Source organism: Calonectris borealis, chromosome 6, assembly GCF_964195595.1.
Source record: "Calonectris borealis chromosome 6, bCalBor7.hap1.2, whole genome shotgun sequence".
Lineage (NCBI taxonomy): Eukaryota > Metazoa > Chordata > Aves > Procellariiformes > Procellariidae > Calonectris > Calonectris borealis.
In genome coordinates this window covers 15,574,140-15,862,497 of record NC_134317.1, presented here as the reverse complement: position 1 = coordinate 15,862,497, position 288,358 = coordinate 15,574,140, and the positions used below count along the sequence as shown (strand labels likewise).

The 288,358-nt window shown below is 39.7% G+C and overlaps 1 protein-coding gene across 1 annotated transcript; it reads right to left on the bottom strand.

The window, feature by feature from the left end:
• Positions 1-52,208: 52,208 nt before the first annotated feature.
• On the bottom strand, positions 52,209-281,331 carry CNTNAP5 (contactin associated protein family member 5). Its single transcript, XM_075152917.1, has 23 exons — positions 281,075-281,331; positions 270,961-271,154; positions 221,205-221,352; positions 212,648-212,851; positions 203,287-203,471; positions 199,829-199,972; positions 188,628-188,892; positions 185,852-186,001; positions 184,535-184,706; positions 167,024-167,130; positions 151,455-151,574; positions 138,424-138,624; positions 109,362-109,518; positions 100,365-100,492; positions 100,033-100,203; positions 97,703-97,921; positions 88,886-89,125; positions 87,079-87,303; positions 71,107-71,237; positions 69,394-69,478; positions 59,317-59,535; positions 54,448-54,519; positions 52,209-53,412 (listed from the first exon to the last, which is right to left on the bottom strand). Exons 1-23 carry the CDS (start codon positions 281,211-281,213, stop codon positions 53,216-53,218), a joined length of 3,873 nt encoding a protein of 1,290 aa, XP_075009018.1. The 5' UTR covers positions 281,214-281,331; the 3' UTR covers positions 52,209-53,215.
• Positions 281,332-288,358: the final 7,027 nt, after the last annotated feature.

Here is a 288,358-nt window from a genome sequence, read left to right as displayed (position 1 = left end):
GAAAAGGAACAGAATTAGTAGAAGGACTGTAAGGTGCATACAAAATTGAAATACAACAAAGGAAAAGTCTTAAGCTGAAGGGAGCTTTGTAGCTGAGATCCTCGAACCTCCATCTTGTTTAATACTGTCTACGGCGCTAGTCATTGTGACTAGCATGACAAACAATGCTTTTGAAAAGTGTTAATATTTCAAAGATAGAAAGGATGCCAATAAAGAAGAAGGATCCAGATACTATACAGAATTTACTGAGTGACCTTGAGGTCCTGGAGTAATGGAAACAGAAGGTCATGCATGTCAGAACTAACACAAAATATTGGGCATTGTCACTATTTAGCACTAGGAGGGAAGGAAAATAGCTGGGTGTTTTCGTCAATCATGGTATGACTATATAACACCTGTGGAAAAAAACAAATATTGCTCTACCATGTTTCAGGCAAAGTGTTTGCAATAGAAATAGCAAAGTATTAACAACTCCATGTAAAGCCTCTATAGTTGTTATTTTTATTGCCTATATATTTTTCTGCTCACCTATGTTAGAGAATGAATTCAAACTGAGACAGGTGCAGAGAACAATCAAGGAACTGGAGACATTATATAGGAGAATGAAAGATTTTTTTTCTTTTTTAACCTAATAAACTCAAAGCTATGGACTGCTTTCTCTAAATTCCTCAGGAGAACCTGCAGGATGAGTATGAGATAAACGGCAAGGTGGACAAAGAATAAAATATGTATAGATGAATTTAGGTTGGAAACCAGAAAAAAAACACCTCATTTTCAGAGCTATGATAGGGTATCCCATACTGAATGATGAGAAACCTGCCTATGTAAGCACAGAGAAGCACAGAGCTACATTAATGAAAGGAATTATAAGAGGTGGCAACGGTTGACGGGACTTTGATAGTCTGTGATGGACCTGATGACTCAGCTGAATCCTGTCTAGCCGTACACATGCCTCTCTCCCTAGCTGAGTGTCATGACGTGAATATAACTTGCTCTTGCGAACTTTCATATTAACAATCTATCTTACCACCAAAATGAGATGTGAAAAGGGATATTTCTACTACAGACTGATGCCTTGTAAAATTTTGTGCTTCAAAAGTAAACAGAAGAGATTGCTTTTGATGGAGAAAACCATAAGTTCCAGATAAATCGTAAACTTGTTTTTGTTTCTTTTGATTTTGTTTTTTCCTTAGAAAAGCCAGTCAAATGAGTAGAGTTTCCCTAAGAAAGGAATAAACACCTAACTCTGATTTAGGCCAAAAGAAATTGAGGTTACTCAATACACGGATAGAAATAAGAGAGCTGACACTGCCTTGTCTGTAAATGATGCCCTGGGTTTCAGGACTGCTCCTTTCGTCCTCATGTGTCCAAATGGGGAAGATCACACTGTACAGCAACAGGTATGAGAAGAAGTGGTGATTTGTATTTCTTTTCCAACATAGCACAGTTAAGCTCTGACACACGTCCACCGATGTACAAGAAAGGTGAACTGTCAGGGTGCTGTGACTCAGTAGAAATATCTAGTGTCAAATCTTGTAAGACTAAATAACACAGAATGTATTAGAGGCTAATAAACAGCCATTAACCACCCAGCATTCAGATTTACCAATTACCACTCTGTTCTAGGCCATGGACCTGCTCACTGTGGCTGACAACATCGCATTAATGAATCTCAAGTCTTAACCTCCTTGAATTCATGAATAACAATTTGACTCCATGTAACTTGATTACTATGAAATGGAAACTTTAGTTGAGTCTAAACATTGGTTATGAGGTTGAGATGAGAGAAAGACAACCCTACTCCATCACTGGTAATTTAAACTCACATAAAACCAAGCACCTGTCACAGTGATAAATAGGTTTTCTTGTTATCTCACTGTCGGTATCATTTCCCAGTCAGATTCCTATCAAACACCCAGACAACATTGTGGAAACCAAGGTACAATTGTCTTCATTTTATTTCTCTTCCAGAGAAATGGGTAAAGGTCACAAGATGCTTATAAATGTGATTGATTTCATTTTCTTTGAGTCATTCCCAGAACACAGATTCATTTACTTGTATATGCAAACGTAAGGTTTTTATAGTCATCACAGAAGAGAGAGCTGCTTATTGTTTACTGACTCCAAGCTTAAGTCACAACCACCTTGAATCAGGAGGTGTCCCAATGGGTTACGTTTTTCAAGGTCCATTTCACAGTGTATGGTTAAGATATATCAAATTTTTAATCTGTTTTACTTTAGATCAGTGCCTCAAAATTTTGAGGGTGTCCTCAGCCTGAGGAATGAGGCTGAAAGTATAACGTGAACAAGCTCCTTCCTTATACTCCAGTGTGTCTTGCTTCCAGTCATGTCATATATTTTTCTAGACTTATTTTTTTTCTTAGTTCTTTTTTAGTTTAAATCTTTTGGTTTCAGGCCTGCTGTGTATCAGAAGCACAAAAGATGTAGGAAGATCAAGAAAGAAGGAAAGAAAAAACCCCCAATATTTAAAAACATTAGACTTGGAAGAATTGGTCTGTCTTGTGTTAAACAAGATGTCTGAATACAAAATCACTGCGGTCATTTCTGAATGTAGAAGCTATGCACAAGCTGTCACTTGGTATCAGTATGAAGGAAGAGAACTGTGTCTCATCCTGACCTATCTGACAGGTTTAGGATTAGCTCTATAATACTGCAAAGTATTTTTATTCTTTTACAGCTTCAGTGCCATACAGCCAACATGATCATAGTGAACTTTCATTCTCTTTTGTTGGACTGTGGTCTTAAAATATAAATTTGAATGTTCATGGGTTTTATTAGCAGTCACATAGAATAGCTTGTGAACATGGGGTGAACCCTCCAGAGATTAGAATAATACTGCTACTTTCTTTTAAGATGTAGCTGAAGAAGGAGGTGGTAATGATGATTTTCTCTCTTTTATAGAAAACTTGAAATAAACAGAAGACTCAGATTCTTTCAGTCTCTATGTGATGCTTTTCAATATCTCTTCTCTCCCTAGAGTGATACAGGTAGCAGACTATAGGTTGGTCTTTCTCTTTTGACGTTGTCTCTGTATAGAGGAAAATATTTATATTACTTGATCATGAATCAGGAAGTGAGAAAGAGAGAAGGATTTTGCATGCCGATTAACAGGTCTCTCTCCTTTTGTGAGAAAGGATGTCTGGTTTTAGAAGATGCTTTAACAATTGGTTCTGTGTTTTAGCTGGTGGTAAAAGAAATAACCATCCTGGAGAAAGGAATAGAGGGACCCTTTTTAAAAGAGGTTGTTTGTACATTGACAGTAAAGTAATCCAATAATGTGGTCCTCAAGACAGTCTCCTATGGAGTGGCACAGTTTAAGGCTGGTGAAGTGATGCCAAGCCTCACTTTCTGCCATTGCCTTCCAGCTACAGATACAGCAGTTCTGCTGTAGTCTATGCGAGCAGGAGGCAAACGCAGCATGGAAAAGTCAGAAGTGGAGGTGGGGAAGTGAAGAGGTAACAACACAATAATTGTCAAATTGTTTCACTGTAGAACTTCTCTGAGATGTGAAATTGAGTCATGTCAGACATAGCAGAGAATTGAAGCCATTTCTTGAGTGAACCCTCATCTACTAAGTCTCTGTATATCCAGGACAAGTACGTGATACTTCCTCCCCCAGATAAGTTTGGAAAGAAAGGAATGAGGTGTCCTAAGCTCTTTGAAAAAAAGATCCTCTAAGCCAACATTTCAGGAGCATGTTTCAGGCTTCAGTCTGATAGGAAGGGGGATGAAAGAGGGTTTTTTCTTCCTTCATATTGCCTACTGATTAAGTCTAAGCTGTTCCTCCTCAACATGCTGTCTGCTTTGGATCCCTTCCAAGCCTCTGAATTTTCCTTGAGTTCTGTGCAAGGGTTCAAGTCTAGGTTCCTATTAGTTAGCTATTATAGCACTTCTCATTAGGTCATTAGTAAAATCCTTTACTTGATTAAGACGTGTGTGATTTATGAGGTTGCATAAGTCAACACAAAGAATAAAATCCTGTGCTGCTTACCTGTTTCCTCAGGTTACCCTTGCTCTTGTATCAATGGCCAGGCAAGACAGTCCATTATAACTATGACTCTTTGGGATGCAAAATGGAACTTAGCTGGAAATGTGTGAAGTTTTGCTTTTAGTTAAGTTGAATGTCATCCTTTCTTTGAAGAAGACAAAAAAGACAAAGGAGGAAAGTACAATTTATCCACTGTCTTGACATTTGGGTTTGGAAAGTACAAAAATACGTGAGCTGCACATACTATTAATATTAATAACGTTAAAAAAATCCTCTCACAAGGGCTTTGTGTTAATCTAACATGATTCAGCTCCTGGTTGCATAATGAAGATCTTACATATTTAATAAGCAAATTGAAGTAGGCCCAAATGAATGAACAACATAGCATTGTAAAAAGAAACAGGAAGGAGGGAATTCTTGTCAGATGAGGTGGCTGAAAAAAACCTGATCTACTGACATTTTTATGTCTCCTATCAAATGTCATTGTGAACTGAAAGTGGAATCTCTGAAAAAAGAAGCAGCAAGTTTCTATATATCCTGATGAATGTAACTCCATTGTTTCCATGAAATCATATTAAAAAGGTCATCGCTCTATGTATGAAAATACCATGGCAGTTGCTCTATTGCTCTTTCAATTTGGAATAAGCACTTGAATGTCATCACAGAGAAATAGATGATATTCTATAATTAAAAGTAGATTTTGATTTACTGTGGGGAAGATGATAAGAATGGATCCTTCCATATTGCTGATGTAGACTTGCAGCTTATCCAGGAATAAAAGAAACTCTCTGAAAGATTAAGGGAAAATATGATTAAATTAAAATGTCTGGGGTATGAAAATGCGTATGTGAAAGGAACTGAAAAATTCCCCCTTCTTGTGGTGTTCTGCAAATAACTCCTTTGGGTAAAGCCTTTGCCATAGCAACAGATAAAACCTTTATGAGGTGCAAAGATTTGCTAAGAAAATGAAGGTTTTCTATTCCAGTTCAGTTGATGTCTTGAAATGAAATTAAGTCTGGCATGAGTATTTTGTGAGTTACCGTCATTTTAAAGATGCATTTTTAAGACTACATCAGCAAAGAGTCTGGGGTACTTTTAGGCAATAAGATACACATGAATGCTGCATCCTCCTGCTGGAGATGAAAAGCAGAAATCAGAACTCAAATGAACAGTGACTTCATTTACCCTTTACTCTGCCCACTTTCCTGTCATCCTTTTTCTTCCATGTCTCATCATCTTTCATATCTGCATTGCTATCTTCCCTTTTAGTCTCTCCGTGTCGTCTTGTATGTTGTATATTTTTCACATCTTTTACAAATAGTTAGATGGAAATATTGGGATAGATCTTGGCCTTAGGGTGTAACTTTTCTTCCTACTTTTGCTTGCTCAGTTCTTTGCTTTGCATTACATCCCTTCCTACCTCACACTGTATTCTCTGTTTATCCTGTGGGAAATTGGAAATCCAGGCCTTCCCTCATCCCTTGTCTTTGATTTTATTTTTCAGTCACCAACATCTCTCCTTTGCACCTGCTCCTTCAACAGTCTTTTGCTTCCATTCACAATGAGGCTCTCAGTGACTTTTTTGGAGGATTTTAGCTTTGCGTATTCTCAATAGTGCCTCTGTGGATAGAATAAAATTGAAATTTTCTCATTCTGTGCATTCCTATAAAGACTCCTAAGAGCAGAGCTACAAAGGTCTTCGTTATGTCATTGTCCTCCACTGAAGGGCCCTGGCTCTTCACAAGATAGAGGCAACTATCTCAGAGGATTAGGGTGAGTCATAAGAGGATCCTCTGATTGTCTGATGGTCCTGTGAATTTCTTAGCATTTGTACTCTTGGAATTTAAACTGTGTCAATTATAGCTGCAGATGGAACTTTTCCTCAAACTATGCCAAAAAGCTCTTTCTGTTTTCATCTTGCCTTTTTGCCTTTACCATCGGGAAGATCAGTTTGTGAATGGAAATTCTCTGTGCTGCAAATTGCTGAACACTTAAACAAATGCCCCCTCCCCTTTCTGTGTTTCGTACCCTGGGCTATGTAGTTATTTCTCCTCTTTTGCTCCTTTATTATTCCTCTTTTTATAAGGGATCTGTCCTAACATTGCGGAACTGGACTGCAAGATTAGAATGACAATGTGTGAAATGGAAACCTCTGTCTATCACTTTGCAATCAGCACTCTGCAATGCTCTTTCCTGGCTGCTATCAAATCTCTGAGTTACACTTTTATCAGCTGGTTTGCTTTTATTTTTATTTTTTTTATCAACTCGGTCCTCGAGTGCTTTTTGAAAGCTGGCAGGTCAGCTGAGCTGCCTCTCCCTCCTCTCTGTCTTGAATACAAATGCTCAAGGTCTCAGAAGTGTGGGACTAAAAAAGGCATTGAAATGGGGCTCAGAAGTCCAGGTCGTGCTTTTGCGCTGTGTCGGCAGTGGGTTTTGTTCTGTACTGAGGAGCCTTCCCATTCACTGCCTGTGGGAACAAATGAACTCTGGGGAGAGCAGGACAAAATGTGGCACTACTTGCGGATCATCTCATCACCCCGCTCCTCAGCATCACCTTGTGACTGAGGCTGAAACTGCAATGCTACCCTGTCCTTAAACTTGTTTGTGGGATGTTTAGACTGACGTGCAGAGTCATAACACAGGAAGGACAGCCTACCTAAAAAGTAAAATAAAATTGCAAAAATAAAAAAGGAAGTTCCCAAAAAAAGTTTTCAGCCATCCCAACTCAAGACATTTCTTCCTTGCAAGTGCAAATATATTTTATACTTTACACTCTCTTTTCTGAAAACCTTGAGGTATGTGATTAAACTTAATTTTCAGGGTAATTTTGGTATTAAAGTACCTATTCTACTGCTTTTGTCACTCCATTCAAGGGGAGGAATTAGAAAATCAATTAAATGCGGAAAAATCAGTCTTTTCTTTAGAAAGCCAATTTTTTTATTAATTGTTACATGAATTATTTTCCTCCGGCTGGCGTGTAACAGTGGGGAGGGTAAGGATGTTGTGTCCTGGCTCTTTTTATCCTTCCAGTTCAGTGCAGAAAAATGCAGTTAGTTACGTACCCTGCTTACACACACATAGTTGCCTTCCACTTCGGAAATGCATGTTGGTTTTGTCTGATGTGTTTGACTGCATTAGAATTTATATTGTTATATGTATTAATAATTGGCCTTTGAATTAATAATTGATTATTTTTCCAAGCAATTACTGTGGTTCCCAAGCACTCTGTATGCATTACAACACCCTTGAACTATGGAAGTCTACGAAACTGCCTTTTGTGTTCAGTGCAGGTTTGAATGAACCGAAATTCGCTCATATCCCTGTGCAGGAAATTCCAGATTTCAGTCTTGTCTTCTCACACAATGTCCAGCATACCATTTTTTGATATGTCTGATTTACTCTTTGAGGAGAGCAGATGTGTGGGGATGCGGTAGGGGGATGCTGCACCTTCTGCTCTGCTGCTTGCTACACCAGACAGGATAAAAAGACAGGAGGGTGAGTCTCCATTGCACTCCTGTCTCTTCAGCCTTCTCCTCAGGAAGCCACTCCTGGGTTAGGACTGTATTTAAAAAGTTAGTGATTTTCATATGGCTTAAACTAACAATTGAATGTTTAGTTCAGTAGTGACTTGCACTTACAAAACCAGTCACAAATTTGGTCCCTGCTGCAGATGGATAAATATCCAGGTCCTTTTCCTTGCCTTTCCATTCAGAAATGAATGCGGGAGGGAGGAAATAAAGTTCACTATAGATAAATCATAGACACTTCAAATTTCCTGAATGTGCCATTTATTAGGCTGCCTGATAAAGGGTATATGCACCATAGTGATTTTCCCTCAACTTCTCCTTCCTAGTGTACGGAAGACCCCCTGTGTGTGTTCCCTCTGCAGTAGAAGATTTAATTTATCTCCTTTATGCAGGTGCATTGGGAACCAACCTCCCTCTTTCCATTTGTCTCTGAAGGTCAGAGCCCTGAAAAAGGGCCTTGTCTTCCCCCTTCCTGCAGGCAGTTCCTGGAAATAGAACAAGGGAAGCAAAATACAGTATCTGCAGGTGTGCATGTCAAGGCTATTCAAAAGCTTGTTCTCTTTAGCAATTAGTGGCCCTGCATGTCAAATAAAGACTCCACCACTTAATCCTCAGCCTTTCTTAGCATTACAACATAGGTTCAGGCTTAGGAAACAAGGCTCCCATCACAAAAACCTTGGCCAAAATTTGTTTAAGTGAGGCATCTCACAAAATCCAAGGCCTGCTAGGAAATTCATCTCACTGGTGAACAACGGGGATGATGGACTGTGAAAGTTCAGGCTCCAAACTGCTGCAGTTGCTATTGTCAAAGTCCTCAAGGTGATTTACAAACCACTTAGGCAACTGGAAACAACTCTCAGTCCTTTTCAAAGGTGGTAAACTGAGTCACGGAGAGGTGAAGTGGGCACACGCTAGCACAGACGGGCTCTGCCTGGGCTCCTGAAAGTTGACCTGGGTCTTCCCTGGGCCCTGAGGTCAGATCCTCCAACACTAAGGAGAGTCAAATAGAGACAAGACCTCTTGTCCACCATGAGGCATATCACAGATGAGTGATTTAGATTGCTTAAAGAATCACCGTCAAAGGTATTAGCAAAAGTGGTTTTAATAAGGTATTGTAAAAGTGTGACTTAACAAAGTTCGATGGCAAGGTTTACTCTATTAATTACTGCATGGAAGAAACATACAAAGGAAAACTGAGTTATGCTCAAGTTGGAATGAGTCACAGAGAGACCGGGGACGCAAAAGGGTAAGGAGGACCCTCCCGTTGAGTCACTAGGTTCAGAGTGGACCCCCATGCTTTCTAAACTCCTTCTCAGAGAGGAGACTAGGTACGGCTAGGTCCAAGCCTAGTCTCAGACTTGGTCAATGGTTTATGTCTAAGGGCTTATATATGCAAAATTTATGTAATGTTTCATTAACATCAATTCAGCACGCAATCAAAGTTACCAAGACAAAATCAAACTTATCGTACTATGCGTGATATTGGTTGCTTACCAAAGATCTGCTGTTGGTAAAAGGTCTCTCTGCCTCAAGGAGCAAGCTTGAGAGGTGTCCCAACTTAAGGGGAGATCACCGCCATGCAGGCATACTACCTAGCAGGGAGAGGTCAAAGAAAGCTCACTTAGGCTGTCATATTTATGGGATAAAGTGGTTGGCTCATAGTCAAATTACATGCAATGGAAAAGGTATATATGAGACTCCTTTCTCCACAACTTTCTTTGTTCCTTGATAAATGAATCTTGGAAAAGCCACCTGCTATTCAGGTATTAATTGCATGATCAGCGATCCAAGCTCAGATGCATTGATGTTCACTGTGTGACTCTGCTCCTTTGTGGGTTTTCAGAGAACAGATTGAAACTAGGGGAGTTCACGGCCCAGCTACGACTCAGGTCTTTACCTCTTCCGGAGCTTGTACCAAACCACTGCCGGTCTGGTTAAGGGGTCAAGTGCGTCCATCACAAGGCAAAAGTCCTGTGGAAGCACCAGGAGCTGAAGCCAGGTCTCTTCAGTCTCAGGACACTGCTTTTTTTTTTTTTATTTCTTCTTCTGCATACATCCTCCAAGGCTTTATCAAGCGTGCTGCTCGTTATCTATTATAGACTACTGTTGTAACTAATAGCTGAAGCGCTTTCATTACAGTTTGTCTTTAACCATACCAGTTAGGCAGCATTTACGTAATGGTCACTACAGCATCTTTTTGGCAGTGTTTGGTGCTTAGCAAGCTCTGAGCAGAGCACAGCCCTGACCGAGACTTTCAGAAACATTCAGCAAAAGGCAGGATTTCCCACGGCACTTGCCCTCCTGTGCAGTATGTCTGACATCACTTATGAAATAGCTTCAGTTTACTCAGTTATCCAAAGGTACAGTATATCTCTTTGAGTAATGCCTGTGAGCTCATCACTTTTTTATGCTACTGAAGTATAGCTAACTATAAGGCTCTGGGTTATAGCATTTGTGTCTCAGCAGGAGCAGGACTGCAAGCGCCTGCTTTTATATATTTATTTAATTTTCTCTAAGCAATGGTTTATTATGAGTGCTGATTTAATACTTTCTGTTCCAGATGAATTCTTTGTGAGGGTCAGATAACGAAAAGTTCAGCAAAAAACAACCCAGGGTGTCTCACCTTTGTTTCAGGTATCTCTGTTTGTGTCTCACCCTAAAGATTGCTAATCCCAGTGGTCAGGCTAAAGTGAAGATCTAATTGCTCATCTTCCTCTCCATGGTCAGACTTTTGGATCTTTTGGTTTTGTTTGCTTTTGCTCCACATTTTTCAATACTGTTCAGGGAAGTACGGAAGAAAAGAGAGGTAATTTAGTCTCTCAGATGAAAAATCCCTCAGCACTGACAAAACCTGCTATGCCTGTGCCAGGCCTCTAACAGCTTGAAAATCAAATTAGGCACAGAATTATTACAGACACTGTTTGTTGTCAACAACTGGGGAAAAAACAAAACAAAACAAAACAAAACAAAACAAAAAAACCCAAAAAATAACAATCAAACAGAAAAAGCCTTCTCCAGAAATCTCAGTAAGAGCCATGCTTCCCAATCCATTTGCAGCTTCTCACTCCAGCTCTGGTGTTCCCTTTCACCAAGTGGCTGGGACTGAAACAAGGGCTGCAAAACAATGTTTTAAAAAGTCATTTGAAAGGGAGCAGATAGATTGCATGCCAACTTGAAAGCACAACAGGAAGAAATATCTGAACGTGCTTTGCTGGTGATGAGGAAACCTCACCAGATTCACTCTGGGTTGAGCTCACTGGGGTGGAGGAAGTAAATTTAATCTCAGTATTTGTCAGACTTTCCCAGTGCAGTGGCATGCGCTGGTCAGTACAGCCCTGCTGGCATTTTCTTATAGGGAAGCTGAATGCCAGTGCGTTGAAGCTGCCTTGGTTATGGCCACCCTCCTGGAATGTAAGAAAAGATGCAGTGGGTCAGATTAAAAAAGAAAAAAAAAAATTTCTTCTAGCCCAGTCTCTAACTGTGGTCGTGAGCAAATGTCTAGAGCAGATTAAGAATGGCACAAGCATATACAACACTTCCCCAGTGCATCCAAAATGCCATGTCATTAATAATAATCAGTTATGAACTTAATCACTCTACTATTGAATGCATATAAACTATTAACATCTACAACACCCTTTAACTACATGCTCTACACGTCTCCTTCTATTTGCCCTCCTATGGGGCAAATAACCCCTTTTTTTTCTGTTCGTTTTGAACTTGGCAACTAGTAACTTCACATAGCATACCCTAATTCTTGTACTCATGAAGAGATGAACAATCAGTTCCCATCCATACTCTCCACGGTCCTCCTGTTTCTAAGGTCTTTCCTCATCCACAGGATTTTCTATACCTTTGTTAAGCATTGCTGTTCTTCTCTGAACCTTTCCCAGTTCCAACAGGTCCTTGGAAGTACACGGCAGGAAAGAATATCTTGCTGCATGTCCCATATTCCCACATCCACAGCATCCTCTACTTTTCTTAGGGCCATCTGAGCTTAATTGTCTTCCCTCTTCCACAGTCCATGGTCTCTTCAGCACCGCAGCCGCTCACAGCATACATGCCGCAGAGCTTGTCCTGCCTTTCTTGGGAGATGAAGGGGGCCACGAACTCTTAGATGTCCTGGTAATTCTTCCCTTGGTGTCCCCTGACCAGCTTTGGAGGTAAATTCAGTTGTCAACATCAGTGAAGGGATGTTGGGCTAGAAATCTGAGCCAGCCTGACACATCCTATATATGTGGTTTGATGTACTTGTTTTGTTGGTCTGTCCATGTCCAGTCTTGCCTTGAAGAAGCATCACCACAAATGGTAACTACCTATGGGGAAAAAGTCTCACATGCGTTACAGTTTGCACAGGCTTTATCACTTCAGTTGTGCCTGAGCTGTGAGCAGAGGCTTTTGCAGCATGTTGCTGCAGTTGTGCAGTCATCACTGTTAAGCTTGAGGCTAGTAGGCAGCAGCAGGTGAGCTTGCAATTTCAATTTCAAAGAGTATTTCTTTTTTCCCCTCCTCAATATGCTGAAGCTGGCTTGTCACGTTGAGCTGCCTTTTTTTTCACTTCCAAGTTGTAAATGTAATCTTGCCAACATATGGTTACTACTTCCCAGCAGGCATGTAATACAGACATTGTGAATCAATCCAGATCTTGGATTTTTGTCTTGTTTAGGGAGAAAGGAAAGACACAACACCAAAAAGAGCAAATCTAGGAACAATAAGTTAAAATCAAGCAAGAACCTAGGAGAAATATTTGTAAAACTTCACCTTGCCTTCTTGAGTTACCGGGCAAGATTTCCATGAGCTACTTCTAACTAACCAGAGAGGATGTAAAGAAATGGAACTTCCAAATATGGACAATTTTATAATTGTATGTTGTCACCCTCTCTCAATGTTTTGCCTCTTTTCATTGTGTCATGTTGAAAGGAAAGTGTTTGTTTTGATCTCTACTTTTTTCAGCACAGTGGGCAGCTTGTTTTTGCGATAGTACTTAATGGTTTGCAGGGTTTTCAAATGCCTCTTGTTCCCAGATGCCAAAAAATAGTTAGAAGTGAGGGGAGAGTAGTTAGAAATGAGCTGAAGGTGAGGAAAATGTTTCTAAGGAGAAAGCTGATAAAACTATAGATGAATATTGAATTTTATGCTGTGGGTCATTTAAAATGGGACAGTACAATATATCCATCGGAACATGAACTTGTATGGGACTTGAGGGGTAGATTAAACACTCTGCTCGGCTTTGGGGATGAGATTTTCAAAAGCAGTCAATCTGCTCTTTCTATTTAAGTGGTAATAGTGTTCAGTCAGCATTCAGCACATTTTGAATATCCTAGGATTTGTCTTTGGTTTTATAAGTTGAATCTTTGGTTCTTTATTAAAAGAAAATACCCTGCAACTGACAGACAAATTTTCCTGAAATTAAATGTGTTTGTAGGTTCCAGGCTGAAAATATGCGATCTTGGTTTATAGTATTTGAAAACCCATCAAGGAATCCCATGTTTTTGCAGCATCTTGGATCACTGCTGAACCTCTTTTAGGGACAACTGTCTCATCCCCTCAAGGGTCCTCTTGTGTGATTGACTTTCAGAGGAAGATTTCCTGATAAATCCATCAGTACTATTGTACTGTGGATCCCTGCCTTTGTTATGCTTAGTGCTCTTTGGCAGTGAAAGGGTAGAAAAGAGCCTACATTCAAAACATCCTAATTTGATTAGCTTTGGCAAGAGGAAACAAAACCTTGGGAAGACTCACTTGATTTTCTTTAAAGAACAGATGGGAACCATCAGCATATGCTGTATCCAGGCATCATGTGCGACACAAGTCTGAAGTCAAATGCACATCACAGTGTTTCCTAACCCTGGCAAGCTCTGTGGCATGGAATTGTCCTGCTTGAGCTAAACATGCAGCCTCAGCCAGTTGTAACAGCCATAATTCTGAAGACAACTTTGCTGGGGGTAGAACGACTAGAGACCTCCAGAGGTCCCTTCCAGCCCAGGTTTCCCTATGACTATGATTCTGGAAGTAAGAGTCTCTTCAACCATGTCCTCAGCTCCTGTAATGATTCACTGAAATTATTGTAGATCTGTAGTTTTAAAACCACCAAAGGACTTCTCTGGGTACTGACTTCTGAAACTGCTAAGGATAGGGCACTGTCAAGACATTTTAACGTTTGAGTACAGCTTTTCTTTCCCAGCGTGTCTTCTAGGTTTTTTCCATTTCTGGGAGCCTTTACCTCCTCACAGGTGGATCCCAGTACTTCTATGTTTCTGCATGCTTTTCTCTTGAATGGAAGCACCGAAAGATTCCCTACACTTTTTCCCCTCAGGTGCACTCCCTGTTGTCACAGCTCTGACTAAAAAAAACCATCAGAGTACAGTTTGATGGAGCTGAAATAAGATATATATGATTCCTTAGATAGTTGGCAGGTGATTGACAAATAGCAAAAACCAATAATCAACTGTGAATAACTGAAGCACATAACTTAACTGCAGACCTATAGATAACGCCTTTCACCTTTTAAACTATCTATTAACAAGGGTTGAATGAAAACCACAAACATTCATCCCTGTGCTGCATTGTTTCCTTTACCATGTTACCACATTCCCTAAACTGATTATTTGTTTCTTTCTAGGTTGCCTCTGGAGAGGGGAGAAGTCTGAAGACTTAAACGAGTAGTGAGATAGTAATCATTGGTTTACACTCTTTCCCTTCCAGCAACTTGCTGTAAGGAAGAACAACAGAAAAAAAAAATATATACAAGACAGAGAAAGAAACAGAGCCTGAGGAGAGAACATTCATATTGTCATTTAGATGAACTATGCAGCTATCTCTCTTGACACACCTATTCCACAAACATGTTTCTTCTCAACCTGGTATTCATTTTCTGTCCTTCTTCATTACATTAGTGGTTCTTTCTTTCCCCTCCTACTCTGCCTACAGTCTGAACCACTTGCTTATTTTTTGGCTATATTAGCCAGGTTGTTTGTATTACTGTCCCGCGGGTGACCTAGCAGCTCAAACTAATAACACATATTTCTTTGTCAGCATGTTACTCTCCAAGCTTGTTGAAGACATTTTATATGTCCAAATTGCAGTGATGTATTTTGGGGATAATAACACCGAAGTTGAATTAATGCCTTTTTGGACCTTTCTTTTCTTGCAAGATTGGACTGGCCTAGATAAATGGTTTTTCTCACCTAGCTTACTTTGGTTTTCTTTTGTTTCAAAACCCCTGAATTTAATAATGTTGGTTTTTTTCCAGACCTCTTCATAGAATTTTTATGTTTGTTTCATTTGCTTTTTTCTTATACAGCAGCATCTGTAAGTTACGGTTCTAACTAAAAATAGAATAAATTGAGACATTCTGATATCATGAAGGTGTGATTGGTTTCATTTACATTGCAAAGTGCCTGGGGCTGAGACTTATGTATTTGTAGAGTATCTATCATAATTGGTTTCTTGACTAGGATTAGGAACCTGGTCTGTGAGATTCCTGACACATGATTGAGGTAATGTTCATGGTAAAGATAAATTAGAAAGAAGGTAGAGCTATTTTTTTATCTCACTCATTTACCTCATCATTAAACTTGTAGGAATATTGCACCTTCAAGTCTGTGACAAATTTGGTTGAAAATGGCCAGTAGAGTCAAAACGAATGGGCACATAAATGTCAGATGACCACAGGAACATTCTGTGTCTTAAGAAACCAGGCTAGAGAAGAACTGGTGACAAATAGATATTTCTTAACTATCCATTAGTGCAGAGAAAGATGTGCTGTCAGAGTCCATTGCAGATAAGGCATGGCAATCCAGTCCCACATTCCTCCGTAAAACATTAATGATAATGATTTTGTTCAAGCAATATCCACAGGCCTTAAGAAATAGAGATCAAGTTTGTCCTTCATGTGAGACTCCATCCACATACAGGAGCAGAAAATCCTGGTCCTACAGATGTTAGGATATAAGAAGATAGGAAAGCAATGGAAAATGGTAGAAGAAAATCAATTTACCTTATTCTTAACACATGGAGGATTTAGACATGTTTTAATTTAGTCCCAGATCCTCACAGAGAGTTAGGTGCCCAAGGCCCATTGGCTTTCTTGGGAATTAGGTACTTAAGTCCTTGAGAAGTTTTGTATGTGGGTGACTTGCCCAAGGTCATGCACATTCCATCTGCAGAGTTGAGGTCTGAATGGGACCACACTAGATTTCATGCCACTGCCTTACAAAGAATAGCTTAATCTGGGTACGCATAAAGTAGGGTCTTTCTGACTGTGTTATAACTCACCTGAGTTTGATTTCTTTGTTTTTATAATGCTACTGCTGCACACAACTAGGCGTTTTATTTGGTTTTAACATGCAAAAAAAAAAAAGAGTTTGAAGTTCATTTATAAACCATTAGCATATCTAGTCTAATTTGAGGGTTATAAAACACAGAAATTAACCTGTATAGTTAGGGCCTAGTGTTGTAGAAAGGACACTGGGTTGTTTTGCCACAGGTTTCCACCAGTAGCTCAGGCTGGTTATTCAGTTCCTCTTTCAGGCAAGGTCTGTATGAACATGTTAGCTCAGATGCTGTGTCTCACACTAATCCCCTGTTAGCCACACTGCACACACTGTGGCTCCAGTCTAGAGCATCCCAACAGTGAGATGACCAGTCTGCTTGCTGGCTTCATCCTGACCACCAGTGTGGGTACAGCTGGCTCCGTGCATTGGCTCTGCAGATTCAAATGTAGCTACTAAAGGCAGCGTAGATAAGAGCATTCAGTTCCCTGACACTAGGGACATGAGAAAGAGGAAATGGCTATTTCCTCACAGAAACCAATCATGCTTAATTTATTTAGGTTGGCAAAAAAAAGGGTGAAGACCCAGAAGGCACAAAAGCAGTGGAAAACCAGGCAATGTTAATATTATTAAAAATGGGCATAAACTAGCTATGGATACATTTAAAATAGACATTGGATGATGGTTTCTGACTTTCAGAGGGACTAGAACTCTCTCCAAATAGCTGGACAGCATTTAAAAGACCTGATTTCTTTCAAGAGAATATGGATCCCTTTTCAAAAGTACTCTTTCTGAATAGCTTAGTAATTTCCTTTTTTAACTGAGGAACATGACTTACCTCACAGGGAACATTGTGAGGAAAAATGAATGAATGACTTCGGGATGCTAAAAGAGCTGCTAAATACTAGGTAGCCAGAGGGGTTTGGCTGTGAACACTGCCAATAGCTCAGCATGTAGGATGTAGGATGTCTTGTCTCCAGGCCATTCTGGAGTTTATCCTACTGTATCCTTTCAAATTACCCAGATTCCAGCAATATGTTATATAATGTATGTGAGCCAGAACATAGTGAAGGAGGCAAAAAATAATTTTTTTCACACTCAAATAGTGGATTCATGTAGGTAAAATGAGCCACAGTATTTGAAATGTCAAAATTATTAATATAGCTTTGCATGCGTTTGGGTGCTTATTTGTATTTATCATTGAAGCAAAAAAGTGTGGCAAAAAGCAGGTGACAGGCTTTCACCAAAGTGTCTACTCCAATCATATGTTAATGATAAAAGCACTTAGAATATGTCTAAGAGATGAAAGAGATTTTCTGATCAACTGAAACCAGTGTTTCAGTTGTATTAACCGTCTCCCCATGTTCATGGATATATATATGAAACCCCAAAGCAGATAGCTTTGATATACTCTAAACCTTTTCAGGAGACAGATTTTAACAGCTTGTGAGTATTCTGTGTGTCAAAACTGTTTTGGAATGTGTAAGGCTAATATCTTCCTAACAAACACGAAGTGCTAACACTTGGTTTCAGGGATCTCTGCTGGAAGTCGGGGATCTACCCTTCTCAGTCAGTAAAGCTGTGTGTTCAGGTGTGCATCAAACAACCTGAGTTAAAAAAAAAAAATACAAAAAGGAAGTGGTTTCTATAGCAAGAAAACAGAGATTCTTAACAGGTGTAAAGTGATATAATTCCAACATGCACTGCAATTACAACTCAATCTGCTCATCATCTCCACAGTGGTTACCGTTACAACCATTCTAGCAGGATTTCCTAGTCTAATCCGAGGAAATAGCTCAAGTGCCAGGGTAAATTTTCCTAATGTGCTGATTTTTGTGGCAGCTTGCACTGAGGGCACCAGCCATCTCTCACTGCATGCTCTAGAAAGTAGAAATAAAACCAAGTTGTCTCACTTGAGCACTTATCTGACATGAAATTTTCATCTCATCAGGCACTGTGTGGGTGCCTTGAATTGTAAACATTTGGCCTTCTGCTGCCGTAAACTGCTCTGCGAGCTCTAAAGCAAACCAATGCACATTTTTCTTGTGTCAGTGTTTCTCTTTATTCCCATACCAAGACAATTCCTGGTGAGGTTGCACAATGGGCTCTTTTGCCTGCAAGCAACTGCTTCAGAGCTGACTGCAGAGCGCTTCAAACACTGAACTGCAGCACTGGTTCTTGTTTATCTCAACAACAGGAAAGGGGGAGTTATATGGAAAGAAAGTAGTTATTTTACCTTTTTTTTTTTTCTTATCTTCCTAGCATTTTGAGAAATACTCAACAAGTTTATGTGTTTGTGTATGAGTGTGCAAGAGTGAACACCCATTGGCTTGTAACTAGTATAAATTAGACATGTATTTAATTATCATCCTTTTCATAAGACTCCTTTTACAAGAGTAAATTACTGTTTACTGCCCAACTCCCCTGGTCTCAAGAGAGAGAAGCAGAATGTTTTTTGTTTCTTTATTACTGTTTTTGTAATTGCAGATTTGTTCATCTCTATGAGGTATTGGGAGTTCTTTATAGAGATCATTAAATTTATTACTCCTGTGTTTAGGGAAAAGAAAGAGTGCCCAGATCACTTACATCTTTATATCAACATCTGAGCAACATTATATAAACTTAAGACATTTTTACAGTTCTCTTCTAAGTACACTTCATGGTTCAGAACAGAATTTTGTCTCATGCTGAAATATTTCCTACCACTGATATTTGGTGTTTACCTCAGTTACTCCTCAATCAATGAACTTTAGGTATTTTGTCAGTGATAAAATCAGGAACTTTAGGTATTTTGTCAGTGATAAAATCAGGGTGTTAGTATGGATGGACTGATCTGAGTTTAGATAAATTGCCTCTTCCATTCTCTTTGGTTTGTACTTTTGAAAAGAGTTGATAAGTATGAGGCACACAAATCCTTCTTGAAATTCAATGAGATTTGAGATCATGTCTCTCTGAATAAGTACTCAGAAACTATGACAGTAACTTAAAAAAGGTAACCTAAAAGAGTCCCTGCAGTCTTAAATTTAGCCTTCATATTCTCCTAAAGAGCTTCCAACTGCGTAATTGCAAATAATATTAAATAATACTATATTTTTGTCTTATTCAGAAAGTGCATTGAAGTATCTTGGTTTTACTCCATGTTTATAGAATGGTGGCTGCATTACTACTAGGTCACTCCATGCACCAGTATTAGGAATATATTAAGGAAGCCAAAGAAACACGTTTTTTCTGTCTCTGTGTAGAGGCAAGTCTGCCAACAGCTTGAGTTGCATTGTTTTCCTTATAGCTGAGGATAATTATGCAGCAAGAATGAAGTTTATTCACACCTGTAAATTTGATTTGTCTTGCTCTTCTGAGGCAATTTTGCCACCTTTGCTTCATGCATACAGGCTGAGATCCATGGAAAAGCCTGGTAAAGCTCTTGTTACATTCAGTGGCAAAAGGAGATTTTACCAACAGACTTGAGGACTGTCATTCTAGAATAACTTTATGCATAAAGGTGTCCTGTCCTCATTAAGTCTGCACTTAACATCTTCCTCTGGTCAACAAAGGACTCACTGGAACCAAGGGTTGTGACCTTCCTTGCAAACATGCTCAGAAGCGGTATTGAGGGGCCAACAGTTGAACTATGTATATTTTTTCAGCCTTTCTTCAGAGCTCAACTGTCTCTCTATGTTGTTGGGTTCTCCAAAGCAATTTTTTGAGCTGATTCTTTTGTAAGTGCCTATGTGCTGGGGAAAACCCTGTGAAAACCTGCCCTGTGCTTCCTTATTCAGAGCTGCCAGGAATTTCTTGATATTGAATTAGCAACTAGGAAGTTGTGTGTGGGTTTTTTGTGAAATGTAGCTGCAGTGGCATTTCACATACCCAGCGATTCTGCAGACCTTCAAAGTTTACTATAGTTAAATGATGAGCCAGCCTCCCTGTTGTCAAACCACAGTACAGACTTCCAAAGCGAGCCTGTGCTGCTTTCTTTCCTGTCTCCATTGATTTGTGAATCCATACTCATCAGAAAGTGCGATTTCGTTCTTGTTTCTCGCACTTCCCCTGAGCTAACTATGACTGTTATTGTGTTTTGGATTTGGTTTCAGATTCCAACAGAGACTTTATACCTTTGAAATAGAGTGTGAATTTAATTAAAAAAAAAAAAAAAAGAAAAAGAAAAAAAAAAGAGGAGGAGGAAAAAGCTGGGTTATAATGTCTATGGACCTTTTGGCTTCGATTGAGGGGGTTTCCCAGCCTGGTCTATAGGACATGCCTTTTTTCCTTAAATTATACCTTTTAACCCCACAGTAACCATTGCAATTGTGCGCTTCATTTTATGAGCATGGCTTGAAGGGTGAACATATAGGAGAGTTCAGCTGCTCTGTAACCAAGCCCATGGAACAGCTCTTCTCTTACTGAGCCGCATGCTGGGATGTGCCCTTGATTCACTGCACCATAATATCTGTTTTTACTTAACAGGAAATAAAGAGGAGGGAGGAGGAGGTGGAATTCAGGAACAGGAATTTTGGGATTGTTTCCAGCAGGCTTCCTCTGCTTGATGCCTCCATTCCTCTATAAATATGAAAAACATTGCAGAAAAAAGCTAAGCTCAGGTAAGTGCAGGGTTTAAATCTCCCTCAGACACGGAACGGAAAGAAGTCTCTACATTTGGGGTGGTGAGATGTTATGGGGGAAACTAGGGATTATACAGAATGGGAAATGATCAGACATGGGACTTTAGGAAAACCCTAAAGTTTATCTTCATTATCAGTGAACAAATTATGTTTATACACTGTATACTACCTAGAAGTCCTAGGCTCAATTCAGATCCCCAAGTATGGTTGTGGGATATAAAGAAGCCAGAAATTCTGGTCTGGTTTCTTGAACTGACAAAATATCCTCACTATCCCAGTTTCCCTAAGTCTAAAATTGAAATAATCTATCTTCTAAAAGACAGCATGGTGATGATTTGTTTCATATCTCACTCTAAAAATGACATATTATTATGAATCCATCCCTTCTTGCAGCAAGTGTGTGATGATAAGGAATCACTGTACCTTTAAAGCAAAGGCAAAATGTGAAACAACAGTTGCTCCTTTGGCACTGATGAGTTACCTTGGATTTTTTTTATATCCCAGGCTATCCAGATGTAGGATCTCATAATAAATTGCTCACATTACATTCTCTGAGGCTTCTTGTTACAGAGCTCCTTTGAAAGGTTAATTGTCAAACTTTAGTTTGGGACTATATAACATACTTCTCAACTCCATAACTTGACTTAACTATTAGCATAAATGCGGTGGGTGATAAAAAGAGATGTTTTTCATATTATTTTGAAAGGTTGAGCTCATATCATTATTCTTGATTGAGTAAATAGGTTTTTATTCCAGGGTACTAACAGCACTATAAATACTCACTTTAAGGCTTCTGGATCTCATCTGACCCCCATTAAAGTTGATGAAAAGGTATATCTTGACATTCATGTTCTTAGGATCAGATTCTTTACCTAGGATGACTGTAATTCATCTTTCCTTGGTCATTTGGGGCAGTATTTTCAAAACTACCTCAAAAGTATGAAGTATAAAAACATATGGTGTTTACTCAAACATTTGTGTCCCCTTTTCCCTCCCCTCCAATGAAGTGATGGAGGAATTGTGCAAATTATTCTGATTGTTGCTCCCCTTGCCCGTCTATTAAAAAGGAGTTATAAGACAGATGTTCTTTATAAAGTCCTTGGAAATCTATTGAAGGAAAAGTGCTATGGAAGAGTTAGGTAAAAGAGGTATTGCAGAAGTACCTATTCGTTTTCATTTTTTCTCTGACATTGTGTACATACTTCTGTCTTCTGAGCCCAAGAAGTCAGCTGGATAAAGCCGCCTTCTACATTTCACCTTGTATTAATTGCAACACATACGTTTTAACAGTAAGGATAAAAAGATAAGGAGCACTGACACTGACAATGCCCTGGAACAGATTATTTAGAAAGGTTGTGAATTTTCCATCATCGACCATTTTGAAGAAGAGGTCAGGGAATCATCCATCACAAAGGAAACCACTTTTACTGGGAAGAGGCAGTGGAGCAGAGAGCAAGCTGAGGTCCCTCCTAAAGGGGGATCATTTTTGTAATTGATTCCAAAAGTAACTTGAGGCAAAATAACAGCATTTCTATAACCAGGACCATTCTGATGTTCAAATTGATGTTATTCTTGCTGGTATCAATTCCAACATTTGGGAAATATTTTATGGCAGATGCTTCTGTGGAATAATATAGCATTGCAAGGGGTGACTCCACGGTCTATATCTAATGGCACTGAACAGGATCATCAGTCACTATACAAAGTGTCTGCTCTACTGCTACTCTCCAGGTACAAGGCAATTACAAAGGATACAGGGAGGAACCCATCAAGGAAAGTCCCTCCTCTCTGTTGCCAAGTTCTTTTATTAGGTTTTGCACAAGACTAGTTGTACGTCTCTGAATGTACAGTGATGTACAGGACAATGTACAGTAAGCAGGAATGTGTGAGCACCTACAGAACTGCCAATTCCCCAAGGCATGCAACTGGGTCTGGATGGAGCCTCAATTCCTCCTTTTCCTCATGTTGTGTCCAACACACCTAAGTCACCACTGACACAGGACTTAGCTATGGCAGGGAAAGACCAGGTGCAGTTGGGTTCCCTGAAGGAAAAGTCAAGTTTAACTTGGTCGTTCCTTTGTGTTGGGAGTTGCAACTTGCCTGCTCCCTCACTTGGGCCATATTGTAGGGTGCCCTAGATAATATCTAAAATCAAGTAAGAATGTACATATATATGTCTGTGTGTATATGCGTGTATATATGTATATATAATATGTAAGTATATCTATATATAAAAATACGGATGCATATTTGTGTGTATGTATCTATGTACACACTATGTATAGCTAGTGAAGCCACAGTAAAGAGATGTCTAAGCCAAGTAAATAGTAAATGAAGATGATGTTAGTTTTGGACAGTGCTTTCCTGGCAGGAAAAGTCCTATATATCTTTCTGTCACTGGACTGTGGTCTGGAATTGGCAGCATCTCTGAACAAGTCCGCTGCAGAATATTGTCTCCTGCAGATAAAAGTTGAGTGGCTATTTCTGTAAAGGAATTTTGTCTCTCTGAGCACAGATTCAGGACACAGCTGCATTTAAGTGAACCTTGTTATAGCATTTCTTAGATCATACTAGAGAGACTTATGACCTTCATAAAGCCGAGAAGGACAAACATTGCTGCTTTAAAAGCTTTTAGGAACTGATCATTTTTCATGCCCACTTGTCTGTGGCAGTTACAGTAAATTTGCTGTTCTCTGCATGGCTCCAAGATACACTTTCCCTTATTACAGAACCACAACAAAAAATACTGTAGTAATATATGATTCTGGCTTCAAATGCAGCTGTATTGTTTTGGTTCATTTCCATTTAATTTAGTAGTATTAACTGCAAAGAAATGGTTCTTCTCCTTTTAAAAGGTGACATCTAGAAGTCCATAGAAAGGGAGTTGTTTTTAATTTACAGCTTTCTTAGATCCACATGTCCCTAGAAGTATTATTTTTGCTATAGCACTAAGTGCTCTTGCTGTAATCCAGAATCCTTTTTTGCTTTGCTATGTGTATCTACTAAGGAACAGGTCCTTGCCCAAAGACCTTTTAATCTCAAACAGTGTATGATTTCCACTGTTTTCATAATTATTATTATTAATGTACTAAGTATCACAGTGCTTCCCAACCTTAGGATTTATTAGGCCAGAATTTAATTAACAAACAGAAAACCTTACTGCCACAGAAACAGGAATCCAAAGGATTTATCTAGACCCTATTGTGCTGCATGCTATACAAACAGAAATAGCGCTCTTCTGACACTAAATATCTTATTACTTAAATGTAAGACAAGATAAAATAGGTGCAGACTCCATGGAAACAAAGGTAAACTCATGGTAAGTTCCTGAAAATTCAACCTTCAAGGCTAGCAGAGTCTGGCTTGATCTTCCTTAACAGTGCTGTGATATAAATAATTAACACTTTGCTAGAAGTGCCCATCAGGTAGAAATATACAGTCAATTAAGCTGTCCTTGGCTTTACTATTCTCTTGCTTTCTAACAGTTTCCAAAAACTGTTCCCTTTTTATAAATGGCTAAGGAGAATTTGCCAGGCAAGAAAGCACAAGCTTAACTGTGCAATAATTCCAGGATGTTTGTTTTGAGATTATTTGACATGTTTCAGTTTGTTTGTGTAGCAGCGGGATATGTTTTTTTCCCAGGTGGCATTTGCAAGGAGTTCTGGCATCAAGTCTGTGAGGCATTGTGTGCCCAGATTTCCAAAAATGGCTCTATTTCTTAATAGAGCTTAATAGCTCAAACTGGAGATTGGAAACAGACAGAATATCCTCTTGTGGGAATTTTCACAGATCTTGGTCAAAAGCAGTAATATTCATCTTTATTGATGTTAACCAATAACACAGCTGAAAAATATTCTCCCTCTGGAATAGAATTCTGTAGAACTCTTAAAAAAAACAAATTAACAAAGGAACAGAGCTACAGAAAGCAGGTAATTTTCTATTAATTTTGATAGCAATTATTCTTAAGATCTGTATAACCAAGATATATCAACATTAGGAGATAGTACAGTATGTTAAATGAGAGAGCAAACAAGAGAAAAATGAAAAGAGCTGGATTTTTTTTTTTAAAGCTCCAACTCACAGGAGAACAGAAAAAACCCAAATTGCTTAAGAGATCCTATTTAGCATAACAAGAGGTGTTGAGATGCACTTAAGTGTCACATAAGAATTTAGTTTCTGTGTCTGTAGTACTGTGTGTACCCCTGAGTCATATTTCCAGTTTTGTGAGTGGGTCACAGCCTTTTGAAGTAAACCTGGGGAAATGGGCAGTGAGGGAGCTGCCCACAGTGGTGGGGTTCCCCGGTTTGGCTGATCAAAGCACCAAAATTCAGATGCACCAAATGTAAAGGTATAACCAAGCATGTCTTGCCAGCCAAACACGTAGAAGGACTGACTTAGGCAATGGAATTCAAGATCTAGGGAATCTATGAGACTATGAGACTTTAAAGAAGAAGAAGAAGAAGAAGAAGAAGAAGAAGAAGAAGAAGAAAGAAGAAGAAGAAAGAAGAAGAAGAAGAAAGAAGAAGAAGAAGAAGAAGAAGAAAGAAGAAGAAGAAGAAGAAAGAAGAAGAAGAAAGAAGAAGAAGAAGAAAGAAGAAGAAGAAGAAGAAGGAGGAAGAAGGAGAAGAAGAAGAAGAAGGAGGAGAAGGAAGAAGAAGAAGAAGTAGTAGTAGTAGTAGGCAGCATTGTTTCCTTTTTTTCCTGGTTTTCTCTGTTCATAATAATAACGCTAAACAAAACAAACAGCCTCAATGTGCAGGCACTTATTTCCTTTCAGAAACAAAAGCTGAGAATTTCTGTGAACTGGGATACTACAAATACTTCAAGAATCACAATAAATTATTGAGAGCTGGTAATACCGCAAGTTTTTGGAGTTAAAGGAGGCGAGACCTATGCCATGTGAGCCCTCCTGCAAGCTCAGTGTCACTGACACTCTGTATATTACTTCACTTCAGCAGGGAGGAGAAAATATCTTTTTTTTTACAAACTGTGGATGAGACACTTGTTCTGTAGTTCAGTAATGATGATTCACAATGTGGTATCAAATATTAATGTTCTTTAGGACATCTGGAAAATACTGACTGGAAAATTAAGATGAGATTAATGTTCCTTCTGATGTTTTTATCCTCTTCATGCCTCATCATCATGCCCACTGTACCATGAGATCAACAAGATTAGATATCTTTGAAACCTGCTCACCAGCAGAATGTGATATTCGGGCTGAGGTAAGAAGCTAAGAACAACAGATTTGCAAGATTAAGGTGGCAAATTAGACATCCAACTGGACATCTTTGTTCTAAATAAGTGAGGTATGAATCTATAATGCATAGATGTGTTGACTTCTCCTCAGCTGAATTATAATTCATAAAAGCTACTAACATACATTTTGTTGCTGATTGTTCATGGTTCAAGTAGTAATGAATAACACTGGTCAACACAGAAGGCAGGGGGAAAGAAAAAAAGAATTTTGAATAAATAAAATGAAAATAAACAATAAATAATTTATATTTAATTTGTATAATATATAATAACATCTAATACATAATATCTAATATATAAACATATAATACACATGTATATGTAATATAATAATATTTATATAACAAAAATGGTATATTTGCAAAATGCACATATATATATATATGTAAAAATCAAATAACCATTGTCCATGTTCCTAGAGAAGTAGCTCAAGAAGTAATAGGCTCAAAATGCAGCTCCATAGGTTAGACATTAGGAAAAATGCTAACAATTAAGCTCGTGGATCATATGGAACAGACTAATTTATGTTGCTGAAAATGAGTATGAACAGGCTGGACAAACATCTGCTAGTCATGATATAGCTGTATTTTATCTGTAAGAGAAGATTACTTTTCAGCATCCTGCCAGCCCTGTGATTCTATATCCTTCTAGACTTTTAAACTCTGAACATCAGTGATGCATTTAACCAAACTGGTGCAGCATTGAAAGGACAAATTCCTTCTTTGGATATATATGTTACAAAAAAAAAAAAAAAAAAAAGCTCTGTCTAATGAAGAGCATGCCTTTCTGTTCGGCAGAGAGCAAGAGTCATTGCAGGATGTATCCAGATGACATAGAAGAAAACAGAAGCTTAAAAGACAGTGCATTATGGAAGTGAAATAAAATTTGAAAGTGGTCACCACTTCTGAGACAGAAGGGAAAAAAAAAAAAAAGAAATGAAAAAAAAGAAATGGTAAATAACCAGGTATGTTTGTGTTAGTAATCAAATGTTTCACAAAATGTAAGTTGTAATATGACAATGGGAAACAATTAAGAAATTTTCCTCTTCCTGACAATTACTGCTTGTTTATTTCTTAGAATTTTTGAGTTGTGCAAACACCTAAAAGGTAACTAATACATCTTCTTTATGTCACTCTCTGAGCTTCATGCAAGAATATTGAAGGGCTTTCAGGATCAGATAAAAAGGAAGTTGTTTGGAAAGGGCACCACTAACTAAAGGCATTCTAAAATAAATGTTGAGTAATTCAATCATCAAAATGTGTGAACAGAGTGAGCTCTGAAGGGAAACACAGTGACCAAAGAAATTGGTGGAGCCAAGTTGCTAAGCAGAGATAAATAGGGGTTTAATTGGTTTTATACATCTCAATTGAGGTACTTATTCATGTGCAAAAAACTCACAACATTAAAAATAATTTGATTTAGAAAATGTTTTCATGGAAAACATTTTGTATGAAGTTCCTGTATCAATGTAATATAGTGACACAGAAGAGAAGATATTTCCAATTAAACACTTGAAAGCTTCATATCCATAAATTAGTTGGTAAGCAATAAGTTCATATGAACTGTGGCTCAGAATGGGAAAATATGTTCTCCTCAGAAAAATCAGGCAATTGAATGATATAATCTGCAAATTCTGATAGGTCAGTAGTTATCTTTGTAGTTAAATGGAAATTATACTTTTTAATGTGTTTAACTGCTGTCTTTTACTAGTGGATATCAAAGTAGCTCCAAATATATGGGTGCCCATATGACTCAGGGAAGTTAACCTCTCTTGTTAACTACATCTTTAGTATCAGCCAAAGTGAGTTTGGGATGCCATTACCCAGAACTTTCCAACCTCATGCAGATAAAGTAAATTAGTTAGGAGCTAGATTATCCAGTATCATGCCCTAGTTTATTTCTCCTGTTTCCTTCTTACCCCGTTCTTTCTGCTCAGTGAGAGAGGAGGGGTGAGAACAACCTATTTAATAGCTGACATATTCCAGCTGGTGAAGGATGGGAGCTTCAAACCTGTTTACTCAAGATCTATGGGTTACCTTTGACACTTCTATTCCCTCAGACTTCTGGGCTTCATAGCAGAGAAGCAATCAGCAGAAAACCTGCTAATCTGACCACAGAAATAAATAACTCAATACCCTGAATTTTTCTAACTGGTCTGCCTTTAAATTCTAACAACAAGGGACTGTGACTCCCCCTTTGGCAGTCTGTTCCCTTTGCTTGAATTAAAACAGTACAAGCAATTTTTCCACTCACATTTCACACAGAAGGTTTATTTCCCAGCAGTTAGAAGTAGATACTTAGCTGTTTTTAAAACTTGAGAAGCTCTGTAATTGAAACGCTAACTTATTCTGTGCACAAAAAGACCTCAGTCAGATTGCTGCTCACTCACAACATATGCCAAACTTTGGGGGATATGTTATTTTCTTTCTTTTTCTATTGAAAATGTACAGAACATCCACTTTACAGAAAACTGAAATTTTCTGAACAAAAAATAAAGAGGAAAAAACCCCTTTGCCTTATTTTTTTGGGCCTAATTTGGTGGTTCTAGAGGATATTTTTTTTCTGTGGTCATATTGAACTGACATGTTTTGGTCTCCTACTTAAAATCAACAGGTTTAATTCCAAATGTATTCAAGATGATCAGAGTTACTCTGACCTGCAAGAATGCTGGATAGGATCTGGAATTAATACTAAAAGTAATGTTTGCCAGAGTTAATGTCAAACAAAATGTTACAGCTAGAGATGTATAAACTGAGTGTTGTAGACCTGGTCTATTGAACTGGATACGTACTTTTTAAAAATTCTGTTAAAATACAAAATATTGTTAACAGCCTGTTTGTATATACATATATATTTGTATATATGTATATACATATATACATCTCTCTGTGTGTCCATGTGTGTGTGTATGTACACAACCTTCTCTGAAGCTGGCTAAGAAATAATTAGATAATGTCTTCAGAAAATGTCTCTCTTTAAAAGTTTTCAAGATACTGAAACAAATCAGCCACTTATAAAACATAATGCGTTCTAAAGCCATTGACTTTGGAATATCTCATATCAAATAATTTATAATCTTTCTTGAGGGTATATGTTAATTTTTTTACAAGAACTAGAACCCAGATACTTAAAGGTATTTTACTCTCTAATTCCCAGTGAAATCAGTGTGGATTAGGGACCTAAATTGTCATTAGACTTTTAAATAATATTGAGAATCTGGATATAGTCTCTTAATCACAATGGCATTTATAACAATTAAGAAAAATAATACTCAAATTATAAGTATAACGTACTTTTCATTATTAACTGAAACTTATCTCCGTCAATTCAGCTAAGGCAACCCCCCCAAATCTGGAAGCATTCAGCTGTGGATTGAAATTGTTGTATATGAGAGGCAATGGGACTGAGTCACAGTCAACACCCTGAAAAAGGTCACCTGTTAAAAATAAAGAAATGTTTCAGTAGCTGCCTACTGGCTCCTGGGGGATCCAGTGAATGTCATCAAATGCTGCCTAGCCACAGACCTTAACACCATCTCTTGTCCACGCAGACGGCTAGATTAGGTCACTTGTCCTAATCCCATTACAGAGTACCTACTGGTCCCATCTTCCCTTATCTTCATTTAGATGCTGCACTCTGTTTTGGTTTTGTTGTTGCTTTCTTGCCCCTTCAGAGATTTACTATGTGCTACTTAGAGGTTGTTTTCTTCTGCCCCAGAGGTGGCTGCATTCATCTCTGTGGTGGCTGAAATAACTCCTGGGCAATATTTGTATTCACAAAATGCTTGTGGGGACCTGGGATGAAGGTGATGGATGTGTCATACAGGGAAGATAGTATTCTCCCCCTGCCCAGCTGACACAGGTGGCTGAATTATGTTAGCTGGTGTTAGTATACGTATACACACACAGGTATATTTATACAGCTTGTAAAAGTGCTGCTTTCTTACCAGGCCATTGTAAGTTTTTCCATTTTGACTAACTTGGTACAGTACAGCAGTCCCATGCATTTACTTCAACAATCACTTTGATTTTTTATCCAGCAACGGTCCTTTTAATTAGCTACTACTAATTAAAAAAACTTACAAATATCTAGACTGTTGTGAAAACTGGTGATAGTCTATGGATTAAATAAATAAGGACAAATAGAAGTTAAGCTCTTTAAGGCTTACTTGGGTTAACGAGCAGGAACATCAGTTGAGCATTGCTGAGAATTGCAAAGGGGGGGCTTCATTATCGTGTGATTGAACAGAGAGCCTGGATCTGACAAGGTGTATGGGAACATGAACAAAATAACACAAGTGAGGGCAAGGATTTACCGACATCAGCTACTCCACAGTTGCTTTTATGGAATGGCCAACATGTTGTGAAAACATACGATAGATTTTCCTGTGATAAAAGATGGGTGAATGATGTTAACTGTGTGGTGCAATGGTTGAGAGCTGTGAAACTTGTTGGAGAGAAAGCCTTTGTGTGGGGGCCAAGCATACCCCAGCCAGTAGTGTAGCTAATCATAACCATTTGCTGGAAAAGTCATGGGACTGATGCCAAGCAGCCCAGTAAGCCAAGGCTTTTGGGAGAGCTCAGTGTTGTATGCAGATAGGAATTGCTGCAATACACTGAACTCTGTTGCTGCTTTAATGGTGTTATAGATGCATCATACATGAGACATGGCCACACTTGGGCTATCTCTGCACATGCAGCATATATATATGTCAAAAAAGCATGCGGTGTTTTAGCTAACTGCTGAGCCTATGCTCCATACCACACTGTGCTACGACACAGCATATCCAAACAGCTCTCTGAATGTCCAAAATATCAACTGCAATAATTTCCAGGTCAGGTTATTTAAAACAAACAAGGAAAAAAAAAACCCAAAAGCCAAACCAAACCAAACTCCTTTCCTTATTGTTTCAAACAGGTCCAACTAGATCTAACTGCCCACGAGTTAATAAATATTTCATAAATTTGGTTCAGCCACATAGATGCTGGGACTGAAGTATCCAAGAGAATTTGTATTCTGCAGAATGTGGCCAGTATTTTTGGAAGTCAGCATAAGATGCTTGCATTGACAGGAGGCAGGTAATAAATGTCATTCCAATTCTCCCAAATTCAAAAGATAAGGGGTAATATGAGGGTGGCTGGGTATAGGACAAACAAATCTAGGTAGAAATATAGGTGAAAATGGCAACTAGGAATAAGCAAAATAAAGCCAAACGAGGCCTAACAGCAGCAAAGATAAAAATGTATTAAATAGAGGACATGATTAGAAATGACTGCAGCCCTCATGTACAGAGTGTTCAATGTTGAATTAGGCCTTTGCAAAAGGTGTTTGATATTGGCATCCTCTCTGAGGAGAGGCTGGTGGTTTTAAGAACCGCTGTGAGAAGGAGCTTGGCTGGTTTTAGACAAAGGAGATGGGCTTGCTTTGCATAAAAATGCTAAAGTACCTGTATCAAAGACTCAGTCTCTCAGATCTCAGAGGAACTAGGAGACATTTACCTCAGGTGTTGACCATTCTTTAAGCATATTTGACCATTTCCTGGTACAAATTCTGCTAGGGATAGAGTGCATTGATTATTCTAGGGGAAGCTTGCTCTAGTAATCAGCTGAGAAACAAAACAAATCCCTGATGACTTGCAAAGGGCCTGGCTTATCCCTTTAGGTAAGCTGAAGTAAGAGGTTTCTGAGGCTCAACAGTTTCATTTTGGCTTCCCTGGCACCCAGAATCAGATATTAACAAAACACCCCAATAGGACTAGCTTTTTCAATCTTATCTGACCTTTGGTGCACAGACGTGCTGTCACCATTCTACATTGGCGATAACAAATTCTATGCACTACATTTCCATCAGGGAAAAGATTTAATAAAAATTTAAAAAAAACCCAAAAAGTATCCACTGAGTTTTCAGCAAAATGATTTCATTAAAATTGTTTTTTTCTTCTTCTAATGTCCCGGATTTTGGGATTAGCCAGTAAACAGGAGAAGCAAACTAACCTTCATCCAGCTCTTTTATATGCATCTCACTAACCTCCAATATGAAGGGAAATGCAGCTAAAAAAGTGCAGATTATCAATATTAGAAGGTCATTTTCATTATAATTAATGTATGGGGACATAACTGGGGTACTGAGGGATGCGGTGGCAATTAGTTTTGTTTGGGATCTAGGGAACAGAGCAGCCAATTTGAGTAGTACAACAATATCATGGGAAGTTCCTTTGAAACAGTGATTTATTATATTGAACTGCAATATAAGATTAGGACCTCTACAAGTGGCACTGTCTCTACACAATGTAAAACCAATCTTCTGCCCCAAAAAACTGGATCAAGATGGGACAGCCAGCAAGTGCTTTACAAAAGCCAGACCAAAAGCTAGAATGACTAAGTTGTCTGCAGAAAGATGCCACACCTCTGATAAGCCTAGACAATGACCCAGCCTATCTTGAATCCTAAAATGGAAAGTTCGTTAGCCACAGGCCAATCCCCCTCTGCCTGCAGGGCTCATGATAAAAGGGAGCATTAGCATTAATTTCAAGGGCCAAGAGCTAAAAGGCCACATTGCCAGATTATTTTTTTTCTTACTAATAGCTGAAATTTCTCACAGGTAACAAAGTTATAGATCAGGACCATTACTGGTGCAAAAATAATCTTTTGAGATCTGTACAGACCATTTAACAGATATTTGAGGTCCTGGGTAGGGGAAGGTTTCTGTATAGAAAGCTCACCAGATTTTGAGAGTTTGTAACACAGAATCTAGTGACACTCACCACCAAGGTTTATTTCAAGTCCCAATTTCTTTAACGTGATTTGAAAACCACCCCGTCCTTTTGATAAGGATTTGGCTTGCTGTGTGAGAATATATAAAGGAATGCTTCAAACCACGTTTCACAGACAGTGCCTGCAGATCTTTTGACTACTGGGCAGGAGGTTATGCCTTTCTATTTTAAATTACTTCCAAGCCTATTATTACTGAGGGGAAATGAAATTGTGTAATATTTTTGGTCCTCTGAAGAAACCAGTCTACTGATCAATGCGTGGGAGCTGTGGGCCATTCTGACTTGGTAATAGCGGTCAACACCACTAACGTGTTCTGTATGGGTCAGTAATATCATGTAAGATTATTTCTGCCAGGAAGCAGTTAGTCTTTGGAAATTAGGAATTCATTATCATAATGAATTCTGAGACACCTGCCACTGAGGCTCTGAACACTTTAGAAGATGCTCTGAGCTACTTCAGGGTATGAAAGTCTCCAGGTGAGAGAGCTGGATATCTTCAAAGAACTTTTTCAGAACTGAGAATATCCAAAGGTACCTTGAATATATCTTTAAATCTATGCTTTTCCTAGGAAGTAGTTATCCTTCACTTAACTATCAAAAATTTTAGCAAACGTGTTTGAAATTCAACAAAGTTTTGACAGAAAAGAAAAAAAGGTTCTTTTCTAAAACTAACTAACTTAAAAAAGGGAGGGAAGATAATTAGGAACGAAAAAAAGGCAAAAGAAACAGTGTTGAGTAAAACTGAATAATATATATTCTTTTAATAATTTTTCTTTTTTTTTGCCAATGAAAGCAATCAAGAATAACAGAGTCAACAAACAAAGGTGTTTTGCTTCACTGTCTGTTCAGAGAAATACAATGTCTAGAGAGCTTTTGTAGAAAACAATCTTGCAGGCTCTAGGGATTTAGTTATATGGTCTAGGAGGTCTTGGTTTACTGAATATGATTGTAATGCTTCCAGACTTTTCTTTACATGGGTGAAGAAATCGAAACAAGCAGTTCCACAAGCAGAACGAATGAAGTCCAGTTTCATGTGGCTTTGGATGTTCTGATTGAATTCTTTGCTCTCATGTAATGAAAACCTGCCTGAAGCTCCTTCTGGAGACGATTCTAGCAGCTGCCTTTCTCCAGGCGGCGGTGAAGGATCTCTCTTTTCCTGACTTATACATGGCTCTGTGTTTTCTTAAAACTCACAGGAACACAAAATTGTTAAAAACACATCCTGCCAAATGCCAAAATGAAAGATGTTTGTACACGAATAAGTAGTTCCCAGGTAAAATACCAGTAGGTGGCGATTGAGAGTACGCAGTGCAGTTCCTGGGTTTTGGAGCATAATAAATCCTCTTCTTGAGCACCATGAGGGTATTGTGTCGGTAGAACTTTTTGTAACACTCCTAACAGGATCCCCCTCACAGGAATCTCCTGGCCGCTGGAGGCAGCTGCACCTGCCAGTTCAGAGTCGCCTGCAGCTGGGGTGGGTGAAAACATGGTGGTCCATTAGGAGACACTGCTTTTGCTTACAGATACTGTGTTCTCTTCTGAATACTGAAAGGTAAGCTGCTCAGAATGAGGGGGCACAGCTGTGCTTTGCAAAATGGGCAGGCACATACCTGGCAAGTAAAAAGAAAGCTAAGTTGTATGACCCCCCCAAATGACAACGATGGGCAGCCTGGGCCAGCTGTGTACCAAGCCGTGGAGCCACTGCAGTGCCACGGGTCCTGCCTCCGCTGTGTTGAGCCTTCCTGTGCCACACCAGGCAGAAGAACATCACTCTTCACTTGAAGGAAAGATGATTTATTTCTATCACCAGTCGGTTAAGGATAACAGTTTGGACATGACTATCTTAATATAAAACCACACTAATGTGGTGACCCGTGTTTTCTTACAACAGAGAGAAAGACACAAATCTTGTTTCAATATACCCTGGAAAGATTGACTCCTCATATTTCCCTTCCAATATAGAGATCCTCTTGTGACTCTTGAAAGACTGGCAATGCTTGTCTTTGGTGCTCAGAAGCCTTAGGGGAAGATTCACCTGGACAACAGGACCTCCCCTGAAGCTCCCCCTCCTTGCAGTGATGTTTCCTCCCCTTCTGGTCAAGTCATCCCCACCAGCTTCTGCAGAAAAATGTTGCACAGGAAAGGCAACATGAGCAGAAGATGGTCTATAGAGAGCAGTGACAGCAAAAGAGCATTAAATTAGGACTATTGATGGTGGTGGGAATCAATGCTGAAGCAGCTGTACCTCCTCCATGTGTTTCATGCTGCCATTTGAAGAGATCACAGATATCCTGCAGCAAAACCCGTGGGGTGACGCTTGGGTGGCTGCTGGGGAAGTGCCTGCTACAGGGAGAGGCAATGCTCTATTTTACTGCTCTGAGTCGCTTGTTTTAAGGGAAGGGTAGCAAAAAGTCTGCTGCCCTTGTTGACCCAGTCCCCACACTTTCTTCAAAGCTCTGCCACCAGTGCTGTAATGCTGAAAGGCTTTTAAGTCAGCTTACTTTTAGGTTTTATTTTTCATGCTATTTCTGCACTACGGAAGTCTAGTAAGTTAAATGTCCCATAGCCGGTTATTCCTTTATATGACAAAGGCTAGGCAGGAGATATTTATTGTGACTGAAAAAAACAAAAAAGAGAAAAATACCAGGTGTGTACGTATGGAATTTATGTAATTTTTCATAGACATGACTTACCATTTTCCTAGCTACTCTACCACAAGGGACCTCAGAGCTGTAGACGGAGGCAAACAGCATGCCTTAATGTGAGAGAGAAATTCTGCTAGCACTTTGCCAGAGTAATGGGCAAAATTACGCATTTGTGTCCTCCAGAAAGCCTGGCATTGCAAAGGGTCTTTTAATCCCAAATGAGCACCTGAATAATATTTTTGACAACTTATCATGAAGCAAATGCACAGTGTTTTTGAGAAGGTTTTTGTTTTTCTTTCACATAGTTTCAAACAATTTCACCTTTACTCCATTGCCGTATAATATAATACATCTGAGCACCTCTTTCTAGCCTTACTAATATGGCATATTTCATACTGTGTAGAAGATTTTGAATAACTTACTCATGAAAATGTTGATAAAACCTTCACATTTCTGCAAATTGTTTATATGAAAATAAATCAATGTTTTTCCATTAAAACTGTCTCCAGAATTCTTATTATTACCCAGCTTTACATTTGTTTTTTATAAACCTTTTCCTGTAAGGCGGCTTCAGAAACACTGATTCATGAAACCTTGCAGACAGCCTTGGTGACCCAAATAAAATCTGAATTTCCATTTTATAATGCCTTAGAGTATTGGTTCAAACACAATTATATCAGTGAGAATCTTTCCATGAATCAAGCTCACACAGATACCCTTAGGGGCGAAGGAGCTGGTCTTCTACTCCTTGAAACTGGGAAGCCAACACTGGCTTCAGCTTGTGTTGGAGTAGGTACTAAACATTTTGCCCAAGTTGCACAGTGAGTCAGTTAGTGGAACAGATTTCAGGGATTATGCTACAATATTACCTCTTTCTGCATTCATATAATTTAAATACTGAAGAGAGATCAGATCATCGAATTTAACCTCCCACAATAAGTGCTAAAATATTTAGATTTAGAACCTTCTCCCTGCAGAGAGGTGAAAAGGTAGATGGAGAGAGAGAGGTGGGGAAGAGAAAGGGAGTGAGATCTTATTTAGGTCTAGTTGACCCTTGAGCACAGATTGAATAGATGAAGAAGAAAAATGAATAACTGCAGAAGTAAGCAAACAGAGAGAATTGGACATCTCTCTGGAGGATGAGGGTGAGAATACATGGGTGTTATGATGCAAGACAGTTCTCATCCTAGAGAGGACACCTGGCTACCATTCAGCAGAACCAGAAGACTATACAAAACTGCAAAAGTGATAATCCTTCAAAAATCAAATCTGTGGGTAAGATAAGAAATTATCTGGGGAAATTCCTGCTGAGATATTGTAATGGTTTAGAAGATAATACTGTAACTGTAATCCCAAGGAAGCTGTGTATTAATAACAAAGGATGCTAGTTCTGGGATAAATGCCCTAGTTGGGTTAACAAACTGCGTCACTATTATTTGGTGGAGAAAAATATAAGCAGTTAATTAATGCTTTGGGGACCTAGGGGAAAGAAAAAACAACAACAAAGAAAAAACCCAAACCAGATTTCTCCCAGGTCTCCAAGGATAAGTAAATGCAGGAGGTAGAAAATAATTTATTAATTTATGTTGTTTTATTTCAGCCAGAACTTTGTCACAGGGCTACAAAGCACAACTCAGCTTTAATCAATGGAAATTTTGAGCTTGATTCATTTCTGAGTAGCATTAAATTTCATCAGGTTTATAATGATATAAATGCAGAGCTCTCAAGGTGATCTAATCCTTAATAGTTACTAGTGAATTTGGCCCACACATTGCATTAGTTAACTATACTATAAAGATGCTAATGAGGTGAAGGGTAAGTAGGTAATTCTTCGCTAGCATAATTCGACTGAACTGTGAAGGAATTTATTATGGTGTAATTTGTTTGTTCTGAATAGCTTGGTCTGTAGTGCAAACTAGTGAAAAGACATTTTGGTTGAGTGGAGAAACTTAAGACACCTCTTTAGCAGTAGAGGTTATTTATATATAAGAAATTTAAAAAAAACATAAACACAAGCATAAACATAAATAATATAAAAATAAAAATTCAAACACACTGTCTCCAGAAAAACAGTTTTCAAGTACTTTGGGAATAAGCCGTAAAAAAGTGAAGATACTGAAAGCGAGAAGCTGGACTATTTGATGATTCTGGCTAACAATAGCAAAGCTGCTGGAACAATAGAGATGGGAAAAGTAGAGCTCCCCTCTGACTCACTCAGAAGATAGTTTTGACCTGTTGAAGTCATTGGAAAAATTCCTGCTGATTTTCTAGGGACTTTGACTCCGGTAATGATGAACTGCTTAAAGGCTCCTGAAGCACATGAGTAGCGACAGGGTGGAGCAGGCAGGGGACAGTTCTGAGCTGAAATGTCAGTGTGTCCTGACAGCCCAGATGCAAGTCATTTGAAAGGCAGTCAGCTTCACTGTTTCACCTGAATGTCAATAGCTCCAGCCTATATATGGTGAACATTAGCTGTGAAAAACAGCTGTTCAATATTTTTTTAACTATGCTGATTATTTTTAGTTCAATGCCTCTTTAAATCTGAACTGCTCCCTTATCACCGTACCTCTGAGAAATCTGCCTTCTGGCAGTTCCCCTTTGAAATTTGTTTTTTGCCCATAAGGTGCAGATGCTTAGCAGCAAGCCTGTTTTCCTCCCCTCTCAGCCTTTTCCACTGAGAATACAAAAGGAAATTTCATTCAGATTTCATGCTGTTCAAGAAGTCAGAGGGTTATCTGGCAGACTTGCGACTTCACTGGATTTTGTGCCTGTGTGAGAAAAGGTACAGATTTGATTAAAATGGGCACCTGCACTGCAAAGCTCTGCACACTGCAAGAGGTCGTGTTTTGAAAGTGTGCAAAAGTGTGTTGTTTTTAAGTTTGTTATGCATACGTTTGTGCATATGTGTGCCTGCATGCGTGCACATGCACACGCACATAGATGCAGTTGTTGCAGCTTGATGTCGTGTTGGGGGCATTCAGCTTGCAAAGGAGGACACATATTTATGTATTGACACGTGAGTTAAGGGTGAAATCTGGTTGCCTAAATACTGGCATCTGGTGCCATTGTAGACATTTTTGGGTACACTACTCCTCTATCTACTATGCCAGTTTCTCATAAGAAGTCCTCCGTCATGTCTGCCAACCGTAAGTTTGTGTCGGGTATTGCAAATGGCACTAGAACTGTATTTTAAGAAAGTGAGTTGAACCCCTAAATTAGGTGCCTTAACCTGAAGCTGAATCCCATCCTTGTCAAACAGTCAGGACAGATTTCAACCTCACCTTCACATCTTTAACTTGGCAAGCAGAGAAGGGCAGTGTCTAACCTTAGAAAGGCATCAATTTATATTTAATCATTAGAAGGATTCTGTTGCTGGCCTTTTTATCTATGCTTGATAAGCATCAGTACTCTGTCTGTTGCCTTCTCAATAGACATAAGTCCTTTCTAATCCTGGTCGTGTTGCTCATCTTTATGGGCCCACAAATGCTGTAAGTTTGTGTTTGGACTCTCATTTGGTTATTCTGATACGTCTTGTGAGAAAGTAGCAGAGAGAGTGCGTGCGTATGAGAACTAGGCTTTCAAAATATGTGTGATATGATTTTCTAGCTGTGAAAGCCAATTTTTTCCAATTATGCATAATGTTAAACCTGCAAAGTAACACTGATAATGGCACTAATGTTTTTGCATATTCAGCATCAGGCTCTTTTGCGATGCTGAGCACCGAAAAGCCCATGGAAGCGAATGATATGTTTGTATGGTTCCTGCCCATTGATCATGCCCAAACAGATTAAATTAATGCAATACTGGAACTTTCAATTTAAACTCTTCTGAACATTGCTGGAAGTTGCTCTAATCCAAATCCTTGCAGCTGAATATTTCTTTTTAGTCCTGGTTCTGGGGCTCTTTCCATAGCGTCTGCAACATCGTTTATGTTTAGAGGCAAGGGCAAGCTTGTTATATCTTTGTATTTTGGCAACCCACAAGTTAACTCTTCATAATATTTCTCTAGAGACTTTTTCTTCTACTAGATTCTAAGAAAGGACCAAACAAACATCCGATAACAGAAGTTCTAGTCTGAGACAAGCAAACATTGACAGATTTTTGGCACAAGGTGGCGAATGTCAATAGATGAGACAACATCATGGAGATTTGGGCCTCAAATGCATAAAGCCTCAAAAATATTCAGTCAATCACCTGTCTTTTAATAAGATTTTAGCATTTTATGAGACTGCTGTCAAATCTAATGCAAATTTAAATCTAATGCAAATTTAAATCTAATGCAAATTTAAATCTAATTAATTCCCTACCAGGGTAGCAAATCCCTCTGTTGTTTAGTTTACATGAATACATGGACCTGAAACACAAACCTTACCCTGAAAATCCACTTTCAATATGGCTCCAGATCCAGAAACCATTTCCTTGGTACATATATGTAGTGCTGCTATGAATGTTTCCCATTTCCATCCTGGGAAATGGTTTCTGTAGGTGCTCCCCCAAACCCAAGCCTGCCATTACTGGGGTGGAACAGCAGTGCCCACTGAGCTGGGGAGACCCATTGCCCCTCAAAAATCACAGCATGCCTAAGTTCAGAAACACCCAGCTCTCCTCCAGTTAGACTCCCTTTCAAACACAGTTCCCTTATCTACAAAGGCCTGTCTTGCTGCTGGACCCGCCAGCTCCAATGGCCGCAGGAACCTATTTTGCAGATCTTACTTGATATGTTTCAGAGACCTGCTGCTGCTCTTCTTTGAAGAGCATTTCCACAGTCTTTCTCATGGAGCTGCCCACTGAATGAAAAATCTTTGCAAAACACTAAAAAAAATCAGTCGTACAGAGTTTTGTAATGAAGTTGCAATTTGATTCTTCTTTTCTTTGAGATGTTCGACTTTTCCCTCAGAGATGATCAGTTTGTTTTCTTTTTTAACAATAATCTCTCATAATAGAAAGAAATATTGTTATTAATTATTATCTCTTATTATTTATTTTAATTGTATCAACATGTAACCTCACCAGTGGACAGCAGCCATGCTAGCGTTATGATAGGCAGAGGAAAGATAGTGTCTGAAGAAAATATAAAGGAGCTTTTTTTAAAAACCATGATATTTATATATTGGCCAATTCATGGCTTTTTATCTCCTGTCTATTTTAGTGGATCATAATACATTCCCTAATTGTCCTCATTATTGCCATCATAAGAATGGTTTTCAATTTCTTTAGACACCCACCATAATAATCTCAGGTGTTACTTAGATCCAAAGCAGCCTCCAAAGTCAGTCTTTCCCTTCATCCCTTTGTACCTGGAGTCAACAGCTCAGCACGTGAGCCATGGTCCCAAATGCACAAGCCTTGTGGGTATTTAGTGCCAGTCAGCAAGTGGAATTTAGGCTTTTAAGTACCGCATAGGATAAGAGGCAAGAAGCAGCGCATCGCTTCTTTTGCCTCAGCAAACCCAGGTCCTCCTACTGTGAAGGAAGGAATCTTATTGCATGGAAATAGGGATGAGGGGGATTTTCACTGGCTGAGAAGTGGAAACCTACGCCAGAGGGGGGCTTATGCATATAAATGTATATGTTTATATATACATACATACACCCCCCCATATATATGTATATATACAAACACGTGTATGTAGGTATATATATTTTATCTGTGCATATGTGTGTGTGTGTATATATATGTACATGTATACACAAAACAATATTGATCTTGAGGAGTGACTGATTCTCTTTGTTTCTCACAGTAGTGTCTCAAAGTGATATGCCGGGTTTCAGATCCCAGGACCACCGTCTGCCCTCGCAGATAGATGGAGTCCCTTTAATAACCTCTTCTTTTTGGCTACAGAATTTCTTGAACTTGATGATGCTGAGGAGCCTCTGGATCAGATTGTAAGGATTCTGCACAGCAGTCTGCTCTGGAAAATAAAAATAAAAATCCTTCCCTTCTGCAGTAACTTTCTTACTGCAATATTTACCGAGCTCTTGGCAGTGTTGTTGGGGAGACAGAGCCACATCATCTTTTCGCGATCACTTTTTAAATGGTGTCCTCCCAGTGGGAAGCAGATATCTTTCTGTCTTCACATCAGCTTGTGGCATTTTAGGAGGACAGAGTGAACTAATGAAGGCAGATTTTTGCTTAACCATTTGGGGTTGAGGTGCTCCTCCATCCCGGACACCAGAAGTAGTAGGAAACAAAGCTGATGTCTGTGCAAGGCAGCTCCTCTCTGCTGCATGAGCAGAGGAACAGCCTGAAACACACAGCCTAGTGCTTGGCTATACTCGGTGTGAACAGGGAATTCTGGGGGGTGTTTGTATGTAACTAAAAACAGACCTTAATTGTGGGTCTTAATCAGTCTTTTGCATAAATCTCTGGCATATCCTACCTGTGGAAGACAGCACACATAAATGGGTTCAGATGTACCCTAGGGCAGAGAAGTCTGCAGTCCTGCCCATGTGACTATTTACCGTGGCTTACTATGACTGAGAGAAATCAATAGAGAAACTGTTCCTGGTTTTCTCACTCCCCAACCAAATTCAGGTGAGGGATGACCTTAAACAATAGAAGGTCCTAAACAAGACTTAGGGTGGGATCCAAAATTTAAAAGAAATAGCAAATTCCTCAGCTGCCAGTAAAAAAAAAATCTTTCTGTCACTCCATCTCCAGCAGTTGTCTCATCAGGGGAACTATGATATTTTAGGCATCAGTTCCTAGGACCACTGCCTAGCACCGACATCCATATGGAAGTAAAAAGTTCATTGTATGTTTCACTTGTTTTGTTATCACTGATATTGCTACCCCAAGGCCAATACTCTGCTCAAGTGCGCAATCCTTCATTCAGGAAAAAATGCTTCATTTTAACCATATAAACTTGCTAGCAAACTGCTAGCTTAGGTTATTGAAGCTGAACTATTTCATCCTGAATCCTTCATTTGTAATATAGCAGCTCGTTGACTTTCATACATTGATCATCCACATGTTCTCTCCATCAGATCCTGTTCATTTCCTGCTCTGTCCTGTTTATTACACATTATTTTACAGTGAAACTTGTAACACACAAAATATCTGTTTCCCTTCCACATTAAAGATTTTTTCGCTGTAGCTGTAGCTTAGCAATGGCAGAGACCCAGCAGCCATCTTATACTTAGACCTGGTCTCCTTATTAAGTGAAAGATAAAGCAGAGATCTGCCAGACTCGTCAGTTCCTGATTTCCTATTGCCCAACACCTTGCAAAGTGGGAATGAACTAAGAACTGGTTGTTTGGACAACTGGCCACCCCTTTGTACCTCCTAATGAGGCAGAAACACTGTAATCCATCACACGGTGGATTTCTTGCCACAGTAATACTTGCTGTGTGTGAGCTGCTTGTAGTAGACTCTAAATCATACTATTGGTGCCTCATCAGTGTTTTGGCTTTGCAGCATGGATTAGCCCCCATCACTGCAGAGGTCTGATGACATTTTGTTAGAGAAGGGTGCAGGGAGTAGGGCTGAGGAAAATAAATTAGGGGAGGGAAAAAAAAAATCTTCTGTAGATTAGTTATGTTACAGTGAGTTCTACCCCAACAGGTAAAATAAAGCATTAAGTTCTTATCAGGCTGCTTTCTGTGATTGTATAGGGTTAAAAAAATGCAAGAAAAGGTGTAAGTGAAATGGGGTTGGTTTGACTGAAAACAAGGAAGGCTGAAGAGTGTGGGGAGCTGGAGGGATAAGATAGCTGTTAAACAGAGAGAAAGGGCTGCTGCATGAGGGATGGAGATGTTCTTTCCATTCCCTTGGGAATAGGACAAGCTGTAATGGGCTTAAATTGAGGCAAAGACTATTTAGCTTAGGCTTTGAGAAAGAAAGAGCACTGGTCTCAAGCTAAGAAGAGTTAAATACAGACATCACCAGCATGGGGGGGTGGAGGAACAATATGACCTTGTATGGCTGCTTTTTACAATTTCTTGCTAGGCTAACAGGTATAGAAAAATAAGCACTAACTGCAGCAGCCTAGGACTCACGTTGTGGAGAAATAGCAAAAAAATACCACAGCTAACTATAGCAGCGTTCTCCTGCATTTCTTTCACAGCAGTGCTCACTTAATAATATTAGCCTATATACATTTGCCAATGGGCCTTTGGTTGAAGGAACAAAGCTTTAACATAAAACACTTGCTACTCATGCGGATGTTGCAAAAGAGGTGATTTTTTTTTTATTCTGCCTGATAAAAAAGGACAGGAGGTGCTGAGGAATAGGGTGATTTCACGACATCCCACCATGATATCTTGTTGCCTCTTCCAGACATTGTTAACTAACCATAAACTGCAACTAATGATGTTTTGCCAGGCCGCCAAATAGGTATATGCATTTCCATTACACTAGTGCAATTATTTAATGCAACCTTCTGAATAATGTCTTTAACTCATCACATGAGAGTTCAGGAAGAAAGAAGCATAATGAACTTAAAAACAGGGGAAAAAGCACAGGGAAGGCTAAAGCAGCCACCTAAAGAGTTAAAGAAGAAAAAAAAAATCTCTCTTTCTACTCAGAAAAACAGAAAACAAGTCACAGTGACATTTCCAGACTGTAAGCCATACAAACTTAATTTCCAAGGGTTGGATTAAAACTAAAATTATAGGAGTCGGTACTGTCCTTACAAGCCTTCGTAAGGTTACTGCTCCCACTATATTAGCTATGAAGAAGGAAGGCTGTAAGATTTATACGGATATTGCTCTCACTTGCTCATTTTTTTCTGAGAAAAGTAACTTGGCGTGGGATTCATTGTAACTTGAAGTTTCTGCTAAGTCAAGTGATAACTACCCCTTTCTCCCACCCCCACCAGCAACAAGGGGACACCAGGAGGGTGCTGTTGGGTATGATGACATTTGTGTTGCCATGCTGCATGGCTGGCTGTGGCCTGGGACACCTGTGGTAGGCTGGACCAGCCCTGAGATGGGCGCTCATGCGCCGTTGGCTGCAGAACCCCAATGTAGGTACTGCAATGTTATCCTGCCAGAACAGCACACCTCCACGCAGGACCACAAACGCTTGTTAACCCTGTCTTCTGGATGGCAGCCCATCCAGAAATGAAGGGAAAAAAATAATACTCGTAGAGAAGTTCCTAAGATAATGAGATGCACAGCAACCCTGTATAATATAAAAGTCTTCGTCTGATTGAAACACAGAATGCATAAACCCTGAAAGTTTTGGATGGGGGGTTGCGCCAAATCCAAGCACATAAAACTCCTGAGAGAGTCCTCCTCTTTGTACTTAATTAGGATTTGCTGTTTTCTAAGTCAGTGTTTACTGATTCTTGGTTGATAGTATCAAAGACTGTGACTTTCAAAGGAGACCAAGTGATGTATGTGCTCAGTTTCCACAGGGTAGGGTGGGGTGGGGGGAATAATCAGTGAGACTGAAAGCATAAAGCAAAGGCATAATCACTGAGACTGAGCCAGCTCCAGTTATCATGCCAGGGGTGTGCGTGGAGGCAGCAGTGTGCAAGTGTGATCCCTGTCAGCCAGAAGTGCGGTTGTTGCATGAGGGGACACATGGATAGAGCAGGACACGCTTGCTTATGCATGGCAGGCTGGGGAGAGATTGTGTGCGCATACATATGTGTGCGTGGGTACCTGGAAAGCTATAGAGCTATGACTACACGTTTTGTAACCGGAAGGAAAGCACGTCTCCAGACATGACTTTTAACCCCTTAGTCATCTGTGCCCTTATGCAGCCCAGGGAAGGTACTGCAAACAAGCATTAATCAGTTATGTCAGGGATGTGGGTGATGACTAGATATCCTCTGACAATAACTTTCAGCAATAGCTGAAATCAATAAATCCAGGTTGTGGGCACTTCAGCTTTTATTACTATCCAGTAAGATCTGTTGGCTTAGAGTTAACATGTAAATGACTGAAAATTAGTTTTCCAGTAATCAGCAGTTTTTAATGTCCGTTCAGGTATAAGATAAAATAAAAACACAGGAGGAGGCATTTGTCTTCCACACAAAATCATACAAAAAGTCTCTTTTTATTAAATATACATTATTTACAGTTTAAGTCTTTCTTCTGTACAACAGTAACCATAGAAAACAAAAGAAGCTAAGGCTAATTTTTTTCAATCCCCGAACAGTGTATTAAGACATGTTACATTGTCTACAAAACTGATTTGGACTGAGGCAACGTCCTGTGGAATTCTCTTTAGAAAACCAGATAGTGAAAGGGGAATAATCTAAATCTCCATTTTGCTTTTTACTGTAACTGAGAGACTCTTGCATTACCCTTGGACGGACCATTAAAAGAAAAAAAAAAAGTCTTTTTTTTTGCTTTGCTACTGAAATGAGCAGTGTTCTGAGAGATTTATCTAGTATAATTTGAGTAGAACAAAGTAAAATGAATGATGAAGGGTTCATCTGTAGAAAGAGCCAATTTTTTATTATTATAAGTATTTAATCTCAGCTATCTTTCACAGCCTGTGAAGCTGCTTTTTTTTGCCTTTTTTTTTTTTTTTGCTTTTTAGGGTGCCTTCATTTTTCAAGTAGGATACAGATCACCACAGTCAACCCAGGGGTGGACTCCATCAATATCCCACAAAATCCTTTCAAAGTCAGTGGGTGGGCTCCCAAGTTGCTGGCAACAGATCACCCACAGATCACCCTTCCCCCTACACGCATTTCCAGAAACTCCTGAAGGTGACTTAAGCCATGTCATGGGCTTAAATGAGCTGAAGTTCATTGCCTTATCCCAAGTTTTATCCACAGTTCTGCTAGAAGACACACATAATTGCAGTGAATGCAACTCCTATTGACAGCAGTAGGGGATGACAAATATAAGGTCCTGACTTGAATTCATATATGTCAGCCCCAGTTTGCCCTTGCCTAGGGCAATCCAAAACTAAATTCATCTATGCTGTATTTCATTGTCCTCAACAGGATTACGACGAGGTCTGAAGCTGGCTCTGTTTCTTTCACGATGTGGGTTTCAAAGCAGGTCAGGTACTACAATGTTTAGCTTCTCACTATCATTTAGATATAATGGTCTGTGTTAAATATTTCATTTGCAAAACTCAGAATAGAGATTTTTATGGCTGGATGCTTGGGAAAAAAATGTACCTGCTTGCTCTCCTAAACTCTATCTGAAATTTCAAGGAGTGGGCTTGGGTGTCCAAGTACTCCTCTGTGTCATGAGTGGGATGTGAGGCTGGCTGTATCTAAGCTTTACCTCAGAAGCAATCAGTTTTCTTTCTTAATGATACACGTGCTCAGCATTGTCAGCAACAACAAAACACATCAGAAAATGGTTTGCCTAAATGATGCAAGACAGAACTGTAAGGGGCTATGGCATGCAAAAGTGAGTAAATAATTTCCCATGCAGAAATTGCATCAGACTGTCTTTACGGTTGTGGGATTGAAATCCATGAAGAGAGTAATGACTGGCATCGAGAAGCAAACAGTGTTGCAATGTAAACAGCAGTCAGTAGTTCAGAAAAAAGCTGCCACAAGCATCCTAAGTGAGGAAGGGATGGGGAGAGGAGAGTGTCTAAGCAAACACCATTCTTTGGATCACCTGTTGTACCCAACATTTCACTAAATGTTACGATTGTTTGAGAGAAATCATCCCCAGTTCTTCTTTGGGGTATCGGGGCAGCTCCAGTGATCTGACTGGAGAGATTCAGATTAGTATCAGCCAGATGTTTGAAATTGTCTCCCATGTTTGAGGCACATCTCTGATACTTTACAGATTATCAGGACAATTAAGGTTATGTTTTGTCAGGCTAACTAGTAATTCATTCCATGGCAAAAATGAATCGTGGAAAAAGACCTGAAATCCTCATATCCACTTGATGGTTACCATGCCTGGTTTCCAACAGCATAAACTTTCTGAGAGCTTTTGTCTCCTGTACTGCGTCATCACAATTCTAATTTGGAGAGTTAATGTCCCCATTCCACCTCACAGGTCACCACCTCTAGGTGACTACATCTCTACAGTGGAGAGCAGTCTCCCTTCTGGCTGAACACCCAGCTGACATTTTGAGAATCATGCAATTTCTTCAAATTTCTGGTTTCTGTGACTGCCAGGAGAAAAATCATAACCTTAGTTAGAATCATAACACAAGTTCCTCTGCCTCCTACCACTAATTTGATAGCCCCACATGTTAAAGAAAAAAAGAGAGAAAAAGAAAAGAGAGGTGAACTAGTTATGTAGTAACACTGTCAACACAAACTGTTGCCTTAATCCTTCCTTAGCTCGGCTTGTAGACTCAGTACATTACAAACAACAAACAACAAGCTTACAAATTACAATAGTTCACCAGAAAGTGTGCTTTTTTTTCCAGTTTTTGTTTTTGTCAGAGAAACTTAGTGCAAAAGATCACAAAAATAAGTACCAATACATAGAAATATCCAAACTCCTATATGCATGACTCAAAATAAATATCCAAAGAAAAAACTATTTCAGGCCCAAAAGAAGTGTGTTTAGAAGTTTCATGTACAAAAGGAGCACAGAGGAGGGGGCTGCCCACACTGAAAGGGGATGTGGAGAACTTTTGATTGGAAAAGGAAGTGCAGAAAAGCGCAGAAAACAAAGTTTTGAAGTTGTGATAGTAACTTGTGAAGAAAACCCCCAAAACCCCCAAAGGCATGGTGCAACTCTAACTGTAGTCAACCAAGAGGCCTCCCACCAACCTCAAAAGACTCTGGATAAGGGCTTTGGTTTGGCAGGGATGTAACTGTATAACTTGGCTTGTTTAATAAGTAAGCATTACAAAACTGCATGAAAGCTTTGAAATAGCACTTGTCTTAGAGAGCCTCACAAGGTCTCAGCTTTTGCTCAAGTCTTTTACAAAGCGTGGTTGTCTGAAAAATAAAATAATAAAAAAAATACACCCTCCCCCCCCTCCTTTGTGCCTGTGAAAAGCTGGCAGTGCAGAACAATATATGAAATTGGTCTTCTTCAGTGTAAGCTTTGTGTAGGTGACGGCAACAACAACGGCATGAGATGGTAGAGCACAAAGGGGTCAAATTCTGCCTCCTGTTACACTCTTGTTAAGCTGAGATGAAGGGCGCACTTCTACTGATTGGCTTACGCTGATGGAAGAGAAAGTTGATTTTGTTCTGAAGATGGGATTTTTTTCAGATTCATCTCATTGAATACTTAGGGGTTCTGGATGGGCACTTACTGTAATTTGAAAAGCTAAGAGGTATCAGACATATCTGCTTGGGGCTAGCAGATATGAGACGTGACAGACAGGAGACTTACATCCTTACTGGAGCTGCAGAGAGATTCTAGTTCATCGCAAATGGCACCAGACATGCAGGGCTCAAAAGGCATCTTAGGGGTCTGACTTAGCTTTAGATTATGAAATCTGTGTACATCTGTCTATATGTATGCTATCTGCCAAAGCTCCCACATGAGGCAATGAATGGATCTTGGATCTAGAATAGACTGGAAGGAGAGCTATCCTCTCCCAAGCCCCACAGATTAGTGATCGGATGGCCACCGACTCCAATGGGTGCTTTGACACCTGATTTTCATGTATTCGGCTATAAGTAGATGTATACGTTTCCTAAGCAGAGATGTCTAGTGTAATTTTAGATGCAAGGCGGTGTCATTCCTTGATCCCAGCTGGCATCTCAATAAAAAACAAGTCTCTTTTAAGACCTGTGCAGATGTGTCTACTAGAGCTGCAAGACTAGTGTAAGATTCCTATATGCAAGCAAACTCTGCTAGAAGTAGCTAACCTATTGCCAGGAGCCTACCCTGTCTCTATAATCAATGGAGAGAAAGATGGACCTCTAGAAAGTGATTCATTTAATCTTAAAGGATGTCTGAGACATTTGCCCTGTCCTCACTGACCACAGGAAAGGATTGGATGACAAATGTAAAACAGGTAGTCTGTAAAACCAAATGCAAAATGAAACAAACCCAAAAGACTCAGATAAAAGCAATCTTCAAGTGTTAAAAATTTACTCAAAATACACTGTCTTGTCTCTAGTAAGTGAATAAGGACAGATGACATACTTTCTGCAAATTACATAGGTGACTTACTTAGGACCAACGTTTTATTTCCAAAAGAGAAATGGGACTCAATTTTCAAAGGTATTTAAATGTCTTGTAGTATTTTAAAACATTTCACAGCAAGATAGAAGCAGAAATGCAACTGAAATTAATTTGAGTCAAGTGCTCATCTCGTTTAGTCACTTAAGCATTGATCCACATCCTCAGGAGACTAAATTCCTTTGAAAACCCACACTTCACTCAGGTGGCAGCCTAAGTCTCACTGAAAGTTAGTGGGATTTAGCTTTCTGAGAGACAGCCTTCATTTGTTTTCTGCAGCCAGACACCAGGGTTCTCAGACATTCCTTCCAGGCATCCAACTCAGACTTTGCATGACTAAATATCTTTATAATCATGGCTGTTACTGGCCAAGTCATTTCTGGAAAACAGGAATTTGCAGGCCTAAATCCATATCTCGGTGACTTAGAAATTTCGTAACCTAAAAATCCCTGCCTAGCAATAATAATGTTCAGAGGTTACATACCATGTCACCAGGAGAAGAAAAGAGACTTGTTATCCTTCTGCCAGCCCCTTACTTTTATTATGAAACCTGTCTTGGGAGAAGGAAGAAAACGCAAACAATCCTCAAAAAAATTCTTTTATACTCTCAGGTTTTCCATTAAAACAAATCCTGACGTTTTATATATAAAAAGTACTATCGCCACATTTACTGAAAAATGTTATCTAGAGTTATAGCTAAAAGAAAAAAGGAAAGACCCCCCATTTAAAGAAAAATTTTAACAAAAATAGAAGAAATGGTTTGTAATAGATGGGAAAAAAGGTCTAACTTGAACTGTGGAAAATAAAAGCAATTTTAACGCTGGTAGATTTTTGCAAAATTGAATTTCTTCTCTTTTTAAAAAAAATATTTTTAATTGCCTTTAACTGGTACTGAAGTAAATCAGATGATGCCCTTACTAAAGAAAGCATTATAACAAAAAAAGGAAAAAAAAAAAAAAGAAACAAAAAAAGGAGTTAGTATTAGGATACTTCATATAGTAGCTTTTAGCTACCTTTTGGTAAGAAGAATATTGACATCCTGATTTAGAAGATAGGATTTTAAATGGCAAGTCCATACAAATGTGTTCATTTATCCAGCCGTGTAGCATATAAACGTTCACATCTCATTACATCCATAGGTATAGATGCACGTGTTTCTGTATACTCATGCATGCGTTTATGTATGTGCAGTTCTTTCTTTTTACAGGTGCACACCAATGTAGCTAAATTTTCAAGAAGTTTTACCAACCTGGGCTGTATTAAATGAGAAGAAGGAAAAATGGACAAACAAACCACTTGCACTGTTTTGCCAGGTCCGGGCTTGCACACAGCATGCCACTTACACCTGCTCTGGCCAGGGCTGAGCCACTGAGCTGTATCTGACATGTTTGCAGCAACACTAATATCTACATTTGGTGATGGAAAATTGACCCTCCTTGAGAAACCTCAGCATCTTGCAGAACCATGCCCTAAGGTGGCTGAAAGTAATTTAGTCACTTGAGAAACAAGAGGACTCTGCTTCATTGCTCAGTCTCCCTTTTCCAGCTACTCCACTGCTGGAGCTGCTTTGCTCTTTATTGTTGCTCTTTGGAATAATTTTATTCCTGGAAATGGACATGTAGGAAAGCAGAAGGAGGATTTGTGTCTGTTAGTTTGGCTAGAGAAAAATACACGCCTGTGGCCTTTCCCCTCCTTCCTATTCCATTCTTCATAAAGCCAATTAAGTACATTAGGACTTCAGAGATGTCTCATACAGTGGCCATTTCAGATGAGATGGCTCAAACATGGGCAGAGAAGCCCATGCGCTCGCTTATTCCTCCCCTCCCGCCATGCCAAACAAAGCACCTTTATCTTGGGGGGGGGAGGGAGAAAGGGAGGGAGGGAGGAAGGAGAAAAGGAGTGCCAGGATTTCACTGCAAAAGATACAGCAACGTAAAGGGAACACAGCTCATGAGTCCATCATTACGCATCTCATCATGCAGAAACACTCTCAAGTAATCATGTATCATGCAAATAGCCAGCATGAGGCAAAAGGGCTGTTGTCGACCACAGTCGAGGAAGAATGGCACCAGTACTCATTTCAATATAAATGGCTTTATAAAATTGGTTGGTTAGAGTTCTGGTTATGGGGCTGGCCTCAAATATTCCTCTTCATGTACGAGTGATATCGTTCCAAGATTGCTTTCTCTTCACCAGATGCTGCTTCTCATAAAGTCTTCCAAAAGAAGTGGTGAAGAATCACCATATCCAAACTGTCATTTATTTATTCTTCCTTGTCTATCCCCTCCTCCCATCAAAAAAATAACCAGCTACATACCTTTGCAATGCACTGCCTGGAAAAACAGCACCTGTTGCATGTGTAACCTCATCTGTATTTTGCTGTGGGTTATTACGTCATACTGTGATTCTTTGATTTTAATCTATGTAAAAAGGATCACCATGTGGAAACCCCAGGATGACTGCAAAAGGATGTAGGGGGTGAAGAAAGATTCCGCTGCACAATTAATTATCTTGAATTAATTCTTATCAAGAGTACTGCAATAAACAAGATTTTTTTTTTCTTAGCTGTTGGATTGATTCAACTCCTGTCAGAAACCTTCAAGTCTGACAACAAATTCTACATACTCTTCATAAGCCCTGAGAAGGCAGTATGTGACACAGACACAAACAGGATGTGAAACCTCCTTGGTGGGACTTCTCCATTTCTTACCCTTAGGATGTCTGTGACTGAAAAGAAGGTTTTTCAGTCTCGCACTGAAATCATGTAGCACAAGTGAAATGGGCAGGATTCGAGTCTTCAGTATTGTTCCCAATCAGGAAAGGACAGAAGACTTTAGAAAAACAGGAGAGAAGATTAATTCGAAGTGGAGTATTTGGGATCTTTTTGAACTTGTTTCCCTGACATTCTTCCTTGTAAACAGGGTGATTACATATTAACCTTTTGAGATGTGACATTAGACCTCTCTATTTAGCTTTGGAGAAGATATTCCAATTTCTACAAACAGGAAATACCAATCAATCTTTCATGCAGTTTGGAGGGTTTTTTTGAGTAGTTGGATTTTTTTTCTTTTTTTAGAAGAACTGGCAGAAGGTGTGACTCATGTTCAAGATTAAACTATTTTTATTTTTTCTTGTCTATGTACTTTTTCTTTGCCACAGTGGCAACAGTGTCTAACCTCAGCGCGTGATAATCCTCCATATGGCATGAACAGGTATATGCTGCATTTCTAACATTTCACACAAATATAGAGCACCTAAGTCCTAGCAGCTTCCTAAAACCCTTGGAGATTCAAGCTACTATTTTCCATGCTTCAGCTAGAGTTATGCTAGAGTATGTTCGGTCTACATGGCCAGCCTTATGAGGTGGAGGTGAAAGAGGTGCACGGGAATGACATTTATTGTTGATACATATATTGTTGGAAAAGTACTGATAAGCCTAAAAGTTACAGTAAAAGGACAGGAGTTGGGGGAAGGAGCTTAATGAGGAGTTTTATTTTTCCTTACCTCATACCAGCTTCTCAACTGGTACAAATTAATGTAACACCATTGAAATCAATAGCTATACATCAATTCATATCATTTGAGAATTTGGCCGGTTCTTTATGATTGTTGTAAATGAGCCTGTAAAATAAATCAGGCATTTTGGTCTCATTCTTTCCCTCTATCCTGTCCCAGTATCTGTAGAGCTATGTATTCAGCTACTTTACCTCTACTTTACATAGTCCAGCTCTAGTGTAAAAGCGATTAATTAAATGGCTCCAGAGAAAAACACAAATAAATGTACGGACTTTGAAATGTCCAGGAACCCACAGCAGAAACCAGGTGTGCATGTGGATCTTATTTTGTGTAGAGTGGGATAACAGGTCTCTTGAGCTGCAGAAGTAAACTGTGACCTGTGCAGAGAATGAGGCTCTGTGGTTGTTGTCAGTGTTTCCTGTGCAGGGCGGTCTTTTCCAAATGAAAAAGAATTCAGCAAAAAATGAATGTTTAAAAAAAAATTACAAAAAGAAAAATGGAAGGAAGAAAGGAATAAAGGAAGGAAGGTTAGGGGAGTAAGAGTAAGAAGAAATTGCATTGTCCATCAGATGAAATATTCCCGTTTGCACTCGCTCACTGTGTTCTGCAAGTCAATGTCAGCTTTAAAGGAGCTCTCGAGGTTTTCCGGGTATTCCTTCTCCTTTGCCTGGCTACTTCGATGTGCTTGTTTGTGCTGATAGAGGAATCTGCTCATGATGGCAATGATGCAAAAGATGATGAATATCACAACTGCTATTACACCTGAAGAGGGGTAAAAAAGGAAGGATAGAAAGAGTAAAAACCGAAACCAAAACAAAACCCCCAATTACCTCAAAAATACATTACTAATGCACAATACCTAGTGGATATGATAGATCAGTTCATTTCAGTCTGTATGCAATCATCTGCCCCTATCATACCCTCCCTGGTAGTTTTTATTTCTATTTTGTCACCTTAAGCAAGACTTAAAGCAGCAAGCATTAATGTAATTGACCTTCTAATTTCAGTCAAATTCTGTTTTCACTGGAAGTAAAGTTGGGTCAGTGTCTTTGTTTTTAAAAAACTAGATCTGTATGGTCATACAAATTCCTGATCTGTGGTATTTTCTTCTGTGTTATCTCTGGAAACCTTGCATGAGCCTTGTACACTTTGGTTATAGCTTCTAGATATTATCAAAGGCAGCTCCCTACAGGGCATCCTATAAAATAAACAGAGATAAATTGCCTTCCAGGTTGTTAAAGGAAAATGAAAACCTACATGAAGCTATAAGGACAAGTTTCCCTAGTGTATAAATGCTTCCATATGACTTAGCGAGTTCCACTATACCACCAGTTTGCAAAGAGAGAGCTCAAGAAATACGGGATATGCGAATACTGTGTTGAGGCTCTCATCAGAGTGGTAGTTAACTGGGTCTTAGATCACAGAATCATACGGAAACAGAGAATGGTTGAGGTTGGAAGGGACCTCTGGAGGTCATCTTGTCCAATTCCCCTGCTCAAGCAAGCAGATAGACAGACTTTGGTTATATTTTAGAAGACTCAGGTTCTTGATGATCCATAATGCCTTTTTTTGGGTAACATCCAACATCATGTGCCGCCACGATTGGCTTCATGCATAATACAGGTGCCTATCTACATTGTTTGATACAGATATGTGCTAATAAATACAGCAAACGCTAGATCTGCATTAGATTACAAAAAACTTGAACTGGATTTTATGGGACCCAGATTTAAAATACTCTAGATGCTTGCCTTGACAGAACTATTCTTCAATTGTAATCTTTAAAAATGAAGTTACCTCCAATCACAGCTGAATCGCTTCTGACTGCATTGGTGAGAGGCTCTCTTTCATCTGTCTTCCCGAAAGGATCTGCAGTTGGTTAAACAAAACAGGACTTATTTTCTGTATCAACTATATTCATTTTCTCTGTGGCTTAGACAGAAGCATCCTCTTACCCTCATGAATTCTAATCTGTTTTCAAAAGATGTGATTTGGGGGATTGGAGAATCAAACCAGAAAGCTCTCTGAAAAATAAAGCGAGCTTGCAGGACAATTTTCTTCTACATCTTCAGGAGCAAAGTCTGTTAAGGGTATATTTAAAAGGAAACAGAAAGGCTCACACTAACATCTGAAAGTGTTGTCTCAGTTTAGTGGTAGAAAAATCAGAGAGACTTTTGAACTAAATAGCCCATTGGGAGCTTTTCTCAGTCAGAGCTTTTTTTTTTTCTTTTTTTCTTTTTTTCTTTTTGATACCTAAGAAACAATATCGGAAAGAAGCAAAAGGAAAGGAAGGCTAGACAGATTTAGACCTGACCTACATTTGTAGATGCAGATATACAAGTCAAATTCAATCTCATATAGAGAAGCAGAGTCCCTGCTTGGACAACTTCTTGGAAGCGATGTTTTTCTCTCCATGCAGAAATGCAGTGATCAAATTGGATTCAAAACAGAGAGGGGTCAGAAATGAATTCCTATATTAAAGGCTCCTTGATGTTGGAGCTCTCTTGTACCCTATCTATAAATGACTACTGTTGAAACACTGAGCCAAACAGTCTACATGCTGGCAGTTTCAAATTCAGATCCAAACCTGAGAGCTCAAGCCCTCCACGAAGTCAGTGGCATTACGGCAGTGTACCTACTTTAATCCTGCATGTTTCAGAAAACGTGTTTTCTACTGCTAGCTGAATCCAGCTTTTCTGCACCTTCACGTTTTTTTTTCCTTTCAGCTCACCCTTTCCTTTGACGAGATTCCTATCTGTGTTTCTCTCTTTTATAAGCCTCCAGGCTATCACACAGAGGATGTACGTGGGAGTTACGGATGAATGTCTCTGCTCTATATTATACTGCTTTGCCAAACTGATCTTTCCGATGCAAGAGGTGGAAGCCTAACTGAGAAATTCGGTGTTGCAAGGTTTATTGTAATTGAACATCCTTGCCTTAGTAGCTGACTCAGCCATATTTTGGTATCTCATTGCCCAAGAGATTTTTATTGAAACAAGCAACAATTTCATATTTGTGTATCAGAAGGTGCTGAGTTTGTAATGATGGTGGCTTTGGGCTATTTAGGTTCTTAAAGGGGGCACTTTTTCTTTATTCTCTATATCACTGATACCAGCCCCAAAGATGTGCAGAAGGTATCAGCCTCAAAGAGGCTTTCATGTTTTAAAAGACGCAACTCTACTGCTAGTTTTAGGGGTGCAAGGATTTCTCATCAAAGACATCCACACTGAAAAGTCAGGGTTCCCCATATCTGCAGTTCATTGACTGAGCTACAGGCACAAAAGGGATTTCTGGGGCCAACTGAACACTTCCAGTACACCCATTATCAACGTGAATGGTAATTGCCAATGACAGATTTGGACACTCAGATTGAGACCTATTTACCAAAACTAGTAATTTAGGCTTTTTTTATTTAGTCAAACAGAGGAAAAGAACCTGCAGATAGTTTATACCCTAAGATGGCTGTCAAAGATGGACAGTGTGATTCTCCTATTTCTTTCCACAAACTGGAACAGAGGAGTAATCATTATTTTAGATTCAAGATCATTTAACTTTCAGATACTGGATGTTTGGTAAGATATTTTCTACCCCAGCCTTCAGCTGGCACCAGTGAAATCAGTTACAATAAAACTTCACATCTGTTGAACATCAGTCCTCCTGTACTAGAGAAAAATCTCCAGCTGGTATCTGGTGCATGGTATTGGTCAAATAGAATCATGAAAGACTATTAACTATACATGAAAAAAGCATGAAATTAAATTTCTACCTTAAAAATTATATAAGACATCATTCATGCCTAAAAGATTGTGTAAGATCTGACACTATATGCTATTAAAACTCCACTATTTTTTGGTGACTGTTACCAGAATTTAAGCACTAAGAGGAAACCAGAACAAATGTCGGAGATCAGTTTCAGAATGGAGGTCAACAATCATAGGCCTTAAGAATTATGTTTTGCCTGAGAAATAAAATCAGGATACACGGAGAGGAGGGTTTGTTACAGCAGAGCAGATGGCATGTGACAGCAGAACCATCTCCAGTGGGAACACAATAAACTCTGAAGCCAAGGAAAAGCAATACTGTGTCTCATATGACACCTTAACAGGATATCCTCTTCCTTTCAAATAAAACTGATGACATTGCGGTGTGAATCACTGAGGTTGGAAGCATCACTGAGGTTGGAATGCCCCTCTGGAAATCATGTAGTCAAACCCCTACTCAAATCAGGATCTATTACAACAAGCTTCTCAGTGCTGTATCCATTTGGGTTTTGAACATATCCAAGGATGAAGACTTCACAACCTCTCTGGGCCTCCTGCCACCTTTGCTAGATTTCCTGCTCATTGGGATGGACCATTCTTAATCTTGGAGGAGGTGATCATTGAACCAGCTCTCCTGGATACCTTTTCTCACCAGGGGTGTATCCCATGGGATTCTTCCAAGCAGGTCCATGACCAGGTCAAAGATTGTTCTCCTGAAGTCTAGAGTCACAGTCATGCTTTCTGTTATTTTTCCTTCCTCTCAGGATCCTGAACTCTACCATCTCATAGTTGTACAGCCAAGGCTGTCCTGGCACATGCCTGGCCAGTTCCTCCTTGTTTGGAAATATCAGGTCCAGCACAACTAGCACAGTGAGACAGGGGCTTGCACTGTTTAAGCTGCCTTTCAGAAGCAAAATTTTTCTGTGTAGGTTCTGACTTATAAAAGTCTTTGGCATTTTTTACTTTAAGTGCATGAAGACCTGCTCTTCAGCTGGCGTAGACAGAAAGCTCAAGACTCCACCATTCACACAGCTGAATCTGCTCTAGCATTTACAGTATTTTAACATTAAAAAAAATAGCATACTAAAAGTCTATTATCTCTGTGCCATCAGTGTAGAGTTCAGAACACCAAAACCTCTACATATGACTCAGCAAGGAAGAAGTAGTATATTAGAAAATTGACACAGACATGTACAGTCAACTTTAATGTTCTATTTTTCTTTTCAGACTCTCAATAATGAGAACTTGGGAACTGATTAATTGAGATATGAGCAGTAAATTTGAAAGTTAATCCTTAACTCTGTCGTCTTTTTATTTCTTAAAATGTGTCCTTTCCATGTATAAATGTAATTCTCAAGTACATCTATACAAAGTATAATTTGCCACAAATTGGAATTTTTTTTAAACAAGAATCTACTGGCCAGTGCTCTTACTGTAGCATATAAAGACATCAAGTCTTCAGAACTAACTTGTTCTAAAGATCTTATTCAGGCTTAATCAAATCCAGTGTGAATAGTGAGGCAGTAGTGTCAGTTAATTCATCATATTGAGAGGAAATCATATTTTAAAGCACAGAGTGGCAAAGACAGGGATGAGCTTTTGTAATAGTTCTGCATTTCTGATGTAACAGTGCTTAACCTTGACAATAGAGTGCAACTGATTGTAAGCTTCAAATATTTAAGACCAAAGATGTTACACTCTGCTCTGTGTTCTGTTCTGCAGTTCTGAGCTTCAGGTTTTACTGCTTTCTAAACTCTAGAAAAATTAGATCACCGAGATGACAGGTCACAGGTCAAGGAGTTCATATTTTCAGTATCATTGCCCATTCGGTATCTTCTGTGCATCAGAGCAGATACCTTAGACAACTCTGGGCAGAGAGTTGAGAAGAAGATTGGGGGGTGGGGAGAAGCACACGCACACTGGCAGCCGTTCTCCACAGAGTAATCAGCAGCCTTTTTCCCTATGCAGAATGCTAATAGCATCATTTGTTTTCTGCTGAATATCTTAGGCAGAAGCTGCAGGAAATGGGGATTTGATGCACGTACAAATGTCAAAGGAATCATATTATGATCTAAAACAGAGTTTTATCAGTTATCGGAAAAGAGAAAATCGTTTCATAGGTCAAGGGGCAAAAAATAGCCCTTAATTTGTACCCCTTTCTGGTCATTAAGAATCCTTCCACATCCGCTGGTGACTAAAGCAGCAACTTGATTGCCCCTGTTCCTGGTGACAACACTTCCAGCTGCTCTGAGTTTCCTTCTCTGCATACAAATTCACATATGCAAAATACTTAAGGTTCCCAGAGGACAGTTTCAGGATTGCAAAAGATAAACGAACTGTTGGGATCATCTTACTGGTACTGCTCAAGTAGTTCTCCTTCTCTTTAGCCTGAGAGAATAAAGTACAAGCATTCAATGGAAGTCACGCACATGTGTCAAGGGGTTTGTACAAGGAGTTTTTGTTTGTTTCTGCTAGGGTGGGAACAAATTTGACTTGTTTGTTGTATGACTCCTATTGCTTCGTCACTACTGGGATATGGAATCTGTGTAACATTTACATTCTCCTTTGAGATCTGCAGTACTGGAGCTATCTAGAGTGGACAGGAATGGCAAATCAGGTGCATAACCATACTTCCAAAGCTGTTTCCACTATGGCTTTGGGACTTTTTTGTTTGTTCTAGCTATGCTTTAGGCAATCCTAAAACTAAATTTTGTTTTAGTACGATGACTTTTAAAGGGGCCTTGACTAATCCTAATGCCCATACTCAACACTCCTAATTCTGAGAGAAAAGGCAATTTCCCAGTTCCAATATTTACACTATCACAATCGCATTACAGAAAAAAGGAAGGAAACCTCACTCTACAGTATCCTTTAAATTCCCCATTCCCCTCTTGGCAGGACATACCTGATGAGGAATATATCGTGGTTACTGTGTTCACATCAACTTCCATTATGGACGCACAGGTGGATTCAGTCAAGGAGCCCTTGACAGTCACGGGAGCAATGCTGGGATGGCGTAAGGCAGCTTTCAGGGGAGCAATGTGGTTATACTGAACAGAGGACAGGCAGCCGGTGAAACCATAGGCATTTGCCTTTGAGACTTCAGGGTCCAGGGACAAACTATCTGCAGTACAACAGAAAAACACTCTGGGAATTATCTGGTTTAGGAAGGCATTAAAAAAAATGAATCCTTTTTTGCCTTTATCCACCCCTTTTACTTCTCTTCATCCAATCTCAACCATTCAGGTTCTCTTTCAGCAGCCTACAAGTTCTCCCTGGCCTGACCCATGAGGTTCTTATCCCTAGTCCTTCCTCTACAACGCTACTTACATTGAATCAAGTTGTCTTGGACATAAAAGCCTACGTTGTGCTTCTTTCCTCATCCATTTTCTCTACTGTCTGGACAATATCTAACACATCGTAGGTGCTAACCATGGCAGTAACAATAATAATAATAATAATAATAACACTGAATATCACAGGATCCTGGGGATGATGTTCTTTAACTTTTTTTGCATCTGTTAGCAACAGCAGTTTCACAGATTCGGACCATATCTTCAAGGCATTCTACCTCCTCCACTCTTAATGAAGGAACCTGCTCTCTATTGTCTATTATACAATGCTTCATGTGACCTAATATTGAATGGCTTGCTATATAGGCTTCCACCCTTCTTCAAGGGTTTATTTTTCAACTTACTTTTCTGATGCACCTAATCATGTTACTACATTTTTATAATCAGAATTCCTAGGAATCCTCCTACTTATGAGCAGGCTCTCCCTCTGCTAGCCCCATTCCAATAATAAAATAAAAATACAAAACTATACCTTTTTTTTATCTAAATCAAAACCAAACCCAATATCTCTATGCTCTTTTCCAGCCTGAAGATGAGATAGCACAATTAATTTATCTGTTGGCCTGTGCGGGTTCATCTAAATTTCACAAAGAGAAAGCCAATTCAAAGGTAAGGGTTTTTTTATTTAGTTCCAAATGTTTTAATACCAAAGATTATTTAGGAAAGTCAGTGAAGGACAGTGATGCCATCTTCTCTTTCCTCCAAGCTCTCATTTATTTACTTTCCAGAAATTGAAATTCGTACTGCTCAGAGGTCTGTAACATGATGCGCCTTATATTTAGGTCAATCAAACAAACAAAAAAAACCCCACAAATGTACGCATATAGAGTATTAAAACTTATTCAAAGTTTAAAAAAAAACTTCTAGCATTGAAAGTTTTGGAAATAATTCTAATGACATTGTAAAATAATGATTCTCAGCTTTTCAAGTTTATTTTCAAAGCTTGAAAGAGTAAGATGGTAAACATTAAAATAAGGTCCAATTTTTCCACTATCATTAAAATACAATGATTTTGCAAGGATTTAGGAAAAAAGTAGACCTTCTCTTATAACTGACATTGCTACCTGAATTACATAAACTTCTTTTGCATGTAAGAAAATACAAAGAAATCTCAAAACTAGCCCAAATCACACATTATTTTAGTGCTCAAGATCTGTGACTGTTATGTCATGCAGTCAGAGGGAATTAGCAGAGAAAGATTTCTGATTATGTTTGAATGTCTTCGTGGAAGTACAATGTGAAAGAGTTTGGCTGCTTCTCAGCAAAGCAAGGTACGGTGTGAGCTTGTTCTCCAAGGGGTCTTACAGGAGAGATGCTTAATCTGCAGAGCTATCATGGGGACAGCCTCTGGGCTGTGCGTAACTGCAGGAAAGAGAGATAGGAAGGGAAACAGTGAGGCTTTGCCACTGGAAAAACTTTAGTTTACAGAGGTTCACATTTGCTCTTCTCAAAATGTGTAGGAATTGGCTGCATTCAGGTTTTTAATGAGATTTTGGCAGAGGTGTGATAAAACAGACAAAGAATTGTTTCCAAGTTTCTGCAGGAAGGTTTATATAACACTATAAGACTGATTTACAGTATTTGCCGTCTTTGTTGAATTTATAAAACCCTTTGTAAACATTCCTACTCTCAGCCTTTCCTGTTTTCTTAGCTCTGACACAAAAGGTGGATTTGTTGGTATCTTTTAGACATCAGGCAATCTAAATTGCTTTGTTCTGCCCCAATAGGCAAAAGGTAAAGCCTAAGAAATAATTAATTCTTTTTGCATGGTACAGTAGTTTGAAAAGTCTAAGATACAGTACTTTTGAAGGCTTTTTAAAAAAAATCAAATTAAGAGCCAATTCCAGGAGTCTGTCAAAGTAAGCTTTGCGTGAAAGAGAACTAGGAGATTTGTTGTTGAAAGGCTTTGAAATTTGAAAAAAAGAAATCAGAGAACAAACCTAAACTAACCCCAGAGTCCTCTGGTAAAAATCCCACGTGCACAGATACAGTTTGCTTTATTATTTGGCTTTAGGTGCATGCCTTGTGTCTTTCGGAAAGTGGGGCTTTCACTGTTCTCAACAAGAAACTTGCACAACTTGGATGTGAACAACTTGTGTTCCCTCTGAATTCTTGAGTGTATAATGTAAATCTGTGATTATGACATGGTTACCCCTGTGAAAGGCTTATTAAAGGCCACTCTGTCACTTGAAGTCTTTAAATCATGATAAAATGTTTTTCCAAAAGGTATTTTCACTACATGACACAGTGCTCAGCAAGAGAAGCAACTCAGTGAAGTTCCAAGGTCTGTGTTGAAGCAAGGTCATACGAAACGTCAGTGGCCTTCCTCTGACCTGGTTACGCTGTGAATCTTCCCATGCATTTGACTGGCCTGGAAAATCACACTTGAATTGCTGCTGATGGCTTGGTTTGATCTTCTGACTTCTGTTCTCGGTACTGGAGACCGAGTTACTTTGAATGATCTCTATATGGGGGGTGAGAAGGCAATCTTTTTCAACTTTTGAGTAATTTAACTGTTCATTCCTCACAACTTAAGTTTACCCGTATTTTTAGGAAGTAATTTTTAAGCTTTGTCTGCTGAGTTGTGTATAAGTTAGTCTGGCTTCTTGCTGGGTCCTCTAGCTGCTCCCTGGAAGCTGTCTGTAATGTCACAGCTCAGTAAGTTTTGTGTTGGTTTTGCTTTCCGACAAATACTTTTCCATGTATTTGCAATGACTTTCCATGATAATGAGGATTAAGCCTAACATGTAGCCGTATTTTTTAAACTTTATTGATTGTATCAACATAATTTATCTGCTGATTCATTCCTATTCACCAAAACAGACATCCTGTTCCATTTCTGTTTCTTGTCCATCTCTGCCATATGCAACATACTTGTTTCAAGATCTTAAATAAATACAGCAATTTTAAGTCTTAATATCTCATAATGGGGAATTAATTTTCATCATAAATAGAATTCTGTTGGAATTCTTTAGGACCAAGCATTAGGCTGCTCAGCAATGTATCAGTAAATTGATATAGTAAACAGTAAATAATATGACACGTAACTGGAATAAAAGAGAAATCAAAAGTGTTATTTGCATACACGAAGAGTAGCTCAAAAGACCTTCTTTCTAAAGATATCACTGTGGACAATAGAACCATAAACATATCCAATATCTTTTTGTTCTTTCTTTATAAATTCATTTCATGTCACGCAGAAACTTAAATCTGAGCCCAAAGTTTACTTGTCTGCTCACTTACATCCAGGAAGTTCCATCATGGATTTCCTTAATCAAAATTTATTTTTAATGTCAGTGAGAGCAGACACAGCCTGTTTTAAATGTCTATGCTCTAATTAATTAATTAATCTAAGTGAATCACTGGTAGAAGCGCAAAGGGTAATTTACTCCGTATGTTGAAGCACTGGTTGGCCTTTTTTTGAGTCTGAGAAATAGGAAGATGATTTTTGTGGGAGTTAAAAAGTGTATCCATGACCTCATTTTGCCAAGGTGCTGAACAGCGCTAGCAAGATTACTTCTTGGATGCTGTCGCTAGATTTGAGCCCATGACCTTGAAGTAAAGGACTCTTGTAGTCTCCACACTACACCTATCTTAGAAGAGTTGACTAGCAGGTACTGTGTAGTTAGGTCAAAAAATATGCTGCTATGTCCTTCAACAACCTCAGTAAACATTGCTGATACTAATCATTAATTTAGAAAGGACAGAAAGCATAGCCTGGTGTGAGCCTGCCACAGAAGCAGTTGACTGAACAACACAGAAATTTTTCCTGGTTAGAACCATTGAGCTCAAACTGTTTGGCTCTTGCTTAAGAAAAGGATGAGTTTGAACAGGAGACAGGCTCCAGGCATTCAATGCACCTCCAAGACACTTCTGAAAATGCAAAGGACAGCAAGAGCAAAGTAAAGGTACTTTTCCCACAAGTTTTCTCAGGAATGAGCAGAAGGAGCCAGGCTTTGCTTGCCAGCAATCGAACGTTTAGTGCCAAGTGAAACATTTGAGAATTTTTGTTTCATTAGGCTTAGCGGAAATAATTTCAGACATGCATTTAGTATGTTTTCTTAAAGAAGTTTGTCATAAAAAATGAAGCACTGCTTGGAGCTGCAATGTGAAATTTGTTACACGTCACAGTTTTTGACATTTAAATCCTAATCTGTCACAACATAGCTAGCTCCATGTGATTTTGCATGAGCTCAAAATATAATCTAAAAAAGAATAAAATATGCAAGAAGATGGAGAGATGATGTGCAAAAGAATACATGCTTTTCTCAGTAGCAGATGGCTAATATCAACTCAAGTAGCAAGAATTCAGACTAAAAATAAAATTTCTGGATAGAAGTAGATGACCTTGGACACTTATTTATGCAGTATTATCATCAAGAAAACGGGGATTTAAGGATGATGTTATCATCATATGGTAAATTATATTGCTGGGGAAAAAGTCTGAATAGATTTGGTCTCTTTTTGATAGAGACGTGATGGCATTATTGGCTTAGAGCTTGGATTGCTTGAAGTTCCTGGGGTAGCCAAACTTTCCTTATTTTAACTGCTGCCGTCTTGGTCCCAAATACCTCTCCTCTTTTATCCTAAGTAGTCATTTCCATTTTCCTTAATGCTTTGCAAGGCTACCAGGAGGAATAACAATTATTTTTAAAAGTGCCCTATTACGCACCCAAGAAATTTTTTCCAGGGTATGATCCTTCTAAGAAATAGGTATTTAGGGCAAGAAGATTCTGAAGTAAAGAAAAGAGCTTTGCAGTGACTAGAAGAGTCCAGCCAATATCTCTTACAGCCATTGCTGTATTGTTTAGAATGCTAGAACACAAAATTAGAATGCTAGAACACAATATTCTGAGACTGTGACTTTAAATTTCTCAAACAAATTGTGATCTTGTGAGCTTGAAAAAGGGAATGACTTTCCACCAAAATATGGACTTAAGTCTTTTCCATAGAAACTCTGTAAAAGGAGATGCTTCTTTAGGGAAGTTTTGTATCTCAGAGTTAATGCCAACTTACCCCTTCTGATTTAATTTTCCCGTTATCATCACGCCCAATATGATATCGCTCTTGGATGAATTGCTCTGTGATCACTTCAGTGTATAGATTCCATTTTCTTCTTGTGAACTTTTAATAAGAAAAGCTATTGTAGAAATCATAAAATTGTACTGCACCTACATAATGATTTTAATAAAATTACTTTCTAGATAAACTTTCTTCTATGTATACTTTATATCAAAGCTGAATGATTCAGTGGAAAGAATCCTACAACTTGAGAGTGTTGTAACTCAGGCTTTTAGAGATAAAAGATATCATGATCATGTACTAGACTACACAGTTCTTTACATTGCCAGTGTGGGAAGGTCTGCTAATTCATCACTTTGAAGACACAAGTAAATTAGGTCAACATTAATAGGTGCTAAAGAAATCTTTGCGACCTTTTTCTTCAGAATACTTTTGAATCCCTTTCAATGCTACCTTTTTACTCTGGTATCACTACAGAGCTAGTATATTAAATTGCTCAGAAGCAAATATGCAGACAATGAGATTCACTTCTCTGCATCAGTGATTATTTTTCCAGGGACTATAATGGTGAAAGATTTAGACATGTTGGGGCACAGTAAGAAGTTTTCAAAGATTCATTAAGGTCAGCCCCAAAACAAATAAATGATATTTTCCATTGGGGTAGCACCTTTTTCTAGACAAGACCTAAACATATGCGAATATGCCTCTGAGATCAGAGAATTAAGGAATAATTTAAGTTGAAAGACACCTCTGAAGGTCATGCAGTTCAATCCCTTGTTCAAAGCGGAGCCAGCTTCACAGTTAGGTCAGACTGCCGATGGAGCTCATGTGGTTAAATACAGCAGTATGATCTCTGCAAGGAGTACTTAAAGTAAATGAACTGGGACTCTGGTTAAGATTTCACTGAGGCTTTGCCATAAACTGTATGACCCACTTGGGGCCTGAATCCAGTACTTACTAAAGTCCATGGAAAAACTCCCATTGATACTGATGAGCTTTGGATAGGTCTTTTTGTGTCTTGTCTCTATATTTGTGAAGTAAAAATGACAACAAACTGCAGGATAATAATATTTTTCTATTGCTGTTGTATACTTGTGAGGATGAATTCAACAAATGTCTGTTGGCTACTTGAATGCTGCTTCTTTTTACTCCCTTGTCTTCAAAGCCACACTTATATTTAGATTGATCTTTTTAAGGCAGCTATATGGCCCCATTACTGTGGATCTGAACAGCTCACAGCCTTTAATGCTTTTATCCTCCTAGCACCCCTCTGATGTAGGGATGTTCTATTATCCATGCTTTACTGGTAGAGAACAGAGATAGTATAGCTCAGACTGGTTCCAGAGGGAATAAAATGCCTGCTTACCCTTATATCTGCACATAAATGGCTTGCCCAAGGTCATTCAAGCAGTCTGTGGCAGAGTGAGTGTCCCTATGTTTTGAATTCCAGGTGAGCCTCCTCTGCCTTAAACGGAGGGTTTTTTCCTGGAATTCAGAGCTGGGTGTAGGGCAGCCATTGGAAAATATAGCAGACTTGAAAAGCGGAAAAAAATATCAGAGTTTAAGTAACTTTTGACTAAAGGAAGTGTAATGGGGCTGGGGGTGGGGTAGGAGCAGGGCAAGCACCATTATTTAAAAAGTGGTCATTGTATAAAAGTGCACTTTTCAAAAGTTCCAGCTGTGCTAAAATGGTTATCATAAGAAAATCTGGTGAGGAAGAGGTTTCAAGCTTTTATGATGTCCTGCTGGAAGCTCTCTTTGAGATTTCTCAGCCAGTGGGAAATGAATAGTGGAGTCGAGAAAGAAGGTGGTATAATCATCTGGTTAAGCAGCCAGGATCAGGCTGTTAGAGCAGGCAAATGAGCAGTGGTGTGACAGGAAAGAGGAAGAGAGACAAATTTCCAGAAGAGTATAGCACAGATATATAGGACACATAGAACAGAGTTTTTTTATATGGTTCTATTTCAGCAGACACTTAAATGTTCCTAATGAATGCCTTTAGGTATCTAAATCTCAGTGGCATCCAAAACAAACCCTACAGGAAGTCTAGGTCTACTTCGAAGCATCACATGGCTCTAGAAGTTTATGCTTTGCTGAGGGGATGAACAATGACGAGGAAGAATTTGGAAGATATTGATTTAGGTCACAAATATTCACCTTCTGGTGAGCCATCATTAAAAGTTATAGTTAAGTTATAGTTGACATTTTACCTATACAATAGCATAAATGATGAATGGACATATTTATGTAGGTTCTACATTCCTAAAATGTCAAGGTCCAGCTCTCCTCTTGATACAACAAGGCAATACTCTTGACTTTGTAGCAGTGGGGATTTTTGGTTTGTTTTTTTTTTTTTTTTTTTTTTTGCCAGCATGGGACAGTGTGCAACCTGAGTAAGTTTGGAGATGATACAAACCTGGGAAGAGCAGTTGGTAGACAAGATGGTTGTGCCACCATTCAGAGGGACATTGACAAGCTGTGGAAATGGGAAAACAGGATCCTCATGAAGTTCAACAAAGGAAACGCAAAGATCTGCACTTGGGTTAGGAGTAACCCCATCCACCAACACTGGCTGGGGCTGACCAACTGGAAAGCAGCTTTTCAGAGAAAGACATGGGGATCCTTGTGGACAGCAAGCTGACCATGAACCAGAAATGTGCCCTTGCAGCAAAGGCAGCCAACAGCATCCTGGCATCCAGGGTTTCCTTAGGAAGAGCATTGCCAGCAGACAGAAGGTGATCCTTTCCCCACGCTCTGCATGAGTGTAACACTACTGGAATGCTGGGTCCAGTTCTGGGCTCCCCAGTAGAAGAAAGACATGGACTTTCTGGAGTGAGTCCAGTGAAGGGCTGCAAAGATGATTAAGGCACTGGAGTATCTTTCATGTAAGGAGAGGCTTGATAGAGCTGGGACTGTTCATCCTGGAGAGGAGAAGACTCAGAGGGATTTGTGATTCTGTGAGGGCACAAGGACTCTACTCAGCACAGCTACAGCTGTGGGATAAAACCTGGAAAATGAAATCCTGACATAGAAGAAAAGGTTTGTAGAAATTCACTTAACTTATGAAGAAACCAAAATAAGGATTAGGCTGGAATTAAAGTGACTTGCTAGGATGCATTGTGTGGCTCCTGGTACAGCAATAAGATTTCCCACCATCTGGGTGGCCAAGTTTATGGCTTTAGTGTCATTACAGAATATGAATTATTGATATTATTATTACTATTACTAAACCAAAATCCCAACAAACTTTGGGGAAAGAGAGAAATAACAGAAGGATGTATCCATTAGAAGCTGTCTGGAGACAAGTCTGTGGTATTCAGTGGAACTGAATGCCAGACCTCTGGAGATACATCTGGGTTTTTTGGCTTTGCAACAACCTTGTACTTGTAAAGTTAATCATATTTTTGTGACTAAATCTAGTTTCTCTCCATGATGCTGAGCTGCAGCTTGTCAGCGTGCTGGCTACATGTTTGAAGGTCTTTGTGGTGTGTTACATCTTGCTGGTTAGAAAAGCCTTAGTTTATTGATTTGGTATCTATAGCTGGAGCATTAGGTAGAGGTCATGACAAGCAATGTTCTTTCAGATTTTCAGCACTACAGCTGACTGTTGACAAAATGAGATTTTTAGCTTAGCTCTGACTTGGGCTGAAAAGTGTCAGGGCCCCAAACCTGTCCACAAAGGCTTGGAAGATTGCTGCATTCTGAGCAAACATTAAATATAATTAAGGGAAAAATCAGTTCCTGTCCTTAATCCACTTAGTAAAACATGATGCAGAATGCACTAATGTCATTACATACAATTATATTGCACAAGTAGACACTAGAGGATGTCTATAGTTTCTGTCTAGCTACCAGTCCCGCAGGCCTTGGGTGTTATTAATAAAACATACAAAATTGTAATAGTGAAACAGATGTCAGGCTTGATATGGAGGTCCAAGTCTAACAAAGGACTAACACGTCTATAACCAAGGAAGCATTTAGAATCTTACTGGGAGTGAATAAGACTCTTATATAAAGTAATATAACATACTTGACAACAAAATAGAGGAGTTCTGCTTTCCAAATTTCAGGCAGAGTTTTCCTGTTTTTGTAATGGCTTTGTAGTGTGGAGGGGTAAAGATCAAGAAGGTCCATGCACAGACCGTGCAGAATTGTGGTCTCAGTGCTATATGTAATATAAATATTCCTTGCAGAATTCAAATGGAAAAGGACTGGGAGTGAAAAAAGGGTAGAGAGGATGAAGGCTCACAGTGCTGCTGTTCCTAATGTTAGTAAACAGAGATGGCTTGAGAGGAGCAAGCTGTAGTCAGCAAAATTATATCATTAGGCTAAGATGCCACCCTGTGCAGCCCACACAGGCAGTATAAATCACTTTACTGGAGGAAGCAATGGGAGAAGTTAATATTGCTATCAGTGCAAACAAGTAAAGCTGCCAAATTTTTGCATTGACGAGATATACAAATAGGAGTACTGGAATGTTCAGGCCAACTCTTACAGCTAAACCAGCCAAACAAAACCCCAATCCTATTAAAAACTCAACACACAGCACAGGTTAACTCCAGCACTATAACAACTGATGGATCAGGAATATTTTTAGTAGAACCTACCTGTGACTTTGCCCAAAGTGAGTGATTTGATGGCCTTAAAATCAATCTCAGAAAAGTTGTGTTTGAGTTTGAGAACTTGATCAACCTGGAAGAGGTCAATAAAATTAGTTCATTACAACAGCATGTAAACACCCCTAGATCTTTCTCTACTGCAAACTTCTGGGAACGCTCTCAGCTGCAAATCAGTTAATTCTGCCCCCCAAGCATGATTCAGTTTCTAAAGATAGCAAAGTGAACGTGCTTTGATTTTAGCATGAGAAGCTGAAAGGTACACCAGAATAGTCATATAAAGGTCTTTGAAGAAACTTCCCCTGCAGAAAAGCTTAAAATGTTTGACACTGAAATCCCCCTGCTTCCCAAAATCCATGTCTAGTCACTTCAGAATACACTCAAAGGAGGCCTCTTTAGAAATATATTGTGAAAAATTAGTTCTGCCTAGAAGAAAACCACAGTGCAGCAGAAAATAGAAGACTGGTATTTGAGGAAAACCCTGGCTTTTAGCATAAGCCTCCTTCCTAGATAATCAGACCTACCCACTCTAGTTGTGTGCTAACTGTATTATCATTTTACCACCCAGACATGGAAACTGTAGAGGAAAGAAAAACTGTGGCACTCCCTGTGTTTCTGTCTCCTTCTCATTCTATTCCTTAACACACGGCTTCTCTGTAGACTCTGCCACCCTTCCCTGTTAAACGGCTGCCGCCCAGACCTAGCCATTTTGATTTGTAATATGAACTGCTATAATCAGCCTCAAAGGAAAGCAGAATCATAGAATCATAGAATCATAGAATCATACAGGTTGGAAAAGACCTCTAAGATCATCGTGTCCAACCGTCAACCCAACACCACCATGCCCACTACACCATGTCCCTAAGGGCCTCATCTACACGTCTTTTAAATACCTCCAGGGATGGTGACTCCACCACTTCCCTGGGCAGCCTGTTCCAAGGCCTGACCACTCTTTCAGTAAAGAAATTTTTCCTAATGTTCAATCTAAACCTCCCTTGGCGCAACTTGAGGCCATTTCCTCTTGTCCTATCGCTAGTTACTTGGGAGAAGAGACCAGTTCCTTGGGAGAAGGAGCAGTAAGATGGTCCTTTTCTCCCTGCCTTGGAAAAATGGGCATTGCAGGGCAACAAGGCAGAGGAGGGTTCTCGTCTGTCATCAGGTTGTCACATTCAGCATGGCTTGCTTCTAGCAAAGGGACAGGGTATTGTCACGCACATGTGGCTGTACTCTGTGTCCCGTCAGCTTTTCCTTTTCTGTGAGAGGACAAGGCAGCTGGGGTCACATTCTCCCATTCATCCCTAAATGAAATTACATTCCCAGGTGCTCATTCCTCAGCTGTTTTTCTCCCTTTGGCAGCTTTTTAATGATCCATACTGTGTGCTTCCTCTGGGACTACAGGTCACACAGACATCTCTAAGACCCAGAACCACTCCAATTGTCCAGATGAACTTCTGGCCAAAGGTGTTTCCTAATTCACAGACTGTCAGAGACAAGGCAAGGATCACTCAATGGAAAACACCACAGTTGGGCACTCTTTGAAGCAGGGTCTGATGGAGCTTTGGTCTAGCCTACAGGGCTGTTCTGTTTTGGTTGCACCAGATCAATGTGAAACCTTTGCCTCCTGCTGGCGATCAGGCACTGAATTCAGTGGGTCTGTTTGTGACATAAAGTATTATTTAACACTCAACATAAGCCATGGCATACCTGAATAACAAGCTCTCTGCCTTCTCTGTTAATCTTCACATGGTGCAGCTCTCGGTTGGCAAAATTTCCAGAGTCAATGGTGAAAATGAGGAGCCCATCCTTACTCAACTTGTATCGGACCTGTAAACTTCCTTAAAAGCAGAGCAAAATCTTATGTATAAAACCTGTGTCAATAATGAGACACTGTTCAATACCTTTACACAACATATAACTCATTTTCTTTTTATTACAGTGGAGTCACAAGGTTAAAAAGTCAAGAAAGAGGTTGAAGAGAAATGAAAGAGTTCAAAATGTAATGAAAAGTGTGAAAAAAAAAATGCACTGGAATAGATTTCCTTCCTACTAGTTAACAAACGGCTATGGAGAAACATAACTTAATTGAGTAACTAAGTACATCAAAGGAGAGTGTGTCCGTCTGCAGGTCAGACATTTAGCACTGCCACAAAAGCTGATCTACATTAGTCTGTTAAGGATCGTCTCCACCAGAGGGCATGCAGGTCTTGCACTGTTCTATTAAACTAATGTTGGTGGATTTTACTATTCCTTTTCATCAAGATGTAACAGATAATGCAGAAGACAGCGACGACTGTGAGAATTATAACTTAATTTTAAGCATTTAAAGGCTCACGTTCATTATAATTTATATGCAATACAAGAAGAGATATATTGTAAATGATTATACAGAAAAGATATTTTTACTTTGGTGTTCTAAAGTATTTGAAGAAATAAATATAATTCATATAAAAATGAATACCAAACATGTCTTTCAGTCTTTGTATCAAAAAAAGCACTGTGACTTCTGATAAATAACACTACCATAACAAATCAAAATGCACAAGAAAACAAGAAATCCAATATGTGCTTACACAGAGTCAAGGCCTTTTCTGTTCCTCACCCCACCCCACCAGCGAGCAGGCTAGGGTTGCACAAGGAGTTGGGAAGGGACACAGCTGGGACAGCTGACCCCAGCTGACCAAAGGGATATTCCATACCATATGACATCATGCTCAGTATATAAAGCTGGGGAAAGAAGAAGGAGGGGGGGGGGCGTTCGGAGTGATGGCGTTTGTCTTCCTAAGTAACTGTTACATGTACTGGAGCCCTGCTTTCCTGGAGATGCTGAACACCTGCCTGCCGATGGGAAGGAGTGAATGAATTCCTTGTTTTGCTTTGCTTGCATGTGCGGCTTTTGCTTTACCTATTAAACTGGCTTTATCTCAACCCACGAGTTATCTCACTTTTACCCTTCCGATTCTCTCCCCCATCCCATTGTGGGGGGAGTGAGCGAGCGGCTGCATGGGGCTTAGTTGCCGGCTGGGGTTAAACCACGACAATATATACACACATATATATAATTTGAAAGGAAAAGAACCTGTTCTGATAAAATTCTTTCAAGATTACTTTTCTGGGAATTAAGTAGCAGGGAGAAAAAAATTCTCTGAACTTTTGGAGCTTTTTTTATGCATCAGCAACCAAAATAGATGGAACAACAGTGGTACCAGAGTTAAAAAGCTTTTCTGGGGCTACTTTGTTACTGTCTCCTAGGAGAAAATGAATGCTGACAGCACCACAACCCTGAGCAAAGGGGCCTTCATTTATTCCCTGTTCTGAAAATCATCATAAAAAACCCTCCTGTCTCCTTCCATTTCAGCGCTTCTGTTAGCAAAAGTTCAAGCTATTCCAAGTATCACTAGATTTTGCAAAAGGCTACAGGCCAATGTTACCTATGCTGAATGATAGGGACCGACTGTTTGTGTGACTGTTTGTCACTGAAGGATGTGTTCACACTGTTTTAGCTCTAGGATCGGTTCCAGTGTTTGCAGAGGCAGCGCTTAGGTGCACATCGCGATGCAGCACCATGTCAGAGAAGTCTGCGGTACACCTGCATGAACTGCTGCATATGCCTGGTGCAAGCTGCTGTAAAACCAGTTTATAAAGAGCTTAAAACAATCTATAAATTTCCTGTAAAGGTGGAATATTGCCACCTCTACACAACTCACAGTGAAGTCGGTAGTCCTTTCAGATTGGACCCAGAGCCCAGTTAAGATCATCCCTCCTCCTTTTCCCTCACCAGGATGTTTGGCTGCTCAGGTTCCTAAGAGCTGCATTTTTTGTAACATTCAGTATATCCCAGATGGGCACTGACATGTTCTGAGTTTTGGAGGATAGAAACAAAGCTTCCAAAAATGAGAGGGAAAATGAGAATGAACTACTAGGATGAAGGCTTTTTAGCTGATTGAGAGGGCTGCTGGATCAGGTGAGCTTTTAAAGTGAAAATAAAAAAAAAGAAGATAAAAGGCATTTACTTTCTCACACATAGTCATGGATGTTAGAGGGGAATTTGTGAAGAGATAAAGATCAGTAACAACTGCTAAATTATTCAGTATGATATTATAGGTCCTGATTCAGCTGCTCCAAGTCATACTCCCATCCCCTCATTGCATAGCCGTGACAAGGAGCTACTATCACCATTAATGTCACACTTAAAGGTCCAAACTTAAATCACAATCCCATACTGAATGAAATATGCATCAACAGGGAATAACAGTGTAAACATCCTAAAATCATTTTACTCTAGAAGGACATGAGAAAAGAAGCCGAAGTGCAAGGAACTTCAGGGACCTTCTTCAGACTTGCTCATTAGGGCAGTGGGAGAGTCAATAAAAAATGGAAAGGTTGCCTGTCCCTGTACACCACAGCTGAGATGACCACACAGAATAAGCTGAAACTAAGATGTGATAGTGGAACAGATTGGTCCAAACTAAAAATCATGTCCCAACAGAAGAATTTTATAGGCCACCTCTTACCTGGAACCTTTGAAAGGGGTATAATGCGAAAAATGGAACAGGGCATAGATTCGGTCTGTGACCTTGTACTAGTTGCTTAGTTTGTAAATGTGAAAAAACTTCTCTGTTCTTTTCGACTGCTATGAACACACCAGTATATAAAACATAAATGGTACTACTATATCCAGGTGATCAACATAGCAACCAGCACATTTGTGTTCAAAGACAGTGTCCTGGTTTCGGCTGGGATAGGGTTAAATTTCTTCCTAGTGCTGTGTTTTGGATTTAGTATGAGGAGAATGTTGATAACACACTGATGTTTTCAGTTGTTGCTAAGTGCCCTCCTAGTCCAAGGACAGCTCCTATGCCTACTGACTGAGCTAGGTACACAAGATGGGAGGGAACATAATCAGGACAGCCAGCCCAGCTGGCTAATGGGGTATTCCATACCATGTGACGTCATGCTCAGTATATGAAGGGTAGGCTTGATCCAGGAAGTACCGATCGCTACTTGGTTATTGGTCAGCGCGGGTGGTGAGCAATTGCATTGTGCGTCACTCATTTTGTATATTTTATCATCATTATTTTCCCTTTTTTTCTGTTCTATTAAACTGTCTTTATCTCAACCCACGAGTTTTTCTCACTCTTACCCTTCCGATTCTCTCCCCGTCCCACTGGGGGTGGGGGGAGTGAATGAGCGGCTGCGTGGTATTTGGCTGCCTGCCAGGTTAAACCACGACAGACAGACAGCAAGATATGCAATCTATCTAGGCTCTCAGCTGCTGCAGACAGGGATTTACCCATTGACTTCATCAGAGAAGCACTGATTTTAAACCAGAAACCATCTGTTCCATTTGTTGGGAGACAATGGAGGAGGTTCTTGACATCCCTTAAGAACAGATCTTACTTTCTATAGTGGTACAATTTTACCTTAAATCATTTAAAGAGTGAATAGCATCTTATTTTATCAAATTGCGTTGAATTCCAATGGCAACTTTTTTTGAATGGCTGCTCTTCAAAACCATTGAATTCAAGTCGGCATTTTGCCTGGGGTCAAATTTGCATTAAGATAAACCAGAAGTACATGGGCTTATCTCTCCAGAAGTGTTTTGGAATTTACACCAGTGTAGTTGAGAGCTGATTTTGGCTTGCATTCAGTACCAAAACTACTTCTGTTTTCAGAGTACAGAATAATTTGTCTGGCAGATTACATTGCCATTTTGCCACTTGACAAGCAAAATAAATGGATTATTAATTAGGATTATTATTAAGAATTTTTTTTTGTCCTCTGAATTTTGATTATCTGGTCCACTGACTTTCTCCATCACATCAGCCCAGTGTCACTAACTGCAAATAAAAATCTGTGCATAAACCAGCTCTATTCTCCCTATTCTCTATTCTTTCTCTATTTTGCATCATTTTTGACTCACAATAGGGATTCACACTAATCATGAGCAGTGTAATTTCTGGCAGTCTTGTTGCAGTCATGCTTGTCATCCTCTTTTCAGCTCCCTGTGTCTGAGCATGCACACCTGGAGTGCCATAATGCTCAAGCAATGCACTGCCTGTTGTGTTTTCTTCCTTCTCTAATGTGTATGGAATTGCTGGAGGCAATTTCTATTAAGTCCATAAAAGAGGGAGGGAAGGAGAGAGAAAGGTATCATGTTTTTGGCCTTGGGCTAGAAAATTTTACTGGGCATATTACCCTAGCAGTCTTAGGTAAGAGTAGATTCACACTTGATTATTACAGCCATCCCTTTCAGCTTCAAATTCTGCAAACTGCAGATCAGCATGGCGATATGCTGTGTTAGCTCCAGAACCACCCAAGAGGTGAGCAGGCATAGTTTAGCCACAGTGTTATAGAGTGCAGCGTGGCCTCTTTTTGCCACTTCTGGAGGAAATGAGTCCACGTGGGCTGCCATACTACTGTGATGAGACCACTACCAGTATCAAAGCTGGCTTGCTACACATCACTGTGGTCTTCAATCTGTAATGTGCAGTAGTATAATCCATGACCGTAGGGCTGAATCGCATCCCTCTGCTGACATCAAACAGCTACAGAGCCATTTTAACAGCATTCCTGGGGATCCCCTTGTGCAGAGGGAAGTTCTGGGAAATAGAGACCAAAGGGCAGTATTTATACCATCGATGCTGGTGACCAGGTGGGGATGACTTTTCTGAAACAAAACACTCCTAGGACACTCTTTCAGTGGTGATGAAGGCCAGGGTCAATACTTGCTAGCAGTACACTAATGATCAGTGTCAGTGTTACCAACCTCCAGGCAGCTACAGGAATAGCATGGTGCCTTTAAACTGCTTCTATCTTTTTGCTGAGGACAAGAAAGTTGTAGTAGCAGCTCTTCAGTCTAGTGCTAATAAGGACATTAAACTGGTTAGAGACTTCAAAGTGTTCAGCCTGAAGAAGAAAAAAGTATTCCCAAACTGCACAGTGTGAAGAAATACCTTGGCCATGATGTTACATAGTCTATGTCCAAAACCTTTTCTGATTGAACATGTCAACAGGAGAGTCGTCTTTCTTTTGCCTTTCTTTGTCTACAGCAGTGCCTGAGTGGAGTGTCAGAAACATCTGGTGGCTTTGTAGCCTATGCCTACTAACTTTACATTTATTCTGGACTGCCAAAGCTTGTGTTGAAAATCAAATAGTAATTTTTAAATCATCAGCTGGAAAAGGGAGCATGGGAAAATGTTACAGAGAGCATTCTATCTCAGGAAAAGACTTCTTGGCTTGAAAGAACTCACCCAGGGCTAGATATTTGGCAAAAAAGTTAAAGTAGCTCTGCAGAAAACAAAACAACGGATACCAGGAATTTGGTCCATAAATCCATCGTTCATAAGCAAGGTTCTTGTCACACATGTCACCAGGACCACAGGTCTTGTGTCATTTAGTCTTGAAGAACCAAACATCAAGAAAGGGAATGACATGCCCTTGGAGTCTGAGACTTCTCTGCAGGACCTTCATTTACAGAAACTGATTTTAAATGAGCCCAGATTGAACCCAACATCTCCACCAACTTCAATAGCACTTTTTAATGACTTAAACTGGCTGGAGCAGCTGACAAGACATCTTGCACTGCTCGGAGAAGCTGAGGTTAGTTCAGGGAGCACATGAGAGTGGCACACGTACAACTTTATCACAATCACGTAACGTCAGGAAAAATCATTTCAATCAGGGCAGCTGACAACTCTGATTTGGGAGAAATGTGTATGTATAAAATAATGAAACACTGCATTAAGAAAAGGGCCTTGGACTACCCCTGCATGTCCCATTGCCTCAGAGGCACCCAGAAACAAAGGGGGTTAGGACCAACAGAGCCTCCTACAGCTGTCTCAAACCGGCAGTCACTCTCTTTAGACTGTAGGATGTTAACTACACCACCACATCCACCTTCAGCACTCACCCTCAGCACTCACCTGAGCTATAGCTAAAAGAGAAAATAATTAAGGCACAAATTAAACAAAGGGTGATATATATTAGTGAGGCTATTGATGTTGTTATTATGAAAAAAAAAAAAATTAAGGTATTTAGCCCAGAAAGTCTTTTGCAGCTCATAAGGTGGAAATGTTTGTTCATTCCTGATTGCAGAACAGCACCTGACAGTTTTCAGTCATCTCTACCACAAAATATCTCTCTGGCAACTTGCATGTCTTCAGCGTGACAGTGTCCCTCTTCATAGCTTAGATATTTAAAAATGAACCACTGTTTTCTCAGTTAGGAGCAGCTGGCTAAGAACCTGCTCCTTAATTAGCAGCTTCTCCCCAGGGATATTTACTCAGTAAATTTACTCTTCAGTGGAAGTGCCGCTGGTGATTCAAAAGAACAGGGCTCATCTCTTCAGCATCCAGTGGCATTTAACTAAGAAAGTACTTACACATTTTTAGGAGATGACTCTTGCTATTTATTTTGCATGGAGAAAACAAAGAGGTGAAACTGTTGAACATGTTTGCTGATATGATTACTCAGCTATTGCATTTGCTTAGATGGCACTGTTTCATAGGGTTTTAAAAAAAAAAACCACCCCCCAATTTTTTGTGATTTCTCATGGTAGTGAAACACATAGGTGCTTATTTGAATGCCTCCCACTCAATGCTTGAGACACTCAGGACTTGAGATGGTATTTAGGCCATCCTATATTAAAAAAAACCCCACTTTTGTGTTGCATTTCTTCAACTTACAAAAAAAAACACACCCCCAAAAGCCCCTAAAGGAGCCTATCTGGAGGTCCACAACCTCAGTTCACTTTGCAATCCTGCTAGGCAGCTGGAGCCAGATAGAGAATGTCACTTAAACATCAACAAATGTAGCTAGTTCCCTTACGTGACTGACAAATGTGTTTAACCTTTGTAGATATCTCATTCCCACCAGCCACCAGTTGGCTTAACATAGGCTGACCAGCAATTAAAAAGGAACTGGCAGATGCTTCTTGCTCCAAAGCTAGAATATATTGCAAGCCTAAAAGATGACCCAGAGGACCACAGTCATAAAGCTCATCATGCACATACTAAGTGGCTTAAACACAGAGCTTATTCCAGTGATTTTAAGGGGAACACTCATCTAAACAAAACAGCCCATGTCCATGCCGATGTGGCTAGCCTGAAATGAGAACAGGGCTAACCCATGGATGTGGGATAACACTAAACGCTGTCTCTCTGGTTTAGATCATGGGTAAGCATACACAATGGTGTATTTATGTACCCTGGAGACGATGGACAGAGCACTGCCACAATTTGGGATCTACCAGTTTGATGACTGCTGACAAATTGTCTTCCTTCTTTGTGTCACAGTTTTTTTGTTGATGAAATAGATGAATGTTAATATCCTTTGGAAAATGACATGAAACCTCTGGGCGAGCAGCAGTTTAAAAAAATGCTATTGGCCATTATCATTATCTCTCCATTCCTAGATATTTCTTTTTGGTGAAGGAACTGGTTGTTGTTTCTTTTACAAAGTGATGTCACATTTAATTATCTTTTTTCCCTGAAGGTGACTGAAGGAAAACGCTGAGGGCATCAGATACAGTTAAATCTCCCTGAAATTACCTGCTTTCTGATGGTGAGATTTATTCTGGTAAATTTTAACCCATACCTTTTCTACACATTCTTTGGAATTTTAAAAGTCACTTTAAGACCCTTCATTAACAAAAGCTATCTGTATGATACTATTGGATCTGATGCTCAGATCTCTCCTCCTGTCTTTAAATACACACTGGATGCCATTAGTCTTCTCATGGTCAGACATTCAGTAGGTCCTATGGCTTACTCACCTTTGCATATAGAAGAATCTTGCCAGGCTTTCATCTCACACTGTACTTTTCATTTAAGACTGGTGTAGCAGCCAGGCTGGCAGGAAGGGCTTTTATTCTTTACCCAGTGAATGAAATAAAAAGTACCAACCTATGAATTTTATTCCAAAAGTTCAGCCTGGCTTTGCAAATTATGCATCATCACTAACTTTGTGCGAACAGCTCACAGGCAAAAAAGACTGAGATCCTCTGTTGTGATAACCCTGAGGAATTCATACCAACCTGCCCTCACCGAGATCCTGGCTCATAGTTTCCATTCTTTTCCTAACATCTTTCAACCATTCCTGTCTCAGTTTTCGCAGTACAGATACCTGTTCAAGCAAGGTCTTGTTTCACGCTGACCTAACAAATAACCATAATGTTCAGCAATGAGAACTTGAAAAAATATGGTCTGAACAGAAAAAAAGAAACAATCAATTTGAGCACTACATGATGTCTGTGGAGCAGGAGAGCGAGTAATAATCTTTTAAAACTAGAGAAAAATAATCATATGCCTCTCTTCTCAAACCTCCTTTTCATTCTTAACTCATAATAAAGACAGCACAAAACTTTGTGGATTAATGGTTTTCTAAGGTTAATGATCCTTGTTTGTGTTGAGCTCTATAGACACTGCCTGGCTGGTCACGAATCTCTGGGAAATGTTCTGCTCCTCTGACCAGTAAGTACATCTAAACACTGCTTATTTCATAGGTTATACTGGCCTCTGTGACTGGAGAAGTTGGATCCTCTAATCAGTGACCTTCTCCTGATTATAACAAACTCTCAAGGGAAATATTTGAGTTTAATAACAAGCCACAACCATTGGCATACAAAGAACTGACTCGTGTTCTTAAGTCATCTAACGGAGAAAATTAGAGGAAGGATGAAACATTTACTTAGTTACAATCCTAGTACAAGAACCATATAATGGTAGCATTGTGATGACTTTTCGGTAGCAAAATACATGCTTATACACATATACTTTCACTACTTTACCTTCAAATGCATACTTCTGCAATCTTTCACAGAATAATAGAATGGTTGAGGTTGGAAGGGACCTCTGGAGGTCATATTGTCCAACCATCCCTGCTCAAGCAAGGACACTTAGAGCTGGTTTCCCAGGGCCATGTCCAGACGGCTTTTGGATATCTCCAAGGATGGAGGCTCCATAATTCTCTAGGCAAGATGTGCCAGTACTCAGTCACCCTCACAGTAAAAAAGAGTTTCCTGATGTTCAGCTGAAACCTTATGTGTTTCAGTTTGTGCCCATTGCCTCTTGAGTGGCCTTGCAGTGATATTTGCCCGTGCTCTCAGCACTCATGGGTGCATCCTACCAGGGCCCATGGATTTATGTATGTCCAGTTTGCTCGAGCATTCCCTGATCTGATCCTCTTCCACCAAGCGTATATCTTCTTTGCTCCAGAATTTTCCCCTGGTCTCAACCTGCGATTCCTGAAGGCCAGTCCCATTCGTGACAAGAACTAAGGCATAAACATGCAATTTCATCAGGCGAGAAGGACAAAGTCACCTTTTCATTATCCAGCCAGCATAACTGATATGTTATGGGAAAAATTAACATGCTAATAGGGAAGTTACAAGCAAGATAGAGAAGGAGGTTTGCTTGGACCCAGGCCGGCTTTTCCAAGTATTATTAGCTTGGGCTCTTTGTTGTGTGGAAACAGCTATACTGCTCCAAGGCAGCACTTGAGCCAGGGATTCTGCTGGACTACAGCTTTCACTACACAGCTCTCTGTGTCCACAATACAGATAATTCACAACTTAAGAATAACTGAAAAATGACTACTATCAATCCTCAGGGCTAAAGGTTTTGGTAAAATGGGTTCTGAAAAGACCCTCATTTCAGAATTATTGAAGAGCATATATATATATCTGTAGCATCCATTTAAACACAGGAGCTTGTGATGCTCTGTCCTTCCTCCCCACCCCTTTCAGGACAGCTCCACAGAAATCCAACAACAAAAATCACTTTTCAACTGCAAAATGCGAGCTAGGAATTTAAGTCTTCTAGGAGATAAACACCTCCTCCAAGAAAATGGGAATGTATGTTTTCTTCCTACCTGATTATCGTCAGCCAGTGGTCTGGGGTTTTATCCCAGATACCAGTAAGTTCAAAGTCAGTCTGTATATATGCAGAGCACAGATCAATTATTAACTGCATGCTCAGCCTTTCCTGCTCAATGTAATCCAATTACAGTTCCCTTATTTTTCCCTTGTGGGTCTCCAGAACATTTCTTGATCCTTCAGTGTGGCAAAATGATTTTCATGAGTGCAAACATGTCCATGAATGCAGCTAATGAGACAGATCTTTCAGTTCTGTCCTCTCTGAAAGCAGATGAAGAAATCTGTCAGAGTCCTTGGCTGAATGTTGTGGCTGCTTCTCCTTTCAAGTTAGTTTTGCACACTTAGAGATTTAGAGTGCCATATGCTAAAACAAACAAAAAAAATTAGTTTTGGGTGCCAAGTCCACCTCTTCCCTCAAAGACTTTTTAGTGCTGGATTTGAACTGAAAACTCCAATCAGCATTCCTATTTTCTGTGAAGTGTGCTTACAGCAGAGAATCATCCAAGGGACCAGAGATGCTTCTAACCACAGGAGTTTCTCTATTTACATAAAGAAACTGATTGGGAGATCTCCTGCCACCCCAACCCTTTCTACTTATGGATGGTGCCACAGCCAGCCTCCCATTTACAGGCAACTGGGAAAATTCCTTTTACATTCACCATTCCCAGTCAAACTCTCACTGACCTCTCACTTAGTGAATAACATAGGACTTCAGGGCCAACTACAACAATTGCTTGAAGTTATATTTAGAAGATATATAGTCCTACTTGTCATATGAAAAAAATTAATGGCTGTGAACGAGAGCTAGACTGGGAACAATTCTCAGTCACTCACAGACAGTTGCTTGAAAACTAGTCTTCTCAACAAAGCTGTCTCCCACACTTCCCAACACGACTCACTCTCCTGCTCCTGATCGGTTAAAAATAACTATACCTGAACCTTGGCACCATTTTCCACTTCAGTCACATAAATTGTGCAGGTTGTTCAATGGGTGTTGCAAGTCTGTAAGCCAGAAGGTGTTCTCAAAAGAGAAGACAATTGCACTAGTAATAGCATAGCCTAGAGGGTCTTTCTGCAGCAGTTAGTTATGTCCTGTGATACCTACATCCCAAAACTAAAACCTGCAAGGTGGTAAAGAAAAAGAACCAGGAAAATCACCCCCGAAACCCACCACAGTGTTTCAAGAAGTCCTATTTTCCCTAATTATTTTAGCTTTGCCCCATTGAACTCCAGAGTGCACAGCGTGAACAGAATCAAAAGATTCTTTTCCTCAAAGACTGAACTAGATTTTTTGCTTTTCTTTACTACTGAATGACAAAAGCTTTGGTTTTGTTTGACAAAAGTTATTGGAGATCAGCTCAACAGACTTGCAAGGCAAAAACAATAAGGAGAGTTTACATGCCTTCAACAGAAAGGCTGCTTCTGATTTCGAGACAGGAAGAGATTACAGTAGATTTCTAGTTTATTAAAAAGAAAAAGATCAGTAGCTTCTCACTGATGGCATTTGCTTCTTTTTTTGCAGAGTGTTAATTCAGCTCACTTCTATTACAAGTTTTGGTTTCTTTTCCTATTTACTTCAAATATCAGCTGATTTCAAGACCTTATAGGACAGGACAGTGGAGTTGATATAGGTCCTGCTACTATATTCTGAGTATCAGAGACCTAACAGAAGAATTACTCAATCTGTTTTCATTTGTACTTTTAACTGTGCCTTTTTCCATGTCTTTAATCTTTCCTATGCAATTTCAGAGTCTTGCTTTCCAAAAGAAATTGAGAACAGAGCTCACTGTGATGGCAACAGGAACTGGATAGAAACAAAGAAAAAAAAGGACTCAAATTTTTTAGTTTCTTATGAGATCAGATAATAGCTACAGATAAATTTTCAATCACTCTAGGATAGTTTGAGATTCTATCTCTTTTCTTTGATGCTGGCTGTCTGCTGTTTTTCTAGATTAGAAATCATATTGTTTCCATGGAGAAAGCCAACAACACTGAGAATCAAAGACTTAGGAAAACATTTCCGAGACAGTATACTTTATCATATTCATATCACATTTGATTACTTGCAGGGAAGGAAGAATGGAGAAAGGAGAAGCACTAACACTTTCTTTCTTAACATTTTTCTCCCCCATCAATTACTGTCTTTAGGGATCAAGGCAAAGATAATAATATTAAGGTACTGGTAACTTGGTGAAATCATGTAAATGCAAAAATGTACAGTGAAAATTTAGCCTGGGACAGAAAAATCTATTTTTTTCTTGGCAGTAGCTTCTTGGCATCACATTCACATATGATGTGAATAAATTCTGTGGACTGACACACTGAAAAGGTTAATTAGAGATGTTTACCCATTTTCTGTAGCTTAGTTATGGACACTGATATTAAAAATGCACTGCCAATTATTACAGTACTGTTAATCTTTTGGATGTGGGATCAATGGGACTATGTGAGCTTTACATACACACCCATCTATATACATGTATACGTACCCATCTATATACAATACATACACATCTATATATGTGTGTAAGTTAAAAATTCATGGGTACAATATTTAAGATTGGGGAGGAGAGGACAATGCTAAGTTGTTGCATAAAATTTTCAAAGGCACATGTACGATTTAGAAGCATAAATATTAACTAATGGTGAAAAGAATCCCTAAGTCGTCGTTAAAAACATCAACTTTCGAAAACTTACCCATAAGGTGCCAGGCCATGAGCCAATTGATCAGAACTAAGAACAACCTTGTGATATAGATAAGTTCTTTCAGGGGGAACTGTTTTGATGAATATTAGCTGCTAGGCACTACTGAGCATCTCATTTTATAACAGGTGGTCATCTGTCTAGGTCTAGAATTGTAGCTTCTACATTGACATACAGTGGTACCCAACATGTGTCATAACTTCACCTCCTTCGTGAACCACCTGCCCTCTAAGGCTCCAAGCACTGGAAAGGTTTTCTGTGTGGGCAGCATTGATCTGGGTGGGTGAAGCCATGTGTGGGCATGAGGAGATTTTATTTCCTTTTCGAGACCTGACATTGGCCTGTTGGGTAACACTAAATGAATCATTTTACTACCACGATTCTAGTGTCTCAATCGATATGTACTGTATCTTCTAGGGATGTGACTTTCTTTACAGACTGACAGTCCAAAGTGTGTTTGGGTTAAATGTGATTATTTATTAATTTTACTGAAACCAATTGATTTTACAGGAAACATTTCACACCTGACTGGATTAGACCATAGCTGCCTATACAAATTCACCTTCATATAAGCCCTTCTTAATACAGTCTAACTATGAATAAGCCTTGCAGACACTTTCACTTCTTTTATGTTAAATGTTTAACACGGGAAGTCTGAATTACCAGGAACATTCTTCTCATTGTCACTTTTATTAACTAATAATTTGCCTAGTTATTTTGTGGGTAATAGAACAGAAGAATGACAGGATACATGAGTAGTAGCTTGAAAAATACCTACAAAAGGTGAAGCATTAAAGTATACATAGACTGTTCCAATATAGTTTCTTAACAAGTGGAAAGGGTCTTGGGATTATGGCAAAGAATATTACTGCTCACCTCTAAAGTGAGAATGCCCATTCCCATTTCACCAGGAGTCTAACCTTTATTTTACCAATCAGTTATTCAGCAGGGACCTGCTTAGGTCCTACTATATGCTGTCAGACTCAGCAAGATTCCTTGAAAATGAGCCAATAAGAGAGAAAGAATCACGCTCAATTTTAATGCTACAAAGGACATTGTTATTCATAGTCCAGTAACTTTATGGCAAACATAAACCTGTTGGAGGAAGAGAGAGTAACATATCTGAACGTTATTTTCATTGGAATAATTTCAATTCCAACAAGACTAAAAAATAAGAAGATAAGAGATTTTAAAAATGATTACATTTGGGACAAAAGGCAGAGAATATACATGACTGAAATGACTGTCTTGAAAGAATGACACCGAAGCATGCACAAAGTAACCCTGAAAGAGGCTTTCATGAGTTAACCGAGGTCAGCTAGTTATCTTAATAATTCTTTGCATATAGTGCTATATTTTATAGTCCAGAGTTTTGGAGCCTGACACATCACCTACCCTCTAAACTACGGTTACCTTCATTTTACAAGTGAGTAAATAAAGGTACAGATCTGAGAAAAGCACCATTGTTTAAATTGCCTGAGTGTGCCGAGAGCTGCTCCATCTAATTTCCAGAAGTACTGAGAGTCCCTATTTCCGTCTGAACCAAAGCAGATATCTACAGATGGTGCAGCTGCCAAAATGCAAGGCTTATCTCTGCTCCTGCTGAGCTGCTACAAGAGATCCCGGTGTCCTGATCCCAACCCCTTCCCCAACCACCATTAGAGTCACCTTTTCCAGAACTTCACAATTATAGCTTGCTTATGGTTGTATTTCATCAATAAAAGTCAATTGACTCATGTTTCTAAGGTCATTTTACACTACTCTGGCAACAGTAAAGGTGACTTAAATGGATATTACATTTTCATTCACTTTAGGGCTATTTTCGATTGCCTGAGTGGCATCAAGAGACTCAAGTGTAACTGGCAAGCAGATTCCAAGGTTTCATCTCAGCAGGGGCTAACCTCTGCCACCCTGAAGCTACACACTGGAATATTCATATATCTGAAAATCAGAAACACTTGCCTCCGAGAGCAAATCAGAGATGGAAATCTGGGACTGGATGGGAGAGGAGAGAGGGTTTCCTCAATAGTCCACTGCCCTGCTGCGACTTCGCTTAAGGGAGATGGATCCAGGCTGATACTGTCCCAGCCGCCCTTCCCAAGGGATTTGGATACTCATCCCATGCCAGCCAGAATGCTAGCCGCATGACATAACGAGGAGATAAACTACTGAAAAGCCCATACAGAGAATAAAACCTTCCCCCTCTCCCCCTTATAGTTTCATTTGACGGTACTTGAAAGCTTAGCTATTTTGGAATTTGCAAGGCTTCAGAGTGGTCTGGGTCATTCGGTCAAATGCACATATTCAACCACATAGCATTAACTTTCTATTGTTCTGCCACAGGCTAGTGACTCACCAATATGCTTACTCATCATTTCCAGTGCTCCTGTGCCTTATAACTCTTGAATAATTCAAACATCCCCATTTGTCTAGGATGATGTTTGTCTGGAGTGAGTTTTCTGAAAGCAGTACAAGGATTCAGGAGCCAGAGCCTTACTGAGAAGACAGAGGGCCTATGGTCCCAAAAGCTTTACATGTTTTTAAAAAGTCCCCACACCATGTACCTTTTAATAGAAAATGGATTCACAGCTAATGTTTTGGTCAGTGAACCTGGAAAACTTTGACATTTTTTGGCTTTAATATTCAGACATACTGGCCATATTCCATTGAAACAGGCAGTGAAGAGCAACACGTGCCAAGACAGAATGCAAAAGATAAAATTATAATATATTTCTGCACCAAGTGTTCTTGTTCATTCATGGTATTTCTCATTGCCTTACCTTGGAGGCCTAATGGATCTCAGTGTGGAATAAATAGCAAGGAACTGCTATTGTACAGTCTTGCCAAATGAAAGTCAAGGCACATTTTAAGCCCCAACAACATGATTATTCAAAGACTGAATAGGCAAGTATAGCACTGAATGCCAAATAAAGGGACATAAACAAGAGTGATGGGCATTTACATGAACTGATTACCATGAAGTTGATAAAGTTGCAGATACAGAAATGAACTTAAATCAGTGCAGGATTCTATACTATTCTCACAAAAAACTTAACACAGTTACACCGGTCTCCCTTTGGTAACAAATCAAGAGTACTTACCATTCTTGGAGAGAATCACAGCCAAATATTCATGAAAGTAGGTGTTGATGTACAACAGAAGGCTTGGAGTATGTGCCGTGAGAAAGCTAAATGCAATATTTTCCTTGGACATGACAGCATCCGCATAAATGGCAGAGCTTGAGGTGCTTGCATTTTTTGTGACAGGATAAGGTTCTTGGAAAATATAGGTAATGGAAGTGCCGGCTTCAAATAATGCAGAAACCTCTGAAAGCATATATAAAGGAAGGGAATAATTTCAGGTACTGCATTTTCAGATCTCCCAGACAGGCATGGACATGAGCTGACTGCCTCAGAAGCAGAACACTGCAAAATGCCCCTGACCCAGCTGACATCACCATTCCTTAATTTGGACCAGCAGTGTGTTCTTCCTTACAGTCTGTTTGTCTGGAACAGAGAAGATCAAAGTAGGGGGACAGACCTCTAAATTCAACAATTGTAGTGCTGGAATCAGCGCTCCACAAGATGGAACAGGCCAAAATATCTGTCAGCCAAATAAATGTTCGGCTTACCATCTTCTGACAGCTGACATGTAAGGCAATATTCTCTGTCTTCCCCCCACAGTAAAGACAATATAGTTGTCCTTTGTAGTCTCCTTTTTAAATAAAGTCATTATTTAAAGCAAAACATTAACCCAAAGACAGCCAGTGAGGGAAGCTGTCTTTGGTAGCTCCAAAAGAAGAGAAACATCTACCTGTGCATGCTCAGATACCAAGAACTCATGCTTCTGTTTTCAATAAACACAACATAGTCTGGCCATGAAATACACAGATGTGATAACAGCAGGTTTTTTTAATGTGAGGCACAGTAAAGTCATGATGGTGATATCTTCAGCTACAGATTGACTGCGAGTACTTTCTCCAACAAAGCAGCTCCACCTCTACAGCAGCATCTTCTAACAGGACACTATGCGGTTATTTGATATGCCTCTCGTGGCATCGGTGCCGAATTCTCAGCTCATGTAAGTGAGCACAGTTCCATGGACTGCAGTACAACTAAGCTGATTTACACCAGCAGATGATGCAGCCCACTTAGTAAACCTGTCATGTTTGTGAGGTGAGGGGCAGCCATGGAAAGTAAGACACTCAGATTGCACCTTGCAGGAGTTTTGCTAGTTCCTTCCTCTCCCAAACAGCATGCTATCTAAATTGGATGTTCTTTATTTGCCCTGCTTCTTTTTCTGGTGTTGGCAACATCTCCTACGAGCCACCAGAAAGATTCAGTGAGGACACATTCACCAGAGACCGAACCATGCAAATCAGTTTTCTCCTGAAAACTTCACGTTTATTTTTAAAATCTCTTAATGTTTGAATGGGTTGCCACAGGAATGGCAAAAAAACATAAAAAGACTACCTCTTTTTGTCACATCATTGCTCAAAAACTCTGTAAAGAAAAGCTCTCAAGATTTTGTTAAGGTGGACAAAGCTGGATGAGGTTTAAAAACAAGTGAACTAAACATTCAGATATGGGCAGACAACTATTATGAAAAATTTCAGCCCTATTTATTAATGTCTGGGCCAAGCTATATGCAATCGAATACAGGAATCATAATGGGATATAGTTGGTAACTTTAATAGTACAGCTAACACCATTTCAATTTCTGAGGCCAACACGAAAGTCAACAAAAGGAGGTGTTATAGCCTGCTTAAGGTAAACACTTAGTAATGCTGAAGGGACAGTTAATGTTAGAAATTCTTCTTGTAACATGGGGGACACCAAGCTGACATGGGTGAAACTGTGCTGTAATTCAGAGACCACTAAGGACTTAGGATCAAAGCTCACTGCCTACCTTCCTTGCAGAAAGGTCCTTCATAGGCAGAGTTGGTACAATCGCAGGAGTAACCATTATACTTCTCCACACATTTTCCTCCATTATGGCACAGGTTACCATAACTGCTGCAGTGTCCTGGACATCCAGGTTTAACACCAGGTGTCATTTCAGCTTTCTCTTCAAGGTCAAGTTTCTGTCCATTTAAATGCAGAGATCGAATGCATCCCAAAAAGCCCTTTTGTCTGGAAGCTGTTCCCCCTGAAAAAGAAAGAAAAAAGGACATGCATTCATTGGTGAGTCTGCACCAAATGTAATCAAAGCCCTGAAGTCCAATCCACAGGTACAAATATGAATCCATGAATTTTAAAAAACATTATCTATTATATATCAATGCATACAGTGGCAAAAGATGACAGATGGACAGCCCTGGAAACTAAAGGTCTCTATTTATCTTTATGAAAGGACTAAAAAGCTGTATGTGACACCTTCTTGTTGCCATTCTTCTCTTTCTTGCTTTGTCTACTGCCCCATCTGGCATTTAAACTACAAATTCATTTGGGAAAAAGATTAGCTTCTTTATCGTATGTCTGCATATCACCTAATATATGAGAAACCCAAACCTTTTTTTTTTTTTCCTATTTGTTGCCATAGTACAGAGCATAAATAATACCCTAATCCCAACAGCAGGTGAGTTACACATGCTGATGAGTCCAGATAGCAGGGATGAATCATGTTCAGCACCAGGCTTGCTGGCTGAAGGGAAATGACTTGAGTCAGAATTTATGCATGACTGCCAACCTGACGTTGCATGTGAATGGTTGTTGTGGGCAAGAAACATGAGTTCAGATCACAGTTGTGTTATTTATTACAACTGTTAAACATAATTGCATTTCTTCCTAAATACCAGATCTGTATGGATCTATGCAAGAGGACAGTTCAGTCTCTACAAGCTAACGAGCTTCTTATCTGCCCAATGAAATTGCTAACAGTGTTACAATGAAGACTTGTTCCATAAGAGGTGGTCTCTAAGAATGATAATAATGATGATTATTAGAGTACTTTGTTAAAGTATCACCATTTTTCGTATTGTAGGCTTTGTTTGGCAGTTGCCAATGTTTTGCTTTTGAAGATACTGTAATTTTGATTGCAGCTAAGAAATCTAATTCTGGTTCAGGAGTTATCGGCATTTGTTGACTCTGAAATGCTACCTTTATTGGTGATTCTCCTGCAAAAGTAGTATGAAAGAAATTATCTTTCCAAATTATTCTTCTGTAGAAGTTGGTTCTATATCAAAGTGCATGAGATAAGAGATTACATCTTTTGATAAGTCCTTGTAGAACAGTATCTCTTTTTTCATAAATTGTTTAATTAAAACAAGACTTCTGCAAACTAAGAGAATGAAGCAACGGTTTGAAAAGCAATCTCACCAAAATCCTATTGTTCTGCTATACCATTCTAGCATATTTTTCTTTCTGGTACATTAATAGCAGAAATACTGGATTTTAAATAGAATAATTGAACTATAGATAGTATGTGTGAGACAGGTTTATTTCATGCTAATTTTATGATGCCTTTCTCAGAGAAACAAATATTTTAAAATTCCTCTTTAGCCAGCTATTCTTTTCAGGTGAGCAAATGTTAGTCACTTATTTTCAAGGCCCTCTGAGCACAAGAATCGGGCCTGCATTTGCTGCACTGTGCACGTACAATCCTTTTCTTTGGAGACTTTGCTCCAAAATCAAACATACCATACAGAATTTTCAGTAATGTCCAAACAAGTAGAAATGTTATTTCTCCCTTTAAGGTTACTGGTTATTCCGTTTTCTTTTGCATGGGAGGTAACCACAAATATTACAAAGATAAATGACAGTTTCCTTGCCTCTTCTCTCTGCACACATACAAATCCCAGCTGTAATATTTAAAGAATGAGTATAAACTATTGCTAATTATTCCACAGATGTCATGTTTATTGCATTACCTATATTCTTACTACTCTCTAAAGCGCTTTGGAAAGCCACACAAAGTAAGTTTCTTGCTCTTCTCCTCTTCTAATGTCTGGAGAGTATAGAGCTTAACAGAGACCGTCTATATGATCCTAGATCCACAGTATTATTAAACAAATCTGTTTATTATTTGGGCAGTTTTCTTCAATTGACTAGGCCTAATCTTCAAATACATTCCTGTGAAGCAGATACAAACTGAAAACAAACAAACAAAACTCTTCCCCAAATTAGGCTTTGCAGATTCTTTCTACTTCAATAGGTCTGCTGGACTGGACAATTTCATGGATGTGATCTAAATGTTTTGTTCAGGAAAACAGATTTTAGGATAAGCCTCAGGACCATAAACACCGAGGTTAAGGGTGCTCTTTGATGAGTGGAGGTGACAGTCAAATGAGCCATACTGTTTTCAGCAAGGTATTTATGCAGCTGAATTTTACTGAGAAGCCTTGGGGCAAGAAAGAGAGAGTCAGAGAGGAGGGCACAAGAAGCTCACACTATGAGCACTCATAGTGTAGCTTGGTAACACAATTGGCTAAATAATTAACATTCCATCAATGAATTGAGGATTTGCTTTAAAAAAAAAGAGGACTTTTTGTTGGTAAGAATGGGATTAGGGAGGTTGAAGCAGCGTGAATAAATATTAGGAGCATTCTTGCTTTGTGTAACTGATACAAAGAGAAGGAAAAGGCATGGGAGTGTAAGAAACATCATTATTATTACTCAGGAGTAGGAGAACTTGCTACAATATTCCTCAGAAAACATCCTCGTCACACTTGTTAGTCTCAAACTCAAAGTTGTACAAAACAGTCAGGATACACAAGGAGTTAAGCATTAGTTCTTCGTCCTGGCTCCAAAATATCCCAAAGTACCTCCAGATACCTTTAAAAACAACAACAGTAAACAAAGTATGCCTCTTCTGTTTTTCTCCTTCCTTTTCTCTGTCTCCCAAGAAAGTTTCTCAGATGTTGACTCCCTCTGGGGTATGTTGCATTTGGACTGTCTACAACAGACAGAAGAGATTCACCCAAGGATTCCTCACTCCCTTGCTCCCAAGATAAAACCAGGAACCCAAGCACTTAACTTTGCTAGTCTCCTTAACATACCAAATGAATAGCACAAAAACTTCTGATCAAGACTTTATGCATCAAATTAACTTCTTAGTATTTTGCTTCTCAGATGTCACCAATCCGAGTGCAAATCTTGTTCTCAAAGAGGTCTGCGAGGACTGTCTTTCCCCTTCCTTCCCCATACTGGAGTGTTATGGTCATGCCTTCTCCACTAGATAAGCAGAGTTTCATCTCAGACTACACCATGAGAGGAGATGATGACACACCTCCTCCAGGATCACAGGGATATATGAGGAGACAGCTGCACTATCCATAATGATGTCACTCATTTTGAATGCTGAAAGCGAGTGTCCATTGAAAGGACTGATTTTTGCCTGTCCCTTCAGAGCAAATAATGTGCCAAATTGGCCTGTGGCTGGATAGTTTGGTGCAGTTGATATTATCCAGCCTGTACATTTCTTTGGGGTTCGCTCTTTCTTCTGTAATTTTTTTAAAATTAACAGAAGAAACATAGCCAGGTGCAAGGATATCCATGCTGTGACTGAGGATTATAAAGCAGCCTAAAGCAGTTAGATACCCAAGACACATTAAAAGAAAGTGAGAAATGGTTTTCTAACTCCTTTAGGCTGCTTTAAAACCCAGGCTTGTTTGATTTTGAGTGTACTGGCAATGAAAAGTCATTTCTCCCTTCCACTTTGCACACACAGAAGCTGTCTCAGAAGTCTGCCACATACTCCATGTATGCCAATGTTGGCCTTAAGCAGACTTTCTGTCTTTATTCTAAGTTATTGCAGGAAGTGTAGCCATAGAAAAACTCTTTCTGGTACTACATAGATAAACACATAAGTACACTGTGAGTCAATTAGACGTTTAACACAACAGCTACTCATACCAACATTATTTAATCTACACTTTTGTCTCTTACTGACTATGCAGAACTGTTTCTCCATAACAGAGAGAAACCATAATTGAATACAATTAGATATTTATAGAAAGTGATGGAATAAAACAAGAATTGCAAATTTGAATCCTGTCACATTGTGTTGCTATGGATGAGGAGATAAAAGGAGAGGGATTAGAATTGAACACCTCCATTTTGACTCCCCTCCTTTTGGTTTTCCCCAGGCAGATCCAATAAGAAGGTAGCCATTTTCTATGGTTTATTTTGAACAGCATGTGTAAGAAATCATCTCTGCAGTGGAATCCTGGGAACATCAGGCAATGACAATTTCTTACACATGCTATGTGGCGTGCTGGCCAGAGCAAATGCTTAGGTTCTGCTCCCCCAAGGGGAACATCCCCCAAAGACAGACATGCAGGGCAGACATCATGTCAGCAAGATATAAGAACAGCCAATACCATTGAATCAAACACAAAGCAGGGCAATGAAACGTGGCAGGGCACAACTGAATGGAGAACATGTGGTATGGAGAGAAATGACACCCAAATTCCAGGATTTCTGTGAATACAATGAATAGTATGAGCATATGGGAAAAAAGATCTAATTCTCAGCTCTATCAATTCCTTTTATACAGTATCGATGTATAACAGAGACTTTGGGGTAAACTACATGAGAGCATCTTTCCAGGATATGTAAAACCCTTGTGAACTTCTCTATCTGGGATGTTGTACCAGCTCCAAAATGGAAGTATTTTTGAAAGCATTAGTGTGCAGATAATGAATTATGCCTACTTTATGCTTACCAAGGCCAGAAGTGAAGAAGCTTTCTCGCAGATAGTACTGTTAATCCAGGTAATGTAATGTGAGTTCAAGCCCAGTAAGACATGCCTAACATTCAGAGATACTCCACAGAAATGCAGTTTAAGAACATTAAATACACCCATGGTTATACCTAAGTTGAAAATTGATTTTTACTCTACCGATGACCCGGGCAGGCTTAAGTTCAAGAACATGCACAAAATTAGCATAGGGACAATGTAAGTCATGGTGAGACTTCCAGGTTCTGCTATAGTCTCTGAACACCTGGATTTCTCTGCTGGAATAAGCAAACACTGAGCTCACTGTCATTATATATCAGTTGGTGTCCCTCTGAGACAACTCAAGTTCACATTTTTCACAGTCATCAGGACACAGCTTTGCATTAGTTCACAATCAGTGTTTTCTCCATCTAAAAGCACTAGGCAGTTGTTGTGACTTGGATTTTTTTTTGTTTGGTTTCTTATGGAAGAGAATATTTGCTCACACACACGGAGTATTTTTACCTCTGAATGCAGTCTTTTTTAATTCCTTGCCCAAATTTAAGAGACAGAATATTACGTTCTCCCATATTTCAGGAAAACTGGTAGCAGGGTAAGAAAGACAGAAACAGCATCAAGGTCTTCACTCAAGAAGATGGAAGTGTGAATTAATCCATTACTGGACATAAAAGAACCTACACACGTGAAAGAGAAATCCTTGACTGCTTAGTCATTGGAAAATCTTCAGTAAAAGCCTAAATCTCCTAAAATACTTAAGTCAGTCAATCTGAAGATAAACTTCCAAGGAAAGTCAGGCCTTCTTAACTCCCATCCTTACGAAGTATTTAAAGGCTGATTAACTTCCTCACAACATGTCAGTATCGCCAGATCAGAAGTAAATGAAGTACAGCTCCACAACTGCCTACAACTGTTTTGTTAACATTGCTGGAGAAGGCTTCTGTTCAACTTTCTTTACTATAAATCATAGAAAGTAAGAAGTCCGTTTGACAGGCCAACTTTTAAAAAAACCCAACAAACTAACATAAAAACCCAAAAGCTATATTCTTCTATTACATACAGACCCAAATATATCTGGGTTTTGGGTTAAGAAGGAAAAATCTGGCCAAAACAGAAGTAAATAACTCATTCATAAAACAGGCAGAAACAGTTGACCAGGAATTAATTGGTCCAAATTAACAGAAATCCTTTAAAAATATGTTATATGCCAACCACCCTGTAGTCAAATTTTACAAATGTCCTAATTTATTTTATATTTTTGATCTACTGTATATAACTCCTTAAAAGGAAAAGACACAAAACCACCTCACATATACTGCATATAGGCTGATGTCTCTGAAGGAACAGGAGAATAATTGCAGTTTGAAAGCTACAGTGGATCTCCATTCGATCATCATCATAATGCTACATGATACTAATATAGTTCCTTTATCCCAAAGGATCAATAAATCCTTCCAGAAGATAAATAAACTAAATTAAATTTTGACGTTGAGCCTTATTTATGAGATTTACAAAATATTTGAATTGATTCTGGAGAAGAATCAAGAAAAAAAAAGGTTATATCTTAATGACTAGCTACCTCCAAACAAAGTTCCATGTTTAAATGGAATGAAATAGGGAGATTCAAACAAAAATTATTTGGAACATTTTTAAAATAGCAAATCACATCAGTTATATAGATTATTAATTAAGAATGTGCATACTAATTGTGGAAACCCCTTAATCACTGTCAGTATGCAGAATGCTGCAGAAACAAATATGTTGTGGATTATAGGGGGAGTAGGGAGTGATATTATGTGCTGTTGCTTCTTTCTTTTTTACAGTGGTGTTTATGCATTTATTTTTCAGATGGGATAAAATTCACTCCACATGTTTGAGGTATTAAATCAGTTGCTTCCTATTAGAGATTGGAATGAGACCTTCAGGAGAGATAAATTATGCCACATCTGTGTATTTTTGGACTTCTGCCACTTTTCCCTGGAGCACCCGGGGACAAACAGTGTCAGAATCAGGAGGCTGCCCAGATTTCCATCTCTTCTGACTGCTCTTAGGAAAACTCAATAAGTCACAGACAGTTTTGGCCTTCAAGGTGGTAGAGCTAAGGGCTGAAAAAGCACTCCCAAAAATATTAAGTTTTGTGTCCCTTTTGTTCAGGGTTCAGTAAAAGTGTGGATGGACAACTGAATGCAATCTATTTACTGCACAATGAGATCTTTTCACCTCTTGGCTGAGATAACTATGTCCTAGAGTTTACTGTAAATATTAAGGACAATCAGAGAAAAATTTAGGTTGGAAGTCACTGCTGGAGATCAACTGGTCCAACCTGTTCCTCGAAGCACACTATATTCAAATGAGGTACAGATTCACTTCACCAAGACCAATGGGACCTTTTCTGCACAGCTGCTACCCATCCACACAATCCCCAGCTTGTACAGATGTATGATGCCATCCTGCCCCAGGTGCAGAGCTTTGCATTTGTCTTTGCTGACAAGGGTTCCTGTTGGCATATTTCTCTGTTGAGGTCCTTAACTACCATGGATTTCTATGATGCAATTCATCAATTATGTCACTTTAAAACAATGAAGTTTTTTCAGGTAACCTGTTTATTTTGCTGAGGCAGAGAAGGAAGCTTATAGGCAGATACTGCTTTTCAGATGTGAGATGGTAAGCAGCTGATATCTATGACATATCTGATAGATGACTTATGATAAATCCTTTATTTTTACTCCTTTAAAAAGACAGAACCAAAAATTTGCAAAAGTCTATCCAGTTATTAAATTCTCTAAGTGTTCTAACCAGAAACAGTACCTTGGCTAGATTTCCCTGATGTTTCTAAGGTGTCTAGCAGCCCAACCTTACTGCCTTCAGGCCTGGCTTCCCGCAGAACATGTTCTTAGGATCATCTTAGTATTTGAGAAACAAGTGATTACCAGCATGTTTTATACCAGAAAAAAGAAACCTTGCACTGTGACAGTCTTAAGCCTCCCTTCTGTGAGATCTTCAGTGAACTTTTCTCTGGCCGAGTCTATCAGAGATCATTTTATGTATAAATCAACAGCTATGTGGGAAGGACTCCCGGCCATTGATGCAGCTATATCTATTTATTAACAGATTGATTCCTTACATTCAGAGCCCAGTAATTGCTGCACACATATACTATAAAAAGTCAGGTAAATACCTCAAAATCTTCTTAAATCAAAGGGTGTGGATACACAGGTAAACTTTATTAAAATGAATTGACAGATTGAGGTTTGCTGCTATAGCATTTCAGCTAAGTAAGAGAATCCGTTTTAAGAAAAGAATCAGTAGTTACCTGGGTGTCCCTGAATAATAAGCAGGTTACATCCCACTCCATCACTGAGTGGATTACTAGACAGTGTTTGAATATAGAAAAGGGAGAAGTCCCTTTGTAATCCCTGATTTTATTAACAAATACAAGCTGGTCCCAATCTAGGTTTCATTTGCAAGGTAGATAGGGAAACAAACTATATGCAAACAGAGATTTTTTTTTTCTTCTTTTCTCCCCCCCCCCCCCCCTTTGAAAGATCACCTTCAGTTAAAATAACTGTATTTGCTTTGACTGTGTTCATAGTTCTCTCACACATGCACTCTATGGCCAAATAAGGGTTTGGCAGGCATGTTTGAAGGAACAGACTTTAAGACCATACTGTCATCAGGCTTTGCCCCAGAAACTTATATGAATTTGTGCCTTTTACATTGCATCTACAAAGAGAGATCACCTTTCCTACAGCAAATTACACAGCCAGTGCTGCACAAGAAGAAATACTATGAATTCTTTGGCAATAAATATGTTTCAAGCAATCTTAGATGCTAAAAATACCATCTAGTATAGTATGGTTAAACTATGGTTAGTGCTTGGAGTATAAAGGCAGTAGTTTGGGTTTAATTTATGTTGCCTATGCAGGAGTGAAAGAAGACAAAGCAGAATTAGGTTACCACATGCAAGCTCAATGGTGAAACGATAGCATTACTAAGGTATGGACATAGAAATATTGTACATACCTACAGAAACCCTTAAATTGCCCTTACCTACAAATAATTGGCTGTTGAGCTGCAAGCGGAAGTGCCCATCAGCAGGTGCCTCCAGGACCTTCTTGGGGAGGCTATCCACCTGGAGAGAGGTTTGCTTGAGGTTCCTCTCCGCTCGGATGTAGTGCCACTGGTTGTCATTCAGGGGTGTGGGAGACTGCACAGTGGCTTCTGTGGGACCATTCCCGACATCTATGGAGAAGGTGATCTCTTTGGGGGCTGGAATAGATGAACAGATGTGAAGAGGAAGTGAAGGTCTGAATTAAATCGTGGTTTTGACATCATGAAATCTTACATAAATATAGGGTCCATTAACTTTTATGTCAGCAAATAGTACAGCATCATTTACCTCCCATCTCCTACACAGCAGCTTACACATAAATCTAAGCCTGCAGCCTCACTGTTTGATCTCTGCTGTGATTATGCTTGGCTGTGGGTACCCATCTTTTTTTGCTATAACAGTTACAGTGCTCTAGAAATTGTAGTTTGTTCTCTTTTTGAAGTAAAAGTGCCAAATGCTGTACGAAAGTCACACAATGGTAGCAAAAGATTTTGGACAAATAATGTTAAGATAGGGCAAAGGATGAAGAAGCTCTTTCTGACTAAATTTTTCAAAATGCACGTACTTAACAATTACAGAACATGGCTGCAAATGGTAGGAGAGAATCCTACAAGCATTTGTTTGCCCAAATAAGCCTGACTCAGGAAGCAAGGGAAAAAAACTTGTTCATTGGTGATCCTAAACTAAAGGGGCATATGTAACACACGTCCAGAGATAATAAGGCTCCTAGAAACAAGACGATAATTGAAAAACAACAGCCACAGAAAGGAGTCCATCTTGCTCTGCTGGAAGCCTGAAAGGGGCCAGAACTTTTTAACACTCTTGTTACTGATTATTTTTCGTCTTCCTAAAATGCTAAATACACCAAAAAGACCAAGAACCAGGTCCACAAACCACACAACCAGAAGGTTGTGGATTGAAAATTCATAAAAACCTGTTATTTCAAGCCCAACAAATTGGATAGGTCTGGTTTTGGAAGCTGCTTCTTAGATAGTTAAGATAGGAAACACTCCACAGGGATAGACAAAGATCTATTCTGAGCCCCTGCATCTGCTAAAAGGCCGCTTCACTTCGAAGCAGCTGGTCTGTGGAACTTCCTTGATACAAGGCCTTTAGGCTGCAAATTCCATCTGGCAGCAAGAAATACAACACCAAACTATTAATGAGAAGCCCAAGAGTAAAAGACAAGACTTTCCCGAAACTTTTAAATAACTCAGTTCTCTGGGAGTACAGATTTAACACACATCCAAAAGCTTTCACTAAACAATCCTCCTAGTTGTTTACAGTATTTGTTATATTTGATATAAAAATGACATTTTTACTTCTATATCCCTGAGAATAAAATGCAGTACACACTGAAGAACAACCAAATTGGACTTTGATGTGCAATTAATAGTAAATCATATCTCATTACCTTGTGATAATGCACCATGACATTTACTATTGGTTTAATGAATCACAGGGCCTTGGGGCCCTGTTTTATTAAATTTTATGTTGGGGGTATTATAAGCATATTGTAAAATGCATAGCACTCAGTTTGTTTTTCCTAAGCTTGACAGAATTTAGAATACAGAAGTCATATTTCATGTGAAAGCCATGGTACTCTTTTGTCACTAACAAATATTTGAAGTCATCAGAACAGGAGTAAGGCAAAACCTCACTAATTAAGTTCCCTGCTACTGTCCTTTATATACCAAGTAGCAGTTGTACTGCAGTCACTTACTAGATTTCGAAGTATTCAAGGCTCATTACAACTGTGACTGACTTATCTTGCATTAGTATCCTGTCCTTCATAGACTCTCACCTCATAGCTCTACCATACACTCCAAGTTCCTCTGAAGCAGTAGGGCTGCATCAGACTGGGTATATTACTGATACAGAAATAAAAGTAACCATCACAGTGGTTGTATTAAATTTTTCATCTTTCAACTAAAATTATAGTCTACAGGTACAGCTAATCAGTAGCTTTTCCTCTAAAGAGAAAAAAAAAAAAAAATTATTATCAGTGTTGAAAAAGTAAATTCAGTCACCAGTTTGTTTAAGAAAGACAAACCTAGCCATAACAAAATCAAATGTAATGACCAAGGCTATGCAGGGAAACTCTGACAGAAGAAGTAGATATGTCTAGATTTATGAGTCTTTATGTCTCCATCTTATCCTCTTCAGGCTGCTCCAACCATCTCAAGACAGAAGAAAATATGTCCTTCCCACTTCCCTGCACCTGCCAAATTGGGTGAATACACCAAGATTTCTCGACGGTGAAACTTACAGCTTATTTCAACTCGTATGAAGTCTTTAATCCCAAAGTTTTCCAAGAACACCCCAGAGATGGCAGTAGTTTTGAAGAAGAAGGAGATGTCCGCGCTGACCTCGGCATGGAAGGTGGGGAATTGCAGGTAGGAGGCCTCTGTGTTGAAGGAAGCAGCATTCCAGAACTGCCCTGCAAACACAACCCCCTTCTCTATAGTTAATTGGCATAGGACAGCAGCTGCGAGCTGCACGTGGAAAGCCACCTTTCATCACATAAATATATTTAAAAAAAAAAAAAAAGGAAGAGGGAACATTCTGTACCTATGGAAATTGAGAAGAGCTAGTACTCACTGTCTCCATAGCAACGCAAAGGGCCGATTTTCCAAGCAGCCTCAGAATTTGATCTGTTTGTGTCAGTGATCACTATCTGAGTTACAGGCAAATGGTCTTTGAAGGCAAGGAGGCCAGTATCATTTGTCCTGGATTATAATAAACAGACAGAAAGAGACAGATTAACCACAGACAAAATCCCCAGCATTCCTTATGCAAGGCAATATTTGAAAGATGCTTACTTAAAGATGAAAAGTCTTTTGCAGAATTACCTAGGAGACTTGTGACCGGTACACGCTGCTTAAGATACATACGTGCAGATGTACGCTCTAAACTCAGACCCCTGAAGACGCTGTATTTGGATACATGATGCTATCTGGTATGGACTGTAACTGTGTTTCAGTTGTGCAGACTGATGGCGGAGCTGAGGCAGAGCGCTGCCCTTCTGCCCAATGGGCGTTAATGTAAACTGGGCTCTGCTGAGTTTCCTCAGCAGGATGAATTTGATGTGGATCAGGTATAAGCCCAAGTCTGCATTTCTGTTAAGTTAGCTGGAGACAGATAATGGCAGTTATGCTGGCTTTATACTTTAACTGGGCAGGAAGAGGACACGCGGTACCTGATCCAGCTCGCTGTTAGCACGGGGCAGCCAGACAATACCTGATCCAGCTTCAAGATGGCTGGTACACAACTGACTCGGCACACTGCGAGAACGGTTGAATTGTGAGTGAGTTTGCACTGAATCAGCCCTTTGCATTATGCGCCTGTGGAAATTTTGTTCAGCAACTGAAATACTGAAGGCTGATTTACCACGTTGTCGAACTACAGTCTCTTGTTTGTATCAGCTAGGCTTATTCTTCAACTGCGACTAACTTACACATGGCTGCTAGAAAGGAAGAGAAAAGAAAGACAGACTCCTAAAGGACCATTTCTTTGTTTTTACTCTCAGTGTGCTGGGTAAGTTGTTGTCCCCAAAATGCAGCACGGCATTTCATGGCAGCCCTCTGGTCCCTAAGCTGATTCAGTGGCTTTGACTCTGGCAGGGCATACGGATGTGCATTCATCCCACTGTACTTCATGAACTGAACTGAGTCCCTCAGGCATCCAACCCTGACCTTACCAGAACCAAACTGCCCTCTTGAGGTATTTCTCTATCGATTGATTATAGAGAGGCGAGTGCTACCGAATCTTATCTCCACAGCAATGAGTTTTTTCTTCTCCTAGCTCTTTTTCTCAGGGTTAAGATCTGCTGTCCATCTGGGCACATAAGCCTGGCAAAGCATTCTTCATGGAGCCAAATCTTAACAGTTTTGAAGAAAAGGATCCCTACCTCTGCATGGCCCAGCATTCTGCATGCAGAGTCTGGACTCAACTCACCTGTGCTCAGAGGTGAAAAACTACATGCTGCACGTGGGGATGGCAACAATGACCAGATCCAAAATGCCAATAATCCCAAATTTACACCCACTGCTCTTTCAGGCAGGTATGACACAAAGCCACCGGAAACAGGTGTCGCTTTTTGAGCGATACCACTGCCGAAGAGTCTGACATCCCAGCCAGGATCCCAGACTACCTATGCTACCCGTAATACCATCTTCCACAAATATACCTCTCATTATAGTTCCAGCTGTGGGAAGGGACACAGGGCTTAAGCAAAGAAATAACAATCAGGATGAACACTGCGGTTGTGCTCTGACACACAACCTTGGATGTTTGCTTGGCTAAGTGCTTTACTCTGATTAATGTTAGAAAAGATAGAAGGGGTATTTTGATCTTTTTGATAAAGGCTGCATACATTTCATTTATTTTTCATTGTTTCTAATTGCATGCAGCACAGTTAATTGTCTCATAATTCCAAGGGGAAAAGGAGAGGTACCCTTTCCGACCTTAACATTTTTTTCTTGCTTCAGTGGGTATCTGACATGCAGATAATTACAGACAAAGTGCAGCAAGATGAAATTCCCAGGCACAAGGCAGAGTGATGCCTTCAATACAGACTCAGAAGGAAAAATACCATGTATGAATCAAAGTACATGGTCTCCAAATCTCTTCACAGAGGTCTCTCAGCAGCATACTCATATAACTTATTGTATCAATCTTTGAAAGTTAGTGTAAAGGCTCTCAACAGATTATGAAACAAAAGCTGAATTATTTGAGTATTTCTTAGGAAGATAATGAAATAAGGTATTTCAGTGGGTGGGAGGAAGAAGAGTAGGCAGAATGAATGAAAGCAAGGCAGAAAGATGCACAGAAAGAGGACATAAAATATGCAATATACACATGAATAACTAAGCTGGCATTTACTTTTTTTAAAATTAAAAAAAAAAAAATCACAAAATATTTAGGGAAGTTTCCTGCAAATTTATTTTCATTCAAAAAATAGTGCAGTCTTTTGACTAGCTATGATCAGCATTAAAATAAAAATCAGTCTCTTCCTACAGCTACTACTGAAGATATCTACAAAAAAAAATGAAATGGTGACATTTTAAAGATATCTATTCCACATCTCTGAAAACTGCATTGCTTATTAGATATTCTGTTATATCGCATGAAGTTCTTTTATATCGAATTTTATGACTCTGAGTTTTTACTAGTTATATGCCAGTGTCACAGAGAATTTTAGTAACATAGCTCAACTGTGAGAAAGAAAAATATTCTAGAACTAATAAAGATCTACACTTTTATGTTAATGCCTTGAAAACTCAATCAAGTTTCTCTTGAAGCTCAAACAGCACATTTTATGTATTTTATTCTCCCACACATGGAAAAAAAAGACTTGTGTAAAGATATGTATTCTCATACAAGCAGACACTGAAATAAAACCTATCAGAAAAACATTCTACCCTTCAGAGAATGTGCTAATGACAGGAACAACATACCTATTGTTGCAGTTTATTATTATTATAATCTCATGGTGAGAAATCAAGTTTTTGGTGAAAAGTCAACACCTAAGATGTTTCAGCTGAGAAAAGAGATTTGAAGACACTATCCAGGCCCTCATGGGAGCTAAAGTTTGAGTGTCTTAAATTCCTGGTATTCTTTAAGTTGAATTATTTCAGACTGCATTTCTTACAAAGCACCACAGTTCCTCTTCTCTTTACATGGTACACCATGGCAGCATCTCAAATATAGTGTATTATGCCTCAGAGAGGAGCAAGAGAGCTTCATGTACCTGTACAATAATTTCCTGGAGGCACTGCTGTGGCACTACAAAATACAAATATTCCAGGTTTGGACAAAACATTTGGAATTTTGCCTGAAGGGGGCTTGGCGATCACTTTTAACATACTACAGTTTTCAAATAAAAAGTGCTATTTTCTGATAGAAAGCATCTGCGCTATAGTGTGCACATACATGATTGTCTTTTAAACAAAACCAAAACCTTATTACATTTCATTATTTTTGCATTTGTTCCCAGAGCTAGTTTTTACTTACATGTATTTTAAATTAGCAGCTCACATACACTTAAAACCAGATTATATTTGGTTTTCCACAGCTGCTTCTCAGGTTTGCCAAAACCGCTACTTTATTTCTCTTAGCGGGTTTCACATAGCACTCCATGACCACTTCCATCGAGCATGCCTTTCGTACCATGCTATGCCCCGCTTCTCAGTATTGAGAACTATGGGTGGGTCCTGCCTGCAAGAGGGTCCTGAGGGGTGATGCTCCTTGGCCAGGAATGTAAGTTAAGTCCTGATTTCACAAAAATCTAAGCAGGTTTGATCCCTTTCCTGAAAGAAGTCCTGTACACGCAGAAAATGGTACAATTAAATTAACAAACTTGGGAAGTAGACCTCCTGCTTACCTGACTTGGCACTCAATTCGGCACAAATTCAGATGAAAATCTGAAGGTTTTTCAGAGGGTGGAAAGCACCCTCAACGAACAGATGTTTCTCTGAGCTCTTTGCATAAAGGATATTATCAATTTGTACTTCCCACAAGCAAAACCAAACCAAAACAAATCCAATAATGCCCTTTAAATTAAATCACTGATATATTTTTAGTCATGGGTATTAAATACAGTTGGATGTCATCTATTTATCCATGTCTGTATCTACCCAAAGGACTTCCTCAATAAACTATGAGGCATGTTACACATCAAACAAAAGCTCTATGCCTGGGGGGAAGGGGGGCGAAGGAAAAAAAGAAGAAAAAATTTCGCTGCAAGTACAGCAATGCTAAAGGTGATAGTGCAGCAACTGGATACTTTAAGATGTAGCACAGATAGTCTTACCTGTAAGTGACAAATAACTATTTTGATGGTAGCATTATGAGACTATTTTTTTTCTTCCTGGCTACTAATAAAAGCACGCTCAAAAAAATCTCACTCTATGGTATCCTAACAGTGTAAGCCATCATAAATTGGTAATCTCTAGATAGTTGTTTCCATATTTTTTCTAACAGATGGTAGAGCAGTGGTGCCATTAAATATAATTTCTTCTCATATCATCCCCTATTGGTATGTTTTCTTCTTGTACATTAATGAAAACTCTGGTGGGGTCTGAGCCTCAGTAGCTCAGATATTCAGTACAGATTTTCATGAATACAGTACATTTGGGGAAAAGAACACTATCATCAGCAGATGTCAATGAACAGCATGAGGAATGGGCCAGTGAAACAGGCTTCCATCAGAGAAAGTTTTGAGCCCTGAGCAGGCTGTATCACTAATAATCCAAAGGAATACATTTTAATTGCTATCTTACCCACCAGCTGCATCCAAAAATGCTTTACTGGGTACGATAATGTAGAGTCACGGTAAAGAAAAGAACAGCAGCAGAAGGGGACATACCTAAGAATTGAAGGCAAGATGCAGTGGCTGTATTTTGCTGAATTAGAGAAGAGGTACAGAGAAAGAGTTTGGTAATGATAGTAATGAACTGATTCCTGACACCTTCGGGGCCTGCTACAGTCAGCTCTCTGCAGGCAGCTTTTCTAGTTTGTTGACAAATGCAGTCATGAAGGCAGATATCCAAGACAGCTCTATACAGGCCAGGTCACCTCCGGCAGGGTTTATTTTTCAGCTCACAGGCTCTGCAGAGTTGCCTGCACTGCTTCTGGGGGAACGGGGTCAGTGCGGGATAGTGGCTGAGCAAACAAAACCTGTCAAATCTGGGCTTGTCAGTGGCTGGGTTTCTCTGCCCTGCTCTCCTCAGCCCTTCCAGTTTTAGCATCCTGGCTCTGGCACACCTTTGCACAAATATAGCTCGTCCAAAGAGGGCTTCATTCGCTTCCACGTGGCTTTGCTCCTCCTCGAACAAAGCTGGATATACTCGATATATCTCTGGGAGTCAAGGTTGGTCTGACAACAGTAATATCCTTCCTCGCTCCCCCCGCCCCCACTTCTTTTCATGTCCTGTGGTTTCCTTGTAGCTTGCAGTACCCCAAAGGCACGGTAAAGAGGTGAACGCGTGTAACTTTGGAAATGGGAAGACTCCAAGGCTTAGATCTCCAGTGAAGAAGGCTGTTCTGAAAGATAAAAGAAGAAGATACTCCTACAATTTTAATAGTAAGGCTGGAGAATAGAAATAAAAGATGGGCAATCAGCTGCTGGTTGGAATCAACACTGCCCACCACCTCTGCTGAGATGCCTGAGCTTCCTGTACAAAATGACTTCCAGAGATGCCGCTCTTTCTGTACAAAATAAAAAGCTGTAAAATTCTTCAAATTCACAAGGTTTCCAGGTGAATGCAGTCAGTAAGAAATAGGTTTGGTCTGATGACTGGCTTCAATCAAGTGTTTGCATTTGAAGTGGAAAATGGATTCCAGACAGAGAGGCCAAAGTAGCAAACGGACTTCAGGACATTCATGCGCCACCATGGCATGAAAGAGGTTCCTCCCATTTAAATGAAAGGTTTGATGAGCAGCAAGACTTTCATTGCCAAGGCAAGAGAATTTTGCTTGAGATGAAACACAACCTGGGAGAGGTATTTAGGGGTCCAAAGGATCTCTAGAATGGACTTAAGATCACAACCCTCTCTGCATTTCAGAAATGCTTTATTCTTTAGATCAGTTTAACACCTTTCCCCAATAATGCCTGCATCAAGAATGCACCTTCTGTTTCAAACAGGGCATATCTTTTGAAAGACAATCACTTTGAAGGTAAGTGCTTGAAGCTTGATGGCAAATCCATCTCACCTATGCAAAACTTGTCCCAACAGTTAACTGTTCTTAGTGTTGGGGAAGGGGAAGAGAGAGAAAGAAAACATTTACTGAACTATATTTAGCTTTAGCTTGCAGCCACTGGATTTCTATGAATGTTCCCACCCACTAGCAAGAGCTTTCAACAGTCAGGAATCTCTCTTTTTTGGAGGCATGCATAAACTACAGTCAAGTCACATTTAACACCTTTCCAGACCCCTTGCTTGGGTCAGAGTGACAACTTATGCCTCAGCTCCCTCAGCAGAGGTCTTCTCCCATTCTCCAGCAAATACCATGAGGATGCTCCACTATTCTGCAGTGACAGAATTAGCTGTCATCATATCTCAGAGTTTGGAAGTATGGTGAGGAGCTGGATGGAAAAAAGATACTTTTCACTAGAATGCTTTAATAAAAAGAAAGATGAAAAATATAAAAATCTTTCCCATATAACATGCAACCAATTATATTCCTGTTCATCTGGCCAACATAACTCCAGGGGGACCAACTTGGTGTCAAGTAAGAGCCAGAGAGAGCAGCTGGCTCAGGTGTCTGCTTAGATATCATTTAAAAGCCAGCATGCCTAGAAATGCATATTGTGTGCTGCCAAACACCTGGCTCAGGACTTTTTTCAGGTCTGTTTTCTCTTGTTTTCCATTTCTTTTGCTGCTCTGAGAAATTAGTAGCTTTTCTGCACCCAAGACTTAGTCTAGGGAAACCAAATCAAAGCAAAATCCTAAGCCTGTCTCCTCTTCAGAAGGACGCTCCAGCTATTCCGGTGAATTCCTACCTCGAAGCTGCAGTGAGCAGCCTGATTTATCTAAAAGGAGCAAAAATGACTTTCTGGTTTTCCACTCTGCAGCACCCGTTTTATTTCATGCTAAGGCAAATAAATGCATCTACTGCTGTCTTGCTCCTTCCACTATAACGTATAGCAGGTTAAAGTCACAGTTCAGGTCTCAGCAGGTTTCAGATTCAAATGCTCATTATATATCAGGGGGTCAGTGTTCTAGCAGAGAAACACGAAAGCAATCTTCAAGAGGCATGAAATTTCTTAAGTTTAGAAACTCTTTGAAAAGGTCGGGGGTTTTTTAGCTTTTAAAAAGAAGGCAACCTGCAATTTAGAATACTACCAAAGTCCAAATTTCAAACGGATTAAAAACCAAACCAAAACACCTGAACCCCCAAACCAAGAAACAGTAGGCAGTTTAGCTGAGGAAACTTCTATGTATATCCTGTTATTATAATGAAATTAAGAGAAACAAGTAGCTCTGTGAGCATAACTCACTTAGGTCTCATTTCCTTAGAAGACTCAGCTGAAACATTATAGAACTGCATTTAGCTTTCACCTTGCATTGGTTTGTACAATGTAGTGATGCACTGTCCTGCAATCTCAGACTACAACCCCAACGATCTGCCAGTGTAACACACCCTGCTCTGCTTGAGTAGCAGTGCAGTAAAAAGCAAAATGTGGATTATGAACAGAGCCAAGCACCAGTAAAAACAGATGCTTTTGATGCTCATGTGCAAACCTCACCAAAGTGCTTCTGATAACCAAACATTAAAGAAAAGATAGATTAACATGCACAGCCAGGCCTTTCTATACAAATCTATACAAATGATATTCATAAACCAACACTTACATAAAGATCTTCCTGAAGAAATCCCTTACAGATATGATTTTTGGAAGTGAATAGTGACCCCAGGGATATAAAGGGTCCAAGCGAATAATCACATTGTCTGGAAGAGGCCCTCTTGCAAATGCCACACATTGAGCAACCAAAAAAGGCCAACACTTACAGTGACAAGTAATTTCCATTTTTTTTTTGTTTGTTTCAAGACCCCTTACAGTTCCTTTCTACTCGTTCTCTTCTAAGTGAAGGTTTCATAGGGATAATTCAGACACTATTTCAAACACAGTAGCCTATTACAGAAAGACATTTCTTGTCTACTTCCATTATTCGTAATTTCTGAACTACTCGAGGTTAAAATATCTTTTTTTAGAGAAAGGGCAGCAGCTCCTATCAGTGAGTGGTCCAGAAGGAAGAGAGGGCGAAGCAGAGTTTTCACATGTATTTTCACAGTGTTTCAAACTGTACTTTCAACAACACTTATCTGGCATTTCTGTCCCCTCCAACATAAGTATGGAATTAATTGGAAAGTTCACCATCTAGCCCTCAGCTGCTGGAGAGTCTCTGAAGGTGCAGAGAATGGGAGAAGGTTGCGAGGTGGCCTTTGCAAATTCATGTGGCATCGGGGCACAACAAAGGTCCGAACCCAAGGAAGGCTTTGAATGTTCATGCTGTAAGTATAAAACTTCTTATGGAGACTGAACCAAAACCTACAGAAGCCAAAAGAAGTCCTTCCATTGACTTTAAAAAGCTTAGGACCCAATGTAAAAGAAAGTTAAGGCATACACAGATATACTGTTTCATAAGAAAAATACAAGGCTTTTTGATAATACAGATTTCTTGTTCTTTAGCTGTCTCTATCTGACTTTTGCTGTCTATGCCTGAATTTTCTGCTCTGATATATACCCATGCACCAACCTCCTAGAGCCTTTATTCACGCAATACTCCAACTGAATCAACGGAAATTTTTAAACAAATAAAACGACTGGATTTGGCATTCAACAACAAAGATTTTTTGAAGACAACCCATTCCAGCAACCTGCTTCAGCCAGATATCTTGTCTTTGGTTCAAATAAGAAATTTAAGATGAAATCAGAAGTCCAACTTCTAGTTTGACTTTCCTTCTCATTTGATCATACTCAAGCCATTCAAACTTCCTGAGCTGTGAATTGGGAAAAGATTTAAGCCTTCTTGCCCTACTTCCTATCCCCAGCTCTCACACAAACACTACTATACACGTTAAAATTATTACCATTCTTCTCTATCTGCGTCACAGTTGCAAAAATATCTCATATCCAGACAACTTTCTTCCAGTCCACATGCACACTGTTGAATGCCCGGAAGAGATCCTCCCCAGTAAAGATGCTTTTCATTGGCACGGCCAACCCACCAAGCAAATGGCATTCCATCTGGATGAAAGGGAAAGAGAGGGGAAAAAAAGAGAAAAGAGAAAAAGAGAGAGAAAGAGAACTTGATAAGCAAATTGGATTCTCCTGAGAATGAAAAAGAGAATGGAGGTGGACATGTTAAACAATACTGAAAGAAAAGATGCAAACTACAGATGAGGTAACAAACCATAAACTTTGCCCAAGTTCCATTTTATGGAATACACGTTGAGAAAGCAACAGCTTTATGGTAATTCCTCTTGGTTTGAGGAGCAGATGTTTTTCCCATAGGGCTCACATGCCAATCGCTCATGAGAACCTTGACGAATTTCAGATGCAAAGACTTTTGACGCATGAACCCAATACCACTGTCTGCACCAGTTGTGTCCAGTGTTTTTGTGTGACACTAGAGGGGAGGTCTGATCGCTGAAGGAGTCTGAAAAAAATCCTCCTGCCAGGACTCATACTGCACAGCTGTCTTGAACCACCCAGTATTGGCCACAGACCTCTTGCAGAGTCTACCCGTTATGAAGGAGACTCTAGCTCTTGGATCAGGATTTTTTACCTTAAGACTCCTATCTAAAGAGCAAAAATCTTCAGAAATACCACACAAACTGACCTATTACCATGGGCTTAATACAGTTCCTCTCAAAACTAAGACCAAAATTTGTATCGGTTTCTAAGGGAGCAGGACTAGGGATTAATGTGTTCTCCAAGGGTGGAATTTGCAAATGCAAAGCTCTATAAGATATTAAAACATCCTAGATTAAGGATTCAGGTAGGACATAAGTGGGGAAAAAGATTTCCCTACTTGGGAATTAATTTGTCTCTTTGAAGTTATTTTCTATCTACAGGAGCTCTAAGATCTATGTATTTATATAAACCAAGATAGTTTTTGTTTAAATTTCATAAACCGTTGTACATCAAGCATTAAATATTAATAGCCGGATACAGTAAGCAGATGCAGATGCAATGATGAAATCCATGGATTAACATTTTGCTAAGATTGGCTTTGTCTTCCAGCTCAGATAACTTTTTCATTGACTTCTTAATCCTTAAATCAAGAAATGTAATCAGTTACATATACAGGTAGATGGCAAAATTTAGCAAAATTGACATATCAAGACTTTTTCATCAAAGGAGCTTGGAAAAATAAACTGCACTGCTAATGTAGAAAAATGTATCAATTTATTCTGCTTTACTAACATTATTAGTAGGGAGTATTCCTCATTATACAAAGCAAGAAAGTCTAAAATATGAAATGCAATCAAGGTTAACTGGAGAGTGTAAGGGACTAATTAAAATGAGTTTTAGAATCACTTGGCAAAATTAATTCTTATTTGTTTTCCTTCTAAGCTTAGACTGCTGAACTGTAAATTCATGAAAAAAGGAAAATAAAAATAGGAAGAGTAACTCCATTCTCATGATACCAACAATTAAGATATGACAAGTTTGACCAATACCCAGTGGTACTCATTAGAAAAACACAATTCAAGAACATCTAAGGATTCATCTTACAAAAATGTGCACACTCATTTTAGGTCTCATATTATTGTCAACACATTTATGTTTTCTTACTTTTCTTTTCAGCTGATTTTCTTGCAGAAGTTGATTGCTGCGGCCAGTCAAACAGGTCTATAGTACATTATTGGGAAATTATTTGGTAAAACTTGGAATAGTAATGTTAATTGAATAAAAGGGTGATTTGTCTAGGAGTTGAAATAGATATTGCACAGAAGTGCTTAATCTAATTTTAAAAGTGCCCATCCTGGAAAAAAACATTTAGATAAAGATAAATCCTTCAGGCCACCAGCAAATAATGGTATTCATTAATCAAATTCAACCCATGTCAGATTCTTTTGGCAGAAATCATTATATACTTAAACATAACAGTGAAATAAGCAATCATTCACAGGAATTAAGAATGAATAGTTTTCTGATGTCTCTTTCAGATCTGTTGTTATTTGTTTTATTGAGCAATACCAAGCAAACACATACACATTCAGATTTATGATATAGGCTGGGGAAGTGGTAGAAGCACCACAGTTTAAGTCATTTGCAACTAAATTAAATACAGTGCTAAAAAATAGAGCATTCAGCATTATAAGGAACAATCTTAGATCGTCAGGGGAACAGACTACAAAAAAAAGCAGTATCTTTTCAAAAATTCTATTTATTAGGCAGAGTTCTGCCACCCTTTACTCAAGATGAGTAAATTTTTTGCCCTAACTGGTCCCTTAGAAATCAACTGTAGTATTAAGGAAAATTATGCCTGATTCTTCAAAACTCTTTTCCACGTGCTTAATTTTTAACACATGAGAAATCACAGAGCTATTTAGCAAAGCTCTTAAATCTAAGGTACTTCAGCAACATCCAAAGTGTTTAGGAATTACTGAAACATATATTGTACGTCATATACCTGTAATGTTGAAGTATTGCAATATTTCACTAGCAATGCCAATCAATCTATCCCTGAGTTCTTTCCAGAAAGTTTACACTGTTATACCTTGGCAGAGCTGGAGGGTGCCTTGCATTGAGATTGAGTTTGGCCAACAGGTGTTGATTAAGATTCTGTCTTCTAAGCCTGTAGATTTGTCGCAATATCTTCACTTCTTTGTGGTAATTGTGGTATTATCATTTTTTCAAAGCATTGTCAATTCTCCACCACCTCAATTTCCTTTCTGTGGTGAAGCCACAGACTATGTCAATGATGTTAATCAAGGAGTTAACATGGCCCCATAAACTAATCGTTACACAGGTCAGTAAGAATTCCACTTTAAAATTTCTAAGCTAAAAAGTCCATTTAATAAGAAGTACTACTAATTCTTCATTCTGTGCTTACATTGTACCTAGTAACACATTATGTAGTCAAAAAAGGTAGTCAAAAGCCTACTGCACAAATAAAAGTATTATTTTCCATGCATTTTTGTCTATTTAGAACTGAAAAAAAAATCTACTATAAGAAATTTAGTAAGGTTGTCTTTGAACTCCATACTATGGTTCTAAAGGAGAACATGTGTGAAAAAAATCCCAAAGCAAACAAGCCCCAAGTGACTGAATTCACCAGGTAAAGATCAGAGACCAGTTTCTTTCAAGTGATTTCTTCCTGTACTGCTCAAGCTGCCTTTGGAAGGTTTTAATTTTGATAACAAAATCCTCAAAAAAGGCAATTTTTTTTTATTTCCTGCAAAGGACAATAACCCTTTCTGTGATGATGCTGTCTGGAAGCCTTTACAAACAGCTGTTACATCACTGTTTTTACCATAATTTAATATGGTATTGAATAAAAGAACTAAGCAGGCAGACAGTATTTTGTATCAAACCAAGTACTGCTACATGTTCACACTGCCAAACACAGGCTGCAGAAAGTAAGGTTGGCACAGGTCTTCTGAAAGGAAAGAATAAGGGGTCTCATCTTCAGTTGATCATCTTGATGTTTCCCTCTACCTGTCTCCATAGGCTGGTCCTTTGTGGTCTATTGGTCTGTTTAACAACTACTGCACATATGTATCTGAATAGCCAAGTAAGACTTTGGAAACCCTGGCGTATACAATACTGAAACACATGGACAAGAACTCAGTTTTTCTCCACCCAGCAAGACACAGAGAGTAAGCTCCTTTCAGATGTCAGTTCTTCAGCAGATGTCCAGTGCCTTGCTCTATCAATGCACCTAACTATACTCTTCATTGTTAGTTCTCTGTATGAAATCTGTTTCAGCAAAAGCAAGGCTAGCACAGACTGTACAGTTCACAAGCACAGAGGCTGAGGACTACGAAGAGAATAGCAGACACACGGAGGTTGTTTCCAATGGTCCTTAGAAGGAGATGCAGACTGAGATCAAATTCACCTGCAATGCGTATCTGGCTCTTCTACAGACAAGAATGGCTGAACACATATTCGGTGTCCCTCTACCAGCTTACAAGAAAACGTCTGTCCTCTTAAATCTCCCTTGTACTGACAGTTCTCTCATTTTCTATATTAGAAGGCATTGTCATTGCTAACAATACAAATTATTTTTAAAGTTTTTAGACTTGCTCATGTTTTAAATGAATGAAGGAATTTTGAATGAATTTTTTCAAAAATTATTTGTATAGATACTCAGAAGTTGGAGGAGGGGGAGAAAAAGCATATTCCAACAGCATTTAGGACTAAATTACTATATATATAAATCCCAAGCAACTTCCGCAGACTCAGTTTACCTTTATATAGGCAGAAAGTCTTAGCATTGGCTTTTATGTTTATACAGCATGAGTTAAAACAAAACCATGCATTTTTAACAGTATTACATTTAAAATATTTGTCAAGATCTGTTGGCATAATTTGCCAGGTACTTCTTGTTATTGCAACAAAAAAAAAAAATCTAATGATGGAAATATAACAAGATAAACTGGATGCCTTGCGCTGTATAAACCTAAAGTCTGACCCAGTAATTACACACCCCTAACACAGGTGAGGCTTTTGGGGTACCCAAGTTACTGAAACAGGTCAGTTAAAAGTTTTTTCCACCACGACATCAAGTAAATTTATTTGTACTTGTCTGTTGAAACACTGAAACCATATTGCATTGAAACAACATTCTCTTGGCAATCTTCATGTTCAGTTTTTTCTCCAAAATCAAACTGAGTTAAACAGAACTGAATTTGTTAAATCTTATATCTATACATTTTATTGATGAAAATGTAGATTAATTTACATTATGCTGTTTTCTCTTTAAAGGAAAGATTCACATATCAAGAGAGAGTGAAAACTGAGAAAATATTGATTGTAGAATTACATAAAGGAATCAAAGCCAATTCTTTGCTACCGCACTCAAAAACTTAAAATATGTGTTTGCACTAACCACTTCAACAATATGAAATCCTGCAAATGGCTTGCCTGATACATCGAACATTATGTGAAACATGCAGTTAGCAGATTTTTTTTAATATATATATCTGTATATATATACACACACACATATGCATATGAGGCAATTTCAACCTGAATAACTGAATCCAGAGGCCAATCCAGAGTACAAATTATGATCTCGGCTAATTAATTTTTAAAAGGCTCTTGAAAAAATGGAGAAAGGAGTAAGAAAGCGAGAACAAGGGCAAACTGTGACTCAGTATTTTCTGTAAGAGTTTACCAAGGTCTTGTTTTCCCATGCTTGATTTTTTTCCATCACAAAATTTTTCTAGCCTTTTTTATCAGAATTTTAAACATTAAATTGAAGTAAAACCAAATTCTTCCCCTTAGGCCTTTTCAACAGGAAAAATTTGATAAATCAGAGAAAAAGTGTTTATAATAATTCTGGACAAAATTATGGACAAATTGGAGAAATATTCCATATTTAGTGGAAAACACAAAGTAATATATTCTTAGAGGCTGTTTGTTCAGTGGTCTACGGTGTTAATGACTTGGAATCTGTATTGGTTTAAATGACAGCTCACACCTCTGGGAGAATGCACTAATAACACAGAGCGGGGTGAACTTGGGCTGTGCTGCATTAACCAGTATGTGCTACCCATTCTTTGAAGTGGATGCTGAGATTTAACAATGAAAAAAGTTGCTCTTTGGTTTACAGCCCCCAGTAAGGGTCTCGTGGCTCTGCCCCACCCAGAGGGAAGCAACACCTGCCCTCTGAGGCAGCAGGCTCTCTGCACTTCACACTTGAGTTTTTAACTCAAGATCAGGTTATCTTGGAAAAAATGAATGTATGTAATATGGACCAGGGAAAAATTGAGAATCCCTAATGACATAGTTCCTTGAACATTATTCACTGAGTGAGCTACCAAGTCATCCAGTTGTTTTTGTATCATACTATTCTGCTTCCATGTGGACACACACCTGTTTTATGCCTGGCTCTTCTCTTTTCAGTACAGCCATAACGATTGTCTAACTTCCTTCCTTTTACTCAAAACCTTCCCCATGTTCAGTTTTATTGTCCTTTTTCTTTCTTAAAAGAGTAACCCACATACCACTGCTCTAATTTTCAGAGATGACACGGCGGCATTGGAAATCACGGCTGGTCAAACACCGCAGCAAGACAGACGCCATTCTATATTGAGTAGCAACGGTGCCGGCCCATGTTATTAAGATTTGCACTGAATTTGATTTCAATTTCTGGTCAGATCCTGTAACCCTTATTCAGAGCAGTTATCCGAAAGTGAAGTAGTCCTGCTAATGCCAGTGGACCTACTACCTGGGCAAATGTTACTTAGTCACAAAGTCTGTCCCTCATTTTAAAATTATATTTTTAAATGTGGTTAGGAAGAAGGGAAAGAAAGGCAGTACATTGCTGACATTTTCTTTCTCGTTTATTCAGCTTTGCTGCCAACGTGTACTGCTTTCATACAGAGTCCCAGGCTGAAGTCATTGCGTAAAAAAGAAAAGAAAAAAAGATGCAGCAGCATTTGTCTGCATCTCTTTCTCTTAAGCAGAGAAACTGCACCTCCCTCTGGAGCAACTGTTATCATGGTGTGCTCTGTTCTTCCTGGAGTTGTTAAGATATTCTTACAGATGAGAATGGGCAGAAAGAAGGTAAATAAACATGGACCTTTGCTGCTTCTAGATTTAACAGGAGGCTAATGAGCAGAACTTCTGAGCTGCAATGACAGAGTTGTGCCATTACACGCTAACAGTGCCTCAGTAAAAGTAAAATCATCATCAGCCCTTTGAGAGACAGATTTGAGGATGGGCATAAGGATTTCAGACCCAAATACTTTTATATGCTGAGGAAGATTGAATCTACATCCAAACTAAACTTTTATGCCTCATGAATGCCTCTGCTGAAGGCCAAAGAAGGCTGAAAATATTATGAGTACTTGCATTCTCCTCTGCCAGCTCAAGCTGGGTTGTTTTCTCAATAAATTTCTGGCCGAGTGACAAGTTTCCTGAAAGATGCAAGTGGGACTCCAGCCAGCAAAAGAAACTATGGGAACAGCTGAAGGCATGCATGTTAGGAAGAAAAAGCAACAACAACAACAAACCAACCCCCGCCCCCCCCCAAAAAAAAAAAAAAATGCAGAGAAGATTACAGCCTTTAGGAACAAATGACAAAACAGAGAAAATATCAGTTTTGAATCCTCAGGAGTCTTGCTGAAGAATGGACTGGTTATTCTACCCTGTTGAAACCAAAAATTTATCTTATTTCCTTTATCTCCTGCAGTCCAGCTCAACTTCACTTCAAACCTGTTCCTCTTTCTTTCTTTCCTCTTCCTCATTCCCCTTTTCCTTTCCCATTTTCTCTGTTAAGCGTAATTCCTCCAGGTAAATTCAGATAAACAAGCCCTGCATTGCCTTAACAGATAGGCCTATGACATTGATGCATGTCCTGCAACATCCTTACTCTGTGCTGGGACCAAAAACCCATCAGTGGCCTGGGTTCAATTGCAAGTGAACAACGGCCATGGATAAGCCACAGTAGGCTCCAGCATGACCCTGCCTGGGCCAGAGGAGCAGGTCCTGCTCAGCAGATATCTGGACTTTTTTTTCCTATGTCATAGGTATAGTCAGTAAGAATAATAGCAATGAGAGGACACCATCATTTGTTGCCCTCACACTGCTCATTCAGCTCCTATGTGTTCATTCTCATCTTCTTTCACCAGTACCATCTCACCCATTTCCACTGGAAGGCCATTTCCTGTGGTGGCTCAATACAGTGCCCAGTGCAATGGTCTTTCATTCTTAATCAGTTCTTCTGCATAAGTGAAAAAATAGTTAGTAAGCGTAAATAGTATCAAGTGCTAAATTAATGGATTAATAAATAGAAGATAAACCAGATCACGTCATTCCAGTTCTTGTAAAAACACCATGGGGTACTGAGGGATCATACGTGATTAAGACTTGGGGTTCTCTGTATCTGTGGCAGACCAACGCTCCCCAGTGGCCCTCTAGGGCTCGAGGAAGGCAACGGGAATGACATTTGCAGCCACCCTGTATGCAGTTAGTAACACATCCCAGTCTCTCAATGTCCTACTGGAGTCTTACCCACGTTATCTTACAAGCTCACTGGTTGAGGTGGCCTGGTTTTAGATCGCCATATACCACATGGACTGGGCGAAAGCATGGAAGAGATGAGCGGTTTGTAAGTTTAGACAGATCATATGCTCTTCTTCAGAACTTTCTTTTTAAAGTGTTTTATAATGGATGTGAAAAGGCTACAGGGTAAGGAGAGACTACTGAACTAATGCACCTTATAAACTACTGTAAGGTGAGAGAGGTAGTTTATCACAGCAGTTTTTGTTCTTAAATGTTATTTATGTTTTCATAGAGGAAAGCAATTTCAGAGCCTAAAAATAACAGTGCAGAGGACAGAGGGGAATAGTTGAAGCATCAAAGACTCTGAATGGTGCATCAAACCGTAAACCAATCATTTCACCACAAGAAAACTTAGTATACAACTATTATTCATGGAAATATTGAAGCGAGACAACAACTTTTACAGAACTGTAAAAACTATATTATGAGCAACTTTCCCAGGAAAGACTGCCAGGAAGAAACACTTTGCAGCTCATTCATTCACTACTAATCTCCGGGGATAAAAAAGGCCAGATCCAGTAACTGGTATGAATGCATCTGGCTCCAGTGAAATCAGGGTAGTTGTGCTGATTTGCACTCACTGAGCGTCAGGCTGTTCATGGGAGGACAGAATGGTTGAGGCTGGTAGGGACCTCTTTAAGACCTTCTAGTCCAGCCCCATGCTTCAAGCTGTTCTGAAACAGATTCGGGTTGTAAGAATTCCATAGACAAACTCTTTGGCTGTCATTGGGATAGGTAAAAGCACCATCTGCAGGTATGCAGTGACTGAAATAAAGGTCTGAAGGATCTATTTTTAAAGGGGGTAAAAAAGAAAAATTAATTTTATATTTGATCCATTTATTCTTGAAAGATCCATAGCGACAGCTCAAGCTCTTGGGATAGGGCATGTATGAAGAGTAACAGAGGGACCCTACCTGCAGCACTTTGCACCCCGTGCTCTCAATGTGGTGCAATGGTGGAGCTGTACAGCAAAGCCCCCAGCTCTGCACAGGTCTACAGCCTGGCTTAATGGTAGCCTGGAAGCCAGGGCATAACTCAGAGCAGGTTGCTCAGGTTTATGGACACAAGTCAGTTGGAGTAAAGTCAAGAGGAATTAATACAAGTTTTAATCCAATACTTGCAAGAACCCATGGAAGGTTTGCTAGATCATGCTCACAGTAAAATGCAATTTGATAGACAAGAAAAAGGAACTAGATAAAATGGGGACATTTAATAGGACACTGGATAAGTTACAGAAAAACATGCTGTGGAAAGCAATCTTCGCTTGGTCCTTTGGGAGAAACTACATATACTAATACAGTTCTTCTCCCCCCACTTTATTTTAAAAAGTGTCTGAGTAAAAATGGAATTACCTTACTTGACAGAACTGTTTCCTGTATATGCAATTTTAACTACCAGCATTAATAATGAGAAAAGTATCCTTATTATTACTTTTTTTCCCCCTCCTGCTCACATTGCACCAACACAGCCACTAGTGACTGAAATGGTCTGTCTTCTGATTTGACAACCCTCCATAAAAGACAGATTAATTTTGTTCCCATTGTACTTGCGATTACAGCTTCTAGGAATAATAAAAACTAGATTTGGGTATAGAGAATCTGTATTAGCAATATTGATTCATGAAGCAACGAGAACACACCTTGACTTTCAGCTCCCAGGTTAATACAGCATGGCTGACGGTTAGAGAATAACATCTATTTACATGGAGTGAATCTGAACAGAAAGTCATTGGGACAATGTCATTTCCACAGAGTATCTTTCTGACGTGTAACCACTAACTGGTTCCTGTAAGTGTCTGATAATAACTACTGACTTTCATGGCTTAGATTGATCTTAAAGAAATCAGAAAATATAATCAGTAAATATGCTGAATTTCTGACTGGAATAAAAATAGAAAAACAGTCTTAATAGAACATAAATTAGAAGAGGTAATAACATACTGTTAATCACTTAGCTGCAATCCCTAATTAAATAAATGAGGGGATTTTCTTAAAACTGATAATAGCACTCACAGATGTTATTGGGATGGTGCTTCTGTTTTGGAAAGAATCCTTCAGAAAATGAGATGTGAACATCTTGAGTTCCCTGTAAAATTAACTGGGCAAATGAACATCTTCGGTAAGAGGGAAATCCAGTATCATTCCCCATGCAGCTTTATATAAAAAGCCAGAAGTTCTGTTTTTATTTTTAAAAAAGAAGCAAAAAAGCAGTATATTTAAATTTATGCTAAACAGCTGAAAAATTCCCTGTGCAAAACATGCAATATAATTCCTGTACTCTAAAAAACAAGCATTGTAAACAACCAAAAAATGAAACCAACACCTGGAAAAGAGTTTAGAGAATAATCCAGGCACATTTACGAGTCTTATACTAACTATGAGCCGAGAAGGCAGCTCGGACAAGCAGAGTAAAAACCATACTCTTAGCTTCTCCTCCTACTCTTCTGTCACATCTCTACTGAATTGAAATGTCACAGGGCCAGTTGAACTGGTTTGTTTATTTTTTGCTCCCAAAAGTTAGTTGGCAAAAGAGAACACTCAGTTGTACTTACTATGATCATAACAGCACCCATCTGGATGTCCAGCACAGCAGCAGAGAAGGTCCAGTTTTAAGTGCTTTATCAAAAAAACTCACCAAACTACATCCCAGTATCTCCAAGAGGCTACAAGCATTACTGCAACTCAATAAACTTCTTTATAATCCGATGTGTTACAACACATTACAGAGCAATGGTAAATAAATAACTGCTGATTTGACACTGCTTTCAACTGCTGAGCAATTCTGCTTTCCTCAATGTTACAATTAATGTCAGCAGTTAATAACTTAAGTGGTGGAATTGGAAACTCAACTACAATAAACAAATCCAGTCAAGTTTCAACTTAAGGATATACCCAAATTGCAGCATGGTGTTGCTTCAGCTGTCCCTGACTCAGGCTGCAATTACAGTTCTGTTGGTCAGAGCAGCAGGGGCATCATTTGTCATCCTAAGGAAGGCTGGAGTGCTGTGAAATTGGGCACTTTGGAAAAATGCAGCTGTAGCAGAACATATGTATAGGCAAGACCATGAAATGAACTGGCTCCAGGCCAGAATGTAAGGACAAAACCAAGAGAATATAAATGAAAAAAAATCATAGAATACTGTACTCAGAAGATGCTCCTATTGATATATCCTGACCAGCTTTAAAGGTCAAGATGACAACAATCTGTCTTCTCTGTGGAACAGCTTAATCAATTTGCAGCTCTTTTTTCTTCACCTTATTAGCAATGAGTTTACATCTTTCAAATAGATCTTCTATTTAGTTTTTGCTATTTAATTGGTCTCAGGTTCCTGTATATCTCTCTATACAACTGTAGCAAACAGAAGGATATATACATGGGTGTGTATATACATTCATGCACAGACTGTACTGCACAGAATATGAACTGCTCAGCTACGCTCCGTAGCTCTACTGTCACTAAAAGAGATTATTATTCAGCTCAAGAGACAGTTTTCTGCTCCTGGAGCAGAAGGAAGAACTTGGCTGTAGCTTTACCGCTGCAATGAACACTGGAATGGGCAGAGGCTGCAGAAGAACGACAACCATGCAACCATGAGAAGCCACCAGTCCTTCCTCTTTTCCAAATGCTGAACAGAACCTCGTGGAGGCACAGACTGCTTCCCCCACCATGCGTGCACACCCAGCAGACTGGGGCTGGGCACTTCAGTGGGTCTAGGAAATGTATCTGCATAGGCCCAGTACCAGAGAGTCAGCCACAAAGCTTAACACTTCTCAGAGACAGCACTTCCTGCCCTCCGGGCAAGATCAGGGCACCTTATCCCAATCCAGCAGAAGATGACCTGGCCTCATTGATTGATTTCTTGGCAGCACTGGAACACAGCTCTTGAATGTTGAGAGAACTCCAGCTGCCACATCACTTGTGAGGATCACATAGGCTGCAATGAGCATATCAAATATTTTTTTCATTTCTTTCTTCCCACGGAATATACAGTCAACAAGGTTACAGTCTTTATTTTCACAGTAATTAATCTTGTGTTCATTTCATCTAATTTTCAGCACTTAACTGAAATGGCTACATCTATGTCTCTTCTGTATTTAATGACGAGAGAAAGAATCACCATCGGAGCCATTCAGCCAACCTACAAGCTTCATGAAGTAAGAATCAAGATCTTTATGCACAATGTAACTTTCTACCATAGGACTTTCATCACAGCTGATGAAAGATAAACCTTTCTTGTGGGCTGCATCAAGGCTATGAATCAAAATCCCACCAGATCATCACATACATCACCATCTTTCCTTCCAAAAGTAAGGCTCCTTAATTGAATGTACCTTCCTCAAGACAAGTATAACCTACTACAAATCCTGTCTATTACCAGTTTGGAGAGATGTAGGCATCTCCCTCATGTAGTGATGCTTGGGTGGAAACAATACAACTGAGTGTCTCTAAGGTAAGTCTCTCTAAGACTGTTGTAGGATTTTGGCAAGGTATACATTAATACATGTCATTAGAGTTCTGCAAAAGCTATGCAAAAAGTAACTGGGCTCAATCACTTCCATTTAACAATCTACATCATTTGTCTGCTTTCTTTTCAAGACATGGAGCCCCAGGGGGATAGGGGTTAGAGGAAATGAAGTCATGGTCAAGATCAGACCCAAGACTCGTATTTTAGAGCCAGTCCAGATCAGACAAAATGGGAATCCCTGAGGGGCAAATTACTTTTAAAAATATACAAGAGCCCCTCCCTCCAACCTCTTCTCTCTATATATATGCCTGCATGCATACGTACACCTCCATAATGGAAGCTTTTCCACCCAGGTTTACAGTAAGGAATTAATAAATATAAGTTACACATTTATGGCTGTAATACACTCCTAAAGATTATGCTTTTTCTCACATCTGAAGAGCAGAACAAATGTAAAGGCAAACATTACCCTGATATATGCTTCATTTTAGAACAGACTGCAGAAACAATCAGCAATATGCAACCTCTTGTAAAGCAAAGTGACAACTTTCCTCCCCTCCCGTCATCTCAGTATTGCTTTTTTTCTCCCCTCACCCTCAGACAAATGACATTTGGCAATGTTGATGCTGTGCTGTGTATTTTCTTCCACTCACATGCAACTGGCCAAGATAAGGTGCAGATGCCCAGAGATTCAGGTAAGATGCAGCTGTATTATGCTGTAAATTCAGAGATACAGGAACCTGACGTGCATAAAGGAAGCAACCCTCTAATACAGGAAAAAATGTATTTGTCTGAATTTGGATTTCTTTTCTCTTCCACATTGTGAGTAAAGGTTTTAACTGTACAGCTTTACTTTTAAATAAAATACATAAATGACTCCCAAACAGCTGGCCTACTTAACACTACTATGTAAACATCTGTTCACATTCATGCATGCAAATAAGTACATTAGCTAGCAAGTCTCTTAGGCTCAAATTAGTCTTTATCAAGTCCTCCCAGAAACCACTGGGGTGGAGGCCAATGACTGTGTGAAGGGGGAGGAAAGGGAATTCTTAAGCTTTTTTTGGAGAATTGATCCTTAGAGAAAAGATGGATGATGGAGAATACCAAAAAACTCAACTCCGATGTGTTCTATTTTTCAGTATGTTTGCTTTAATGGAAGTTTTCTTTCCTGTCTCTTTGTGGCGGTTTCCTACTTCATCACATATTTTAACAGCTTGTTTTATAAATGGACATTGTGTAAAATGTTTATTCCCCTTTATTTAAACCATCTTTTGAAAGTGCCAGGGATCCCAGACCTGCTCCTGCTGAACTAAATGGGATTCTTGACATTGACATGAATGGAAACAGGATTAGGCTGGCTGTATGCCTCATTGGATACGCGATTCTATAACACCATCCAAAATTCTGCTGAACTCTCCCTTTCAAGCAAATAAAGCAGGTAAACTCAAAGGCCATGAAATGTCACTATTACATTTAGACACTTAAACTGAGGTACCTGATGAATTAGCCATCTTCTTGCCAGGCATCTTAGAAAACTGCAGCCCCCGAGGGATTTCCCCTGGCCATTACCACTTATTGCAAAGTCAAAGAGAGAAAGCTAAGGTTATTGTTTTGCCTGTGGAATCAAAATATGCTAAGAGAGCATGTTATTCCCCAGACTTACAGGTTTATTGCGTTTCTAATTCACACCTAAGGTCACCATATGTCAAGTGAATATGCATTCTGCTACCATGGCTACTGCCATCATTTTAACTCTAATGCGAAATAGTCCTAGACTGGAACAATATTGTCTTAGAAACAGCGTAATTTACTGCTTATAGCAGAAGACTGGTCTTCTGCTTAAAGATGGAAAATTAAATGTTCTGGTTCCACCTTTGGATTTGTTAGACTCTCCAAAAACATACAAGTTAGTCAATCGCTTTGGACCTTCATTTTCACACCAGGAAGCCAAAGAACTAAAAGCCCTGAATAAACAAAATAAACAAAGCTAGTACAGTAGCAACTGTGTCTTCTCTGTTGAGAAAGGTTAATAAATGAATCAATCTTCGATCAAATTTCATTCAGCATTTAAAACTACAAGATGAGGTTTGAAATCAGTTTCTTGTGGCCTGATACGATTATGCCACACGATGATGCTTCCTTCTGCATAATACATTAATGTGAATTTGACCACACAATTGTCATTTCTTGTCATTTGAGTAGTCTTACACTTAAGCAGCCATAATTGTCCTTTGGGTGTTATCTTAAACACATTAAAAAAGAAATTGAATGCTTTCACCACATTATGGCTGGGACACTTTTTCAAAGCTAATTTCTATGTCTGTGAATTATTCATAATACACTTCAAACAGGCTCTTCTAGATAAGGTAATTGACCTTGTCTGCATGAAGCACCTACTACCTTGCCTTGGGATAATTAAATCTACAATGTGGTCCATTATTTAAAGGTAATGTCTTTTCATTAGGTTAGGCAATATATTATCACTCAACTAGTCACCTAATTCTGCATTTAGTGTGTTCAAGTTTTCACTGTTTTGTCATGGGTTACACTCATCATAGCAATATCTCACATTAAGTAACATGGTATAACAGTAAGACAGCGTTCTCTTGATAAAGGGAAGCAGGACTTTGAGGACTAAAATTTCAATATTTACCTCTGTATTTGCAACTTCAGTTGGCTGTGCTTGGTTCTTCCGTGGGTCAAAACAATAAAGTGTGTCTATTCAGTAAAAACTAGTGTCAGGTCAAAACTCAGGTACAACTAATGTAGCAGGTGGCAGTAGCTATACAAATTCATGTACTGTTCAGTGGAAACAGTTATGTGCTGTTGAAAGATATGCTAAAACACTTGTATTGAATTCCATGATCTAAACTAGCTCAGGTACTTCTACAGAATTTTATAACGCTGGTTGGCCTGCCATCCAGGATGCAATTAATAATGTTGGCTGTTGCCCAGGCTAGCTGTGCACCATTTCAACCTTCCCTGTAACAGATTACTAGGACTCAACTCCCCACTACATATTCCCTCAAATGTTGCTCAGTGAAGACCAAAGTAACTGATTTTTTTTGCATATGCATGGAGTGAAAACTTCAGAGAGAGAAAGCTAAACAGTTGAGCACCCAACTCTCTCCTGTGGTCCAACTACTTTGAACCGCTTTAGCAGAATAAAGCAGCTCTGAATCTATTTCAGTCAGTCACTGACAAAGTCCTCCTGCATGAGTAAACTCTTGAGTGGCACAGCGATTTGAAGAAGCTTCTGCATCAATCCCTTTCCTGGCTCTGAAAAATGGCCAGAGATGGTATTCTAATTTATATTGCACCACTCCAGTAACCTGGCTTAAAGATGCTTCTCTCCACCCACCTCTACTTCAGTTGTGCAGGGTATTCCTGTCTATTCTATTATAGGAACACAGCATTGGCTTTTTCAGTCCATCAGTGCTGAAGTGTTTAGACTCTGATTGCAAATACTGCATTAACAAGCTATGGATGAACTTGTTAGTTTCTCTACATATCTGAATTTTTACAATGTTTCTGTGTTTTGTAGTTTGTTTTCCACTAAAGTGGAATTTAATGAAAGATCCAATAACTAAGGAGTTAATCCACTATCTTGCCTAAATCAGTATAAATACACTGCATCCAATGGAATGGATTCTGCATATCTTTGAGCTTTGTATTTTTTTTAGTTAAATCATTCGATATTGTAGCTTCTCTCAAGCTGTCCATTAATAGAATGTTATGATTATGTTAGCTATTCAGAGCTTTTTAATCATGTTATACAAACACAGTTCAGCTTATGAATTGTTTATCTTGATTAGATATTGTTTGAGTGTTCACTTAAAATTATGAAGCATTGTTTTAGAGCAGAAATAAAGACAAGGGCATCAAAAAGACTTCAAGGTGCTAGAGTGAATATTTACTCTGAAGACCTTTGGCTGAGTTCCTATTTGTATGAATATTCAGGAACAATCTGTTCATGCCTCAGGAACATTTCTGCAAACACAAAAATCTCAGTATTGTGGTCCAGAATAATATAAAAAAAGGACTATGAAAATTATGAAAGTGAAATTGAAACGAAATTCCAGCAGGATAGGAAAAAAATAGCTACCATTTATCATTTTCCATCAACTATAAGAAACTAGCCAAGGAAAGTATTGTTTAAGCAAGATTACCTGCAACTGGCCTGCCTGTTAAATCATATTTCATAACGGTCGACTGCTTTCCATTGTGTAACCACAGTTGTGTACTATACATTGATAGCTCCTCTCACTATAATACGATTATGTTTACCCATTAGTTTCTGCTTTTGTGCCACAACCCAGCAACTACAATATTACAATGGTTCTAATGGTCTGTTTCACTTTGTTCATTTACCTATTAATTTTGGCAACGGCATATTTCATGGAACATAAATTTCATCCTCTGACAACCTGTAGTACAATATGGTCAGACAGATTCTGGAGCTTTGTACGGAAGTAAAATGAATTGTCCAGGGTGCCATTTTGGAAAGAACATACCTCCCTCTGGAGGCATCGGTTGTATCTAAGGTGATTACTTCAGCAGTAATAGGATGTAATTATTCACTCAATAAAATTCTGCCTCTATTAAGTAGGTACTTCTAAAGTTCTTCAGATTGACTGGTGGCCCTAGCCTGTCTCACAGAGGCAGTAAACAAAATGCAACACTGAATCTCTATGTCTGAATCCAGAACATAAACGTGCACTGGGAAGGAGGTGACCTAGAAATCTGGCACTGCTTTGAACCTGGAGGCTCTGGGAAACAGGACCCCAAAAGAGAACCTGAAAAATGCTCATTGCCAGGAGGACCCTCCCCAGTTCAGCGATAGATGATAAAATGGCAAAACAAACAGACCAAACTGACTTTTCATAACCAGAGAAAAAGCCAAAGGGAGCTGAAACAGAGTCTACTTCAGGAGAAGACAACCTGTCCTAGAATCTCACCCTCTGCTATAATGTTAGCATTTAGTCATGAAGATCTCTGTCTGAAGAACAGCCCTCAACTTCTGCCACACACCAAAACAGTTTCATCTGGATAAAATCTGAGAGCTTGAAATAATGGTGACAATGGGAAGTAAACAAATGCTACTGTACAGAAAGCCTTTAGCTCAATGGGGAAAAGAGTAAGCAACACTAACTTGTCTTTCACCAGGCTTGACAATGATCCATTTATCCCAAGAATTTAATTACAGTCAACCTTCACTCTTTTTTTCCTCCTAATCTATCTGCACATAACTACACAAATATGCAAACACACACTTTCCCAAAAAGAGAACACTCTATCTACATCAATAGATAATTTTATGGATTGTACTGACCATTTGAATGCAGCTAAATGAAAAGTTAGTATTTAAAATAAACATACCATGTAATTGATGTCACTTTTTTGTCAGAATGACTTTTCAGATCTCTATTCGTTTTTTAAAACATCCCATCATAGGCTTGGATTCGTCAGTAAAACAAACTTGTCAGACCCAAATTAGGTTCAGTAATACAAAATTGAGAAAAAGAGCAGCCAGGAATCGTTATCATCTTTTCTTTCCTACCAACAAGTGCCACTACCAACATTTTGATCACATTGAATGAGACAGCCTGAACAAAAAGAAGAATAGAAAATGGCTACTGATTGTAGACTAAGCTACTGGGAGCGCTTTTCATGCGTTGTTAATGTTAATATATTGGAATCACTACATGTTGTAAATTAGACATGTCATTTTAAACTTTTTTAGCAAACCAAAAATATAGGGAAAGGGGGACATGGAACTAAGAATCCTGGAAAAAGAAACAGGCAGCACATGAAGCAGACAGGCACTAATTTGAAAGAAATCTAGCACAGCAGCATGTGCCCAAAAATATATGAATGACTGATGGGTGCTGATGAAGTTCAGTTGAGTTTAGGATGTATATCTGGTGTAAGTTTTTGTCCCTATGCTGAGGAGGAGGCAGACATTTGTGTATCTGGCATGGTGAGAAAATATGTGTATCTGCATCTCATTTTAGCCCAAATTAAGATTTCCTCCTAGTAGTAGGACACTTGGAGTCAGCAGAATCAATACAGTACTCTCTAAACCCTATTGATTCTAGTGGGTTTTAGATATTAATCTCAACCTGGTTTTCTAGAGAAATGAGACATATTGGAACATGCTATGTGAATGTTTGTGTGTCCGTTGTTCAAACAACTCATGAACCCACTGGTCAATTTCAAGTACATTTGACTGAAAAATATGTTCCTACAGGTTTCATGTACTGCCTAAGCAGAAAACAGAGAGATCCTCCTAGTACCCAGCCTAAGAAAAGGTCACAATGGATTTTCAATCACCGGTAGATATCAGACAATCCATACAGAAGCTCAACACTACAGCACAAAACAATAGGGGAAAAAAGCATCATTTTTTACTCCACCATTCATTGAACTATTGTTTTAGTAAAAATAAACAAAGAAACAATGTTCTAAACCGCCAAAAAAACAGCAGCACAGATAAAATAACCAAAACTGCAGACTTGGGAGAAGATGCTGTTCGCTAGGCAGAAGCATGAGAACATACATTTTGATCAGTTCCTGTTTAGAAAGATATCTAAAGTAAGTTGGAAGTATCACCTTCAGTTGCATATCTCTCTGCCTAAGAACTTGGGCATCTACCTTGGGCTGAACACATAACCTTAAGACAGATACAGTAAGACTACATGGATCCCATCCTAGAAATGCAGGCCTGCTTCCAGTAGCTCTAATAGGGGTCACTGCCAAAAACAAGGGTGCTGTTTCTTAATTACACGGAGTCCCTTCTTGCCCTTTACAAAGGAAGACAACAGCCTTATCTTACAACTACACCATATACTACGGTGTATGACCAGGCAACAGGTAGAACAGTTGTAATGGTCTCTGTCTAATTAGCGTGGGTAACTACAGCATCTATCAACGGTGGGATGAATTTTAGCATTGAATCAGCATTACTGGAGATATATTCTGAAGATCAGATTATGTTGAAGCCCTGCCTGCTGCATCTGGCTGTGTTTGGACCCATACCTAGATTCAAGCCATTATGGCTAAGCTAACACTTTCTGAATGCATGGCACTCATTCTCAGGTGAGCTTATCTTTCTTTAAAACATCTATGAACAAGAAAGATAGGGCTGTCCATATGGCATCCGTGTGTCTAATAAAGAAAGTAGGCTTGGGGTTCTCGCATCTCTCCCTTTACAATCAACCACTGCAGCAAAGCAAAATCAAACACTGCCTGGGAGATGAAGAGAAGGAAATTTTGATTCTTTAGAGATGCTTGAGACTGGTGATACTATCCCTGGGCTACAGTGCAGAATCACAGCTTTCTCTCCTTACCTGGCTGAATATACCAAACATCCCATTATACCCACCTGAATATACCATTATTTCCCTTGTAATTTGGTAGGTCCATAACAATTGACAGAATCAAGCCTTTCTTGCTGAATCACTATAACCGTGTTAATCAATTCACTAGAAAAACAAATGTACCTCTAAGGGATGACATGTTCATTCTTCCACTACCAGCATAAGGGCAAGGCACAAGAGGTACCTATATAAATGTTACACTAAGGGTGCAAGACTTCACAGGTATTCATCTGGGAGGAAACACTCTTTTTACGATTCTTTTTTGTGGCTGGACAAACTTGGCCATTGGTTTTAGGGTGGTACTTTCAAATAGATCTAATGACCCATACCAGTTTCAGGTGAAATTATCATCAGTAGCAGCCTGATGCCTCAATTTTCTTCTCTACTAAACAAGGTAAGAAAACTGCCTTTAAAGGATGACTGCATAGATTAATTGGTTAACCTTTCTAAATGCTAATGTTAAAAAAAAAAAAAAAAAGTTTTCTTCTGGGACTTTTGAATTCTGCTCTTTAAAGCAAAGGAAGAAGGCTCTTGATGTTGCTTTGAGTCCTGGACAGCTCAGACAGGAACACACCCCTTGGCTAAACCAGTCCCCATTAAAGCCTGAGCCTTCCTCCTATCAAAGGGGCTTGGAACAAATTCAGGCTCAAAAGCTTTTTCATTTTTCTTCTCAATCTTTCTGGCCCAGCAGATATGAAAAAAGCTTCTCTAAAGAAAGTTTTAAAAGGGTTGGTTTTTTTCAGGTCACCACATCTTTCTAGCTACTTGTCAAGCCTCAGTCAGATCTGATCCTCCCCAAATCAATCTGGGTTGCGGCGAGGTAAATAATTCTCAATTGCTTTTAGATGCTTCTTGGGAGGGGAGGAAGTACACAACTTTTTTCCTCAAAGGTCTGGAGACGTTTTCTCCAAGCGTGCTGACTTACCGTCTATATTTTGGGTTTTTTTTTACAAAAGAGACACTTAGAAGAGTTTTTACAGACACTTAGAAGAGCTACTTTATGCTCCCCTTAGCATCGGATGGTTCACATAAGCAAAACACAGAACTAAATACTCTTAGGGAAGGCTCTTGTTCTGTTGCTGTTTGAACACCAAGCACAAAGTAATCTGAAAATACAGCCTTCAGCTCATCCTCATTGTGTCTTTTCCCCCGTTTTTGCCTTCACACTTTCAAAAATAGAAAATACATTTCCCATAGGCTATCTTCACACTGTAAACAGGGTAAAATCCCTGAACTTACAAAATTTACAAGCAACAAATCTGAGTCTAACCCAATCTATATAGAGTAAAAACTTAACTCCTTTTTCCATAGGCTTACATTTTCTTTTCTCCTAATTATACTATATAATTAAATTATGCCATTGTTCATTTCGTGTATAGTCTCTTAACACCTCTGTCTTCCTGGATAGGTCAGACCAATTAAAGCAAAATCAAAGCATATGGGCTCTGTCCCATTCACTTGTTCCATCCCACCTGATTTTCAGCAAGTGCCTTGCTTTGCACATACTTTTTTCCCCAGATCTAAAATATGAGTCAAACGAACCCAAAACACTTAAACCTGAGAGATTACAGCCCCAAATGCTTTGCTATCCTCAAAGATAATGTGAATAGAAATGCAAATTACTATTGCTTCACTCATGTGGCATCTTGGTAGAAGAGGTCAGCTGAGAACTCTTCCACCGCTATGATTTACGTCTTCTATTCTCCAGAATTGGAAAACATCACTCTCTGCACTGGCCCAAATTTGATGGAGAAATTAGTTTAATGTCAGTAAGACAATTTGAGTCTAATGGAGCCCAAGATGCTCAAAGTAGGACAGCTGAATAAAGCAGACAAATGGAAGTGTGATGAGAACACACTCCCCGCTGTGGCTCTAATGAGGGAGAAGGCACACTTTTCTGTTCAGTTCTGCTTTCTTTCTTGAATGGTGGACAGGTTGCTGTCTTAGCTAATGACCCATTAATACAACAAGCCATGGATTAGGTGTTTGTTTCTAATTGCCGTTATTTATTTATTGTTAACAATATGCTGAGTCCTGCAAATTAAAAAAGACTATCACTGCTCGTGATTAAGGGAATGTTGGCTGGGAGAGCCTGAAAAAATTGTGTAATTCTTTCCTTCTTCAAATTGTGTGTATGAATAACTTATATGACTGGGTCTCTTAAGTCAGAAGTATCGTTAGGATATGTTTGATTCTGGCACACATGTCTCAAAACTATCCATTTCCAAACTCTTATTTGGACTGCAGAATTCCCTGAACTCAGGGTTTCTTCATTACTGAGCTATAAGCACTTATACCATCCCATAGGTTTCACAGGTTGAGCAAAAGTTATTATCAACTTCACCCCAAACCAGAGGTTCTTTGGGAACAAAAGTCCCAACCTAACGGATTACAGAGGTTAAGCAAACATCTTACAGAATCAGTTCACAGCACTGACTTCCTTACAGCACCACCAATAACAGTTCACGAATGACTTCCAGATTCCAGGTTCAAAATCTGTTGTCTAGGTTTACGTTTCATTTACCTGTCCTGTGTGTCTTCATTAATACCAGGAAGCTGGTATAAGCTTCCTGTATACTGGAAGAGGTGCTTTCCATGTCAGTAAAACACAGTAGATCTATTCAGTTTGGACTGACAAATTTGTTTTCTAGGTAAACTGTAAAAGGTCTCTTAAAAAGAGAAAGAAAAAAAAAATAGAGGTGTAATTACAAAATTGCTCCTTAGACTTAAAAAAAACCAAACAAACAAACAAACCCCCCCAAACATTCAAGGGAGGAAAAAAAAAACCCACAACAAAAAAACAACAGAAATATCCAGTGACAGCAGAAGCATGAAGAACATATTCCACAGAAGCAAACAGAAGTTACCCATACAAGCTCCTTCCTCACCACTCTATCAGTCCCCACCTCGAGAAGGGTGTTTAAATTCACCTGACATATGGTGTCTAAAACCAACACAGATAACAGTGCTCCAGTGTTCACTGGAGTATTCTCAAAAGACTTGTGCCCTTCTGGTGTCACTCCAAAAGTATGCCAGGTAGCATTAAGCCTGTCTTCTCCTGCAGCGGGGCTCAAGGAGGGAGCATGCTTTCCTCCCATTGGGTTAGAAGCCACACAGTGTATGACCAAGCAAGGATTTCTTCCCATGTCTTTCTCATCGCTTGGCTGCATTACAATCTCAGAGAAGCACAATGGGACTAGAGGAGAAGTAATGTAAGTAGCTGCCATTCCTTCCTTGGCAGCTATAGCACACTTTACCTCACTGTCATATATGGTGAGGGAAGTAAAGGGTCAGAAACTGGGATAATGATATTTCCATTACTCACAGGTGTATGCGTGCTAGATGCCAAGTTACCTCCCCCAGGCAGCAGGTTTTTTATTCTGCTTAGACCACCTGCATTTTAATCAGCTGCACACTACTAACAATATAGCATCTTTAAAAATGGCCTCTAAATCTCTCCCTACAAATAAGGGGGCATGTTGTATTACTATGGCGAACTCGGTTCAAAAGACTCTATAGCACAAGTTATCTAAAATTGTGCTTGTAAGAAGCTGTCAGCACTGTCACTTTGGAGGGGAGAGACAAGGTATGGTGGTGGAAAGACAGATGGCAAGTCAATCATTCTCAAGAAAGGGATCCTAATTACCCAAGAATAATTACAACATACAATCTACACCTGCCACCTATCCACCACTCCCTTCAATATGAACCACTTTTTTAGGGCGGCCTGCCCTGTTCTACATTATTTTGTGCAATGACAAATAGTCTCCTGGTAATGTAATAACAATTTAAAGTACCTGGAATGATAAAATGGAAATTATATTTGAAAGATATAAAATAATAATGAGTGAAACCCCAATGGTAAATGACTGCTTGTTATGGGTCATTTTATATCATCTCATGGTACCTCTATATAAAAAACTTTATCAGAACCCAGGTTTCACACTCCTTTCTCCATAAAGATTTATACTGCTCTAAAAAGTGGTGTCCCCATTATATGAAACCTTGGTGAAAACCACACCTCAAACACTCTGGTTCACTTCTGGTGCAAAAATACTAGAGCTAGTGAAGGTCCAAGAAGGGCAACTGAAAGGACTATAAAAGCACTGGACGAGTGCAGAACTGTGATTCACCACATCCTGCAATACCAGAACTCAGTGCACTAGGTAAAACATTAGTTTAAAATACATTAAAAAAAAGTAGTTCTGTACACAGCAAGTAGAGAACTCCTGGAACTTGCTTTCCTAGAGGGCTGCAAAGGCAGATAATATAATAAAGTTCAAAAAGTGATTAGACAAATTGATGAACACCAGATCCATAGCGGATACTAAAAGGGATTGGCAATGGCATAAAGTCTAATGCACTTAACAGAGCAACTGTGGGTGATGGGAACATACTGAGGGATGTGCTGAAGACATCCAGACTTGTGTACTCACCCTAAGCTGCATCTCCTCAGCAGCCACTATTGGAAGCAGGACCCTGCAGGACATTCTTAGCATCTTATGTTCTGACATCACTGGAGATCTCATCTGGAACTACAGAGGGAGCCTGCACAGATGAAGAGCTCTAGCAACATACAGGGCATAGATAAAATACCACTGAACTGTCTCAGCAACAGAATTAAGTCTCAACTAACGTCTAAACTCAGGAATTAGGACATGCTCCCCGCTGTGAGGTAGCACCGCATCTTTTCCCCCAATAATAGAGGTACAAAATGCAAAAGCAGTAGTTCACAGGTGAGGGCAAACAGCTGTCTGGCATAAGGGGTCACAGAGCTGGAGACGGCACGTGGTGCAGCTCGGCACCGAGATACAGGTCTAACCGGGAGGCAGAGGTGAGAAGAGGAGGTGGACACCTGGATGCAAGTCATATAATACCAGGACTTGACAGATCTTAAGAGGGAAAGGCAGAAAGTTCAGGGAAGAGATGCATAGTTTAGAACGGATGTTTGAAATCAAAGCTTGAGGTGACATGGTGTGGGAATTCTGCTGGGAAGAAAAAACTAAGGAAGAAGGCAGGAAGAAAACACCACCTAAAGACATTCTTATTTCTTTGATTTTGCTCTAGGACTGATCTTTTCTCAGTCCCTGCCTACACAAATGTGCTATGAACTTGACAGATTGTCAACCAAGTATTGTAAAGCAAGCTATCCTGCTACTGATACAGCCGTCACTGTGTTAAGTTCTTGATATGGTGGATGTGAGGCAGCTTCCCAAACGTTAAGCCTTTGAGTACACCCACTGCTTCTAGAAAACTGAGCTAATTCAGTCAGAGCTGAGGGTTTGTTCAGTTAATAAAGTGTTTTCATATCTTCAAACACCTTGTAAGTTAACAGTTTAATTAAACGTGCATGTGCACACATGCACCTATCCTTGTACGCATACCCTTTTCCTAGGTATTACCTGAGATGCTCCACAAAGAAAGGAAAACCAGAGCCCCAGGGCCTAAATTTCTTTTCAGATTCCCAGAATACAGACAGCACATTTAGAGGTAGCCCAAGATTCCTGCCCACTGCCCACCTCCCTCCTCTCCTGCCAGCTTGTCTTGGTCTGTGCTTCTAGGGATGAGGTGGTGGTAAAGTCTGCAATCTTTTGCTAAGAGTGTGGATGACTCTCCTAATTAATGCCAACTGTCAGATTCTCTCCGGTTATGTGGGTGTCTCTCCAACAGGCATGGGGATGTCACAAGAGACTTGCAATTACTGGTCATAAATTATAAGTTTCATTTGCTAACATTATGAGAAAGCCAGCTATTCCTTTGATGAACAGACATCTATTCTGATGTTCACAAACCTCCTGAAAATCTATCTGATAGCAGAGATGTACAGAAATGCATTCAGGGCAATTTAATTTTAGTTTTCAAAGACATGCTTGCAGCTAAGCCTAGTATGACAGTGAGAACTGATAAGGCTGTTCCAGACAGCAGGAGGTGGAGATGAGTAAAATCCTTTGCCAACTGCCAGATTGCATGTCTGACACATTGCAGATGTAAATCCAAGTAACTCAATGGGGAGACTACGCTGAATCACACCCGCTGGAGATGTGCCTATGTCTTCAGGGCAAGAGGTAGTAGGAAGAGAAGAAAGACAAATTCCTTGATATAAACTGGAACAATTTTATGCAAGCCAGGAGCCTCCCTTGGTTTCTCTCTGAGGCAGCCCAGAGTGCCATGCTTGTCCCTTTTCCCAGGCACGTGATTTTTTTCTTTTTTTTCCCCCCACGTCAAAACTGTGAAAGCCAAAGTTGCTATGTAACAACGCACATCTTTGCTGCAGAGTAACGTTACGAATGCAAAAGGAAAGAAACTTTTTTATTGCTTCTCTGTGAAATATGATAGTGTTTAGATCCTGAAGAAAAGGATCTGGGGTTTCGGTGCTACCAGCTGAGATATTCTAATAATGCGTTCCACCTCCTCGGAAAAAATAAAGAACAAAATCCAAAACTAGAGGAAGCTCAGAAATGGATTAGATTCCTTGCAGGAAGGGGAACTTTCATATCTCTCTCAAGATCAGATATACCTCTGGGAGATGCCCTTCCATCAAGCATTCACCGCTGGGCTCAGCCCAGAGGTATTAATGAGTAGCGATATTCAGCAGGCTGGATTAGGTCATGTAATGTTTCCTGCTGGCCTACGAATGCAGCACTGTCATCAACATGTGTGCGTTTGTACACTGACTTCTGAAGGAAGATCTGAAGTGTGGTTCATTACACATAATTACACATTATGATACCCTTGCAACACAGAGAGAACTTAGTGCTTCAGGCATCCAAAAGCCTAGGCCGAATCAAGAAAAAAAACCCAAGAGTTTTGATTTTTGTTCTGGTTGTTGTGACCCCAAACCAAACTCCCTCCAGTTACTTCTGGGCATAAACAACACAGATGAGAATCTTCTGCAGTGAGTTTAGCAAAACGCCCTAGGGTTATTCATACTTGTAGCTCATCTTCAAGTTTAGGAACAGAAATTCTTTAAATCTTAGAACTCTTCAAGACACCTATAGTGTTCAGCACCACTAGGTCTCTAGGCTCTTCTATAATACAGCAGCAGTTCACCTCAAAATGAATATCAAATAATAGGGCTATTTAAGACTTTGGGGGAAAAAATGTCTTTCTATTCTTTAAAAACACTTAGTACTCAGCAAAGAACAAATTGTTACCCATATCTTGTCATTTCAAGAACTCAAATGATTATTTTTGAGCATGTTGCACATCTCACCAAACTTACACCCTTAGGCTATTGACAAAGTTCAGGATGAAAAATTGGGAATGCAATTAAAAAGCACAGAAAAGGAGGAAAGAAGAGAGAGGAAAAAATGATGGTGTCTGCCACATGCATAGCACTGGATTATAATTTTTTCTGATTTATCAGCTGGAGCTGTACTAAAGAATTATGAGTCATGCAATTCTTGTGTCCAGCATTCTTGGTCAACTGTCAGGACCACAGCGGCACTGCAGCAGCTGCAAGAGCATGAGCCGGGCTGCTGGACACCATCGTCGCATCCATTGAGGAGTCAGAGTCATAACTTTGGTCCTGGACAAGTGGAGAAGGAGCTACCTGTCAGGAATCATCTTAACCAGTCTGCCAGTTGGTAGACAGCTTTAGCCCTGAAGCAGGACAGTTTATATACTGTCATTTTACACAAGATTATCACTACTTACTTTTTTTTTTAAAGGAGAAATGGATTTGGATCCTTAAGAAGCATCCCTAGCTTTATAAAGGCACCACATACAAGAGGTATCTCAAAATGCACTCATAGTGTACCTTTCTGCACACGCATGACCAAGTACCTCAGAGAAATACGTAAAAGTAAACACATGCAGACCTGCTCTAATATTGTGGCCTTCATCTTTAAAAAAATATTTCAGAAATAATCACTGTGTAATTATATCTTTATAACATGTTAAGTGTGATGTGGTATATAGAAGCCAGCAACACTGAAAGTATTTGTAAGACATTCATTCCCCCTCTTTATGAGCAGTTACTCCTGAATTTTGTTTTCCCTTTGTGCTCTACCCTGCATGCTGATATTAAGATTTCATTCTTTAAAAAATGATTAGCAATACAAGCAGGTCTCGGCTGGTAAATTCGGATGATAACAAAAGACATAATTCACAGGTTTTAAAAATAAACTGGCTGTAAGACATGTGATTACTGGATCTATAACATTCAGTGTTATAGTAACTTTGCTGGAACCAGGCGGGTTTTTGATACATCTCATTAGGCAATGTGTTTTTAACACAATAGGAATTCCTATTGCAAGCTCCCCTTAAGGCTCCCCATGGGATTTCTTCTAACCTACAAAAAAATTTAAGAGTTGCTAATAATCAAAGAATCACCAGGACCATACAGACATTACAAGTAACCAGATAAGACTTTGAAGACATTCAGAAGCCTGCCTTTAATGGCATTCATCTCTCTGGCTGAGCAAACATAAAATCCTGACCCAAGAGAGGGTTGAGTGGGAGGCAGCCATCCTGAGTAGCCACTAGAGAATTGCTACCGCAGAGACACAAACTGATCAGACCCTCTGCTTTCCTATTACTGCTACATTAAGTCAGGGCAAAAAACTTCTTCCTTCTATCAGACAGAAAAAGTAGTTTTGCCCCAGAAACTGTACTACCAAGCACCTTAAACATCATACTCAGGACTATGGGACTCAGAAGAGGGTACACTCCTCCTCTCCACAAAATCATAAGACTGGTGCAATCTGGATGTTTTCTACCTTTCATATACAGTTAAAAACTGTAAATAAACAAACACATCCATTTACCATCAGCTAAATACAGCTTTTGTGGTTTCCAAGTGGTACTTTCCGTTGTAGAATCTTTCAGACCCTTTGTATGCATGAACTTACACAGTGGAAACTCCCCTGCAGAGCTTTGACCCTCTTGCATCAGAGGACATGCACTGCACAGTAGTATCCAAGAAAGTAAAAGGCTTTTCATTCTATTCTGTATTGCTACTATTCGTTTTGGTTTTTTTTCTCCTCACTTGCAGTGCAGCATATCTGCTGTATAATCAATAAGAGTTAACAAGGAAAGATTTGGGATTGCGCCACTTACTCGGGGTGTTCAGGAGACGTGACTTTTTGCAGTGGTAGGCTGCCTCCTGTTCACAATACTCTGTCCTGTTTATCATGGCTTCAAGCTGCTCCGCACTGCTGTTGTAGTTAAAGGACATGGTGTACGGCTTCTCTGGATCAGCTCCTTGGACTCTGGTTAGCCCTGTGTTGTTGTGCTGCACTGCAGTCCAGATCTTATCTTCTGTTAAATGAGAAAGGATTGAACATGAGATTAACAGCAAAAAACTTGCAACAAGCAGGGAATAAAACACCAGTTGAAATCTAACGCTTTACGGCATTGGAGAGAGGATCAGCAGGACCCCGGGCTCCAAAACGGTCACTCTGTGATGAAGAGCTGTTACAGGTCAGTGTAGCCCCCAGAGCTGTTTCTCCCTGAACTAGCTTGAGCAAACACTACAGAGCCTGCTGAGCCAGAGAAAAACTACAAGCTTCCTGGGAACCACGGGAGATCTTCAGCATCTTCTATTGCCAGGTATCTGAAGAAAATTAGATACCTTTCAGCTGGCTTTGGCCCTGAGGGAAAAGACATAATAATATGGCTCAGGGTGGTAACACTCCTCTTTTGCAAACATAGCTGTACCCGAGCGCAAGCCCATGCTGTTACAACAACAAATGGTAGCAGAGAACTGTGGCTGATGAGCTCACACAAACTCACTACAAACAGAAACGACAAGCTCTTGCCAGAAAGCTAAAACTGAGAGTATGTTCTTACTGCCCAGCTGGAAGTCAGATCACTCATTTCACTCAGTTCTGAGATTTTTCTACATATAAACTGAGTGATGCCCTGCTTGGATGTACAGAGCAATACATGACTCGGCATCTGTAGTTAACTGTAAATGTTGATGCTTTTCTATGCTGGGGAACCCATTTTCATCTCCTTCATTGCATTTACTGGCAGAGCAAGGGATTTCTTAGGTGACAGAAAGCAGTATCTAGGTTTAAGCACAACCTGCACCATAACAACCCAGCTCATGACCAGCATTGAGGTTGGCGTGATAAGGAGAACATAGCAATTAGAAGCAATTAGCTTAGCAGGGAGGCTGTTTCCCAGCTGGTTCTGGTGAGATAGCAACGGGCAAGATAACAAGGACAGCCTGAACAGCCAGTCTTCTGAGCTTACCCAGAGTCAAAGGCAAACTCTTTAATGAAGATTCACAGGATTGAGCCCAGCACGTGCTCCACGATGTTATTAAGAGTCACATCCAGTAAATTCCCTCTTTATCAAAGACCCTGCTTGCCCAGGGAGGATGCAAGATACTAACAGGGCAAAAATTTAAGGAAGTAAATTTTAATCATTTGATGAGAGAGATTTCAATCTCACTTGCAGAAACCTACGGACAATTAAGGAGGAAGAGGCAAGATCTAGACAAGAGATTTCTATTTTGTTATTCATGCTTCAACAGGGAAACCCGAGATAACGCTGATTCTTTTCTAAACTGATCTTAAAACCTGTGCATTTAAGTATTCAGATGGTTTTACCAGATTACCCGGTCTGAGTTCTTGCAGAACACGCGCTTTCGTGTTACTCCCCGATATAACAGCATGATGAACCCAGTAGCTTTGTGGCCACTGCAATGCATTGCAGTCGAAGTATTTTTTGTTGAGCTACAAATATCCCACAGATTATTTCAATAGGACTCTAATAGGTGTATAAAAATCCTAAATGGACTATCTGTGCAAAGACACTCAGATGATTTAATGGATTGTCATTATGGAGGCATTCAGATGACAGGCAAGTAACAACAACCATCTGGAGACTATTTAAAGAGGTCTGTTCCAAGACTTGGCTGCAAGTTACGGAGAAATTACTCTCCCAGTAATGTATGGCATCAACCGTAAGGACAGTTTACACTCAGCAAACCATACATTCACTCACAACACTCTCATAATTTCTGTGATGGTAGAGAGACAGGGTTTGCTCATAGATCTGTAATTCTGTGGTTCTTGTTATGTTCAGGATGCTGCTTGTGGATCCTTTGAGTTGGAGCTCAATGAAACACTGCTGCAATGTGTGACACACAGAAGTTAGATTAAAATCACAAGAAATATTACAAATTTATTGCTTGTAAAACTTGCCCCAGTGCTTGTAATCACAGTCAACACTGTAGCACCATACCCTGCACAGTTCTGCACAATATATTGCTTCCAACACAATATAATTCAATGACTTCATAACACACATCTTGTACATCTGAAAGTAGTGATTCTTATCAGCCAGAGTCTCTCTGTTTTTTCTTTTGTTCTCTCAAGGATTGACATGAACAGAGTTGATTTTTCAGAAGCAGTTGAGGGTAAGCTAACTTTCCTCTCTCTGAAGCTGGTAGAAGTTTAACCCCTACCTTCACTGAAAAAGCTACTAAAAAGACAAACATCAAGTTGCTGATACTGTAAGCCAGATGTCAAACTAAGAGATGATGGAACGAACTGGTTGATGAAATTCCAGATGGGCAGTCATAAGCTCCTCCCCACTGCGAGTTATTAACAAAATTTTGAGAAATTGCCATAAAATCAATGCTCACAACAGTGGCTACAATGCTGCTCAGGAAGTACAACAGCCTAACATTAGAGTTTCAGAGCGGCTAACACTACTGTGCTTTCCAGGCTGTGTATTTGTTCACCAGGAAAGGTGCTGTGTGGGTACTTGAAAAGCCAAAAGCATCAAGATCTAGTAATTTAGAAGCAACAAAGGATTACTAGGAAAAAATTATTAAAAGTAGCATAGCATAAAACAGTCTTCCCAAGAAACGTCGGAAATGTAATTAATTGGCATGTTTGAAATGAGGTTGGACAAGACATCAGCAAACATACTGTTGGGGACAAGCACTCATTAATAAATATGTTTCACAGACAATGCAACAGGTCTTTATTTTATTTTCCTCTGTGATTTTTCATTACTTTTCAATAGTCTTGTTATCATCACAAGATGTCCCTCTGAGATCTGAACTTTGACATTCAAGAACTGCTTTTCTCCACAGGATCTTTTAGAAATGAGAAGCTAACTGCAGATTTTCCATCCTCTAGTTTGCAAAGGGAAAGGAAAAACAAATCAAGTTTCTTTCTGTGCTCAAAGTAATTGCGATTTAGCAAGTACATCAGAACAGAGAGTTAAAAAAAGTAATAGCAGAAGGGAAGAATTCCAGAGTTACATTTCAAACATTTCCTAATCTATACATGCCTCATCTGTTACGCGTATTATTTTTACAGATCAGATATGTGCTTTGCTGGTCACTTCAAAGTTTCCCTTTATGCTCCATCTTTGAAGGAAAAGTAACCATCAGTACAGCGTCTCAAAAAATATATATTTTGGCTCACCGGTCTAGTGAAAGGAAAGTCACAATCACCAGGCAAGCATAAGCAAGCATACCTCTGGGATGGCAAAAGCTACCGCCATTCAAAAGTTTGTTTCTTTTCCCTATGCACAGCTGGTGTAGAAAGAGCACAGAGAAACACATCCTTTGCTACCTTTTTTATTTTTAACCAAAAAAAAAAAAAAAAGAGGCTTTAAAAACTTGGAGTCTGAAAGGAAGTCTTCAGATTAGAAGGGCGGCCCAACACACCACAGATGCAAGACAAAAGAGCTGGTGACAACAGTGCAAGAGGAGGAAAAGGAAGAGAAATGTGTTCAACCACCTCAGCCATGCTTCTTCCTGCTTCCCAGGGAAAGAATAAGTACTTCCGTTTTAGAAAGAGGGACACGAGGCATGGAGGGGCTAGGTAACGTGCACAAAGTCACACACATCCTGCTAGAAGAATAAGGGGTTACATTCACATCACAGTAAAAAAACCAGAGAAAGTTCCTTTTTTCAAAGGGACACCCCTTGGTTTACATCCAGCAAATGAGCCTGAAAATGATTTAAACTCTAGTTTGCCTTGGACAGAGTGGGAGAGCTGACACTGCTCCCTCCTGCGTCTCAGCTGACTGAGGGAGAAGTAACGAAGAGCTGGAGGTTCTTGAACCATTCCAAGACAATACCAAGACCATGTGCACTTGCTTCCGTAGATCAGAAAACCACACAAAAAAAATCCCAACCTTTCTTCTGAAGACCCTCACCATTCAGGTCAACTCTTGGACTTTATTCAAGCACCATTTTCTCCACCTGAAACCTAGCAGCATTTAGAAAAATATCATACTATTTTCTCAAATTCACATGCGCAAGTTTAGCTAGGGCTGTTCCCAGAGTACAGCTACCTGTCTTAGAATGAGGTGAAGGAATATACCCTTACAGGTCAATCAGTGTGTACTCCGAAGCCTACTGACAACAATCTGGGAGCTTGCATTGCAGATGTGTTTCAGGACCTATGTAGGAAACACAGCTGCAATCTGGACATGCACACAGATCACTACAGCTAAGAAGCAGTGCAACAGCTGTCTGCAACTTAGCTCTATGACTTGCATATGCTTTTGCAGAGGCATATCTCCGCACAGATTATGCCTATGGCTTTTGAAAAAGGGTCTTCAAATACTGTTCCTATTTCACAATATGAGAATTGTTTTTTAAAAAAAATCTTTATTTTTTTTGGTTTTGTTTTCAATATATTTTTAGGCAGTGACACTGTAATCATAGATGCAAACCAAGTTGAGTGCCACTACCTCCTTCTAGCCATTTCCGTATCTGGAAACTCTGAAACTAGGCGGATAAGGCTCTCTTTTCCTTTATTTCAACAAAGAAGTTATCATTATCTTTTTAAGTCTGTTCATACTATATGTTTTTTTCCTGTTTACTCAATTTAATGAGCTCTCCCTCCACTTGTGAATTTACAATGAGAATGAAAAAGCTGTTCTCCAGGCAAAGGTCACTGTTTATTTTTACCTTCTATTATTCCACTTTATTATTTTATTGCTTTCTCAGCTTGGTAAAATTTCAAACCACACACGAGCTGAAAGTCATTCAAAACCCAGTAGGAGAGTGCAGCCACGTCTTCTACTGTATAACCTGGAATAGTTAAATGCAGCCTTGAAAAGCAGATTTCCTAAATGCATGTTAAATTGTTCCATAATTCAAAGGTGACAATGCTTTAATTTCAGGGTAATGCTACAGCTTTATGACTTTGCAGTTTTATTTAATGGTCCAATTTACTAGGGTATTATGCTGCCTCTATTTGGTCCTAGGAGATGTTTTTACAGCATGGGACTGCAATGCATTCATCACATTTTAGACCCTCTGTTTAGCCTCACCCATAGTTCTATCATCTTGCTGGAAGCCTCCAAGTTGCTTTTGACGGCACACAAATTAAATTGTGAGAAATTAGAGCAGCTGGAAAACTGGCTTTCAATGAGTTCTGCATTGTCTAATTCTCATTTTTATTCTTCAACTTGAAATATCTCTGTGGAGCACATTTCACCCATACAAACTGCATCACTCCTTTGTGATTTAGGAGGTTTGTCACAAAACAAGATTATCCAGACTGATTAAATTGCCAACAAGCCAAACATACGGTAAATGCTACATGAGAGAGAGAAAAATTGCTTTGAGAGCTCATATGATGCATTTGTTTCATGGTGCTCTACATTGAATGCCAAATATTGTCCTGAAAGCTGTACCTATAATTACAGGATTAACCACACAAAAGACTGACTCTCCTCCTTGAACACTGTACTGCTTTAAGCTGCAGTAGTAGTTTAACCCAGCCGCTCTAACATACACCCCTCAAAGAATATGAAAAGACAATTTCTTATCACAAACAGCTCTAATTCACTGACTCCAAGGAGGTGTTTTCTGAGTCTCCTATGAAACCCATCCATTTTTTATCTTTTTTCTGGCTACCTTTTTCTTTTTTTCTGCTGGCTGACCCAGCAATATGTGCTTTTGCAGCTTGTTTTGTGCTCATCAGCCTCCTCCTAGTTTCTGATTCAGCCACTTGCAGCCAGTGTAGAAGCACCGCAATACATTTCCATGGAAACAATTCTGAGGGGGTCCCGTCCCCCCAGTCTTGCATGCAGCCCACTCTCCGATGGTACTGGCAGACTGCACCTGCCAGTGTGCATTCCTCAGGGATGCCTGGTCTGGACCCATTCCCTGTCTATAAATCCTTTCTGGCAGTCAGTAGCCGGCACCAGGAAGGCACCACACCGCCAGCTCCACAGACATGCTGCCCCAGCCCCGGCAGAGAAGGAAGAGCTGGGTTCTCAACTCTCTTACACCCCAGACATGAAGTTTGCTCACTCTGAGCCCACAGTTTGAAGTGTCTCTGTCAGCAGACTGACCATGCCAGGCAGCTCTGATGGATGAGAATGAGACACCTCTGCTGCGACCCCTTGTACCCTCATCCCCCATGTTGTGCTGCAGCCCAGAGATGGCAAACCATTACCCTGCCAGCCTACTTCTTGATGATCCTCCATTTCCATATTTCCTGTAATACAGGGTGTCTACAACAAGCAGTGAGAAATACTGTCTCCAAAGATTGAAAAGGCAGTCGCTGAACTACTTCTTAGTGCAAAATGGACACTACTCCACCGTGCTCACATTCGCTGCACATGTGACAACAGTGCAATCCTCTCTGACTCAGTCTCCTTTATCGACAGTGAGTTTTGAGAGACTCAACATAATCACTTTTCTGCCATTTCATATGCCTTGTGATGGCTCAGACATCTGCATGAGCCTGGCAGACAAGAAGACGACCTGCCATTCTTGTGATTCAGCGCCAGAAGGCTGGGCAGGACATCTGCAGGTTTCCAACATGGCACTAGACACCCACGTCTGGGGCAAATGGATCCACCCTTCATAACAGAGATGGCTGCAGTGACTTTTAGAGAGCCACAGCTTACCTCTAACTTCTGAGCACTGCAAATGTAACAGGAGGGTGATTAAGTTGTGGTAACCCTTGGTTAACAGGTAAAGGCTAGAGGAAAATATCTACTGTTACGTTCTTCTGTACTAAAACTTCCTTGGGGCCTCCTTCATGTGTGACAGTGAAGGCAGCCTGCAGGACTTCTGCTGTGGTGCTCATCAGAAACGCAACCATTTTGCTGAAAACAGCAAGGCAGCTGTTGACAGCACAATGCCTTTGACATAATATAAGCACTAAAGGTTTTTCATTTCATAAAGTTCTGGAATACTTAATGAAAATTCAAAACAGAAATGTATAAATTGTCAGAACTACAGTGTGCCAAAAGACCTGTAATGTTTGAGGGGATAAACTATAAATCTTTAAGGACTGCCTTTAATCTAAACAGTAGTAACTAATTTGTAAAGGATTCCCATTCATTGTTTTCTCCAGTGATAAAGTCAATCACAATTACATAAGCTGCAAGGTACATTCATTTAAAAAACAAAACAAACAAACAAACAAAAAAAAGACAAACAACGAACAAAAAAAGGTACTCCAAAAACTTCCTTAAGAAGTTCAAAGCTGTACAATCTTATCTAGCTCATTCTGAGAATCTCAGGGAGTTTCCCCATTTAAGTTCTCGTCCCACAATTACGTGGAATTAAGGGCATGACCCCCTCCTCCTCTCTGTTACTGCCTCAGCCTAACCGGTGGCAGTCCTCCTTTCCACGTGAGAGTCTGCCAAGCCCACAGGAAACGTAACAAGGGTTGAATCACATGGTGACTTCTGTATCAGTGTAATTGCTATACAAAGTAAAAGGAGATGATTTCTTATGGAAAATGGATTAATAAATTATATAAGCAGATGAACTGAGGTTCTTGTGTGGAAACAAAGGGAAAGGTGGATGCCATGGACAGTAATACCACCAGTTCCACGATAATGTTGGGAACATCAGTGGTGATCCCTGCTGCAAGGTCTGAGGTCTAGCCAGCTCTGCTTTGTAGTAGTCTGTCTCCTTGTTACTCCAGTCTGCTCCTTGTTCAGCAAAGCTGAACTGCTACTGTATTTTCCTCAAATAGCTGACCAAATACCATAATGTAAGTGGGACTATTCGGACACTTAAAGTATTAGACACTTCAGCTACAAACACAACTTTTATCCTCCTGAATTCAACCCTCCTTACATGCCATGGAATATGTACTATATGGAAGAATAAAATCTGTATCGTCAGCTGAATGAAAAAAAAAGGCTAGAGGCAAGTTATAAAAAATTGCCAAGTATAACTTTGGCAATTTCCTTTACATCTTTTTAGAATCCCTTTGCCTGAGATTTAAACAGTTTCTGTACAGTTTTCTGAGACAGAGAAAATAAAGCTTTATTTTTCTTGCATCTGAAAAATACGCAATATTTGCATTTTGAGAGGAGACTGCAAAACAGAAATGATCCACAACAATAGAGATGTATTTTTGTTCGTTAATGATTTTTTCATTATGGCAGTTTCAAAAACAGATCTTGGACTAACAGCAGGAGCTGGGATAAGGACTCATCTTTCCCCAATCTGCACCCCTGGGGGAAAAAAAAAGGAAAAAAGTAAAGGCAAGCTGTTTGAGGAGTAGACAAATATCTGGCCAAGACAAAATTAACCATTGATCTTGTTATGGCAATTTCTAAGCATTATTGATTTGATAGTCCAGGGTCTGCCTACAGTAAACCAGCATCAGTAAAGAAGTACAGTGACAGAGTGACTCAAGTGTATTGTAAGCAAATCTTTCAGATATCAAGGGTAAAAATTTACTCCGGAGAAGATGAGGAAAGGTCATTACAAACATTTTCCATCTAGGGCAGCAAAACAAGTGCATGGATGTAGATTGCATGTCTATAAACTTTGCACTGGAGAATATGATTATTAGCATTTAAGTAGTACTCAAGGCAGATCAATAGATTTCTAAGCAACAAGAGAAAAAGAATAAGCCTCACAATGATGGAAAGACTGCCAGATCAGAGGTTCAGGGGTCCTTTAGCCATTTTCTGTATTGATTGTTATCAGTCACTTCAGTGAGAAGTGAAGATTAATTCAACTGGGCTAATTATCAAACAATCATCCTGCAGGGAAAATTTCTTTCCCAGCGCTGGTAGTTGTTCATTAACCCAAAACATGACAGGACACATCCTCTGTGTACTTTATGCAAAAAAGTGTGGGTGTAGAGCATCATGGATGATTGGAGAATCCAGGTAAAGCAAGCAGAGCTAGTTCACATTCCCATGCAGGTGGCCCTGGAAACACACTAACTATGTTCCCATGCTGCTGAATGCAGTCATCCCAAATTAATAATCCCTGCACGGACCCACATCAATCCTCATGGCGCCTCTCATAGCATCCATCTATGTATGATCATGATTTGAGTGCATATGTGTGGTTATTTTCCTTGAACACACATATTTGGTGTGGGTTCCTCATTGTTTATTATAATTGATGAATTTCCCTGTGAAAGTGACTTTGCTTTGTGTGTGTAATGGGTGTACAAGGTGAAGAAAACACTATGTTAATAAGGTGCTGTCTTTTTTTTTTTTTTAATCTAGTTTTGAGTTTGTTGTCTTTCGCTGTCTTTGAACTCACTTTATCCTTATTGTAAGAAAATGCAAATGAACATCCCTTCTCTCAATGAGGCCCATTCACTTTGGGTCTTCCCAATCTAAATAGCCCTGGATTATTTATTTTTAACCTCTCTTTGTACAGATATCTTTCTATGCCTTTAATTAGGTACATTACGGTTCCTGACAACCTCTTATTTCAACAACATATTTTACTTTTACTAGAAATAAACAGTCTTCAAGATAAGACCCTTCTAAAGTGCTTCACATACTCTTCCCTTTTCTTGACCGACTTAAATAATAGAATGTCATCTACAATTTTTGTCACCTTGCTTTTTCAGCCACTTCTCCAGACAATGAATAAATACATTTATCCACTCTGGTATCAGCAGATATCCTGTGACACTCTACTGTTAAATTTCTTGCCATGCTGAAAATTGGCTTTATATTTTTTAATACTTTTTTCCTCTTTTTTTCTCCCTGCAAAATTTCCTTTCCCTTATTTCTCTCTCCCGCTTTGTTTTTGTATGATTGTCCAATTCCCTCTCAACACACACAATCACAATTTTCTGTTTTCTTCAGAATTTTTATTCAACAGTAGGCTGTTAAAGTTGACAGGCTGAGAGAAATCACTGGGACCGTAGACACAATAAATTAACTTGTAATGTTGATACTTCCCATATTCACATCACATATTAGGTGCCTGTGACCAGACACCAATATGTGAGAAAGCTGTTGTTAATCTGCCCTGGTTAATAACTGGCTACAAACAAGATCCCTATCTGTTCAATTAAACAGGTAAAAATTAGAAAGAATTTTAAACAAATGGAAATGAACATTAAGGAACGCCACTGTTCTCTAAATGCAATGATGCTGCTCATTTCTGATGATCTGATTCGTTCTTTGAATTCATCCTTCACAGATTCAAGGCACTGTAATTCCCAGAAGTCATTAGCTCACTGCACCTCTACTTTTAAAAGCACTAAATGAGTAATTTCCCCTGATTTTCCATTCCACCTCCAAATTCTTCAGCCTGAACATGTTTTGGGCATAAAAAGGTTATCTGTTCTTGAATTGTATACAAAAAGAAGAACTTCCAGCCTGAGTAAAAGCAAAGCTTCGTTTAGCCCAAGTGCCCGCCTCTGCCTTTGAGGGTGAACAGATACTCAGGGAAGCAAGGGAAGGCAAAGGGTTTTCCTGAAACTTGTTCCCATTTTCCAGTGATCTTTGCCTCACAGCTGCTTGAGCTGGAAGCTGCAACTAAACCTCCACATTTAATTGCACCTTCTGAATCTATCAGACAAGATCAGGGCTTTTTCCAGCTGTTTTTTTTCCCCTCTGTTGAGGGAACATTGGCCTCCTTGATGTCCTGTGGTAATGAGTTTCAAGTTGAATTATTCATTGCATCAGGAAAAAGAAAACAAACAAACCAACCCCAAATCCTGCTATATAATAATTTTACTGTCCCTTAGCTCCTATATGATGAAAAGAATCAATCCCTATTTGCTTTCTCTATGCCACATATAATCCCCATGCTTTCCTGTGACACTTCCCTCCACCATCTTTTTAATGTGTTTAGTCTCCCCATACATGGAAGCCATCCACACTTCTGACCATCTACATTTGTCCATTCACAGGAGGTGTGGTGTGGATTTATATCACTGAACAATAAGTTTGACTTTTTTGTCTCTGTTCCTTCTATGGTCCTAATATAACAACATAGAATTTCATTTTTTCACTTTCCCTGAATATTGATACTTTCAGAAAACTATACAGAAGCATCACCTGAAAAGAGTAACAAATTCAGAATCCATCCCTGTGTACATACAGTTGAGTTATTTTTTCCATACTTTGCACTTAATCTATTACTGCAAACAATTTTTATCAGCATAACAATTAAGTATGTTCCCAGAGAGAAAAGAAGCTCTTGTGATTAAGGCACCCAAACCATACTTAGATGATACAGAAGAATAACCCAATAGTACCTCAAACTCTCTGGACAACTATAAAATAAAAATTTCTTTCTGTGCCTCAGTCGTCTTTTATGCAATAGGAATAATACAGATGCCTGTGACAAATGACCTTCCCCTGCCTCAAATGAGACATCTAGGGGAAAAGAAGAAATAAAAAAAAAAAAAGTTTTCCAGGCTAGGAGGTTCTGTCAGTTTTCCCCACCTCCATTTTTTTAGTAACCAAAATAGAATAAGAATGTCAGCAAGTTCATTACAGATAGAGAGAAAATCAGGTATATGCCTTCTGGATTTCTGCCAGATAAAATTTATTTGAGGAAAGCAGATGCTTTCAGCAAGGAGTTTGTCAAAAATCCTACTTCTTCAGCAGAGATAAAAAGCACTGACAATGTTTTCATCACACATATTTATATGATAAATAATAAAAATGAGCACATTTCCCATACTGGAGATCAAGGAAGGATATTCAGACAGAAAGGTGAAACTCTGTTTCAATTCTTACGAGATTCAACAACAGTGAAGGAGACACATCTTATTAAATATTTGTTACACTTGAATAAAAAACATACTTAATAATTAACTGGTGTGCATTTAATTAACATAATGATTGCCCAATTAAATCAAAATGAAAATTTAATTTGAGACACTTTAAGTACAAGGAGATTAAGGATAAAATATGAATATCCTGAGTCCTTAGTTTTCAGGACTGAGTGTGGAGGTGATATGTGGCAAAGTAGCTCAACCAGAATTAGCAATTTACAAGGGGTAATAAAATATTCTTTCATCCGCACCTGGCCACAGGAAGCAAAAAATGCCAAACAGAAGACAGTCTAGGAAATTTCCTCTCCATTTCAAAAATAAAAAGCAGAAAGGACGCTCTACCATCTAGCCCAATCCACAATATGGACTATGTAATGTTTTCTCATACCCTTGCATGGCAGTCCTATATACAAAATAGGACCCACTTAAGGGGAGAATTTGTCAGACAGGTATATTTATTTGAAACACTCTTTATTTTAAAACTACGTAACTGTAAGGTTGAGAAGTCTCAACCAACAGGTAACCTTGCCAGGCTTTTGCTCTGCTGCTTGTCTCCTCGGTGTCCCTCTTCCTCAGAGCATCATGCCTTCTCCTCCATACAGATACCCAGGACAATCAGGGTTTCTATTCTCTGGGATATAAAAGGTAGCACACCCATATGAGGGGTGGTATCCCTGTTTAAATCAGACTGGAAGGATGTACAGCTGGCTCAGTGCAAGGAGTTTAATAATCATTCTCAGATCTAGTGTTCTAGTAAAGCAGAGAAACCATTCACAGTTACAAAAGAAGGTTTGAATTCTAAGTTTCCACATCGTTAGTAAAAAATACAAACATCTCATTAAAAGTTATGATATTATGAAAAATACATCAGCAGTGACCTTTAAAAGGTGCAAATACCATTGTAAATGCCATTTAGCAACAGTACAAGGTGAGTCCTTCAAAACTAAAGTTTAAAAATCACTTTTACATGGATCCTATTTAAGGATACACCTCAGAGCCGAACCTCAATTACTACCAGTTCTGTTCTTTTTCCCACTACTGAGACACCATGATTGTGGGGTCTTCTTAGTAGTTCAATGAAAGACATTCCAATAACATTAGAGGCAACATAAAGCATCAAAGACAAGGTTAGGTCATTACCTGTTATATTGCAAAAAACACGGAGTGGTCCAAGTGGTCCACTTCCATCAGAATCAATGTAGAAGAAACCTGACGTCTTCCCTTGGTGTCGGTAAGCCTCACAAGATTGTTCATAGATAGCTTAAAAAGAGAGAGATTGTATCACATAAACAAGGAGAAAACAGACAGAAACATTTTATACATGAGCACTACTTTAATCATCGTCATAACATAAAGTGTTGGTTCACTGCTGATTAGCATGTGCAAGAGTTTACTGCATTTGGACCTGAGTCCATGCTCAAAATTAGGCATGTATTCAACTACTTCCTTGAACTTAACGTATTCTGGCTTTAAAGATATGGATATTGGCCTTATTATGGATTCAAGTATGTAAATACTTAAGTAAATGGATATGAACTTTCAAACGTGCCACCATCTAGTTATAGAATGATACATATATGCATCCACATAATAATATTTCAGAGACACACATACAAATGTGTACACAATTTACTACCTAGGCATACGCTCAAGCCTTGTCAATCAGAAGACAGGTATTTTTGCCAGTCTTCAGCTTTCCTGAAGGATATTGTAAACAGGTAACTATAAGCCCGTACCAGTGTCTACTGCACAAATGAAACCAAGCCATTGCTCCTTAGCAGAAAAGCTCAAGGTCAGATATGGTCTCCATGCTGGGTGACAATTTTATGCTTTAGACCTTTTTTTATACAACCAACTCTTCCTCTCTGCTTATCAATATTATTCTTTTGCAGGATTATTGCCCATGAAAACGCCAAGTGTTTAATAAAACAAACACAGCAGATCACCAAGAGCAAGAATAGAAGGGAAAACTCCCAAAGGTCAGTGCAATTCCTTGTATTTGAGGCATGTTTTCAGGTAAGATATCATAATTTTACATGGGGCAAAGAGAAAACTTCTCCAGAGAGGCAGTTATGAGATATAAAAAGTCATATGTATGATCCTGGATCTTGAACAACAGTAACCTTAAATCTCATTGCAGGATTGATTTTTTTTTTTCTCACCTACTCACCTACTTAAACACTTACCTGATTATACTGACAAGGTTATTCTGTGTAACAGCTTATGATTGTTCAACTAATTGTCAGTATATACAATAAAAACCACAGACTGACTTAACAGATAGATCAAGACTTCCTTTTTTCTTCCTATGAGACAGAGTTATTTGGAAAACACAGTAACGGAAATGCAAGCAAACAGAATTACCCCTAATCTTTAAGTGAGCTTTTGAGTGCTACCAGTAGCAGAACACACAGAAATATATTTGGACATTATCTTTGGCTGCTGTGAGGTCAAATCTGTCTTTTTCTCACCTCTTAATTTTAAGAGCACATTTAGCAACTATTTGCACATCGTTTATGCAGCATAGTTTGGGCTTACAGAGATTGGGAAATACTCAGGGGAATCTGTGAATAACCCATTTGTTAGCCACTGCAAACCTTTTTTCCAAGCCCCTCACTCTTCAGACAGCAGAGCAGTACAGTTAATCTTCAGATGGCATAATTTAATGTTGAGGTTGTAACTACAACTGCAAAGTTCCCAGTGCCTTTCACCTGGAAAGAACTCAAGGAGGTTTGCAGAGCGAGTGCAGGCAGAGCACTTCCTCACCACTTCTGAAATACAGTCCCAGCCTCTCCTGCAGAAGGCAGCAACTGCTCTGCACCAGCAGGAATAGTTCCTCATTCCCACTTCTGTGCACACATGGACTCACATCTCTCCTTTCTCCTCATTCCCTAAAAGTAGTTTCTCTAATGAAACACATTTCAGAAAGACTTCAATAGCCAGCCTGAAGTAGCCTTGTCCGAGTACTATTCTGAAGAATGCTATAAGATAGTTCATTATTCAGATTTTAATGAAATTTGGACATTTCTTCACTTCTGCCAATAAAATATAATCACAGTTCTAGGGGCTCCCATCCCAAACTTGCTATGAATTAAGAGTCTCACCAGTCAATCACTTGTACCACTCGCCGAAATATGCTTTCCCCTTGTACATTTCTCTCCTGACCAGACATTTTTAGCGGGAAGAACATCACTAAGTGCTAAATATGTACAGCATTACACTTCCCAGAGTTAAAAAGCTGCTTAAGGTACTCAGCACCTGGTGAGACAGTGCTTTAATTAGTATCCATCCTATAATAAACAGAATTAAGAAAGCTTCTTCCTGACAGTCATTAGCCTGCTGTAGAAAGCACTGTAGGAGTCCAGAAGATCCCTAAATTCCCCCTCTGATAGTTGGCCAAGACCACACATTAAATGCAAATAAAATAAAACCCCCAAACCAGAACCTATTTTTCCACTATTCACAACCTGAGAGGCTACCAGAGAGTCCCTCAGTTGCCAAAGTGCTGACAAAAGCAACTGGGATATGGAGGGTCAGGAGGGAGACCGTAACAGGCGATTAAGTAAGCAATCAAGGAATCATGGTTTGATCATTTTGCAAAGTTCTCAAACTGCAGTTCACTTAGTGAATTTGCTGTCATCATCGTTACAGGACACTTTATCTTGTCTCATTAGGGAATATGCCAATTGCTTCCTCTGAATTGTTTGCTGAGTATTTTTGAAGAATGGTGCAAGGGGCAGAGACATAAAACTAGTATGTTGTCAGTGAACTGGCACAGCTAGAAACTCATTCTTCATCACAAACTTTTTCTTGCTAAGTGTTTTGCTGCTTCTTGACTGTCATTTTGGCTGGAGCCCAGATATACTTTTTTCAGATTAATAAGGAAAGATGTGAAGATTCAGCCATTAATAATGTGGGCAGATGCAAACAGAGATGATCTACTCAGCTTTAGATGGCCCCTTTGTCACTGCAACTTTGGAAAAAAAAAGGCTGTATGGAGCTAGAAATCAGGCAAGGATTGCTCAACTGGTATAAATCTGAAAGGATGCACAAGCTTCAGTGAAACTACAGTTATGTCTGCCAGAAGAAAATCCATCCTGGTATGTTTTCCTTTTGGTTATATGAGAATTCCAGCAGTAAATACTAGGCAGTAGCAGAAGAAGTGGGAAAAGGCTATAAACCTCAAACTCTAGCACATAAAACATATTTAAACTATCATGACTTAGAGAAAAGCTGTTTTGGTGGACAGTTTATTTTGTAGCTGCATGCTCAAAGTTTTACATGTCTGTATCTTAAGCACTTGGTATTGCATACTTCTAGACTAGATGGGCCATTGCTTTTAGTTCTCTTTTTTGCTATTTTATGCATCAAGGAGAAAATGATTTTTTTTTCCAGTCACTGGCAGATGCCCCCACAGACATTTCAAGTACACCATCCATTCCAAGCTCTGTTCAACGTCTTTGCAGGCTGAGCCGATTGCTTGTTTTAGAATAAAGTTATACAATTCCATTTGCTGAAAAAGGCCCTATTACTCCAGTGACAACAACTTGAAGCTGTCTTTATGGTTCAGTGAAAGACAAGATCTCTTCGCAGTCATTCTTCTCTTTATGCAATCAGAAATATCATACAAAAGTAAAAATCTGACAAACAGCTGTGACTGTTAAGACCCCAGAGCCTTAACTTTGAAAACTGCCTTCATATTTATGTTCTGTTTTGTGCCAGACTTCTCTGATGTAGATGGAGATGTGGTCGTTTTGGGAACAGTAGGAAACCATTATTGTAGTTGTCATTAAAGAGTCACCAACCATTTATGCACGTAATAGGGCCTCACTTTCAAAAAGCAAGCACCCAGTGCAATTATGGAACTGTTGACAAATACATATATTTTGATGTCAAACAACATTTGCAGTAATTACACCTTTTAATAAAGGAGAGGTGTTCATCAGTTCATGCAGTGTAGAACACATCAACAATTTTCAAGCATTATTTTTAAATTTAAAAAGCCCAAAAACACAAAAAAAATAGTGATTTTACTCCTTTCTGTGAAACATTTTAATAGTGTTTATACTTGCACTCCTTCCAAGTTTGTTTTCAAATTTTAAAATGTTCACCAAAATAGGACCAAAACAACAAAAATACCGTGCTTTATAGGCTGCTCATGCAAAGCTTGTTTTCTCATTAAAATGCTTAATCAAGCACTTTTTGAAAACATAATTTCAAAAACGAGACCTCTGAGTTGTCTTTTGTCTCAAAGAAGCAAGATCAGTTTTCCTTCTCTAACCCTCCCACACTTTTTTTGGACTAATTTTGACTTATACCAGCCATTGAAGATAAAATGATAGTTTCCAGCAACATTTGTTTCACTGAGCCAGAACCCCCTGAAAATCACAGTTTATGACTTTCAGCCCCTGCTGCGTTTCCCCAGGCCCTTTTGGGAATGAGCTGCACTGCCGTGCAGCAATAGCACTGCAGTTCCTGCCACCAAGTGCCTGCAGGCAGTCAGGATGAAGCTGTTTGCTTCACAGAGTTGCATTACGCTACTGCTTGGCGGCAACAGATGCCAGGAGCGCCCATGAACCCATGCTACCCCCCTGCAAATGTGGCTTGGACCTCACAGTCAGGTATGGCAGGTAAAAGCATTAGGGTAAACTGCAGCACGAGGCAAAAACCAAAGTGTAAAAGGTGTCACGGGCAGACTTTGGCTGATGGGCTATTGCTGGTAACAGTGGCTATTCCAGGAAGACAAAACAAGAAACAGCTTGACTCCAAGGTCCCAGATTTAGTAAGGGAAATTGGACATCAGAAATATCTGTTTTACTTGGTCACAAAGAGAGTGAATGTCTTTTATTGCCCCTTTTTGTTTTCTTTTTTTTTTTTTTCCTTTATTCCAGAATCACTTATAAGCTATAACATTGGACCCTGTGCTGACATTTTTGCAGTGCTCCTTAAGGAATTTTTTTAAAGGCTACTGCTGTTTCACAAAGAAATTTAAAATTCTCCCACAACTAGCTACTGAAACTGATGCAGCCTGAGAGCCCCATTCTTCATACCAAGAGCTGCTTCCCTAAATACTATATGTGCTCTTGCCTACCCGCTAGGATGAGCCATGCTGATGGTGTTCAGGCATGCACAGTACTGACAGAGTTCAAGATATCTATCTCCCAACCCCTTATAATCCTCTGTGAAACACATATACCCAATTTCTCCCTCAGGTATCTCTTTCAGCCTTAAGTATCTCAAATTAAACTAGCTTTTCAGATCAACAACTCATCCCATCAAAACATTCATTTTGAACACTGTTTTACTCACTGATCATAATGGCCATCTTTTCCTTTAAGTTCTCACTTCTCATCTTCCCAGGTGCTTAAGAAATGGTTTGTCAAACTTTGATCAGCATTTATAAAAGAAACACTTTATCCCCAGTCAGATCAACACCACCTGATTCTACATGTTCTCTTATATTTCCTGGAATATAAAGATTCATAAGCTCAGAAATCAAAATTATGGATCTGAAACGTACACAACCCATATTTTTTCAAGCCACACGCACTACTTCCCTATAGAAGCATCCTAGCAAAACTATAAATATGCTCTTTGATTGATCAAGGTTCAAGCTATAGACCCATGATTCAGACTTCAATGCCAGAAAAGCATTAAGAGATTTTAATGTCATTATAATAACCTATTTTGACCTTTTGTGTAAAATCAGCTACAAAATTTCATTTTCTAATTCCTGCATCCTTACGGCTGGTCAGCCAGAGCACACGCAGTAGCTCTTTGCACCCTGCAGTCAGGTCTGACAGGGCTGAGGTCCCTCTTAGTTTGGCTCTGCAATTGAAACTTCAGCCTTGATTCAATATGCTGCAAGAGCCTGACAAGTTTTAAATATGAGCAATTTCATCCCTGTTCAGTTCTCTGAAGTATCTTGAACCTGTTAATCCAACTGTTTTAATTATAGTCCTTAAACTAGAAGAGATTGTATCCCTGCCATAGCTGAAATCTTTAGCAGCACATGGCTGAGCACAAACATTTGCGAGGTCAAATTTCCATCATTTCCAATAAAACATCTTTTTATTCCGTTTTTCACTGACTACTTCTTACTATATTGACATTTGGCTTCCAATCTTACTTTTGCCCTAACCAGTTCACCTGCAGTCTCCATCATAACCTTCACTAAGCACACACTTACTGTTTCATTGTGGAGCTCACTGGCAGATAAGCCTTTAGCTGGCCTCAGTTTTCCTGAGTACTTAACAACTTTGTTTCCTTTGCCCCCATGTTCCTAACTTATAAAACCTCTCCTCTCTCTCAGACCACTTTAATTTCATTTTTAATCTCCAGTTCTATTTCAGCTAAAAAAAAAAAACAACCCAAAAACAAACAACCAGACTGTTCTTTGTGCAAAAACTTGAACTTCTGCAAATAATCCCCAAGGAGCAATATATTTAAAGCCCCCTCTTTTCAATGGATAAATGAACTTGTTATTCACCCAGTAAGACGCACCCCTTACCCATACTTAAAATAGTGCTGGCTGTTAGACTCAATGCAAAGGTTGATACCCAGACTTCAGTTTTACTACTGGGAGACCAGGCAAGGTAAACCTCTCTCCCCTCCACCCAGCAGGACGTTACTGGTATAGAGACAGCCAAGAGTGTAAACTCCAAATCAAAAGCAATTTGTTTGGTTGTGGGTTTTTTTTTTTTTTTTTAATTAGAAGACTCTGTCCTTTTCAAATTTAATGGACACCAGGATAACTTTCCTCAAAAAATAAAATTAATTAAAAGTAAACCTTAAAATTCCCAATATTTCTTTCCTACTGTACTTCATGTTACTTTGCAAATTGATCACATGCATTTCGTTGCAAATACTCTGAACTGTAGATTCAGAATTTGAGCTGTACTAGTTATGATTACCAGAATGAATCCTGTACTATTGCTGTTTCTAGATTGAATTCTCATAATCTAATAAAAGTAGCTAATAATTTTCAATTTCTCAGAGAGAGATAGCATTTTATGGTGATATAATAAATAAAATATATTAAAAAGACCTAAAGAACTTTAATTCTTGATTTCATTGGGAGATGCTGACACTGTCCACTCCCCAGCTAAAATGTAGCAGAGATGCATGTTGCTTTTACTACCTCTAACAATTGCACAGTCATGAAAAATACAGCTATGCTCCCTCCCAGCCTTTCGTGCGTTTGGTAGGGCATGGAAGCTGTCCTTGACTAGCAGGGTACTTAGCAACCAACAACTGAAAACATCAGTGCGTTATCAACATTCTTCTCATATTAAATCCAAAACACAGCACTAGGAAGAAATTTAACTCTATCCCAGCCAAAACCAGGACAAGGAAGAATACTTACTGCCAGATCATTTGGGACTCATTTCATTGCTTCGTAATTCTTTGCACTTTAGATGCAAAGAGTAATAATAACCCCTATAATAATTATTATTATTGTATTCTGAGGTGAAAAACTTATGTACTGGTTAGACTGGAAAGGCCAGTAAGAGCTGGGGATTCTGCCGGGATCTGCAACCAGCCCTGGACTGACCTTGGACAAATTCATATGCACAAATGCCAACACAGACCGAATTAAGCATTCTCACCGAAATGCTCAGAGCTCCTGGAGGCAGATTGGAGATGACTGTTTCACCCTCTGCTTGTATACCTCAGGCCTGACAGATTTGTTCTTACAGACTTGGAGTAATGAGTGAGGATTTTTCTAAATAACAAATAAAGCAATATGCAATGGAAGGTTTCTTCTCTTCTCATTCCAACAGCAAAGGGATTAGTACAGGCAATGAACTCTGGGAATGATCGTCTTTCTCACCCTTATAATACAATTGTCTTGTTAAATGCCAGAAAATGAAATCTGTACTCTCGAAAACTGGATATTGACAGCTCTGGTGTTGACAGACTAATGCAGTCTCCGCTGTGATGTGCCTGGCTGACAGATGGCTTATTTTTCCTTTTTAAAATATGTATTTACTCATCTGATAAAGAACGAGTTATTTCCATAGATAGCTTTAAAATTACTTTTACCACAATGTCACCTAAATGGATGTTTGGGAGGGATCCTTCCATTACACTTGGGGATTAGACAATTTCCTACCATCCAAGATAAGGCTCCCCCGGCCGAGGTACAAAAGGCCATGTCAGCCCGTCCTCCCCTGTCGCTTCCCCGCTGAGGTTTGAAGGCGGCTGTGTCAGTCACGTACCCCAGCGGCCCCTGCCCGGTGCTGGTGCAGGGTGACCTGCAAGTCCTGCTGCTGCAAGAAAGCAGTCAGGAAGACCTACACCATTTTAAGAGCAGCGGTGGAGGGAAAGGAGAAATCAAAGACTTGAAGGACACTGTGCAAAGCATGGTATTTCAGCCTTGCTCTTGAAAGTACTGGCATCCCTGTGGTGATGGTCACACCTGACACAGGCAGGCTTCAAAAGGGATTGAGTTGGTCCCCCACATACTCTGTTCTGCAGTAAATTCCCAAAGTGGAATATTCTCTGCGTTATTTATAAGGAAATGTCAGGCAAAGGGAAAAACTTTTTTTAAATTAACACCACTGAGAAATGCAGATGTACAATTTACAGATACACAAGCTGAAGGGGAAGCATTAATAAGACAGTAACTTATTACAAAATAGACAATGAAAATTCGTATGCCAGAAGCATGATATGAACAAAAGTATGCAGGAACACCAAGCACAGTACTGAAAGCTTGATATGAATATTAAACATGTTTTGTTTAGTCAAAGAACACCAATGTGTTTAAATACACATGGAAAAAACCTATTCCAAGAATCTCAGTCAGGAAAATTGGTTACTCAGGACATGCAAATTACATGACCAGACTCGCTGTTAGACATCTGGCAGACTGAAACTGTCTGAACCTCATTTGCCCAGCCAGCAGACTGTGTATGCATCTCCCTACCTTGGAACATGGGAGAATTACCAAATCCATGGCTGGCACTTTAAGATGCAGCTCAACTACTGCTAACGATCTGGCTGAAGCTATATTAAGCTTTTTAGATCAAAAATGATACATGCAGTAAGCATATTTAATATTAAAAAAATAACTTTTCAAAGCCTGAAGTTATGTTAAGTTTATGTCATATCAACGACTATATGACATTTCCATTATTGGATGGATCTTTCCTCCAGCAATTACCTAGGCCAATAAGACACATGCTTGTATGTGCAAGATAGATCACACACCAAAGCAAATATCCAGAATTAAATTACATTCTGTTAATTATCACCTTGCAAAGCTTCAGGACATGTTGACATTCCCAGAACACGAAGAATAAAACCATTATTTTATATTTCTCATCATCTTTTATATCAATGTTCAGCACTCTTCGGAATAAAAAAAAACACACCCAAGACTAAAGACCATCTGAAAACTATCATATATAAAAATAATAGAAATACAGAAGGGGAAGATGAGGCTTTCTAAGGGACTAACATAACTCATGGAAAGAGGAGATTACTAATCATTACCTTGCAATAAAGTTATAACATTCCGTATCTCAGGGCCATTTTACACTGGTCTACTGCTTTCACTATCACATGATAATTACAAGGAGAATTAATAGTATGAGAAAGGTGACTATGCAGGTTTTAAACTATGACCTTTCAATTAAAAATATTTTGTGTATATATACACCCGCAATATTCCTTCCCCTCTGTTTCTCTCTCTCTCTCTATACACCTATAATTCTGATCTAGCTTCAGTTGCCTACTGTATGACTAAACTAAGACAGCCTCCCTCCCAGAGGATGGACACTAACATGTTTCAGAGATGGTCCATGAACTTACCATGGGCACCCTATCTCACAGTGACATTAGTCAAGTTCCGAAAATAACTCACACACTGTTATACATATAGAGCGAGCAGACCACTATCTTAGATTAGATGTCACAGTATCAGACAGCAAAAAATAGATGAGCTGAATCCCACCCAGGCCTTTTTCCCAAGCTGTGTACTAACATCAAGTGTTTGTATCTAAAGGATGAAAACAGAAAACAAACATTACTTATTATCTATTTTGTTATGGTTCACATATGTGATAACATAAAGCATCCTCTCCTATCTATCTGGATAATATCAGACCACTCCAATACCTGATGGATCAGTAGCTACTGTATTGGATTTGCATGGCAAGGATTTGATAGCAGTGGGACTACAGGGGTGTCTTCTGTGAGAAGATGCTAGAAGCTTCCCTTGTGTCCGACAGAGCCGATGCCAGCCTGCTCCAAGACAGACCCGCCGCTGGCCAAGGCCGAGCCCATCAGCAATGGTGGTAGTGCTTCTGGGATAATATATTTAAGAAGGGGGGGAAAAAAAAAACTGTGCAACTGCAGCCAAAAAGATGAGTGAGAATGTGTGAGAGAAACAACTCTGCAGACAGCAAGGTCAGTGAAGAAGGAGGGGGAGGAGGTGCTCCAGGTGCCAGAGCAGAGATTCCCCTACAGCCCATGGCGAAGACCATGGTGAGGCAGGCTGTCCCCCTGCGGCCTATGGAGGTCCACGGTGGAACAGATATCCACCTGCAGCCCGTGGAGGACCCCACACTGCAGCAGGTGAATGCTTGAAGGAGGCTGTGACCCCATGGGAAGCCCACACTGGAGCAGGCTCCTGGCAGGACCTGTGGACCCATGGAGAGAGGAGCCCACGCTGGAGCAGGTTTGCTGGCAGGACTTGTGACCCTGTGGGGGACCCACGCTGGAGCAGTCTGTTCCTGAAGGACTGCACCCCGTGGAAGGGACCCACGCTGGAACAGTTCCTGAAGAACTGCAGTCCATGGGAAGCTCTCACATTGGAGAAGTTCGTGGAGGACTGTCTCCCATGGGAGGGACTCCATGCTGGAGCATGGGAAGAGTGTGAGGAGTCCTCCCCCTGAGGAGGAAAGAGCAGTAGGAACAAGGTGTGATGAACAGACCGCAACCCCCATTCCCCGTCCCCCTGTGTCACTTGGAGCAGAGGAGGTAGAGAAAATGGTGAGTAAAGTTAGGCCTGAGAAGAAGTGAGGGGTGGAGGGAAGGTGTTTTCAAGATTTAGTTTTTATTTCTCATTACCCTACTCTGATTTGATTGGCAATAAATTAATTTATTTTTTTTTCCCAAGTTGAGTCTGTTTTGCCCAAGAGGGTAATTGGTGAATAATCTCCCCCTGTCCTTATCTCAATCCACGAGCTTTTCATTACATTTTTCTCTTCCCTGTCCAGCCGAGGAAGGGGAGTGTTAGAGCGGCTTGGTGGGCACCTGGCGTCCAGCCAGGGTCAACCCACCACAGCTACCCACAACACTGTAGAAATGGGGAAAATATCTATCGCTAAAAAGGCTTCAGCTGAGCTAATCTTCCAACCTGTTTAAATGCAATCTGTGTGAAGCACATTTAAAAGATAAACCGAAAAGCAAAAACATGCATTTTACAGACTCAAAACAAGATTGTATCCTCAAAGCACTGTCTTAGCTACAGATCAGTTCGAGTAGCAGTAAGCAAACAGCAGTTTCAAAGGAAAGAATCCATACTATTTCAGTAGATGATATAGATCACACACCTTCTAATATACCTGCAAATTGGATCTTATTCCCAACAGAGGTGGAGAAACTAAGGCACAACAAAACTCAAGCAAATGTAACTCGCTTACCATTGGCTTAATATCCTATAGGGTTATTCCATGACTCCTAATTTCCCCGAACTGTGGGCAGTGAAATGGGTACCCAGGGACAGTCAACACAAGTTCTACATTTCCCATCAAATTGCAAGTCCACATGCATTTGTGACAGCAAGGCACTAGCACATGCTTTGGAGTTTCATAGCTATGGATAGTACAGAGATGAAAACACAATTGCTAATCAGTGCTGTGACTAGCCAGCAAGAAGATGTGAATTGCACTGGAAGCTGGAATGATGAGAGGTAAATCCGAATCCTCTTTCTCCATTGGAAGAAAACAAAACAAAACCAAAACAAACAACAAAAAAACCCAAAAAATACTTGGAAGGTATTGATAATATTCCACATGTGGCAGCTTGTGAAGGAGGATTAACTGTTACTAAACAGAAATGGACGTACACATCAGGCAATAAACTTTGCAAGAAAGAAACAACCTGTTTAGAAAACATTCAGACTCTTCCCATATGTTATTGAAACCCAGAAAACACCAATGGGTTTTAGCACTATTTTACTTGTATTTACAGCTAAGTTCAGAGAAGGGGAGGAAAACAGAAACAGGACTAGATGAGATTTCAAGGTGAAATTTCTCTGCCACAGAATAGCTATTTAACGGGACATGACCCTACACCCTTTCAGTGGTGGACCCTCACTTGGATCAGCTAGATTGCCACACCTCCTGTGACAGTTTAGGAGCTGTCAGGATCAGAAGGGATTTTGAGTGAGCAAGGACGATATCTGAGGTTTGCAGAAAATTGACAACCTCTAGGAAAATTGTATTAAGGCCATGTCTAGACCCAGCTAGTTATTTGTAAGTATCTTGAGATGCGCACTTTTGCTTCATCCACGTGTCTTGAATTTCAGCTGTATCCATTTTCAGTCATGACAGACACAATCTTGTCTCATATCTGACGTGGTCATGCAAACATTGTCCCAGCTGTATCTTCTATCAACTCACTGTTCTGCCCTGCCACTGTCTACTTCCCCTCTGTTGCACCAAATGCAAACTCTTTATCTTTGCTTTTCATGGCATATTTCCAACCTATCTACCTGTCATGACTCTGGCATTTGCCCTGTCAAAAATGTCAAACTCCTCTGGCTGTAGCTTTATATTTTTCAAACAAGCACATTATTGCTTCCTTCCATGTCACTCCTTCATGCCTGCGAGCATTCAATTTCTTCCTCTTTTTAATCTCTACCTTATGACTTTTTCCCTACAAGAAAACCTAACAATAATTATGTACTTGGTAGACTGAAACTGCCACCTATGATGCTGATGAAGATTTTCTGGCACTCCATCACTGCGCCAGTGTTTTTTCCCCTCAGAAACTTAACTGCACACTCTTTGGAGCAGGGATAGTCTGTATTGTTAGCTGTTCTTCACAACGGGATCCAGTGCGGTCCATGAATATTTGGAAGAAACCAGTAAGATCGTTTATGTGTCAACCACAAAATGTATCTCCACAGTTTACAGATGATGATAGTGAGTTAGGGACAATGTACCTTCAGATCTCAGTTCTTAAAATGGTAAGGTCTTCCCAGACTGAGCTGGTAAAACATAAATCAATTAATTCTGGTTTGCAGATGCATGTCATGTAGTTCTTCCTGAAAGCATGGCAAGGAATGGGTCTTTTTACGATGTTCAACCTGTGGCATCCACCTCTTACAAACACCACACCAAAAAGAGGCAAAACCCACACTGATGTAACTCAGACAGAAAAGAAATCCAGCTGACAATGAAACTATTCACACTATGTTAGACTTGCAGCAGATTGCCAGTTAAATCTTTCCACTGTTGCTGCATGGACTTGGGTCTGAAGGGCAGTTTAATAAAAGAAATAGCCTCTCCAAAGTGGTATAAATTCAATTTCAGGCCTGTCAGCCTCAGTGTTTAGTAAAAACCAAAATCTGTTGAGATAATGTTTCAAACCTTAAGAAATTAGATGTTTTATTTTGATAGAACTACACTGAATTACATGATTGGAAGAGTTGCCTGTACATTGAGGATATTCTGGAGTTATGCTGTGATTAAATCTGCGGCTTTCATTCACCTGCTACAAGGTACTCCTGTACGTCAAACACTATCAGCTGAAAGCGATAACGTCTCTTGTTCTGCAGGTTTCTTATCACCAGTCTGCATTTGCCCACCGGCTTTGAAATGGTTTCATCACACATTTCAAGCACATGAATGCATTTCTCCAGACTAATGTTGCTGTTTATCAGCATTGCTTGGCTTACAGGGCAGCTGACTCTACAATCTAGCTGGAATCAAATTAGCTGTTGATGATATGGTTGTAAATAAGCTGAGCAACTGAATAGCTGTACATCACATGTGCGTGCAGCTCGATTTGCTGGAAAGTCTTAACACAAGATCTTCCTGAGAAACTTTTCAGAGTAGTTTTTATATCAATGAACCTTAAATAACTTCAGCTAAGTATGTGCTTTTGAGAGCACAGACACAAGTTCATAGAAGCGGGAGGCTTCACTAGCTCCATGCAAATGTCTGTGGGGAAAATTAGTCATGAACTAGTCCTCTGCAGGAATGAGATGGTCTCCTTTGGATACAAGCCACACTGAGCTGGCAGAGACATAGTGAGCCTCAGGCTAATACGACAGCACAGATGTAACCTAGAGGTTAGCATCCCTAATCGCCTTTGACTGTCAATAGCGACAGGCCTCTTCCTTCCCCAAGGAGCCTCTCCCTTCTCACCCACCGATTTGGCCATCTAGTTTTGTACCAACCATCAGCTGGTACAATGGTACAATACTCTGTTATGGCCTCAATTACTGCATGTACTCTGGGTTGGGTTTGGAGGTTTTGAAGAAGGGTGATGCCTTTTGAAACGTCAAAAATATTGGACAAAAAGTAAGCCCTATTTTCAAAACTGTAAACTCAACATTTTTCTTCCCATCCTTCATCTGGCTTGGCATGATTTCTGCACCAAACCCTTAGCTTCCTTTGTGCTTACAATGTAGGGTTCAGGTGATGAATCTATGAATAGACCTCTCAACAGCCTCTCCCGTCAGCTGCAGACCCCACACCACAAATGATTTCACCGTTAATTAGCAAACCATTAACGTCTCCAGAATTACAGTACCGTTGCCAACATTCTCAGCTTCAAACCACTAAGTACTTTCTCTTCTGCTTTTTAGTTTAACAGGGAAAAAAAATGCATCTCTCGCCAATCTCATCCTATCTGTGGTCTGAGTGCTCATCAAACACCTGGAGTGGTTATAGTTATATTTGTGGAATTGTTATTCTTACTCACTCTTTTCTATCTCTTTATTTCCAGTGATAGAACAGGAAGTTTACCTTAATTTTCTGTTTTCCCTTTTAGTCAGCTGTATGAACAGGCTTTATTTTGGCTTCCCCTTTCTCTGTCTCCTTTTTATTAGAATTCCCAGTATGCTGTACCTCTACTGTTTGATTTTTTTTTTTAAAGCCTTAAAACACCTTAATATTCCTTTTGCTATTGATTTCAGTAGCTGAATGCTTCATGTACTGCCACTGTTTCACATACTGTATCCTTGCCAATAGCAGCAGCCCAAATTCAGCAAAATTCCAAAATTATAAACTGTTGAAAACTGGGTACTTGCAACATGAACTTTCGGGTAATCTAACACCAAAGAAGCCCGTGGTGCCAAAATTGGCGTACAGCCCCAAACACAGATTAAAACCACACAGCTCAGCCCAGCTAAATTCAACTAAATGTTTAATGACCAATGCGTCTACAATGTGTATGTAACATAAATGAATTTAATATTCTCCAAATCAATGTATAATGTGAGAAAAAAATGCGGAAAATTAGTTAAAATAGTCTGGTTTTGTTTTCTCCAAAATATTGTCAAGAAACATGTATATTTGCAAAGGGATTCCTGTGCATTCCCAGCCCAATTCTTGACCTGTTCGAACCATGTCAGGACATGCTACATCCTATGATACGATATGACCTTTCACAAAGCTCCTCTCTAGTTTATATGCACTTGACACACCAGCTATAATAGAAAACACTGTATGTGTGGGTTTACTTACAGTTATGACAGGTAGCTCCCATGTAGCCTGTATCATTACAATCGCAGTAAAAGGTGGTCCAGGACTGAGAGCATTTTCCTCCATGTTCACAGTAGTTGGGTAAACATCTAATTGAAGACAGTTTTAAAAAAATGCAATTAATTATAAACATTTCTGTAAAAATAATGTTCTGGAAAAAATAATTATAAAACTGTCTCAACTCCTCATTCAGGCAAGAGTTTCCTAGGGCTAAATCACTGTATAATACCTGAAATAATTACTTATTCCTCTGATCTGTGATTCACTTCAAATACAAGCACTGAAGACAACATTTAATGTATCCAGCAAGTGGGTAAAGATCACTCTCAATAAAAACATTCCACTTGTCCTCCACTTGTTAGCAATTAAAGTGTCATAAACTTTCCCAGCACAGAAAAGGACAAGTAACAGGTGTAAATGCTATTGAAATCTTGTTTCAAAGGATAATCTCCTGTTCTCTGATCAAAAAGGCATCGTTATCAAAATTAGGCTGAGTTGCGTTTGTGGCAACGTAAACAGCATGAAAATCTCGGAAGTGAGAGGAAAAATATGCTTCAATGATGAGTTCTGTATTCTCTCTTCTTTCCCTCATTTTAGTTGGTATGCCTCTAAAGTATTATTGTGAAGGAAATTATTAAAAGAAGAAAGAGGCACAACAGCACGCAGCTTGGGAAGCGAACAGAAACAAAAGCTGAGGGAGATAAATTTGATCTCCAGGACAAGAAGTGAATGTTGATCTGAACTACACTGGTGTAAACGCAGGCAGTCCAATGGAGTTACACCAGCCCAAATGGAAACAGAGATTGTTCCATTGTTTACCTTCTCTTTCTTTTTCCTCTTACTGTATATTAGATAATCTCTTTTACACTGTATGTTTGACTTTTGAAAAATAAGTAACTTGTTTATACCACTGATTCAATTGTGATGGGTGGGTGGATAGAAAACAGGCAATCAATTTGTCTCTTACACACCAGCATTCCATTAGGGTCTGCTTTGCTGTAAATTGAGCTTCAAAACTCTTTTTATGGCCCAGATCTTTCAGTAGTGTTAGTGGTGAAGTCACTGATGCTACCTAGAGTTGTACTAGCTGAAGACATGATTTTATTGCAGTTCATCTCATCCTTAGGAAATGTTTTTGCATTTAAGTGTGCATATTGCCTTTAACTGTAGCTTTCAGTCTGTTTCCTCTAGAATCTTTACAATCAAAACACATTTCATGCATGCAGGCAGAAAACCTGTATATCACTAATGGCCATCGTCTTCACCAGCCTCCCAAGCCCCACAAGTCAAGCATTCATTAACTTACTTGAGTCCAAGGCTGTTTAGAGCTGCCAAGCATTACAACCCAAAGAAACCTGTTTATGCACAGAGGCCTATCAGACTAACCTCCCATCCTCAATACGCTGTATGCAAGTATGTGCATACATATATATACTCGTCTGTATAAGTGTGAGTCGAGATTTGTTCTAGAACTCAGGTTTACTTGATCACTATTTATACCATTGTACATAAAATTATAAAGATCATACAAAAATATTAATATGAAAGATTAATTCATTTTTATTAATGCTCTTACTCAATTATTAAAGTAATTTATTATTCAAATATTAGAGACATAAGAAATTCAAGAAGAAAGTATGTTATTTATAACTATCTGTAACACCTTTTAAAAAAATTATAAAATATATTGGTCTTATAAAAATCATTGTTATGGCTTCTATTAATCATTGGACTCAAATACAAAATGAGGAAAGAGAATGGGAAATGCATGCTTGGTTGTCTAGCTCACCAGGGAGGTTTTTTTCAGTGCTGCAGAGAACACCTTGTTTCTAAAACAAGAAACAAACAAAAGGGATGGCCAAAACTGTTGGTTTTGCCCTGTCCTTACAAGGCAGGAAGTCTGAGAAGAGATGAGATTTTGGCTTTTAGTGGTATGCTGGGAAATCGTCTAACAGAGCCTAACATGCTGCTGGTACAGTGACAGCCCAGTCAGCCCCGCTGCCATTACATCTACTCTTGGCAACGGTGAAGAGGGATTTAGAGGCTTTGAGTCAATGCTGAAAAAAGCAAAAGCAACCTACAGCATGGCACAAACAGGACTGGCTGGAACGTGATCTGCACCCAGCTCCACTCTGCAGGACCGCGCGAGCAACCTCAAACCAGCAGCTCCATCCCAGAGGCTACAGGAGAAGCACAGTGGTTCAACAGTTCTATGGTGATATATATGAATTTTGCCTGTAACAGCAGATTTACTCATATGGTGCTTTGGTCATGCCTGCCCTTGCATATTGCCTTTACTTCTACCTGCTATTTGGTGATAAAAATTCATTTATGTCACCTGTACAACAGCAGTAGTTGTATTCACATCACAGGGGTGCTGGTGACAAAAAATATCTAATGTTAATAAATTTCTTTGGAGAGGTAAAAAGAACAGTACTGTATTATTATCATAATTTACATCAAGAGTGTAATGGACAAATATGCTTTCTGCCTATTTTAAGCTACCTTTTATGAATTAATCCAATGCAGTAGAGCTAATTACTAGTAATTTGTGGTTTGCCAAAGACCTGTATCAGAGGTTTAGCCACATTTATTCTCTTAAAACACTTTCCTTTTAAAGGCTTTACAAAGTTGAAGGTCCTTCTCATTTCTACTTGTCTTACAAATGCAGACACTTTTTCTTCCCCCAACAATGCACAAAATGCAAGTCGAACTAGCCATGTAAGCTTTTAATGATATTCATAAATTCAGAATTAAACCTTTTTTATTCTTTAGTCTATTTGCTTTAATTAGCACCAACTGCATCAATCTTATTTCTGGTCAGATAACTAACCCGCCTAAGAGCTTGTGAAATAAATTTCTTTGCAACTGTAATAATTACCATAATCTCATTCTAGCTGAGCAGTTGTGTCTTCATTAGAAGCAAAATTTATCCTAATTGTCAGAGAACTCAAAATTAAGAAATAGCTATGATTAAAATTAATCAAGGCATGGATAAATCACAGGTTGTTCCATTTCCTAACTGTCCTCGATCCTCATGTTGAAGGATTTAAATACATATAATTTAAAATATAAATTAATATTTTCATTCTAGTAGAAATAAGCAATTTTAGCAAAAAACACAGGGGTATCACAGATGGTTTCATAGACAAAAACTTGCAGCAGGCAGCCCCTGACCTATTTGCAACTGAAACGAACAAACAGATCAACTCAATTTTTGCGAGTATCATAAATGGGACACTGAAATTTAATGATTTGCCTAAGACAGTTAGTGAGAGACCAGGGACTTTTATCTTCCAGATTCCAGATTAATTCATAGAATACATCATGGTGAATGAATTTTATAAAAAAAGTAAATGAAGCAAATAAATTTTTCCCTCCTTCAGCCAAGCTGGAAAACACACACCTTAGCCATCTAAGTGAGCAATATGCAGAGCCTGCACAAAAGCACTGTCCTTAGATGAAACATTCACCTCCAAAACTGTATGTGTGCTTCCTTTGAATTCAAAGGACAAACTGCATAGACATTAGAGGGCAAAATTTGGCCCTTTGATAGGAATGATGAAGAAATAAAATGACAAAATTACTTGAGTGGGAAGGCTGAAGGAGTTCTGCACATCTGATGTTACACTTGACTGGAAATAAACCTGGTACCTTCAATAAGCACCTCTCAGATTTTGTTATAGTCAGCACAACACATCCTGCCTGCACCACTCTCTATTCTTCCTAAATAAAGAGGGAAAAAAAGGTAGCTATCAGAGAGAGAAAGAAGAAAGGAGCATACACCCTCAATATTAAGACTGTTAATATGCATCATTTTGAGACAACCACTAAGTCTCTAAAACTCAACCATGCCATAACGAGAAAGCACATGAGATTTATAAGTTTTTCTATCAAGAAAGCATTTGCCTAAATATTATCTCAAATTCATTTTATTACAGCATGTTTTCCTATTTATGGGCTGCAGCTAATTCATGTATAATTAATAAAATATAACAGTAACAGGGATGACTTCATATAGTAGGTACGCATGTATGATGAAACTCATGGTGTTTCTGTAAGAGTCTATGCTTTGCTTTAGTAAAATGGTGTCTTTCCACTAAACTCAATAGATTGAGGCCAATTGCAACAGCATGGGTTTTTGCCCTGCTCTGCTGAGCCGTAAATCTGTGAAATTCCTTGCCAAAGGTTATTTTGGATACAAGAAATGGGTTCAAGGGGAGACCAGACAAGCGTTTCAGAGAGAAATCCACCAAGGTTACTACATAGACAACGTGTAACAACCTCAGGGATTTACCAAGGGGAAAACAAATGAAGATCAGAGAGCATTAGAAAAGAAACTACCACAGGAGCACATCCCACTTACTTCCCCCTGGATGTCCATTTGTGGCAAAATAGTGGGCTAGATCTCCTTAACTAAAGGGAGAAAAGAGAGCTACCAGAACCAGAGAGGAAGGGGGAAAGAGTGAGTAAAAACAATATTAAGACAAGCTGCAAAAGAATTAACACTCTCCAGATCTTTGGTTTTCCTCATCACCACACATCCCAACTTCTTTTTCCCCTTGCAATTTTAGAAAACTGAACAACAACTTTTAAAAAAATATTATAGCATACTTTTTTTCTTTTTTATGCCATCTACATCCTTCCCTAAATTTATTAAATTATGAGAAGTCATGGAGTACAAACAGAACAAGGGTAAAGTGAACAAAGACAATTTTTATTTTCCATGCTGGAAATCATTTACTCTCTCACACTGAATAGATGTAAAAAAAATCTAAAGCAAAAAAAAAGGCATTTTTATCATTTTAATAATTTGTCACAAAGGTAGGTTTTTCTTCTTTCTGAGATTTGTAAACCTTGATGACTGATCTTTTAAAATATATTATTATTTCCATTGTTGGCCACCTTGGTTCTCAGACTCTGCACTTGCATACCACTGTGAGACAAACATTTAGAAGATCTGAACATTGATGCCAACTGCCCTCAGGCATGTGGCTGGGACAGAACTGTGGAAGGAGGTTGTGCTGGGATCCGAGCGAGTGAAGAGAAAAGAGCCTGTTATCTAGATAAAAGGCATTTTTTAAGGTTTGATTGCTTTGTTGTTAGAACACCTACATTTTTAATAGAGGTAAATGTGCTGACAGTTTGGCTTGGCATCAGCAGAAAGGATTTTATATAAATAAATTTGAAAATGAAAAAAGGGAAACAAATAAACCATCCTGTACAGACAGCTGTTCCATTTAGAATTCATCATTTTACAAAGCAAAAGCAGAAAAGCCATCTGCAAAAATCAAACAAACAAACAAGGACAGGATATTATATCCTACATGCATCCCCCATAGTTGCCTTTTAATTTACCATGGGATTGCACATCCCATGAATTTTGACTCTAAAGAAATAGCAATGGGGGTGAACTTTATTCAGGTACCCCCAGAAACTCAGTTCCAACGCTGCCCCTTACCAACCTTCAAACTGCCTTCTTTCTCCACAGGGGTCTCATTCAGGGCAAACACCTCCCACTAGCACTACTGGGAAGTCCCTCCACTCTGTATTAAAGACAAAAGCTATCTACAACTCCAGGGTCTTTCCACACGTACAAGTCATTGCCATTATAGGAAGGAATTCACCCTACTCAAACCAGTTCTGTATTAACCTTTACAGCATTTACTAAACACATTTTAAAGGACCAGATCAGCACAGCTCTTAGTTACTCTGCAGTGGCATCAGGTAAATGAGATTTGAATTCAGCACCGTTTTCATGCTTCATATGAAAATAAATAAACAAACAAACTTATCTGGCAAAGAACAAGACTAAATTAAAACACGATCTGTCTCCAATTCAGATGCCGTAATGTGAGTGCGGCAGATGAATCTGAAGAACCTGTCTTTATTTTGCTCTGAAACACAGTATTTCTACAGACCAGTGCACCCTTCATGGGCCTGAATAGTTTTCTGCAGCTGGTCTTGCATGAATGAAACAAAGTCAGGGAGAACAAAAAGCCTTACAGTTAAGGCAGGGCAGGCAAAACTGACTCATGGCATGGTCCAAATAATCTGAACACTCACTTTCATTCACATTAAAGTGAGACAAAGGACAGAAAAGTCCCCCCTCTTCAGAGGTAGTATCCTCCAGTGTGATTGCCTATTTTTACAGAGACTTTGCTTTGTACAAATTTATTCTTGTTTTGTAACTACGGCAGACCGAGTTCATCTGACAGTGCAAAGCTCATATACCAGTCCAAGAGCAGGGAATTCTTCTAAGTGGTTTTATTACATTTCCTCGTCAGTCAGCCCTTAAGCTGTCAGAGAGAGGAGTTCTGTCGTTACCTGCATTATTGGCTAAGTTTAGACATTAGAGTAGATATGAGAAGATGTGGGGATGGTCTTCAGAACTGCGGGGATTTTAATTCCGATACCCAGGTTTTGGGTGTTTGTGGGTTTGGATTTTTAAAATCTTGCTCAGTTTTTCTGCATCATGCCCTTCCATCCTAAAACTTGAATGGTATTGAGAGGGTTTCCAAGACTCACACTCCAAAATGAGCTACTTGCAATAGTTTAATTACGTTAGTTAGCATGTCTAATTTGTGATGTAGGTGCATATTTTTGGGAAGGACCCGAGATGTTCTTCACTCTCACAGAACATCATGTATTCTTCTATTTCTAATACTATTTTTCCCACTGTATATTGATCTTTACAAGGGATTAAGATACCTTTTTCACCTTTTCCTTCCCCACCATGTAACATAGTTTGGATTTAGGATATTTTCACCCTTCCATTTTCACATCGTTATTTCCAGTGTTTTGCTTTGGTTTTAGTACAAAGAGGAAAAAGATAAATTCTTTAAGAGCAATTTGATGAAAAAGAAAGAGGCATTTCTAACAATATTGTAATTTTTGCTGCATAAACACAAAGTAAATTGTCAGTGTTTTACAAAGTACCAACACAAGCATGAGAAAGGGGAACTTTTTGAAAACCTGTCCACAATTTCTTTCATTAAAATAGAAACTGAAAGGATGCCTGAAGCTTCAGTGTGTCCTGTGCTATTTGTAAACATGTCCACTGCAGCCTACATTTGAAACAGGCAAGAGACACAAAAGGTGAGAGGGAAAATAATCATTCACAGGACTGAGGGGATCTTTTTAACATGACACAAAAGATCAGAGGAACTATAACCTGGACTATCAGATCCTTACAAGCAGCCAGGACAGCCCCATCTGTATATAGCATTTAATGGAACAATTCTGGAAAAAGATCCAAGTATTCTAGCACCTGAAGGTGTGCAATTTAAATGCTTTTTTTTTGGCTGATGACAGAGATATAGGCAGGCAATATTCAAACCTACTTTGGGATTTACCCCAAATCAGAAATGTTTTAAAAGAGGACATATGACATCCCTGCCTTCAACTGGTCTCAGTTTTAATCACCATCCAAATTCAAGAAGTGTGATCTAAAAACGTCCAATTCATTGCTATGAAACCAAGAACAGAAAATTTAAGAGGACTTTTCACAAAGAGAAAATAATCTGGAATATAAAATAATTGTCATTTCCGCAGAAAAGGCGTTATATACTAGAGGGAACGAAAAGAATGGATGTGAAATTGTCTGGTTTTTTGGTTTTGTTTTGTTTTGTTTTTAATTCCTTCTGCAATGCACTACGGGTATTTATGTGGAGGTGAATGCATTATTAAGTGTTTGCTTTTTCAATCCCAGCCTGGGACTGTAATAAATAAAATTAAAACTCACTGGGCATAATTAGCCAGGATGTTTTTTCATTTGCATGGCCAACTTTGTGGGGAAAAAAAAAATCATGTAAAATTTGGCTTCTGCTGCAGGGCATACATTAAATCTTAGAGGAGATTTGGGAAATGAAAAAAGAGACTGTGCTTTCATAGGATTTATCCTAACACCCTTCACCTGCAATAGTAATTAATTTCCCAAAGGGCCATTTTGACAATACAACATGAAGCAATGTTAATTTCAGTACTAAAAGAAAAGGAGGAAAAAGTCAAAAAATATTATTATTTCTTACAAGTAAAAATCGGTAGTAAAATCTAATGGAATCTACAAAGGTAGTAGGTATAAAGCAGGATTTAAAAGGTCAGCTCTATTTAGCAAGAAAAAAGAACACTTTAAGCTAATTTATTTAGAAAATGTTATGAAGAATTTTCACAGATAAAACATGGGTAGGGATAAAAGGATAGGGACTCAGGATGCTATTTGTGCTCTGTAACTCAAGTAGTACAGGGAAACAAATTCATGAATCAACTCAGTATGCTTCTCCCTAATGAGGTAAGCTGTTAACGCCAATCCCATCGCAGTGATTATTATGTATACCACATGCTGTTCTCTCCATTTGTATTTGCTAGGAGAATTGGAATATGCAGCTGAATCTTGGTTTAATAAGGATGGCAATATCAGTGTGTGCTTGTGTCTGCCCATTGATGCTACAGAGATGAAACACTGCCAGGATTCATAAGAAAATATCTGAGGTCAGGTTTGCGTTCCTCATTGCAGACCTCTGGAATTCCCAGGATGTCCTGCCAGATGCACCATCCGTCCATCTGTCAAGGTGGATTGAACGTGAATCTTTTTTTTTTCCCTCCCCACCCACCCCAGGTCACTTAAGGGAACTTCAGTTCCCAGTGTTGTCCTTGACAAGTACTGTCAGTATTTGCTATAGTGAGGGCAGGGTGCCAGCCAAGTAAAAATAGGACAACCAAGTCAAAGCTTCATCAGCGCAAAATCAACACGAACTGCAGCAATCAGATTAAAGTACCCGAGCAGTTGTAGACAAGGAGAGCAATGCATGTATTTATCTACGCCTTCATGCGAATCTGAGCCTAAAGTAAAGCAGGCTCTGACTACCCTCATAGTTCATTTACTGTAATGACAGGTTCAACACGTAAATGGCCTTCTTAATCCCAAGACTACCTAGTCTCATATACACAAGCACAAATGGTGTATAAAATTTATGACAATATAACAATGGGTGTACAACACTGTGCTTCTGCATCTGCCTTAGCCCTACTTCTGTCCAGGTAAACTTTGCTACCAAAAAGTCAATGTTTTCAAGCTATTTCAGCCCTCGCAGGAATAGCAGAATCATGAAATTTCAGGCTCCTTAACAGAATTTTCTCTGTCACTGGCCAACTTAAATACCACATCCTTTGTGATGGGGGTTGAGGAATTCAAAAACATTGATGTAACCAATGTCATCGTTAAGGATGTGACAAATCTAAGGATGTGCCTCAAAAGCCTGGTGGAAGCAACTATTTGTCTAGCACCATCTTGAGGGGCAAAGAAGACTATTTCTGTGAGAGGTATCAAGTCAGAGGAAAACAAGGCCAGTTTTCCCCTCACGACAGCTGTTTGGCACAAACTGTCCCAACTGCAACGCCTCCTATGCACTTCTCTTTATGGACTTTGAAGGAGCTGGTAGGGGAAGCCACACCGGAACTTACCTCTTTGTGCACACAAGGAGTGCAAGAACACCTGGAAATGGAATTTTCTTCTCTGTGACTAACGCTGCAAAACAGTTTATCCCACTGCATGTAAGAAGTGGATGAGATGAATCAACCCATGCTTTCAGGCTGCAGGCAACACCGCAGCCCTTGCTGCTGTATTCCAAGGGGTTCATCTGCTGTAAGAGCAGACAGCCTTGCTTAGCCCAAAGGGAGCATCTGTGCCATATGATGAAGGGCTGGAAATCCACAGTGTTTCTGGACTGAGGTTTAATGATTTTCTGGCACATTTTCCTAATATCCATGGCAACACTTGAGCTGCAATATCTCTTGAGCCCACATTCCTGCATCTATTCTCTGAACAGGATGCCAACTACAACAAACAACCAACTTAGCTTCAGGACTGAAGCTAGTATTTCTAGTCCCAAAATCTGACATTCCAGCCAATTACTGAACGGGAAATCCCAGAGCTTCTCAACAGTTTGGCCAAGTTGTCGGCATCTGCATATTTGTTTTCCTACCCGTTTCATTTATTTTTAAATGAAAGGCTGCCTGAATTTCTCCCAGGCTATGCCTTCCATTGTTTGCCCACACACAGACCAACCCACACCCCGACTACTCCACTCCCACGTAGGAAGAAAAAACACAGTGCAGAAAGAATTACTATTTCGCAAAATTCACAGTCAGATTCCAATGTATTTTGAGATTAACACAGCTATAACAAAATATATTTTGGTTTTGAACAACAGAGGTACAAAGAGCTGCCCACAATGAAAAGGATGTTTTTAAAATAGTAAGGAACTCGGGCTTCCTAGTCCCAAGATTATCACCTCCCTCCAGACTTCACTTCAGACCAACGGTGCCTCTCCTCCAATTTCCTTAATCTGACAATGTCACAGCAAAGATACTGATGAAATAAGTTTACAAGCATCCCACTGAACACTTTGCCAGTTTCTAGCAATCTGTGGCTCATGGATTCATGTATGCCTTACTGGCTTTTTCCTTTATATTTGACCTCTACAGCATCCAACAACATCCAGTTTGATGCTGTGAATTTGTGAGAAACAGCAAATTCTTGTTTATTATTCACCTCCTTCATGCTGCCCCTCATCGCACAACCCTGCCTAGCTCTCTCTTCTCCAGGCTGAAGGGTCCTAGGTCTATTTAATCTCTCCTTGTAGAGAACAGTATGTGGCACAGAACAGAACAGAGTGTCAGTTTTAGAAACAGCCGTGAGGCCTGAATGACAGACTTTTATAGTCAGAGCTGCACACAGCACCACCTCTGAGTGGCCCAGTGAGGATGTACTTCTTGGAAAGGGCTGGTCAGGCCAAGGCTGAGGTCAGTGAATACATCCAACTGGATTTGTGTTTCATCTTTTAGCAATTGAAATAGAGGTCGTAAAGGGATCAACACACAGTTGTTAGCTTGCTTTACTAAGGGGAAGATGTTCCCATAGATATCCAGTGCCTCAGTCCCTGCCTCCTCCTAACAGTTTACAAACTTCTCACCCTCATTTTTACCGCATCTGAAAGACACCTCAAATCCAAGTTATCACAGGATCTCAAGAAAATAGAGAGCCAAGCAGAAGGGAATCAAGTTACTGTTCATCAAAGAGAAATACACAGCCTGAGCTGAACCATCATTCTGGACACCATGGAATCTGCAAAGAAGAAATCCCAAGAAAAAAATAGGGCAATAAATTCTGCAATCACAGAGCTTCATCCTGCAGTTGCAAAAATGAATCATGCATTTTTAGAAACAAAAAGCAAATCAGGGAAATGACAAATGAGTAGAAAGTATTGCTCCTTCTCCCCTTTTTCTCTAAACCAGAAGTACCTAGGAAAGTCTTTCCAGCTTGAATCTGTAAAGCCCCTAACATGCTACCTGCAGGAGAAGGATGGGGAGCTGGCCATACGCTTAAAGCTAGAGACTTAGTGGAGCTCAAGAGAAGGGAGTGAATCTCTTCTGACTTACAGCATCCATGAGAAGCAAATGAATTTTTTTATGCTGCTTGCCACCTCCCCATCCCTTGACGCTGACGTTCTTCCTACAGATTAAGGGCCAAAGACAGAAAGCATTATTCTGTGTGCGTTAGACTTTCTTACTGCTCAGGCTTTCCCCTGGAAGCTTTTAGGTTTAATATATCATTCCCAGAACATGCCTCCCTTCCCAAAAACCACTTACAGTGGCAAAACACCGGAGTGAGGGCTGTAGCCATGAACTTAATCTGTATCACTCTGAACTGAAAATAAATTCAAAGACAGTCTGCATTTATTTGTTTGGGCCTATGCCAGATGGCTTTTGGTCAGAGATGGTCAACGTAATACAGGTACTGCTGCAAAAGACTGCATAAATACTCAAAAATATCTCTTTCCCTCCCCAACAAAAAGTCTCTGAATTCTAGGACTTCATGGCACCTTCACTTCCAGACACTCTGCCTTGTTCTGTTCTGCTCTGTACCATGCCATAGAGGGGAAATGCCAGCATGTTGTAAGAAACTGCATTTTCTGACTTATTAATTCATTGTAAAGCAAACAACCCTTGATGGGTACCTGCACTCCTAACCAAGCAGAAATCCTGAAAAAACAACAACAAAGAGGGATAAAATTAAATCAATTTCCTTTTAAATATAGAGGAAATCTCTGTGGCTTAGCAGGATATTGTCTCATTTTTCCTTTACCTCTCATTGGAACAGGGATAAATGCATTGAAGGCAGCTATGACCTCCAACACTTCATGATAGGAGCAGTGTAAGCACCACACTGCAACATCCTTAGAAAAGACTGAGCAATCTGTGTATTTGGACAATCACAACAAATATACATACTACGAACAAAAGAAAAAAAAATAGTTAGATGGATTAACAGCAGGCAGTGGGGATAATGCCAAGAGTCCTACAAATGTATTGCTACAGGAAAAATAGTTTCCTCCTACTTTCCTGTTCCAAAAGTCATTGGGAACAGTTTGCAGGAACAGCTTTTTCACCTCCTCACAGGAGGTGAAGAGGGAATACGGCACTACTTTGCAGGGCTTGTGGAGCTCTGATATGAATAGACACAGCTCTGATATGAATAGATTGGGGATGCCTCTCCTTGCACAAGATGAGTCACCAAAGGACAACATGTAGGTACCATACAAGGGGATGGCAAATCAGAGACAACTTGAAATATAACAATAGGAATATTAGTGATGCTGACACTGCAGCTGAGGGCTAGAAACAAGCAGTCTTTTAATAGGAGATGCTGCTAACTAGCCTTCTTCCATCATCGGGACAGTCCATATTACTGTGTTCAACTCGAGACTGTACAACATCTTAATGTCCTACTGAAAGCACAGAAGACGTGAGTTTTCTGTGTGTTATCTGTTAATCCCAGCTCTCGCAGATACATCCTGAACTGCCCACTCAGCCAGGACCAGAGCAGCTACCGGGTTGCCTCATTCAGAGGATTGCTGAGGTTGCAAGGAACCTCTGGAGGTCTCTGGCAAAAGCTCAAAGCAGGGTCAGCCACAGGGTCAAGTTCACTTGTGTCTCCAGAAGCATTTTCACTTGGCACTGTCTCCCCAGCCACTAAATAGAAAGAAGGTAAAACTCTGTATATATCTATGGACATCCCCATTTTTTGCGTGTACTCTCTGATAGCTCAGCTAGTGACAGGACATTTATTTCCTGATAAATAGTTACTGAAGGATGGAAATAACAAATACAGAGAGACAGAAGGCATTCATGCCAAGTTCACTTGAGCACACATATAGTTCAAATACTAGAGATGAGAGATGATGAGTTATTAAGGCTTAGTCCCTCAGATGGCTCCATTTAAATTAATGGATGCTCATCACTTTATACAGGGAATCCCAGGGTGAGAGTGTGGGGTGTGTTTATGTATAATATGCTTACACAACTAGATGCTCTCTCAAAAACACAGTGCCGCTATCAATAGTAGCCCGAGTTTATCACCTTTCAAATCAAAGTAATTAATTCTCTTTTTAAGGGAAGGTACAAGTTGTAGTGAGCTGCCTAACCACTGCTTTCAGAGCCCAGGTCTGAATGAGTTTCGCCTACAAGCCTGTAACAAATAAACTGCTTTCTAAATAGAGGCATATTCATCAAAAGCGTTTTTTTGCTTAGATAACAAAGACAAATGTCCCATTTACATGTTAATTAAGCTACACAATCCCCACATGCGTTAAAATTACAAAAACACGTGCTTTACAGTGCACACAGCAATAAATCTTATAATTAAGAAAGGGGAGATCACATTTCTCTGAGAATCATAGAATCATACAGGTTGGAAAAGACCTCTAAGATCATCGTGTCCAACCGTCAACCCAACACCACCATGCCCTCTACACCATGTCCCTAAGGGCCTCATCTACACGTCTTTTAAATACCTCCAGGGATGGTGACTCCACCACTTCCCTGGGCAGCCTGTTCCAAGGCCTGACCACTCTTTCAGGAAAGAAATTTCTCCTAATGTTCAATCTAAACCTCCCTTGGCGCAACTTGAGGCCATTTCCTCTTGTCCTATCGCTAGTTACTTGGCAGAAGAGACCAACACCCACCTCGCTACAACCTCCTTTCAGGTAGTTGTAGAGCACGATGAGGTCTCCCCTCAGCCTCCTCTTCTCCAGACTAAACAACCCCAGTTCCCTCAGCCGCTCCTCATAAGGTTTGTGCTCCAGGCCCTTCACCAGCTTCGTTGCCCTCCTCTGGACACACTCCAGCATCTCCATGTCCTTCTTGTAGTGAGGGGCCCAAAACTGAACACAGTATTCGAGGTGCGGCCTCACCAGTGCCGAGTACAGGGGCACGATCACCTCCCTACTCCTGCTGGCCACACTATTTCCGATACAGGCCAGGATGCCGTTGGCCTTCTTGGCCACCTGAGCACACTGCCGGCTCATGTTCAGCCGGCTGTCAATCAGCACCCCCAGGTCCTTTTCCTCTGGGCAGCTTTCCAGCCACTCTTCCCCAAGCCTGTAGCGTTGCCTGGGGTTGTTGTGGCCGAAGTGCAGGACCCGGCACTTGGCCTTGTTGAACCTCATACAGTTGGCCTCAGCCCATCGATCCAGCCTGTCCAGGTCCCTCTGCAGAGCCTTCCTACCCTCCAGCAGGTCAACACTCCTGCCCAGCTTGGTGTCATCTGCAAACTGACTGAGGGAGCACTCGATCCCCTCATGCAGATCATTGATGAAGATATTGAACAAGACCAGCCCCAGCACTGAGCCCTGGGGAACATCACTCATGACTGGCCGCCAACTGGATTTAACTCCGTTGACCACAACTCTCTGGGCTCGGCAGTCCAGCCAGTTTTTTACCCATCTGAGAAGATGCTTTTACAGAGTTTCAACACTCCTTGTATAGAGAGAATGAGCAGCTGGATACTGCATGCCTGAAGCAAGACCCCAGCTTTCCTATAGTCCAGAGCTGCTGCAATACAGAGCACTAGTTGAACTACAGTGACTAGTTGAATTACAGTGACTGGAAGTGTCAGAGATTTTGTGCAGTGAAACAATTTGAACAAGATTTGAAAACATACTCAAGCGTACACCGTGCAGACTAGACCACAATACAGTCTTTAGATTTGAATTCAAATGTCCTATTCTTCCAGATTTTCCATCTATAGTTTGTTGTAACCAGTTATGCCATAATATAGGCTTGCAGAACCTAGAATTTTCAAAAATGAGGAACTCACTCCACAAATACTTTCTTGTTCAGTCTTTCCCCAGCTCATCCACTGGCTTAGGATCAATTGTGTTGGCAAAATAACACAAAGGATTTGCCTCGTCTGTATTTTTTTTATTTATTTTCTTTGAATTTCATCCCTCTTTCCACCTGTCCCTTGCTGCTATGACCACTCTTGACTTCAGTACTGCACCAGCAGTACTTCACCCTGTGAATCTTTGAACAACTTTTGTACCTTCCTGAAATCAGTTCTGTAAATTTAACCTCTCTCAAGATTGTGTTTCAGATGTGTAAAATGTGCAATATGATTTGGACCAAAAAAAACCCAAAACAAATCTTTCCTTCTTCCCTGCAAAACAGCTTCAGCACAGTTACTGGAGTTCCCAGACAGGGAGAGAGGGCTGGTTGTTTCACTGAATGAGAAAGCTGCAGTCTCCATGGCTCCAGGGAAGCTCACGCCCTTTGGTGATGAGGGGAATTTCTGAACTTCAGCCCAACACTTTCCCACACTGCAGGCTTCTTTCTTCCCCTTCAGGGCACCTCCACTATTACATCAAATCCAGCCATAAGAGAATCACTTTTGCCAACTGTAAATCAAATACTTTTTTCCTTTTTTTAAATCTACTTTTTTTGTGATTATATCTACTATAAGATCTAGGTAGATCACATCTACTATATGATCATAACTACTATAGATCATATCTATTATAGATCTACCTAGATCATATAGTACAGACACTTAAATTTAAGGCTGTCCAGAGAACTGCATTGGAAGAGAGTGCTTTAATCTTCACTAGATCACATACAACTTGTTAACGTATGTGATATATTTAAGACAATGATTATGTAAAGCGCCACCATTCTTTGTATGTTTGGATTGTTGCCCTAAATAATTGTATGGTATGATCACAGATTGATGCTTGTCATCCTTGGGATACTGAAGATGAGGAAGACACTTGCAGTAGTACCACAGATTTACATTGTAGCCTGGACTTGGTGACAATGAAGGCACTGGAGACGTCCCACAGCACCTCTGCATCATAACAGAAGAGTTGTTTTCTGTTTCAATATACGAATATACAAGTTGCCTTTGAATGGTCCATGTGATATTAAGGAACCTGTTTTTCCAAGAAAAGAACAAAACACTTTTTCTCTCAATTCTCAAGAAATTCTCAACTTCCTTTTGTTAAATCAATTCCGTCTGCCATTTCAGGCACACCAAGCGTGAAATTCATATCCACCTGAATTCAGTCATCGTTAAACATGGAAACAGGTTTGATCAGCAGAGTCGGTATTTTCTCCACACAAATTAACAAACATGAACATACAGAGATGAGCACAAAGGTCTCACATAACAGAGGTTTGCCCACTTTTCAAAAGATTGCATCTCCAGCAGGCTGATCCCTCCTACAGTAAGCAATAATGGAGATCGGCCTTCAGCTCCACCTCTCTAAGCAAACATGTCTGAAAAAAGTTCGTTAAATGCTTAAGCTCCTAACGCATTTCCAAAATATCCTTACTACTTCCTTAACTATCTGAAGTACATGAAATTTCCAGCAGTTCCATTTCCATTTTTCAGAACTTAGCTAGATTTAAAAAAAAAACCAAAATCAGAGCCCATTATTCCACATATTAACTTCAAAGTACACATTTGCAGAAATAATTCAGAAATATTTAGACACTAAATATCCATAGGAAGCAAAGGAGAAATTATTAAACACTTCAGAAAAAATTGGTTGCTTGTTTCCTCTCTACTCTTTATGAGAAAATCTGGGTTTCCTGTCAGGTTTCGGCTTAGGAGGGATTCATATCAGTATTTAAACTGAAATGTGTCTCTGGTAGATACAGACATTTCATCAGTATACTGTCCTATTGAATGGGCAGTATGTCGCATGAGGTGTACCATATCTTCATTATAAATGTGCTATGCTGTAATGGCTAACAAGAAAAATTGTAAATGACCTACTCAAGCAAAAACAGCTAGTATATTAAGGGGATGACATGTTCTGATGAATCAAATAATTTTTCCTTCTCTTTCATTCCCCTCTAAAACTTCAAAGCAATCAAATGTTGTTTATGCATAAAATTTAATCCTTTCACCAATCTGTAGTTTGATTGAATTTGCATACTCTATTTCCTACACGTCAGTGTGAAGAGAGCCTCATGTAATTGAAACCATTTCCCCTCCAGTCCTCCTATCTTTGCTGTAATATTTTCTATTAGTAGCTCTATTATGCCTAATATCCGTAATGTTGGCAGATTAGAATTTTCACTTAATGCAACCTGTATTTATAAACCACTAGGATGACAAAAGAACAAATACAAGAAAGAGGAAACAATAATTACCTGTCTTTGATGCCACACAGATCAATGTGTAAATCACTAAAATTCCCCAGGGAGCCTTGCTGAACTAAAATGAGGTCCTTGGGCTGGTTATCAATAAAGATGAGCCTCATACAGCCTTGAAAAGCAGTAATGGGATTTAAACATTGGGAATCGGTGAAATTGTCAGGGCACCCTGTGGGAAAAAGAGAAGAGGCAGAGAAGAATATTGGAATGTTCATCTGTTTCTGCTGGGATTTCCTGATGCAAGAACTTAGAAGCTCATTATTCCAAGTGTTTTCATTCCTTGTGCTACACAACCTTTTGTGTTATAAATCCCTCAGTAAGAAATATTTTTTTTTCCTTAAAAAAAAAGAGGAAAAAAAAAAGAGAGAGCAGTCACTGGAAACATCAGAGTATGTGGTCTTCACATGTGCTAAGCAAAATCAAAATGTTTTTTTTTCCATCTTCTTTAAACTCCACAGTTGATAGCAACTGACTCCCATAAAAAAGCTGTGCAAATTGTGAAATCATTCTGGGTTAAATTCTGCTGCTGAGGCAATCCACAGAGTAAAAGGATGAAATCCTGTGGACAGCAAGCAAGAAAACCATTTGTATCTGAGCTTCCTCAGTATTTGGCCAGCTCTGAGATCCAAAGCCTCTTGTGCATCATCACTTAGTGCTGTACCCAGAGGATTCATCGAGATCACAGCCTCACTGTGGTAAGCACTATACAGAAATATATTAGATAAAAAGACAGTTGATGACACTCTCTTTGTCTAAATTAATGCTTCCACTCCAAAAAGCAGAAGGTAGTATTTTTCAAGACTGTTCTTTCCATTTTCAAAATTGAGCTAAACCTACATTCATTTCCATGAGAGCACAGTACCTAAATACCTTTGTAGATCTGAGCCATATGTCAATTAGCTCTGAAGTCTAAAGTCACTGAGCCTGATCAGGACAGTGATATCTACCGGAATATTAATAATACTAATAGCCGTCAGGCCTTTTAACTAGAAAAACCACTTGTGGTTAATACAGCTACATAGCTTTTGCGTGTTTTGTCAGCTAGATGTAGGTACCCATTGGCTACCACTACCAGAAATCCACTTTTACAGCTGTGTTAGCAGTTCTGCTTGTTGTCTCCCTGTCAGGGTTGACCAAGACCCTTCGAGCTTCCCACAATGCTGCATGTGCTGCAACTCAACAGGGGGTCTAAAATCAGTTATTACAACATTTGCTTTTAGCTGCAAACAGAGTGCGTCTAGGGAGACATCAATGGTGAGCACCTGAGCATCTGCATCATGAAAACCTGTCCTGCATTTGTCTGAAACAACCAACCTCCAAAATAGTAGCTGTTTCCAGAGTAGATCTTTGAGATAGTGGTTGCATGGCTAGCAGTGGCAGCGTTGTTATCCAGCGTCAGGGTAATGCGATGTCTTCTGGCATTGATGTTAACAGAATGCCAAAGCCCATCATGGAGATTGGTGCCTGGCAAAAAGCAAGTACGAACAGTGAAAAAAGAGGTGCAGGAGACAACCATGTTCTTCAAACCTCCTTTTGCTTCCAACTTGTGACCACAAATGTGCAGCTGACCCCAAAATAGGGAGAACTGGCAGCTGAAAAGAACTCATTACCTCTGGAAACAAATTGGCATGGAAGAAAAGGCCCAAGAAAGAGAAAGCTTTTAAGAGTATTTAAGTAGGTCACCTCACATTTTAATCTAACCCGATTCTGGTACTACAGGCACTCAGCAAGCTAGGAGGGCCCTTCGCCTTTCTGGTAGCACATTATTACCATTTCGTGGGTGTTTATATCTTATTTTCAATCTGTTGGAGAATGTTTATAGCTCACAGGAGCATGCAGAGAAGATCTCTGTTGAGTTTCTGGTACTAAACACATGCCTGAGATTGCAGAGGATTAGATTCAGTGAGATGGTCATACCCTGTCTCAGGCTCCAGTATGAAACCTGACAAGCTCCAGTAGGTACCAGTAGGATTTTTGTTCCTTAAAACCCTTTAGAACTGAGTTAGCACGCAGTCTTATTGATGGTGTACCGAAGCCTTTCTGTATTGGATTTCGACATGGGTTTGTGAGAGCTGCTCTGACCAGAAACCTATGAAGGTATCTGAGAGATTATGGCACTGGGTAGCCTCTTTCTCTTCTAGACACTTGTGCAAAGTGGGAAACCTCTCTGTTTCCTTATTCTGAAAATCAGTGTTGCATCTCATGGCTCTTGAAATAGCACCACACAGCTACAAAGAAACTCCACATCCTCTGTTCTGACAGCCATGAAAATCAGTGGGCAAGCTTCTGAGCTATCACACAGTGGTGCAGATCAGAAGTAACCTATTTACAGCTCAAAATACACTACCGTCAGGCTGGAGTCACCGAGATCAGGCACAGACAACTAGTATTTATTCCCCTCCCTAACTGAATATTTTTTGTTAATGTAGCTTTCAGAAGAAACAAACGAGTACTTAGTGACACAAAGAGGTGTGAAAACAGTTCAAAACAAAATAAAATAAATTGTGGTGTTATGTATATGAAAAGTCATCTCATTATGAATTTGAAAATGAGACAATTTCCACAGCAATGGCTGTTAATGCATGCACAATTTCCATAGAATAAGAGGCCAGCTTCCCCAGCAAAAATGGATGATTTTTCAACTAGAATAAGTCTGTTTTGAAGTGAAATATGTTGTTGAAGTTTGAAAAGATGTCAAAACAAAATAGGTCCCATTTGGAGCAAAAATAGGTCCATTCTTGAGCAAGCATGAGTTTATTGTGAATACCTGACATCTGCAGAACATGGCACTTGCAATTTCCGCATATTTTCCATGTGTAAGTAGGCAGTTAAGCAATGTTTTGGATAGCACCAAAGACTGGGCTCAGGTTCATGATTTCAGGACTACATAAAAACAAATACACCCAAGCAAATATTGACATCGTCTCAGCTTTGTCAACAATTTAATTAGGACTGCAATAAAGGCTGGAAACTCAGTTTTCAGCATTCAATTGCAGCAAGTTAAGGCTGTAGCCATCTACAGGAATAAGGATAGATGCAGAGCTGCCTCATTTTCTATCATAAAGGGGAATGAAACACACATACGGAACAGCTCTGCTTTGACAACTCTGTCAGATTTTATCTCTGCTTCTTTTAATAGACACATCTGCCCTCTTTTAGTCTGTACTGGGAATATTTTAATATTACATATTTTTAAACAGCTGCTCTTTTAGAAAATATTGTTATTATTATTTAACTCCATCTGAGTTCCATTCAGTCTATTACTCATCCACCTTTGGAAACTGGGTATTCAACCTATGCAGAAAATTAACTTCCGAGTCTCCCACCTAGTATGGCTGCATAGCAGCAAGGGCTGGGCTAAGAACATTTCTGTTTGGGATGCCAGCATGGCTTATATAGATCACACTGGGACGGCAGCTGGGCCACTGTGGTCCTGTCTCTGTTGTACAGTCTGAAATTGTTTCCCTGTTGTCTCTGGGAGCAAATGCGTAGCTGTTGTGGTAAGGGTTTACAAGCAATTTCCCCTGAGTTTTAGGTCAGAGACGCAACACCATTTCATCCTCTTGCATCCCGCCAGCTGCACAAAGCAACTTGCAAACTCGCTAAGGAGGCCATTGAGGGAGTGTGAGGAGAGGAAGCCCATAGTCAGTCTCTCTTCTGAGCGTAGCATAAAGGGAGAGTGTAAAGCTACAGTCAGAGGAAGAAAATCAGCTCTGAGGCTGCCTTAACCTGTGCTGGGGAATGGTGCAGCAGCTGAGCTGCCTCCCAGCTGGCTTCAGCACAATCTGAGAACAGGAAACAAGAAGGTTTTCATGTGACCTGACTGAAGAAAATTTAGCATGACTGTTTAAGAACACAGAGGCTGAGCTAATTGTCAGGTACATTGAGTCTGGAGATCTCAAGATGCCAACCTTCCATGCTTAGACCTACCTCCAGCTGCACAAAGTAGTTCTACCACTGGAAAGCAAGAGAAAATTTGAAAAGAGAAAGGAAGATTGGGTGCTTCCTTACTTCATCATCCTTTCATCCTGTGTGTTTAGACCGATGTATTTTAAAGGGGGACAGATGAGAGTAAACAAAACTAACGTACCTTCACTGATTTCCACTGGGTTCTCTGTCTCTTTCTGAATAAGCAGTGTCAATCTCCCACTGTGAAGGTAAACCAAGAGAGGTCCCGAATTTTCAGACAATTCGGTGAACAGAAGTAAGCCGTCTTTATTCCATGTTCGAAACTGGAAGCTGACTGACAAACCATCAATTTGAGGAGTGCCGGGTAGTAACAAGTAGCTTCGACTGGCGTTGACAAAGGTGATAGGAATAATCTGTGGTTCTGAGCAGGAAAAGGTTACATTCCCCTGTAAATAATAAAAATCAAACATAACCAACATGACAATTTTTTTTCGGTCATCCCAAAACATCCATAGTGAAATAAGTTTATTGGATTTCTAATGGCCCTCAAAGCTGAAATAGATATTGTTATTCACACACAAATCTTTGGAATTCACTAGGAAACGTATCTGTTCATTCTGGGAAAACACATCTGACTTCAAAATTTTACTTTGACCCCAAATGGGGTGGAGGGGGGGAAGACAAGAATCAAAACCTCAATTCTTAGAAGGATCTAAACATGTCCAAATGTCCCACATCACGACCATGCCTGGGTGCAGAAGGGCTCATTTGGTAGCCCAGACAAACCATCTCCGCATGACCACAACTGCTTTGTGTTTCTCAGCACCTCCCATTTCAAGCTTAACTGTATGTCAATAAAATCAAACTCATTTGGAAATATGTTTACTTCAGGAGCTGACACTGGAGCACTAGCAAGTCCACTTGAACCTTCATATGCTATGGGATGCGATAGTAATGTCCTGCATTGGCTCTGCACTGATGGGACTACAGAGTGTGAACAAGACAAGCTGCAAGTGACAAAACAAAGCATCCTCCAATGCACAGGGATCCAACCAAACAGACTAGATTTATTCTAAATATAAGCCAAAATGCAGCCATTAATGACAGTACTTTTGTGCCCATTTACACCAATGCCACATAACCTTAAAAGTAAAAACACCCTCATCTACTTGAATCTACTACATGGGGCAAAACATGAGGCAAATTTCCTGGGTTTATTTCAAATATTCAATATATAACTTGCAGTAGCACTACTGGTTATGTTTGCTTTTACTCAGAGTGACAGAGCCCTATGCTACTCCAAATAATAAAAGTACACTTAATAATAATAACACAAATAATTAAAAATAATTATTCTGGAATTATTTTAAAATTCATAAGAACACTCAAAGAAAAAGTCACTCGAGTACAGTATTTATAGTGGGATGAAACAATACGGAGACTTCCTGGCTAGTTCCAGGTCTCATGGTTTCCACGGGGCATTTTGAGGAATTATTAAAATATTGCATACACAGCAAGCATGGTGAAATCCAACACCATTTCAATGCCAAACTTAGTTGATTGCCTCAGTCATCCAGCTCTGAAATCATTGGTGCTATTTGCCCAGAAGAGCAGCACATTTACTTAAAGCAGTCAGGAGAATCTGCACCAGCATGTATCACTGTAGTTTGTAGAAAAACCAACTCCACTGTTTTGTTCAGTCATTGTGGATTACCCAACCAGGTCATTCAAGTCATGTAATAAAACCTTAACAATATATAAAGCCAGGACTCATTTAAGGAGTCGCGTCTTTCAAAGCCACTTCAGGAGATTGTTGCAGCCAGCTTGCTTTGAACTAGGCTGCTTTGTAAAATACCAACTGGAATCTGATAAAAACATCAGAGTAAAAGGCTTTCTCCGTGGCACCACTTCTCATCAGTCCTGGTACCCCGCTCTAACAGGATAATTATAATGAACAGCACTTGATGGATGTGTAGGAAGTTGAACAGTGCTTGGGGAATTCCTCTCTGAAATCTCAGACAGCTGATGGAACTGTTCCCTATCACTTTCAAATGTCTTTCTAGTCTTTATTTTAAAATTGTGCCAGAAAGAGACCGAGTTATCACTGGATGAAACAACCCTTCATAGATATATATCTATATCAAGATATTTACATATTCCCTGCCCTGTTAGGTGCAGAATGCTACATACCAGATTTAGCAATGGCAAAAAGTATCGATCAGTGTATTATGTTAGAATGAGTTTTGAAATATGATCCAAAGCTTATCCAAACTCACCTGAACATTAGTCAGGTGGGAAGTAGAATAGAAATTTGCTCTCAACCTTTTAAAAGTTTCTACCTGCTGGGTTTTGCCTGTGTAAGAGATACCACAGGCTTTATTTTTTTGTTATTGTTGTTATATTTTGACCTGCATTTTCAATCAAATTCATGACAAATTACATAAAACAAAGATAGTCAATCGCAGTGATATAAACAAATATGGTTAACTTTCTCTAGAGCTTTTTAAAGGTTTAGACATTTAAAATGCCGATGACAAATTTTCTTTGGAATTTCAGATATTTACAATGATTCAAGTAACTCCACACAAAGTAGAAAGATGTTTACAGATCTTATACATACATAACACTGCAGCTTGGAGGAAAGTTCAAACGTTATCTGAGTCTGCACTCAAGTATCTAATTTGCTTCACTGGCAGTGGGAGGCTGCAACAAAATGCAAGGCTGTAGAGGGGAGGATTTGCAACATTTGGAGAGGATTTTTGTCTCAAAGCTCTGCAGATTTTACCTACCAGCAGAACAAGCTATGCATAGACTGACTTAATGGTACCAGAGAAGGTGAATGCTAAGATGAAAAAACACATTTGCAATGCACAACAAACTTCCAGACAACCTTAAAACAAGCTGGTAAAGACCCCGTGTAGTCAATATTCTTTCAGCTCTATGCAGCAGCAAAGTAGCAAAGTATCCCTGATGCATATGCATGGGCCCAAATATAAGGTCAAATTTCTGTCCGCTTTTGATATGAGGTTCTCAGCATGTGCACTAGTCCTAAACTCATGGATTGCTGTGACCCCTTGAAAAACTCAGCAACACTCTCTAGTCATTCACACTAGCTAGTAATTCATGCCATCTGGGATTCTCACAGAAGTCTTGTACTGGGACAGGAACGGCGAAAATTGCTGACTGAACCCATGCCCAATGCTGGGACATATGGACAGGACCTATGCTTTTCCTCCCATGCTTAACCAGGTGAGACTTTAGGCTCTGTAGCCTCTCCATGGACTACACTGAAGCAGAGCAGATGGGATCCCTCCTGCCACAAGAACAAGCAGGTGGGAACGCATAAAGGCAGCGCTGCAATATTCCGTGTACATGGGACTAAAGGTACATTTGGAGGATAGAAAAGAGGCATGTTTGCCTTTTGGGGGGTTCTTTTAACACGGTATTTTTGTTACTCTTATTCAAGAATTGAGATCTCCATGTTGTAAGGGGCAATAACTAATTTTAGTCAGAGCTAAAAGCTAGCCAGGACATTCGGGAAAAAATGTTAAACAAACCAATTGATACCATGGGAATTTACATCAGTTCAACTGACTCATTTAGGAGGAAAAAACCTTCTTAAAGCAGCATTCCAGAGCAAAACCAGATGATGTAGTCAATACACATGAACAATAGCTGCTGACATCCTTACACTGACCATTCCTAGAGAAAATAGCATGAAAATTTGAAAAAGAAATACACAAAGGTTAGTTTGAAAAATGTTTGTTCACTGAAGTGGGATAGGTTCCCATTAGAAAAACTGTTAAATTTGCCCTGAATTTTATTCTCAAACAAATTATTCCAGCATGTCTAAGTCAGAAAAGTAAACAGCTCCCCTTAAAACTGCATCTGATCAGGAGCATTTTGCTTTAATTGGCAGCAGTTCTGGAACTCTCCAGGGTACATGCAAGACTTCTGGCAGACACTTGATTTTATAACTGAACGCAGTTTAACTGAAAAGTAAAAGCTCATTGGCTAGGAAATGGGATGAGAAGAGTCTAATCCCTAGAGAAAATAAAGGAGACGCTCAGCTCTACCCCGCTGCTGGAAACTCCAGCTATCATGCGGCATTTGAGAATTCCATTGAGTCCATCGTCTCCAGACTGATTAATGACTCCTCTAATAAGCAGCGAAATGTTTCCAAAGGAGTTCTTATTGTTCTTACAAAAGGAACCTTCTGAACCTAGAAATGCAATGGAGATATTTGCAATTTGTTTACCGGCTGCCATGACACTTGTCTCAAGACAAGAGTGCAAGCACCCAGATTTCTGCAGGCGGAGTATGGTTGCAAAGGTGGTTCTTGTTCAAGATGTTGAATGAACAGGTGACAGCATATTACAGTATTTTAGGGAAGAATCCTATTAAAAAGAGAATGGAAGAACACAGTTACTAAGTGATGAGGGTAAAAGTGGATTACACAGAAGTTTCTTATACATCCCCGTCGCTCTCACAGAATACTAATCAGAATACTATTTGGGGAATTATTCAAACTGACAGCTGAACTGAAGTCCTTAACATTTAGCCTACCAAAGGATACAGGCCAAGATCACAGCTTGAACATGAAGAACAATAAATGAGTATTTCTGAGCTCTCATTCTACCTGTAGATTAGAGCATCAAACAGGTACTTACTTTCCTCATTAATCACTCTATGGATACTATCCAATAAAAAGGATATCTTGTTTTCTGCAGAGGATTAGAAAGGAAGATTTCATATGACAGGTAAGGGGACTAAAATCTCAGGCCTGGCTGACATACAAATGTGGGTAAACTGGCCAGAATATCTCCAGCTTGGAAACTGGAGGACTATTTCTAGCTGTGAAGAGACTGAGATTGCAGACAAATTTGCAAAGAGAGTAACAGAGGAAAAAGGTGACCTCCGATGCAGTTTTAAAAGGATAAGATGAAAGATCGTCATTCAACACTGAGCAGCCGGATTTTAACAATGGGGGAGGTCCCTTCAAATCCTGTTTTTAAATTGACTATCTCAAGCATAACAGATGTTAGGAGACCCATATAGATTTCAAATGCTTCTCAAATCAAGACATTGCTAAGCACTGAATGAAAAGCAAATCAAACTGAGATACCAACTCCAGCCTACTGACATACTCATGCAAACTGTCTTCAAACAGGATGTGGGAGCACCAAGACGCATGGTGTTACTTGAGTTAGGACTAGTCCATTGAGTGAGCAACTAGTCCATCCCAAGAGAAGAACTCATACTTTAAGAGAAGTTCCTATACTGAGGTGGGTTTCTCTTTCTCTGAGCAAAATTTCATGATGGAAATCTGAAAGCTTACCTGATCCAAATATGGAAACTAATATATCCTTGTGATAATCACCCCTGTGACAAAGAACTGCCCTATCCTCACTCACTCTAGGTATCACACATGTCAATAAAATGCTAATTGTTTATCACGTTGACTTAAGTTGTTTACATTAAGATAATATTCTTATGTGGAAAAAGTAACATTTAACAAAAAAGAAAGCTTTGAAAAAAACGAAACATTGTGGCCATGACAGAATCGGGGATGAGATACTTGACTAGACATTCCTGGATGTTCTTTATTTCAGACTCCTATGCTGACTTTGTCACTGGCCATAAGTAAAACAAAGGATTTTACCATTTTTATGCTCATAGTAACTGGACATTATTGTTTCATCATATGGTAAAACAGCTGAGAGTTGTTGACAAAAGACGGGAGCAAATATAGAGTTCATTTGGAAAAATCATACATCATTTCCCTCAGAGACACAGGAAAAGGAAAAAAAGAGCACAGGAGGAAACACAAAAAACTATAGACCACTTAATATTTTCTCTCCTTTGAACAACAAGCAGGAGTGAAGTCAGCCTTTCAAATTCTCCTTGCCAGAAGTGAATAAGATAGATGTCTTAGATCAAACTGGCAAATTAGCACAATCCAAGACCAATTTTTGTTCCAGTTCAAGGTAAACTGATCTACAGCTTATTAGGTTTTATTACCTGGAACAAAACACAGCAGCAAGGAGATTTTTTTTATTATTATTATTATGATGATGATGATGAAAACAGAGCCACATCTACCTTAAAATAGAAAAGTGCATAGAAAGCAATTCTTATCAGCTTTTTTTTTTATTTATTAGTTTTCTTTATTAGATTTTCCTCTTTTAAATTCCAATCATCTGTGTATCACAGCACAGCACCAGCCTAAATGGTTGATATGAACTGCACGCACTCCAGGCTCTTGACTGTGAGGGGGTCAGCTTGCCCCTTTCTGTTATGCCAGGCAGCCAAGTACTAAGCATTCCCAGGGCCTTAGCAATTGGAATAAGACCTTAAAAAAAAAAAAAAAAAAAAAAAAGACATTTAAACCTTAGCTTTACAGCAAATTACATTCTCCTCCATTTTCCTTATCCCCTGCTAACTCCTGACAATAATTAGCCATCTCTCTTGCTCTCCTACAGGGACTAGCAGCCTTATCACCTCCTGCCTTGAAACATCCTCCTCAGCTCAGCAGGTACTAACTGCCCTATTCACTCAATTTGACTACCCAGATAATGTAATAAATTAAACTCTGAACAATTGTTTCTAACCTGTAATTTGCTGAAGGCGGATGACTCTCAAAAAGGCCTTGTTTGCTCAAAAACGTGTCATTTTTTTCTGCATATGTCAACTAGTCTCATAAAAAAATATGGTCTCTCTCCCCGAAAGACTCGCTTCACTTTTGGTCATCAAAACTGTCAAAATCCTAACACAAAGAAACTTTTATATCAAGAAAAGGAGAGTTTATTATTGCATCTACATGCTGGATTAAAGATTTACAGACTGAAAGTCTTTCGAATTTTAGACAAAGCCAACTGTCATTTAAATAGACTTTATTTCAAGACTTTGATTGAGGTGACACAATTTCTTTCAAAACAATCCTGTTATACCATTCAGCAACAATAAAATGGGACCTTAAAATGAATGCTATTGTGACTTTCTCACTATTCCACACTGCAGGTAGGATGTGAAGGAGACTCATCTGAAGACCCAGAGAGCAGACCGGAAGACAGAATAAACCATAAAAAGCTATTTTTACAGGAACCAAGTATTTCTGGAGTCAGAGTTCATCTGCCTTATCTAAAGAACAGCAAATTCAGTTCTCTTTTTAATGTGTGTGAGACTCATGTTTTCATTAAATAATTGTATAAAACTTTTTTTTTTTTTAATAAATTCAACTTAGTCCTGCAGGAAGTTGTGAAAAATATCACTAAATAGTTCCAATGTTTTTTATTTATGATTCCTATAGTCTGATTGCAGTGCAAAAGCTAATGAAAAATAAAAAAAAAATAAAAGATGTGTCTAACTCCTGGTTCTCCAAACCCTAGTAGGGGCCTTCACAAACCACCAGCCTGATATTCACAGATATATCAACACTTGCAATAGCACTTTGGTAGAATGAGACATGCGTAGACAAGTAAATTCTTCTCAAGATGAAGGTATATCAAATCAGCTTAATAAAATAGCATGTTTGGATTCTCTATAAAGGGAATGAATTATTAGTTTACATTCTCCTGTCACTAGGTATCTTTCCTTGCTCTTTGATGCTGGCAATTGGTTATTTCCCTGAGGCACTACAGTGATGCATTTACATGTCACCACATCCCTTGCTGTGCTGAATTGTCACTCCCAGATTCAACATGGCAGGCCAACGTAGAAATTCAAACATATCTGAGGGCTGACAGCTTCTGCCTTACAAATATCCTGCACTCCTCTCAAGTCAGTGCAGGGTTTGCTCTGGTAAGTAAAGATACAACTCCAATTCCTATTAGCTGAAGGTAATAAAAGGGAAAGGGGGATAGGGTTTTCCTCAATTTCAGTGAGTACGTAGGGTGGAGCATTAAGAAGATCAAACACAGCATCTTTTCATGACCTCTTCATTTCTTTTCTTCAGCTGGACAGCTTCTTATTTTTGGCATCACAAATAAGTGACACATGAAAAGACTTAAGACCCTGGCCACAGGTCACATTAGAGCAGTTTCTAAAGATGCAACCTGAATCTAGCAGTAAGTAACCACTGGTGGCCAGGATACTATAGCTATTTTCAGGATGCTATAGCTATTTTTTTCTTAACTACTCCCTCAGCCAGACATATTAAACAATACTCAATGGATTTCTCTTCCTAGAACTTGTCCCATCTCCTCTTGCATCTACGTACACTCTTAACAAGCACAAAATCCTTCAATGAGAACTTCACCATCCCAGATACCAACAGCTCAAATATCCTTCTGTGAAGGACAATTCCCCTTCAGCTTCTTGTAAATGTGGCTCCTATGAGCATATTTTCCTGCCCCTAACTACTTGCCCAAGAAGTGTAACTGCCGTACAATTTCTCATAATGAGCAGTCTGCACTCCTTTTGTGCTGAGAAGACAGCTTGTAAATAGGGCAGATCTTAGGATTACTATTTTAAAGCATTTTCTGAGGTTTCCCAAGGGTCCAGCCCTATGACCATGACAGTGGTAATTACAGAAATTTGGCATCTCATAACCTCTTGCAGTTAAAACTGGTAATCACTTTGGAGAACAAATAAAAGATCCACTATCATTTCTCCACACTCAATGACCTAGGGGAGGAAAAAAAACCCACAACAAAAAAAACCACAACATGCCATCAGGGACAGAAGAAACCCCAGAGAGAAGACAGATAGCCTGTCCAAATAGATAGGGCTACCACGTAGAGAGGTTAAGTATCACGCAATATAAAAATGAAATTCTGAAGGCAAGTTTCAGTTCAAAGAGACAGGCTGCTTCATTATCTTGAGATGCCTTCTCAAGGGGATTTATTGCAAGTCTGACAACTGCAAATGAGTTACAGAAAAGAACAGGCAGAATGATAATCATAGCCACCACCCAAGAGTATGATACATAGTACAGCACTCTGTTATTGACAACCTGTAGTTTCTTCCTCTGACTTTAAATGCAGCTGATTTGGGACCATTATTTATATGGATGAGGAGCTACTTCATAAGAGGAAATCTATACCTCCAAAGCTGATGTACCATTCTCCTGCTTGTGTGAAAGATGCCAAAAGTAAAAAAAACAAAGTTGATGGATATGAAAACCCACAAGTTTGGCTCACCAACAGTGTCAATGTTCACAAAGGCACAGAGGATGAAGCAGAGACTGCGTGTTGATGTCTGCCTCCCTTTCGGAGGCAAAACCTAGCACCTCTGAGCATTAATGGCTTTCTAATCCCAAACCGGCCAGTTTGTTCTCAAATATCTTTTGTTAGGAGACAAACGTATTTTGGGGACTAACAACGTAGAACCATCTCTGGTGATCTCCAACTTGTGGGGAGGGAACACAAGTACAAAACACGTTGTTGGAAGAAGTGATTCCAAGTCCCTGCTATATTTAATTATTCTTCTGTGCTGTTCCTTTCATCGCATTTCCACTCCAGACAACCTTAGCAACTATAAAGCGAAGCAGAAAAGCTTGCAGCTCCCTGGGGATATGGATTGTTGCTTGAAAAAACTCAGTGAACTTTGAGTAAAAGCATTTAGTGCAGAGGAAGTCTGGCAGGCAAAACACTACATTTAGCAAGAACAAGTTATTTTAATTTGAGTAAGTAAATTGTTAAGGAGTGAGGAAGACAGGAAGATGGGAGAGGGAGATCAGCTTGTGAAAGCTGGAAGTACCTGAGTGTTGCCAGAGAAGATAAATAGCTGTCATGGAAAGGATGTTGGAAAAAAACAGATTTACAGGGGTTGTTTCCTATACAAGGATGTTCATCTAAGATTATGAGGTGCTATGAGTGTGGCAACCTTTCCATGCACTTTGCATACACAAGTGTCACAGACACAGCACATGGCAGCTCATAAATCTTGCAAAATGCAGAACGGCAGCCAGCCTTTGAAAACTATTGCGTTAAAATCATCATTTTTGTGAGGGAGATTGAAAGATGGGGGTACATCCCCGCTACCTTAAATTGACAAAAAGAGCGCGATTCCTAGGCCTTCAATCTAGCATTTGCTGAATCAAGTACTGTCATAACAGAGTTTCATTGCTTGGGGCCGTGTTATACCCAGACAATGCCCGTCAGAGAAAAAGCGCATTACAAAGTTTTTCTTTTCCCCTTTAGGAAGGCCTTCCCATTACCCGGCTGGCAAAACAACCAGCTGTGTAATGACCTAGGAAGCAGACTAGGGCCCTTTCCTCCCCTTAGAAAGTAAGCTGAGGGGAAGAGCAATTTAACACAGTTCATAAGATTTGTGCCTTAGAGTCCTGAGTCAGAGCAATCAAACTTGAGGTTATTAAAGCAAAGTCTCTCAGTCCCAGGCTAGGGGAGCATCCTGGAGGCAGTCTTGACTGCCAGCAACACAGTGAAGGACTTCTCACCCATCACATTTCCATTTTCTATTTCCCTGTGTATTCAGCCTCGCTCTAGGCAGGGAAAGTGAGGAAAGACTTCTTGTGGTCTTCTGGCTTGCTTTGTTATAGCTTCAGTCTGTTTATACACATTACTACAAACTAGAAGATGCCATGAAAGCCAGAAGCAGTTTCACCTCCACGTTCTCCAGAGACACAGTATCAGCCAAAAGGCATGTATCAAAGCATGGTGCAGGAGTGAGGCACAAGCTAAATAAAGAGCTGAATTATTTATAATTTGTTAAGGCTGCATAGGAGTGTACTGTTCCCTCCTCTTACGAAATAAAATGTTCTTTATTTTGCTCACGATATATTCAAATATATCTGTAATTTTGGACATTATTAGGTGTGAAGTTATGTTTATGTTTTATGTTAGCAGGCTGGATAAGAGCGTAGTTCCTTTTGCTTTACCTCTACCATCCCACATTTAAAGACACTAGTACCAGGTCAATGGTTCTCAGAACTGCCAATACACTGAATATAAGGGGCAGCACAAAGGAAAATATTTCCAATAATAAAAGAAACATTTATTCTTCTCTATAATACCAACTCAAATAGCAGAATAAAATTTTGCTACTACTGTACTCACAACAGCGATGGAGAATGGTTCAGAAAATAAGACTTCATCTGAGTTAACCAGAAAAAAAAAAAAAGTCTCTGACTTCTATCATGCCATCAAAAAGACACATTTTAATCTTGGAAAAGGAATTAAAATTTCTCCAAACAAATTATAATGCACCTGGAAAGTCAGAGAAATGTATTAATTTCCACACGTGTCTTTCAATAACTCTCACCACAGCAGTCAGCGCTGGCTGGTGTTAGCCTCAGCAATATCATTTTAACAAGATAATTATGCCCATAGCTATCAAAATCTGAACTCCACTCATTCAGTGCAGCCGGCAGCACCAACAGCATGGAAGTAAAGAAGGAAAGCATACATTATTGTCTCTTACCACAGTATAGATCTGAGGTTTGCGCCTTTTTGCCAGGTCAATTATATTGACTCCGTTGTAATACAGGTTCTCAATGCACCCATGGAAATTTTTCCTCTGAAAGGTTCCTGGTTTCCCCGGGACGGGAATCCCTCCGAAACTGAGCTTTTGGAAAGAATAAGAACAGTATTTAGTTATCACCCGAAAAGCAAGAGGGCAGAGCCCTACTCCATGCAGCCAGCCGGGATATTATCTAAGAACCAAGTCACATTAACAACAGCATCTCAGAGCATGAAGTAGGGCCTGGCTGCCCAACAGGGGAATTACAGGCTGCATAGCGTTACAGCTGTTGGAGAAACGCTGCCGCTGCAGACAGCTCACTAATTTGGAAACAGCTTTTAAGTACCTTGACACATCACTTCAGCAACCTAGTACTACCAGGCCCGCCCCCCAGGAACACCCAATGCACAAGGTAACGCTCAAATGGTCTCCAGCCCACAGCCCCCACTGGCCTGGAGGCTGCCACCCAGCAGCAAACCACGGTGGCCAGGAACCGCTGAGCAATGGAGGAATAAACTCTTCCTGCCCACAGAGCACTGGGTTTGCCTGCGAGCGGGAGTCACCCCTTTCCACCAAGCGTGCATCTGAACAGTTCTGGTTTCAGCCAGTGGAGGGTAGTATCACACACACAAAGTACCCCATTTGCACCTTGCAATCGTTTTCCCTAAATTTCGCTGTGGTTTGGTCTTTACAATACTCGCACGTGGTATTTGGGACTGAGCAGTGTAATGGAGAAGTTCTGCAGGTTACACATTTAAACAAAACTTCTGCTGTTGTCTAAGTACTGGGAGATGTTAGTGTTGTGCAGATTACAATTTATCACTTAACTGGAGGGCTGAAAGCACTGGGAGGATGAAGAGCCTAAGAAAATAATGCTTCCAAAATCCTTGGAGCATAATTACTTTAGATTCCTAAGAAAAGAAAGAAAGAAAGGGGGGAAAAAAAAAAAAAACAAACCCCACAACCCAAAAAACTTCTGATAACCATGTTTTAATTTTCCAGATGACACAGCTTATTTCTAATTAGCTTCACTGGCCTTTTTGGTAAAGTCTTACTGGTGGTACCACTGGGTTTTTGTTAATTTTTCCCATCGCAGCCAGCAGCATCATGAGTGATATAATGCAGGTGGGGATCCTGCAGCCACCACACTTCACAGTGCTTCCAGCACATCAGGAGCTGTGCTGCAACCCTGCTGCACCCACTGCAGCAAGGGCATGCACTGCTGTGCGGCACTGCTTACGCGCTGACGGCTGCTGGAACCTCGTCAGCCATACTCCTCCGTCGCAACTCCTAACGGCTCGCCTCAGCTCATTATTACAAAAATAAAGGGAAACGTGGGGGTTATTTTTCCTCCTACTCCACCTAACAAGCTGGGATACATAAGCAAATGAAATCTCCCTGGATAACCTTGAAAGCACTTCTTTGAAAACAAGTCCTTAATGAACTTGCACCTCAGTTGTGTTAATTGATCACTTCAGAGAAATAAAGAGTGAACAAACTGCTACTTTACATCACTTGCAGGTTTGTTATTGGCATGAGGGCTTACTGGTAGCAACGTTTTTTTCCAGTGAGAATCATTAGTTCTTCCTTAAAACACCAAACTTTCCTTCATTCATGTTCTATTCTTTAAGTCTCCTGCTTAGGGACTCTGTACTGGGTTTCAAAACCAGCAGAAAAATCAATGTCAATTATACCACTGCATTATTAAGAAAACAGTTTCCTTTGTGATTGATAATAATTTTAATTACCAAACTAATGTTTGTATTACCTCAGGAAGACCTTTAATCCCTAAAGTGTGCCAAGATAAACTTTCAGTAGGCTGTATTGCTGTAATGTTCGACTGAAAGATCGTCTCGGTGCAAATGGAAAGAAAATACATTGTGTGAAAAACTAAGCACCAGGGGCCAGGACTGAGTGCCACAGAGATCAGTGGTGATGCTGATTTACACCAGCTGAAGACCTTCTCTACTACGTTCCCTGTTTTGGAATATCTGGAAAAATGTTCTGCAAATTACATTGGAGCCTGAGTTTTCCCTAATTGGCACCAACGTTGTAGCAGGAAGCAAGGAATTTTATTACTTTGAAATTAGGAAAGCTGATGACTCAATTGTTTGGTTTTTCTCAACCCCATCTTAAAAGTAGTTACAGCTTTGGCCCTTGCTAGTTCAGTCTGAAGCTGTTCCAGGGTCTCACTGCTCAAATGTGCTGTCCCTACTAAATGTGCTCATGATTTGGTACAGCAGTGCCAGGGGACAGGTACCACTCTCACCACCCTGCTTTGTGAAATGCAAAGAAGGGAATCTCAGCTGGAACATGAGAGGAGCAGAGAGCAGGCACCTGCCTCTGCCGAGCTGTCTGCTTTTGTCCCTTGGGTGTGCTGGGAATTGATCCTTTCCGGAGAAATGAATCCAAAGTGCAGAGGGGAAACTTGTGGTCTCTTAAGCAATGAACCATGCCAGCTCAACGCATCCAGACAGGGTGATGGCTCTGACTGTGTAAGCATGACCCTGTGCCTTGTGGGCTAGCAAAACTCGGTAGACAAGCGCGTGGGGATAAAAATGAACACATAGGTAATTTGCACACAGGTGTGCATTGGTGGGGGGAACAGATGAGGAGCTGCCTTGCATATAGATATAATGATATAAGAGGTTTTTTAAGGTATTTTTTACCGACTATCAGCCTTAAGCACTGAACTGCTGGAATGATATAAACTGCACTCTGCCACACAGGGGAGCACACCAGGCTCGGGTTTTATGGGCAGGCAGGATGTTTCCTCTGCTCAGTCCTTCCTTGGCTGAGCTGCTCTGGCTCCCTGGACCAGGATGCTCTGCATCACAACCCCAGATGTGAAGGGACCTGGGTCAGAGCTTGACTGTCTTAACAGTTGTGCTCAGGGTCTTCCATTCCTAGTGGGAAGACAATGGTCTTTACCTGCTCATCTTTATGTGGAGAGCTGTAATCCAAGCAAGTGGTGGCTGGATAGAGGCACAATTCAGAGCTGGTATCCCTATGGTCATGTCAATCAGATGCAGGAATGGTGCACAATGTTCACATTAAAATCATACTGGAGATGATGACACAGCACATCTCCCTACAGCTAAACGTGGTTGCTCCCTGAAGATTTGACTAAAACCCAGGCTATACCTTTTAGTTTAGCTCAAAGTCTGCCATGCTTTGAAGTGTAAGCATAATCCAATGCATATTTGCCCAGAAACTGGCCATTTTCTGAGACTGTTGTATATAGAGTTGCTCTGATGTAGCCTATGTTTGTTAACTATTAAAGGAGCTCTCTGGGAAGGAAATAAAGAAAAGATCTTTGCTGGAAAGAAACAGCTCATAGGGTGGTTGTTTTCCATCACATTCATTTTATACCAATTCAGCCTCATCTCCCAGGTTATAACCTAAAGGGTTTCACAAACCTCATAATCAATATCCAAGTGATCTGAATCCCCCTTCGTTCGGAAATGCTGGGTGTGCTTGTCCACCGTGAAGTTCACTTGCTTGTTGAAGCGCTCTATGAGAACCGAGTGCCAGTGCTGGTCATCCAGGAGGCTGCCCAGGGTGACGGACATGTGGCTGTTACTGAAGTGCAGGTTGGAGTCCCCTACAGGGGCAGAGACAGGCAGAAGACACTAGAGTTACCTCCAGGCCCTTAACTGAATCATGGGGACTCAAGGGGAGCACAGAGCAGTGCTCCTAGATGCAAACTGGAGCTCTGCCTGTCAGAAAAAGACCCGTGTCAAAGCTTGCCTTAGATTCTTTGAGCCTCTTATTCATATATGTGTGTATACGCACATGCACACATACGCACATTTTTTTCCCCCTGAAATTCTTGTAATAAACCAGGAGTTTTTCCCAATGCTGCACCCACACATCGCAGCACACAGTGGATCGCCACTCTGCCTGTGCTCTTGGTTCTGCTATGCATTTGAGGCGCTGGTGTTTTAAGAGCTCCCTTCAGGTCGCACCAAAATCTCCTGTCTATTCACATTAACAGACCACTCCTGACACTTCAGTTTCCATTGTGCTTTTTGTATTTTAACAAGAAAATTGCACATGTCCATTTTCAGAGAAAAAAGCCACAAGTCCATGAAGCAACATGAATGCATATGTTTTCTTCAGCTCAAAAAGATTCTTAAACCTGGCCTAGATCTCCAAAAGTTTAGATCAAGATTCACAAAAATATTTAGGCCCTAACCCTGGTGATTTCAAGCACTCTTCTGTTTTCCAGCTGGCTACACGTCTGACCACTTCAGAGCCTCTCATTGAAAGGGAGTATGTGTCCTTTTTTATATTCCAGCAGAATGGAGAGAACACATGCTCCAAAACTGTCAGGCAAGGTGCAAGCAGATTCAAGAGCAGACATCAAAACCCTTGTCCATGACATATAAATGCACACAGAGGACTTGAAATGGATAAAATCTGCACATTTGGGGCTACTGCTGAAAGAAAAGAAAAAAAAACCCACTCATCTCAGACTATATATTCACAACAGCACCTCCTCTAGAAGAAGTAACATAATGTATTTAACTATACTATGTTCTTATCCTTATTATGTATGAAACATTTGTAAGAGGAGGACAAATCAATGGAGTCAAAGAAGCCCACGTTCAGAGGCTCAGGATGTAGGTACTTGGTCCAAGTAACATCCAAATACCAAATCAGAAAAATGCTCCATTATCATTTCCACTCTTTGATGAACTAAATAAATAAAAAGAAAGAAAGAAAGAAACAAAGAAAATACTAGTTGGAGACTAAACAATTAATGAGCTTATGTAAAAATGAACTCCAAGAGCTGTGGAAAATTGTTACTGACATTTAAAACAAACATAATTAAGCACGAGGGGAAAAACGCAGAAAGAATTATCTACGAATTCTGTTTTAGTACCTCCAGTTTGCTCCCATTAGTTTATGATTTCTTTTAATTCCTCAAGTCATAAACAAGGGACTAAGATACTGCACCGTTGCCTGCTTTATCTGCTCTATATAAACTTCTTAAAGTGTCCTGGAATTGCTAGTCTGACATCTGCCCTGCCAATACTACACATTACTAGATGCTACAGCTCCCATTTTTATTAAAACCAGCCTTGACAGTCTAAGCACCATGTACATGAACTGCAAATGGTTCAGGTTACTTTATTCATCAAAGTCATTAAGATTGAGAGTGGCAGCGAAAAACTTGGACCTTAACTCCCTCCTCTCCTTGCCCACACCCTCATGGTTAACAGAGGGAGGGGTTTTGTTTCCACCATCCATCTGATGGGCCACTGAGGCTTTGAGACCAAGTACAATACCCAAACAGGGTAAGTGCAGCTCCTGCACTGACCAAAGTACAGCAATGCAGGCATGGAAACTTCTGCCCAACTCAGACCCCTCAGTATGATAAACATGAGTCAGCAGGGACTGCTCAGGCCAGTACCATGGGTCACCCACAGATGAAGCTAATGAAGATTTTGCAATAAGGCTGGGAGAGGGGGTGTGATCACTCCTACTACAATAGCTCCTGCCATTATCAAAATACTTTAGTGTATTCACCAGGGAAAAGCAAGCATCCTTCTACAGAAAGAAATTAAGATAACCTTTCATCTGTTCCTCTGATCCAACATGATCACACAGTGATGACCTTCCAGATATTAACAGTTTTCAGCTGAAGCTATCTCCAGAAGCAAAGAAATACCAGTCTGCACAATGTTTTGACCAGAACGTTTTCATTTAAATTCTGTGTTCTCAGATCAGTTCTGATCACAGAATAGAAAAAATAAGACACAAACCAAAAATAAACCTTTTGCACTCCAAACCAAACTTCCGTGGAATGTTATTCTTAAAAATAGTAACAATAAAAATAAAAAAGGAGGAAGAGGAAGAAACAGAACTTTTTTAAAAATCACTGCTTGAAGCACCGTCAAGCAAAGGTCAAAACTTCAGAAGTAGTCATTGAGCAGCTCAGCCTTGGTCAGCACTAGTTAGAAGAGCCAAGGTCACTTCTTGGCTCAGCTATCATGTCCTGCATGACATCAGTCAAGTCTATTCTTTTTTGCCTCCCCTCCCACCTTCTCTAACCAGTATTTAAGCTGTGAGCTGTCTGAGGCACACAGCATGTTTTGTTGAGCTTGTTACCACACAGTTACCAAGCAGTGCCGCTATGCTATGAAATCCTCTGTATAGCCCTAGACCATGATTGGGTTAAAATCCAATCAAACTACTGATCAAAAGAAATCACTAGTTGCTAGGAGTAGATGTTTGAAACAAATAGTTATTATAAATTCAGGTAGAGTGTTCTGTTCATGTTTCTATAGTACAGTACAGTACAAATAAATTTAGGAACATGAGGGATTGTTGGTTTGTTAAATATTAGAAGATAATTTAGCATACTATTGTAAGAAGCAACTGATGCTTAGAAGAAACCAGTTGAAGCAAATCACCTAGGTCGGATAGAAGCCAAGAGGCCACTGAGTCTGCGCAAAGTAAAAGGGTCAGCCAACAGTGACGAAGAGGAGTCACTAGCCTTCATCTCCAAGACCCCTGACGACCACCACCAAGCAACAGTGCGCAGGCGCAAATGGGAGGAGAGCTCATTTTAATACGAAGCGAAGACTAGTCATGCATATGTATTAGTAAATGATGTAATGCTATGTATATTTATGATTTTGTTGTATAAATTTGTGGTAAAAGGTGCAACAAATTGGACACGCTGTGGTGGAGCGATCCCCCGTGTCCCCAGCGCTGCTAATAAAGAATGCCTGCCTTTTAACACTACATTGGTGTTACGAGGTTCCTTCCCGATTTCGGTGACAGTTTTGGCGACCCAGATGGGACTCTGCTTGTGAATCTCGACGGATCCGTGGGATCACAGGACCTCCAGCCGGCACCGAGGGATTCTCGGGGAGAACCTCTGATCCCCGGACCGAAGAATTCAAAGCAAGTCCCCTGGAACAGGTAAAAAGGCATTCTTTTCTAAAAAGGAAAGGGGTAGAGTCCCCGCGGTCTGCTCGTAAGGCGCGGCGAAAGCTACGCAGAGTTGGGCTGAGAGGTACCTAGTAATAACGCCTGCCCATAAGTCGCGGTGAAAGCTTCGCAGGGTTGGGCTAGAGACCCGGGTAAAGGAAGGGGTAAGAGGCCCCGGAGAGGGAGCTCCACCAGGGGTTGGGGTCCCTCTGACTAGTGACTGGTGATAGTGCACAATCACACTCAACTAGTCTTTGGAGGATGGGTACTTTTCCGAGCAAGAAACCGGTCCCACAAAGAACACCCTTGGGATGTATTTTGAAGCATTGGAAAGATTTGGGGGGTGATCCTTTGACTCGGAAACAGCTAATTGAATATTGTAATAATTGGTGGCCCATGTATAAATTGGAAGATGGGGAAAAATGGCCAGAGAATGGAACATTGCAGTATAATACCATCCTACAGCTGATGTTATTTTGTAAGAGGGAAGGTAAATGGGATGAAATGGCATATGTTGATTTGTTTTTTTTGCATTGCGAAACCATCCGGAGTGGCAGAAACGATGTGGAATGCGATCATATCATTCTATGATGGTATTGAGTGATGAGGAAAGTAAGAAGGGATCAAACAAAAGTGGTAAAAAGAAAAGGATAGAAAATGGAACTGAGGGAGAAGACATTGAATTAATGATCGCTCCTCGCCGAAGGAGGGGAGGGGAAGATCAGGATTTAGAAGATGATGAACTCCCTGTTCCTCCAGTAGAAGGAGGGATAGGGGGATTCAGCCCAATTTCGGGAAGAACACGGGGAAAACAAGGAGGAGTAAGACCTACTTCCCTCCAAGCTCCTCTTCGAGAAGCAGTAGGAAATGAAGGACCGGTTTTGGTTAAAGTTCCATTTTCTATCACTGAATTGAGATCATGGAAAGAGCTTGCGGGTACTTATCGAGAGGATCCTGAAAGAGTGGCTAAAGTGATCGGAACAATAATTAGAACCCAGGATCCAGATTGGAGTGACTTACAAGTGATATTGGATGCTTTGCTTGATGATACTGATAAAGGGATGAAGAAATAGAATTTTTAGTAGATACAGGAGCTACCTATTCAGTACTAAATATGTGTAAGGGGGGACTTAGTAGTAAATCAATTAATGTTGTTGGTGCGACAGGGCAAAGAGAGAACCGACCCTTTTTAGAACCATTAAAGTTTAAATTGGGAAAGCGGTGGGTAACTCATCAGTTTTTATATATGCCAGAATGCCCATTGCCCTTATTAGGGCGAGATTTGTTGAGTAAGTTAAATGCACAGATAACTTTTAGAGATGGGGAAATTAAATTGTTAGTACCGGAGTTAAAAATTATAGAGGCAAAGGCGTTTATGTTGCAGGATTTCCCCAAGGAAGAACAAATTCCAGAAGAAGTGGAAAATGCAGTAATTCCATTGGTTTGGGCGAATGGAAAACCAGGACGATCTAAGTTGGCAGAACCGGTAAAAGTAAACCTGAAACCTGGAGCCAAGCCGGTAAGACAAAAACAATACCCCATTAAGTGGGAGGCTCGGAAAGGATTAGAAGAATTGATTACAAAATTTTTAGAATATGGGCTCTTGGTAGAATGCGAATCAGAATATAACACTCCCATATTGCCAGTAAAGAAATCTGGAGGAAAAGAATATCGATTAGTCCAAGATTTGAGAGCTATAAATCAAATAGTGCAAGATATGTATCCAGTTGTAGCTAACCCATATACTTTATTGACCTCTCTAAAAGAGGAACATAAATGGTTTACGGTACTGGATTTAAAGGATGCCTTCTTTTGCATACCCCTGGATGCAAAAAGCCAAAGCATATTTGCTTTTGAATGGGAAAGCCCTACCACAGGACGGAAGACACAATTGACATGGACTGTACTTCCACAAGGGTTTAAAAATAGCCCTACAATATTTGGAAACCAATTGGCAAAAGAATTGGAAATATGGAAGAGACAGAATCAAGGGAAAGGCACATTGTTACAGTATGTGGATGACATCTTGATAGCGGCAGAAAACAAAAAGGAGTGCCTCGAGAGTACTATTAGTTTATTGAACTTCCTGGGCCAAGGTGGATATAGAGTCTCTAAGACTAAGGCCCAAATAGGAAAAGAAACTGTGATTTACCTGGGTTTTGAAGTATCCCAGGGACAAAGACAATTGGGGAATGAAAGAAAGGAAGCAATTTGTCAGACCCCTGAACCCAATAGCCCAAAGGAATTGAGAGCCTTTTTGGGAATGGTTGGATGGTGCCGACTTTGGATTGTGGACTATGGACTATATGTAAAGCCACTATACGAGGCTTTGAAAGAATCCAAAGATCGGTATTTGACCTGGACACCCGAATGCCGAAAGTCATTTAAAGAACTAAAGAAAGCATTGATGATGGCTCCTGCTTTAGGACTACCTGATGTGACTAAGCCGTTCGAGCTGTTTGTGCACGAAAGACAACATCTGGCTCTGGGAGTGCTGACACAAAGACTGGGATCCTGGAAAAGACCGGTTGGGTATTTCTCCAAACAACTTGATAATGTGAGTAAAGGATGTCCGGGATGTTTGCGCGCTGTAGCAGCAACAGTGTTGTTGATCCAAGAGGCTCGAAAGTTGACTATGGGACAGAAGATGGTGGTATATGCCCCACACATGGTGATAACTGTTCTAGAGCAAAAGGGGGGTCATTGGTTGTCCCCTAGCAGAATGCTAAAATACCAGGTTGTCCTATTGGAACAAGATGATGTGGAATTGAAAACCACACCAATTGTCAATCCAGCAATATTTCTAACAACAGAGAATCCAGCAGGAAGTTTAGAACATGATTGTTTGCTAACCATTGAACAAGTCTATTCCAGTAGATTGGATTTGAGAGATGAACCTCTGGAACATCCTGACTTGGAACTGTTTACTGATGGAAGCAGCTTTGTCCAGGAAGGAAAGCGAATGGCCGGGTATGCTGTTGTCACCACCACCGAGGTACTGGAATCAAGGATGCTGCCTACAAATACCTCAGCACAGAAAGCAGAACTGGTTGCATTAAGGCGAGCTCTGCAAATTGCCGAGGGAAAAAGGGTAAACATTTGGACTGATTCTAAATATGCGTTTGGTGTGATCCATGCTCATGGAGCTATTTGGAAAGAGAGAGGATTGTTATCAGCTCAAGGAACATCTATAAAATACAAGGAAGAAATTCTCCAACTTCTAGAAGACGTACAGAAACCGAAAGAAGTCAAAGCCCACCAATTTGGTCAAACAGTAGTAAACATAGGTAATCGATTGGCAGATAAAGCTGCGAAAGAGGCAGCAAAACAAGGCATCCTTGCACTAGTACCAGTAAAACACATAAAACTCCCTGATTCAAAACCAAAATATAGTAAATTGGATAACCAATTGGCAGAGCAATTAAAGGCATCCCAAAATGCCGAAGGATGGTGGGTAACACCGGAAAAACAAGTAATAGTGACCCCGCAGGTTATGATAGAACTTGCAAGAGAAAAGCATGAGCAGATACATTGGGGAATAGATGCAATCATATCTAATTTGAAAACATTTGCAGTTTGCGTGGGAATGACAGGAATAGTTAAATCAATAGTAGCTAAGTGTCTAATTTGTCATAAGAATAATCCTTTGAACCAAAAGAAGCCACCGTTAGGAGTAATAAAGCAAGGAAATTCTCCTGGAGATTATTGGCAAATTTTTCTGAGTTACCCAGGCAAAATGGGTGTAGATATTTGTTAGTGTTGATTGACACATTTTCTGGATGGCCGGAGGCCTTTCCTTGCCGCACCAACAAAGCCAAAGAGGTAGTCAAAATATTATTGAAAGAAATAATACCTAGATTTGGAGTACCGATAGGAATGTCTTCTGATAGGGGACCGCATTTCGTGGCAGAAATGGTCCAGCAAATTAGCAAAATTTTAGGCATCAAGTGGGACCTACATACCCCCTGGAGACCACAGTCAAGTGGAAAAATAGAGAGAATGAATCAAACATTGAAAAGACAGATAAGTAAAATTTGCCAGGAAACATCTTTGAGGTGGCCACAGGCTTTACCGTTGGCTCTTTTAAGAATTAGAATTCAACCAAGATCAAAAGACGGTGTAAGTCCATATGAAATTTTGTATGGTAAGGCATACCAAATTCCTTTAATCCCAGGGGATATTAAGGTAACTGGGGAAACTGATTTGAAAAGATATTTGATTTCTTTAGGGAAAGTCCTTGGAGCACTCCGAAGATATGTGGTATTGACTAGATCACTTGCCTTGGATACGCCTGTACATCAGTATCAGCCAGGTGATCTTGTATATGTAAGAACCTGGAACTCTGAACCACTGCAGGAGAAGTGGAAGGGACCCTTCCAGGTACTGTTAACAACTTACACTGCAATCAAAGTAGAAGGAGTGGAGCCGTGGATACATTACACTCGAGTAAAGAAGGCCCCGTCGTGGAAAATTAATAGGGATCCAGAAACTGCAAAATTGGCTCTAAAATGTGTCTGATTGTAAGAAAATGTATGTTAATCTGGCAATTAATATTGGTGGGAACTTTATTTGGAGAAGAAGGAAATCAAATGAACAAAACAGAAATTGAAGATTCATCAGAGCAATTGATACACATTCCCAAAAGGACTCCGGAAGAAAATCTAATGATAGGATTGATAAAGGAGTTTGCTAAATTGCAAAATGTCACCCAAATAACGGCATGCCTCCCAATTCCGAGAGCAGTAGGTGAGTCGATTCCATGGGGAATTTTAACGACAAATTTGAATCCTGGGTAAAATCTTTAATTAGTACTGTATTGTGTTTGTTAATTATTTCCCTAGTGATATTGCTTATCTATTATTGCTTGAAAAGAGAGTTCACAAGGAAGGCCGCCGTTGATCGAAAGATCACTCTCGCACTAGTAGGAAATAGTGGTGACAATTACAATCTAGCAAACACGAATCCTGCCTTTGTAAATAGTTAATATTGTGGAAGTATTGAAATTAAATAAAATTTCAAGACTTCCAAAGGGGGGAAATGTTACCACACAGTTACCAAGCAGTGCCGCTATGCTATGAAATCCTCTGTATAGCCCTAGACCATGATTGGGTTAAAATCCAATCAAACTACTGATCAAAAGAAATCACTAGTTGCTAGGAGTAGATGTTTGAAACAAATAGTTATTATAAATTCAGGTAGAGTGTTCTGTTCATGTTTCTATAGTACAGTACAGTACAAATAAATTTAGGAACATGAGGGATTGTTGGTTTGTTAAATATTAGAAGATAATTTAGCATACTATTGTAAGAAGCAACTGATGCTTAGAAGAAACCAGTTGAAGCAAATCACCTAGGTCGGATAGAAGCCAAGAGGCCACTGAGTCTGCGCAAAGTAAAAGGGTCAGCCAACAGTGACGAAGAGGAGTCACTAGCCTTCATCTCCAAGACCCCTGACGACCACCACCAAGCAACAGTGCGCAGGCGCAAATGGGAGGAGAGCTCATTTTAATACGAAGCGAAGACTAGTCATGCATATGTATTAGTAAATGATGTAATGCTATGTATATTTATGATTTTGTTGTATAAATTTGTGGTAAAAGGTGCAACAAATTGGACACGCTGTGGTGGAGCGATCCCCCGTGTCCCCAGCGCTGCTAATAAAGAATGCCTGCCTTTTAACACTACATTGGTGTTACGAGGTTCCTTCCCGATTTCGGTGACAAGCTCAGCTGGATTTTCTAGATACTGCCTAATATAAACAATAGATTTATAAAAAGCAAACCAAGACAATCCTTGTTTCAGTAATATGTGAACCAATAATCCTAATTACCCTTACCCAAGTTGATGCGCAAGGAGAGCTTCCCTTTCTGCAGTTCCAAGGTAATATAGTCTCCACGCTGTCCTTCTCCATGGAATAAGACTCCATCCCCCTGCATACTCTTGAACTTCAAGGAAACCACATCTTTGAATGTGCTCATAAGCTTCTGATTGAACCTGTAGAGGAGTGAACTTCTGCCATCGAAGTCTGCAATATCTGACTCTGGGAGAAAGAAGATGGCAAAATGAAGAGGAGGGGCAGCATCAGGAGAAGGACCATGTTTTTTCAGGATCTTTTCAATTATCACTTGGAGCCAGGTATTCTCAGAAGCATAGATCCACAGGACGTACATGGCATCTGGGCAACCACATTTCACCCATTTCCAATCCTCTCCCTTTGTCTGGGGAAAGGGAACGCTAGGATAAAACCAGAACTCCTCTGCACTTGTCCTCCCCTCTCATGCAAGACTGCTTTCTCACTCAACTTTTTAGAACAGAACAGGTGCCTTCCATCGTATTCAGATCTCCAGAACATCCCTCACCACACTTGCTGTTTGTCTCAAACACACCTAGGATGTTATTAATTACTTTGAACACTTCAGTTCTCACTCCACTTTTTGTAGCTTCACAAGCGTCTGTGGGGCTGTTTCTGCGTGTCGGCCATGCCTCCATCCACCTTTGCATCCAAATAAGCATCATCTTAGCCTCTGAGGATTGGCTGCTTGTTTGTCATGGGCATTTATCAACCATGTTTCTGCATGTAAATTGACTAGACTAGCAGGAATTGTCAAATATCAATTCAAAAAGCTTTTGAAGGGATTCATGGGAACTGGGCATCTAAACTGATTATACACCTTTGAAAATCCTATTAGAAACATATTTTCCCCTTCAGCCAGCCTCTAAAACCCAATCACTGTGATGGGAAACAATCTTTCAATTCTTCAATTGCAATTAATATTTCCTTTGGCAGCAGCAGCCTGCAGTACTCTCTTTGCTTTATAAAATGGTATTTTAAGCAAAATGTATTTTTAATTTTTTTTTTTTAAACACATATATAACCAGAAAATTTCAGGTAGCTTTAAATACTTTTAACTAATACATTGTATTCAAACATCTGACTGACATATGTAAATTCAATTCCAATTTCTATCCAAATGCAATTTGGCACAAATTATGGATAAAATATCTCCTTGTAAATAATAAAACTGTCAACTGGTATTTACTGTGTTAAGAAAAATATTAAAAATTAAGAACACCAGAGGATGAAGAATCTGAACAAAGGTTTCCTATGCTACACAGCTACTGGGATACGTGCATAAAGATAAACAATACCTTCATAGTAACCAAGAAGAAAGAGCATAGAGTACCTTTGCTTGCAAACCACATGTTTAAACGATAATCCAAAGCTATCAGTTTTCTATTTTCTTTTGAAAAATAACTGAAAAGTCCATATGCAAAACTATCAAGAATTCCAGGTCAGCAACTGCATTGTGATTAAAGTTGGTGATTTAAGTCACCTAAGCTCCCTTGAGAGTTCTTCTATCTTTTTGAGCGTTACTCGTAGTTTCATTTGCTCCTCTTTAAAAACAGAAATAATAGGGATTGGGATTTTTTTCCTTTTTCTTTTTTTTTTTTTTTTTTTAACTGGACCAAGATTTAAAGACGTTTGCAATTAAAAACTATTATAAGCTCAGAAAATAAAAGACCTGTTCATGATTTGTTGCCAAGGAAACTACCATTGATAACTTCTGCATGTCAGTATGACAGTTTGTACAGAACTTTGTTGGCATACTTAGACTTGCAGGGGGCTCAAAATTGAAATTTGATGCAAAATTCTGTCACACCAAAACTGATTCCATTCCAAATCAGAAGGCAACTGATTATTTCTTATGAGAATAAAACTACAAAGAAATTCAACCCTGGGAAAAAATTCACTCCAGAATAAACTAAGACCAACTTCTTATCTGTGATGTCAGAATTATAACATGCTGTTTAGCATCATATGTGGAACTGTTTCTAGTTTAGGAAGTATCATGAATACAAAAGTATTCACGCCATCTGTTTTTAGTGTTTTTTACTTCTGAATTAGGTGTTCAGAAACAGCTCCTGCAGAATTGCTGATTTGTCTCTATTGACACCTTGACTGCCAGTTTCTATAACGGGAATTAAATTCATAGTTTAGTTCTTATTAATTTCCCCTAGCTACATTAAATACTTTAATTTGTTTAAAGTAAATTGCAAGTGTATCATAAAAATGATTTCATTTTAACACAGGCAGGAATTAGGAAATAGCTTATAAAGAAGTTACAGCCTTTGATTTCCAGTGCATTTTGCAGTTAAAGTTGATTTTCCTCCTAGCTCTCAAAAACAAAGATACTGTAAGAGAGCACTGATTCAATGTTTCCATAATCACGGTCCTTTTTTCTTCTTCTTCTTAAGATCCAAGCTTCCAACGAGTCTGAATTCACACTTCAGTCCTTGTTCTTAACTCTCCACTAAGCCACAGCACAACACAATTTCTTGAAGAGCTCTACCACTGACATTTACAGCGTATAACACAAAGGAAAACCTGTTTCTGAAAAGTTCTGCTTCACTAATTATGGGTTGTGAGTACAGTGGCCAATAAATAGCCCTGAACGAAATGGGAATATGTCAAATAAATACTAACAGTGGCAGCCAAAAGTCATTAGTGGCAGTTTGCATGACAACAAATCATTGGCTTCCTGTTAGAAATTGAAAGATACAGCACAATTCTAATACAGTCACTCCAGAAAACCAGCTTGTTTGCTTAGTGTTTATTTAGTCCATGTAAGTCCATAATCCACTTGCAGCAAGAGAACAAGGATCAGAAATGTTCTAAGTCTCAGAAAACCTGTAGGAATAACAAACTAAAACACAACGTGGTTTCATTCTGCACTGACTGATAGTTTACTTACACTCCCTGAAGAGAGACTTTACTCAGTCTGGGTACTTATCTCCACTGTCCTCAACAACAAGGCTACGAAACTCATTAGAAGTGAGGTCAGGCAAAAGATGCTTCTTTCATGTTACTCTCCACTGACCAACAATTCAAACAGATACCTCTGCTGTAAATACATACAGAATCACAGAATTATTTAGGTTGGAAAAGACCTTTAAGATAATTGAGTCCAACCATAAACCTAATACTGCCAAGTCCACCACTAAGCCATGTCCCTGAGTGCCACATCTACACGTCTTTTAAATACCTCCAGGGACGGTGACTCAACCACTTCCCTGGGCAGCCTGTTCCAAGGCTTGATAACCTTTTCGGGGAAGAGATTTTTCCTAATATCCAAACTAAACTTCCCCTGGCGCAACTTGAGGCCATTTCCTCTCATCCTATCGCTTCTTACTTGGGATAAGAGACCAACCCCCACCTCGCTACAACCTCCTTTCAGATAGTTGTAGAAAGTGATAAGGTCTCCCTTGAGCCTCCTCTTCTCCAGACTAAACAACCTCAGTTCCCTCAGCCGCTCCTCATAGGACTTGTTCTCTAGATCCTTCACCAGCTTCGTTGCCCTCCTTTGGACACGCTCCAGCACCTCCATGTCCTTCTTGTAGCGAGGGGCCCAAAACTGAACACAGTATTTGAGGTGCGGCCTCACCAGTGCCGAGTGCAGGAGTACATACGTAATCCCACTCACAGGTGAAGAAGTTCCCATAAAACAGAAATCATCCATCAAGATTTTCTGAAATTCAGTAGAGGTTCTGGCCCCAGGGGTGCTGGTTATGTCATTCCATTTGAATTTCCTTTCTCAACACTGATCTAAACATTAAAGTCACTTGGGAGTGGGTGGAAAAAACAGGCAGTTAGTTGAAGACGGATTACCAGGTTAATTCAGCATTTTTTTTTTTTTTTAAAAAGGGAGCATGTGACCATAGGGCTCAACCTGTGGGACCAGCTACGCTGAGAAGAGCCAGGCTGAGAGCAATGTGAGAGCATGGAGTTTACTTGTGCAGCAATCTGCTCCTGGCAGCAGAGAGGATATATATACATACTTACAAAAACGGTCCTCCTAGTGATGTTGGAAAAAGTAAACACTTTGCAAAGTTATTCCAGAATACAAAAATATCCTCTAGGAACAGTTGCAATTTGAGACAGGATCTTTTGGTCTTGCACTTGCATCAATGAACAGGAGCTTTAACTTCCTGCAGAAGGGAGGAGGACTGTTCCTGGTCTGAACAAATGTCTCTCCTGGCCAGTCATGCCTTACTGGCTTGAGTGAGTCTAAAGCAATCTGACTTCCCTCTCCATACCCCTCTCAGACATGCAATCCAAGGGATGAATATGGATGAGCACTTCAGAGGTGGCTGTTCCGCTATGCAGCTTTATCCCTATCACAAATCTATGTCTGCCTCTTGGTAAGCAATCATTTGGGTATTTATTTATGCAGTTGGTTACAAACACTACTGGTCAATGACCATCAGACATTAAACGGTTCTTTGCAATGTGTTCTTTTCCATCTCATAGGAAGACAAAGGAGAGGATGGAGGAAGATGAGGAAAAAAGAAAAAAAAGAGACAAAAAAAGATCTAGTAAAAATATCATTTGATCAAAAAGCACAATGTCAGATCGTGGTCCCTGAAGCAATGACAGCAAAAGATGAGAAATCAGAGTCCTGAACTGCAAATGAAGAACTCGGTTCTCAAAAGCAAAAGACTTTCACCCTATCATTGTTTCTCCTGTGGTTTCCCAGCCTGTTAACTGCACATACACCTGATTCTGCTGATGCATTTTGGGTTGTTAACCAGTTATAGAATACAATCAGCATCTTCAATGCAGCTATAAATCTTATCCTGTAAAAGCAATTGTATCAGCAGATTTTTTTCCTGCACTAAGCTAACAAGACTTTTCCCAAGTATAAAGATATACCCAATTATAAAGATAATATCCCAATTCCCCCCTCACCGCCCCCAGCATCAAAAGCAATTGGCTTGCCATTTGTCTGAACACATCCTCTGTTGTAGCTCTGGTTATCTGTTACAATCACACTGCTTCTGGAACCATGCTGCAAAGGGATAGTGAGAGCTTACACATACCTCTGCATGGAAATTTCCGTTTAACTCATCATAAATTCTTTTCTGAACAGGAAACATCAGCGTGTGTTTTCAGATCAAGATCACCTCCTTCCTATTTCAGTACCTATTTTGAGGATGTGAGATGGAATCTTTACAGGATTTTCAAATAAATGTAACTAATTTTCATTTAAATACATACTTTCTGTGTAAGAAAGTAAACAACAATTAGCATGTGTCATCTGTGAATTCCAGCTGATTTGAAGGTCTTGGAGTGCGTTGTTGCACAGGAACTTTGATCTGTATGGGACAGGGTCAAGCACACTCACGTGTCTGAAACAGCTTTACTGTTAAAAACAAGTTTTTACATTCCAAAAAAACAATGTCAACTGGCAGCCAATTAGAGGGTGACAAGAAAAAGGGGGAAAAAAAAAAGAAGAAAAAAAAAAAGAAGAAAGTTCTCTTGTTTGACAGAGAAGCTTTTGGGATAAATTCATAGTAGTAAATTACTTCTAGCAGGAGCAATAAACAACAGAGAGTGCATTCAGCAGCACAGTGCAATCACATGTTCAGTTAGCCTCTTTGGCATCCACTGCACATAGCAGATAATCTCTAATATGATTCTTCAGTATTTTTTGTTACTGTGTCCTGGCAGAGTGTTTGGTGACTACAAGACCTGATGCCTTCCACGTGCCCCATACTAAACAGTCATCATTGAAAGCTGCGTTTGCCAAAAGTTAACACAAGGTTACGTTCCCGGGACCTCTTCAGCAGAGTATGCTGCACAGGACAGTCATACTCCAAAAATGAGAGATCAGTGTCTTGCGCTGGCACAAGAGTGTCACATTCACCTAACTTTGCCATCACAAAAATGTGTAAACAGCAGCAAAGCCACAAACCTCTCCTACAGCTGTCATCTTCTGTTCAAATATGCAAGGTCAAAAAGGAGCTGATGTAAGCAGAGACCATCCAAGGAACTACAGGCTATTTTGCACGCCCTGGTGTATCACAGCAAGGTGCTCAGCTGCGTGTTTGGCAGTAGTCCCAGGGTTTTAACAGATGCGCAGCAGCACATGAAATTCAGATGGCTTAAGCTGTCAGTGTCCCCAGACTTTTGTTTCAGCCAACCAATGAATGCTACCACTCACACAAAAAGGATCTCCATCTTGACTGTAAATGAAAACTTTACTTCTGCAGTTTTCTGCCCCGGATATCAATATAAAGCAACTATCTTTTCAGATCAGGTGCTGTGCTTCCGGGGGCAACATTTACCTGAAAGGTGTAATGGGCAGCCAGCGATCCAGCATCATCTGAATTTCAACCTGCTTCTATAAGTAGGCTAAGAGGTAGAAATGACCCTGCAGTCACACATGTACATTTGTGCAGGATTTGGTTCATATGTGTTCCCATGCACATGTTCTCTTTTTATCATATACTTCAGGACTGGATCCAAAGCTAAAATGCTGGAGACAATCCTTTCTTCAACTTCAGTGGACTTCAGATCAAATACTCTGTGTTTGTTTACCTATAGAAGCCTTTAAGTCATTCCAACAGCTTAAAGAGGATTGGGCATTTTATAAATGATCAAACATCTTTTGTACAGTGCCTGGGTTAGGAGTAGCCAAGACTGTGAAATTATATAAGCAAAATTTGTAGACAGGTATTGCTTGGCATATGCAGTTTGCCAAAGAGAAATTTGAATGGCACATTTATATAAATGGAACGAATATTTCAACACTCTGTAAAACTTTTATGAATCGCTTTATTTCTTTTCTGGCTTGCTTCAATCTCATACCTTAATTCTGCACAACCATTTTTATTTCCTGTAACTGCAGGGTATGGGACAAAGATGAAGACTTAGATGATATCAGTGGAAGGAAATTCAATGTTTCCTGTTAAGTGACTCTGAAGTCTTCTTTGTATCATAGAAGATACAACCACAATCTGAAAATAGTACCCATGTAGTATTTCACATGGAGTAGCACCAAAACACATTCAGCTACAAAAGTTTCAACCTTCGGTTCAAGTTCTATTTGTTGCACGTCTGTTTGGACTATGCTCTTCACTGCAGAGGTTTGGTCATCGTTAACAGAAGAAAGCTCTTTGATAACAGATGAGATAACATCATTCCAAAGCAGCTATCAAGGGCAGTTCGTTTTGATTTATAGGTTTCAGTTTCCATGTCTACTGGTAGGACTGGAAAAGACCGCTTGCTCTAGTGACTATCCATCCAGACCAGGCTGTTGCAGGTCTGTACTTAAATGAACGATAGTCCACAGTGCCTGAGCATCAAAGTAGGTGGAGAAGCAGCATTAAAAAAAAGCTGAATGGATCTCTTAGATCTACACACAGTCCATAACAATGATCTTCCTGTGAAACCATGTGAATCAGTCCTAACACCCGAGTATAGTGATGAGGCCACTAAGAGTCCTGGAGCTGTGTCTCTCTTCAGTGGGATTGTGTGAATAAAATGGTTTAAGAAACTTTGTTCTTTGATTCTGTTCAAATGAATTTAAGAAGTCTCCCAAATAGGGGGGTTTCCACTTTTTATCTTGCAACCCCTTTCCTGCACCCAGCAGGAGCAGATTAGGATCTAATCTAAATGGGGAGATGTACAAGTACAGTAGTGTCACATGACGGTGACTTGTGCCACACCACACTGAATTTACTGGTAAAATGCTGTTAATCCCCTGAACTCTCCCCAGCAAAATCTCTCCTGTCTCCAGCATTGTCTCTAGTCACACTTGACCAGTTCAGAAATAAACCCACAGCCACCTGAGAAACAAATACTGGACTTGCGTTTCCTCATTTGTGGACTTGTTTTTGTTTTGTGTGTGGGAGCAACACTGGTCCTTTTTCTTTATGTTCACACTCTTTTGTGGTGATAGGTCATATATCTGCAGCAGTACACCAAGATAACTATGTGGCTGAAATGTCCCAAGGCAGCAAATATTTATAGGCTGCTCCAAAGCCCATGTGACAAAGTGCTGCAGACGGTGTCTTAGAGGATCATCACCACGTGTTATGAAGAAGAGTGCCAAAGAAAACACCCATGCAAAAACAGTTAAAGCAGCAGAGGAGTTCTCTGCTTTCTGGAGCTATAAAGTCATCACCCTCAAATAGAAATATTAGCTGAACAACCCACAGCACTTTCCTTAACGAGTTGCCTTAAAAACAAAAATGAACTATTTAAGAAAAAAGTGGTACCTTTCCTAAATAAAGCCCTACAAAAGATCCCAAGTAGCTCTGTGCCCTCCAGCGGGGTGGGAGGTTTTGCACCATCTGACGGCCTTGGACTCGCAAGAACCAGCAAATCACTCTGCAGTGGGCTCAGCTCTGAGAAAGCTTCATCAGCTGAGCTAGATGGGCCATCACATCCCTGAGCAGAAAGGCAAGGACAACTTCTGAAAAAACAATGATGGCTATGTATTTCATGTTACATTTTAACTCCTAAAACTCATGCTGGACCCATCCCACAGTACTGACAGCATCAACAAAAAGGTCTTTGAGACAATGTACGTTAAGATGTAGCCACTTACTATAGGAGCAGCCGAAGACCTCAACTCTCAGTCCTATCCGCCCACCGACATTCCACTTCATAGGGACGAAGCGCAAGAAGCGGGCTTTCATGGAGTGCAGAAATTTGTGGTGAACCACACTGTCAGCATTGCTGTTCCCTGTGAAAACCTGGAAGGACAGAGAGCCTTGGTGAGACATTTAACACCACGAGGTGAATGCAGCACACTGAAGTAAGGCTGTGAACTGCGACCCCTTTTCCTGATTCTCAGTCTCATAAATTACTCAGAATTATTTAAATTGATTGTCAAGTTTTCTTCTAAGTGTTGTGTCTCTTATGGAGGGAAAGGAAGGAGACAGCAGCACACAGAGCACCTCAGCAGAGTGGGGGGACGTATACAGAGAGTTACAAAAACAGGTTGTGGATGGGGATGTAACAGAAAATGTTGCATAATTTCTCCAAACCCAGGATATTCCTGTGCACCACAATATTCCATCAGCCCCTAACATACCCACAGTCCCTTCAGTGCAGTGAAGGATAGGGCCCAGTTTAGCCTTTGGTGCATTCAGGGTAGTGGAAAAAGATGGCCACAAGGCACTGAGGTTGGCCAGAGCCTGGAAAGACAAACAGGAAAGTGTACATCTAGATACACCACAGAAAACTCAAGTAAGACACAGGAAGAGATGAAAGCCTGAGTCAGTACACAAGAGCGTCAGCATTTCATCTGTGTTTGCACCCAAGAGAGTTAAAGCTTGCAAACAATAATAATTTAACTTTTTTCTTGCCTATTTGATTAATTGCCTGCAACTGCAAGCCAAAATTAATGGCCTACTCAGAATTATCACTCAACAAGAGGAAATTCTCTCATGGATGAAGGACGACTGCAGGATTTCAAAGATGAACCTTAAAACAAGCATCCGAGCTCTGATCCCACCTGAAGCTTTTTAAATTCATCTTTACACCCTTACTCTGTAATATTGGGCTAGGAATATCACAGACTTCCTGCTATCTTCAGAACGTTTGAGTAACTCAGCTAGGATTTAAATTTTAAGCTAATAGTTTTGTAAAACATGAAAACCAAAGGCAGAACTCACAAAAAAATAATAATCTCACAGGAAGGCTGTATTTGTAAGAGGTCCTTCGCTTTATAAGTATAAAATTTCACCACAAAAAGTTGTACCAGTTTTAAACGTTTCTGCAGTTCAAATGCGGCACCATTTATCTATGCAATACAACTGCAAGCACAAATCGGAATAACCCCCATAAAGTACACCTTCAATTCATTCCTCATGGCTGAAGGATGAGTTAAAGAGATTGGGGGTTTCATCTGCACTTTGAAAAAAATGACTAATTAACAGTTGTTTAAATTTTTACTCAAATGCGAGCATTCCAACTTTTTCCCAAATGTTGTTAAAAATGGTGTAAAAATTCAAATTCAGTGTGTTCTTGTTTTACTAAATGCAGCATGCTATTGTTTTATTTGAACTATATTCAATAAAAAATATCCTTGAACATTTCTAAGGAACCATCTTTGAAACCATACCATGCTTTTTCCATTTCACCTTAAAAACTCTAACCTGGGAAAATTCTCTTATATGCAATAAGCCTTATTTTCCAGCCAGTCATGAATGCAAAAGACAGCATGTATCTCAATTCCTAAAACACATTTTGCAAGTGCATTTCATTGCTGGTCTTGCTTGCCTCTGAAGACGAACAATTTTACTGAAATGATCTCTCACAACCCCAGCTACCTCAGTGAAGTGAAGAACCACCCTTCAAAACATGTGATCTGTAAAATTATTTTTATTAGGAGCTTATCAGGCTGAAAAGGGTATATAATTTGGCTATCCCAACTGTGCCCAAAGCTTTGCTTATCCTGCATCTCTTATTCTGAACTTTTTATGTACAAGATCTTGTTTTTGGCAAGTATTATATGATGGTTAACTAGCCTCTCACAAATTCAGTTATATTATATAATTAAAATTTTTTGGATGGGGATTCTTGTTGATCTTAATTCAAAGTTAACCACATACAGCACTGCAGCAGCCTGGCCCATCAGATATGTTTTGAGAAGTGCCACAAGTAGCACTTCAAGATGCCCTGGGCTTATTCATACCACTTTCCAGATGGAAGCCAAATTCAAATTCCAGCAGAGAGTATTTCAGAGGGTTTTTTTCCTTATATTTCAAGTGAAAAATCTTGTTCTTGTCAGTAATTAAACTGTCAGCAGAGAGCAAGTCTCACAGTCAGAGCTGTGGCAGCACTCACATTTTTATTCAGACACTTGTGGATATATCAGATGGACAAAGGGGAGTGTTGTTTTCTGTTTGTTTGCTTAGAAAGCTCATCTTCTTGGAATCCTGTGAGTATGTATAAACCTCACCTTTCAAAAGGTAAAAAAGAAAGAAGAAGGAAGAAAGAAGAAAAAGAACAGAGGGGGAGGAAAGAATTTCCAGTCCGCCCAGTTGTGAAGAAAATTGTGAAAAACACGGTGATGAGAATGCAAGCAAAAGGTGGAAATTAAGAGACAAAAGAAAAATATAGCAATACTGTGAAACAAGGGTCTATGTTGTTTTTTTGTCATAATCCTCTCATACACAAAGCTGTCAATACTGCACATTGCATCACAGGCCTACACGGTAATCATTTTTTGGTTTACATAAAAAAGAAAACATTCTGAGAGAAAGACCAAGTTGAAAAGCACGGCACCTCCAGAAATACCTCCTTGCAATTACAAAGTGATGGGAACTAGGTGATTTGCAAGTACGACTGTGTGCTAAACAGCCCACACGTTCCTGCTTGGAAAGCAGGTAGGAACACAGCCCGTGCCGCACACAACGGCACGCAGTGATCAGTGGGCCCTCGTGGCCGCTGGAAAACCGCGGAGGCGGTTCACAACCACCTGTAACTGTTGGTAAGGGCAGTCTTGACACCTCTCTTACAGGGCGAACCTGCAAAGGCATTTTTTGCAAAGCTTGTGCAAACCGCACACCCAAGCGCAAGGCACGGGAGCGTCACCGCTGCTCGCACACGCAGGGGCAGCCCTCTGCCTCCAGGCGGGCGGTGCGTAGAGCACGCTTCAGGGACTGCCTGCGCAGTCAAAGGAGCTTTGTGGTTTTGCCAGGTGAAACAGAGACAGCTGTACCCTGCTGTCCGCAAGCAGGCCCCCGTGCCCACCCGCAGGCATCTGTGCTAGATAGTTTCCTTCACAACACCTCAAGGAAGAGCCAGATCACCCACATCCAGCTTCCAAATCAGGTGACTCCAAACCTGATGTACAACTGTGTAAAAACGTCCTTCCCATGTTGAAACAGTCATGTCGGTAAAAATAAGCCCTTCAAAAAAGTCCAATACATCCCTTACAGCAGTGTTTCTCAAGCTTCTCTAATAACCAAAGAGCCAACAAAACTTTGCGGGGGGGAAAAAATCCCCAGGCAATGCTGTACCTATTGATCTGCACCTACAGGACGGTTTTGCATGCAGCCGGCACATCTCCGCTTGCCGCTAACCGTGGGGCGTCACTGTGTGTGCCTTTAGGATGGCTTTGATTTTCGCTTCCAACTCCCACTGCTATACAGATCACCTTCTGATGTTTTATGGACCACCTGTGGGCTGTAGACCATAGATTGAATAACACCAATTGCCACAGATGGTCACTTGAAAACTTAGATCCACAGCTGACACAGAAATAATCCATCCATTAAAGAAGATGAAACAAGGATGCAGTACCAGGTTTCGTAGCCCTGGAGGTTCAAATATTGATTAACAGTAAACTTATCAGTGAGAATGGCAGAAATACTTCCTCTTGAGAAACGGCCTCTATTACAACTTGTTGTTGATAGGGATTAATTCACAGGAACAAAACGACAAACTAGTGAAGAAAACAAAGCACCCGCATGCCATTTCCCATGCAACAGCGTTGCTCTGGGAGGGAACATAACACTGAAATCCGTGGTTTCTTACAAGCCCTGTGAACACAACAGATCGATGATTTACCTGGGAAATTCTGCTTCTGGCATTCTATGGGGCTTATAAATCAAAAAGCTCCATTAGCGCCAAATATTGCCACCAGCTTCTTGAAGGCAAAAGCTTTCCCCTAGCGCTAGCGGCTGTAACCTTAACAGCTTGCTACAGGCAGGGCTGCCTGTCGGACCGAGCTTGTTTCACGATGCCTGGCTGCCTGGTGCCCCACTGTGACAAGACTATGGCACCACAGTAATATTTTATGAGGCTTTTCTTATGAGCCAGCAAAGGCAGGTCCCACTGGTACGAAGGGGTGAGGTAAAAACAGCTGCGGTGGTTGGGAGCAGGGTCCAACCAGACCAGTGCTGCCTCTCTGGCAGTGGCTGTCAGCAGGTGGGGAAGAGTAAGAACAAGACAAGCATACACAACGCTTTTCCCAATGCTCAACCCACCTGGTTCATGGCTTATACTGAAGTGGAACAAAACAGAATTCCAGTTTGGATGAAAAAGAAAACTTTCAAAAGAAGTTTAAATCTCAAAAACACCGTCGTTACCTGGAATTTCAATGTATGACTCCCTCAGGAAAAACATCAATTCAAATGGATGGGCTGTTTATACAACTCTCCCATTCAGAGGGATCCCAAAAGCTGTTCAAGGGCAGTTCAGGAAAATGTGACGCAACTGTGGTGAAATATGACAGTTGTTTAATGACCCTGCAGACACACATTTGTTTCTCTACCTCATGTATTAATTCAGATCTATGCCAGATCATACCAGTGAGATGTGATGTGCTAAACTTTAGATCGCCCTTTGGCCAAACTCTTAGACTGGTCTCCACCTTTAGACAGACAAGTGGAAATTGGGTGCAAGAAAAGTGTCTGCTCATGAAAGCCTAATCAATTCAAAAGATAGCATCAGACGCTCAGTCTCCCCTGCATGCACACTCTGCACAGCAAATGGCAACTTATTTACAGAGCTGCAGAAGGTGGTTCCCATAATGAATCTGCTGAATATATTTTGCTCTCCCACTTTGTTAGGCAGGTAATGGGATGGGTTCAAAATGAGTATGCAAGCAGCAACATCGGCACGATCAGCCCTGAACGGTGAGCAAGCAGACCTGAGGTTAACTACCTTCTAGGGGAGATATTTTGAGACATATTGAATACTCTCATTTCTGGCAAAGTCACGCTGACGAACTGAGCCGAGGAAAAAAAAAAAAATCAGATTATGAATGTGCAGAGGGCACATAACACAGATGTTAGCAATTTACAACATTTCAACCTTCACTGAAAGAAATACAAGCACAGAAAAGAGCATTCCACGTTCAAATCTCACCCGTGACATAGCAGTATGCTGCCTCCAGTGCCTAAAGAAATAAGGACAGGAGCGCACTTAATTCAAGCTATCCAGCAGCTTAGTGGAGGAACCGAAGTGAGATAAAAAGCAGCTAAGCCTGTCATAAATACCAAAACTGCAATACTTGGAGAAAAACAATGTCATTCTCCCTTTTAAAGTTCCTTACTAGGATGAGAAAGATCAGGAGCTAGGAGTTAGCGCTGTGACACAGAATATGCTTCCTGGTGTATGCCTCCCAGGACCTCCTCAAACATTTGAGTGTACATGCACTTTAAAGAAAACATGAATTTCCAACTAAGAAACAACATGAAAATCTGCAGCAGGAAGGAGAAAGCAGTGCCTAGATTTTCACATTTTTTGGGTTGAAATAAACTCTGATTCAAGAATAGCTTTTATCTTCCCCAGAGGCAACAGGATTTTAGTTCTGCTCAAATTTATGTTACCTGGGATGTAACTCAGTGGGACTATGACTGAAACCAAGTTACAGTAATGGTCCTTCGTCTCTGCTTGTATGTGTGGAAAGAGACTGAATGCTACTGTGACAAGGACACAATACAGCCACAAATGCACCATATGGAAACTCAGCAGCCTCCAATTTTAATGGGATGCTACTTTTTTTTTTTTCACATAACAATTATACCGCATCAGTGTCTGCTAGCAAAACCTTGGGCCTGGACAGGTTTGTGGTGACTTTTTATAACAATGAAAATTTTAAAATCCAGCTAGTTTCTGCTGCAAAATGAAAGAAACCGTCAGTTCAAGCAATTCTAGAAATTCTCTCCTTCAGCTCAGCCCAACCCTAAAACTTAGTGAGATTACACACAGACGTAAAAAAAAAAAAAAAAAAAAAAGTGGAAGAACAAAAAAAGAAAAAAAACCCCAACTTCAAAGTCCAAGTGTTCTTTTTACATTTCACCTTTCCTACATACTGTGCCTGTCAACAGTGAAAAACATTGCTGTGCTTATGTAATGGAAAAAGCCCTGCCCAAGACACCAAGCCAGAACTGTTAATATCTTGTCACGAAGAAACGCAGTGAAATGGCTTTGCTGTCATCTCAGTCACCCCATGCCCAGACTGGGAGCTGCTAAAAGCTCCACCTCATTTGGAAGGTGTGTTAAGAGCAGCTCTCCAGCACAACAGTTCATGGCAGGACCTGGCCCCTGGGAGCTCCCCTCTTTCAGGATGTGGCCTTAAAAATACTTTTGCTATTAGAGGGGGTCAAAACATTGGGAGAGGAAAAGGATGACAAGAAGGACCGCTCAGCTCCTTAAAGAGCTGCAGTTAAGATCTTTGTTCTCACCTACCACACAGCCACATTTGGCACATGGATGCCAAACCTATGCATTGTGTTTTCTCACTTCTTTTTCTCAAAAGGTAATTCAAATTTTCTTTCAATTTTCTTTCAACCAATCTCTAAAAATGAAGTACATTTTTACTTCAAGTACAAGAAACTTGCCCGCTTTGGAGAGTCAATGGGATCCTTTTCCACTGATTTAAGCAGGTTTCAGTTTGAGCCCAAGAAGAAACGGCTGCCAGCCTCGTCCAGGGACTGGAGGGCAGGATGTGTCCTTTTAGCACATCATTCGCCTCCGAGCATCTCCTTCTACTTCACATCTGTCTTTCCTGTTAATGCACCATGGTCTTCATGACAAAAGGTAACCAGCCATTTCTGGTTAACAACCTTCTGAGCCGGAGCCGAGTTGCCTGTTTCCAGGCTCATGTTTTCCCTTCCAGGTTGAACGCTATGACTCTAGCTAGTCTAAAGCCTATCGTACCTTCAGAAAGAGAAGTGTCCATTTTGCTTATGTTTCTTTTTTTCTTTCCTAATAGCAGCTACATTTTCCTCTTTGAAACACTCATCCTTGACAAGAACCTCAAAACCAATATCCCCTGGCACAGTGTCAGAGCTGCTATTAGGGAGGAGCAGGGGGAAAAATTACAGAGACATCTGTCAAAATTATCCTCCCATAACATATTATCTAAGGAAGTGACAGCTTCCAGTCCCATTCTTCCACCTTCAATTGGGGGGCAGGGGAGGCGGGGGGGATGTTGGTCTACAAAGAGGTAGTTTAATTTCCCTATTGTCCTGGTTTCAGATGGGATAGGGTTAAATTTCTTCCTAGTGCTGTGTTTTGGATTTAGTATGAGGAGAATGTTGATAACACACTGATGTTTTCAGTTGTTAAGTACCCTCCTAGTCCAAGGACAGCTCCTATGCCTACTGACTGAGCTAGGTACACCAGATGGGAGGGAACATAATCAGGACAGCCAGCCCAGCTGGCTAATGGGGTATTCCATACCATGTGACGTCATGCTCAGTATATGAACGGTAGGTGTGATCCAGGAAGTACCGATCGCTACTTGGTTATCGGTCAGCGCGGGTGGTGAGCAATTGTATTGTGCATCACTCATTTTGTATATTCTATCATTATTATTATTTTCCCTTTTCTGTTCTATTAAACTGTCTTTATCTCAACCCACGAGTTTTTCTCACTCTTACCCTTCCGATTCTCTCCCCGTCCCACTGGGGGGGTGGGGGGAGCAAGTGAGCGGCTGCGTGGTATTTGGCTGCCTGCCAGATTAAACCACGACACCTATACAGTAAGAATTAAAATGGGGTATCAAGCAGGGGTCCTACTGGGAAATATGCAACGTTTGTCACTTAGTGAGGGGCTGACTGCTGTGCTTCAGCAATGGAATGTCCAGCTGGTTCCTAAGCATTAGTTAGTCACCTCTGAGCTACTGGCAGTTTCTGTATGTAGCAGAGTAGTCCAGGGGAGAGAAGATACAATAATGTGGCAGGGTCCATACTACTTCATCACTTCCTTGAATAATCTGCTCAAGTGAGAAGGTCTTCGCCTCTGATCTACCCCATTACACTGAATGCATACCCTTCTCTCTGGTCAGTTAATTTCCAAATACAGAAACAAATACTGTTAACAACATCATTAGTCTCAGATAGATGACTGCCCAATGTAAACCACATCTATGTTAAGGGTATTGTTTATTACCCTTGTGCTAACTGTTAGTAGAACTATTCACAGATTTTCCAATAAAAAACATAGATTTTTACACTATCAAAATATTTTGCAAGAGAAAACGTTTTTAAATTTTTTTAAAGACTATCCATTAAGACAATCTATGTAATACTTTGTTTTAGACAGGTCTGTATCAATCCAGAAAACAAGAGTTTAATGAAGGTGACATTAAAAACATGAAACTTCCTGGGTCCCTTCAGAACAGTGAAGCATTTCTATTTAGATCAAAGAAAATGTAACAAAATATTGCAGAACTTTTGAATTCTTTGTGGTTTTTTTCTTTTCTTTTTCTCCTGTTCAGATTTACCCCTAGCAAATTCTAAATTCTTTTCTTGATTTGGTCAGCAGCACCTGTCAAAATGCTGGATTTCTATGCTGGAATGGACAGTCTGATCTTCAAACAGTTTGAACTAGTTGGTGTCATTCTCTTTTCAGAGTCTGCCAGACTGTATCTTGGCAAAGTCTGAGGTATCGTATCCACCAGGCACCATTCCCAATAGGCAGCTTGGGTACGGTGAAGAAATTCTTTTGAAGAAAGGATTTACCAAATGGATAATATATAAGCTACATCACCTGACCTCAGGACTAGAAAATGGTCCCTGTCCTCATCTATTTACTCATACAGATGTAGCCCAAGTGTCTTAATCCAACCTGTAGTTGGACAGGCTGCCCTTCTTCCCAGCAATGGACCAAGTGCAATTTCCCTGCCCTACTGAGACACTCGTTGCATATAAATGTGATGTTACATCTCACATATAGTTGCGTTTCAGTGATGGAGAATTGATCCCCACCTTTACTTTTTAGAATCAGCTCTGTCTTTGAAGCACTTAGAGATGAAGCTGTTATCGCTGTTATTATTATCACTGCTACATAAATTAATAATAATGGAAGCAAGAAGCAGCAGCAAAATTAAACCCGTAAATTACAAGTCTAAGCTAAAAGTCGGCAGCTAATTCCTGTTTCTGCTCAGCCTCCTGCACTTTATCTTAAAGGCAATCCTACATATAGATAGTATTTTAAGCTATATCACAGCAAAGGATAAATATTTCCCCAGTACCTTGACTAGATTAACCTTAGTCGACAGACTGAAACTGCTCTTTCGACTGTCAACATTAATCATAGATTTCAGCTGTTCTTCTGCATAAATCTCATGGAGACCTTCATGCTTTACATTAAATTAGTGGGATTAACAATGCAGCAAATGTGTTTATGTCTGGCGATGTTGGGAAACTCTGGGAACCTTCCCCGTATTTAGCTTCATCAAGGTGCATTTAAATACCTAGTGCTGTACTTGGTATCTCTCTGGTTACAATTTGCCAGACGGATCCAGCAAGATGACACCAGAGAGGTGTTAGTTATTCCATGCAACAGTAACCTCAGATGAATATTGTGCGCCATTATCTTACATTATTTCCCTGTTACGAAGTTTGATAGCATTTTCATTTGGATCAGTAAAGTAATATCCTGTGGAAGAAGGTAAATAGGTAGGCTTGATTTTCTCCAGTCTTTTATAATGCACTGAAATGCACATGCATATACACATATTTTTTTGCTATACACTGACTTTTGTATTTCTTTTTTCTCCTTTGTATAAGAGAAAGTTCACATCCTAGCCAAGATAACAGAGCATTGTAGACTGATCTCACTGTGCTGTTTACCTTACTCAAGATCTTCTCTCAGAAATGCCATCATCATAAAACACACAAATGTGAGGTTACAAATAATACTAACAATAGTGATTGTTTCTAAGGTTTGTTATGCTCTGCTTACAAAAACACCATGTAACTGCAAATTAGAAAAAAATACAACTTTTGGCCCATGTATTTCTCTAGACTTTTTCAGCTATACCTTTTTAAATTGCAAATTCTGCTGTGTCAATACACCATGGGTTACACCCTGTATTGGTATAAATCATTACTGCACCCTTCAGAGCAGTGAAACCATGCTTGTGTACATTGGCCATAGCCTCGGCCTAGTGAGTTACATAGGCTTCTCTCTTGCCACAGGAAAGTTAAATCTAATTGACATAGCTTCCTCCGACAAAACCATTACTGTAATGTTTGCAGCATCCTACATTTGAGTCTTGTCATTCCACTTTCACATTGGGGTCCATCTTTGAACCACGCTAAACTAATCTCCAGGACACTAAAGCAACTTAAAGAAACCACTTCTCTTCCTCCTGAAATAGAGTAAGACGAGCTTTTGCAACATCTCTGTGGGCATATGTGCAATATCTTCCAAATGCGTGTCTGCCCATTAAGTTTCAACCACACATTTTATTACGCCAACCACGTCAAAAAATCCTCAGCAGTAGGCTCTGAAGATCATGATGTTCTCCAAACTACAGCATGAAAAAAGTAACTTTCTGTTAGTGATCCAAGGAGGAGGTAGCCTGACATTCTGACTCTGAATTGTAAATTTTGCTTGCATACACAAAAAGCCTGTAACTGTTGTTATGGTAGGACATTAAATGAAGTCATGATACATTTGGCAGGTTCAAGATCACAGCAGGCCATAAATAAAAAGTGCACCATAACTTTTAATTTGGAAATGGAAAGAGGACAGGAACTGCTCAGTGAGTTTGAAATTTCAGGACTTGTAAAAAACATATTTCAAAATGAGCATGATCACTGTGTTGTTGAACATAAGGGAGGGAACATAGAAATTGTTTCTTGCAACAAGAGGAGTTTCTATTCAACGGGGGTTTCTGTAACTATGTAAACCGGGTTGCATTATGCTGGACTGTCCCTAAGACCTTCGAGAAGAGCTGCGTTCTTGTCCTTTCACCAAACAGGATCATCTTAGAGAAACTATGTCTTCGCATCCTCTAACAGCCACATATGTGGTGCTGATTTACACAGAAAGATCACCAGTTTTTAAGCAGCTGTAATGGATCGCCCTTAGGAAGGCAAACAAAGACTGCTATTTGTCATCCTCGGCTGTACACCTCCATTTAAGAAAGGAATAACAAAGAAAGAGGTGTGGAAATATTCCTAAACTCCGTGGCACTAGGTTCAGGAGCCTCACACACTGTTTTAGAGATGTAAGAATATTAAGAAAATTATTTCAGTATGGACCTGCAGCCCAAGATTTACCTTAATGGATACTTTTAAAGAAATCAAATCAGAGCTATGGCTTAAGTGAAGGGAAAAGTAGAAATATTTTAAAATACCATGTCAATAATTTCAGTATAATGCCTCTTAATACTAATTAGATAGTTTGCTTTCCCAGAGTGTTCTTGTAACCACATTTCTTGTAACCTGCCCTTTTTCCTTTCACTTCCATACAGTTTTTCCCTAAATCATAGCCAGGCAAACACTTAAAAACCAGAAACCTTAGGAATATCTCCAATGGTACCAGTATTTCCCATTTAAATATGGAAAACAAGATGGGCGGGGGGGGGGGGGAATAATTAAAACAAATTAAAAAAAACCCAACCAATAGCTGCTTAACAAACCCTTCTCCTGAGATGTGAAATCTAGCACACAGAGCTCTTTTATTCTTTTTAATCTCCTGATCATATGTGAAAGAAAGGACCCAGGAGTTGGATCCATGAAAGAGCTTGCCTTTAGAACATGAAATAGAAACACCTAACATTTTTTGAAAATATTAGAATGAAGACATTGTGTTTAAGATTTTTTTTTCCCGAAAGCAGTATGAGTATCTATATCTTGAAAAGTAACAAAGGGAAGAAAGAAATAAGTGTTTTAGACAACGCAACCCACAGAGAGGAAAATTAACCTATTATAGGATTTCGTTTCAAAACTTCTGCATACTGCGAGGCCTGCATAATAAGCTGTGCTAGGATATATGTTCACTGTTCAGTCTTCAGCAAAGATGAGCTCATTTTCTGCCAAACAGAAGAGGACTGTGCCAATATACAAATTTAACTTCTAAAAAGAAGGACACTGATATGTCCTCAACTCCATCTGCATCAATACTATAGTCTCATGAACGTTTGAACTCATCAGGTTTCTGCAGTATAACATTAATGAACACCTGAACTGGTATCCATGCTGAGAAGACACAGCATTAAGACAACAGTTATTTAAAACACCACTAAATCAACACATTATGACTAAAAGAATATGCAGCAATTCTGCAGGTTCACAGATCTTTTATTATATGATATCCTTGGAGAGTCTCAGATTAGCATTCTCAGAGACTTCAATTTCCCTCTATGTTGGTGTTCATATGACTTATTGAGGAACGAATTGAGCCAAATTCCTTATTCTTGATTACAGAACAGGACAGAAACGGACAAAATGCACACATTTTAAGCAATAAAGCATGGTCTCAGGAAGTCAAGTCTCATTTAAGCAGAGCGTGTCAATACAGGTCTCCAGGGTTACGTCAAACATACATGTGCTAATTCTGGAAGTCTAACTAACCTGGGTGAATGCCCTGTGTATTTGAAAATTCATCCGAGCAGACATATTAGTGGAAAGCAGACACTTGGAGGAGGCAGTGCAGTTGCAGGGTACAAATGATGTAAGGATGGAGTAGGAAGCACTGGTAAAAGAAAGGTGCTATGTTTTAAAGAAAGGTTAGAACCCAATAGGGACAATGAGTTACTATTGACCATCCTAATATCTATATGGATTGAAATTCTTCACATTAGAGTATTAGATCTGGGTTATCAAGAACGTGACATTATCATTTCACACAATGGTAGATAAGGCAGTAAAAAAAGATCCATGAGTAGAGAAAACAGAGACACCTCTGTCAACTTTGAATAGAGAGGGTAACTGTCATAGTGACTTAAACTCCGAATTTTAGAAAACAGAAATACACAAGTGCAGGAGTTGGTAGGCAAGGTACCTAACACACAGACACAATGCTTGCTTTAGATTTAAGCAGCACTCAGGATGAAAACACTGCTACTGAGGAGCCACTCTACAACACTGGCCACACAACATTGAAATTTAACACACTCAAGTGCAGAGCTATCCACACACACAAAGAAAAAAATATTCCTTTAAAGCAGAGCTTAATTTCAAAAAGAGGAAATACAAAAAAAATTGGGACTTGTTAGATAGAAATTAAAAGTAACAACAAGATAAATTATTTTAAGCACCATAGAGGTATTTTAAAGTCGTCATATTAGAGATTCAAAATAAATACATGCCATTTTTTTCTGAAAACAAATTTCTTTAAAAGGAAAGAAATAAAAACAAACTGGTAAAACGAGAAACTGAAAGAAGCTATTTGAAGTAGGAAGACTTCCTTCTAAAGAAGGAGTCACAATTAAATGATGAAAATGGAAATCAGGATCAGCTCTGTAAACACAGAATACCAGCATAATGTAGAACTTCAAAAAATAGTAAGTCATTTGATATAAGGCATAAAAACTAGCAATAAATACCTTTTAAACATGTGATAGGAAGAAAACCTGAGAAAGTCTGCAAGAAGCCTTGAAGAAGACAAGGCCATAGCTGAGATGTTAAATGAATTCTTTGCGTCAGAGCCAAGTAGGATACAGCTTAGCGTATTTCCAACCCTAAGCTCTTTCTTTTGGGGGAATGAGTGAGAAAAATAATTTTAAATTGAAGTACTGAATTAACATATAAAATGAACAGAAGCAATCCACTAAGCTCAGTTAATATTCTTCCACAAGGAAATTCAATATAAAATTGCTCAAGTATTAGCTGCGATGTCTATCTATCCTATCAAGGAAATTGACTTCATCATCAGAGAAACGGAAGGTGGCAAATGCGGCACCACTTTTTTAAAGGGCTTTAAGGCAGGCCTGGGTACCCACATACAAATAAATCCATGAATCAGTAGAAAATATTTTAAAAATCAGAACAAGCAAACAGACAGATCATTATATAATGACTAAAAGATGTCTTGTTTTTTCAGAGGGAAGACAGACCTCACAAGTTTATTAGCAGTCTTCAAAGGAATCAATTTATGTATTGATAATGATGGTATAATTGATACTATACTCTTGCACTTTCAAAAATTTTTTGTTGAAAATCGCTGAAAGACAAGAAGCAAACAAACCAAGCTGATATATGACAACAGGGAATGTGCCTTTATGGGTTAGTAATTTGTTAAAGAATAGGAAAGAAAGGTTGGGAAGAAAATTATCAGTGGACACTAGGGGGATCTAGTCCGATCTATGCTATTTCTCGACTTCATAAATGCCATACTGAAGAAAACACGGAATGCAGAAAACCGACACAACTTTATGATAATATGAAATTTGGTGGGTTGTAAAAATAAAGACTGACTGTGATCAGCTGCACAAGGATCTGATGATACTGAATGATCAGGCACTAAAATGGAAAATGAATAGTGTTAGCAAACGTGAGGTACCACAGCACACAGACAAAATCATCCTCACCCCACACGCACCCAGAAATACGTTGTAAATCCTCTATCGTCATTCAAGAATCTTGAAGCCTTGTAAACTGTTGGATGCAAGCATCAGTTTCTGGACTCAAACATGGCCAAAAATTCAAAGAGGATATTTGGAATTACTAGAAAAAGTAGAGAACAAGTCAACCAGAAAGCATCAGTATGACATTATATATTAAACAGCTCTGTGACCACAACTTGAAAACTATGAAGCTTTTGTCTCTCCATCTGACAAAGATGTAGTTGAATTGGAAAAAATACAGAAAACAGGAAGAAGGTAGGCCAATGGTATAAAAGATCTTTAGAATCTGAAAGGATTAAGCAGACGGGGATTTTTCAGCCTGAAAAGACGATGTCTGAATTGGAATACAACACACAGCTATAAAATAACAAATGACAGACACAGCGGGGAAATTGGAGAAGTATTATTCATGTTTACTAGCACATGAAAGCTAAACAACTAACAGCATTTTCAAACAACTTGTGGACCCAGCAGCTTTCATTTTGCCGGGGATTCCTGGACATGGCTTTTCTAGTCAGATTTTTATGTCTGCCTACACGAAATGTCAAATCTACTGCTAAATTTTTCTGATCTCTTCACCAACCCTCTAAAGAAAAAAGTGACCACAGAAACAAAACTAATAAAACATGTAATCTCTTATCTAAAGATGGGTATATTAAGATTCATAATTATTTAGTGTCTCAGAGCGTTTACTGACAAAAAGATTGAAAAACTTCTACTCCTTTTCTCCCAGTGAAAAAGATTAAGAAAATTTCTTATTTGGAGCTGATGACATTGCATAGGAAATTGTGCATTTAAAAAAAAAAAAAAAAAACAAACCAAAAACAACCCGAACTAATTTTATTTCTGGACTATTTATTCATTGGCTTATTTTCCAACAGCTATATTGAATAGAGGAAATCTGAAAAACAATAAAAATTTAATTTGATTTCAAAGTTTCTTCTTGAAAAATGTCACCGAAAATGTTCCTTTCCTTTGAACAAAAAAATGGTACTGACACGGGTCATTTTTCAAAAGGAAAATTTCTTCATAAATTGAGTAGTCAGAACCTGGGATTGTAACTGCAAAATTATTTGGAAATCAAATACAGACTTTGCACCACAAGCCCATTGGTTTCCTTCCACTCCTTCCTAGTTCACCATCCTTAAAAGTGTATCACACTTATGAAGCATCAGTATCTATATGGGAATCCACACTACTGAATAAAACAGATTATTTTAATGGCATCCTAATTTCTCTAAATATATTCATTACTTTAAATGGTCATTTCTGCCTCAAATTGGTCCAAAATTAAAGAACTGAGCAGAAGAATATTACTTGAATATTTTTACACAGCTTTTACAAAGAAATCTTGTGTTTTCACTAGTTCTGAAGGTTTTAGGATGCTCCCCCAAAAAGAGTACACAGCAGACACGAGACCAACCATCTCCCTGTGTTGGCTTCCAGGCAGGAGCCCGTGGGCAGCCACTGCCCACCACTACCAGGACAGGTGGGGTCTTCGGGGACCCTCGGTAGAATCGGGACACCGCAGTTGTTGTTACAATCACAACTTCACGTTAACCCGGACCCTCTGCAGACCAGGTGTATGCCCATAACCTGAGCTCACAGAACTCACTCGGTTGCTGGAGGAAGCAGCTGCCGGCGGCGCCCCAGACCCCCGGGGTGTCCCGGCCCTGCCGCCCAGGCATCGCTGCTCCAGCCACATGCCCCACGCAACCTGCTGCTGCGCGCTTTTAATGGCAGCGCACCACATGCTCTTACGGCATGTCAGCCATCCTGGCGGGCCCGAGCTGCCGGGACCCCTTTAAAGCAAAAACAGGTACGTGACCAGCCCGCCCCCGGTCAATGGCCACCTGCCCCACAAGATGGCACAGCGAGGGAGAGGAGTAGGGGGCACTGCCCACAGCACCCTATATATTGCCCAATTTACAAGTGGATAAGTCTTGTTTGTCTGCATTTGCCCATGACTAGATTGATGCTACAAAAGCAGCCCCTTTCTTTAATAGATCTAATTTATGTCATTGTTCTGCCACGGCTTAGACAGAGCAAACCAAGCTCAGCTGCATCCCAGCAAGGATGATCACTTAATTATCTTCCCCTCTGTCTCCAAGCCAAAGGGCTTTATCTCAGCCACTGCAAGCTCTCGAGGATTTGCTGTTCAGTGCTGACTCTCTCCAAGGTTTGCAGTCCAAACGGTATTTCCAGTTCCAAATCCAAACAGATGGAGAGGGGCACAGTGGGGAATACCCTGGTCTCCAGGCCCGACAGCTACCGGCCTTCCCTTACCCTGCGGAGAGCAGCTGGTAGAAATCAGGAGGGCCAGGATGCACTCTTAAAGTTAATGAGAGCTACTGTTACCTACTGAAGAAAAACAGAACTGAACATTTTAAACAGAACTCTTCTTTCATTTTTTTGTACCATAAAGGTACATAGAAAAGACATGGTTTATTTCTAAGGTCACCCTTGCAATTAGTTTTCCCCACAGTTGGGTCAAATATCGCAAAGTATGCACTCCCTTACCATAACCACCCAAGGCACAATCAGATCACGCTGAATAACAACTTCTTCAAGCACCTTCGGATGTTGCACATGGCAAGTTCCAAGCCTGGTGCTTAGGACAACACATGAGCTAATAGATGCCCCAATCTAGACAGAGCAAATGAGAGCACAGAGCCAGGGAGACCTACCCATGAGCTCTGCCATATCAAAATGAAAATTAAATTGAGCTGGAAGGACTTTGAGTCCCATTGACTGTTAAATGTTACAAACTCCTTTGGCTGTTGGAGACTAACCTGATCTGTGCCCTAGAGATCCCATTCATTGTGTATTCATTTCCCTTGTATGAGTTCTGTGAGCTTTGTTAAACTATTCCTCTCCCTTATGTTAAACTACCATAAAAATAAGAGATTGCTGGCCTCCTAGACAAATAGTAAAATTGTGAGTTTTGCTAGCTGAGTTGGAGGTCCCTTTAAAGAAGAGACAGTACCATCTGTTAGCTTTGTTTTAGCACTCTATTTCCTGATTCTTTACAAAACCCTAATCTCAAATCAAAGATCCACCAGGAACTTTGCAAACCATCCAAATTTACACTCATACAATCTACAGTTCTAAACGACATCAGAGGGGGGACAAGCAATCAATCTTGTTAATTACCTTCAATCAATTAAACCAGATTTCTGTTATTTCAAGCAGGAACTTTTTTTTTTTTTTTAAACTCAGAAGTAAAATGTTTTAGTTATGCGAAACACCCTAAAATACTCAATCTTCTATTGGATAAACCTTGCATTTGTAAATGTAAAAATAAAATTTATGCCCATATAATCCAAAGGGATTGAGAGGTGAAAGAGTCAAAGAAAAAGGGCAAGGCAATGAGAATGTTTAAAACCGGGACTCAGTCTTTTCATTCATATGATTCCATATGTCCTCCTAGGTTTTTTTTACAACATTGTTTTCATTTCCACAACTTTGTTTGACTAACACACACTCATCCAGCACTTGTGTAAGCAAACATTTCTCCACATTGGCCCAAGAAACTGGAAGGGGCTGTAACACGACCTACTGTTTACTTGTTAGGTTGATGCTATACTGGTTTTCAAATAGGCACTTGGACTCCTACAAAAGGCTAACAGCAATATAAACAAACCCAGATGGCATTGTTTTGACATACGTAAAATCTTGAAGCTGCTATTGGAGTGATGTGAGAAACCTCTAGCTTTCCACCATCCAATTAAATAAAAATAGCCTATTTTTAACACTCAGGCAGATGTGTGCACAGCTATCACTGGGGAGATCTCCAGGGCATTTTAAACTCTCTCCAAAGATCTAGAAATCCTAAAGTTTAAGACATTTTAAACAACTGGTTTGAATCTCTGGGAAAGAATACTGGGGAAGAGAAGGCTTCAGAATGAAGGGATATGCACTAAAAAACTGGCTTCTTCCCATCACTGATTTCTCAACATGTGATACACGGTTTCTGTTCTTGAGCAAGACATCCCTAAACACTCCTAACAGCCCATTGCAGTGCTGGCGACACCCGCCTCTTTCTCCTGCCTGAGCCCGATGGATTGAGACTGCTTTGAATCACCTAATTCTTTCCCCACCATTTTTTTTGCCCCTATTGTGATGATTTTACAAGGCAGTTTAATGAAATCTACTGATATTTGAATCGGCAAAGCAAAACGACTTTCAAATAATTCCTGCAGAGTTTTCTCTGCCCTAGCAATGTCATCTTAGTAAAATCCCTATTTGCTACTGAAATGTGCTTGAATATTTGCACCTCTCATTCACAGCAGGAACAATCGGGACTTCACAGTACCAAAACCACCCCTCTGCTTCCTGAGGCACCCCATGTCTCCTTGGTACAACAATCTGACATGTTCAGTCCTCAAATTCCAGGCTGTTTGGGGCAAACCCCCACCCAGGAACATGGCCTGCAGCAGTATGTGCAAATATACACATATTTGCATCTCCTTTCTGGGAATTATAAGCCCTAGTAACAATTAGACCCGTAACAATTAGACCCGTAACAATTAGACCCGTAACAATCAGACCCGTAACAATTAGGATAATTGACATTACATCCTATCACTCCTTCCTTCTAATCTGGCAGAAAAATCATCTGGTCCCAGAAGTGGTTAATAGTACAACACTACAAAGTGATTTGTGTCTGTAATAATATATTTCCTCAATGCATCATGGGAAGAATGTGTTTAATTGAATTATATAAATGGGAAGGTTTTTTCATTTGTTTGATTTTTAGCCTTTCAAGTTTTTTTTTCTGTGTTTGCTTGTGCTTGTTATTTTTAAATATTGGATGAAGGAAACAAATTAAACAAGAAAAAAAATAAGGAAACATTGATGTTGGAAAAAGAAAAAGTTTCTAGCTATTCAACCATTTATCCCAGATGATATGACAGCACACTGAAAAGTATTTCACTAGAATACAGAAACCCCAAACCAGAAGTCAGATTGCATTCTGCCAGGAATGTCAAAGAACAATCCTTCCCTACAGAATGCTCCCAGTCCACACCGACAAGACATAAGCTTGACTGCAAACAATTCTCATCCCTATTGTTATAATGGGTCACTGAACCACAGAGAAACTTGCCCAAGGTGAGGACAGGAGCCTGTAGCAGGATGTAAAAATCAATCCTTAATCTCAAATCACAAACTACTTATTTAAATAAAAAATCAAAACCAAAGTGTATTTTTAAATGTCTCCTTGAGAGGAACAAAATTCAAAACTAAACATATTGGAAACTGAGAAAGTCTAGACAGTGTCTCTGATCAGGTTCCTCACCTCCAAAAGCAGGAAGGATTGGGCAGTGGAGTAAGGACCTGCAGTTTGCCTCAAATCGCAACTCCAGCAAAATCTAACAGGTAGCATCTCTTTATGCCAGCATACCAGTGGGGATGCCAGCAAATTTTAATTCACTTAGAATTTGAACACAGGATTACAGCAAGAGGAAAGTTTAGGAAAAAAAATTCTTCTTTAGTCTCTCCACTTCTCCCTTGAGCCCTGTATTTGCTATTTACACTTGCCTATCACTTAGTGCATCATTAGCAGCAAATGATTCTAGAACAATGGTACACAACCTATTTCTGCTTAAGGTATTGATAAGGGTACTTGCAAATAATTGTAGGAGTTTTGCAACTCCACTGAAACCTGAAGGTGAATACTGAAAGACATCTTAATATACACAGGGTAGAGACATCCCCTGTCTCTATGTAGCTTAGAGTCTCACCAACACCTTGGAATTTGAAGTAACACAATAGCAGGAATTGAAAGTGATATACTTTGATTTTAAGTAGAAGAAACTATACATTGCATGAACCTTAATACAAAGCCTCATTCAGTAGCTATCATAACTACTTCCAACCAAAAATATCACCGTGACAATAGCTTGTTTCTTAAATGTGCTAATGTCAGTAACTGCCTATGAACTCATCAGAACATAATTCATGTCAACATGGAACTATGAGCTTATTGTCCTTTTTAGGCTATTGTAACTACCTTTTAATTTTTTTTTATGCTTTGCTGCATTACCTAGATATGTAAGGAGAATAGGAGTCTCTTATCTATTTCAAGAGCTCCTAGAGGGACAGCCATTTCTTGTATGACAAACTGCACTGTATTCTCCTCGATAGGAATGACAGCATAATATTCTAAAGGATCTGCAGCTTGTCCCCAATCTCAGTTTCATAAATAACCTTCTGAATGCTTGCTTGGAGGGATATGGATCTAACAGGGCCTGAAACATGACCCCGACTAAACAAATCAAGGTACTGATACTGATTCTCAAAAGAAGAGTACAAGGAAGTTGAAAAGCTTCAGCTTTTTTTTTTTTTTTCTTTTTTTGGGGGGGCAGGGGGTGTAGTTGGCATCAAAGCTCCAAAATTCCTAGCTGTGAGAAACATATGTAACCTATACTGAAGAGTCAAAAACCTGTATTGAGGAGTAAAAGTCTGCCCTACTGACTATCTGCAATGTTATTTTAGGTCACTGAAAATTCTGCCCATCAGACTCTCTACTGATGTCTGACCCTACCATTATCAAATGCTGGAAGTATGAAAGCCCTTTCATAGGTGCTTGCAACAACCACTGGCAAGGCTGTTTATGTATCTACTATACCACTGACTCGTCTCAATGACGCCAACTCAATGTTCTCCACCAGCCCCTCATGAAGGCTCTGCCAGTCTTTGGCCTTCACCCTGTTCACTGCAGGAGGCTATTGCAACCAACTTGGATTTGCAAGGCAAGATGGGATGAGAAGGAGCAAGAGACTCTGTTCAGCAACAAGTAGTGGCCAACACACTGCTATCAATGCACGAAGCCAGCTCACCTCTCAAGGTTTATGTTACTCTGGATGACAACACTCACAGAGCCACGTCACAACTGCTGAACATGTATACAATATCACCTTCAGTGAACATGGTTAAAGAATATCGTTAAAATGATTCTCAACAATACATTGTTTCATCACTGAAATTCTGCTCATTTCACTGGGATATATTTTAATTCACACTTTGTGTGAATTCACACACAGTTTGGTTTGGTACTGCCACAAACAGAAGCCACTGCATGTTGTTATCGTGATTCTTGATGGTTTGTGTGTGCGTGTGTGTGTGCGTATGCAAAATGCAAACTGGTTTCGCTCACACCTAAACTCTTGTGCCTTCCACTTCATGATTCAGAACTGTATTTCTTCAGTCACAAGCATTATGTTTTGGGTGGATGTGGTTGTTAAAGTAACATGCATTTTAAGAAAAGGTACTGTAGCAAAGTAGCTTCCTGTTAAAACAAACAATTCACGCTGCAGACAATAAAGATGTTCTTGGAGTCTATTTTTTAAAAAACAGCAATACTGCTGAAATTGGCATTAGTGGTGAATAGGTGTATGAAAATGCACTCAGGTAGGCAGAGGACAGCAAACATTTAAAAAAAAAATCATTTTTAAAAAATAAGAGCTTAAACTCCGTAATGCGCAGAAAGGCAGACAGCTAGTATGAGTTTTTCCACAATTGCTTTATCCTCCATTGTCCTTTGAAATAGTGTACGAGAAAATGTATCTAATTTATTGCAGTAATATGACACTTTAACTGAACAGCAACTAAAGTAGAAAGGTTCTCTCAGTCTACAACCTGGCATCAAAATTTCCAAGACAGCAGCGTGCTCATTTCACCTATCCCACAAACTTCCTGCTTACGACCCTGGCATCTACATTTTTAAATCCGGAGTCTCCATTTCTTGTGTTTCAGTGCTCAGTGTATCTTCAAGTAACTCCTTTTTGTCCTTAATGACTTGCCAAGTCTGCATAATAGCTCAGCAATGACCACGAAAACGTGAATTAGATTTAATATTATTACAGATAGTCAGGAAATCATATTTCCTCTCACAAGTGATCTCCACTAACAGCTCAGCCTGTGCTGTACGAGTCCTCAGGTAGCCAGAGAAATTATATCCATTATATGCCATTGAACTACTTCTCATTCTGACGCTATAATCACTCAACTCCAGCTGATCTTGGGTCGGACAGGAGGAGGGCTAATTCAGCATTCCTGTGTGGTGTCCTTCCAAATGAATGCCACAAAGTGACATGTTTGGCTATTGCACCTCTAGTCAAGTTCAAGCCATTGCGATCCCACCGAAGTGAGGAACAGAGCACATGAACCTCCAGTGTTTACTGAAGTGAAGAAATTTGGCTGTGTCTCTCCCAAAAGTATCATGTAATTCTTATCAAATAGCATTGTGTTTTCTCTTTTTTTTTTCTCAAATTAAAATAAAAAAATACATGATTTCTACGGACAGTGAGAAAAAGCATTTTATAATAGATTCTATATGATTGACTTTGTCATTTGCCAGTTAAGATGCAGTATACAACCAGACTGAAATATTTCAGAACTAGCCATTACAGGTATTTAGCAGGTTAAATGCTAGGAGGAAAGTTCACCAGTCTGTAGTTTAACAGACCTGGGCTGCTCACGGGCCGTGCACAGTCTCTCTGGTGACATCTGAAGTGCACTTACCAAGCTCCGTGGTCCATGTGAATACCTTGGCCTTGTCTCAAAATGCTATACTGACTGCTTACCCATCTTTCCCTGGCTTCTGCATAACACAGAGATGACAAATAAACTTAACCACATAAACCATGGGAAATTTCTAGCATGCTCCAGATCCAGGTCCCTGGATTGAACAACACAGCACACCAGGACCCAAAGAGCCACATATTTTTTTTTTGCCACTTAATCCAGACAATCCCTGGGTCCTGGCTCCACATCTGTCAAATAGGGGTAATAATACCTTGTCAGTCTTTTTCACCTACTTACAACTCCTCTTAAGCAGAAATCATCTCACTTGATGGATGTTTGCGGTGCATGGCAGCACACAGCTCTGATCTTAGCTGAGAACTCTTTATATACTTCTGTAAGAATGCTATAAAGTAATATTAGTGTAAAAACATTATCGCTGTCTCTCTTGCTAGAAAACCATTATCCACAGTCCACCAAGCAATTACCACTAATTGTAGGTGTCAAGAAACTTGAGATCACTGAAAAGTGCTAAAAATTGAAGAAATATTCCATAATTAAATGCACAAATGGTTTCCAAGGTATGCAGAAATGGTAATGGCTAAACAGTGGAGGAAATAATGGAGAGGGGAGTTGAAAGGATACTAAGCTTTAAGAATATAAACAGCTTGTAAAAGGAAATTAATGGATTGGACAGATTTTGATATCTACTGCCCCACCCCCTCCCCCCCAAAAAAAATCCTCAAGAAAAATCTCCACTTTACAACCTGTTTTGATGTTGCATAATCCTTTTATGGAGGATATTTTAGGGGGAGTATCTCACCTATAAATGAAGTGAATTGATGATCCCATGATGCTGCAGCAATGCTATGTTATTTCCTGTCACATGAAGAGTTAGAAGAATTAAACAAACAGGCTCAGACTCCAGCATATCACCTAAAAGGTACAGACTGTTCACTTATTGTAAGTAAACTTCAACTATTTTTCAGTAGGGCTAGATAAAATAAATATGCTGGTTCAGATGACATAGGCTTGTTTAAACCTGGAATAACTGTTATTTCTTTGGCAAGATAAATCTGCTGATTACCTGGCTAGAAGTAGAAATTACTGACACAAGTTGGAGTGCCACGTTTCAGTAGACTTAAGTGTAATCCAGAAACCGTTATTATTCTTCCCTGTAGCTGCTCTGTGCGCTTTTGATTGAAGGCAGAATTGCTAGCAATTAGCATGCTAAATTCTCCATCACAGATTAGAGATTAATCCTTTTCTTCCCCAATGGACAGAATTTACTTTTGTAAGGAGGCATCCTTGGGAGGATAAGCAAAAGCACCTCTGAGGATTACATTCCCCTTTGGATCTGTTCTTCTAGACCTTGCCCATAGATAAAGAGCAGATTATTCAAACGGTTTATCCAATCCAACAGATTGCAGAGTTCATAGAGCTGACCAGAAGAAACAATGTCATTTTATTGTGGCTGTTTTCATTTCAAAATTATCACCTTGCTTCTGCTGTCTTTCTGAAAAACCTCTAATCAAGGATGGTTTTTACCAATGGTCAGACAAAGAAAAACAAGGTGCTCTTGCTTGTGGCAGACATTTAAAAGCAGCAGATATGGGCGCCTCACTCTAGTTTTGAGCCATGCAAGATTCAATGACACTACACAATAGGGCTTATTTATTCCACGTCTTTTTTTTTTTTTTTAAAAAAAAAAAGCATGGACACACAGATATCTACATGCTTGCACACCAACATGTGCGCACACATCCATCCACCATCCTTTGTCAAAAATATTAAGGCTGCCAAGCAGATACTTAAAAACCTAGGACATGTCAGCATGTCGTGATTTAACCCGGCAGGCAGCTAAATGCCACACAGCCATTCGTTCACTCTCCCTGCAGTGGGATGGGGGAGAGAATTGGAAAAAAGGTAAAACTCATAAGTTAAGATAAAGGCAATTTAATAGGACAGAAAAGAAAGGGAAAATAATAATAATGATGAAAGAATATATAAAACAGGTGATGCACAATGCAATCGCTCACCACCCACTGACCAATGCAGCGGCTGTGTCCCGCCTAGCCAACTCCCCCCAGTTTTTTGATCAGCATAACATCATATGGTATGGAATATCCCTTTGGCCAGTTCGGGTCAGCTGTCCTGGTAGTGTCCCCTCCCAGCTTCTTGTGCACCTCCAGCCTCCTCACTGGCAGGGCAGTATGAGAAGCTGAAAAGTCCTTGACTATGTAAGCACTGCTCAGCAACAACTAAAACATCAGTGTATTATGAACATTATTCTCATCCTAAATCCAAAACACAGCACTATACCAGCTACTAGGAAGAAAATTAACTCTATCCCAGCCAAAACCAGGACACGGCATTCAGTGCCATAGAGACTACTGTGGGCTCTTTCCGTCCTCTCTATTACATGGTCATTTATTATTTCTGCAGGACCGTGATTTCAAACAGCAGTGGAGAATGTTCCTAGAAAGCTCTAGTTAGATGCAGTTCCTCAGTAAAGCAGGTGTTGCCTCTAACACCTTCATCCTTGCAGAACTTGGGGGATCAGCAGTAAATGAGCAAGAGGAGAGGAAGCCATTCATAAGGCCTGGGAGAATACACTTTAATCCCATGTGCACCTGAAAGACAGAAGGAACTATCAATTATGAGATATCAGTTTTATGGAGACAAACTATACGTAAAAGACCATGAACATTTTTGTTCTAAAATACTGTTTACATTTAATCAAAAAAATGTTAATTCATGGGAAGATTTCCTACAGTCTAGTATGAAAGCAAGTCCGAGTAAGTGATATTTTAGGGTTTTCAACCTCAGTTGGGGAATTTTAGACTCAAAGCCTTATTGACCCTTATTCACACCTGAAATGTGGGCATTTAAATGGAAATGGAAGGACCATGTGGAACTCTGTTTTGAGTTGTGCCTTAAGGGATAGAGAGCTGGCTCACTTCATCTAGTGTTGGTGCCTTCATCCCCTTGCTTTAAACACTAATCCTGTTATTAAGAGATTCATCTGGAAGCGAGAGACACTGGCTCAGTGTTCCCAATGACAGGTCACTTCTCCTGCCTCTCACACAACTACTTATACTACTGTGCCATAAGTTATTTGGTTGAGGCCACCTTATGGAAAGGGTACGGTTGCAGGAAGACCATGCAGATGGAAATGCCAAGAAGAAGCAGTAAGCATGTGTCCTCATCAGCAAAAGGTTCAGGCCTCAGCTGCCAGGACTATGCTTGTATACCACCCATTAATTTTTAAATGCAGAACAAGTATCCATTCCTTCTGGGAACAGAGAAGGTATGTTTATTTTGATAGCTACCTCTCACTATCACCAGGGTTGGTCTTTCTGATTCACAGCAACGATTTTAAATGCGTCTCTCTACCACCTCAAAGATAGCGGTTTAGTGCCTTAATGACATGGCTAGGGAGGCAACATCTCTCTCTGGCACAAGGCACGTTCTTGCTCTCACTTGTTTTTTTCTTTAAAGAGGTTGAAGTCTTGTTTTCAGCCTATGCTATGTGGGGGGAAATAAAAATCTATTTAGAATACTGTGATCTGATTTGCTTCACCAGGTAGTATATGCAACTGAAGTAAACTGAAATTTTTCTTCAAATGCATATACAGTGCTCAAAGACAATTTTATTTGCCTTAAACTAAGCTTCCAAATTAATGTATACTTTTTCTTTGTGACACAATTCACTGTCTGAAAAATCATAATAACCCATCATCCCTTTTTGATGGTGTGAAAATAAACAAATATTTGTGAAATAAATTTTCTTGTGAAGTGTACTTTAGAATTTCCCATCAAGCAATGAATAATTATGGTTTTGGAGCTAGGTTTGAAAAGTATACAGTGAATAAAACTTAAGATTGCATATTGAGAAGAAAACAAAATATTGAATAGTTGCTCATTAATTAAAGGCTATCCGGTTTCTACGCTGAAAGGAGTGGAGGATGCTGTGCAAAAAATAGTTTGTGATCAGGTAATTAAAGCCCTTCCTACTGCATACATATTAGGGGGTCTAATTAAGTTTGCAATGACATTTTCTATCCTTCAGGTTTCTAACTTCACAGCTTAATAATGTTCTTTTAACATTTCTTCATTTGTAATAGCTCTGTACAATGCCCCAACAAAACATTTATACATTAAGATGTTATATATAAACGCATCTGCTTTTGATCTTTTTTTAAAGACTTTCCCAGACTTTATACCACAGATGTAAAATGAAATATGTAGCACTTTCATGCCTACCAGGAAATTCAATACCTCATTTTTTTCCCCAGACACTTTAAGCCCTTAGAATATGCTGTGGTATCTCTATGTTCAGCTTCACTCCAGCTTTGGAGTTAACAGCTAAAGAGCTCTCAGTTACACAAGAAACAAAGCTGATGACATCCGTACCACAGATCTACACATAGGTGGGATTACCGTAGAAAACGGCCATTTCCCAGATTTTTATAAAACCCTCTCTTCTCTACTCTGTTTTCCCTGTGAGCCTGGGCAAGCCGGGTAACAACAGGGAAATCTTCAACCCCTTTTTGCTCTTTCCTCCCTCTTTTACAGAACCAGACAATTTAAAGCAAAAAGCATAAATTTAAAAGTAAAGTGTGCAGATGTGGGAATCCTCTAGTGTGTGAAACGCTCCTGCCCCAGCTCTGTTTCTTTATCCTAATAAAGAGTGAAGTTTTTCTTACTAAGACTTGAAAAACATTCAGTCATACCCAGTTATACCCTAAGAAACATGAGAATACAGACCTCAAAATAGGTATCACTTTGTCTTGTGCTGATGAACACCAACACTGCCTTTCACTACTGTACTTATAATCTTCCCTCTTTCCATGAGCTCTGCTTTCCTCCAGACCCTCTGACAGGGAACAGGTACCAGCAGCAATGGGCCCAGACACCCTGCCTTTTCCTCTGCCGTATTCGGAGGTGCTGAGGATGCCCGGGGCCAAACTGCCCAGCCGTGCACTCAGTGCTATCGGAGAAATACAGAGTATTATAACTAAAATCCACACCTCTTCTCCATAACCTCCACCCCTCCCCTAGGATTAATAGAATCAACCACCACAGCGTAAAGTACAGGTTACGTATACATTAAAGAAAGCAATGCTTATAAATTACCTCTTCTCTGCAGTGGACATTTTAAGCCACCACATCTTCTTATCACTAAGATTTTTCTCCATCTAATTCTATTTGCTGTTCCTCAGTGAATATCAACAATAACTCATTTAGTTTTAATGACATTAAAAGTAGAGCCTGTCCTTGAGATAACATCTAATTTTTCTTTACGAAAGCCAACATAAATTCTATGTGTGAGGTCTCTGACAGCCTTGTAATAGAGGTGTTGTTAAAGTGAGCTAAAAATACAAACCAAGAAAAAAAAAAAAGTATCTTTCAGAGGAATCATTAGAGAAATTGATGAGGTCTGTTTGCTTTCCTTGCAATCTCTGAGGACACATTATGTATATAAAGCTTGGAGCTAACACCAAGTCTGTCACACAAAGATACTAGTTGAACAGATCTTGACCTTTCCTTCCATCTATGCAATAAAGATAAAGGTTATTACAGGAGTTCTGTAAGAGCCTCTTATTATAGTTATCTAACACTTCATATGAGAGTTAGTAAACTTGTAGCTATTTTTTTCCCCTTGAGGCATCCCCCATGCAGGAGGAAAAAAAAAAAGAAAAAATCTGGCCCTTACGTCCTAGAATAAAACGCATATAATTAAAGGAACCAGACTAATGTTGCCCAGGCAACTAGTTCTACTATTTCCTAACTTTCTGCTTGACTTTGAGCCTTGCTGTTTATATTCGTACATAGTTCTGTATCTGAATGTAATTATTAATAGATTTGTGAGTGCAATATGCACAGCTGAGTGTTCCCTATTGTGGTGAGTGAATTTATCACTCATTAATAACAAAATTAACAGGACAGTCCTGAACTATATGTAGGGTCTGAATGGAAACAACACTGAAATCAATAGGGAGGCTTTTACACATGTAATACAGGACAAGACACTCTGCTTCACCGATCTAATGATACCGAACTACTTTCACACTCTCAGGAGATTTTCTTACGGAGATTTGAGACCTCTCTGCAATATGGCAGAGAATGGAGCGAAGGAATAGAATTGCCATGATAAACCAAGACGTGGAGAACAGGAGATGAAAACTGAGAAGGCCCATCATAAGAATCAAACTGCAGAGCTGCTTAATGCAGTGTGGTGCCAGCACCAGAAATCTGCCCACTGTCAGTTCAATAGGGGAAATGCCAGTCTACACTTTCTCTGAAAAAGATGCCCCAGTCCTGGCAAGGACATACCTCAAGTTGATTAAATATGAACATAAAATTTCCATCCATATGTCAAGCAATGCAAACCTTCAAATGCTTCATAACGGAAAAAATTCTGCTGAGTGGAAGGTTTTATGGGAGAGAGAAAACACTGAAGTTGCACATTTCTCAGGAGTAGCTACCAGAAGAGATAGTATAAGAGATGCAAACCCAGGCTGTGCTTAGGCAGGCCTGATGTAATATTTTTGTTTCTTCTGATACCACATGCATTGCTAACACACTGATTTTGCTCAGCACTTTTATGTGTTTTAATTACACATGTATCTCAGAAATACAAGATTACCATTACAGTTTGTCCTGTGTAGCTTTGACTTAAGGTAGTAACAGGAAGAGAACTCAGCGTTCATGGGACCATTTTCTTGCAGCTTCTTCTTGTTTTGTCATCTGTAACTGCTCTCCTCAGGAAAAAAAAAAAAAAATTTGTGGAATTTTAATATATTTTATCAACAACATTAACTGCGTTCTTATTTTTACTGTCTGTGGGGAAAAAAAACAAATCATCCTATTTACATAAAATGCTGATGTGTCACAGAGTTGGTTCCTGGAGCAAATCAAAATCGTGTAGTATATCAGGGATGTATTTCACCATCATAAATGTTATGCATGACTTTATAGTTTGCCACACACATGTCATCCCGCAATAAAGAAAGGGTATTTTTGAAGTTACCAGTCATGACTGCTAATAGACTCTTTTTACACAAATCCCTACTGGAGTCTGAAAATGTAAATGCAAATGCAAATGTCTGAATTGCAGAACAAACAAGCCTCAGAGGCAGCCCCGCTGTCCTGGCTCTCTATTTGTGCCCACTGGGGGGACTTTTTGGAAGTTACCGTGTGCCCCTCCAGGCCAATGCACCCATATTTCCACTGGCAATAAGCATGCCAGGAAAGGTTGTGGGGGGGGAAGATGACGTGGCTCAATCTGATATTCAGGCTAGACAAGGTCAGGGTGCATGGGTGGATGTGCTTCACAGTTTCTCCAAAGTCCTGCATTTAGGGTGGCTGGAGAACCTTGGGAAATCTCCTAGTTCATGTCCCTCTCAAAAAAGAATCAAATACATCAGTTTCTTTCATCCTAAAGGTCTAATCTATTTTTAAGAACACTGATGGGAGTTTCCCTTTGTTTCCTGAACAAAAAGCCAAGACAAAATAGAATTAGGCTTCCTGCATCCACCTAGCTAAACTGTGATTAGACATGAAGTGGTACCTGATGAGTAAAATATTCCATTAAGAAACATTGAGTTGTGTTTTGTATTTGACTTCAGCTTTCTGTAAGTCTTCAGGTAAGTCTTTTTTCTGTTTGTGCTCCAGTTTCTCCAAGTTTGGTTCTTGCCTATCCGTTACTGGGTAGCAATGGTAACAAAGTACTGAGCTTTACAGTGACAACTCTTACACATCTGTTTAAAACAAAAGTATTTGTGTTACTGCAAACAATTGCTCATAGTGTAGATAGAAAGTCAGTATGCCTGGAAACAGGACACAACACTTCTGGAAAAGATAATGGTACACTGTAAAAAATGAAAGTAATGTGCATATCAAAGATAGAGTAGCTAATTATCTCGAATAAAGATTCAGTGCCCCACCAAGTTATCATTGCAAAATGTGACCTTCATGAATGTAGTCTGGAGAAAGCAGGTAGAAAAGACTTTAGAAACAAATTTCTAATGGTGGATGAAAGAACTGTTCTGCCAAGAACCCGTAATTTTTTCTGAGTCTACAAACACTAGCATTTTAATAGCCCAGATGAGTGGTAACCTTTGGCAGGTTTGGGGAGGTGGGGTGCAATTAATGTTAACTGCTTTCTGAAGGGATTTGTTTACCCTCTATTTTGTCATGGTACTAAAAGGTCAGATCCAGCCCTGATTCCGAGCATCATTACATGTTTCTTAATGTTTCCAGGCCACTCAGGTCATGAAAACTAAGAAAAACATTGTAGCTAATGTGCATGTTACTTCTGAGGGTATCTGATAGCCTCAGGAAGAGAAAACATCCCTTTTGGACACGTGGCAAGAATGCATTATAAATCTAGACCTACATGAATCTGGGCTAAAATTCAAGCAAAGTTTGTGAAGTCATGCTGCAGTAATCACTTACACAGAAGAATATTAATTTGAAAGTTAGTGATTTGCCAGCGGTGATGCAGCAAAGTTGAAGGTCATGATTTTGCCCAGAAAGAAAAAAAAAAACAAAACCCAAAACAAAACAAAAATTTAAAAGCCCCTCTCTCTTTAGGAAACTCCAGGATATGTCAAAGCAAGGAATTATTTGGAATTCTGGATTCATAATTTACTAATAGCACTGCAGGGCTACATGTTGAAAATTGATGATAAGGTATATTCATCAATACAGTAATGAATTTAAGAGGCAGCACATAACTTAGGATCCTCCCAATTAGGTAGCTTTAACATTTTGTCAGCTCAACAAATGTTTTTCTTCTTCATTTAATTTTAAATTAAAAAAAAAAGAAAAAAAAAAAGAGAAAAAAAACTCATCTGCAACGTTTGCAGCCAAAAAACATAAACCTTACTAAACAACCATATTGATAATATTTTTAAAAAATTAAGTAAAGTTTTTCTCTCTGATCACAGGATGAAATAGAGTAAATGTTTTCGATGATGAGAGCAGCTTAAAAATTAGACAACATTGGCGCTAGTTCATAATAGGGACGAAGTCACCGGGGTCAGAACTGATATAGGAGCAACCAAAAGCCACGTTATTACCAAAGCTTGAAGAAAGCAAATTCAGACTAAACTACGGCATATTATTACATGAATAGCATTATTCTCTATTTACTTCCAATGAGTTCTCTAAAGTTTTGCTCGCTGTGTAGCAGGTCCACAAGAGCCTCAAACATTACTAGAAAATTGCAGCGCACAAGGACTAATGAACCGTGGAAATGACCCTTGGGATCGCAGAATGAATCCCAAGGTCCAGTATAACAGACACAAATAAAAGCTTTACTTACAGCTTTCTTTTTGAGAGCAGTAGTGGACCAGAATTTCAGTTGTATCCTCAAATCAAAGGAAAATGAAAAAACTCCTCTCAAGATACATGACTATGTCCTCCAGCAAAATTAGGATACAGTGACTTTCAGAGAACTAAGCTTGATGAAATTGAGATATATTTTTTCCTTGGTTTTTATTCCTGAAAACTTGAGTTCATGCTGTTTTACAGGACTGGCACCAAAGTATTCCCTTTGCTACTTATCAGAGTAAGTAGCAAAGTATATTTTTTCTTCTGCACCACATTAATGTTTAGTAGCTAAATGGCAAAACCCCCCGTGCTATAAAAGTTAATAAAAACACTACAACAAATAGTATATATGGAAATTACATCCAGCCAAACTTTACAAGAAAGACTAAATAATAGAAGCAGCAAAGCTACACTGAAGGGTGTAAAAAAAAAAAAAAAAAAAAAAAAAAAAGACAAAATTAGAAATGAAAAGTAAAAGAAGGAAGGGGTTCTACAGAAGGAGCTCTGCCAAACAGTCTCTATAAGCAGGGAAGATGACTCATTGGTCTAAATAAACACTGAAATGTGCTGATCTCCATGTGAAGGAAACGCCTTCATTGGCACAACCTCCACTGTGCCCCCCCAATAGCACTTATTTTAACACTTGCAATTTTTCTAGCTTTCATTTTCATATATAGTTTAGCTTTTTACTGAATGAGCAGCCCCAGGACTATGGTGCCTTGCCTCACAATATTCTGCTCATCCTTCTTAAAAAACAAACAAACAAAAAAATCAATGTATTAGAAACATAGTTTTAACAGATTTGTTACCTTCCCATTCCACCTGCTAGCTCACGCATATGCAAGTTGAGGGGATTTATGCTAGCTCAGCTGTTTTTCTCAGCGTCACTGACCATCTCACACCTCAAGTATGCCACAGAGGCCCAAGAAATCAGTGTCTGCAGCAGACCTTTAAAGAAGAGGTCATGTGTACAACACTGAATTAGCCCCGAAATGCACACTGATTAAGCAGCCTTTGCGCCTCTCTTGCTCCTGAATGTCAGCCCTGCTAATTAGTAAACTCAATCAACCAAGCTCCCACCCCTAACATGCTCTTCTCTGTCTCTTCCTGGGAAGCACAAGGGAATGGGTAGTCACATGACTGGCAGCTCATATTTGAGATAAAAACAAACAAGCAAACAAAAGAATCGTTTTTTGTTCCCTTATACATTTAAAATGCTCTGATCTACCACCCAGAAAGGAGGTGCCTCTGGCACGCAGCAGAGGAAAAGGCCAAATGACAGTTCAGGATGGTCTGAGTGTAAAAGCAACTTGCGCAAAGTAACTCCGAAGTTTTGCAGTGAGCTCTGGAAACCAAGACACTGAAGGACACAGCTGCAGCTCCCACAGTGAGGAGACTGACAGAAGAAACCATTTATGCTGCTTCATAAAACATAGTTGCATTTGCTTGGACAACAAGTGACTGAGTGGGTTTAACAAGCAGGATAATAGCTCAGGATGTCATTTTGATCTGAATACATAATTAAAGGGGCTCAAGAAAAGGCTCAGGTTTAGAAGTGGCCTTGAATATCTGCAGCTTAATTAAGATTGATTTTGCCAATCACTGCTCAGAACATGAGTCTTCTGTTTGCGCTTGGTTTCCAGTAAAATGTGTCAGCTGCCTAGACATCAGCATAGCTTCTACAGGCATCACCCACATAGAAAATATGGTGGGTTCAAACCTGGCCTATGATGGTTATATACAAATCCTATGGGTTGCTATCTTTTAGCTTTAGATTACTCAAGTGCAATCAATAAGGCTTGCTAGCCTGAGGCTCAGAGGGCTGTAGCTATTTTTTCCATCTTAGCTTGTATGCATAATATGCTAGGGTGGTGAGGAGGCACAGATGAAGCGGTTTGTTATTTATGACAATATCAATCAATGCACTCTATTACTAAATGAATTAAGTAGCACTGCAATAACTGGCTTTTCTGCTGCAACTTTGGTTTTTAAAAATTGCGCAGAAGAGTGATATTGATCTGCTTAAGTCTATTTATTACAATTCTTGCGCGACAGAAAAGAATTGTAATTGTAAAGAACAGAGTCCCTTTTACCACACCCCAAAATTTATGTAACCATAAAACTAGGTTAATCTAAAGACTCACAAAAGGATTTGAGACGATTTAAGCATTTGAAGTTCAAAACTGTGATTCTAAACCTCTCAGCAAAGCATCTGGTTGACCCAGGAGATTCCTAAACTCTTTGACGATTTGACGTGAAGGTTCCTCAATTTCCTACAGCTTTGTTTCTCTGGATGCCCAGACCTACAAGTCTATGCAGTCAGCTATTTTGCTGCTGCCTAACGTTGGACCTACTGAAGGTGGACCTACTAAACACTCAGTGTTCTCCAATGCTAGCAGTGCCCTTGGGATCATTACAAATGGAAGTGGCCGGAAGAAAAGAACATGACATAACAAGAAACAGGTACCTTGGGAATGAAACACCTGTGCTCATTTGGAAGTGAAAGACCTTGTTTCAGCTCTGCATGTCACCTGAAGGAAGCCTCATTATGGAGCCATCATTTCTCCCGTTGTTTGCCATACTAAAAGAGCCATTTCATTCTGGCTCACTAGACCAGAAGATCAGAAAACAACAGGGAACCCGAATGCAGCTCTGGGCCAAAGCCACTCATCTTATCATGGGAAAACCTCAGGAGATGAGGCATTTGGTGTTGATCAGGTGTGCTTTCATCCCTGAAGGAGGTCCAAGGCATACCAAGACCTAGAAGAATTCCTAAGGTAGTGGGAAGTATATGGCTGCATAGAGATGAAAAATCTGTGTGATTTGAGCAATACAAATGCTGGGATTTCAGCCTTTAGCCAGCTATAAAGAACATGGGAAAACTTCAGCCTATTTTCCAAATCTGAACCCATTTGTATAACCATGTGCTTGAAAGCTAGCAGGTATAATTAGGCCAGGAAGATAGTGATTAACACATGACAAAAAAATGTGTCTAATCAGGGGATTTAAGACAAATTGATAAAAGACAGGCCATGGCTCACTGTCTAGGGCTGCTAGACATCTAGGACTGACTGCACCGCTACTTCATCTGTGGCATTGTGATGTTTTGTTTATCACTGTGCACACTGCTGCCCAGACAAAGAAACCCTCTGGGACCATTTGATGCTGCATTAAGTTTTGTGTCTGAATGCATAAGGGTCCCTAGAAGGCAGCAAAATGGTTCTAGCTACTTTGTAATGTTACAGAAAACAGCAGCAAAATCGGTGTACAACTTAATGTGCAATTGTGTGGTAATATCCACACAATTTGGCTATATACCTGGACAGCCACCAGTTACCCTTTAGCACGTCTCTTTATTTTCAGATCTCAAAGCCCATGGTGTTTTCAGTTTTGGTAGGATCTTTTTAGGGAGGGTGGAGGGGTTGAGAAAAAAAATATTTTCTCGCAGCTACAAAGCTATCAAAAATGCGGTCTAGGATAAAATGGCTTTATAATTAACAAGGGCTTTTGAGGTCATGAAATTAGCAAGAGTTTTTCTTGAATGACAATATTGGGTTGGGGACCACCAGGGAAAGGCTTTGGTGGGCATGGAGTCAAACATAAAACCTGGAACCCCCAAATTCAGTCTGATCTGGTCATTGAACATCCAGTTTTTATGCAGAAAAAAAATGCAGAAAAGGGGTGATCTGAAGTGTGAATATGCTTATTTTTAGATACCCACTGAAAGCATCTCCAAAGAGGAAATGTAGGTGTCTTCTGTGTGAGGGTTTGTTTTGTTTGTTTGTTGCTTTTTTTAAACCTGGAAGAATAAACAACCATTGCAATTGATAATAAGGATTCTGTTAGTATAGAACCAACTTTGATTTACTATATGCAGCTAGAGGAAATTTGCTTCCTTCCTCTTCCCCTTTACAACCAACTGTATGAAATAAGAGTCTGGACTAAGTCCAAGGGACTAAACCAATTATGATAAATAGCTAAATTTGTGAATATGTAGAATCAACTGATCATCGCATAATTACTTATACTCCCAAGGCTATGGTAAAAACGTGACAGCAGAAGCATCGTTATTTTCATCACAGTAATTATAAATCATCATTGTTGCATTCTTGCAGATATGGCTGGATGAATGCCACCTGAAACTCTGCCTTCCCTCTGTGTCTCAGATTTGCTTCTCCATTGTCCTATGAATTTAATTTATTTTTACACACACACACACACACAACTGCTCTGCATGTTTGCCAATAACTCTTCAAACCTGCCTTAAATATCTGTGAATCTTTAATTTCATAAGATTATTCCTTGCAAATCACCATTTCTGTTAACCTTTATAATGATGTATGTGTTACCACATGCACATATTTCTCAGACTGAAATAACGTACGTATTTACAAGGTTATAACCAAATAACGTCCATGGATTATAAACATGGGTACCATTATAAGCCTTCAAATACTAAGGCTAAGCACTAAAAGCTGACCTGCAGCTTAGTAGAGGGAAAAGAAGAAACAAAGTTAGGTGAAAGATAGTGAGAAGTCAAGGCCTTATTTCATAGCATTTCATGGCTGCTGCAGCTTGTTTTTAAAAAATCAGACTGTAGATATGCATTTGCTTCTAATGACTCTGGCCAGCCACAAAATGTAGGCAAGAAGAAAACCCCTCAAGATGAACAAATAGGCAGAGAAACAGTTTTTCAGGTAAAAAAAAAAAAAAGAAAAACTTCACAGCAAGTGAGAATCAGCAAGTATATAATTGTATAGCCCCCACTCTACAATATGTTATGTTCAGTACCTAATTACAGGTGTGGGATGAAATTCTGGTACCACTGGAAATTTTATTATAGAGTTATTTGGAATCAACATTTCAGATTTCCTCATTTCTAAATTGTTATGCTTCATGGCTCATTCTGCAAATGTAAATGCATGAGTTAAGTGCCCATATGTTTGCCAGATCACAGGCTAAAATCCTCATTCAGATGAGTAGTTCTTGTACCTGAATAACCTCACAGATTTCAGAAAGCATTGTTCAAAGTCAGTTACTACTTGCTTTAAGTGGAGGTAACAGAAAGTTTTCTCGCTAAAAAGGAGATACTGAGGTAATTTGGAAATTCTCAGTAAGTGTCTTTAGATGGTTTTCCACTTGATAATTTCCACAGAGAAATTAAACAACCCCCTGAACTCTAAGGAAAGTAAAGGCTATCTAGGTTTTAATCTTTGCTATCCTCTTCACTACAATACATACTCAAGTTGGAGAAGCAACCAAAACAAAAGCAGTCTAATGTCTAATGTGTCTAATGTGGCCCGGTCTCATGAGATAGATGAGTTGTTAAGGGAAAAAGTAAAATGAGAGAAAGAAGGAAAAAAAAAAAAAAAAGAGGGAAACAGCATGAGCAGGAGAATTTGTGAAGATATCTTTTGCATTTCTGCAGTACACAAAATATCCTCCTCCTACAAGGAAATTCAGCAGCACACTCAGAAGCTACTAGACATGACCTCCATGGCCGTCAGATTTCAAAGAATCAGTTTCTTGAAGGGTGACTATCTTGCCCTTTCTTTGTGTGTATTTTTATGAGTCCCACAGGTTCTGCAGATAGCAGGATGGGAGAGCACATCTGAATGCTTTTTCCTCACTATAGTACCTAATCTTGAGATTTACTGCCAACAAGAAGTTGCTACCTGTAAACATGTCAATCATGAACTACATGACTGCTATACAAATCACAACTACTTGAAATTTTCGAATTCATTCTACGGGGATAGCTTTTACTTTGGCTGACTGAACTTTGTTATGGTTTGTTGTGTGTAATTTGTTAACACAATGTGCTCTCTACAGAAATCAGCTGCACACTTCAGCTGTCTGCACTGACGTAAAGGACCAAGAAACTTGGGAAAGGATCCAACTCTGCTTAGACATTACAAAATTGTTCTCAACACCAAAAACAAGAAAGTTTTGATTTTCCTTCCAGAGAAAACAAAACCAAGAAAGGGCTACATCAGTGCACTAGCTCCAAATTTTCTTCAGCATAAATCATTTTTGGCTTTGCTTGTGTGCTTGTGATCTTGTAACAAGAAACAAGCTGAAATTAGAAAGTTTAAAGAGATTAGAGTGTGCTTATAAAGGACCACATATTGGGTACACATAAAAGCCTGAATATATACATCTGGGACACAAATTAAAAGCAAGGAAAACTACCTATTGTAAAGAATGTACCTATGTAACGAACACAGTGACAGATGCTTGAACAATTATTCCATTGTAAACAACTTAGAAGCCATGAGGTGGAAATTTTACCTAAATTTCTAAAGAAATATTTTTTTCCCCCAGAGACTACTTTATGGGAAAAATAATGAAGTGTGCCCTCTTCCTTGGAGAGAAAATCTTTTCCCTGAAGCACCAGCTAATGCAAGAAGGCAATATCTGAAAGATATCCTTCAAAGAGGATGAATCTTGGTATCTGCTCTCCTGACTAAATTCTATGTGTACTTATTTACTGAGTAGTAGACCACAGAACGCTTTTCAGGAGGCATTTTTTTCAATATTTTTTCTTTCCTTCTCCTAGTTAATTCTTTTAACTGAAGTCCAAATGAGAAAGCACCAAGAAGCATCTGCTGACCATGTGCAACTTGCAAGTGTTACCATTAACGGATATTGCTAATGGAAAGATTTTGTTCGCCAGGCACACATATATTATGACTGTCATTACAAACGCTGTTGGTCTGAAGGACTTGACAAGGAGAGCTGAGTAACTGTGGACCAGCTCTGTGGTGCAGCATGAGCATCTGTGCCCAGAGACTACCAGGAAAACCGAGGTTTGGGTCTTGCACGGAGAATGTAGGACACACTTTAGATGTTTAGAAAGTCTTCCGATGACACCGAAGTGTGAAATAGAATTAGAAAACCTGGATCCAGAACTTAGACTGCAGTTTTCTTTTGATACTACTATAAAACTCCTGCCCCACAATCTCAAGAATCTCAATTTTCCCCCAAGATCACACAAAGAAAAGATTTGAAAGCATCAACCAAAATCAGCTACCATCCCAGTGCCATCAGAAAGGACCTGCACCTCTTGGATTTGTGGGGATTTATTGAAGGAGATTATATATAATTGCTAAGCATTGCCAGCCTGGCTTTAGTCTTCAAAACAGTTCCCAACTGGAAGGTGTAAACTTCTTTTGGATCAGCTTTCTTAAATTAACTGGCACAAGTTTGGATGCTTTCTTGACATTCTGTCAAGACATAGACCCCTCCTGAGGCAACCATGACACATAATTTAAACTGATAGGCCTAATTTCCAAATGGGAGCTATTGTAAATGAAATCATTATTTTTGAGAACTGAACCTAAACATGAAACACTCGAAGACAGCCAGTCTCTCCACATAAATTCTCCAAAGTCTACCAAACCTCATCTCAGGAAAGCAAGAATCTTCTCCAGAGAAGATTTGTCCGTTCTTATCACTGATGTGGGAGTCTGTATATTTAAAATAAAAATAAGTGACTCACATTAAGTGTTCCCTGCGTACAGCAGCTTGACTAGTTTTTATTTGAGCCAAATCTCATCTCTCCTCCAAGCTGTAAAGGTGTGTGTATATATATGGAACCTTTTATCATGTTTCCAGGACTGCATTTCTACCCCCAGCTCATGAATACTTATTCCCTGAAGGATGAAAGTTCTTCAAGTAATACTACTTCAGGATTTACTCTCTATCTTGATTTGCTCACACTTTATTTTACCTTTGATTACTTAACTCCATAAACATAAGCTGAATCCTGCAGAACAGGTGTATGCAGCTCCCCAAAAGTGTCAGATGCATATTAAAAAGTTAAGTTAAATTTCAAAGGAACATGGACAGGCTTATTTATTCTGCAGATACCGATTTTTGTTCTTACTTTTTTTGTACCTCAAGGGATCTTCTAAGGATTTCCATCCTTCCCCCTTCCCCTGAGAAACAGCTTTGAGATTCAAAAGTACAATTGGTATAATGACCTTCAAGATTAATGATTATATAAGCATCTTTAAAATTCTCATACAATAAAACTTGGAAGCTACTGAAAGAACATAAAATATACACCACACATTTGGAAAGGCAATGTATTAAAAAAGGTCCTCCATATTAAGAATAATACTTCTATTCATTTTTTAAAATATCAGTAATCTCACTAATTATTTTTTCTTTCTTAATTAAGCAACATATATTATAAAATATGTTAAATATTTATATTCTGTCTATATTGGGCATTAGAGAAACACTATTTCCAGACTTTGAATATTCCAGTACAGGCATGGGCAGTTAAAAAAAAAAAAAATCCAATAGAACTTCCTAATGAGAATGAAAACAAATAATTTTAAAGTTCTTTCCGCGAGGTAAAAAAAAACCCTATTTTTTTCAGCCTCTGAAAAATAAATCTATATTATACTGAAATTACTGGAGGGTTGGGAGGGAGTGAAATCTGCAAAGAGCATATTTCCAACACTGTAAAGATGATGTCACTACAGAATTTCTGTGTTAGCACAAAGGCAAGAAAATATTATCAGACAATTCTAATTGGGAGGCTGTTTAGTTTTTGTTTTCTTTTTTAAATATATAACAGGGTCACCTCAGTTAAGTAGAAACATCAGTTTCTACTTTGTAAGTCAGTTCAGTAGAAAAAGTAATTGGTCCCTGTGTTCATCCAAAGAAGAATTGTGGAGTAGACTTTTAGCCAGTACATTTCTTTATTCTTACAGTTCTGGGATCCCTGAAGATGAAGGACCCCAGCAACAGCAATAGTCTCCCAATCAGACCATAAAAGAGAAATGCAGCAGAATACCCACATAACTGAAGAGACTTACAGAACATGGAAACTTTCACAAATAGCCTAAAAAAATTAAAGTTTTAATACATTAAGGTCCTCTCTCTAAATCATCCAGGTCCTTGCACGATACCTGATTTTCCATCTCCCCACACCTGTATTGCCACTATGCAAAGACCCAATTTTAACGTTGAAGAAATGTTTACGTGAATACAACCCTTTTTCAAGAAAGTATCTCAGAAATAGTTTGTAGGGGCCTCTTTGCAGCTGATGAGTGTCTAGTAGTAGGAAACACCAAATATATTAACTCAAAGTGGCATACAAATCTGCTAACCAAGGAGACAAGAAGAGGATGAGAAGAAATAAGAGATCCTTGGTTTCTGCTGATGCTGACTGAAGACGTAATGAAAAAGGTCTTTATTTCCATCTTAGGTATTAAACCTCTGAACATTATCTATAGCTTTCTATCTCTTTGTCTGTCTCTCTCCTCCTCTGTCTCCTCATCTCCATTTCAGGTATCACGGTAAATCTCTCCTTTCTCCTCTTGTCCTTCCAAGGGGCTCACCAGTTTACTAGCATGTCTTATCACGAAACCTGGTGTCTATATAACATCACACTCCTTTACTTAGCCAATATTCTATCAATGTTTAATATTTTAGTAAAATCCCAGTCCTAGAGTGGTTTGCCTCTTCTTCTTATGTACCATTTCCACCAGCCACAAGCAACAGGTTTCTACTCTGTTCATGAGCTTCTCGCTACAGGAATAATCCAAAGTTTAGAAAGGGCTCAGAGCAAGATAGGTACAATCTTACAGCAGTTACTGAAGGCCAACTGCAAAGAAACTCACTAAGACCTGAGCTCTGGAAGCATATCCAGTTGTTTTGTTGTTGTTTGTATCTTCCTGTCTCCACATACTCCATGAGCAAACGTCCCAAAAGCTCCCATCACCCTCCCAGTAAGGACCCCGCACAAACAACTCCCAAAGATGTCAAGTGTTTCTCCTTATGCATTTAGCCATTGATCTGGCTGCTATCAGGATGCTCAGCAGCACACAATACAGATGAGCTGTTTGCATTAGAATCATTCAATTTGAACAGGCTTTTTAAGATGATAAAAACTCCAGATCTCTTTACCAACCCCAGAAGCCACTCAATCCTGATTAATATGACCCAGAAGGACTATGGAAATTAGCACAGGCTTCACTGGGAAACTGTAGAAGAAAAATATTTGCATATTGTATTCTGTAAAGGCTCTTTCCTGGTTGAGTATCTATAGCTATGGAGGCAATTTGAGGAGTCAGGTAACTTCTCACTGCAGCACCGCAGTCAATCCAACTATTATTGTTTCAGAATGGTTTTCAGCTGTGGGCGGATCAGCTTTAGTGCTTATCCCTGGGATGTTTTTATTTGGCTAATCTTTTTAAATTGTTTGCTACGAACAAATTAATGATGCATTTTCCTTTAGCAAAACAGCTTTACCATTTGTTCTTTGCTCTACACTGCTTTCTCATTTTAGTCCATTTGCAAATGGTCATTTGCTCACCAGAGGTGAAACTACAAATAGATTAAAGCTCTATTTGTTCCATATTTATTTATAATTTGTAAAGGCACCTATTTATAGCTTCACATACCATAGAACACGATTTGCAAACAAGAATAATGAAACTTGGTTTATTGATATAAAGGAGTTTCTGACTAAAATCCTCCATCTGAGAGGAAATGTCCACTATTTTTCCACATTAGTCATCTTAGTGTGCTGCCACTAACATTTATTCTCTTAATAGATGCCTGGAAGGGAAAACAATAGCTTTCTGGCTGTGGCAGACAAATCTGCCAAAGGCGGTTGGAAGACACATATGTTTTAGGGCCAGACTTTACCAACCAGAACCATGCCAAACACTCCTTCCACTCCAATCCGTTAGGGCCAACACTATGGAGTCATACCCTATAGTCCCTATAGGTGGCATGAAGCAGTAAAGAGACAACATTGTACAGAAGATCTGGAATGTAGGAATGAGAAATCAAGAAACATTTCACAGCCTTCCTATGCTAAATGGTTACAGAACAGGTAAATTTCAGGCAACTTGCAAAGGAATAGGACTGGGAGGTCAGTGATGATGGCACAGACTGCAAATAACCACATTTCTTGCAGTTTCCTAGGTCAGGGTGAACTGCTGCCAAATACCAAGCACGGAGAATTGCTGAAGACATTACTGATGGATATGATGTTAATATCAACATTAAATTCTCTAGACTCCACCTTAATATTGCTTTACAGTTAACCAACTATAAAAGCACATTGTAAGGGCACAGAATTCATACAAAATTCAGTTAGCTTAAGGCTAACTCAAGTATCTCAACCCTAAAGGGTAATTTGCAATCTAAGTATATCCATTTTATTCAGGCATAAATCCATACGGAGTGCACTTAACAAAAACAGATATACTGACACTTTGAATTATCCTCCCAAATAGAGAACTGCCCTGGTGATCAAGAAAGATTTTCTGAGAACATGCTCAAGAGGCCACATTTGCAGCCAGCTCAGTAAGCTAAACCAGAATTAGAAGCAAATTAGTAACATCCGAACAGCATCTTGGAATCAGAGAGTCTTAATCAGAACAGTCCTAAATACCACCAATGGGTAATGGTTGCCTCTTCAAAACCTGTAATAACATAGCTCTTATAGGAAAAGCCTTGCTTCCCTGAAGCAAGACTGAATTGGTTCCTTCATTCCTACTTGAAAGTAGCAATTGGGTTTTTTTCTTCTTTGCTTCTTAGAGCAAAGGTGAAAGAAAAGAAAATAATTCATAGATATTTTCTGTTTAACACTTATTTGCCTGGCAATAATTACTGTGCATAGAGGAGATGAAATATATCTGAACACTAGTACAGTGGGAAGCATTATAACAAGACAAGCAGAAACTCATTTTCTAATCCAAGCAGTGTAGGACTTCTCATTGCTATGGGTAGAATTTTGCCCTGGCCTTGCTTGGAGAGCGTTAGGACTAGGAGCTAAAAGATGCTTTAGAATAAATGAGCACAACTATAAATCTGACAAGAAGATTAATATTCTAACTATGTTCACGATAATTAACTCACCAAAACAGTTCCACAATCATTATCCAGCTAGAGTGGAAATGGGAAAGTTTACAGCACTCCTGTAATTTATAAGACAATTAAGAGTGACCCTCCTCTAGTTTTCATTAGAAAAGACCCTGGTTCAGCAAAAGCTCACACATGCAAGCAGGAGTTTTCCCGAGGAAAGGTGATGCAAGGGATCTTTATCACCTCTGTTAAACACTTTTCCTGCTCCTCTGAGAATTATATATTCCTAGTGCATCCTCAGCCTCCTGTCAACTCTCCAGCCCTCACACAGCACCCTCACCCCTGCAAGGAGTGGGACTGACACTGTGGCACTTCTCTGTGGGGGAAGATCTGCACTGGACCATGACCCACGCGTCATGGTCCAACACGAGAGATGCACTTCCTATCTTGTGATCCAGCTTTGGGGTTAGGGCTCGTAGTCTCCCTTCCACCCAAAGCCATCTTCTCCCTTCCGTGTGCGGTTGACAGCACATGTGTAAAAAGCTTCACCAACTAACAGTCAACTCCAAACATCTGCTTAATATGTGCAAGTACGTGCATGTGTTTGTACAGAGTATGAAGTATCTCCTTGCTATTTATGCCATTTTTCCCCTTCATTGCCTTTCTGCACAGATTCATTGTTCTAATATAAGAGCCTTCTCTGCCACCGTCAGAGCAGTCTCCCTTTATCTCCAATTCCATAACTTCCCCTTCTCCTTTCAAAACCTTCTCTAAAGAACATCTCTTTTCTCCTTTTGTTGCATACACCTAGGCCTGCTCCATCCCCTTTCCCTTGTGTCTTCCTGCATAATTGCATTTTTCAGCTTTGCAAAGTATTTTTCAATATAGATAGGATAAAAATTGCTATCTAAAATGAAATAGCATTGTATCACAGCCCACACTTTTGTCCCAGTAATATACACAATTTGGACTGACTCAAGCTGTGGTGCGTACGCAGGTAAAGTAAATTCTGAATTATTCAACACTTAAAAACACTGAAAAATCATTTACTTGTTACAAGCAATAAGATTTATATTTTACGTCTCCCAGTCAATAGCTAGTGTGTCCACACACAGCTGATTTATCCATATTGAAAATATAATTATAAGTCTAGTTTGCTCTGAACCACAGAGTCCTTTTGTAACAAGATTATTTAAATACAAATGGGGTTGGAAAATTGGTTTTAAATGGCTAATCTGTCTTGTCTTCAACTCCAGCTGCAGAATTTACTAACATCATAAACACAGGCTGAGTGAAAACGTAAGAGGTTTTCTGATTCTCCTCGCGATCTGTCTATGCAGCGCTCATTAACGGTGAAGTTGATGGGAGCTGTATGCATGCCATGAGAGGAGGATAATAAGCCTTGTAATCTCTATAAAGAGAAAGGGATTTTTACTAGTGATGTGTCATATATACTGGTGTGCAAACGGCTGTCTTATCGGCAGCCCAATAAAGAATTTATGTACCCAGGTCTCAGATGCACTAAAGGACACATATGCCATATGGGTGGACAAAACCTATACCCAGATGGCTGGAAACAACTCCTCAGGAGCACCACTTGCAATATGGAGCATCAGACATTTGTGAAGACATGATTAAGAAAAATTTCATCTGGGAAGATTTACTCAGGGATTATGAAAGGAGCTATTGCCTTCCTGCTGTCTCCACCAAATGTGGCCGATGGCCCATGACATGCAGCGGGGAAAGGCTGTGTCAGTACATCCTCCTCCAAGAGAGCCCTCCGGTATAGCCAGCGGGGAATACCCCGTAACTTTGTCTCTGGGTCATGCAGATGGGCTGGGAGAAATTGTAGTTCAAATCTGACTTGGTTGAGCAGACATTAAGGATTTCTGCCAGTTTTATTTTAACAGACATAGCGGAGAAGAAATTTCAAGACTCTGTTTTCCTTTGCTGGAATGCAAACAAATTAAAACAAAGTGAAACCTCAAATTTCTACTTTAAATCAAATGCTTGCCTTGAAAGTCAGGTACTTCTTACACCCTTCTTTTCAGCAATTCAGTATATCGTTATTCTGTCAAATGGTTCTCCACATAGTTATATTGCCTTCAGAAAACAAACAAATTCACCAGACTATCTAGGTTCCTTATACTGATACATAATCTCCCGTTTCAACAGCTGCAAATGAATGATAAGTTGTCAGCACTGAGCAATTAGTGTGAGACATTCAGTAACATCCATACAGCAAAGCACAAACTTCCAGTTAGTTTTACTAAAGTAGAAGCTGTATCAGCACCTGACAGTGCATATCAATATTTTATATTGATACAGCAGACATCATCTAATGATCTCCAGGCAATAATGGTTTAGATTTCACAGCCCCATCTAAGCTATGAGTCAGTGTTGACCACCTCTTAAGTTAGGAACCGCACAGCTGTCTGAAACAAAAAGCAATAAAGTAGGTAAACTTCTAGCTCTTTTAGCTATGCACAAAAATTTAAAAAGGAAATCTTAAAAAGCTCAAACTCCTGGGGGACATAGAGACTACTAAAATCCTGTCCTAAGGACAGAGAAAAAAAGCTTCAAAGTTAAAGCCTGCGGAGGGCATATGTTTCCAACCTGACCATCTGAGATTTCTGAAGTCGCACATTTTCCACAATAACGTAGATTTTAATCCCTCCACTCCCTGTGGATGAGACGTAACCTGGAAACTTGCTACCTTGCCCTGATGTAGGAAACTCCTACCCTGAATCCTGCTTTGACATCCCACCCTGCCCACCCCAAAAAAAGAATGGGATACAGATTCCCAAGGTTGAAACTACCAATCTCGTGACAGGTTGGTACAGTGTACACCATCACAGATTGTGACAGTGGAGGCTACCCTGGGGTGCTGCTTTCTTATCCCTGTGAAATGGTCCACTCCACTGCCTTCCCTTAAGTCAAGGGCAATGGATCTTTTCTTGAGGTGTGCAATGCAGAACTTCCCTTACAGCTATTTAACAGCCAGATGTTTAGGACAAGCACCATGGTGTGCTTGTCCTCATTTCATCCAAGGGTCTGCCTTTTATAGAAAAACCTTCAACACACGGCTGGACAGCGCACTTCTGGTTTTCTTTTTAGTTAGGAAAAAAAAACCTAAGGAAAAGATTACTGCCAATAAAACAGAAACACTGCAAAATTTGAAATTATAATTCTATACACACTTACGAAAGCCTCTTTGGCTTTCCTCTTTGTACTCTGAATGGCTCTCAAGATTGAATTTAATTCAGTGAAACAAATCCAAAAGTGCCAGGAAAAAAAAGAATCAACTTTCTCTTTGGTTAGAATAAAAATTATACACACGTAATTCTTGATCTTCATTAATTCCTTGGGCAGGCATACAAGCTCCTAGGTGTTAATGAGACTTGCCAGTTTGGGTGGACTGTAGAAGCCTAATGAAATGTCAAATGAGCCCACTTTGGATTTTCACTAACAGATTCTTCCAGCAGCAAGGTTTGGTGATGCATCCTAACAATCCCTTCAAGCCCTGGGGATGTGGAGCAAATCATTCTTCTGGACTGGAATTATGTTACTGGCTCGCATGGTCAGTGCAACTTGTAGAAACTAATGTGAGGGAAAGAATATCCAAATCCTTCCTCCAGAGTTGACTTGTGTCAGGGTCTGCTCTGAATCACCTTCATGCCCAATCATTTAGTAAAATAAGAGAGTTCAGGTTCTTCATAAATCCTAATTCACTGTCAAATGCCTGCTAGGCTTGTTCTTATTCTTGTGTGCAATATTAGGTGCCAGATCAGAAACTCACAAAATTGGATCCTTAGGGCATGAAGATTTGCTATGGTAAATTCTACATGTTGTCTTTTCAAGTTTCCCTTTAAGAAGAAAAAAATTACAAAAGAAAATAAAAGGTCAAGGGTTTCCAAAAAGAAAAGTACTGAAAAGTTAGATAAGTAAAAAATTAATTTGTCTTAATATAAAATTTTAAAAAGACACGTAATGGAAGGAAGCACTTAATGACACCAAGTCTGTAAATATATCTTAGTTCTGGATTTCTGAGTCCCAAGGGTAGAAGTCGAGAGCCAGATTAAATGATCACTATATTCAGTCCAGAATGAAATTCCACTGTTTTTAAACATTAAAAAAAAAAAAAAAAAAAGCAGCTATAAGTATCTGGAGCAAAGCCAGCCTAATATAACTTCATAAGTGACAGGTGAAGCAGAGCCACACTTGACAACTTTATGACTGTCTTTGGGCCAAAGTTGCCTTTCTAAAGGAAGAAGGATTTCATTAGTTTTCCCTAAATCAAACCATGATAAAACAAAGACAGTGGCAATGCAATGGATTTTAAAACTGCAGAAGTTACCCTCCCCGTACATACATCCCTACTGCCTGCAACATGCTCAGGAAAAAACTAAGCAGCCCTTCTTCCCTTTTCCTGCTGCACCACAACTCTCCTCATTCACAATCATTATGTTCTGAAAGCAAAATCTGCTTTTGAGATACAACATTTAACCAAGATGTTAACCAAAGAAAAATTTAAGACAAAACCGGAAGTCTTCTTGATCACCTTTAAAATGTTTCCTTTTATTTTCATGAAGAATATGTTTAATTTACCACTGCATACTGTCATGCTAGCAAGGCTATTGATCCTCAGAAATAGAGAATACAGCACAGAGAGGATGCTACCATTCATTAATAATTCACTAACAATTCACATTTTCCATATGAAAGGAAGACTTTTAAACTTCTCCATCCAAACCTGCGGTGGCATTGCACTGACAGCATCTGGCATGGCCACACATTGAACTTGTGACACAGCAAGCGTCAAGCCTGCATTAAAATTTTAGGAAAAGCCTTGAGCAATTTCAGTGTATCTGCTAAATCATCCCACAACTCGTGCTGCAGCTCCAGCCTTCTCCAGCCAAGGAGCAATTTACCACCCACTTCCCCCAGCATGAGCTCTGTTGTTCTGGCCAGCAAGCGTGCATAAGACACAGAGTTAATTTCCGTATTTCCTGGAGAAAGTATGTAAGTGATTAGCCCCATTTACCCTGGTGTGCCTGAATCAAAGCCAACCAGGCACAGAAGCATGCAGGTCATTTTGAGTGCCCTGAGCATCCTCATAGTCTGAAAAACAATGTAGTCCTGAGGGCTTAAACCTGTATTACACAGGCAGTCGGTGACATAACCCATTTAGATCTAAACACCCTGTAGACTCACTCGGGTCTGCTCTCTCACCACTACAGCACTCCTCTGATCTGAAACCAAAGCCGTTTCTCCAAATGAGCGCCTGATCCAGAAAGATCTGGAGCCAAAGACATCCGCAGTTCAGACCTACCCAGATGGTGTCGTCTTGTCTGTATTGTTTCCAGTTGCGGCCGGTGTCGCTGAACATCAGCGTATAGCTGGTTACCCAGTCTGAGCTCCCGTACCTGCCCTGGGTGGCGACCGCGACAATCTCCACTCTGTCTCCCAGATCAACCTGGAGCCACTGCTGCTCGTTTGAGTCCAGCGGGGACCAGCCACCAGCTCCTGAAAGAGATTGGATAAAGATAATTTAGATGACAATGACAACACAAGAAATTATACTTCAGAAGGAACCATGTTATTATTTCAGGTCATCACAGAGGAGTCTACTTTCTGAACATACAGTTGTTTGTTCATATTTTTGTATTAGGAAATATACTACATGAGGTGTGCTTCCTTAAGGTTTTCTTAATTAACCTAAAGTTAAAAAGGATTTTTGAATTTCTAAGAAATTTTAAGGAAATCTATTCTTTATCAGCAGCACAAATGTCAGTGAGGTTGGCCTATCCTCAGTCAAAAAAAAAAAAAAACCCAACCATATCTATTCCCTCCTCACAAGCTTGTGCAAATCTTGGAATGCTGATTTCTAACTTCTAATTTGCTTTAACATTTTCTTTTTTGTTACGTTTTGAAAGACATGCAAAAATATTAGTTATCTTGATTTGCACCCTATTAAGTATTTGAAAGAATGGTTTAATTACAGATTGTAAATGCACTTCAGATAATACGTTGTAAAGCTAGAGACCACTTGATTGAACAACTAAAAGGACTGCCTTCAGGCCGGAAAGTAGCCTCTTCCTTACACAAGATGCTTGTTAAGTGAACATATATTTTATCTTAAACAAAAGAACAAACAAGATCTTCATAAGGACAAACATGAGTTGCAAATTATCAATTTCCATGATCCACTTCTCCATTTGGGAATGGAGACTTAAGAAGTCATGATCACATGCAAGCTGATCGCTTGTAACTCGTGTTTGTCCTTTAAAAGTAAAGGTATGTACTAGCCCTTGAATCCTTTTAGAGGTTAAACAGACCCATGGTAACACCAAGCCCATGAAACACAGAACCACAGCCACTGCTTGAATTTCACCACTTCACTTATTACAATAAATGTGGGCTTACGGTTAAAAAGGCAAATCCTTCCAGACTGGAATATATTATTTTATGTTCTCTTGCTTTCTTTTACACCCTTAAATTATAGGCTATGTTTATTTTCTTTTAACTTGTTTCTGCTTGCAGACATTTATTCTCCATATACAACCAGCGTTCACTTCAGCCTTACAAATAAGCGAACAATGCAGCTACGAAGAACACAGAAACCGTTAACAAAGTATCCAAAGCAGCAAATTTTCAGGCTGTCACTGCTTCTGCAACCCATCATAGAATCATAGAATCATAGAATCATACAGGTTGGAAAAGACCTCTAAGATCATCATGTCCAACCGTCAACCCAACACCACCATGCCCACTACACCATGTCCCTAAGGGCCTCATCTACACGTCTTTTAAATACCTCCAGGGATGGTGACTCCACCACTTCCCTGGGCAGCCTGTTCCAAGGCCTGACCACTCTTTCAGTAAAGAAATTTTTCCTAATGTTCAATCTAAACCTCCCTTGGCACAACTTGAGGCCATTTCCTCTTGTCCTATCGCTAGTTACTTGGGAGAAGAGACCAACACCCACCTCGCTACAACCTCCTTTCAGGTAGTTGTAGAGCGCGATGAGGTCTCCCCTCAGCCTCCTCTTCTCCAGGCTAAACAACCCCAGTTCCCTCAGCCGCTCCTCATAAGACTTGTGCTCCAGGCCCTTCACCAGCTTCGTTGCCCTCCTCTGGACGCGCTCCAGCACCTCCATGTCCTTCTTGTAGTGAGGGGCCCAAAACTGAACACAGTATTCGAGGTGCGGCCTCACCAGTGCCGAGTACAGGGGCACGATCACCTCCCTATTCCTGCTGGCCACACTATTTCTGATACAGGCCAGGATGCCGTTGGCCTTCTTGGCCACCTGAGCACACTGCCGGCTCATGTTCAGCCGGCTGTCAACCAGTACCCCCAGGTCCTTTTCCTCTGGGCAGCTTTCCAGCCACTCTTCCCCAAGCCTGTAGCGTTGCCTGGGGTTGTTGTGGCCGAAGTGCAGGACCCGGCACTTGGCTTTGTTGAATCTCATACAGTTGGCCTCGGCCCATCGATCCAGCCTGTCCAGGTCCCTCTGCAGAGCCTTCCTACCCTCCAGCAGATCAACACTCCCGCCCAACTTGGTGTCGTCTGCAAACTTACTGAGGGAGCACTCGATCCCCTCGTCCAGATCATTGATGAAGATATTGAACAGGACCGGCCCCAAAACTGAGCCCTGGGGAACACCGCTCGTGACCGGCCGCCAACTGGATTTAACTCCGTTCACCACAACTCTCTGGGCTCGGCCGTCCAGCCAGTTTTTTACCCAGCGAAGAGTGTACCTGTCTAGGCCGTGAGCCGCCAGCTTCTCTAGGAGAATGCTGTGGGAGACAGTGTCAAAGGCCTTACTGAAGTCCAAGTAGACCACATCCACTGCCTTTCCCTCATCCACTAGGCGGGTCACCTGGTCATAGAAGGAGATCAGGTTGGTCAAGCAGGACCTGCCTTCCATGAACCCGTGCTGGCTGGGCCTGATCCCCTGGTTGTCCCGGACATGGCTCGTGAGCACCCTCAAAACCAACCGCTCCATGATCTTCCCCGGCACCGAGGTCAGGCTGACCGGCCTGTAGTTCCCCGGATCCTCCTTCCGGCCCTTCTTGTAGATGGGAGTCACATTGGCGAGCCTCCAGTCGTCCGGGACTTCCCCAGTTAACCAGGACTGCTGGTAAATGATGGAGAGCGGCTCGGCAAGCTCCTCCGCCAGCTCCCTCAGAACCCTCGGGTGGATCCCATCCGGCCCCATAGACTTGTGAACATCCAGGTGGCATAGCAGGTCATGAACTTCATCCTCTTGAATTATGGGGGGTTTATTCTGCTTGTCGTCCCTGTCTTCCAGCTCAGGGGGCTGAGTACCCTGAGGATAACCATTCTGACTACTAAAGACTGAGGCAAAGAAGGCGTTGAGTACCTCAGCCTTTTCCTCATCCTTGGTGGCAACGTTCCCCCCCGCATCCAATAGAGGATGGAGATTCTCCTTGGCTCTCCTTTTGTCATTAACATACTTATAAAAGCATTTTTTGTTGTCTCTCACGACAGTGGCCAGGTGGAGTTCTAGCTGGGCTTTTGCCTTTCTAATTTCCTCTCTGCACGACCTAACGCGATCCCTGTACTCTTCCTGAGTTGCCTGACCCTTCCTCCACAAGTGATAAACTCTCCTTTTTTCCCTGAGTCCCAGCCAGAGCTCCCCGTTCAGCCAGGCCGGTCGCCTTCCCCGCCCGCACTTCTTGCGGCACATGGGGACAGCCCGCTCCTGCGCCTTTAAGACTTCCTTCTTGAAGAACGTCCAGCCTTCCTGGACCCCTTTGCCCTTCAGGACCGTCTCCCAAGGGATCCTCTCGACCAGTGTCCTGAGCAGGCCAAAGTCCGCCCGCCGGAAGTCCATGGTAGCGGTTTTGCTGGCCCCCCTCTTTACTTCACCAAGTATCGAGAATTCTACCATTTCATGGTCGCTAAGCCCAAGCCGACCTCCGACCACCACATCTCCCACCAGCCCTTCTCTGTTCGTGAACAGCAGGTCAAGCGAGGCATCTCCCCTGGTGGGCTCGCTTACCAGCTGCGTCAGGAAGTTATCCTCCACACACTCCAGGAACCTCCTCGACTGTTTCCTCTCTGCCGTGTGGTATTTCCAGCAGACATCCGGAAAGTTGAAGTCCCCCACAAGAACAAGGGCTAGCGACTGGGAGACTTCTGCCAGCCTCTGGTAGAATATTTCGTCTGCCTCCTCTTCCTGGCCAGGTGGTCTATAACAGACCCCCAGCAGGATATCTGCCTTGTTGGCCTTCCCCCTCATCCTTACCCACAAGCACTCGACCTCGTCATCACTATCATCGAGCTCTAGACAGTCGAAGCATTCCCTAACATACAGGGCTACTCCACCGCCTCTCCTTCCTCGCCTGTCCCTTCTGAAAAGCTTATAGCCGTCCATTGCAGCACTCCAATCGTGCGACTCATCCCACCACGTTTCCGTGATGGCGACTAAGTCATAGCTACCCCGCTGCACAATGGCTTCCAGCTCCTCCTGTTTGCCGCCCATGCTGCGTGCATTGGTGTAGATGCACTTGAGCTGGGCTGCCGATTTCTCCCCCGACAATGGCGTGCGGACCCTAGGCTCTTCTCTAGAGAGCCTGGTTTTATCCCCGTCCCCCTTCAAATCTAGTTTAAAGCCCTCTCGATGAGCCCGGCCAACTCACACGCGAGAATCCTTTTCCCCCTGCGAGACAGCTGAACTCCGTCCGTCGCCAGCAGGCCCGGTGCCATGTAAACCTCCCCGTGGTCAAAGAAGCCAAAATTCTGTTGATGGCACCAGCCCCTGAGCCACGTGTTGATCCGATGAGTTTTCCTGTTCCTTTTGGTGTTCCGCCCCGCATCTTCAATGCTTTGCTATTATTAGCGAAGTTTACAAAAGCACTTCTGTGTCATTACAGTGAACAGAATCACATTGGGAAGGAAAGGGGGAAATACAGAGTTGAGAGTAAAGCATTAACAGTTCTTTAGGTAAACTACCAGAATGATCCCAAATATGCGTTTCCAAAGAAAAAGCATCACTAAACTTTGGTTATAAGTAGCTGGATTTACCTTAATTTCTGAGTCTTATTAACTGATCTGTCTCAAAGCTGCTCCATGAATAGTTTATTGAAGTGAACTGAGTTGAAAGATTAATAGATGTGGCTTATATCAAAGAAGTCAATTTCAATAACTTTGCCCTTTAAAAAAATTCTTGATTTTCCTGGGCCACATTGGATTTGCCAAGTCACATTTGAAATGCCTTTGTCTAAGAATAGATGTTACATTTTTCATTATTTACAGTTCATTAAGCTAAGATTTAGTCCCAATTCCTGAAACAGAAGCGTGTTTATTCCATTGATAGAATTGAGTATCACCCCCGCTCCCCTGGATGACTCGGTCTTCACTTCTCTACCAGAAGTCTCTAGGGAAAACAGTTTGAAAGCAAACTAATGCATACGGCTTGCTAGCGCCATGCTTTATTTTTACCTTTTTCAGTCACAACAGAAGTCGTCATCATCATTGTGGTTATTTTACCTGCCTTAAATAGAATACTCTCCCCTATGAGCATGCCATGAAAGACCTAACAAGAATATTAGGAGTTTCATTACTCAATTCTTCTCTGTCTACTTCATATCTCTCTTTTAATGCCATACAGATATATAGCTTAGAAAAGACTGTAGTACTTCCTGCTAAAAATCCTAACAATGTTTCTTCCCCCCCCTTTTCTTTTTTTTATTTTAAATGCCATATAAAGAATATTTCTGTCTGGTTTTTAAGATACAAACTATATCACTGTGTTCCAAGACAACAAGCTGCATATTTCTCCTACACAGAATTGAGATTAATACACACAGGACCCAAAGAAAACCTTCCTTTGGATCGTAATATCCAATATCTGAAATAGACTCTGAAACACCATAGTTCCTGCTTTGTTTACAGTTTTATTCCAGGAACTGGCAGGACACAGAAATTCAGTTCAGAAGTTCTAGCAGGTCTGTCGCACAAAGTTGTTCCCTCCAACACTCCAAAGAGCTTATTCTAGATGTTTTCAGTAAATATTAAAAGAAAGGGGGGCACTTTCATCTTTCCTTCATTGTCTCTTCAATCAGTCTTTCTACAACATAAAAAGCAACAACTAGATGGAGGAAAATCACTTATAACAAGTAATTTGTTTGATGTTTCCCATTTAAAAAAAAAAAAAAAAATCTTTTCTTTCTCTATTCTAGTTTATATATAAAGTTCTTAAGCCAAGCTTATTACCACAGGTACTTTCCAGTAGTTTGTGAAACATCATAACTAGCATCTACTCTATGTAGTTTATGCTCTCTCACTTCTGCTGCTAGAAGTGGCAGAAAGGTGATATGCTTTCCACAAAAGTATTTTGCTTTACTATGCACTGCTATTTTCCAGTTTGAGCACAGCACAACAGATTTATATTTTTGAAGTCAAACAAATGATACACACTGAATGGAAATTTGGGAGATCTGTGGTGAGTTTGAGCTCTCAAATCACAGATTACACGACATCTCTGAACTGCATATCTCTTCACACGAGCACATTTGTCTGTCGGGAATGTCAGTCTAGATGTAAGCACTGCATGACACAGCAGTGACACCTGCTCATGGCATAACCTCTCCAGAAGCTTGTCTTGCAAGAGAGATGTTATTGGTTACAGACTATGTCTTTGCAGAACAGCAGCTGTTTCATACACCTTTCCTATGGGAAAAAAACCCTTGTAATTCCCTCTCCCAAACCTTCCACCATTACCATTTCCACAGATGGACAGTAATTCTACTGACCTGTAAGAATGACAGTTAAAATCCCTGCAACAGCAAAGCTGCATTGGCTGCGTGACTGAGGGCAGAACTAAAGCTTTTCCCATCAGTCCTCCCTCACTTCTGTTAGTAAAGGATTAAGCAAACACATAACTTCTGCTTACTTTTGTGGGTATCCCAAATCCTCACCAAATACTGCTGTGACTGCCAAAAATCAATAAATGTTCTTTTTCCTCCGTATTTTCTCTGTTATACAGAACAGGTGGCACAAAGGATACTGGCATCTTTTTCCAGCACAATCTGTGTCTGCACATTTCTTTTATGCACATCATTCCTTATAGTGTGTCACACCCCACCCCATACGTTTTTTAGTAAGTAGCAAAAAAGCACATCCAACATATAGCAACTCTTTTACAGCCATTTGTTCCTCTACCCATCAGTGATGTTCACCCTGGGGAACATTTGTCAGGGCAGGCCCAGGACAAGAGAAAAGAACATAGGATGCAAAGGCTCTAATAGGCAACAACCAGGACTACTGAAGACACAATATTTACAGGACATCAACTCCTTTGAACAGATACAAGCATAACCCTGACACCGTTTTCCTGCAGTTGGGCACAAGGAAATTGAAGAGGACTGCAGATCTTTTATTATAGGCATGGCATAAACATAAAACGGACAAAATGTGGCTCTGATTACACCCACCAGATCTGTACATTTGTTTTTAGGTAATCTGGAAAGTACTGATGTATGAAGATGCCACATTGCCTCTCTTACAAGAAAACAGGAGAGAGAGGATGCTCAAAGTCAACAGGTGCTTGGCACTTTGTATGCTCCTCAGACATGATATTGTATCTTCCCCATTCTGCCCACCAGGTTCCCATTGGCGTTGATAGGATTCTGTGCATTGCGAAAAGGCTACACCATCATTCCTCACAGTTCACACATCTCACATTTTCTGTAGATCATTTCAGGGGAGAGGTTCAACATGGTATGGAGAAAATGTCCTGGTGGAGAAACAGTGCTACAGGAATAGGATACGTTGCTCGTATTCTCCATGGCAACAAATTATAATGCTAGAAATATGAGGAGAACAAAGATCAGATGGTTTCTCAGTTGGAGACTCATATGACTGCAAGAAATACGTTCAAATACTTTTTTTCTTTTTCAGACCATTCGTACATTTTGCCATAATTTCAAAAAATTGCACTTAAGCCCAGTGTTATGCAGTCAATGTTCCTTGATGTTCCACAGGGCTGCTCAGGATGCCCATACTTATTTGCAGTTTATTAATATGAAGCAAAGGGAATGCTTGTTTCCATCCTACAGTGCCTTACAGACAGCTCAACTGGCTTTATATTGTGCTACACACTCTTGGACTTCCTGCTGAAACTAAGTGCTTTCCTGCTGCAGAATTTTACTTTAATGCCCAGATCAAACATTTCCTGGCCATAAAACAAATTCCTTTTGACATTATATATGTTTTATAATCCCATACATAATTGCCTATACTGACTACTCAGGCTGAGAGCTAATAGAGAACTGAAAAAGCTCAGTTGATACAGTCATATTTTAGTAATTTTCTTATTCTTTTTCATTATTTATTTACTGTAAACAAAAAAGCTGATTAATCCCTCTCATGGGTAAGTAATATATTTCAGACCTCAGAAGTGTATTTATCAGAATTATACTAACTGCTTTACTATTACCGGTAGAGATTTACCAGCATTTTAATTGAATGCTTTTAGCAGTTCATACAAAGCTTTACTCACGGGTAGTTTGTGTGGGTTTTTTTTTTCATGGCACATTTCACTGCTGCAGGCCTTTTTTTAAGCAACAGCCTTTTAGTTATTGTTAACTGTTCCTGAATCAACTTGATGAATTAGAACTTTCTATTGATGTAGATCTGGATTGTGTTTTATAAATTCGTCTTCACCTGTTGCATTCATATTTACATTAACAAATATATTTATCTGGTTTTCTACGTTGAGGCACTGTTACTTGCAGCACTGTCTTATCAATTACAAACAAAGCTAAGCCAACTCATCAAAACACTCCAACATTATCAGAAAGCCGTGGTACAGTCCTTGTTTCTTGTAAAGAAATATTATTTCTTGTAAAGATATCTACCCTTTGCATTCAACTGCCAGCCAAAGAAAGATCCTTCAGCCACCATCTACCACTGCTTGCTCCTCCAACCCAAGATGAAGTACCTGTATGAATTCTGTTGGCACTACTTCTGTGCTTTTCTACAAAAATAGAACAACAAAAGAATTAAGCAAGGTAGAATTTAGCTTCTAGGTCCCTGTGTTGGGCTTAACTCATCAGTCATCACATAAGCCTTCAAAACATGAAATAAAAGTTGCTGAAACAACTTCCGTGCTTAGGGCTCAGTTTCAATACTCTGTTTTCCTGTTCCCATGATTTGTGCCAAAAGACGGCGTGGACCTTACCAATGCGATACTGTATGTCTAAAAAACTAGACTACCTTACACCCCACTATATGGCAAAACTACTCTAGCACCGCTAAATAAGACCTATTTCATTTTCTGCCCTTAAATTGCAATAATTTGCAATTTCTTTTAGATATTGTTAATATCACTTTAAAATATAGTACAACCAGAGCTCGACTTGCAATAATATTGACTTTGAATCTCTTCCTCTTTTCTGCAGATAAAATTAGTTATTAGAGCCATTTGTAAAATCACATAAGCACGTCTATTCACTGTCCCAACTAGCACTTGGAGACAAAGGCAGAGCAAACTCAAATATCACGCTCAATGTTTACAACTTTCTGTACGTTGAATAGCTACCATACCACCTTTTACTTGTGGAGGAACTCTGGTTCAGGAGTTTAAATATGATCTAGTAACTCCCATCTAACACTTCTCTAATGACTTAGCAACTCCTAATCATTTAGTGCCATGCATCTAAGAGAGAGCTCTTTACTGTCTTTCTGTAGATTTATCAGTGTTTGATTAAAACAGATATTTCAGAGATTATGTTTAAGTAGGAAAATTCTCGTTTATTTTCTACTAGTACACTTTCTAGTGTTTCCGATAATGAAAATCATATGTAATCTGATAATAAAGGGTTTTCCGCTTTTTGAGGCTCTAACTTAGGAATAAGATGGGACCCAACAACCCAAATTTGCAACGCAGTGTCAAATGATGTCCTAGATACTGCCAACTTCTCTTTTCTGATACCAAGTTTGATCCCAATAGTTTCACTTTGTGTGTGAACTCATTATCCAGGCCTCAAACATTCCTCATTGCAAATGTCTGCAAACCTTTGTCATTCATTTTCACTATTTCTGCGGAGTTGTGTAATCATCGAATTCCACTGGAACTTTAATATCTAGTTGCTACTAGCTTTAACAAGCACCTACATTTTAGAATAGGGTCTTCAAGCCTAAAGATTATGGGAACTCTCTTCAAACGCAAAAAGACTGTCTGAACTTCCTTCAGGATGTTTCTATAAGAGAAGTTTCACAGAGCGCTTCACATTCAATAGAAGTTTTCTATAATAAAGGGAGGAATTGCTCCTAAACAGAGCTCTCTCAGAAGCATAAAATATAGGCTCTATTCAACTTGGCTCTGAATGTACTGCATACAAACAACATTAAATGTTATTCTTTGTAAATGTAATTAAAAATAATAGTTTAGGCATTTCATTCTGTAACCTTACCATCTCGCCTGTTGAGCTTTGCAAAGCTGGGACTGTGAGTACTGAAGAGCTCAGAGGAACTGGTAAGGGCTGTTGAAGGTAAGGGAGATACCAATGCATCATCACAATTATCTAAAAAAAAGCAAAAAAACCAAAACATACAGAGGTCATCACATGAGCAACAAATAATGTCAACTTATGCTATCTCGAGGTAGTGTTTGTTCAACTTCATAGACAGAGACTGGAGAAAGAGCACGCTTGTGCTTGAATTCATGCACGAGACTGAAATTTACCCCCCAGAATGACAGTCTGGTGGGATGGCAACTGGATGGGAGCTGTTGTTAAAACATCAAATACTTGAAAAGCTTGAAAATATTTTCCTTTCAGAGAATGCAATTTGATGATCTACCCTTCTTCCTTCATTTCTTCCCCAAGCTCACACACATATACAAATTAGTTTTGTTCACTCAAATGAGTAGTTCACTATGTCTTTCCTCTCTTACTTTCACATCCTCATCAGAGGATAGATGGGCTAGGGTAACACTCAAGTTGAATTTTTGAGCCCATAACGTTTGAATAAGGATGGGATTAGGTAAAGTAAGTTTGCTCATTACAATGCTGTCACATACATACTCAAAAACACAGTGTGAGGTTTCAGTAGGGAATAATAATAATAATAAAACCCTCTCATTTTTAATTGAATCTCCCATGGAGCAAACATGGATCTAATTACTGGCAAAGTCCGGCAGGTTAGCAGGATCTCAGGCACCACAGCGTTCTCACACTCATAGAGTAAATATACAATTTACAAGGATTGGGGGGGAAGTGAGGGGGCAGGGAATAATGCATTAATGATATTTCAGGGCTACAAAAGGAAAGGAATAAAAGCAAAAATTACTATAAAAATTATAGTTATGACAGCAAATTTAGACTGATCTAAAACTGGGTGATACCTTTCCCACAATGAGCCAGATTACATTAAAATATTTCTCATCTCTTTCTGGAATGGCTCTCTACAAAAGTATCTGGGCTGTTCTAATCAAAATCCATGTCTATATGAAAAATCAGTGTAATCAATATAATTCATATCAATGCATTGACTGACGGACCTCAAAAAATAAACTTAAGTACGAAATCCTTTCCATCTCTTGGATTACCATCAATAAAAAGGCCTAACAAGATCTGCAAGTTAGACAAATTAAGGACAAGTATGCCACTGATGTTTTGACCATGAGGATAATTAGCCAACAAAACAAGTTACCAAGGTCCTGAGCAGATTCTCTGTCACTTACAGCCTTTGAGTCTCAAAGAGAACTTATGACTGCAATGCAAAAATATCTGTGAAGTGCCATGCTCCCTGCTACACGTGAGATCAGGTCATAGCTGTTCTGTCTGGACTTTAAAAAATCTGTAAATTAAAATGAGGCTCTTAAATTCACTGTTACTTGTGACCTGAACAGTGATTTAAACAAAGATCTCAAATGGTAAGTACATTGGGGCACCAAACTCACCCAAACTTCTGCGTTCTATAAAACCCAGTAGAGAGGTTGGGAACCTCTCAAACGGAGGTTCAAGATCTTAGCAACAGATCTACATGACTATCCAGCACCACTTAAAACCTGAAGTCAGAAATAATTGAATGCAGAGATTTCAATTTAAATAGCATCTAGAGAGCTGGCTCTCTTCCGTTCCCTGCAGTTGCTCCTGGACCAAGAGAGAACTCATCACGTCAGCCTGTGATCCACAAGTTGGCCATGACAAGAGTCACAGTAACAATCTCTGGATTCTCACTGTTCCCTGATGGTGTGATTGGATACCTGCTGGGACACCAAGTGTCTCAGCACAACAGCAAGTGTAAACTATTTCAGAGCAATGCATTTAAGGTGTTCCCTGGGATCTCTAAAGGCTCCAGCCTGGGAAGTGACAATTAGCTCTTCTAACTACCAGATGCTTTGTCTACATTTCCACATCTTTTGTTTCCATCCCCAGACATGCTCACCTGGATCTCTGCTACTACAGCATTACATCATTTTCACACCAAATCTGGGATCCTTATTTGGTTTTCCTCAACAAAAAAACCACTACTGCCAGGGATCCTTCCCTGAATTCATATCTAACTATAAAACATGTCATTTTAAGGCTTTGGGATTTAGGACAGCATTAACAATTTGCAAAGAGGAAGCACTAGGATCAATACAGTCCAACTTCTGATAAATAAGAGAGTAATGATTGATTGACTTGAGAGTGCAAGCAGGAATTTCCTCTAAGTGAAGTTGATTCTTGAATGGATTCTCTGATGAGATGCCAGGTCACTCTTCTGCCTTTCCCTCAGCCAAAATTCACCTTGCAACATTGGAGGTTGCACCTGACAGCTCTACAGGCACAGACTTACAATGCAGGGTGTGGCACAGCTTTTACATACCAAATGAAATTTCAAAGTACAGTAGAGTAAAAAGCTTAGGATGCATCAGTCAACTTGTACATGCACAACAATCCAGATCATATGCAAAGTAGCTCTGATGCATCCCTTGTCAGAGACACTACACATATGAACTGTACAGATTTGAGACTGATATCTCTTTCTAAAACTCAGCTGAAATAGGCCATGGGGTTCAAAATGGTAGGATGTGCACACAGAATGAGGATCATTCTCATTCCATGAGAAGGCAGAATTAAAAAAAAAAAAAAAAAAAAGCCCCCAAAACCACCTCAACACACACCTCTCAAGATTACAAAACACTCTAAGAAAGGATGTTATTATCATATTTCCTTTTTTGATGGGTGCAGACAAGAAAGAGATGAAACATTTTGTGCTTATGCAAGGTCAGAGAAGACCCGCAGTAAAACCAAAAGCAAAGCCAATGTATCCTGATTCCCACCACACAGTCCCAGCATACACATTTCAAGAGACTTCATCTCCCTCGCTTGGTGTGACAGAAACAGACCTTTCTTCCAGCTGCTCCCAAGGTTTCTAGTTTCTGACCCTACTCCTTTTACCTTGGCAGTTTGCCTGTCAGAACAAGACCTTTGCTTCTTTGAGTCAGCTGCATTATATGTCTATTAAAAACATGGTTTTTAAAGAAAATTCCACACTACAGAATCATTTAAAACAAAACAACTGGACACTCACAAAGAAAAGCATTTACTAGCCAGTTGTTTTCTCCTATATTTCCTTGCTGACCAGATAATTAGCAAAATAAAAAAAAATGAAAAAAAGTGTTTAATTGTACCTATAAGCCATCTTCTTCATGCAAATCACATAAAAACACAGATGTTGACTTGCATTTGAGAAATGGGTGCTGACCTTGACTATGCTGAGTTCTGAGAAACACGCAATTATGGATAGCATTTACAGTGTCATGTGTATTATTATTGTCATCAGCAATCTTGCTTCTGAAATGAACAAAAATATTTACCCATATCAACTTGATTTTTCTGATTTTTATTCACTTTTGATTTTTAGAAAATAATGATAAATTAACAAAAAACAAATGAGAGACTCACCAACCTATTATAAAGTTGTTTGGTTTATTGGTTTTGATTCTTTTCTTGTAGCTTTAATTGCCCTCCAAGTAAAAACAAAGAAATCTTCTCTCCCCCTTCCCCCATGTATTTTAATTTTGTCCAAAACCATGTCTTTTAAAACACAAATATAAATGTTATTAGTTCAAAAACATCCAAGTGAGATTTAGACACTAAAACTCTTGGGCTTCTTTGAAACATGCCAGATAATACCAGCTTTAGCGAACAGTCCATAAAATAGTGAACTTTAGAAAAGACCTTTTGCCCAAATATCTAATTAAGCTCTATATTTTGTGAAGACCTTCAACACCTGTGACAAGTATGAAAAAATAACTGAGAAAAATGTATCCAAGACCTAGAGAGACAGGATTTCAAATGCTTCTGAAGTACAGCAGGCTTCTAAAACAGAGCTAATATATTACCAAAATTGAGTTTGCATAGAAATCAGAGATTCAGCCCAACATTACTAATTCTTCTAATACATGTTTTACATGTGTTGGTAGGCATGGCATGATCCAGTTTATAACTTTCTTCAAGCTTGAGATAACATCAGCGACAGCAACCAATATGAATTTAGAAGATTTCTGATTAGTAGACATTGAAGATATTTAGAAAGCCATAAACCCCAAAAACCCATCGTGATCACACTAATGTTTCTTTCACCCTATCCTTTGAAGAGGATCAATCCCTGGAACACAGGCTGGGTTGTTACTAGCCATAACCAAGATGTGTTAACAAACCTGTCCTGCTGCTACTTCCCTTGTCCACTTGAAGAGTCAGTGGGACAAAACACATTGATTTCCACTTGTGAAGGCCATCCAGGCCATCACTAACATTTCCTTAATGAAGGCTTTGATGAAGAGGACACAATCAGTGAAAGATCAACAATCCTTCGGCTCCTTGGATTTCCCATACATCAGATTTGAACTGCTTTTAGTAGCGCTGTACCCTCACTGCAACAAATTTGTAGAAAATCTTTGACTGTGAAGCTCACATTAATTCTACCTGGTAGTATATTGTTAGTCAGGATTTCTTATCCGTATGATGAGTAGTACCGTACTTAACACCAACAACCTCATATCACTGTAAATAGAAAATATTTGACAAGCCACAGTAAGACTGTGGTCTATGCTGCAGCTACTCTATTAGCAACCATAAGCATCATGAAATAGTCACAAATACCACAAGACAGAAGTACCCAGAGTAGGAACATGGGACTAGTATTGCTCAACAGTGCAACTGAAGGAAGAGTAGGGAACAGGACCCAGCATGCAAACTATTAACAGAGCAAAATTGCTTCCTCTTTGCAAATATATATAAATTAGAGAAGATGAAAAAGAAGAGAAAATTATAACCCAGAAATTGATGTGGGTAGGCCTTACAATGGAGTCCAAAATTCAGAAGAGGCTGAGTGACATGCCTCCTGCATCATCCCACAGTAATAAAGGCTTTTTAAGGTAAGATAACTGCCTCCTATAGGTGGTTTTCTTCAAGTACACAGGGCCTGGTGCGTCAGCAAAGATCTCCTGGGTTAGACCTCGCTTATACATCTCTGCTGAACCAGACACAAGTTGTACAATGAGGGCAGGAGTGCTTGTGACCAGATGTGCAAGCTCTTGCCCGAACCACAATCCCTGAGCTTCAGAGGTAGTTTAACACGGGCTTCACATAATTCCACAGACCTTTTGTCCACAGCTTGCTATTTAAATGTAGATATATCTATTTTATAGTAAACAAGAAAGATATTTCAGGGTAAATCAGTGGCCTTGTAGCTTCCTCTTGGAGGCCTCTCTTGGAACTTAAAAGTATTTTATTTAAGTGGGACTTTTGTTGCCAAGATATAATTTTATTCATTATTAAAATACCAGCAGACTTACAGATGGTGCTGAAGTTAAATTGTGTGCATCATTTTGATTGCAACTGTAAATTGTCTCCGTACTGGGATTTGAAGTTGAAAAGATTCACTGGTATTTATAGGCTAGATAAAATTCCTCTTAGCATTACCCACTTAATGGCATACTTGTTTTAAAGACGTAAACCATGCATTTTGTACCATGCCTCTAACAGGGCTCAGGAGTGACAACTCACACCTTCCACTTCATTGGTTTTTTCTCCTGCCTTCTGTAGCTACAATTCTCTTTTGCAAAGACAAGAAATAAATATTTGGATTTACTGTGAAAATTAATATTCCACCTTTACAATCCAATGAGGTGTATGTATATGGGAGAAGGAGGAGCTTCTGTGAGGGAAAAAAAAATACACACAAAAGAAACAGGAAATGCAGTAACAAAGAGTATGGCTACAGATTTGGAAGAGATTGAGAGACGATTTCCATATCAAGAGTCCCTACACAAAGCATCTCACCGGGTCTACTACATAATACTAGGTTCTACTACCATGAATATTTCGGTAAGTGATTCTTGGAAAGATGAAGAGAAAAAAAGAATTGTTTTTCCATAAAGAGAAATTCCTTCTTTTTTCCTTTTTTTTTCCCTAGAGACTGGCTATACCTACATGCACAGCTGTGAATTCTGCCTGTTAGCTGAAAGGCGTGGCATATTTTTCGAGATGTAAGACACTAGAGAAAGTACTTAACAACACAACAACATTCTTTTTTCTTTCCTTGCTGTACTGAGGAACAGAGCAATCACATTACACTTCGGCTTATGAAGCCAAAATGTGAATTTCAAATAACCATCAATGCATCTCCAGTAAACTAATATACAGAAGCAATACTTGTTTCAAGAGGGTCAAAGAACATCTGACAAAGCCAATTACCAACAAAAATTAGTTAAAGAAAAATGGTCTTATGCTTAAGGAATGAATATTCTCCAATTCTGGTTCTGTCATAGTCCATGTGATTTAGGTGAGTCATAATGTCTGCCTCTACAAAATGAAGGTACTCTTCACTTTATCTTATACTATATGCTTTTCATTAGATCACAGGCTTTTTTTTTTAGGACAGGAATGAGCTGTTGCCAATGAACAGGAAATCCATCACAGAAATCCACTGAATAAGAGGATAGTCTGACATCTCAACAATTACTGAAATCATTGTTATTTCTATGTGGAAAAGAAAAAAAGGCCACATCAAAAGCATGTGGTGACTCAGCTTGTCAACATTTATATTCCAATGAACAAACCTGCAAAAACATGTCATTGTCCAAAGCTGTGATTTATTCTCAGCAGGTGTAACAGCAGTTGTCAGGGTTTCTTACTACTTCCTACTCAGAATATAATGCTTCTTGTGCTTATTTGTCTTTTCCTTCCATGTTTGTGAGATCCTGCTAATTTAAGAGTGCTCTGATCTTTGACCTGAGATCATAAAGCTACAAACCTGACGCAGCGGGTGGAAGAGGTTTTATATCTGAAGTTTGCCCTTTTGACATGTAACACACTTTAGTGGACAGACAGTATAAATCCCTTCAATCCATGGCAGGGCAATATATCCAGAGATTGCCCTTCTGTACAGGAAAACACAGAAGAGTGATTTTGTCAGCACAGGGCAGTTTTTGTTATGTTATGAAAAATACAATCCAAGAACATAGAGGCCCCTCGCTATGGCCACACAGCATCACAAGCATCTTTTTTATCCTGGCCTACATAAGACTTGTTACTTGTGCATTTCAAACAAAGTAGTTGATACAGTTCAAAGATCAAGACTGTCTTTTAAAGTTTCAGAAGTTTTAACAGGACTCACAAAAACATAAACTTGATGTCCTTCAAAAGTATCAGATTCGGCTACAAGCATGCCCTATTCACCAGAGGTCATCACTGAAGGAG

Coding starts and splice junctions, on each gene's coding strand:
- CNTNAP5 (XM_075152917.1), bottom strand. CDS start 281,213: ATGTTTTGGTTTTTTTGCTTTTTTTTAGATAATTGTGATGATGCATTG. Junction 100,493..109,361: donor GACGCAGATAGAGAAGAATG/GTAATAATTTTA, acceptor ATTATAATCCAG/GACAAATGATACTGGCCTCC. Junction 100,204..100,364: donor TTTGCGTTGCTATGGAGACA/GTGAGTACTAGC, acceptor TTGTGTTTGCAG/GGCAGTTCTGGAATGCTGCT.